The 243,793-nt window shown below is 39.3% G+C and overlaps 3 protein-coding genes and 1 long non-coding RNA gene across 8 annotated transcripts; 3 read left to right on the top strand and 1 right to left on the bottom strand.

The window, feature by feature from the left end:
* The first annotated feature begins 1,344 nt into the window (after positions 1 to 1,344).
* fbxo22 (F-box protein 22) lies at positions 1,345 to 18,121 on the top strand. The gene is made up of 7 exons (XM_057833454.1): positions 1,345 to 1,554; positions 1,778 to 1,910; positions 6,908 to 6,995; positions 7,071 to 7,163; positions 10,548 to 10,700; positions 10,783 to 10,945; positions 16,392 to 18,121. Exons 1-7 carry the CDS (start codon positions 1,424 to 1,426, stop codon positions 16,783 to 16,785), a joined length of 1,155 nt encoding a protein of 384 aa, XP_057689437.1. The 5' UTR covers positions 1,345 to 1,423; the 3' UTR covers positions 16,786 to 18,121.
* Positions 18,122 to 18,164: 43 nt separating this feature from the next.
* On the top strand, positions 18,165 to 121,470 carry LOC130914338 (transmembrane protein 266-like). 4 transcript variants are annotated; one of them, XM_057833442.1, is made up of 12 exons: positions 18,165 to 18,511; positions 18,576 to 18,790; positions 19,700 to 19,836; positions 38,247 to 38,438; positions 78,384 to 78,538; positions 82,709 to 82,782; positions 85,335 to 85,391; positions 86,260 to 86,398; positions 88,182 to 88,303; positions 92,918 to 93,113; positions 111,171 to 111,233; positions 113,224 to 121,470. In XM_057833442.1, the coding sequence occupies exons 3-12, from the start codon at positions 19,823 to 19,825 to the stop codon at positions 113,694 to 113,696; spliced, it is 1,485 nt and encodes a 494-aa protein (XP_057689425.1). In that variant the 5' UTR covers positions 18,165 to 18,511; positions 18,576 to 18,790; positions 19,700 to 19,822; the 3' UTR covers positions 113,697 to 121,470. The 4 variants fall into 4 exon arrangements, 3 of the variants coding, with proteins under 3 accessions (XP_057689425.1, XP_057689417.1, XP_057689402.1); XR_009062891.1 differs by lacking the exons at positions 18,165 to 18,511; positions 18,576 to 18,790; positions 19,700 to 19,836 and having other exon boundaries at positions 37,946 to 38,438; positions 113,224 to 113,776; positions 113,869 to 121,470; XM_057833434.1 differs by lacking the exons at positions 18,165 to 18,511; positions 18,576 to 18,790; positions 19,700 to 19,836 and having other exon boundaries at positions 37,946 to 38,438; positions 88,182 to 88,297.
* LOC130914355 (uncharacterized) lies at positions 37,952 to 65,861 on the bottom strand. Its single transcript, XR_009062895.1, has 3 exons — positions 65,677 to 65,861; positions 62,447 to 62,606; positions 37,952 to 38,413 (listed from the first exon to the last, which is right to left on the bottom strand). It is a non-coding gene; the product is annotated as an uncharacterized LOC130914355 (long non-coding RNA).
* A 44,734-nt stretch (positions 121,471 to 166,204) lies between the features above and the next one.
* Positions 166,205 to 174,007, top strand: LOC130920467 (insulin gene enhancer protein ISL-3). 2 transcript variants are annotated; one of them, XM_057843732.1, is made up of 6 exons: positions 166,205 to 166,390; positions 166,660 to 166,849; positions 166,929 to 167,194; positions 168,657 to 168,940; positions 171,421 to 171,588; positions 173,267 to 174,007. In XM_057843732.1, exons 1-6 carry the CDS (start codon positions 166,333 to 166,335, stop codon positions 173,381 to 173,383), a joined length of 1,083 nt encoding a protein of 360 aa, XP_057699715.1. In that variant the 5' UTR covers positions 166,205 to 166,332; the 3' UTR covers positions 173,384 to 174,007. The 2 variants fall into 2 exon arrangements, with proteins under 2 accessions (XP_057699715.1, XP_057699706.1); XM_057843723.1 differs by having other exon boundaries at positions 168,657 to 168,952.
* Positions 174,008 to 243,793: the final 69,786 nt, after the last annotated feature.

Raw genomic sequence — 243,793 nt, 5'->3', positions numbered from 1 at the left:
GGCATCGATAGTTTCTCCACTTGAGTGTGTCTAATTGCACCCAGTCATGCATGAATCCCATCAGACGTGTGATAGTCCTGCACACAGGTGGAAATGCTGTGAGGGGCCGGCCCAGGGCCATGGCCACCCCCCAGTCAATCGGGGGGGGGGGGGGGGTAGGGGGGGATTGAGCCAGCACAGCCCGTCCTTCCTCCCGCACTTCCAGCAAGGGGGCCGCCGTCATCCGCCTTGGACCTAGACCATCCGGGCCTCCATTAACCGGTCTTCAGGGAAGGGATGAGGGGACGCGCCACCGCCCCCCACGCTCGCCCCCACCATCACCCATCCACCTGAGGCACCAGCCACCGCCGCAACCCCCCCAACTGACACGGCACACCGCGGGACCCCAACGGCCCACTAGGCCCGGTGCAGGACAGGGTCCCCACTCGTAGTGGACGACACCTCACAGGCATCTGACCAGTGACCCGCACCGGGGCCCAGGGAGGATACCGGGCAGAAAAGAGTGAGGAAGGCAGAAGCAGGATAGTGACTTTAACAAATCATTTTATCTCTGCTCATGGATCTTCATGCACTTTGAATTGTCTTATGTTTAATTGTGCTACACAAATAAATTTGCCTTGCCTAATAGTCTTCCAAATCATTGAGTTTTTGTGCAAAGAGAACCTAAACCCGTCGACTCAATTATTCCTTTTTTTCTAAAACATAATCAATTAATACAGTATAAATCAATGAATAAATGTTGATTAAAAAAAATAATGAGTACGTAAAACAAGTACAACGAAATGAAACAACGAATGAATGAATGAAATATTTATTGTCATCATCATCGGTATCATTGACAGTTACAAAATGTGGGATAGAGACATACACACTGGTTATCGCACAAAGTAACACTCTAAAGTTGATTTCTCCCCCCATTGCATTTAACTAAGTGCATGCCGTTCCATTGATTGTGATAGACATTCAACTCATCTAATCTGGGAGGACTGGATGTGAATGCTCATCTTTCAGGGCCACTGGCGGCTCTAGACGTCCAATCCATTTTGACTGGGTGGGGCGAATGAACGAATGTTACGTAATGAACGAATGTTCATAAGCCTTTTCCAGTCAATCGCAGCCATTGAATTAAATGTGTGCCCTGTAAGCGTTAAAAATGACAATTCGTGCATGAAAGTAAAATTTGCATTTTGGTACTACTACTAGCTAACTCACTAGCTGCCATTGACGGCGACAGACGTCCAATCCATTTAGACTGGAGAGGGGCAATACACGTTAAAGCGTCATTCGCTGAGATATTACTCCTACCCGATAGGGGCAGTGTGGTTTATTAAAAAACATCCTTGTCTCTAGCATTTCCGGGTCAAATGTAACATCACAGCGGAGCAGCGTTGTGTACGTCTTCATCTACTTTGGGAGAGAGAAAATGGACAATAACACCGGTTTCGACACATCTACACCAGACAGCAAGGCGACCTACGTTCTCAGCAATGTTGTGGAGGTCGTCGAGCGAATTCTAACCTTCGTGCCGACCAAGTCTCTCCTAAAAATCGCAAGGTATGGAAACATTTTTTGCGTAAGTAGTAAAACTCGACGGGTGTTCAACATGGCTGAGTGAAAGTGGAAGTGAAAGTATTGTTGTATTATTATTTCACTTACTAACAGGACATATTGCTGCTGTCAGTTTAAACCAAAATGTACTTGTTTTTTTTTCTAATCAGTTGTCAGCAACGTGTATCTCTCTCGCAACTAATACTGTTCGTGTGGTTCTCTTCCAAAGTGTATGCAGGCTATGGAGCAACTGTGCCCGCAGAGTTTTGAGGACTCAACAGCAGTTGACATGGGTGTCTGCTTGTGGACCCTCCACTACGGAGGTGCATGCCCTCTGCAACACCCTGTATGAGGAGGTCGAGGTAAAGTTAAGCAACCACACGTTGGCCTTAATGTCATTTCACATAGTGGCGATTGTGTACAAGTTGGGACGTGCAGTGAACTCCTGTGAAAAAATGTCAATCACAATAAATGTGTTTCTAAAAAAAAGAAAAAAATGGCCATAAATAGAATTAATGATATTAAAGATGCAAGATAATATTGGTTACCGATAATTATCGGCCGATAATGGCATTTATGACGTCACACAGATAATCTAGATTTGAAAAAATACAACCGATAATGCAATCCGATAAATATATACTTGAATTAGCCTCCAAATGTGCGCAGTCGAAGCAGTTTTGTCCAATTCTACACCGCCGCCTCCCCAACCATCCTCCCTCTGAAGCCCCTGTCGCATGAGCGACACGTTACACGGCATGGTTGAGGCAGTTGGATATGGCGGCTCTGTCACCAGCGTGGGTTGATTTTTCCGTGTGTGAAACAAAGGACGCTCTTGCCATCTGCAAAACATGCGCTGCAGAAGTTCCGCGAGGCAGAAAGAAACTGTACTCATTCAACATCACTAAACTGATCAGCCATTCAAAGCTGCATCACAAAGATTTATGGAACGAATATTTATATTTTTATCATTTTGGAACGAGGCTGCTGCTAGCGCGTAGGCTAAAGCTAACGTAAACAAATATAAACTAAGCTAAGTTACGAGGCTTGTGACGATTGGAGACTCTTTTGACGGCAGCGCCGCCGCCACTCATCTCCGGTTCAACTCATTAAGCAACACGGCGAGACTGAGACCGGGCGGAGTTGTTCACTTTGTGGCCGGACGAAATGAAGAGCACAGGCGGGAGGAGATGCCAGGCTCGGTCAGACGAGAGGTGTTTTTTACCGAAGTGACTCGAGAGCCAAAGCCTTGGATGGAAAAGTAATGCAGTTTATAGACCACCATTCTTCTTGAAAAACATGCCGATCACATCAGTTTCATCACAGACATTTGGACGAGTGACGTCAAGTAAGCATGCTTATCATGACGGCACAGTGGTTAGATGATAATTTCAACGTACCAAACCACACTCAAAAGAAGTCAGTCAGTCAGTCAGTAATGCATTCAGTTTGCTGTAAATTTATAACGTCTTAATCAGATCATTTTTCTTAAATCTAGTCAAAAAATTTTGTCCATCTTGTTTTGAGTGTTAAAGACTAGTTAACAGATGAATGCACCAGATTATTCCATTTACTTGAAATAAATATTACCATTTGTTCTTAAGTCCTTACATCTAAAAAAAATAGTCATTTTCCACCTAAATCAAGAAAAAATTGCTTTCAAATGTTTTGAACCATACCTGTTCTTGAATAAAAAGCATTTCAGACAAACAAGTTTTTTTTTTTTTTTTTTTTTTTTAGGATTAAATGTAATAATTTATTGCTTAAAATAAGGCTGTTAATTTTATTTTCAGATGGCTATTTTTTTATTTCAAGAAATCTTACAGTGAAATATACTTAAAGCGCTGGCCGATAATTTAACTTATTTCCAATAGATTACAATAGAATAGAATAGAGTTTTAAGAAGGTGCGTTTTTGCAGTGCAGTAATGTTATATATGTGAGGAATGGCTTACTTTTAAAAGCATTTTTGTGCAACTTCGGTATTCACTGTATAAGTAATTGTTGCCAAAAGTTTACCATTATACTATGTCAGGCAATCTGTCATTATTTAGATGTTGGAATTTACTACTTGTTTGATGTTGGAAAAAAAGAGCAATAAATTCTATTTTTGCACAGTAATATTTGCGCTTCTGTATACTTTAAAATTTTACATATATCTTTCATTAGAATTATTGGCTTGACATTAACGGTTATCACTTATTGGCTGGAACGAGAGGAAGTTATCGGTATTGGTTGAAAAATGTATTATCGTGCATCACTAAATGATATACTAAATTTTAAATCTAGCAGTAACTGAGTGTGCCTTTTTGTTCCATTTACTTGATATATGGTGTTAAGAAAAATCTGAATTGTTACATGTAGGGCTGCAGCTATCGAATATTTTAGTAATCGAGTAATCGACTGAAAATTCTATCAATTAATCGAGTAATCGGATAAAACAAATATATTTTTAGGTGAGCAATTATAAATATACATGAGAAAACAAGACATTTCATCTAATTTTGAACCATTTTCAGTCAATCAATGTCTTTATTTTCGATGTATATTGTTGAAAACAGCCAACAATTGCATCTCAGATGTAACTAGAATTTAAAAAAAAAAAAAAAAGACTAATTCACTGCTTTCACTCAAAAAACTTTAGATCTTATTACAAAAAAAAATATATATATCTTACCTAAAAATGCCGTTACGCTTGATAACACACATCACTTAAAAGTTTGGATTTTTTCCCACGTCTTTCAATTGAATTTCTCTTTGTGTCAAGCCATTTTTAAGTTCTAGTTAAGTTTTAAGTTAGTCTAAACTGTAAGTCCTGATAGGATTTTGAGTTTTTGCAGTGTTCATAATAAATGTATGATACAGGCTGTATTGGAGCACATTAGCACCAGTGCTACTTGGTGTTTTATCCAGCAATGACTACTGAGCTAAAATTGATAGTTAGCATGATTAAGTTTTTATTTTACACCCTCATCACTCCACAATGCTATGTTATGTTAAAGCCTGTATGTAAGACACGTTAGCCAAGCATCGACAGTGGTCATAATTAATAGAAAGCTAGCCCTCCGCAGGGCTAACGTGACTTCAGAACAGGAACGTTAATCTTATTTATTAGCGCTTAGCGCTCTTTATTAGCGCTTAGCGCTCTACTGCTTTAAGATGGCGGCTGTTTACTAAAGCTGCCCAGACGCGGCCGAGTCTGTCATTTAGCATCTAGTTCAACATACATGTGATCTCTATGAGACGCATGAGACGCTACCTGTACCAACGTAGCATCGTACGGGCTAGTATTTAGCAACGTCGGCGTTGTTTGTGGCGGCTGTCGGCTGCAGTAAGTTTTTTTCCCCCCCTTCTTCCTCTCCGCACGTGACAGCGCGTTGTCCCGCATTAAAAGTAGTCCGAGCAAAACGTGATGCTTAGAGCTGTCAAAATAAACGATTACTCGAGGTGAATAAAATTACTCGGATCAGTTTTTAAACTCGAGTTACTCGAGTTGCTCGAGTACTCGTTTCAGCTCTAGTTACATGCTAATTTGAATGAAAGAAGGCTGAAGTTGAATATTGTTTTTTCAATGACACTAATAGAACATTAAAGGTTAAAAAAAAGACTGTTATTAATCTGTCAATTCTATAAACGGTGGGCAATCAACATCCTTAGTTTTTCATTGAAAAAAAAAGACATAGTTTTCATCCCAAAAAGGTCCTCTCATTTTCTTTATTCTTCAGATATTCCCATGAAACTTTCTGATTATGTTTGTTGCTGCGTAATATACTGAAAATATTCGAATGGTTATTTCAATCATAATTCATTAACTTAAAAGCTGTGATTGAATAGAATAATAATAATTGAGTGAACATTCGCTGATAGCCCTCCCAGTCAAAATTGATTGGGCGTCTAATTAGGGCTGTTCAATTTTGCCAAACGATCCCGATTATTTTCTCTTAAACCCAATATTCCAATATCGATCAAGGTTTCTTGGCAAAATAAAAATAATGATTAAGTATTTGTACTGTCTTCTATTTAAACCTACCTTTTCTTTATCAGAACTGAAAGTTCCAGTGAATTAACTCTGTTCATACACACAGAACAATCCCTCGGGATTAAAATAATTTTATTCATACAACAGACTCCAGCTCTGTTCTTAATTAAAGCAATAATGAAAGAAGAAAGTGCATATACCATTTGAATCCAAATTAAACATGAGAAAAGGTAGTCAATCAGTCCTTAAACCAAACAGTCTATCAGCATGGCAGTTTGCCAACCAACTAGCCAGCCAGTTAATCAAGTCAGTCAGGTGAGGTAGGTAGGCTGCCGCGCTTAGGGTGACGTCCTCTCACATTTTTCTCTTGTCCTACTTTCATAAATCAATGATCAGTGCAAACTGCCACTTATAAATAACAATACGCAAGGTGGAAATCACTTTGTCTAAACAAACACAAATATGCACACCTAATGCCCGTGAAGGTAACAAACAGAGTGATCCCTTAGGTTTCTGAGCACCTAATCTTTACAAAAGACGTCAGGTCAAACATATTAACGGGCCAATGAACAATGAACATCAAGCTTAAAATTTCAAACGTAAACCTATGCATTTATTTTAGCCAAAATATGTTATTGTATTAAAACAAAAAAACAACATGGCATGCTTTTAGTTACGGTAATCTACAAGCAGCAATCTTTCATACTATAAGTACATCATGAGATAATACACTTACTCATGGTGTTATGCAATTTGTGTCCAAAGTTGGCTGGGCAAACGTAGCAGAATCGCCAGTAGCCATGGTTGTTGTTTAAAACTGAGCGCTTTCCCTGGAGGAAGCGGAACTGCAGAGGAAACTACGGAGGTTTAGATAAACCAAAATGGTGCGGTTTTGAAAATCTACCGTACCGGAACGTTTTTAACATTATTTTAAACAGAAAAGTCGTAACAGTTCAAAATTGATTAATCAAACAGCCTTTCATCTAACGCTGACTATGGTACGGAAACCTGATCCACTTCAGCTTCAAATAGATTTTACGTCTGTCGCTGTCAATGGCACTGAATTAATTAATTTGGCATTATGAACATTTAAATTAACAATTTTTTAAATCTGATAACTTGCATCAATCTTGAAATAAATCTTCAATCGTGATGTTATTATAACCTTTCATTATGGAAGAATAGCCCCCAACAATGAAATAATAGAATAAGCCACTTTGCATATTTTCTTCAGTGAATGTCAATTATTCCTGTCTAAGGACTACAAATGAGTTGCAATTACCGATTTAAAATTACAATCCTGTTACAACAACTCTGCAAGTGTTCTAATTCTTATGTACGTTTCCACTGTCTTTAACATAAGCACTTTTTGTATTTGCAGAAAGTGTTTCTTCTCCCCAAAATTGTTCTAGCAATGATGGACTGTGAGGCCTTCAAACTTCCTTTTTATTGCCATAGACAAAAGAAACGTATGTATTTGATATTACAGCAGAATTTGGTTGATAACTGATCCGGCTGTAAGCTATTCGTTTTTTTCTCCCAAGCAAAAAGGAGCAGCCACAGTCCGGTTGATGAGCTCATTCAGGTCTTCCCGAGGAATTGTGATGTCATGGGCATTACTACACCGGGCATCGTCTGTGAGTTTGCTTTCTGTTGTTCCAAAGATGTCTACCTTGCACAGCCGTGGGCACTTTTTCCTGGCAGAGATTGTTGGGATGAACAAATGATGGGGCTCTTATTTATGTAGAACTTTAGAACAAGCAGGCGTAGTCACCTGTTGCTGGAAAGACTTTATTTGTTGGGTTTTTACAGCTTCTTCATACAAAATGTCACCACTGCATTCCAGTCTATTTGTTTATTGTACTTTTGTCTGAAAAGGCCAGCCTTAAAGAAAAAAAATTCAGCAAATTCGGCTTTAAAATACCAGGTCATCAACTTGCAGGTATGCAGGGTTTATGCAGGTCATTAAAAAGCATTAAAAGTCATTAGATTTATTTTGTCCAAACTCAGGCTTTAAAAAGCATTAAAATAAAAAATCGAGGCATTAAAAATTATGTAAATCTGACTGTTAAAACCAAACTATTTTTTACATAATTTATAAGAATTGTTAAGAGTTTGATAGAATCATATTAATGGACCAATGTGCATGTTGCCTTCAAAGTGAATGCAGAACTCTTCTGCCTTTGTTCAAGGGCTGGTCACAGCTTAGCACAGCAGTTATACTTATTGACTATTAGATGTCTCTAAACTAAAATGTTTGGGATTTGTTGTGTGAGCATACCATTTGCATTCATGTTGCAAATATTAAATGAACAATAAATGATTGGAAAAATAATGAATTATAAACTCATTACAGACCTCATTCATTGTATTTTGAGCCAGAAGCACTGTGTGACCCATATATGATATGGTAGTGCCTTATTGGCACTTTGCACTTGATCCCCCAACACTCATGTTTGTACTATTTTGATTTAAAAAATAAATATAATGGTGCAATATAGGCACTTTTTCCATAACTTCAGTTGAAGTTCTTCCCTTATTTTTCACAGAATTTTTCTTGGAAAACCTTGAAGTTATTATATTTATCAACATTAAAGTATCGGGTGTAGGCATGTGCCGGTATGATAACCGTGAGCAAAAATACCGCGGTTTCACGGTATTGCAGTTATAGCTCCAAAAAATTTTGAGATGTATGGGTTAAAAAAACAACAACTTTTTTCAATTTAACAGGATTTTTTTTCCCAGACCATAGTTGCAAATTGGAACATGAATATATTGTTCAAATAAATAAATTATCAATTAAAAAAATATTTTAAATAAAATTAAACTAAATATAACTTATAGACTATACTCCCAGCCACAGCTCAAGTTGCTCAAGATTAGAGCAAGAACAAAATAACTTCTATAAAAAAGCAAAAACACTTCTGAATAATTTTTTAAAGAAATTTATACTGCATGACTTTTTTTTTTGAAGGTGGAAAAGCTTAAGTGAAGTTTCGCCATTTTCAGCCACTGTGTCAACTCTAGTCTACATGATGTCATGGCTTTGTGTTAAAAATAACAAAGAATTCATAAGTTAGTTAAAAATGTATAAGTTAGTTAAAATGTCAATATTGTTGTGGAAAGGTTTCATCTAAAAAAAAAAAAAAAACAATAAAAAAAAAACATTGGGAGTGAGACCTCTCCTTGATCCAGCGAACGTGGATTTCTGCTTAGGTCAAGATCATCTTTCGCAATTAGCGATCTTTGACGCTATCACTTTTTCCCCTTCATTCAAGCGAATCAAGCTTGTTTTCTCACTCTGCGGCTGTCACATTCAACGAAGTTGCTCTCTCAGCTAAGCCTAGGCTAACATTCATCTTTGTAAGCTTTTAGTTAGTTTGTATATTGAATTTGAAATGAAAATGTGTGTTTTGGTTTTGGCGAACTTTTTCTATGGTGCTAATCTGTTGAAGCTACTCACATGGAAAAATCTAATTGTACAACATTTTAAATGCATTAATTTTGTACATTACACTTACAACGATTTGAGAGCTCAATAAATTGAAGAACAGTACGCCTTATGTTTGGAGTATTTGTTTTTGGGTAAGCTGGCTGGCTAGCCGATAGCGTTCACTTTCACACACAGCAACAAACGGGAGGGGGTTAGCGCTGCTGCGCCAGGCTGCATTTTTGACACAAGAAAAATAGCGAATACCGTACTACGGTCTGGCGGAAAACTTTAGTGGTTTTGAAACCGCGACGTTTTCACACCACGGTAAACCGTGAAACCGGTAACCGGTAATCGGGTGGGGTATCACAATACAATTGGCCATAATATGTTAAGTCCATGACCACATATATCGGTATCGGTTTAATATCGCCATTCTTGGAGTTGGACATTATTGGGATATCGGGTAAAAAGTCATTATTGAATTACTCTACTTACAATTTGTGTGTGTGAAACTATCTGCAGTTGGGCATGGGCATTTAATTAGCTTAAAATGTCAGTAAAAGTGGCATTAAAAAGCATTAACTTAGATTTACTGATAACCGTAGAAACTGTTATGCTCGTTTCCATATAATATACAGGAAATATACTGTACTTTTTTCCCCGGGTTTTGTAAAGTGACAAAATAAATGAATAAAAAGATAATCATTTGCTGCCGTAAAACTGGTTTGCATGCCAACTGTAGGTAGCCATTTCCCCTAACAGTGGAGAAAGAATCTACAACTTGTGCGCTGGAATAATTGACACCTTGCAGGCAACTTGCGAAGAGGGATCACTGTCTTTCCCCCCAGACACCTCAGTAGTAATTCACCCCGCCCTTGCCCAGTCATAAGGAGGGCTGGCACCTCCCTGCCTCTTCCGGAGTCCCCCCCCCCCCCCTTCCTGATAGATAGCCTTGTCTCCAGCGCCCCACGCGCACCATTTCTCTATATAATCACAACCGTGCGAAGAAGTGACTCTCCATCAGGCGGGCTCTCCATGCCGGGGATGATGGCTTGTCAGGACGCAGTCGTCTATCAGGTCTAATGGTGGCCGCGGCTGTTTGCCATAACACTCATTTATTGGTGATATTGCTGCTGGGGGGGTCAGCGCGGGGTTGCGTTGGCTCTAATTCAATTGGAGGAAATCTGTGATTGGATTATGTATGGCAATGCATGAAGGCTGAGATGACATGTAATAGGTTTCCTTATAGCCTGGAGTACAAGTTATTTATGCATGTTGGTTATAGACTGCAGGCCACTGAAAAATGATCCACAGAGTGCAGCTTGTAAGAGAAATGAGACTCCTGAGTGTAAGGTTTTCTGTAATGCACGCTTTCTTTAGCACAACAACAAAATACTGAACTGTTTATTTCAAAGACAAGATTGAGGAGCTGGTGTACACAAAGAATTATAATTTTTTATGTTTTACTTTTATTTTACTAAGCACAGAGATGTTTGAAAAAGAACGTATTCATGCTACATTTTGAGATCTGAACTCTTGAATCAATATTGAGGATACCGACATATCTGTGTGTTTTGTGTGTTCACAGTAACTCCGACTGGCTCTCACTCCAGGCCACCGGAGGAGCACCAGGAAGGAGAGGCCGGCTTTGCCATCATGTTCCCAAACATGGAGGGTGTTCAGATCAGGCCGTTTCACTTCTGCCAGAAATCCCTCTCTCCAAATGCTCTGAAAGAAGCGGGTGAGCAGGGACTTGCGAGCCACCGCAGAAGCATAAATTCTACTGAAGTCGATTCAATTTTCTAATGGTCTTCTGCCAATAGGACTAGTTGACAACCCAGAGTTGCGAGTGGTGCTGCTGTTTGTCTACGAGGTGTACAAATCCGGGGGTGCGCGCTTCCTCAACGAAATCCTGGAGCCGCTGGCCAAGAGCAAAGCTCTGATTGCAGGCGGTCTTGTTGAAAGTGTCTTTCCCACCAGGCTCTGGTAAGAACAAGCACCTCTTATGTGTGTGCTGTTTTTCCTCATGCAGCGGCAAGGGGTGTTTATTTACTATTTAACAGAAAGCACGTGGTATTTATTAGGGGCCATGTCTTTAAATGTACAATTCAATTTTGTAAGAAACTATATAAACTGATATGCTTGAATCTATTTTCTAGGGCTGTCAAACGATTAAAATTTTTAATCGAGTTAATTACAGCTTAAAAATTAATTAATCGTAATTAATCGCAATTAATCGAAATTCAAACCATCTCTAAAATATGCCATATTTTTCTGTAAATTATTGTTGGAATGGAAAGATAAGACACACGACGGATATATACATACAACATACTGTACATAAGTACTGTATTTGTTTATTGTAACAATAAATCCACTAATGGCATTAACATTCTTTCTGTTAAAGTGATCCACGGATAGAAAGACTTGTAGTTCTTAAACGATAAATGTTATAGTTACAAGTTATAGTAATTTTATATTAAAACCCCTCTTCATGTTTTCGTTTTAATAAAATTTGTAAAATTGTCAATCAAAAGTAGAGTTAATATAATAATAATAAGAATAAAAATAACAATAACAAAAATAGAGTGAAAAGTTTTACGTGTATTTTGCATAGCTATTTTGATATGGAATGCCAGTTCATTTTGCGTTGTTGTTAAACTATGTCAGAATAGGGCCTCATTACTATAGACTGAAGTGCTTTTCTTTTTGTGAACATTATTTTTTTTTGGAGAGATAGTAATATTATTTTTGTTGTGCTTTCACTAAACGATACTTACAGTGAGGAGAACAAGTATTTGATACACTGCCAATGGGTTTGCCCATTGGCAGTGTATCAAATACTTGTTCTCCCCACTGTATAGACATGTGCCGGTTACCGGTTTCACGGTTTACCGTGGTGTGAAAACGTTGCGGTTTCAAAATCACTAAAATTTTCCGTCATACCTTAGTACGGTATTTTCTATTTTTCATGTGCCAAAATGCAGCCGAAGTGGCTTGGTGCGGCAGCGCTCACCCTTCCCCTGTTTGTTGCCGTGAGTGTCAGTGACGCTATTCTGCTAAACAGCCAGCAAATCCAAAAACACACCCTCCAAACACAAGGCGTACTTTTCTTCAATTTATTGAGCTCTCAAATTGTGGTGAAATATACAAATGAATACATTTAAAACGTTGTACAATTAGATTTTTCCACGTGTGATTAGGTTCAACAGGATAGCAGTAGCACCATTAAAAAGTTCACTAAAAACAAAACACACATTTTCCTTTCAAATTCAGTATACAAACTAACTAAAACTTACAAAGACGAATGTTAGCCTAGGCTAACATCGTCGAGATTTTATGTCTCACAGCCGCTGAGTGAGAAACAAGCTTGAGTGGAAGAAGGGGGGAAGAAAAAGGATCGCGTCAAAGATCGCTAATTGAGAAAGGAGGTCTCACTCCTCACTTTTTTTTTTTTTGTAGATGAAACCTTTCCTCAACAATATTTACATTTTAACTAATTTATAAAACTAACTTATACATTTTTAACTAACTTAACTTTAATTAACTTATGAATTCTTTCTTTTTAACACAAAGGCATGGCATCATGTAGACCAGAGTTGACACAGTGGCTGAAAATGGCGAAACTTCACTTGAGCTCCCCCCCCTCAAAAAAAGTCATACAGTATATATTTTTATTTTGAAGTGTTTTTACTTTTTTATAGCAATTATCTTGTTCTTACTCTAATATTGAGCAACTTGAGCTGTGGCTGTGGGTATAGTCTAGGTTCTATTTATTTTAATATAAAATATTTGTTATTTTTTGTTAATTTATCTATTTTCACATTATATTCATGTTCCAATTTGCAAATATGTTTTGAAAAAAAAATCCTGTTCAATGGAAAAAAAGTTTTTTTTTTCTTTTTTTTCTTAAACCCATACATCTCAAAATTTTGGAGCTATAATTGCAATACCGTGATACCGTGAAACCGCGGTATTTTTGCTCACGGTTATCGTACCGTCAAAATCTCATACCGGCACATGCCTACCACTGTATGTTTGTTGTGAAGGAGTTGCCAATAAACTGCGCGGTCCAAAGAACGCCTGTGTCCACTCGCCTTTACTGTATAACATATATCTGTACATATCTTACCCAAAATACAACAAGAGACACATAATTGCCGCTAAAAGAAAGAAAACTTACCGAAATATGTGTGGAGCACAAATAGCAATTTGCATTGCATTGTGAATACAGCATAAATGTCTCACAACTACTAATTCTCCCACATTGAGAAGAAATAACATGAGTATGGAACGGCGCTGCCCCCAAGCGGCCGGTGGCATTCTCTTCACTCTTAATGTCCATAAACGGCCTCATTGTAATCTGTTTGAGGCAATATGGGAGATGGTCATTCACCCAAGCGCAAGCAGAGGGCGGCAAAACTCCATAACAACAAGGGAGCGTTTCACTGTACTGTCATTTAAATCTGTCTGAGCGGGACATCTGCGTTAATTGCGTCAAACATTTTAACGTGATTAATTTAAAAAATTAATTAACGCCCGTTAATGCGTTAATTTTGACAGCCCTACTATTTTCATCATATATGATGGTTCATGAACAATGCTTAAAGTGCGTATCACACCAAAAAGCATGTTTATATCATATTTCACGCGGCATTCTATGCTCCTGACAGAAATGGACCGCTTGGACGTGTGTGGAAGCGATCTTAATATTTCTTAAATTTTTTTAAATCCCGCGCCATAATAATGAATAACTTCCTGTTTTGCGGAAGAACGTGAAGGTGACGTCACCTGGGTCAGCATCTCACAATACAGCATTGCTTTATAGCATGCAGATGGACTGCGGATTCAGCTGATTTTGCGGATTAATTCGTTTATTTTTCGCATCACGCCAGCCAAATGTGCTGCAGAAAATTGTTGCTGCACCAGGGAGAGGCGTGTGAGCCTTTTTGGGTTTCAAAAGGTTCTCGTTCTCCATGGATATTGGCCAAAACAAGCCCTACGACTGTGGGACCATTGGACTCACGAGGAAGTGAGTAAACATCGTATTTTGTGTTATGTCAAATACTGGGATCATGGCACACGTCTTAAAACGGAGGTGGCTTGCATTTTGTGGGTGGTTGTCCACCGAGAATGCCACTCGGCCAACAACCGGCCCCACCTCTATACTCGGCCTATTGGCCTCTTTGTGTGCCCAGTGTTCGGTCAAATTTTCAACCTCGTCAGAAATTGCAACTTTGTTTTAAAAATGGCCGCGAATACAGCGGTTACAAAATAAACACTACAAACTGTCTTTAAATAAAGGACTATTTACTTACATTTGATCATGGACGGACATAGAGAAAAGTTCTCCTCAGACACATCCTGCCATGTTAGCTGCACAGCAACTGCACGGCGCTCTTGTAAAACTCAGTGTTTGCGTCTTCAGCGTGCAGTATTTCACGCCATATTCGTGTTGACCATGTGGCAGCTACACGCTCCTTCGACGTCGGCCGGTTTGTCCGGCGGTCATTGTCCAGCTGCTTCCCGGCAAACGAGCCCTCTGCCGGCAGCAGGGAAATGACGAGCTCTAACCTGCTCGCCGCCAGGCAGGTTACCGATCAGCTAAGACAAATGACAACCCCGCCGCCGTGTGACATCATGATCCGGGCTAGTTTTGTGTGATTTTTTTCGTTTCGAAAAGCGAAAATAAGACTGAGACGTCACTCGGTTCGGGTTACCATGTTGGCTAGCTGTCACGCCTCTTGGTTTGTTTACATTCTCCGAAGCCGGGGCAGGGAAATGACAAAAGCCGGACAAACTACGGTGGCAATATATTTCATATTCCATTTAGCACAGGACTGTTATTTGTCATGACCATACCATTTATTTAGCAATTGGGGAAAAATACTTCGATAAAAAGAATATCCTGGAAAAATATTGGAGTAGAGAGATTGAAACAATGACATTTTGCTGCTCTCTTTGTCGCATTTTCCGCAGTCTTTATAATTCCCCCTCAATGGGCTGAATTCTAAATCAGATGGAACCATGACCGTGCCAACGTCATCCTCCTGTTAGGGACGCTAGAGCCCTATAATGGTAGGCGTGGCTAGCGGCATATTAAAAGACTTAATTTCTCATCATCTGCGCGTTGCCAAATTTTTGTATATAGTCGAATCGTCTCAAAATATGATTGCAATTCCCATAATATTGCTATTTAAGATTTTTTTTATCCTGTCGTATGCACTTTAAGACCACTGTCCAGAGTAAGGTTCATGCCACAGCGGGATAAAGCTGATTTATCATTGTTAATGTAATTGAATCATGTTTATTTACATACCTTTCATTATAAACTAAAGCTTTACAGATATCATGAAAAATCTGAAAGCAGAGCATGTTGTGGTAAAAATGTAATCTTTTATAGTAAAAATACTTGGTAAAACCTAACCTATTATCACCATTTTTCCTGTTAGGAGAGAAAGTGGTAGGAATTTTCAGTGTGACTTGTATTTGTTCAAGTGGAAAACACAATTTTGCTTTATATCATACATGTAAAAACTGATTTATTAGTGAGCAGTTAAGAGATTACAGTCTAATTTATTTTTCACAGCCTTTCGCAACCCAAGACAAATTTATGTTGGAAAAATCTCACAGTGCACCAGTGTGCAATGGCATTCTGGTAGGGAATCACTCATCTAAACTACTCCAGTATGTGTAGCTCTAAAAGTTAACTGTCGTTGTTCGCGACGTGAACTTGTTCTATCTTGACCAAAAGATAATTTTTCAAGAACATTTACAACTTACAAATGTGATTTCCCAGTGAGTTTGTGTTAAGGTGAAAAGACTGTCAGTCAGAATAAATGTAATTACTACCACCTAGTGGCACCAACTGAAACTATATTCACCTAAGAGAGGGAAAGCGGAAGTTTGTATTATGGCACTTATTATTTTTTTTTAGTAGTGAAAGATTCAATTTCGCAATTTATCTCTAATTTACCCAGCAATTATGGCATAGAAACCACTGTGGCACTGATAAAATCCAGTAGTTGTTAAAGTATGTTTATAAATATGAAGTAAGTTCAACTTATGTTGTATGCCCCCCTCCAAAAATAATGAAATGAATTGCATACCTCTTATTGTTTCTTGATGAATGCATCAAATTTTATTTCATTTCAATTCCACCCTTTTACAGATGTGACCTGACAGTTGTGTTATGTTAGTGTTTGTTTTGGAAGATATGTGAGGCAATTAACGTATCTGGATTGATTGACAATGCTTCAACAAACCTTTGTATCACTGCTACTATTTTTATGATTGGAACACACCACCTATCAGAACGGGCCACTCTTGAGGAATTACAGTACGGAGATGTTTGCCACTGCCAATATTTTAAGTTGTTAAGATCACATGCCCCATTGAATTGGTCCATCTTTGACTTGATTACTTTTTGTAGTTGTAGCCGAGGTGCGTACGGAGTGGTGGGTCTGGCCCTAAGCGGCCCCAAAGTGCAGGGTGCCTCAGTGCTCTTGGACCAGGACGTCAGCAGCTCCAAGACAGCTGAAGCCACCATCCGCAGGCTAAAAGCTGCCAAAATCCCGGAAAAGAACACCCTGGGCTTCATGTTCGCTTGCGTGGGTCGAGGCCAGAATTACTACAACAACCAGCGCAACGTGGAGGCCGACGCATTCCGAAAAGTCTTTCCTGGAGTTCCACTCTTTGGCCTTTTCGGCAACGGCGAGATCGGTTGCGACCGCATCGTCAAAGACGACTACACGCTGTGTGACGACGACACGGACTGTCTGCAGCACGAGTATACCACGGTGATGACTCTGGTTCACCTGGGCTGATCGATAAAATGAAGCAAACATTTGACCTTACAAATTAGTTGGAATGCATCGGAGTTTATCCTTCAGTTGCCATTTTAATGGCAACCGCCGGAACTCCTTTGCATCTTAATTTACAGTACAATAGGATAATACTGAGCATCTCTTTTAGTGTCCTACTTGTAAAATATGTGAAAAAGATGTCGCTTAAACATTTTAGGCGAATTTTGGGTCACCTTACAGGGCTTTTGCTTAAAAACAAACAAAGCCTGATTTATTGTTAAAGAGTTTCTGGTCTAGCAAAAGCACTTTCTTCCTATGAGAGGGTTGATGGTTTCCTTTCACAAAGTCTATGGAGTTTTGACATATGAACAAAAGTATTGGAACTTCTGGCTATTACGCATACAGGAAGGTGTTTTTGAGATTTTATCCTAAATGTGAGTAGATGCCCCATTTTACGTTGCCTATATAAAAAATGCTGACATTTTTCTTTTTCAGTCACTCCTTTTTAGACTGAACCATGGCAAACTGCGACCACAACTTCAGACACATAATTTGTGGGAGAAATAGTAAAAAAATGTAAGAGTCCATATGAGGCAAGCCCTCCCTCCAGTGTTGGCTTTCATTGACTCCTCATCCTGGCACTACGCTTGAGGGTTGTTTAGCCCATCTTTTATGTAGACTTTGTAAACAAAAATAGGGGTATGCTGCTCTAAATGGCAACTGTATGGTCAGAGTGTTAAAAGCAAACAACTCTAAAGTTCCACACGCTTCCTTTCTAGAATGGTGACTTTCTGTGTTCCTAATTGATGAAGGTGCAATTTCCATTATTGTTTGTCACATAAATATTGATATTAGCTGCTGCTGTCTTTAGACCCTTAAGGGTTGAGATATTTTGTTTTAAGATTACTATAACAATCTTTGAATCAACCAGATACGTTCCTAAAATGTTGAGATTTGAGACATGAGCTGTTACAAATAGCTAGGGGTTTTTGCTTGCTTTTGTGTTATTCATTGGCTGCCATTGACGGTGCCAGACGTCCAGTTTAAATATATCGGACGCCTGTCGCTGTCAATGGCAGTCAGTTTGGCATTTCAATCAGTCATAAAACAATGGAGGAATTGGTATGAAAAGCCCGAATATGTTTAATTCTTAAATGTTCGTTATATACGATAAATAGTTTTTGTATTGAATCACAACAGACTGATTAGTACAACTTCCATGGTAGGAAATGTACTTTTACCTTTCTCATCCAAATGTTTATTTTTTAATAACGTTTTCATCTGGGTGCACTTTTCTACACAACGTGCCAAAATCATATCTGCTTAAATTGCCCTCAAATAAAGACCTAAAATAAAATGAGGCGTTTACGTTCTTGTGTGTTTTTCAGCTCCCGCGCTGGAGAACGAGTTTGTAACATGGTCAGCATCCATTGATTGATGTGCGCGCTAACCATCGGCTGGCTAATCCCGATGAGTGACAAACGTTTAAGCCAATTGCCGCGAAGGCAACCCCCCTACTCCCATAGTATCTTTATTTTTGGAAACCATAAAAACGCTCGCGACAACGGAGAGGGGCGACCTAGCGGGGGGTTAAGCTAATCAAAACAGTCGTGGCTCCCCAACATCGACAGTCGTCAGCTCGTTGCACACTTGGCGAGTCCTCGTCCATTTTTTCCCCCTACGTCGTGACCGGAGCGATGCAAATGTCACAAGAATCATCGTGGAATAGCTTTATTATGGCGCTGAGGTGAGAGTTCGCCCACATTGCTGTGGTCGAAACAAGCCGGATAACTGTCTCAGCACTCGGACAGCTCCTGGTTCCTGCTCCCTCCCCCCCTTCCGCGGGACCCCCGCTGAGCTCGCCGGGGAAGCCCTCCGCCGAGCCGCGGTGTCGTCTCATGGCCCCGGCGGTGGTGGTACCGAACCGAGCTTCAGTTCTTACTACGATGCCGTGCCACGATGATTGTCGCGTCCGAGATTTATCCGGGGGAGCCCATCACTGTTCGGCCATGTGAGTCCTTCTCAGGTAAGGTAGCACCTTTTCCTTCAGCAACTTCCACTTTTAATAGTTTAGAGGTAATAAACACATTTTCAACCACCACGCGCCCACAACCTCAACCAGGAAGTAAATAGTCAAAAGTTTTGACACAAAATGTCGACGTAATTTAAATCATACATTTAGTTTATTTCTTCTATCAACCGACCCAGTGAATTGACCTTCATCATGTACTAAAAGTCAACTTTAATTTACTTTGTCAGAGATGTACAGGTTTTCAGCATCTCTACTTTACCCACACAATAAATGATTTTGCTCCTTGTACTAAATGTAAGTATTTTTTATAGTTATTGGTCTTAACCCTTTATAGGGAAACTGGCTCTTTTTGGTAATTAAAAAAAAAAAAAAAAACCAATAAAGACCTGGCGTCCACATCATATTTTGTATGTCTCCATAAATGGATGCCAGGACGTAATTATAATAATATTATTAATTATTTAAACAATAAATCAATCAAATGAGTTAATCATTCGTTGCCAGCCTCTCCCAGTCAAAATGGGTTGGGCTTCTAGAGTCGTCAATGGCAGTCGCTGTGAGTACAATGAATGAGTGAAGGGGTTTATAATAACTGAGCATGATCTTTGCATGGTATTTATGTATTAATACAACTACTTAGTTGGAAGGATTGTGCAAGTGTAGCCAAATTGTGGCCGCTGAGTGAAAAACCACACTTGCCAGACAATACTGGTCTTGTGTCAGAATATGACAGACAACTCTACTATAACATATTGAGTATTGCCAATGTAAGGCTAACCTCATCCATCACAGTGCGTTTATTACCAACCAATGCCATGTCAAGCTGTACAAATACAATGTACTGTCCACTTTTTATTTTCTCTCATATCCCTGTATATCACACCATTGTTTTGTGCCCAACAGTTTCAACATGCAAGCTGCATATACACGGTAAAGAAGGTGAATTACAACTGGAGAACAGAAGGACAGAGGAGTGTAAAAGTGGCAATAACAAGCACGCACCTCTCCTCCCTCTCACCAGACGACATGGCTAATGCTGGGTAAGATAGTGTACTTACACAGTCCGTTTTCATCCTGTCGCTCTTCAAAGTGGCAAGCTTCATGCCCTTTCCACATCTATCTAATGTCGTCAAATAATCATCACTAAAATGACATGCTCATACTACAGTAATCTATACTGTACATGTAATTCTCAATTTAATATCTTAGTGATATATGAGTAATTTATCATTTAGGCATTTTGTTTTTGTCAACAAATATGGTTTCTTAACCTGTCAAGTGAATATACATAATTGTAGTAAAAAAGACCCAAACAAAACACAAATATAACATCACATCCATAAGTTGTTGAAAACACTACTTTCAACTATGAACTTAACATTAGTAAGCCATGAGTACCTATAAGCTAGCTGTCTGATCCTCGTAAAGGAGGTAAAATGGGATGATCATAACAATAAAGGAGCTACTATTTTGCGTCTCACAAGCTATGTGCTCTTATATTGATGATGTTGAGTTCTGCACAATATTGACACAAATGCTAAGACAGGCAAGGTGAGCCCCTTATGTTTTCTGCTGCTTTGGCGCTTTTCTTTCACTTTACACTGTAATTTGGTTGCCAATAAAGTCACAAGGGTTTAGGAGACACACCGTCTTTTGCCTCATCTTCACTTTTGGACGTTAAAATCTATATTACTATATGTATGAATCTGCAGAAACCTTCCATTCTTCCATTAAAACCTGATCACAAAGCCATGAAGTTAGAAATCAACTTAGGTTGCTTAAGAGTGGGGAGCAATATGCTTAGTGCTGCCTATTTTCTTGAGTGCTTGTCCTAGGGTCGTAGGTGAGCGAAGGACTATCCCATTTGACTTTGGGCAAGAGTTTAGGGGTACACTCTGGACTAGGCATGTGCCGTTATGAAATTCTGATGGTATGATAACCTTAAGCCAAAATATCGTGGTTTTACCGTATCACGGTATTGCAAATATATCTTTAAAATGTGTTCCTTTGAGATATCTGGGTTAAAAAAAATTCATTGAACAGGATTTTTATTTTTCAAAACATATTAGCAAAATTGGAACATGAATATAATGTTAAGTTCGAATTAAAAAATAAAAATAAAATTAAAATTACCATCAGAAAAAAAATAATTGAAAAAGCACGTGTATATGACTCGTATCATGTTTACGTTATGCACACGGTCTCTTTCTCAACATAGACTGTTGCCAGAGAGATAAAATCATCACGTTTTACCACCGCTAGGCACACTAAACACACTAGAGTTAACTCTCGTTGCTGGGGGGGGAAATGTTCATGACAGTGTTTACTAACCTTTAATTTTGTATAAATTCAAAATCATATTGGAGGTATTGCCTCCTCGGCAGCCACCCTCCGCAAACATTTTTTACATGTCGGTTAGCCCCCTCCTTTAAATCGCTGCCGTCTGTAACTTTTCTGTAGCCAAAGTATTCCCATACAGCGAATTTGTCTTCTTCGATAGGGGGTAAAAGTTCAGGAGTTTCACCACCTCCAGCCATCCTGTAGCGCAGCTGACTCGTTGACACTGAGCAACAACCGGTGGGGGAGGGTTGAGCCTTGCAGCTGCAAGCGAGGGATTTCTCCCTGCATTTTTGGGACATAAAAATACCAAATACCATAAGCACGGTATGACGGGAAATTTTCGCAGTTTTGAAACCTTGATGTTTTCATACCACAGTATCCCTGGAAACTGGTAACTGGCACATGTCTACTGTAACTGTACTGTATCAACAACCACAGTGTCTGTCCAAGACAGTGTTTAGATAAGACACTTTTCCTCATTTGGGCACTCTGGTTACCTTTTGATACATGCACTTGTCTATAGTAAAATATTTTGATGAATACGTTGTACAATATGGGAGGATGTGTTGTATGTTAGTCTTATTCTTACCTGCGATACTTTGAGGTCATTACATTTACAGTAGATACAGTATACGCACAGAGAAAATTCCCAGACGTGCATTGTGACAGGACTCGAGCCAATCAAATGATTTATTCTGAGCAGCTTTGCGAGTGGAAGGAGTGGGTGTAAGAAAGGCAGGCAAGCACTGAGAAGACCAGAACCTTAGAGAATTAATTAATGAATTTCTATCAAGCCTGTACATTGTCCAATGTTTACCTCTGTTTACAGTTCTGAGGATGTATGTTTGAATCATGTGTGGAGTTTGCATGTCCTCTCTGAGACTTCCAATCGCTTTCCAAAAATATGCTTTATGAGTGTATTGACAATTATCCATGTTTCCAGGTTTGAATCTAAGTGGTGAAAGGCTATTTTTGAACATTTGCCCTTGTCATTGATGGATTCAATGAAGGGTTTATTCATGGATAAATTTCTTTTTTTTTCTTCATTAAATCATTGTTATTTAAAGGCAAAAAAGGCGAAGTTTCAGTAATGAAGGTTAAGTAACAGCAACAAATCAAAAGTAATTTACTGGATGAAGAGTCAAGTTTTGTATTTAACTAACTGAAGTTGGTTGTTGTTAAATCACACTGAAATATTAATTATACAATTTTGGCCTGTTTAGCATGCAATCTAGATCAGGGGCTGCTCAAACAACCACTTGGACCTGCTACACACAAAAAATAAACCACTTGGAGCTACAACGTATTTTTGAAATTTAAGATGAAATAACACTGCATACTGTATTATTTTTTTTACCTCCGCCATTATGTGAAACAGATAGAAGCAGAGGATCCCTATTCGGTCCCATATGTCTGTCTGTTTGTATTCAAGATAACTCAAGAACGAATAAAGGGATCATTGTCAAATATATATATATATATATATACTGGACTGTCTCAGGAAATTAGAATACACAATATTCTAATTTTTTTGAGACAGTCCTGTGTATATATACAGGACTGTCTCAGGAAATTAGAATACACAATATTCTAATTTCCTGAGACAGTCAGGAAATTAGAATATTGTGTATTCTAATTTCCTGAGACAGTCCAGTATATATATTGTAATATAAAATTGAAAAGGTGATTACATTTTGTAGTAATGGGGTGAAAGGTAGAGTTCAGTTCTAAGTTCTCTTGTTTTTTGGGTTTATGCTAAAGTTTAGCCTAGTAGCCCTTTTTGCAAAATATAATACAATTCAGTGGCTGCTTGTATTGAATTAAATTGCAATTAATTGAGATTTCATTGTTATAGAACTGTTAGTTATAAAAGGGGAAAATCAGGATCCACAACTTATTGGAAAGGTTTTATTATTTTTTTAATTTGACAGTCAGTTGTTGATGATGTGTAGCTGGTGATAGAACCGCTTGCTATGGCAAAAAATACAGTACAGGTATTTGTGATTGAATTCTGCATACTCTAAATGAACTGATCCTCTGGTCTAGATGAAAAGTGTTTACACTCATAAATACTCATAAATATGTTTTCAGCACATCGCGTTTTTTAATACAAATCCTATCCAATTCAATTTTACTGACAAAAGTCCTTCTGTAAGGCATCTATCAAGTCATTTTGCCATTTACTACTATCTACCTGATGTGCCTCGTTCAGCAACTCCACTTTACAGCGTCTTTATTATAATGATTTTCATCGGATAGTAGATCTTAGTTTTATATTACTGAGAGTCCGGGTGGGGGGGTATTCATGATTCATGAACAGTGTCCAATAAAAGTTTAAACTTGTATTAGTGCACTGAGTTCACCTCAAGCCATTTTGAACTGTCGCCAAAGTAGGTAGATGTTTTTTTTTGGGTTGCGCTATTTTTCATTTTCGTCATATTAGATAAACAAAATATAGTGAGAAGCCTGTGCACACATATACTTTTTTATTAATCAGTGTAGTCTGAGTCTGTCAGTCTTAACAAGATAAAGGGTAGAGAAAATAGATGCATGGATAGTACTTCATTTGCAGAAAAAGATGACCGGCATCACGAGCGAGACATTCGCACTCGCCCGATGAAGAATATTCTTCAGTGGCTCTGCCTCGCAGTTACTTACGTGACCTTCTGTTTTGGCCGCTGAAATCCCCTGAGCAACTTTTGTCTCGTAATGACCTTTTCTACCTGGCGCTCAATATTACAGTCCCCTATTTAATTTTATCTGCCTCCCTCGGGGTGATTCCACTCCTCTGAATATCACTTCTTTTTTGCCGCCTGTGTATGTATGTGTGTGCATGTCTATGAGTGAGTGTGTGTGGACTTGTTAGTGTGTACATGTGGTAATGTGGTTCAGAGTATTTGCAATTACCAAGCTGCTTGTCTTTAGAGAACGTTGGGGTCTCAGAAAGGTCATGATGTGCATGTAAGAAGGCAAAAAAAAAAAAAAAAAAAAAAAGCAGTAAGAGATGTTTGTTGGAACCTTTACACAGTGAAGTGAACAATTTCACATTGTGTCTTTCATTACCTTTGTCTGCTCTGTCATTAATTTTACATTAACTCAATCAAAACTTTAATAACACACACAGTCGATTGGGCAAACATAAACATTAAAGATGATTTATTATTGCTGTCCAACACAAAAAGTCAATTAAATAAATCAATTTTTTGTTCTGAACTTTTTATTTATTTACTTATTTACTTTGCATTAAAGCAACACAAAAACAGTTATTAAAATGGTAGAAAAGTAAAACATATTTTTGTTTTAATGAAATAATTACTGTGAAATCCCCAATAAAATACACATTGGCTAGAACGCTAATTTTGTTTTATTTTTTATTTTTTCTGAGAATGCACTCGGTTTAAATTATACACACTTGATATAAAAAGTCTACACACCCCTGTTAATATGTCAGGTTGTTTTTCACAGAAAAAAATGAGACTAAAATGAATTATATCAAAACTTGTTTTGCCTTTGTGTGACCTTTCGCTTCTACAATTCAAATAATGTGTTTTTGAGAGAGGAGCTTATATAAAATAAAATAAAAAAAGATGTGATATAAGTTCACAAGAGTGCACAAACTATTTAACATGAGTTGGAATTGAGGAACCATTTTTGAAGAGGAATTTTGGGGATGTCACCTTGTGAGTTATTAAAATAAATATTTTGTCAAACCACTTAAACACATCAGAATGTACAATGACAAATAAAATTAATACTGGTAATATTTATTAAATCAGTTTTAAAATAATCGGATGCTTATACTTTGTGGAATAAAAAAATCAGTGAAACCCCCCACAGATCCATGAAAATAAAAATTTCAAGCCCAGATATTTTTCTTACTGTATGCCATGATCATGTATATGCCACACACAGCAAGATTCCCCTTTTCATTTATTCAGACAGCCATACAGAGAAGGTAGTTTCCCATCCTGCATCCCGTTATATAGTATTTTCTCATTTATTTTCACGCATGTGTTTGTTGTTGCGTATACACAAGTATAGGCGGCATAGTCTACACGGAAAACTTGCTGAACAGACAATAAAAAGTTGGTGTCTGCAGAACCTCTTGTTTTTCCTTCAATATCAATTTAGTTGAATTGCTCAATACATATTGCATTTGGTGTTTGAGTCAAAAGCATCCCGGCCTCGGGTAAATTTGTTTTTGTGTATCTTCAAAGAAATGTGAGGTCCTTTCGCTGCGGGAAATAATCCCATCAAATTGGGATGAGGGCGGCAGCTCTTGAGACAAGCCTGCAATAACGTCCAATGCGCTTTTCATTAACTAAGAGGGAAAAAAACCCTCTGAAAAATAATATAGAACTCACATCAGCCACTTTGTCTTATTTTTTTCTCCTCTCATCTGGTTTGGGATGATTTGCCAATTCTGGACAATCCCCACCCTTGAAGTTATTTGCCAAATTCCAAATGATTCAATCTCTGATCTTTTTGCGGTCAGTGCCTCCCTGCGGTCCTACAAATACTGTACAAGCATGGCAAGTCCAGCTACAGAGCAAAATTCTGTATCCTGCCTGACAAAGCTACATATATATGGCGGAAAACACAGACAAGACTGAAAAAGCAGTTTCTGCTCTCGCACCCCTCTATAAAATAAAAACTTCGGTATTTTAAGTAAAAAAACTGTTGTGTCTGATAAAACAATATGTCTATATGCTGTCATAGCAGATTCATTAAGTCCCCAAACTATTTTTAATTTGTCCGTTTTACCCTTGACGTTTACAGACGTCGCGCAACCGCTTTTGTTTCAACCCAGCCATAAAACGGCGGTAATTAATTATATTTATTATTCAAAATGTCTGTCATTTTTAGCTTTGAATCATTATTCATTGTCCAATATTTCGTTTAAAAAAAAAAAAAAAAAAAAAAACGACTTTAAAAAATTATTCACTCGCATATTTTAAACTTTTAAATAAATTACATCAAAATGAAAAAATTGGTGTCTGTAAAAAAGTCACGGATATCTGCCTCATAACTATCGCTTAATTGTATTTTTTTTTTTGTTACTTTCGCATTTTCCCCGATATGTTAGATATTAAATAATCGATCCAAACAAAGAAAAATAATAAAAAAACATTTAAAAGGGTAAATATATGAAACAGAACATCTCGACCACTCTTTGATGTCTGCGATTTCTGCATCGCGACCCTTGTTATATTACCATGTTTTACCCATAAAATTCCCCAAAAATCCAGCTGTGGCCATTCACAGCTGTGTCTTGAAACTCAGTGATACATGCTACATGGAGTTCTAAGATCAAAACAAGGTAAGTACGCGATAATAATTCGTTAAAGTCATGGCGTCTGTAATTCTGCTCTCGCGTGCTCTCACCTCCAGATAGGGTTTTGCTGTTTAAAAAACTTAAAAAAAAAAAAAAAAAAAACGTCCCCCTGTCCAAAATTTTTCTTCCGCCAGAAAATTGAGATTTTAAGCTTTCCAATGATGTATCACACATGCATATCGGACAATTTTGAAATTTGGCCAAATTGTGGGTCTCAGAGCAGAACTTCAAGTCACCTGAGTGTTTTCTGCCACATATATATATATATATATGTGTGTGTGTGTGTGTGTGTGTGTGTGTGAACATGCTGTATTTAAAATTTGGCCATGTAAGTGGGATAATCCATTTTGTATTGACATCCTACTTTGTAAAATGATATAACATCTTGAATATAAGATTCAAAATGCAAAATCTATTGAAGTTAATTGATATAATATGAAAAAAAATAGTAGAACGTACACTTTTTGCTGCAATATTGCAATTTTAGTCATTGAATGCCTGCTGATTCTAGCTAGCTGGCCAGCAAACCTACATGCCAGGACATGGCAAATATGCGCCACTAAAAAACTTCTGAAATGTTACATTTCAGCATGATTTGAAATTGTCTAGCATGTATAAAGTTAACACCTATTCTCCCCATTAATTTTTAAGCAAAATGATAAAAAGGACGTGTTTAACGGCTCTTTAACAACTGCACACTTCCCTTCAGAGACTGTGATGACCTTGAAGAGTTTACGGTCCCTCCGATTAAATCAAAAGGCTTTCAGCGTTGACATTATCGCTGTATGTTTTAATAAAGCCTGTGTGTATGCATGTGTGGGGGTGTGCATGCACACGCATCTATCCATCACCAGTGTACCTGTGTGTCCCTTCCTAAAGGAACGCCTGTCTATCCGTCTGTCATTCAGTTATGTAGCGTGCCTCTCGTCTGAATGTTTCAGGTCACTCGGTGCGCTCTGTCATCACAATTCAAATCCCTCTTGTCTAAAGAAGGAGGAATGAGGAGAGAAAGCTAAAAATAATGGATTTGAAACAATGTACTGTGAATATTTTGGGGGCATGCGGAAATGGAAGATGAGACAAAGTTCAGTTAAATTATTAGATAGACTTGACTGTAAGGCGGCACTGTGGCCGACTCGTCGCAATCGCCTCACAATTTGAACGTCATTAGTTTGGATTTGCGTTTCAGTCTTCCTGTGAGGTTGTTGCTTGTTCACTCTGCGTACTCACTCATGAGTTTTCTCCAGGTTGTTCACATTCCAAAAAGATAGATTATAGGTTGTTTTGCTACCTTTTTCTCTCTATATATAATTCCCTGCGAATGGTTGGTTGGTTGGTGGTTAAGTGGTAGTAGTTGTCTATGTTGTGTGCTGAGATTGACTAGTCAAATAGGATAGGTATTGTAACGCTCAAGACTATGCTCTCAGGACCCCATTTTGCACATCATAATCTTGTCTCGGTCTCAGATTTTCTGTTAAATTAAGCACTGCAACTTCATGAATGCGATTTTAAGGAAAAAATATATATATGGAAAAAAAAACACATTTAATTTTTGTATTATTAACATACCACAACCCCTATGAATGACTGCTACACAAATATATATGGTGGAAAACACTCAGGTGACTTGATGTTCCGGTCTGAGACCCCCAATTTGGCCAAATTTCAAAATTGTCCGATATGCTCGTGTGATACATCATTGGAAAGCTTAAAATCTCAATTTTCTGGGTGGAAAAAATTTTGAACAGGAGGGCATTTAAAAAAAAAAAGTTTTTTAATCAGCAAAACACTATCTGGAGGTGAAAGCACACGAGAGCAGAATTACAGACGCCATGACTTTAACGAGATATCATCGAGTACTTACCTTGTTTCGATCCAAAAACTCCATGTAGGATGTATCACCGAGTGTCAAGACACAGCTTTGGATGGCCACAGCTGGATTTTTGGGGGATTTTATGGGTGAAACATGGTCATATAACAAGGGTCGCGATGCAGAAATCGCAGACATCAAGGAGTGTTTGAGATTTTCTTTTTCATATATTTACCATTTTAAGTGTTTTTTTTTTTTTTTTTTCTTCCAATTTTTCCTTGTTTGTATCGATTATTTATCATCTAACATATCGGGGAAAATGCGACAGTAACAGAAAAATACAATTTAGCGATAGTTATGAGGTAGATATCCGTGACTCCTTTACAGACGCCAGTTTTTTCATTGTGACGTAATTTGTTTAAAAGTTTAAAATATGTGAGTGAATAATTTTTTAAAGTCATTTTTTTAAACAAAATATTAGACATCAATTAATGATTCTAAGCTAAAAATGACAGACATTTTGAATAATAAATATGATTACTTTGTTTTCATGGCTGGGTTGAAACAAAAACGGTTGCGCGACGTCTGTAAACGGGGGTTTCCAGGGTAAAACGGGCAAATTAAAAATAGTTCGGGGGCTTAATGCGCCATGAATCTGTTATGGCAGCATATAGACATATTGTTCAATCAAACACAGCAGTTGTTTTGGCTTAAAATACAGCAGTTTCTTTTAAAGAGGAGTGCAAGAGCAGAAACTGCTTTTTCAGTCTTGTCTGTGTTTTCAGCCATATATTTTTTCATTTTTAAATTTTATGGTCTTGGTTGGCTTGTCTGTCTCGATTCCCAAAAGTCTTGGTCTTGTCTATGTTTCCGTGGGTTCTGGTCACAGGCAAGTCTTGGTCTCGGAATGTGTGGCCTTGAACAAAACACTAAGGATAGCTCCAGCTCACACATGACCTTTATGGGGACCAGTGTTGTTGAAAATGAATTGATTATTTAAATAAAATGTAATAAATAAATGAATACCTAAATAAATAAACAACATTTTTTTAGAGATAAAGGCCTCCTTCCTGACATACGCATTCTGCTGCAGTTGAGCAAATAAATTCCCCCACAAACTATTTGCAGAAATGTGTTGCTTCTATCTGCTTTTTTGAATTATTTCATAGTGAATTGTAGCTGAAATAAATGTGAAAAAGGCTGACTTGAACAGAATGTGGCTGCCCCATCTTTATGGTTCCTCATCATCTCTTTTCATTGCCCTCATCCTTCCGTCTCTCCCGCCATCCATCTTCTCCTTTCCAATCTACACCTCCCTCCCATTCATTTATTACCTCCACTTTTCACATGCAACCCTCCCTGTCTTTCAGCACCATTTCCCCTCTTTTACTGCTCAGAGCTCTCCTCTTTTTGTTTGTTGCCCCCCTGAGCTTGTTGCATAACCCCTGACATGCTCGCCTCCCACCCCTTTGCCTGACTTCCTTTGATGTTTGAAGGCGAGTGGGGATCCACTCAGCTGACAAAGGGAGAGGCAATGACGTCATGACAGACTTGATACACCAGCATCTGCTTCGGTCTAAAAATACAACGCACACGCACACTTAATCGCACTCATACACACACAGAGTCAGTCTGGGGCCGCGTGCAGCATTTGTATCCACCTCCGTGCTCAGCTTTTGCACAACTGGGTCTTGTAGGCCCACTGGCCTCTATGTGGCTTCCCAACCACTGTGTTAAGCTAATTCATAACATGAGAGAGACAAAAATGGAACATGGTGCACAGTGTTTATATAGGTGATGTTCTATAGACTACCTGTAAACCATTTCAGGCCTCTCATTGGTTAATTACATTTGTCATTGTTACATATTAGGAAATATAATCATGGAAAACGACAACAATAACATAAATAACACTATCTTAACCTGTTGCTCTGTTATTGTATTTTCTTTTTCTGCTAGCTGCAATGTTCTAATTCAGTCTAAACTTTACTGCAGTGGTCACTGCAGTGGTCACTTATGATGGTGGTCTCAGGTTCCTCTCACTTTAGATGTCTCCTTAGAGAAGACAATACAGTAGATCTTTGTTATGTTGTCAACCTGTCTCGTTTCCAAAATATGTGTTCAACGCAGCGCAGTTTTTGCAGTTTAGCTGTGTCACGTTACTCATTCTAATTCTAATTGTCAGGGGAAGATAGAAAGCGGACTATGTGATTGTACTTCAACATTTGTAGCACATACACTCAGGTGAGGGACCAGACAAAGAATGGCTCAAAAGACCTCTTATAACGAACACCAAAATTGAATCTAGTTGTTCCTCACCCGGACGTGGGTCACCGCGGCTCCTCTTTGGAGCCAGGCCTGGAGGTGGGGAACGGTGGCAAGCGCTTCTTGTCCGGGCCTGCACACATGGGGTCCGGCCAGGTACAGCCCGAAGAGGTAACGTGGGTTCTGCTTCCCATGGGCTTACCACCTGTGGGAGGGACCAAGGAAGTCGGGTACTCAGGCAGTTAGGTGGCAGCCAAAGGAGGGGTCCTTTGCGGTCCGATTCCTGGCTGCAGAAGCTGGTTCTTGGAACGTGGAATGTCACCTCTCTGGTCGGGAAGGAGCCCGAGCTAGAGCATGAGGTTGAGAAGTTCTGACTTGAATTAGTTGGGCTCACTTCCACACATGGCTGCGGCTCTGGTACCAGCCTTCTTAAGGGGGGTTGGACACTCTTTTACTCTGGAGTTCCCCACGGCAAGAGGCGATGAGTAGGTGTGGGCATATTTATTATTGCCCTCCGACTCGCCGCCTGTACATTAGGGTTCAACCGGGTAGACGAGAGGGTAGCCTACTTCCACCTTCGGCTGGGGGGACAGGTCCCGAGTGTTGTTTGTGCTTATGCACCAAACGGCAGCTCAGAGTATTCACCCTTTTTGGAGTCCTAGAAGGGGTTCTGGAGAGTTCTCCTTCTGGGGACTCCCTCGTTCTGATCGGGACTTCAATGCTTACGTGGGCAATGACAGTGAGACCTGGAGGGTCGTGATTGGGAAGAATGGCCCCCTGTTAATAATGAACACCATGTTTAAGCATAAAGGTGTCCATATGTGCACTTGGCACCAGGACACCTTAGGTCGCAGTTCGAAGATTGACTTTGTAGTTGTGTCATCTGACTTGTGGCCGCATGTCTTGGACACTCGGGTGAAGAGAAGGGCGGAGCTGTCAACTGATCACCACCTGGTGGTGACTTGGCTTTGATGGTGGGGGAAGATGTTGGTTCGGCCCGACAGACCCAAATGTTTTGTGAGGGTTTTCTGGGAATGCCTGGCAGATTCCCCTGTCTGGAGGAGTTTCAACTTCCATTCATGGCAGAGCTTCACCCATGTCCAGGGAGAGGTGGGGGACATTGAGTCCAAGTTGACCATGTTCTGCGCCTCTGTTACTGAGGCTGCCAATCTGAACTGCGGCCGCAAGGTGGCTGGTGCCTGTCATAGCGGCAATCCCAGAACCTGCCGGTGGACACCAGCGCTGATGGATCCCGTCAAGCAGAACAAGGAGTCCTATCATGCCCTTTTAGTCTGTGGGACTCCAGAGGCAGCTGATGGGTACCGGCTATCCAAGCAAAACGTGGATCTCGTGGTCACTGAGGCAAAAAAATAAAAAAATACAACTTCTTAAAAAATAATAAAGCCTAGAACCAGGTATGACTGCAAGCATCCCCCGTTGTCTTGGTTGACACGCCTCTGCAACATCATGTGGACATCAGGCACAGTACTTCTGAATTGGCAGACCGGGGTGGTGGTCCCTCTTTTTAAAAAGGGGGACGAGAGCGTCTGTTCGAATTATAGGGGGATCACACTCCTCAGCCTTCCTGGGAAGGTTTACTCAGGAGTCCGTCGCGAAGTCGAATCTGAGATTCAGGGGGAACAGTGTGGTGTTCGTCTGGCCGCGGAACAGTGGATCAGCTCTGTACCCTCAGCAGGGCTCTTCGGGGGGGTCATTGGTATTCACCCAACCAGTCTACGTGTTTTGTGGACTTGGAGAGGGAGTTCGACCATCTGTCCCGGGGAGTCCTGTAGGGGGTGCTCCAGGAGTATGGGGTATCGGAATCCCTGATACAGGGGGTCTGGCTCCTGTATGGCCGGTGTCAGAGTTTGGTCCGTGTGGCCAGTTGTAAGTTGGATCAGTTTCTAGTGAGGATTGGATTCCGCCTCCCTATGTCACCGGTTCTGTTCATAACTTTAATGGACAGAATATCTAGGCGCAGCTGAGGCGTTGAGGGGGTCCTGTTTGCAGTGACGTGCGATGAGGTTCATGGTTGGTGAGGCACTGACTCCTTTAGTGTCAGATTTCCAAATATATAAACCAAAAAGGGTAGCTTATTCAATTGGCTACTGGTTATTTCATATATCATCAGCATTATTCACAAAACACGCACACACGGTACATATTATCGATACGTAAAAGTAAGAAAATAACATGCATTTGCTCTACACCCTCAATGTGTTGGCCGTCGCAATTCTATCATTCTTGCAACATAAATGAGAGTAAAGAGTGGTGTACAAAACCACAGAATTCAATTCTGACCTTTAGTGAAATATTCAGTTGTTTTTAAAACTTTTAATTCTGATACTTTAATCAATTTATTGCAGATTGCTAAACAAAAAGTGTGAAAAGAAAAACAAAGAATATTTTATTTAAGGCCAAAATTTAGTTTTTAAATATTATATTGTATTTTTCTTAGTCTAAGCTCTTTAAAAAAAAAAAAAAATTTTTATAAGATTGAAATGAAAACTGTTTGTGGTCTTGCGCCTGTCCTTCACCACAAAAACCGCCGTTACTTTGGAAGGGCATAGGTTTGGTCTCAACATTCGTAGGGATGATATAACAGCATAACCTGCATGTAGGTACACTTTTTGCTGGGGACGGGACATTAATAAGACCAAACAGATTGGATGAAGGGGGCAAAGGGCCACATTTCTCATGTATATGAACCAAATAGGCAAAATGATCAATGCAAAATAAATCCTTATCTACTGATAATAACTTTTAGGTGCATTGGTTCAGTTGATACACTGTTCGATTCAAACCTTTGTTTTCAAAAAATACTAAAGAAACATTTTGAAAACTTCCTGAATAAATGTCTGGTTTTTATTAGCAAACATAAACATAATGAAAATAATTCACTTAATAATGGTAGGGTCAATTCTATCCTTACAACATATGGAACTATTGAAAGATCTAAATTCTCTATATAACTGAACATTATATCATGCAAAAAAGGTAAGGTTGCTTAAAAGTTGGTGGGGACAATTTTAGCATCCTGAGAAGTTGGTAGTGTTATGTCCCTACCGTCCCTATGCAAACCTACGTCCTTTTTGTAAAAGTCCTCCTTATTTTCCTTTACTTTATAAAATCTCTCCGCCTCAATGGAGATGATTGCTTCAATTAGATCGTTCTGTGTTCTATTTGACAAGCCAGAAAACACAGTGGATGTGTCCACATGTCTAGCTAACCTTTCATCTTTCTCAGCAAAACCATGTAATCTTTCTACATATATGCCACGTTTAGCAGAGCTTACACGCTCATTGTTACCACGAAATGTTAACTCCTGTTTAGCTAGGATGCAGGTTGCATTAATGAGGTCTTTCAAACTCTTTTGAATTTCCTTTACCTTGGCATTGTGGATGCTACCGTTGAGCTTCCGCTGTTCGTCAAAGCCAAATTGATCCTTGAGCTTCCAAAAGTTTTTAAAGCAATCAGGCTTTGAATATGAGTGGTCGAGCTCTCATGTTTGCTGAGGCTTCGTGGTAGTTTTTTAATGTCACAATATCTCGTGTTAGTCCAGACATTGGCACAAGTTGAGAATAAAAGGCAGGGAAAGCAGCAAAGGCGATTTTTTGAAGGACAGCCACATAGCCAGTCTTTTCGGGTGTACCAGTCCGTTTGAAAAGCGCGAGTTATCTTCTGTCCCGTAGTTTGAAGCAAACCTTTTAGCTCCGGTGTTGTTAATCGCGTCCACTTTTGACGGAAAGTCCAGTTTCACGTACGCCCCCTTTCAGTGCGGCAGAGTACTACAGGGTGACCCAAAAAAAACGTTTACACTCAGTTGACTGCTTGTTTAAAAGCCATTGAAACATATCTAAATAGGTTGTCATGCTTAAGTGATTCATTAAGGTCACTCAATGCAGCTGGTAATCTCTCGTCTCTACAATTCCTGTGCTTCTGCTGAAAATGAAGAAAACTTTAGCTGTAGGTCTGACACCTACTGAGATTGCAGCAAATCTGAGAATATCCAGATGTGCAGTCTACAAAGTTAAAAAGAAGCTGAAAGATACTGGAACAGCCTCACGAAAACCTGGGTCTGGAAGTGCCCGATCTGTGGGGACCAAAAAGTTGATTGACAAGGTGATATGTGGCCACCCAGAGTCCAGATCTCAATCCCCTGGATTATAGCATATGGGCAACTGTGGAGGACAGTACCTGTAAGAAGCCACAAACTTCTGTGGCAGCCTTGGAGAGGTCCATTGTTAGATCTTGGGAAAAGATGACAGCATCCTACATAAAGAAGACCTGTCAAGCGTTCCCCAGGCACCTGGAGGCTGTTGTGACACTTAAGGGAGGACACATTGAAAAATAGAGTGTACTGTACATGTTCTTTACAATAATGTATAATTTGTGATTTAATTCTAATTCTAAAATGAATAAACATGGCACTTAAGTTGTATTATGGCAGTGTAAACTTTTTTTTGGGTCACCCTGTATCTGCCGCAACCTGTGCCTTTTCACTGCGGTTTTATTTCCCATCAGCAAAACTAAATATGTCGCTAACAAACATTAAACTTTAAGGGTTAAAGACATTAGCCAGACTGTGGAAAATCAGGTCAAATAAACGTATCTGGAAACATTATAATGGCGACATGCAGATGTACGGCAACCAGCACGCTCCAATTCCATGTGTCAACCCAGTTTGTTATGGACTGCGCATTCAGAGGTAAGGCTTTACTCGTTGCTGCTGCACCTCTCGTTTCATTTCTTTATTTGAACAGGAAATAGGCAAATTCAGCGATTTTGACTATAAAAAATGTTTGAAATGAGTCATACCTAAAGAGCAATGGACAAATATTAATATAAATTTGATGCTATAATTATTTTTTTGTCATGATGACCGGTGAGGCTCTGCCTCCCCTGACCGCACGTCACTGCCTGTTTGGTGGCCACACTATTGCAGTGTTGGCTTCATCAAGCTGTGACCTTCAACTCTCACTGCGACGGTTCGCAACCGAGAGTGAAGCGGTCGGGATTAGAATCAGCACCTCCAAATCCGAGACCATGGTCCTCAACCAGGAAAATGTAGAATGCCCTCTCCGGGTCAGGGATGAGGTCCTTCCCCAAGTGTAGGAGTTCAAGTATCTCGGGGTCTTGTTCACAAGTGACGGAAAAATGGAGTGTGAGATTGACAAGGGGATTGGTGCTGCGTCAGTAGAGATGAGGATGAGCCAAAAGGCGAAGCTCTCTGTTTACCGGTAGATCTATGCTCCTACCCTCACCTATGGTCATAAGCTGTGGGTCGTGACCGAAAGAACATGAGCCCTGATCCAAGTGGCCGAAATGAGGGTGTACGGGCTTGTGCTTAGAGATAAGGTGAGAACTTCGGTCATTCAGGAGTGGCTCAGAGTACAGCCACTGCTCCTCGGCATTGAGAGGAGCCACATGAGGTGGCTCGGGCATCTGATTAGGATGAGTTGAGGTATTCCGGGCACGTCCCACTGGGAGGAGGCCGCGGGGCCGACCCAGGACACGCTGGGAAGACTTTCTCCCAACTTGTATGGGAGCGCCTTAGGATCCCCCAAGAGCTGGATTAAGTGGCTGGGGAGAGGGAAGTATGGGCTTCCCTGCTGAAGCTGCTGCCCCCGACCTCGGATAAGTGGGAAGAAATGGATGGATGGATAGATTCTCAGGGGAAGACAGAAAGCGGATTATGTGATTGTACTTCAAGATTTGTTGCACATACTGGACATTCATCTTTTTAACATTTTGCTGGGATGTTTTCAGTGTAGCGCCACTGGTGTCTTGAGTTGTTTACCATTATTTTTGACAATTAAAGATGATCCTGAATCAGTAATAAAACAATACAAGTGTTAGCCTATAAAAGACACAAGCACTTGCTCCATTAAAATAATTTATCTTCTTTTTTTTTTTTTTTTTTTTTTTAATGTTTATAATTTTGTAGTTATAGGTATCATAACAAGACTCAAAAAGGTGTCAGAAACACCTGCCAGACGTTGAGCAAGAAGACGGCCATTTTGAGGTGAAGCAACTATTTTGGGAGAACTTCATCTTGTACTTTAACAAACTCTAACGTTGGAATTTGCTGAAATAAGCACAATTGAAAGCAGTCATTTCAAAGCTTTTTTTTTTTTTTTTTTTAAGGAATCAAAGTTGAATAAATTTGAGGAATTCCAATGAAAACAGTAGTGAGAAAACTTGTCACTTACTACTAGAAGCATTAAATTACAAACTGCTTTAATATTGGTAAGGTCTATATAGTATACATTTTTATGAAATTGCACTCATAATTTCCATTATACAGCATAGTTTAAAGCTTTTCTACAATAACTTCAGCTCACCCTGTCTGTCTTCTGATGCTTTGTGAATAGTGCCCAGTGTTTCAAAATGCATTAAACAGTGGTCACAAATGTATGCGAGCGCTGCACTTCAAGCAAGACACGCCCCAGTTATTACGGTCCCTCCGAGCAAACGTCGGACCGGCAACTTCACTGGTGGTGCTAAACTGTGTGAGCGCTCAGTCGTTTCACGGTGCCGAGTGGGTGTTTGTGCGTGACCCTCAGTGACCCAGCGTTAATGCCCCGAGGACACGGCAGTGAATAAGAATGTGTTCTTCATGTTGCCCGGCTGAATAATTAATATCTTTTTCATCCGTGCTGCCTTTGTGCACAACCACAGCTTGCTTTGTCTTTGGACCATCTTTCCCTTCTTTTACTTCTAAGTCACTGCCATTGTCTTTATTTCACCGGATTGTAAAAGAGTGGGTTTTGATTGGCATGGTCAAATTTGTATTGAACTCTTTTGTTATCATTGACAGCAATAGATGTCCAATCAGTTTTGACTTGGAGGGGCTGGCAGTGATTATTCGCTCCCAGTCAAAATGGACTGGACATCTGTTGCCGTCAATGGATGTTTTTAGTTTAAATCCTTTACTAACTACAACAACACATTCTCTTGGATACGATAGATACCTAGGCTGGAAGTCAATGAGTTAAAACCCTTATTTTGTTTTTAAAATGTCATTTTGGTGGCCTTGTAATAGGACTAAGGTATTCCTATACTAGACTGTATAATGCAGTGATGTTCGTTATCAATACAGTCATCCTTGAATATAACAATATTTCATAATGTAATATTTTAAATCAGTGTGGTCTTTTAATAATGGGCCTGTTGATTGATGGTTAACACGGGCAAAGAAGAAAAGGAAACTGTCCAAAGGGATCATTTTAGATGAAAGCATGAAAACAGAGTCTTTTGGGTACTTGGGGGGGGGGGGGGGGGGGGGGGGGGACTTAAAGCTGATAACAACTATTGTAAGAATATGAATGGTTACCATTTGCAGCATTAATATGTTTTTTTAAATTGCATTGTTATTTTTGCAAAGCACAAAAGACAAGTCAGTCTTTCAATTTGCGATGGTAATAAGGGCTTTTAGGCCACGTTCACACTGAGTGCCAATTCCGATTTCTTTGCCTATGTACAGTGTGAAGAGTTCAAACCGGGGCTCATTTGTACAGTGGTACAATATTGCCTCTTGTTAAGAAAGAAATTTCAGGATACAAAAAAACCCCCGAAAATTCAAATTGGGCATCGCGCTCTACAGTATGAATGTAGCCTTAGTCAGTTCAACTAGTTCAGGGTGACAGTGATCCACCGTATAAATATCCGATGTGGTTCTTCTCTTGTTGGTCTTGTAGGGACACTGAGACTGCAGCTCTCTCAGACTTGGAGGTCATCTCCCAGCAGGTAGATGATGAGAACCAGTGCTTGGCTCCTCCGGTTCAGCTGGTGAGTTTCGGCTACCGAGACCTTCCTCTCGCAGCACTGGACCTCTCGCTGGCAGGCTCGCAGCTCCTTTCCAACCCTGACGAAGATGAAACAAGGGAAGGGTGAGTAAATTGATGATGAGTTTACTCTGACACACTGAAAGTGTTTTTTTACCTTCAAGCAACTATTTTGATATTACTTGTGTTTTTTGTATTTGTGACATGTTCACTGAAAAACCAACAGATTAATGAGTCATGAGAGATGTTTGATCATCCTGTCTTGTTCTTCCTGTCTAACCTTTCAAGTCTTTTCCATTTAATCGTCACTCTTGTTCTGTATTATGTTGAGGCCGGTTGCGCATAATCTACTGTGCTCCTTATACTTCTTACGGATTGCTCTCGAAAAATAATGTCAGATTGTTTTTAGGATCACAAATATTTATTTTAGTACCATAAATCTGAAAGCTTGCACGTCACGTCTCACATCTCCTTTACCTTTAGTACAAGATTTTTAATTTTTTTTTTAGCATCAATTGAAATTAAGATTTGCATGTACACTGATAATCCTGATGATAATTAGTATTAATTGAGACTAACCAATATCTGCATGAAGAAGGCTCAAGTCAAATGACTGACCAATCATTAGCGGTGGATTAAATGAATGACAAGAAGACCGACATATGTCTGCAAGCAGAATGTGTGACCTACCACTGGTGTTGCATGTAATGAGTCACACATACAGTATGTAGACTGTGTGTAATGATTGACATGTCTGCCTGAAGAAAGGGTTAAATGAGCCAGCAATTACTGGTTCTGCATGCAGACTGTGTTGCAAGGATAAAAATTGAACTGGAAAACATTAAAAGTTAAATATTGTACTTGTAATAGTGTAACTTAGATATTGTATATTAATGTAATACTAATGTATATTAAAAAATAAGATAATCCCTTCTGTTGCAGCCATTTTAGACGATTGGATAACATTATACAGTGGGGCAAATAAGTATTTAGTGAACCACTAATTGTGCAAGTTCTCCCACTTGAAAATATTAGAGAGGCCGGTAATTGTCAACATGGGTAAACCTCAACCATGAGAGACAGAATGTGGAAGAAAAAAAAAAACAGAAAATCACATGTTTGATTTTTAAAGAATTTATTTGCAAATCATAGTGGAAAATAAGTATTTGGTCAATACCAAAAGTTCATCTCAATACTCTGTACCCTTTGTTGGCAATAACGGAGGCCAAACGTTTTCTGTAACTCCTCACAAGCTTTTTACACACGGTTGCTGGTATTTCTGCCCATACCTCCATGCAGATCTCCTCTCGAGCAGTGAGGCTTTGGGGCTGTCGTTGGGCAACACGGACTTTCAACTCCCTCCACAGATTTTCTATGGGGTTGAGATCTGGAGACTGGCTAGGCCACTCCAGGACCTTGAAATGATTCTTACGAAGCCACTCCTTTGTTCCCCTGGCTGTGTGTTTGGGATCATTGTCATGCTGAAAGAGCCAGCCAGGTCTCATCTTCAATGGCCTTGCTGATGGAAGGAGATTTTCACTCAAAATCTCTCGATACATGGCCACATTCATTCTTTCCTTTACACGGATCAATCGTCCTGGTCCCTTTGCAGAAAAACAGCCCCAAAGCATGATGTTTCCACCCCCATGCTTCACAGTGGGTATGGTGTTCTTTGAATGCAATTCAGTATTCTTTACCTCCGAACACGATAACCTGTGTTTCTACTTAAAAGTTCTATTTTGGTTTCATCTGACCATAACACATTCTCCCAGTCCTCTTCTGGATCATCCAAATGCTCTCTAGCGAACCGCAGACGGGCCTGGACGTGTACTGGTTTCAGCAGGGGGACACGTCTGGCAGTGCAGGATTTGAGTCCCTGGCGGCGCATTGTTTTACTGATAGTAGCCTTTGTTACTGTGGTCCCAGCTCTCTGTAGGTTATTCACTAGGTCCCCCCTTGTGGTTCTGGGATTTTTGCTCACCGTTCTTGTTGTCATTTTGACGCCATGGGATGATATCTTGCATGGAGCCCCAGATTGAGGGAGGTTATCAGTGGTCTTGTATGTCTTGCATTTTCTAATAATTGCTCCCACGGTTGATTTCTTTACACCAAGCGTTTTACCTATTGCAGATTCAGTCTTCCCAGCCTGGTGCAGGTCTACAATTTTGTCTCTGGTGTCCTTCGACAGCTCTTTGGTCTTGGCCATAGTGGAGTTTGGAGCGTGACGGACTGAGGTTGTGGACAGGTGCCTTTTATACCTATAATGAGTTAAAACAGGTGCCATTAATACAGGAAACCCCCCCCCCACCCCCCCACCCAATATGCAGTTGTAACATTTTGATTAGATAGAAACTTTAACCTACGGAAATACATGCAAGTGTCTATGTGTGACATATGCAAAGGAGGTCACTTGCCACACATTGTTTTTCAGCCTGCTTCAGTCTTTCCATTGTGTCGTGCACCTGAGACTCCATCCCAGCTAAACATATGCTCTCAGCATGTCACTCATCAACACCATAAGCTAATGTACAGGATTCAATAGAACCACACTGTACATTCCAACCTGGGTCCAACTATATCATTTAGGTCAGTAAACCAGCCATTCGCAGAAGTGCAGCTGGCAGCAATGACGCTCACCACTTGTATGTGACTCTGGGTCATCTTTGATAAGAACAGCTCTGTATTTGCACCGATAAAGATTTTGGCTCTTGTTATTGCGCTGTTCTCCTTGTCAATTTATTTTCTGGTCCGGGGGAATGCTAGTGGGAAACACGACTGTGTCTACAGTGTTGAATTATGCATGCTGCATTTCCTATTGTAGCTCCACCAGTAAAGCACCTGCAAGGCAATGTTTTGTAAACAAGCTCCACTTTAAAGCTTGGGTCAGATGTGGGTTATGTCACTAATAATTCAGTGTACAGCCCACTTCTTAATTCCTTTTCAGGCAAAGTAAAGCATGTATTTTATTGTAATGGATTAAATTTTATAATCTCACAAGCAACCAGAAGATCGTATGGTATGGTATTTCCTGTAAAATCAGACTGTTTTACTTTTTACTTTTCCTTTCTTTTCACTCTCTTTTTGTTTTTACCACTACTATAATCCATCACAAGAATATCTCCTAAATGTCAGAAAACATCCTCATATTAAAGCCACTTGATTATAATAACTGCCTGCGATGAGTGTGTCTTGGGCACGTCAGTGACCTTTTGAGAACAATTCTTGTTTAATGTGTAGATTTCAGTGCCGCCGGGCCTCCGTCTGCTAATTTCACAATCAATATGCCTTTACAACATCCCGCAGCAGCAGCAAGCTATTAACCTCTTTAAATGACTATAATAAGTGTGGTGGGTGTCCGGCACCGTCACGGTTTACGACAACATTTATTTTTCCATGTTAGTGCTGGTGATGGGGAAGTCTCTAAATCTTGTCTATAACGTGTTATGTATATGTAACGATTACATTGGTCAGGGGTCAGCAACCCACGGCTCTAGAGCCGCATGCGCTCTTTAGCACTGCCCTAGTGGCTCCCTGGAGCTTTTTCAAAAATATTTGAAAATTGAAAAAGATGGTGGAGGGAAATATATTTTTTTGTTTTAATATGGTTTCTGTAGGAGGATAAACATGACACAAACGTTGTTCTAATTCATTAATATTGTAATGGAGGAAAACTTGAGGTGCCATCATACAACAGAGTAGTCTCATGGTGCGTCATACTCTATAGGATGCACTGCAGGGAAAATAAACATTTGATCATGAAGGCTCATTATGTATTTGTAGCCAACTTAGTTTGTTTTGATAGTATGCTAATATATCTAATGTAGGTATATAAGGTATGTGTTGCCTTCATCATAAGGCGTATGTAAGGCTTTTAATTTTTTGCTGCTCCAGACCTACACAGGGTACCCACGGGTTATTAGAAGTATTAAAAAAACATTGAATTTAGTTTTCCATTATTAAAGGTATTAAAAGTATAAAATTAGCTGTTGTAAGTCTGGAATTTTTTCACCGTGGTCTTAATTTTCAACAACATCTCAGTGCAACCTAAATTATATCCGTGACAAAGTTTTTTTTTTTTTTTTAAATCCATAACGAAGATGACGCGTAGAATTTTTATGATGCACTGCACTAATCGAAATGCAACTTGTGCGTGCCAAACCACCACAACAGGCAAAACGGAGAATCCATCCACCTCTGCATCGGCAATGCGTCCGTTTGTCGGTGGAACGAAAACCCTGCAGGCAGAAGTAGTGTGGATTCTGAACACCAAAACAGACCACCGTCCATATACTTCAAATGAGTTCATTGGTGATCTGTTTCGGATATTACGTCATTTTTCGTCGGCATCGGCTGTCACAATGTTGGTCATATTGCGTTTTGTTCCAGAGGGAGCGTTCCCGATGTCTTAACTGTCTTTTGTAACGAATTTTCAGTTGGCAGGAAAAAACGCACATTTTCTTAATGTTTATCTAGTCTCAGGGGTTGCGCTAGACTTTTTCGTTGTCTGTCATTTTGACTGACAGGGTCATAAAAATCCGGTCATAATCTATTTTTACCAGTCACTTAAATTTTTAAAATGATGATAATGACATTGTGGTGACCCTTTGGCATAATTCACCTTCCGTACTTGTGTGTCCATTTGGCCGAGCGCGTTACTGGCTACGACACAGTCACGTGACAGAGACATTTAAGAACCGCGCGCGTTCCGGCGTGAATAGAGAGTTCACAGAGAGCAGCAGAGCTACAGCGGTTGGACACAGCAATTCAAGCTAACAAGACTCTTAACATTGCATACCGCTTCAAGTAGTGATGGCCAAATGAAGCCTCATGAAGCAATGAAGCCTTGCAGCCAATCGGTTTGCACATGTAGCAAAGCTTCATTGTGCTTCATTTACTCTATGGCGCCATCAAGTGGTCTACAACAGGGGTCCCCAACCTATTCCACTAAGGTCCACTGTGGGTGCAGGATTTCATTCTTACCAAACAAGATGACAACACTTTTTCCCCAATCTGGTGTTTTACAAGTGCAATCAGTTGATTGCAGTCAGGTGTGGCTTGTTTTAGCAGAAGCCTCATTGGTTCAACTGCCTCTGCTGGATCAGCTGGAACAAAAACCAGGACCCACAGTGGGCCTTGAGGACTGCATTGGAGACCCCTGGTCTACAAGCCCAAGTGGTCAACATTTTTAAGAATTCAATGGTTATTTGATTATGACAAAGATATGAATGTGCTTATGTTAGTAATTTAGTATGTGAACAAAATACAAGTGCTAAGGATAATTTGTTATTCATTTTTGTTGAGAAATAATAGCTTTCCCACAGTGGCTGGCTTTAAACGGTTTCTTTTTTTGGACAATATTTCACCAGCTTTAGAAAATATTCTTTCACAAGGCACAGATGAAGCTGGGGTGCAGATAAATGTGAGTGCCAGTTTATATAAATTTGGGTAGGTATTCTTTTGTGCCTCCCAGTACACTAATGGATTGTTCATTCTGTTGATGTTTGGTTCAGATAGGTACACACACTCACATTTATATTAATGTAGTTCTTCTCCCTTACCTTATTGAAACCAATCAAATGAAAATGTTCCCATACAGGGGAGGGTCGCTTTTTTTGCGCAGTTTCCATCGCAAGCAAAGGACAAGGCTCGAAAAAAGATTGCACTGGTTGCACTGTTGCGCACAGATCATGTAACAAGTACAGGAGCCCGAAATGCACAAAATGTGAGATAACAGGTGATCGCCATTGCGTTTTGCAACCAATTTATACCGTAGTCTGTAGCCTACTGTGTTTGCAATGCGCGCCGAACGTCGGATCACTTCCGAAGCGTTTGACAGATCCAGCCGGCCGGCGAGGCTTCTCACGACATCATTTCCGGGTTCTGCCGAAATGACGCGCGCCTCGCTACAAGCTTCGTGGAAACACCCCTCCTATTACTCGACACAAGCTTCGGAACCCCGGCCCATTTCGTCCCATCACCAGTATTTAGTTTTCATTCAAATTAATATTCTGTCCGAACAAGCTTAACAGAGAATCCACACCGTGCCATCACACATCAAGCAGATGAATATGTAACTTTTTCTCCGCAGTGACAAAAACAGCTGACTGTGGCCCAGGTAGGTATGGAACAATGAAATTAATAGTTCACCTGCTGTGGCCTGAACGCAGTCTTCCTCGTGGTGCGCATGGACTTGAATTGCGTGCCCGCTTGTGCAGTCCCTGTTTTTTCACCTCTTTTATCAACACCATAGTCGTTTTGGGGCTTTTTGAAGAAACTTCGGACACTCAGTTGCTCTGACATTTTTCAGAGTAAAGCCAACGACGCCATGCATCAAGAGAGACAATAGCTAATTAATATGCCCACTCGCCACCCTGTGGTCTGGGGTGTGAATTGCAACCTGTCAAAATGACTGATGGACTTCAGTTTTTTCCGTCACCGTTTTAAAAAATCGGTCAACGACGGAAAATATTCGGTTAACGCGACCCCTGACTAGTCTACATATTGTTATGATCATTATAAATGCATTTACACAATGAAATAATGCTGGAAAAGTTTGTTAAACATAATGTTGCTCAAATCGTGTTTTTTTTTTTTTCCGGAGGGAGCATTCCCGACTTCATATTTGCAGCCAATTTAAGCTCATCAAGACTTTAAGATAGAGGTAAAATGGGGCCTAAAAAGTCCAGCCCGACCCGAACTGGTCCGCGGGTATTAAAGCCCGACCCGCGTTTTGTGTGATAACATTTGTGACGATGTCTGTATAAAGGCCTGTCTTTTATAACGAATTCTCAGTTGGCAGAAAAAAAAAACGCACATTTTCTTAATGTTTAAATAGACTACATGTTTTTATGATCATTATAAATTTATTTAAACAACGAAATAACGCTGGAAAAGTTTGTTAAATATAAATAAACAGATGCGGTTTTGCGGACTCGAAGAGGGGAAGATTAAAAAGGGCGTATAGGCACGTTCTGGCTCTGCAATGACCAGTGTTTCCCACAGGATTTTAGGAGACTGTGGTGGGAGGGTCTCTGACCCTCGGGGTAGGGTGTGTGTGTACATTTTCAAGCCTGGTGTATCTTTTTAGGGCATTTTGAGACCACTGAATGTAATATAAATTGCTGTATGCGGTGTCGCCGGATCGCGCCAAATGCAGCAGAATGCAGCAGACAGTAGTCCCGTAGCCTGGTACACCAGACTCAGCGGCAATATGTTCCAATCTGCGGTAAATTCGGTTTTACATGACCAAAAACACATCGAGTCGCTAAAACCAACAGTCTGTCTCGCGCTAGCCATGTTGAATATGTTGAAATGTCTCTCGCTAGTTTCTTGTCGCTTTACCGACGTCGCGTCAGCCCGTCGCTGATTGGTCCGCTCCGCTGTCTATTTGCTGTGGCTGGCTCCGCCCTGGAAATTTTTTTCTGCTGAATGGCTGGCCAGACTCATACTCTCATAGCCAGGCATGAAAATGGGTCAGGGGTTAAAAAGGTGAGAAGGGTGTGGAGGAAATATGTTCCAGTACACTGTACACCCCAACAAAATATTGAGCTCTTTCGACCCACACTGTGTTTCAGCAGGGCCGTGCAGAGACCGGTGGAGGGGCGGGTGCTCGTAGATCAAAAGGGGCACATGAACAAGTATTTAATTATTAGTAGTATTTAATACACCTTAAAACAACATAACTTCAATTTTAGCCAGCTTTAGATAATAATTGGCTGCGACTGTGACATAGTTTAATTGGGAGGGGGCAACAGTGAACAGAAATCAAAACTGTCATCAACACTTTCTGGCTGTGACTCAGTCAGTCTGCCTCTTTTCTTCCTTCAACCTCTGCATCAAAACTTCCTTCCTCAAGTTGTTCATCTGAGAACAAACCACATCAGATGGTCACTGAGCCACCAACAGCACAGTTTTCTCAAAACTATTATTTCATTATTATCCATACTTAACAACTCTAGCACCTAATGATTAATAAAGCAATGACATAAAATCTTATAGAAAAATAACATTGTAATTGTGTTTATAATTGTATTTAATACCCGACTATCCTCGCAAACTTGTTCTTATCAGGTCTGCTATTCACCCAGCTGATGAGGTATCCACTGCCTTTAGCAGCCTCATCCAACTCCTTTTTTTATCCCTCAATCTCCTTTCCCTACGAGGCATGTCTATGTAATGAAATATAAATATTAAAAAAAAAAAAAAAAAAAAAACACTCCCCGGTGGCTTTTAGTTTTAAAGCTTTCGTAATTTCTTTCTCTCTCAATAACGATGGAGGTAGATTTGTGTTTTTAATATTCAATCAAAAAACAAAGTTACTTCTATCAAAATCAAAGTTGCTTCAATCAAAATACAGTATACTTTTAATCCCAAAAAAGTCACTTCAATAAAAAAAAAAATGTTTTTGATTGCAAAAATAAATTTGAGACAAAAAAAGCATTTGAAAACTATTTTACTTGATTGAAACAAATTTTTCCATTGAAGTAATGTTGTTTTGCGTTGGGGCCACATTTTGGCTAGGACATTTGTGTCTTTATTATTCAATCAAATAAGTTGCTTCAAACAAAAAAATATATATAAAAAGAAAAACTTTGCACATGTGTCAATCACCGTTTAACAAAGCCTGAGAGGGTTTGAGTAGACTCACTATGAAGCATTTAATAAAGCCAAGCATTTTCTTACTACTTTATTCTTGTTCAAAAATAATTCGGTGGGGCAGTAACATGTTTAAAACTTATCATAATTCTTACATTTTGAAGTGCTTGAAAACCATTTATAAATGATACTTTGGTGAAAAAAGTGAAAAAACATGTCTTATATATATGTATCTTTTTTCCAATGTAAAATCTGAATAAATACATTGAACACGCACAAAAAAAAGGGGGGGGGGGGGCTACTTCGCGGTTTTCACTTATTGCGGCGGGTTCTGGTCCCCATTAACCGCGAAAAACGAGGGATCCCTGTATTTCTGAAAAGCTTTAAGAAGCAAGAGTCATTCCCACCACTCGTCGGGCCGGTGTTGTGCCGACACCGGCCGTCAGCTCAAGTCCCAGCCGAAAATAACGCGTCTCAGGTGGACGACGGGAGCGATACGAGGCGCCCCCCTCCATCCGAGAGCATGCCGCTTAATTTGACTCAACAGTGTGTTTCTTCTTTTATATTACCGCTAAATACACAAGCTTGACGCCAATTTAACGGGAGCTATTTTTTTTCATGGGAGATTTGGCTTGTCTGGCAGTGTTCAACGCAAGCTGCAACGAATGGCAGTAACTTTTTTTATATCGCAAAAATGTGAAAACGATTGAAACCATTACTCACCAAATTCAATCTGCTGGCAAATACAGGCAAGTGTGTATGCTGCGCTCTGGTCTGCCCCGGTGTGGATAAGGCCTGCTTTTTGTTTTCGCAGCTTTGCAATGCAACCAAAGGCTCTCCGAGCACTCCCATGTACAGGTAAGGAGTGCGCGCGAACTTTGGAATAATGGAACCCAGCTTGGGCCGATGATTGGTTCTCGTCAGAGGCCGCCAAAAAGAATTTATCCTCGGATCTACGCAATTCACGTAGGTCGCCCTTTTTGACTTCAAAATGGCGAATTTCGCCGAAAGGTGAGAGATTTTCATGCCTGCATAGCACAGCTATGAGTCTGGTGTACCAGGCTAGTAGTGCCGTCTATGAGCGCGACCTGTTGGCGCGTGTGTCTGTGTGTGTGCACGCGCGCGCGCGCTCTCGCTCGCACGAGTAGTAGAGTGGAGTGGGCTACAGCTTTGTAATCGGCTGACTGACGCATCTGATTATTATCTTTTTTTTTTTTTTTTTTTCGGCGGGGGGGGGTCAAACGAGACTGTGGCGGGCCGCCACAGTCTCGTTCATTGGTGGGAAACACTGATGACCATACAGTGCCTTCTTTTTTTTATCCAAATTATTTATTTTATAACAAGTATTCCTTAGTTTATCATTCATACATCGTTAATATATAGTTATTTCAAAAAGTTAGCGAGAAAGAACCCTGGCCCGGCCTGACGAAATAATTGACATTTTAATTTTGGTCATGTTTTCAGTTTAATTTAGCTGTTTCCAGCTTGCTATGTTTATAATTGCGATGTTTGTTTACCGCTTTTCTTCTTACTGCTAAGAGGGAGGAAGTTACATCGGCCGCCGCTATGATATTTAAGTCATCAGCCATCTGCTGTGACCCGGGAATTTAACGCCTGCTTTCACGCACACTGCTTCACATTTCAGTCGACACGGGAAATTGTTTTCACACACAACTGCTGCACGGTTAAGTCCCGCGATATTCCCGTTGTTTTGGAGTATGTGATAAGGGCTCAAGTTACATCCAGATACTTTAGGTTGCAGTTTATGGGTCATGCGAAGGTAGTGGACCTGCTTAAACATTTAGGTTTGCCTTTCGAATGAATGTGAATTTCGCCGTTTTAACTTGAGAGTTAGCCATGTTCACTGGGGTCTTGGCAGGTGCACGAGTGGCTAGCCTGTTACAGAAGATGGCTGGTCTCAGTCCTGTCCTCATCCTCTTTTTTTCCATAATTATTGTGTGCGTGTGTGTTTAAAAAAATTCTGACAGACTTTATTATGTTACTTTAAATGTGTTTTAATTGTATCTTCAATATATGTGCATTGTTTTGTCAAACACACTTAGTAATTGAGGTTAAATTTGATGTTGAGTGCTTTATTTATTTAATATGATTCAATATGATCTAAATAATGGGTGCGAGAAAAGTATTAATTTTCAGTTGAAATGGCATTAAAAAAAGGTCTTAAAAGTCTTGAATTTAGATTTATCAATCCTGGGGGGACCCTGCTATAGTATTTGGTTTTATTTTTCATTTTTTGGTCCGATATGGCTCTTTGAACATTTTGGGTTGCCGACCCCTGACATAGGTCCTGATTTACCAAAGGTTAGCGCTTGCAGAAAAATTTGAGTGCTCACCCAAACTAGCTGTTCTGCAAAAGGGACTCACCCAGAGTAATAGCAAAATGTTAGCACATACTGTATATTTATTTATTTATTTTAACTAAAATATACAATATTATCGTGGTGAGATGAATGCGTAGGCAAAATATGATAATATTTTAATAGTAATATATGAATCCATGAATCCATTGCTTCAGGTTGGTGGTGGTATTTCCAAGTTGTCAAATCAGCATTCTGTGTTCCTACCACCATGTCATCATACATGTTCGATATTGATATTCTGTGATCACACAGTCCTTCATTGCTAGGAATGTAGCAAGAGTGCACCAATGAGAGAGACAGATTGCTTAGCTCAATTTAAGGGAAATGGGGCAAAGGAAATCTTTTTTTTCTCTTTATGGCAGAGCAGGATGATGAAGTGTGTTTGAGCCGAGTCGAGACACAGGCTGTGGCAAAGCAATCCAGAGCCGTAAAAATTAAAACGTATAGGAGATGGAATGTTAGCGGCTCCACTGACCCAGCCCGAGAAAGTGGATTGCCCATTTCCACTCGCTCTGGAGTGTGTGTAAATGTCAGTAAAACTTATTTAAGGAAGTCGAAACATAAGAAAACTATTAACTTTTTTCATTTAGCCATTTGTTCAAGGTCCATATATATCTGCAGCTGATGAGCTATTTGGAATTGGATAAATTTAAAGTTTTATTTTGAAGTGTGTGGTGCTGACACTGCCTTTGTTGTTAATGTTGTTCCACCTAAATCCTGTAGGGTTCAGTGGTATCCATTTCAAACTGTTGCATATTGTTGAATCAAGTCACGAAACAAGCAATGTTTTTGAATGTCGCAGAGTTGATATGCTAATGCTTAAAACTATGCTAACATCAAAGCAGCGTACTTGAAAAGATAAAAAAAAAACAATAAAGCTCCCAATCTGTGTTTAGGTCAAGTTAGCATTACCTTATTCTCTGATATTTGCTATCACATTGTTTCATACTCATGCAGTCAAAATAATGTTAGATTGTAAATAGCTGCTTCGGTCATGATACAAGTTTGGTCTGCAGTGTGGCATAAATTTGGATTCCTTTCCAATGAGGGTTGGACTCCACCAACAATTCTGTTCATAACTTTTATGGACAGAATAGATTCAGTTGAGGCATGAGAGAGTCCAGTTTACTGGCCTCAGTGTTGCATCTCTGATTTCTGCAGATGATGTGATTCTGTTGGCTTCAAGTCATGATCGTCCATTCTCACTGGAGTGGTTCACAGCCTATTGTGTTTGGATCGGAATCAGCTCCTACAAATCTATGACCATGTATCACAGTCTGAAAAAGATGGAATGCCCTCTCTACTCGTCAGGGATGATGTTCAAGTTTAAGTATCTAAAGTTGTTCACAACTGAGGGAAGAATAGAATAGAACATTAGGGGAGGGGTTAGGGATCATTCACTGACTGATGAAGTAGCCTCAGGAGCAACTTCTAGTTAAATATCTTGCTCAAGCACCCTGAAGGGCTGAGGATTTAACCCACAATCTGTGGGTTGCGTTATGACCACTTTACCATCTGAGCCATGCCACCTTTAATCATGAGTTTGATATGCTAAAAGGCTGATCATTTATTACACTTTCATTGATTAAAATACTGTGGAATATGGCGCGAGTCGCCAGCTGTCCTCATTACATTCTCTCACAATCGGCCTCTCACCTTATAAACAGGTTTTCAGTTTAAAAGAGCAAACACCTGTGAATCATTACGAACTTTGTCAAAGCAATGAGCTATACATGAATACAGCAACAATCTTTCTAAACCAGTGCACATTCATGAAGATGAATCTGCACGCACTTCATGGTTCACCTTCCTTGACAAACCAAGTGTTGGAGCAAGCCAGTTTAACCATACAAAGGCTACCCAAAAGTATATAAGGCTTTGTTCGTAGTATATACATACCTACGTATGTGGATAAGAATCGGATGTCTATGTGACACCTCTGCAGTATAATCGCATACCTGCATGAATGCGACACATACGTCATCACCCAGTGATTTACGTCACCACTGTTCAACATACTGTACATCAAGAGTGGTCAACAAAACAAACAACAGATGTGAGCAAGCAATGGGGACGAAGGCGCACAAAGTAGCGTTTCCTTCCTTCGCTATCAGGTATAAAAAAATGTTTGGCTCCAGTAGCACAAAATAATCAAAGGTTGCCACTAAAGTGTGACTATGGAGACTTTGCTGTACTTTCACACATGTAACGACATGTTATAATGCGCATGCAGTGATTCCCTTCACACTGAAAGTCGCATAAAGCATATCTTTGCAATATGAACAGCTACGCAAAAAAATAAAAATCTGAATACTCAAAAAAATCGGAATTGGGAATATAGCCTAGACCAGGGATCCCCTACCGCCGGGGACCAGTACCGGTCCATGGCGCATTTGTTACCGGCCCGCAGAGAAATAATAATTCATTTGTTAACGACCGCAATCTGGTCTGTGCCTCTTGACACATCAGTATTCCTGTCTACTCTATTGACTAATCCGAGTAGAGATTTTTGTACGTCGTTACTAGGGTGTTTGCACGCCTATAGCAGCCCAGCGTCAGTCAATGTAAACAGTAATGTTAGCTGCTGTGGGCGTGTGCGGCGGGCGGCAACGTCTTTTGACAGCCTTTTTTTAATGGGGAAAAGGCCACCTTGCCGAGCCAGAAGAGGAGCCTACAACCAAGTCCATTCTGCATAATATGTGGCTAAGAGCTAGCAAACGAGGCAATAAAAGCGAATGCACTGAGAGCATCAAACCTCGTGGCGAACCGTATTGCTAAAGCCAAGAAACCTTTCACGATTGGAGAGGAACTTATTATGCCTGCGACCAAAGATATTTGCCCTCAAGTTTTAGGAGAGGCCGCTGTTATAAAAGGTTGATTTGGCGTATAGTAAGTTACATTTTCCCTACACTTAATGTTCGTTTTCTGCCCCGTCGTGTTATTTTACATTTACTGTAATTTTCTGCCACATGCTGCCGGTTCGTGAAAAAAAAGGCCCACATCAAACTGGTCTGTGGTGCAAAAAAGGTTGGGGACCACTGGCCTAGACTACTGCTGAGTGCCTAGGGTTTTTTCCCCCCCTAAAGACTTAAATTTTAATCCCAGAAATAAGGATTTTAACTAAGGTTTTTAATTTTTAAAAATTATATATGTATTGTTTTTATTTTTAAGGGCTACAAAGTAACTAAATAATCCAGAAATAAAATGACATTACCAAAGGAAACAAAAATATATGCTTTTTATACACTGCAACACTCCTGGAAAAAGTGGAAGAGGAAGTACTGTAAACAGTATGGTACTGTAACATGTTTTGAACTTTTGTTAAAAAAAAAAAAAAAAAAAAAGACCCAGATCGGGACTCTGTATCAGTAGATTCTCATAATCAGGTGACTCGGACTCTGGTGCAAAAATATGCGATCGGGACATCCCTACCCAGAACTACAAGATCAGAGAAAATGTCCCACCATTAGAAAGGCCCTTATAGTTAGGTATCCCCTAATGGAGTGAGCTATAACATTAATTGCACATATAAAGCCGAGGTGGATTAAAAATGAGAAAATTGATAGGTACGGTCCATTAAAATTATTTTATTAGTCACAGAGAAAAGGAGCAGATAAAAAGTGATTTATCTGAATCTTGTGGAATAGAAAAACTTGTAGAACTGGCTTATACCATTTCAAATGTGCTGCATTATCTTGTGTACCAGTATTTCATTTTTAACTATTGGAGTGTTGAAAGGAGTTTTAAAAGATATAAATAATTCCCCATGAACTAGGAAATAGCCTGTAACAAAAAGGGATAATGAAAAAAAACCCACAATTTTGGCGAGGAAAGTTTTATCTTGATCAGGGTCTGTTCACTTTGGTCCCCAGTTTGTATGGTTAATTTGTCAACCAAACTGTTTTCTTCATGTTTCTGAATGAACTCAGTGTGGTTTGGTTGTAGTAAGAAAGCAATTCCACATCGATCTGAAACCTTGTGACAAATGGCCCCGTCAGGTATGACCTTAGAACTAGAGGTAGTAAAACCGATACAACTGATGATTTAGACAGTATTTACACACACTGCCATTATTAGACTTTCTGCTTTACCACTCTATTTTGTGCAACATAACCATATCTTAAACATCTATGTACTTGCTCCAGAAACAAACTGTTTACTTACAGTGCCTTGCAAAAGTATTCGGCCCCCTTGAATCTTGCAACCTTTCGCCACATTTCAGGCTTCAAACATAAAGATATGAAATTTAATTTTTTTTGTCAAGAATTAACAACAAGTGGGACACAATCGTGAAGTGGAACAACATTTATTAGATAATTTAAACTTTTTTAACAAATAAAAAACTGAAAAGTGGGGCGTGCAATATTATTCGGCCCCTTTACTTTCAGTGCAGCAAACTCACTCCAGAAGTTCAGTGAGGATCTCTGAATGATCCAATGTTGTCCTAAATGACCGATGATGATAAATAGAATCCACCTATGTGTAATCAAGTCTCCGTATAAATGCACCTGCTCTGTGATAGTCTCAGGGTTCTGTTTAAAGTGCAGAGAGCATTATGAAAACCAAGGAACACACCAGGCAAGTCCGAGATACTGTTGTGGAGAAGTTTAAAGCCGGATTTGGATACAAAAAGATTTCCCAAGCTTTAAACATCTCAAGGAGCACTGTGCAAGCCATCATATTGAAATGGAAGGAGCATCAGACCACTGCAAATCTACCAAGACCCGGCCGTCCTTCCAAACTTTCTTCTCAAACAAGGAGAAAACTGATTAGAGATGCAGCCAAGAGGCCCATGATCACTCTGGATGAACTGCAGAGATCTACAGCTGAGGTGGGAGAGTCTGTCCATAGGACAACAATCAGTCGTACACTGCACAAATCTGGCTTTTATGGAAGAGTGGCAAGAAGGAAGCCATTTCTCAAAGATATCCATAAAAAGTCTCGTTTAAAGTTTGCCACAAGCCACCTGGGAGACACACCAAACGTGTGGAAGAAGGTGCTCTGGTCAGATGAAACCAAAATTGAACTTTTTGGCCACAATGCAAAACGATATGTTTGGCGTAAAAGCAACACAGCTCATCACCCTGAACACACCATCCCCACTGTCAAACATGGTGGTGGCAGCATCATGGTTTGGGCTTGCTTTTCTTCAGCAGGGACAGGGAAGATGGTTAAAATTGACGGGAAGATGGATGCAGCCAAATACAGGAACATTCTGGAAGAAAACCTGTTGGAATCTGCACAAGACCTGAGACTGGGAAGGAGATTTATCTTCCAACAGGACAATGATCCAAAACATAAAGCCAAATCTACAATGGAATGGTTCAAAAATAAACGTATCCAGGTGTTAGAATGGCCAAGTCAAAGTCCAGACCTGAATCCAATCGAGAATCTGTGGAAAGAGCTGAAGACTGCTGTTCACAAACACTCTCCATCCAACCTCACTGAGCTCGAGCTGTTTTGCAAGGAAGAATGGGTAAGAATGTCAGTCTCTCGATGTGCAAAACTGATAGAAACATACCCCAAGCGACTTGCAGCTGTAATTGGAGCAAAAGGTGGCGCTACAAAGTATTAACGCAAGGGGGCCGAATAATATTGCACGCCCCACTTTTCAGTTTTTTATTTGTTAAAAAAGTTTAAATTATCCAATAAATTTTGTTCCACTTCACGATTGTGTCCCACTTGTTGTTGATTCTTGACAAAAAATTAAAATTTTATATCTTTATGTTTGAAGCCTGAAATGTGGCGAAAGGTTGCAAGGTTCAAGGGGGCCGAATACTTTTGCAAGGCACTGTACATTTACCTGTGACGTCCAAGAATGGGCAGCTATAACATACAGTTACACCAATTTTGAAAATGCTGTCGCCTGCAAAATTGCCCAGATTTTTCAAATACAGTGGTACTTTGACATACGATCGCTTCGACACGTGATGTTTTCGACATCCGACGTAAAATTTGACTCGCCATTTGTTTTTACATTCGATGACAAACTTGAAATACGACGATTTATGTCAGTACCGCAGTTTCTTTGTTTTCCAGCAAGACAGACGCACGGCTGATTTTTTTTTTTTTTTTTTTTTTGTGAGAGAACATAGGTTCCAAGAATTTTAGTCCAGGTGGTGAAAAAAGGGAAGAGGTGACGCCTACCATTAAAATGAATATGGAAATGATAGAAAAATATGAACGTAATGTGCGCATCCATGAACTAGCTCGGCAATAAGGCCGTACAATGTCCACGATCTCCGACCTCCGTTTGCCATTCTTTATAAGTTAACGCGACAATTATTATTATTGTAACATCGCCAAAGAAATTGCCAGCTTCGTCAGGTTTTTGATCATTTCAGAACTTGTGCAAGACAGCACGGCTACTGTCCAAGGCAGCAGACGCCCAACAACAGAATATGAAAAGTGAAAGTAAAAACTTTAATGCACTCTGTCTCACTTCGTTGTCAGCCACGCGGTACGTTTAGGTAAACCAGGCAAAACTCATCCGCCACATTAGAACCCAATTCGTTACATTATTACATGTATTATTATTACTATTATTAGTCTGATTTTTAGTCCATTAGTCCGATTTTTTATTTATAATTTATTTGTTTTGATCTGTGTATTTGCTACATGCAATAGTACCAGCAGTATTTGTTAAGAATTTACTGTAGGTTTTCGGGCTGTGGTACGAATTAATGGAATTATAATGTGTTCTTATGGGAAAATCCTGCTCGACATACGACCATTTCGACTTACAAACAAGGTCCTGGAACAAATTAACTTCTTATGTAAAGGTTCCACTGTACAAGTAGTCCCCGGGTTACGAACAAGTTCCGTTCCTACACTGGTGACGTAACCCGAATTTCTGCGTAAATCGGAATTAACTCCTTAAGTACCCCGAAATGCCCCCTAAATCTCAAAAGAACCATCAAAAAACATGTATTACACGTCATTGTACTGTCCTTGCCAAGACGGAGATCAATCCTAGACGGCGAGCTAAGATGTAATCTTTCCCCTCTCTCACTCGGCCTCGTGACTTCTTCGTGGAAGCAAATGTGCTCTTCCTCACGTTCTTCTTTGTGTAATTGCACTCTTACTCGCGTGTGTACTACATGCTCTACGCTTCCTGCGGAAAATAAAAGCATGCATCGAATACAAAAGTCAACATTATCATACCTGTCAAGTTGTACAGTTTTGGCGTAATTTGTACAAGTGAGCACTGATTTTTAAATGTGTACGCAGGACGTTCAAAATCTGTACTTTTTTTATGCATTGTTTTTTTTTTTTCTCCGTTCGGATTTTGTCACCGTTTTGGCAACGAGACAATGTGCATTACTATGAGTTACTATGTTGGTTGAATGACGTGAGAAAAGTCAGAGACATGGAGAGAGAAGATTGTTCTGACGCTGTAGCAAACGTGATGCTAGGATAGATGGCTCCAGTATTTCCTGACTGTAGCCGACAGCCTACAATCTAAGCCTAGATATCACATGCATATAGACCCTACTCACATGACGTCACAACCACGCCTCCGCGCCATATAGTCCGTCTACTCGTCGTGTTGACGCATTACCGCTACGTAAATTCCTCCTATTATGGCGTGTTTTTCTGCTCGTTAACATTAATAATCAAAATGGTGAAGGGGTGTGTGGCGTTTGTTTGCAATAACAGAGAAGATAGACGGAGAAACTTGAAGTTCTACCGTATTCCGAGAGACCGGAGAGGAGAGCGAGATGGACTGTTGCAATTCGACGAGAAAACCGGGCTCCAAACGATTACCACAGATTATGTAGTAGTCATTTTATATCTGGTAAAATGCATTTAATATATATTTAGAGGGTTTTGGGCTGACAACCACAATTAAGATCATTGCGAGGCTAATCGCCGACAACATACAGTTTCAAATTCAAGATGCTTATTTCTTCCACCATCATTACATTTTGAATAATATTTAGCTGGTACCAAGTGAAAGAAGCTGGCCTCGTCTACGGATCATCAGTTAAACAGGTGTGTCCAAACCTTTTGCAAAGGGGGCCAGATTTGGTGTGGTAAAAATGCGGGGGGCTACCTTTGCTGATTTACATAGAACAATATATTTTAACACATTTTAGCAAGCCCTTCTGTGTGTCACATTTGCTTTATTATTTTTTTTAATTCATAATTTCAACAGTCTCGTCTTTGTGGCGTTCTCTTTCGACACTCGGGCTCTTGCGAAATACTGCTGCTGTGAAATTAAACTAGCTTCAAGTTGCTATAATTTCTCGCTGCGTATCTTCGCTGTAATGTTGTCGTACATGTCAGCGTGTCTTGTTCGGTAATATCATTATCGCGTCACATCGAACTCTTTGAAAACAGCGACTGTCTCTTTGCAAATGAGGCAGACACAGTTGTTGCGTGTTTTATTGAAGAAATAGTCCAATATCCACCTATCCTTGAAGTGTCGGCCATCGCAGTCAACTTTTTTTTATTGATTGTCGCCATTTTAGAAAATTGGAAATAAAGGGTCACACGGGGTAATGTTGCTTAGAGTGCTGCTGTTAAAAGTTTTTCAAACTTTCGTTAGAATAGGCTGATTTTGTGTGGACAAGATAGTTGTAGATATCAGGGTAGCAGATGTCAGGCAGAGAGGGCGAAGACAGCGGGTCGAAAAATATCGATTTATGCATCAAATATGGATCTGGCGAATGGATAGACTGAATCTTTTCCACATAACGCCTTTTATGCAACGCGTCCAATGAGTTTACAGCGTCTGAAAGCACCGGGGCTTCCATGAATTGCACTATAAATTGCACGACAAATTGAAACCATTGAGAATACGGATAAACAAAGACGGACAATATGGCGGCCGGATACAGCGACACGTCATTCTGTGACGTTGGTGAGTAGGGTCTATAGACCTACATGCGAAATGACAGACTCGGCGGCGTTAGTAAACACCCGCCATCTTAAAGCAGTAGACTTCTCAGAAAGGCTCTGTTGTAGTGAACCTTCCTAGCGAATCTAAGTAACTTTTTATCTAAAATACTCCTAAATCGGCAAAATCTTGACTTGAATCTATCTTTAAATGATGAAACAGTTTTAAAACTTTCACATGTTGAAAGTAGACAGAAGGGAACTAATGCAAATACGGGAGCAATTTTAACAACTTTAACAGTTGATTCACAACATTAGATGACTTCCAAAAATAGCAGAAGTTACTATGTTTTTTTTTTGTTTTGTTTTTTTTAAATGAAGAAAAAAAACATGAAAGGTAACACCTGTTACTTTGCCAAGTAACTAATTACTCTTACATTCAGGTAACTGAGTTACTAACTCAATTACTTTTTGGGAAAAGTAATTTGTAACTGTAATTAATTTTTAAAAGTAATATTAACAACACTGGTCATAAAGATGAAGTCTGCAGAATGAACAGGGATGAAAGCGGAGATTTTATTCTGCCAATTTGTTGCCGAACACAATTTGCCTGCAACTATTGCTGATCACTTCTCATATTAGCAAAAGAAATGTTCCCTGACTCAATGATTGCATCGGAAAGTTTATTTTATCAATTGACCTTTTTAATTTATAATTGGACACACTAACAAACTAAATTGTGAGCTGAAGTGCCATGAAGTGCAGCCATCAAGACATGATAAAAATTGCCAAAAGTGCTACATACAATTATAACAAAAGTCACTGTTAAATTTTTAGTAATTATGATGTAGCTGAAGATATTGATTGTTCTTTGATTGCACTAGGTTATATGTGGCAATATTACCAATAAATTCATATTATTTTAAAAACTGAGTTTGATTTTTGTCTCATAGTGCACGCTATATACAACGTAAGATTAGTCACCAATTTGTAAGGGCATACGTCACTATTTGCAAGCTATCCATTGGCCTCGGGTGGACAGGCATGCATTATAATCAAATACACACATCGCCAAAGGGCAGATCAGCCATATAAATAAAATAAAGTAAAAAATAAGAAACTGTGAGGTACAATAAGGTACTGTTTACGCAACTTTAAAAAACGCAACTTAAAAAACAAACAAACAAACAAACAATCACTGGAGACAAAATGGCAGATGGGACACCGGTTTTGTAAAGTCGAAATCACGTAAGTCTGGTACGACATAACCCGGGGACTACCTGTATTAATGAAAGCTAATCTTACTTCATGGTTATATTTATTAGTATTGCTCGTTCATAAATGTTCTTTTAACCTATAATATTATATTAACCTATAGAAAAGCATATATAGTTTTTTACCATACCCAACAATGGAAGGAAATTCACAAACTGAATCGGACCAAAGAAATCCAACTGTGGTCATTCAAGTTCAACATTAGCTCCTAATAAAAAAATGGCTCCATCGCAGTTTGTATCTAATGCAAAGCCAGTGCGCGTTTTATAGCGGGAAGCAAGCGGTGGGGATTAATCACAACGAGAGAGCTGCCACGGCGTGATGAAGCACCTTCTGTCAGCCACGTTTGCATATCATAGCCGTTAGCATTGTGAAGGTGGTGCTGACCTTACCGCTATCTCTCACACTTTTCGCCGCAGAAGTGAGCACGGCGTCCGTGTGCACGCGGCAACGGAACGCCAGCAAATGTATTTATAAACCAAGCGCAAGCTAAAAGCCGGGCCTGTGTGCATGGCGGTTGTTATCTAATCCTCTGTAATCATGCTTCACTTCATATTCCAATTTATCCTGGGCTGTCACACCTCATTAGGAACAATGGCATTCCTTCATTGATGCTTCTGAATATTTAGATAGGCTCGCTTTTCCACATTTTTTTCCTTTAACCCTCATTTTGAATCATTGGTTGCCATTGACCATGCTAGATGTCAAATCCATTTTGATTGGGAGAGGGTGAATGAACATTTTTTCCAGCACTATCAGTGGCACTGATTTTTTAAAATTTTTTATTTGGTCGTAATGGTTAACGCATTCAACCAACATTCGCCAAAGCAGAAGCAGTGACATTGGCTAATTATCCCTCTGTACCAAATGTTATTATTGTGGCCTACATGACGCAAAATGTAATGTTGACGTACTGTATGTGTACGCAAGGTCTTTAGCGATTTAAGGTTTCTTACTGTAGGGGAAACTCAACTTTGAACACCAAGACAAGTGTTACCTCGATAGCTCGATTAGAGATATGAATCAGACCCCAACAATGGATTGCTTTTCTTCGAAGGCTTTATGAACAAGAGCTCTCGGGTACAAACGTGGAGCCACGCACGAAGCGTCTTCTCCGCATGTGGACAACAGATAATTGCAAGGCATGCCTCTATTTATCGGTTGACATCATAGAAACAAAACCAAAACTTACTATAGCATATCCTGGTAAACACATCTCAAGTTACAGAAAAACATCTCTCATAGGGGAAAACCACCTCAAGTAACAACCTTGAACAGCGGCTGTGGCTAGAATGAAGTCTAATAAGCCACAGTTGCCATATTGTATTCATTCAGGGCATATTGGACAACACAGGAACATAACAGTCCATATTTGGGCATATTGTGATACAGTCTACAGTAGTCAAGGCAATGAGAAGGCACACTCAACAGACTAATATAACAATGATGCTCTATGCTACAATGTTCTTATGCAAGCATGAAAAAAGCATACAAAATATAAAGTATAATGGTTGTGTTTTAAGCATGAATAAAATTTTCTCACACTTACACTTAAAAGGGTTAATATCTCTATTTTTTAAATTTTACATATTTCAGCTGTGCTTTGGATTCCTCTTGTACTTTTTCCCCCTTTCCTATTATCAAGTTGAATGCTCGGGATCACACGATAACCCGTTGTAAATCTTGTTCTGCTCACTTATCGCCACATCTCATCGATCAATGGCTCCCGTTGGTCAGGCCCAAGAGAGCCTCCAAGTTGCGCATGGGAGGTTCAGTTAACTGCATTGTCGCGCCAATCAAGAGAGGAGTGGGCGCCATGGTGGGAGGTGGTATTTGGAGCTGGTATCGAGGGCCAATTGCAGTGTTAGCAGTTTTGGTGGGTAAAGTGTACTTATTAATAGAGTTGGGTCCATCCATCTTCCTGTCTAGAAGAAAATTCTGGGAAAACCAAGGTGGTGTGGGTTTGTGTTCAGCAGTTTTATGTCTGCCCACTCTCCCACACAGTGGGCAAGCTTCTTTTATTTGTTCTCTCCGCTTATTTATTTAATTTCCAGGTTCCATTTCAGTGCTTTTTGTTTGTGCCGATGGCACTATCAAGGCTTATTTATTCAACTTTTTTAATGGTTGACTGACAGACGAGTGAGTGACAACTTAAGCAATCCTAAAGATGATGATGGTCATGCTTCCTGCATCCGATCTACAGTCTCTTGTCCTGTTCATCTTCATCTTATGAGCATGGAGACTCATTTTTCAAAGCTTGACCATGACCTCTCAAAGACTGCTTCTGAGGGAGGAGTAAAACTCCAAATATGTTGGGATGAGTACAGTTGAGATTGAATGTTCTGATGGCACAAAAATACCCACACTGTGCCTCTAAATGACTTGCTGGAGACTACGAGAGCATCAAACAAGATTAGCAAAATAAGAAAGAAGTTATGATTTTGTATTTTCATTACAACTTCTACTTGTTTCACAGGACAATATGCGTATAGTGTCAGTAAGTCTACATCATTATGATTTTGTATTTTCATTACAACTTCTACTTGTTTCACAGGACAATATGTGTATAGTGTCAGTAAGTCTACATCAATAATAGATGCATGGAATGTAAATTTAATGTCAGACAACCCACACAGTAATCCTCCTTCTACAAATTCAGCAGTACATCACATCATTCAAGGTGAGCCTTTTTTTTTTTTTTTAAATTAAAATTGTATTTAATCTTAATGCACTGTAGTTTGGTTAATACTTTGATGGCACTTTATTTTTGTTTTGATTAATTTATACAGTGATCCCGTTTGTTGCGGTTAATAGCGATCACCCAAAAAAATAATATTTTTTGGGGTGTGTTCAATGTATTTATTTAAACGAGTAGTAAAGTATAATAAAAAAAAAGAATAAATAAAACAGAAGACAAAAACACCTTATATGTACTAGTTGTATAGAGTTCATTTTGCCTACACTTATATATTCGTCAAACCCTTTCTTTTATCCCAGGCAATAGTAGGTGGTTTTATTTACCTGACATGTTTCAGCGGGCACTTCCACCTTCGTCAGAGGGTCACTGATGTTGGTGTGACGCGTCTTTATCAGCTGATGGATGAAGGCGTGCCCTCTACTGCCCATTCACTCTTCCAAGATGCTGTTCCAGGTCGTAGAGAGCATGTATGCCCCCTCGTCCCTGTACAGACAGAGCAGAGCAGGAGTGGGGAAGAGGCAAAAAAGTTGTGACACCGAGCATACGCGATGCTAGGTGGCTCCAATAATACCTGACTGTAGCTGATAGCCTACAAACTACGCCCACATGATATGGTAGATATGGTAGACATGGTAGATATCACATATATATATACAACTTAATGCGAAATGACAGACACAGGGGTGTTAGCAAGATGTACAGTATAGGAACTAGATGCGTTAGTAAACAGCCGCCATCTTAAAGCAGTAGACTTCTTAGGAAGGCTCTGTTGTAGAGAACCTTCCTTGCGAACCTAAGTAACTTTTTATCTAAAATACTCCTAAATCGGCTGAATCTTGACTTGAATCCATCTTTAAATGATGAAACAGTTTTAAAACTTCCATATGTCAAAAGTAGATATAAGGGAACTACTGCAATAATAGGAGCAATTTTAACAACTTTTAACAGTTGATTCAGGGTAAAGGGTAAATTAGAGTAAAGAATTGGGCTAGGGCCAATTGTCCCAAAAACCTTTTACACTTCATATAGTGTGAAGTTTTTTTTTTAAGGAAAAAAAACAAAATAAAACATGAAAATTATCACCAGTTACTTTGCCAAGTTCTTACATTCAGGTAACTGAGTTACTAACACATTTACTTTTTGGGAGAAGTAATTTGTAACTATAAATAAATACTTTTTTAAAGTAAGATTACCAACACTGATCGTGATAATCGTGATCGCCAATACCGTGATCATTGTTCAATAATCAAATCATAGCACCCTGAATCGTTATCGAATCGAATCGTTGGGTTCCTCCCACAGATCACTGAAACACAGAGTGGGTCGGCAGAGCTCAGTATTTTGTTGGGTTGTACAGTGTACCGGAACATATTTCCTCCACACCCTTCTCACTTTTTTTTAACCCCTGACCCAGTTTCATGCCTGATTAAAGTTAACAATGACTGACAGACGTTGATGTTGCCAGAGAACCGAGCTTCAAAGCGACACATGCGTCAATCATCTTTTAACAACTCATTATGTGTAAGACAGCAGCTTTGGATTTGAGTGGACCCACTCAATGAAGCATTTAATAAAGCCAAGCATTTTTCTGCTTTATTCCTGTTTAAAAATTATTTGGTGGGACAGGAACATGTTTAAAACTAATCATATTTATTACATTTCAAGTGCTTGAAAACGATTTATTAAAAATATACTGGGGCTAGGGCTGTCAAACGATTAAAATTTTTAATCGAGTTAATCACAGCTTAAAAATTAATTAATCGTAATCAATCGCAATTCAAACCATCTATAAAATATGCAATCTTTTTCTGTAAATTAGTTTTGGAATGGAAAGATAAGACACAAGATGGATATATGAATTCAACATACTGTACATAAGTAGTGTATTTGTTTATTGTAGCAATAAATCCACAAGATGGCATTAACGTTATTAACATTTTGTTAAAGCAATCCATGGATAGAAAGACTTGTAGTTCTTAAAAGATAAATGTTAGCACAAGTTATAGAAATTTTGTATTAAAACCTCTCTTATTGTTTTCGTTTGAATAAAATTTGTAAAATTTTCAATCAAAAAATAAACTAGTATCTCGCCATTTGTTGATGTCAATAATTACACAATGCTCATGGTGCTGAAACCCATAAAATCAGTCGCACCCAAGCGCCAGCAGAGGGTGACAAAACACCAAAAAACACAAGTAACAAATGGACATGACACTGTGCTGTCCTTTTAATCTGTTTGAGCGGGGCATGTGCGTTAAATGCGTCAAATATTTTAACGTGATTAATTAAAAAAATTAATTACCGCCCATTAACGTGATAATTTTGACAGCCCTAATTTATACATAAGATATATTTTTTTAAAATTATACTTCATAAAAAAAATATGAAAAACATGTCTTATAAATAATATTTATATATCTTTCCAATGCTGACTCTTGAATAAATACATTGAACACACAGACATTTTTTTTTTTTTTTTTTTTGGTTTTGTTTTGAGAGGGGGGCTACTTCGTGCTTTTTCCTCTTATCGCGGTGGGTTCTGGTCCCCATCAACTGCGAAAAACGAGGGATCAATTTAATTATGATATAAATTAGACATATATAAACCGCGAAAAACGAGGGATCATTGTAATTATATAAATTAGACATATATAAAAGAAAATGATTTTTACATATATATACATGTGTATATCAGCACATTTTTAAATAAAATACAGTATTTATTTATTTTTTGTAATTGAAAAAAATCTGCGATAGACATAGGGCACGAAGTTTGAAGCGCAAAGTGGCGAGAAAATTACATTAAATGAATGGCAATTAACAGTTGTTTTTGTTGTTTTTCATTGATCATGAAATACAGATTTTTATTTGCAAGCACAATTAGATGTATAAAAGATTCTTCAAAATACGTATCTAAATATCTGGTGTAAATCAGCAATTTCATGACAATGCGATTCTTTGAATGAAACATAATTTTTGACGATATTACAAAGTCTGCAATGATTCGTTTAAAGGACAAACGACCGATTTAATATGTACACGTTTGTGTACAAATTTAACCCAATCACTTCCATTTCACCTAACGCATTAGAAAAAAAATACAAAACTTTTTTGATGTTTTGGACAAATTTGTTACCGAAATATTTTATACATTTGAATGCTTTTTAACAAAAACCGTCATACCTAAAAGATCACGATATTAATTGGTTTTGCTTAACTTTGAAATATTGATACAGATCGATTAATTGCTACAACCTTCCTAATATCTAGTAGTTAAGCCTATGAATATTCTCAGTCAACCTGGTCATTTCATTCTGAGTCTTGAATTGAACTGATGGAAAATGGACTGCTCTGTCTAGGTAGGCATTCATTCGCTCATCTGAGATCAACCTAAATAATAGGTACATGAAAACAGCCAATCATCTCCACAGTCATGCCGCCAAGCTATACAACACATAAACACGTTGCAATTAAGCGGTAACATTTGGCTCTCTGTTGCCAGACTACCACCCACTCGCACCCCCAACAGCTTTCTGGTTTTAGTAGAGCACACCTGAGCTGTGGCATGATGTCACCTTCCGTCCCGTTGGAAAGGTTCTCGCCTGCCAGACCCTGAAACGGTAGCATATGCTGCTGATGCGGCTGTTCTAAATGTGCAAAGGGTCCAGATGGTTCTTCTAAATGTGACGTTAGCAAGGGTGTAAAAGAGGAAAGTTCATCATTGCCACCCACCACCAGATTTGGGGCGAAGGTCAAAAAATCCAATTTTGGTAACAACTCCTTTGGTCTTTGGAGGCGGGGGAGGAATGTTGCCTGCCTTTTAGTGTTTGCTTGTTTAGCATGTCCATTTAAAGCTTTTTTAAGGAGTGTCATGCGAAGGTCAAACTAACTCCTCATCATCATCATCATTCCTTCTTTAGAAATACTTCTGCCTTGTCAGAAGAGAGACAGAAATGGAAGTCTTGTTCACTGGAATAGCGTGTTCTCAGAGGGCTCTCACCCGGTCGAGTCAATTTAGCCCGCTTTAATTAGCCAGCACAGGAAGTTCTGAGGTGGCGACCAGGGAGTGATTGGCTATGTTATCTCCCGGGCTTCCTAATTTCTACTGGACAGAATGGCGAAGGAACTAAAAGTTTGTTGATCGAACGTCTTAATGTCTGATGCTCATTGGTCACAATATTAGGTACACCTCAAGATAAATCTAAATTTATCATTTTTGTATCTAATTATCAAAGGCAATAGAATATACCAGTCTAAAAAGATGTTATTATTTTTGTTAATAACAATTGTCGAAATTGTCTCCATATTGGATATAGTTAGATTTGGCAGTTTATCCTATGGTAAAACCAGAATAGGGCATAAGAAAGTAATGTATTACATGTTTCTTTATCTTATTTATTTGCATTTCATTGAAATAGGTAAAAAAATCGAATTCAACTATATTAATGGTAAAAACTGTAAGTAATATTTAATGTTTATTCTTGATATTTCTGTAAAGAGTACCGTAGGCATCTTGAAATGTAATTTCATTTTTTAGTCCTAAATTTTCCATACCCCTGTTAAAATGCTAGGTTTTTGTAATGTAAAGACACACAACTAAGATAAACATTTCTAAATCTTTTTTCTATAGTTAATGTGAGTGGGTGCATGCTTGTGCAACCACATAAACTCCGTTTGCGTATTTTTTGTTTTCCTCTTAACATATGATTTCTTATTTTATGTATTTTCAACTTTTCCAATTGAAAAGACTTATTTTTCATTCAGGTTTACATGTCGTGTCACATACGTTGAAAATGGTCAGGACTATCTAGCTCCCACTTTCTAATATCTAACCATCTGGCATTTAAACAGATTTGTGTAGGCTTTTTGAATACACTGCATCAATCAATCAAACAATCAATCGATCGATCAATCAGTCAAACAATCAATCAATCAATCAATCAATCAATAATGACTAGGGGTGTGACAAAATATCAAAATGGTGATATATCGTGATACTTTGTATCCCAAAAGGTTATCGATATGCTCTTGCCAAGAATCGAGATATCATTTTAAAAAGGTGTCAATGTTTGGAAAAAAAAAAAAAAAAAAGGAACCAACAAGTTGCGATCAAAATCCTCCATCATAATAGTGTCTCAGTTAAATCTATGGCTGCCATTGACGGTGCTCGACGCCCAATCCATTTAGACTGGGAGGGGCGAATGAACGAAACCAGAGCATTCACAGTAACTCTTTCTGATTTTTGGACATTTACAGGTCCCTTCCTGTTGAATTTGAGTCATTGCCTATTCATTTGGAGATTACCAGGTTATAGTGCTATGTAGCTCAAAATCAACAGGAAGTGACCCATAAACTGCCCCCCAATAAGCAGGAAGTGATTGAAAATCAAAAAGGTAATGACCTGAAATGCCCCAAAATTACCAAGTTGCCAGGCACTGGGTGCCACTGACGGCTATAGACGTCCAATCTGTTTGAAGTGGGAGGGATGGCAGCAAATGAACGAATGTTCATTCGCTGCTATCCTCCCAGTTCAAATGGATTGGACATCTACTAGTGATAAACTCATTCCAATTCACAGCAGAAGTTTCTTTTTCCTGTTCGTTATTTTGTAGAATATCCTAGAATGATTTCCTGACCAATGTATCGATAATCGTTGTATCGCCACATTGTGAGATCATCCTTATCGTGAGCTTTGTATCGCAAATCGTATCATATCGTGAGGTACGTATCAAGAGGTTCCCACCCCTAATACTGACCCCAACCAAAAAACTGAATGTTAATTAAAAATATTACAACAGTAACAATTCTAAAATAAATTACACACAATCAACCATATTTTAGACAAAAATATAGTATGTATTAAATTAGACAAATTCCCTATACAAGCATTTAACAGCCTATAGTAGACTTCCTTATCCAAGCAGATCATCAAGTGCTTGTAGTTCTGCCGGTCCTAACATTCACTGGCTCACTCGACAAGCTGGTATTGATTACTCTCGCTGATTTAATCTCCGTCCTCAGATTCCCTGTCGAGGGCCACTCCATCTCAGGCGCTGACAGCTGTATCAACACACGCTCTGGAAGCAAAAAAGAAGGAATTAAAATGAGAAGAAAAACATGCTAAAAAAATCACAGCAAACTTATAACTAAAAATAAAGTATGCCGAACATGCAGAAGTAACATAGCCTTAATATGCATGTCCATTAAGTCTGTGTGCACTTAATTTTTTTTTTTTTTGTGTGATTCAAATAAAACTTAATGCTGTAGTTTAAGTACAAATTTTAAGCAATTCTTCACAACATTTTAACCATTTTTAGTTAAGTTAAAAAAACATTTTTCTCAGTGTGATTTTCACCCATGGTTTGAACTAACGAAAAAGTAAAATGTGGCTTTGCTAATGATTTTAGGCATGAAGAACCTAAAAAAAAAAAAAAAAAAAAAAGTACAATAAAACAATTAAAAAAATGGATAAATGTAGATTGTCTTCTTCTTGCTATCACAAATACTTCCAAAGTTATAACTTTTTAAAAATTGCACATGCGCTTCATGGACAGCCCAGAAAAAGGACGGGAAAAAAATGCTGTCCAATTATTACAGTATAAGTGTATTAATTTTAAAAAATTCCCTTATGCTTAATTCTGTTTTCCATTTTAATCTTTAAATAGAAATGTACCAAAATTACTTAGGTTGCACAAGATGTGAAATGTGTGCCAAAGGAATAGCGATATGACTAAGAAGCATAAATATATATTACCTAATCACAAACATGGGTAATATTGAGGGGAAAATGCTCAATTAACAAAGCACAATTTAGGGTCCAATGAGCAGAAGAATGATTAAAAAAATCAAAACAAAACACAAAAACGTAAGATGATTTCACAAAACAAATCCAAGTTGGAGAGGTATGACCTTGTCTATTGTGACATTGGACACATTGGTTCTGTCAGACTGTCAGAACATTGTGGGTCACGAGTGCAATATTTGTTCTGTTTTAAAGGGTATGTCAACCCCTGGGGAAATGTTAATATTCCATCGTTTATCCATAAACGCATGCCTTTTGTATTCATATCATGCCACTTCGTGTAATTACACACAAGAAAATGAGAGAAATTTGGATCGATTGTCAAGCTAAAATGACCGGCGCCCGAGATCTGGCAGATTGTTTGCGTGACGTCATTACAAGTGACGAGAGTGCCACCGGCCACTAGGGGGGCAGCGCCTGTCTGCATCAGTATAATTCCTTATAGTGAGGGGAGAATTAGGGCTGTTTTGAGCTGTTTATGCTGTTGCATTGTGTTCGTCCTGCACATAGTCCAGGTTCCCTCATGAAGAATCACCCCTCGTTGTCAATAAAAGAGAATTCAGAATTGACAGTGAGGGGTGTTTCTTCAACAAGAAAAAGGCTCAGTGCTATAATACTGAATGGTGGCGATGATGGCAGACAATTTCGTTTCTAGTTTCTGCGACGAATCCGACGTAGAAGGACGTAACGAATGTTCATCTAATGGTGACGAGGAGAGTTACGAAGCTTTAATTGGTGTTTTAGGTTACCAATTTGAGCCCAAACGAACGCCAATGCAGCGTAATGAAACGGTCATTGAGGGGAGCAATGACACTGATGAAACATCGGCAGCAGATCGTGTGGGAAACACTGAATGATTTGTTTTGAATTTCTTTTTGTGAAGCTGATACACCGTGACCGCAAAATAATGTAATGTATAGAATAATTATCATTTATTGCGCTATAATAGCTTTTCGTTCTGCCAACAGACACAAATATGAATGGGATCAGAGGATTTGTTCTATATATTTTACGAGCGATAATTTATACATGTGTCCAGTCCTGTATCCAATGCGTGATATTTTTTTGTTATAAAAGAGTACTCACTCTGACCATTTCGAGCTTGGCTGCTCCCCTCCTTTGCTTAGCCTTAGCCTCCTTTGCCAGTCATCGTCCTCTTTCTTGATATCTCGGGACATTTAGGTGGCTGCGCGTGTATGGTGGGCACCGCATCTGCTTTGAGCAGCAGTCTTTTAGCAAAACCCGATTTCACTTGTCCATAGTTCGAGAAGCTTTCAGGTGGAAAATGCGCACCACAGAAAACCGTGCCGGAGGCTGGGTCTAGAAAATTAGCCCTCTTTGCACGGAGGAACTTTATCCATTGTCTGTGTAGTCCAGCTTTTTTTTTTTCGCGTTCGGGAACTCATGGATACTATATTCCGATAAATAGCTATTTGTACACCACATAGCACAGCAGTTTTGAACCATTTTAGTGATGTTTTGGTCAAACAAACCCGAACGCTACTCTCTCGTTGATAAAAAACAATGGCACCTGGCTCCGCCTCGACTTTCATTCACTTGTAGTGACGTCCCCGCCCAATTCGGCTGTTTCCGAAACACTTTCGGAAATGTTCGTCATTTTCGATCTATTTTCGATAATTGCTCATTAATGTGATTGATTTTTTTGTTAACTTTATCAATATTTGTTATCTTGGCACATAACGGTTCTATTGATATCTCACACCCCCTTTGCGTTTTCATACCCTTTAATAAGACTCATCAATACTTGATACTAGATCAGTGGTTCATAACCTGGGTTCGATCGAATCCCAGGGGTTCAGTGAGTAAGTCTAAGGGGTTTGGCGAGGGTAAAGCAACGCAGAACCCTATTTTTGTACGTTGATTAAATCTAGGCAAAGTGACTTTTTAGACCAGGTCTTGGACTGGTTTGCTCCCAATTTACAGGCTTAATCCATTTTATTTAACTGCTAGTCCTCGATCTGATGGGAGGAGGAACTGGTTTGCTCAGTGTAAGGTTGACTCACACTTGGTATGAGGGAATACAACAGAGCAATGGACAGCGTAGCCTCAAATTATGGCCTGTTTATGAAACATGCTGTCAAAATGAGAATATTGAATGGGTATTTGCCAAATCATTAGCTTGCTACCATAGATATAGTGGTTTTGAATTTGAATTAAAAAAAAAAAATCGCTTTATTATCTAATTCGGAAAGGTTCGGTGAATCCACATGTGAAACTTGTGGGGTTCGGTACCTTTAGCAAGGTTAAGAACTACTGTTCTAGATGTATCAAAAGCGAGCTTGTGACAGAGCCCCCCCCCCCCCTTTTATATCTGCGCACCTGTGTGTCATATGTCGCAGTTAGCCTGTAACAAGATGGCTGATGTTATCATCTCAAATCGTAACTCAAAGGTTTATTGCTATGTTGACTCATTTTAATATCCTCTGATAATAAATCTGATCCCTGCATCAATGCACAAAGGGGTGGGAGGGTGGTATTATCAAAGGAACATGGATAGCATGCCCCCCCCCCCCATGTGTTTTACCAAAATATAATGTGTAAGGGTAGACACAATTTGTCGTGGGAAAGAAACACGTCAGACAGCATCTGTTGTCCATATTTTCACAGTATCTGAGTTTTTGGGACATTTTCTGACCTTAATATTGTAAGATTGCTCAATGTTGTATCTGTCATCTGAGCTCCTTCCTTCCAAAAATAATAAACTTGTTTATTTTTGTCAAAGACTTAAACTTAAAGAAGGCACTCTCCTCGTAGCCGACTGAATTAATGGGTTGATGAGCTATGTAGATAAATTATAAAAATATGCTCATTTATTCTTTCTAATTTAGAAGTGTTTTGACTTGTGTTGCAGTGATAGCATTTTTTGGCTACCGATACCTGTTCCGACACCTGGCTGTAGCGATGGTCCCATACCACGATTTTCCAAATTAAAAAGAAAAAAAATTCTTTGAATACTAAATCATAGAGGTGTGTATTGCTTTATATCTGGCGATACGATTCTATTCAATTCCGATTAATCCCAATACTACTCTTGAAGACGATTATGGTGATATTTGTATATCTCTTTAGAAAAAAAAAAATCAAAGTTTCACAGAGTTTGACATTGTGTGTGTGTGTGTGTGGGGGGGGGGGGGGGGCGTGTCATAACATGAAACAAAAAAATTCCAAACATCCATCTGTCCTCCTCAGGTGAATTTTTGGCTTAGCAACTTAAAGAACTGTCTCTAAAGTGGTAGTCACCTGACCTGATCAAAAAAGAATTTTGACCCATTACGAAATACTTTGTAAGATTCTTGTTCATTTCATTCATTAAAAAAAATTTTTTTTCTATTGCTTTACAACCTTTATAGACAACACTTTACCGGCTAAGTCTTTATTTTAAATTCATATCCTGTATATAGGAAAGACAATTACATGCAATGACATCTTTCAGCCACTAGTGAGGGCACTGCCCCGCTTGCCTCCCTTCAATCTCTCGTATATTTACATCAATTAATTCCTGAAACTTGATCCAGCACGAAAGTAAAAATGTTTTTGTTTTATGTTTGAACAACATGGCTTTCACTCTAACATTTTTTTAATGCAAACCTGCTTAAATGTAAAAGCCAAAATGAGCCCAAAATTCAGATTTATAAAAGCACTAATCCGAGCAAAACGACAGGAAGTACCCCATCCGCCATTGCTGAGGTGTGCTGCCCGCAACACACAGACAACAGCAGCTAATGTTACTGTTTACATTCACTGACGCTGGGCTGCTATAGGTGTGTGAACACCTCAGTAACCCCAAGCACTAGAGGACGACGTACACAAATCTCTACTCTTATTAGTCTAATGTCGTTGTTACTTTTAACAGACAGCGATAGAGGTCCAACCCATTTGAATGGGGGGGGGGGGGGGGCAGTGAATGAATTAGCATTCATTCGCTGCCACCCTCCCACCTCAAATGGATTGTATATCCATTAGTGATAAACTCATTGAAATTTACAGCAGAAGGATGATTGGACGCCCCGCACGATTCGACATCTATCAAGGGTGACAAGCGCTCCCTTTTTTACGGCAAAATGCATATGATGCAGCCACATTGGGTAGAGCAATTAGAGGTTGCAAACTAGTTCTTGAAAAGTATTGTACAGCATCGATACATTACTTCTTAGTACTCCCTGATGATATAATTTTAGTGCCGTATCGTAGCGATACTGATAGTAGTAGATACTAGTTTTGACCAGTTTTTCTGGAGGCTATATCATACAAAAACATTCCGCAGAAAGGCAACCCGCCCCTTCACACAACAACAAAAACTGAATGTATCAGGAACACATCATCCTAAATTCAAAATTTGCTATGTTGTACCCACTTCGCAAAAAAATAACATTCACCGTGATGGAATTCGGCCCCCATGGCCAAGCCGCGGAAACAGCGCCAGCCGAACGAAATAGTGTTTTGCTGGCACCGTTCCTGCAAGCCGGCCGGAAGGGCCAAAATTCTGCGCGTTCACTCCCGTGTTAACCCTTTGTACTGACTCCATGTTCCAGTTTGAAGAAGGCTCCCCGAAAATAGGTTGACAATTTATTCGTCGACAATGGTCAAAAACAAGGCAAAAGCTGAAAGTTGTGGTGGAGTGCACTGGGTGTGGCTGGGTGTTGTCTCGGGATCATCCCTTTGTGGCAGATCAGGTACGTGCGTCATCCTTCGTGGCTGGGACGTGGTTGCCACGGCGACCGACGCAGGTCTTGACGTCCAAAGCACCCGCGATATCAACTTGTTATCCTGGTTGGGCGAGGGTGCTCTCCGATGCTACTTGTTTTAGGACAGAGCGCCCTGCTCTTTGTCCTGGAGTGCCCGGGAGAACTGATTGCAAGAGTTGGTGCCTCAATCATGCTCATCACGCGTTAGGCTTCTGTGATAAGATGGCGTTGCATATCTTTTATGCCCTCTATTCTGCTTCGTTTCATTAAACTATGGTGTAAGTGCTATTTGTTTTATATTAGGTGTGTTAGAGTAAGGCAAGGCAAGGCAAGGCAAATTTATTTATATAGCACAATTCAACACAAGGCAATTCAAAGTGCTTTACATCACATGAAGATCATAAAAATCACATTTAAATCAATACAACGTAAGAACCAAGACAATCAAAATCGGAAATAAAATTATACATAAAAATCGCATTTAATAACAAATAGAATAAAAATAAATAAATAAAATTAAAACAGAAACTACTACTACTAATAATAATTGAAATCAGCAATGGAGATAAGCACAAGAGGAATAGAAAGCAAGTAGATTGAAATATATAGACAGTTATGGATATGCAGTGCTAAACAAAAGCGTTTTTAGCCCTGATTTAAAAGAGCTAACAGTTTGAGCATACTTCAGACGTTCAGGCAACTTGTTCCAGAGGTGAGGAGCATAATAACTAAATGCTGCCTCCCCCTGCTTGGTTCTTGTTCTTGGAACATGCAGAAGACCGGTTCCAGACGACCTTAGGGGTCTAGATGTCTCATAGGAATCTAACAAATCAAGCATGTATTTTGGTCCAAGGCCATTAAGTGTTTTGTAGACGAGCAGTAGTATTTTATAGTCTATCCTTTGACTCACTGGAAGTAATCCAAACAGTCCTACAGTAAATATGAGAAATGATTCTATTCCCTGATTGATTATATTACTTGTGTTAGAGTAATGCAAACAGTTATATGGTGTGTGCGAGAAAGGTAACTATTCCCTTCAACCGAAATGTATATTAAGGTAAATGAAGTTCACATATAAACCAAATTGCAGACATGACCGCTCATCCTCTGCCCTGCTCTGTTACGGTATGATCAGTTCAGTAGAAATGAGCCATATGAGCCGTGTGCCAAACTGACGTCGACCACCTCTTGGAGGCAAAAAAATTGAGCCTGTGGCCAACTTTCCACTCCAGCAGGAGAACTGCTGAGGGGCTGTGTTCGTCTCAGCGCTCCTACCGCGAGCTTCTCAGTATGATATGAAACTATGGAGGAAAAAAATGAAACAAAGTCATCATGTGGGACAATTTAAGCCTGGCATATCATGTCATTTATTTTAGAAAAATATAGACATATTTTTTTCCCCCCTAGTTTAAAATTCTCACTTGACTGTTAAGACACTGATTTTGGTGCATGCCACTACCCCAAACAACCTCTGCTACAGTGGTCCTCTTCATAGCCACCTGAATAGAAAGTTCATCAATATTCCAGCCTCAGATGCAGCTGATGGTCAAATCAACAGTTTACAAAGCTTCACTGTCCCTTCCTCAGTCAATGCCTTCTCTCATCGCAAATGCCTTTGCTCAATTAGAGAGTACCTCTGCAAACTACTGGTCTCTAGTTGGTCACACTGGGAACTTCAGATCTCATGCGTAGGACTGTTTTTTTGTTTATACATTTTTGTTTTGTATTCATATCCCTGTAATAGTGTCATTAGTAGTAGGTAAATATAATATTTCTGCTACAGCCTAACCCTATATAGGGCATTCATTTAACTATATATTTTTTTTCAACTTTCATATTTAACTTAATAAAGTTATTCGGCGTAATATCTAAACTGTACTGTATTTCAGTTTTAATTTAAAATTTTAGTTTTATTAACATTTTGTGATTTAATTTTATTTATACATAAAAGATATAAAAGTCATGTTTACTAATAAAAAAACTATATATATATCCTAATTTTTTGACTAATAGGCGCACCCACGAAATTTGACAAGGAAATGTATTTGTTCACATATACAGCAGGCCGCACTGAACTATAAAACATATTATTATAACATTAACATATTAAGAGCTATTTACACTAAAAACACAGCTCATTAGCCTGTAAAAAAATCCATAAATTAGCTGTACTGGAAGATGAAACAGCAGGATTAAAACTTAGGGGGAAACTAGCGTCCTATTGTCCAAAAATTACAGTTGATTGAGATCTGTCATCCACATGTGGACAGCATATTTTCAGCCAGTAGGCCACACTTGTATACTAATTGTGACCTACATAACCCAGAATTTGATGTCCATCTACAACCCCTCGCAAAGAGTATGGAATCACCAGTCTCGGACGAGCACTCACTCAGACATTTTTTTATGTAGAACAAACTCAGATAAAAAGCTTGAAAAAAATAATGAATTAGTTGAAAAGTTCAACTCTTTAGCATTCAGAAACACTAAAAGAAATGAATACAAAACATTGTGGTGGTCAGTAAATGTTACTTTTATAGAGCAAGTGCAGGGAAATAAATATAGAATCACTCCATTCTGAGGAAAATATATGGAATCATGAGAAACAAACAAAGAAATAACAATCAAAACACATCTCTAGTATTTAGTTGCACCTTCTCTGGCTTTTATGACCGCTTGCAGTCTCTAAGGCATGGACTTGAGTAGTATTCTTCATCAATTTGATGCCAACTCTCTTTGAATGCAGTTGCCAGATCATCGTTGCAGGTCGGAGCGTTGCTGTGGACCATTTTCTTCGATTTCCACCACAGGTTTTCAGTAGGGTTGAGATCTGGGCTATTTGCAGGCCATGACATTGACTGGATGAGTCTTTCGCCAAGGAATGCTTTAATAGTTATAGCTCTGTGGCATGATGCATTGTCATCTTGGAAAATGATTTCATTATCTCCAAACATAATTTTCAATTGAAGGGATAAAATTTCAACGTAAACTTGTGCATTCTTTGAAGATTTTAACCACAGCCATCTCCCCAGTGCCTTTACCTGACATGCAGCCCCACATCATCAAGGACTGAGGGAATTTTGATGTTTTCTTCAGGCAGTGATCTTTGTAAATCCCACTGGAACGGCGCCAAACAAAAGTTCCAGCATCATCACCTTGTCCAATGCACATTCTTGACTCATCACTGAAAATAGCTTTCATCCAGTCATTCACAGTCCATGATTGCCTCTCCTTAGCCCATTGCAGTTTTGTTCTTTTCTGTATAAGTGTCAATGATGGTTTCCTTTTAGCTTTCCTGTATGAAAATCCCATTTCCTTTAGGTGATTTTGCACAGTTCTGTCACATACCTTGACTTCAGCTTCCTCTCATTTCTTCTTCATTTGTCTCTTGTTGTACATCTTCTGTTTTCAAGACATAAGGCCTTTAGTTGTTTGTCATGACGTTTGGATGTCTTCCTCGGTCTACCAGTATGCTTAACTTTAACCACCTTGCCATGCTGTTTGTACTTGGTCCAGATTTTTGATACAGCTGACTGTGAACAGCCCACATCTTTGGCAACCATACGTATAGCGTTACCTTCTTCATGAAGTTTGATAATCCTCTCCTTGGTCTCAAGAGACATCTCTTTTGTAAGAGTCATGATTCTTATGAATCCCCTTGGTCCAGCAGCCCTCCAAGGTGTGATAACTGCACTGTTTTTAACTGCTGACTAACGAGCAGATCTAATCTGAGGCAGGGGCCCAATTAAGGAAAGGAAATTGACTGGGTGTGTCTGTATTTACAACTCAAAATGGATTGATTCCATATTTTTTTTCATCAGAATGGAGTGATTCTATATTTCCCTGCACTTGCTTCTACTGTACATAATAAAATGTCTGAGTGATTGCTCCTCCGAGACTGGTGATTCCATACTTTTTGGTAGGGGTTGTAGTATGTGGATGCCAGGTTTTTATGTTTTTTTTTTTGGTATTTTCTAATTACCAAATATAGTCACTAAGAATGTCTCTCAGCGAATTCTTATTAACAACTTCACTACAGATTTTATTTTTTCATGTGGGTGCAAGTCTGGAAAAAAGGGCCTTCTTTTCGAAAATAATGAATTTTGTGGCCCTGGTTTTGTGTTGCACTGCAGTTAACTGACTTATAGTTCTAGCAGAGATGTCTGCTTTTTGTGTGTTGCCGTCTATTGCATTTTTATGGTCTGAGCACACACACTCATTTGCTGAAACTAAAGAATGCGGCCCGGCCAAACCGATTCAAACTGTATATATATATATGAGTTACACCTATATATTTTATTTCCATTCATCAATTTCCTACCACTTCCATTTGACTAAGAGTTAAAACATTGACTAAACGCTGATTATAAGCCACAAGTTAACAGACATCCTTTCATACTCAATAGACACTTTGCCCTCGAGCCATTACATTTTCCAGTCTTTCACATTCTCGTGACATCTTGCTATTTATTATTCTGATGAGGATGACTTCAAATGCCACTACAATATTGAAAAAAATAGATATTTATTGATTGCGTTAACTTGTTTAGTGCTGAGTTGCCTTTGGGAAAACTTTGTTTGACTCCAATGACAACTCATCAATAATAATTTACAGTGTTGAAGAGCAGCCATATTCTACAAGTACCAAGCACCTGGCCTTGCAGTTGACTTTGCCTCATTTTTACTTCATCTCATACCTGTAACAAATTTCAAATGTGTCATAATTTAGAGACCCACTTCTGTTTGTTGTAGGTCCAACTGGCTGAAGCCATGCTGTGGCCGTCGAGTGGCTCTGTGGCAAGTCTGTCTGCTCAGTGCTGGCTTTAACTGCGTCCTGGTGGCTTGCGTCATCCTGGTGGTGCTCTTCCTCTCCTTGGAGCTGCTCATAGACACCAAGCTCCTTCAGTGTGAGTCTGTCTGTCTTAATGCAATGACATAGTCCACAAATTTTCCAACATTTCACAATACTGTCATAATTACTGTAATTACATCCTACACCATTATTGAGGTAGCATCTATTAGGTGTGACAGGTCAGATGGAGCACATGCAATGTTCTGTGCAGAGATACATAATATGATTAAAAAGCATTATAATATAATGTAATGTTCATATTAGTTTAACAGCCGTCCATTGTAGATGGGGTGATTGGTAATTGCAGATTTTAATACTGGTGGAACCCCCTCCCCCCCCCCCCACACACACACACGCACAGACACAGTGTTGTGTTAGTACAACCATCAAAGGTAACCTTATCATTATTTTTTTTTTTTAAAGATTTTTTTGCAATGCTTTTACAAACTCAGATAATGTTTATTTCAACAATTTTAATTCAACATGAACAGTACATGAATCAGATTTCACATATGGCTATGTGTTTGTCACTTACAGTGCCTTGCAAAAGTATTCGGCCCCCTTGAATGTTGCAACCTTTCGCCACATTTCAGGCTTCAAACATAAAGATATGAAATTTAATTTTTTTGTCAAGAATCAACAACAAGTGGGACACAATCGTGAAGTGGAACAACATTTATTGGATAATTTAAACTTTTTTAACAAATAAAAAACTGAAAAGTGGGGCGTGCAATATTATTCGGCCCCTTTACTTTCAGTGCAGCAAACTCACTCCAGAAGTTCAGTGAGGATCTCTGAATGATCCAATGTTGTCCTAAATGACCGATGATGATAAATAGAATCCAACTGTGTGTAATCAAGTCTCCGTATAAATGCACCTGCTCTGTGATAGTCTCAGGGTTCTGTTTAAAGTGCAGAGAGCATTATGAAAACCAAGGAACACACCAGGCAGGTCCGAGATACTGTTGTGGAGAAGTTTAAAGCCGGATTTGGATACAAAAAGATTTCCCAAGCTTTAAACATCTCAAGGAGCACTGTGCAAGCCATCATATTGAAATGGAAGGAGCATCAGACCACTGCAAATCTACCAAGACCCGGCCGTCCTTCCAAACTTTCTTCTCAAACAAGGAGAAAACTGATCAGAGATGCAGCCAAGAGGCCCATGATCACTCTGGATGAACTGCAGAGATCTACAGCTGAGGTGGGAGAGTCTGTCCATAGGACAACAATCAGTCGTACACTGCACAAATCTGGCCTTTATGGAAGAGTGGCAAGAAGAAAGCCATTCCTCAAAGATATCCATAAAAAGTCTCGTTTAAAGTTTGCCACAAGCCACCTGGGAGACACACCAAACATGTGGAAGAAGGTGCTCTGGTCAGATGAAACCAAAATTGAACTTTTTGGCCACAATGCAAAACTATATGTTTGGAGTAAAAGCAACACAGCTCATCACCCTGAACACACCATCCCCACTGTCAAACATGGTGGTGGCAGCATCATGGTTTGGGCCTGCTTTTCTTCAGCAGGGACAGGGAAGATGGTTAAAAATGACGGGAAGATGGATGCAGCCAAATACAGGAACATTCTGGAAGAAAACCTTTTAGTATCTGCACAAGACCTGAGACTGGGACGGAGATTTATCTTCCAACAGGACAATGATCCAAAACATAAAGCCAAATCTACAATGGAATGGTTAAAAAATAAACGTATCCAGGTGTTAGAATGGCCAAGTCAAAGTCCAGACCTGAATCCAATCGAGAATCTGTGGAAAGAGCTGAAGACTGCTGTTCACAAACACTCTCCATCCAACCTCACTGAGCTCGAGCTGTTTTGGAAGGAAGAATGGGCAAGAATGTCAGTCTCTCAATGTGCAAAACTGATAGAAACATACCCCAAGCGACTTACAGCTTTAATTGGAGCAAAAGGTGGCGCTACAAAGTATTAACGCAAGGGGGCCGAATAATATTGCACGCCCCACTTTTCAGTTTTTTATTTGTTAAAAAAGTTTAAATTATCCAGTAAATTTTGTTCCACTTCACGATTGTGTCCCACTTGTTGTTGATTCTTGACAAAAAATTAAAATTTTATATCTTTATGTTTGAAGCCTGAAATGTGGCGAAAGGTTGCAAGGTTCAAGGGGGCCGAATACTTTTGCAAGGCACTGTAAAGCAACACTAAGTAACTTTTCAACCTTTACAAAATATTTTCATAACATTTGTGATGATATATCGACTGACAACTAGTTGAATGACACCTATTTTATATCTTGAGGGGGTCTGTATTGCTTTCACCGGCACTAATTATCTTTGAGGAGGGTGGCAGGAACCCTGCCACACCCAAAAAAAAAAAACTACAAATGTGCTGACTGCTTTACGGTAGGGGCGTGACAAAATTTCGAAACGGTGATATATCGTGATACTTTGCATCCCAAAAGGTTATCGATATGTTCATGCCAAGAATCGAGATATTGTTTTTAAAAGGTGTCAATGTTTAAAAAAAAAAAAATGGAACCAACAAGTTGCTACCAAAACGTTTGTTCATTCGAAGCCAGAGCATTCATAGTCCCTTTTTCCGATTTTCGGGGTGTTTACAGGTCACTTTCTATTCATTTTAGGGCATGTACAGGTCACTTACTGTTGAGTTTGAGTCACTGCCTATTCATTTAGGAGATTCCCAGGTCACTTCCTGTTCTGTAACACAAAATCAACAGGAAGCGACCCATAAAATGCTGCAAAATCAACAGAAAGTGACCCTGAAATTCCCCAAAATCAACAAGAACTGACTGAAAATCAACAGGTAATGACCAGAAATGGCCCAAATCACCTTGTTGCCTGGCACTGACTGCCACTGATGGCTATAGAAGTGAGAGGGGCTTGTTTTAAGTGGGAGGGGTTAATTCGCTGCCACACTCCCTGTTCAAATGGATTCGACATTTTCTAGTGATAAACTTAGAGCAGAAGGATGAAGATAGCTTGTTTTTCTTTTTATTAGTTTTGTCGAATATCCTAGAATGATTTCCTGACCAATGTATTGATAATCGTTGTATCGCCATATCGTGAGATCATCGTTTTCGTTAGCTTTGTATTGCAAATCGTATCGTATCATGAGGTACCAAGAGGTTCCCACCCCTACTTTACGGCATACGTCACTTCCCCTTTCCCCATTCATTATAAGAACGCAAGTTAATGCTGACGCTTTCGTGTGAGTTCTGCAAAGATGGCAGAGCAACAGAGACAAAAAGCTTTGCCTGAGGAGGAAAAAGAAAGGGCGACAAACCTGGATATACAGAATAAACATTGGCCCGGCTTTCACTCGCTGAAAGCCCCCCCAACCGAACTCGTCAGCGCTGACAAGTTTGGGTGGGGTGGAGGGGATGGCCACACTTAGCCACACGGTTGCTAACGTCATATCCTATTGTTTCGCCACAAATGGATTCATTACATTGTTACTTTTCATCCTCCACACAGCCGCTGGAAACATAAATGTTGTTTAATCCATCTACAGGCGAGCATCATGATTTTACGACACTATGCAGATGTGCACTGGTCCTCATTGGAAATACTACGCTGGTCCTCATGGGAAAGGCAGTTTTCCTTAAGGCAAAACACCACCGCTTTTGTCCACCGGCGTCGCTAAAATCGACTAAAACTGAAAAGTTACCAAGTGTTGCTTTAACAAATCCACTTTTACTCCAATTGATTTTGTATTCACCGCGTGCATTACTAAAGGCAACTACAGGAGGGGTTAAAACAACATTTGAACAGTTCCTTTCAGCTCCGAATCTCGTAGTTATATGGAATCTACAGCTATAATCATACATTTCCATTATAGAAGGGACAGATAAGTCTATTGAACCGATGGATTGTTACTTTTTGCATCTGTTTCTAATAGTGCCAATCACACGTGCGCTGGCTGTGCAGGATGCCAAATGGTTGATGAACAGCAATGTAGAGACACGATAATGAAGCAGGCATCTTGTCAATGACAGCAGGCACACATCTCCATTGATTAGTGGCCAACGTTCAGCTTTAATGATACAACAGTCTGCAGGGAATGTACTGAAAGATTAGCGCTGTAGGCACTTTGACACCAGAGTAAATGATGGCCCCATGATGGACACAGCGTGCCCGCATGAGTTGGTGCTTTAAAAGTGCAATTGTTATTTACCGAAAAGCTGCAAAGTTTTTGTCTGTTTTGCTCATGTGCTCGTTTGTTGTTTCTGCAGTTACCAATGCTTTCCAGTTTGCCAGCATCATACACTGGATCAGTCTCATCATCCTGTCGCTTTTCTTTTCAGAGGTAAGGAGACTGCAATTATTTTAGTTATAATCCGTTTTCAAACACATCTAGTGTTTAGAAAAATGTTTATACAATAGACTAGTTGATTCAGAATCCACAGTTCATCTGCTGGTTGTATATTAATAAACAATTCCACCCAATTGATGTTAAAGGCCTTAGAATGAAAAAAAAAAAAAAATTGATTGATTGTCACAGTTATTCTTAGTTGTGGCGTAAGTGACAATATTGGATGACAACAACGGCTGCTTGGTCTTCTGCTCACTCCAGACTAACGGTTCAGTTTGAATAATGTGGTTATTTTTCCCTGCTACTCCTAATCATAATAATGCAAAATACCTATTATACTGTATTTGATGGATGGTTTTTCAGTCTCCACATTAGCAGTGTGATTCCCCTGAAAACCTCTTGTACGCAATCAGATGCTTGCATTGCAAAGATAATCTAACAGGGAAAAAAATATTTTTTAATAAAACTTTTGGTAGCTTGTTTTATACCTGACAGTTTTAAAAAAAATATTATTATATAGTGTGAAATCAGTTTTTTATCTGTATGCTTTCGTTTTCATGCAATCAGCATTCCTGATATTCTTGTGTTAGTGATATTTTATACAGATTCTTCATAAAACCTTACCCAATACTAGTTTAGGTTTCTAGTCCTTTGCATAGTTAGTATCTAGGTACATTTTTCTGAATGGCTGTCAACATTAGCTTGTCATAGTTGACTGATTTACACATATTGGAGCACTTTGGCAGCAGTGCAGTAAAGCACATGTCACAGTGTCACTGTTGTTGGTGTCCCGTTTCTGCAGTTTTGTAAAAGTATTGTTACTTTTGGGCTATTTTTTAAGTGTCAGCTGTGTGCCCACATTGTTAAAAATATTTTTTGCAAACATTTTTGCTTTGCTCTCAAAATTAAAATCTTAATTTCCAAAAATTAAGAAAGATTGTAAAGAAAAATACTAAGGCCACATTTGGATTCAGTACGGCAAAATTCCGTAAGAAAAATTGTTTGAATCAATGCAACATTTTTTTTTTGTTGACCAACATAAACGTTGAGCACTGCCACCTATCAAATTTGACACATTCATTCATTCATTTGTCATCCGTTCAACTTATCCTTACAAGGGTCGTGAGGGTGCTGGAGTCTATCCCAGCTAACTATGGGCAAATTTATGGAAAATTATATTTCTTTTTTTGTTTTTGTTTGTTTGTTCTGAAGGACCATTGAATTGGAATTTTATGACCATTATATAATGGTTTGGGCGCTACAGTGGTAGGCAAAAAGGGGACAGGAATAAGTGTAAAACTGCGGGATTCTTTTTCAGTTGTCAATGAGCTAATTTAAATTTTAAAATGTGAAAATATATTGATAACTTCAAAAAGATGCCTAACTTTAACTACTATTACTTGTCACTGAGAAAGCGCTGATAAATGGCAAACTAACCCCTAACCTTTCTAGCTTAGGGCCAGGGTTAAAATGTTTTATTAATTCTTATTCTTTTGCTACTTATATGACTTATTGTAATAAATGTGTGCCATTTGTGTTGTTTTATAATGAATTATAAGAGCAATAAATAATGTATGTGTTCGTTTTTGTCCCAGCAAGAAGCACCATTTATAATTTGGAGCCTGAGCTGGAAATGTTTATAAAATCTTGCATTAGAATGTAATGTTCATGTTAGCATAGTAGCGCTATTCTTGAAAGACAAAGAAGGAAAAAATACACTAGAGTGCTCTTCAAACGACAACCTTTTATTTTCAAAAGGCAAAAAATTGACAAATTTGCACCCAATCCGGTGGACAAGTAACTAAAACGAGGATCGATACGGAATGTTTGTTAGTTTTGTTCGTTTTTAGTTCTAGCTATTAGCGTTGGTTTAGACACAAAGACTATACTTATGAACAACTAATACATTCATCTATTTTACTTGGATTTTTTTTTCACTATCCATTTACTTCATAAACGGGTACAGTATTGATCATTTGAACTATAATTGTAGTCTAGGACATTTAATCCACACAACTTTACATTTGTGTGGTACTACATGAAGACCGGAGAGTTTGACCCTCAGGGCCAACTCCAGTGCAAAACAATTACGCTGACAGTGCTGGCCTTAATGCCCTAAACTGAACGTTAATTACCATCTAGCCAGCAGGAGCAATAATTGAAGTGGAGTTTAATGAGCATTGGGGATGGGCTTCGAGCAATATGATCCGTTCAAGCACCTCACCAATGACGTCATATGTGAAGAGTCATTCGAGGGCGTTTAAACGGATGTTTAATGGCTTTGCTATTGTCTACCAGTCAGAACGCTTTGTTCAAGTTCTCAAGCGTTTCACTTCATTGACTGCAAACTGTTGTCCAAATGGCCCTAACACATGATGGATTTGCAGGACCACTTGTGCGTGACCTCTCATGCTAATTGGCGGCTGAATCAATGGTGCCACTAAGAAGCGCGTCCCCAAAGTGACCACGTTGGTGAAGTGCAAGGTAGACGTTAATGTGGTTGATCACATATTGTTAATGTCTTCATTTGTCTCTTTGTGCACCAGACTGTCTTCAGAATTGTGGTGCTCGGGATCTGGGACTACATAGAGAACAAAGTAGAGGTAAGTGTGGCCACCTTTTACAACATTTTTCAGAGTAACTAAAGGCAAGTGGATGAGTTAGTACTTGAAGAACTTAAGAATACGATTACTGTATTATCTGCAGTTGTGATTTTAAATATTTTTGTTATAACTCAAATGGAACACGGGGTGGTGTGGCTCAGTGGTAGAGTAGTTGTCCCCCCAACCCAGAGGTTGTGGATTCTCTGCCCAGAGGAATGCGTCTAAGTGTCCTTGAGCAAGATACTGAACCCCACGTTGCTCCTGGTGCTGTGTCACGAGTAGGTGGATGGCCAGACACTGTAAAGCGCTTTGAGGGCCTTAAAAGGTGGAAAGGTGCTATACAAGTATAATTGTAAAGTGAATTGATTAATCTGTCATAGCATATTTTATGTAATTCTTAGTATCATCCAACTATAAAGCGTAATTAACAGCTGTGTTTCAAAGAAAGATGCATCCATCTATTTTTATTGCACTTCTCCTAATTTGGGGTCTATTTATTTTTGAGTAATCAAAAACAAAGAAAAGCATACCTGGAGAAAACATAACCAAGCTCGGGTAGAACATACAAACTTTGCACAAAAATAGCAGACATGAGATTTCACCATCAGACACATTTACGAAGAAGATTCTCAACCGCATCATCCATTATAATAGTTAGGTAAAGTAAAACTAGTTGCTCGTAACACTATACATTTGGAAACAGTACTTTTATTTTACACAAGGGTATTGAAGTGGTGGCTGGCAGGCTGGCAGGGATGGCACTGATCACTCACTGCAAGACTTTACTGCTTTCAGTTGATTAAAAAAAAAAAAAAAAAACTTATTGTAGCTCTCAGAAGCCTAGCCTTTATCAGCATTATCCCATCAGGTGTTTGACGGAGCTGTCATCGTGTTGTCCCTCGCCCCCATGGTGGCCTCCACGGTGGCCAACGGACCCAGCAGCCCCTGGGATGCTATCAGCCTCATTATCACGTTGCGCATCTGGAGGGTGAAGAGGATCATCGACGGTGAGTTGGACACATTGTTCATGCTTTTTATTGAGTCAAATGGATCCAGTTAAGTTGTTTGATGGCAGCACCTAGTCCGTCCTGACTCTGGGGGGAGATGAGTAACTTCGTTCTCTCCATGATTATACAAATTATTTACCATTCAGAGCAATATAGCTATTGATCATCCCCAAGAGTAATTTGCTGTCACTCGTCTACTCTTGCCTGTATCGACTGTAGGGTCTGGATAAGCACATTCACAGAGACCGTAATGAATATAGTGGTTGTTCTCCTCTATGCTAATGCGCTCCAGTTCGATATTCGTGTTGAGGTCACCCTCAGCTCAGGCCTCCTGCTGCATGCGGGATCAGCCTGCAAACACAGCACACAGCAACTCTGTTTACACTCTAAAAAGAGAGACCCATTTAACTAATAATAATCGTCAAAACAAGACCTACATTCTCTACATGGATGTATTATTTTTACATTTAACTCATTGGCTGCAATTGACAACGATAGACGTTCAATTCATTTGAACCGGAAGAACGCGCTGTGTATGTTTATCCGTCATTTGCCTTCTCCCAGTCAAAATAGATTGGACATCTAGAGCCATCAGTGGCAGCCAATGAGTTAAAATACATTTGAGTATAAATCCATTTAATATAATACATTACTTTTACATAAAATTTTGAAAATCCTTTCGGTGTATTGAATTGTCTCCATTGTTTTCTTGAGATTATTTTATATATAGAAAAACAATATTTTCAATGGTAAATATATAAATAGTATGATATTTTATTAATTTTGCTCCACCATTTTATTTAAATATATATATATATATATAACCTTAAAACATACCAGTTTATGTTACAAATGGGCTTTTTTTTTTTTTTTTTTTTTTAAATTTGTGGGGAAAAAAATGATTATAATAAAATTAGAGCAGTTGGGGCGAAGTACTCTTGTACCTTTTTTATACCATTACGAAGATAATTTAAATAAATCAAATTAAAATAATAACAATGTTAAAAAAATTGCATCAAATTAAAAAACAAAAACAAAAAACAAACGTTTAGTTGACAAGGATGTTAGCCACAGAAGAAATTTGCTGCTCTCTAGTGGCGTAACGGGGGTACTGAATTGAATAAGAATCAAGTGGCGCCAAGTGCAGTGTGATACCGTAGCTTGATTTTTACACTGTACGGCTACGCTGTCTTTATATTTTCCTTCAATTAATTTTGTCAGCACATGTGCACTGATACGTATGTACACTAAATTAATTTTACAATTTGAAACCGCGTCATACAAAACAATGTAATTATATGAATAAAGCAGGGCCAGCCCAGGCCATTTGGGGGCCCTAAGCAAAATAATGCCAAGGGGCCCATATTTTTGGCCTATCATTTCGTCACAGTGTACTGTGAAACCCATACATGCAATCCAACCTATATGTCCATATTTTGTGTATTAATCAGATTTTGTGGCACTGCATTCCTCAAACTTCTCACCCCAAATGATTATCAGTACTTACAGTAGATATCACCAAATCTTTTTCTGAAAGAGGAAAGAAGTTAAGGAAAAACTTTTATTTTTCAAGCTTGTAATCAAGTATCAAAACTCACAAAAGTCAAATAAAGCAAATTGTAGTAAAAAAAAAAAAAAAAAACATAGAATATAAATTAAACAATTGCCAGATTGCCCCCTATCTGGGCCCCCTAGTGGTCAAGGGCCCTAAGCAGCTGCATAGTCTGCGTATAGGCTGGGCCGGCCCTGGAATAAAGCCACAATTTTTTTCACCCTTTTACAGCTTACGTCCTCCAAGTCAAAGTGGAGATGGAGCTGGAGATCCAACAGTGCGAGAAAACCAAGGCAGTGCGCGAGGAGCAGCTGGAGCGTCTCACTCAAATTTGCCAAGAACAAGCTGTGAGTGTGAGCGCATTCTTGCATTAACCCAGTGCTTCTCAATTATTTTGTCCACCCCCCAGGAAGACGTAAATGTTCCGCGCCCCCCCCCCAAATAAAGTAAATGGTATAATTTGTCTATGAAATTACTATAAGTACACCTCTGCCTAACATTGTGTTCTTTTTTTCTATTAAATATAAAAAGTAACATAGATCAACTTACAATTAAGTATAACTTAGTTTCCATTAACATAAAAAAAAAGTCAATGTGAAGTTTAAAGGGTTTTTGGGACAATTGGCCTTAGCCAGGGGTGAAAGTGGCTAGAATTTCTTGCCGGAACTCCTGACGTGAAGGTCACCACGTAGCCAGAAATTTTTATTCATTTATTTTTCATTCAAAATTGTATTTTTCAATGAGTTGCAAAATAAAAGTTAACAAAAACAGCAATAACCCCAACCTCCATCTCCTAATTTTTATTTTCCCTCATTTCCTCACATACCAATTGCCAAATCTCAATTTTAACTACCAGTACTTAAGAACTTAAGTACTTAAGAACGACTTTTTTTTTTTTTTTTTAATAATAAAGATATAAGTAACATACGTTCAGAAAAACAAGTACAAATGACTTAAATTATGCAGAGTGAAATGGAATATATTTTGAATATCGCGCAAATATTGCCTTTTTTTTTTTTTTTTAAATCATAAGGAAATGAATAAGTAGCCTAACATAAATGATCAAATATAAGTCCAAAGTGCACATTGACAGCTAAGATGTTCTGAACCTCCCCATCAGATCAAACAAAACTAAATATGATAAATAAGCCTCCTCAACTCTTTCGTTTCGCTTAAAGATTTGATCCATTTATGTTGCATTGCCGTTTTTTTGTCGCATCAATTCAACAAATTTTTTTTTTCTGCTCCAGAAAACATACACATTTGAACCAATCAGAGCTAACCATATCTGCTGATCACATGTCAGTATGTCAGCCAATTGAATGGATAAATGAACTTTGTGTAATGACAATAAAGGCATTCTATTCTATTCTATTCTATTCTATTCTATTCTATTCTATTCTATTCTATTCTATTCTATTCTATTCTATTCTAACAGCATTCCTGCCCTGAATCTTGTACCGGAACTGCGTTCTGGCCCTGAATCTTATACCGGAACTGCATTCCTGATCGTTCTGGCCCACTTTCACCCCTGGCCCTAGCCCAATTCTTTACACTAAACTTAACTAGACACAGGGGTATTGCGGATATTGGGATAACTAGATAGTAACCTTTGCTATGTATGGAAGTCATTTAATGTTGTGAATCAACCGTTAAAGTTGTTAAAATTGCTCCTGTTATTGCACTAGTTCCCTTCTGTCTACTATCGATATGTGTAAGTTTTAAACTTTTTCATCATTTAAAGATAGATTTAAGTCAAGATTTTGCCGATTTAGGAGCATTTTAGATAAAAAGTTACTTAGGTTTGCTAGGAAGATTCTCTACAACAGAGCCTTCCTAAGAAGTCTACTGCTTTAAGATGGCGGCTGTTTACTAACACATCTAGTTCTTTATATGTGTTGCGAATGCCGTCGTGTCTGTCATTTGCATCTAGCTCTATAATATGTGATATCTACCGTAGCATCATGTGTGCGAAGTTTGTAGGCTATCGGCTACAGTCAGGTATTATTGGAGCCACCTAGCATCGAGTTTCTAATGGCGTCACAACTCCCTTGCCTCCTGCTCTGCTCTCTCGTCCCCGTGAGTCCGTCTCTCTCAGACTTTTCTCGCGTCATTCAACCAACATAGTAACGCATAGTAATGCGCGCCTTTCCTGCTTCAGTAACAGTAACGGCGTTGTCAAAATGAGAAAAGTAATTAATTAGATTACTCACTACTGAAAAAAAAAATAACACCGTTATATTCTAACACCGTTATTAACAACACTGGTGGGGGCACAACATGTTGATGACCCCGAAACGCACTGTCAGCAATAAAATTTACTTACAGGTATATTTGTAATAATGAGTGGAAAATGAGCGTTTTTTTGTTTCCCGTCATTCTTGAGGGGAATTCTAAATCAGGCTGCTTAGGGCAGCTATACTTTTCGCCAAGATTGTCATCCATTGAATATGGTACGCCCGCCGGTGTGCGTGCCTTTCCTGCCTCAGTAACAGTAACGGCGTTGCCAAAATGCGAAAAGTAATTAATTAGATTACTCACTACTGAAAAAAAATAACGCCGTTATATTCTAACGCCGTTGTTAACAACACTGGTGGGGGGACAACATGTTGATGACCCCGAAACACACTGTCAGCAATAAAATTTACTTACAGGTATATTTGTAATAATAAGTGGAAAATGAGCGTTTTTTTTGTTTCCCGTCATTCTTGAGGGGAATTCTAAATCAGGCTGCTTAGGGCAGCTATACTTTTCGCCAAGATCGTCATCCATTGAATATGGTACGCCTGCCGGTGTCATGCCAATGTAGTTACCCCTGTCAAAAAATTGTATCCCCTCGACGGAGCCACTGCGCTGCCCTGATTTGCTTGATTTCTGTGTTTTGGTAATGTAGTTATCTACGAGGTTTGATTACATGGCCCACCCATCAAAAAAAAAAAAAAAAATAAATAAATTCTGTCGTATAACCTAACATACGTACTGAACATAAAAAAAGGCAATGTTTAACTGTTTTACTCGTGGGATGATCTACAGCTGTTATAACTGTAATTCAAGACCTGTATGGAGTTTCTCCAGTTTAATAAACATCCAAAATATATAGCTGTGGTTCTTTTCTGGCTTCAGTTAATTAAGTCGACATAACTCATCCCTAATGTGTGTGTGTGCGTGTGTGTGTGTGTGCTCCCGCGGCCAGGGAATACCATTTTTGACTTAGGTAACTACATTGGCAAGACACCGGTGGTGGATCTGTTGTACAATGAGCGTCTTTGGTGGGGCAAATTGAAATGCCGCTCACCATTTTGGCGGTGCTCTCTGGTGCTTCATGGTCCACATTTTCAATCCGTGGTTCTTGCTCAGTAGTTGTTGTCGCTTTTGAAAGCTTAGGTTTGAAAAACTTAAGTATACTATCTTGCCTCTTCGGTCCTCAGGTGATTTTCGCTATGCAAAGCAAATGACCGTCTAAGGTGCTAGTCACATGATCTGTTCGAAAAGTAATTTTGACCCATTATAAAAAAAATTTAAATCTTTTTTTGTTTATTTCATTCATTTTTGTTTAAGTGCTTTAAAACTTTTAGAGACAATATTTGACCGAAAAACTTATTAAATTATATATAGGAAAGTCAATTACATGCAATGACACTTTTCGGCCACCAGGTGGGGCCTGCCCCCCCCTCCTAAACTCCGTGTATGACTCAAAGTAAATTTTTGACCATTTGATACTGAAAACTAAAATGTAATAAAATCAACAAATAATAAATTCAAATTGATTAGCAACATTAACTCATGAGGACAATATGCCACATAATTTGACCGAAAAAACAACTAAATAGAAGAAAAACGACAGTGTTATTGGACAGACCGAGAGTTTTTATTTTTCAGCATCAGCTCTTTTGCAAAGGTGTGGGGTTATTTTGCACTGAGCATGCTAACAGTGCTCGCTGGTTTACTGATGTAACACTGACAAAGCGAAACGATTGTTGGCAATAATCGGCACGTTTTCGCTGAAAAACGATCAAGCAGGTTATCAGTGAGATTGGGGTCTAATGTCTTTAAGTGTTGTCAATTGATTTGGCTTCCCGTTGTCCGTGACAAACATTTTTAGACACAGTAAACTGGTCTTTCCTCATCTCCCACTGTAAAAAGTCAAAGCCAAACGGCCCGAAAACAGCGCATTCACGGTGGCCGGGGCAAAAACGTAGGTGAGGGTGGTCGTCGTGACGATTCCAAGCCGAAAATGGCACTTCTCGGGCCTTCACGTGAGAACCGGAGAAGACATTGGGTCGCTGCGTGAGCCTGGCCACAAATCAGCGCACAGCTCGTCATATCGCTTTTTGCTGTGTGCTCTTGCTTGGTTCAAAAATACTGCGCACACTCTGAAAATGAGAGCGCCACTGCTACCCACTGAGTGGATTTGCAAGTACACTTTTATTTTAGTACGGCAAAAAAATATGTTCCCTCAGGTCACATGCGCCACCCCCTGCATCGCTCTGCGCCCCCTGGGCTCCACTATTTGAGAAGTACTGCATTAACAGAACATATCAAAATTAAGAACCAAAGAAAGACGAGACTGCCACAAACTTCGTCTGCATTAAATGTGCATTTGCTTTGAGGTGTAATTACACTACGCACAACTCATTTATGAACTGTTAGTTAATCTGTTGTCAGAAGGGGGCAGCATCGCCTCATAGACAGACATTGTCTTCTATAAGGACACAACGCTGTCTTTATCCCTCATGCATGATTTTTTTTTTACAATTAAAAACATGTCACATTACCAGTGAGATTGGTATGATATGCCTACTATTTTTTTCTCACTAAATTACTGCAACTATCTTAATTAAACAAATGTTGTTTTTTTTTAATCTTCCAATTTATAAATCTAGTCCTTTCCTCCAACTCAACACTCTGCCGGCTTCATCTTTCTTCTCCCTCATTTGCATCCCCATCGGCCCATCCTTGCGGTGCAGTTTGAGATCAGGCAGCTGCGGGCCCACCTGGCCCAACAGGACCTGGACCTGGCGGCCGAGCGTGAAGCGGCAATGCAGATCCATCGCGTGTGGGCGAAGCAGGGCAGGAATTTCCAGGTTGTGGAGGGCTTGACTCCTGGGGAGTCTGATGACGAGGGCACTAATAGGAATCCTAGAGAGCTACACAACACTGCAGGTACGTTTACCTTGACGAATATTTGAATGACACTTGTTATGATACTGAACTCTACTGTATCTCTTTCTGGTAATTTTGAGGTTCACTCTGCATAAATCAAACTAAAGTCTACTAATGTACAGAGCTGTAGGAATTTCAGTTGTACTGTTACTACTCCTAAACACTCGATACAGTTTTCATTGAGATACTTTGAAATCTTATAAAGTCTAGTTTTACTCTAAACCCCTCTAAAGTTGCTGTATTAAAAAAAACATCCGTAAGAAAGAATAAGACAAAATATCTGCATTAAAATAAAAAGAGAAAAGGTTTAGGTGGGCAATTACTTTTTCACACAAGGTTAGGTTTCTTGAAATAAGTTTTCTCATCTTTCATAATTCTTATTGTGTTGGAGTAAGGTAAATATTTGACAAGGGGGTGAATAGTTTTTTATGACACTACGTTAAGCCTTACCTGCATACAGTATATGATAGCTGGTAATGTGAAATACTACCTGGCCAACAATGTATTTTTATAGCTTGAACTTAAAAAAAAAAAAAAAAAAAAAATCAGAACTGTGATCCTTTAACACTTTATAGGACACTTATTTAACTCATTGGCTGCCATTGACAGCACTAGCTGTCCATTTTGGATGGGGGGTCAAAGTTTTGCACCGATACCATTTTTTGGCCCCGATAACGATACCGTGCAATATTGGCCGATACCATACCAATATTACATCGTTTGAAATTTGTATTTGTTTTTATTAAATTTATTTGTGTATATATATATATATATGCACACAAAGTGAATCCAGTAGAACTTATTATTGCATACCTGGTATGGGTGACAAAAGTTAAATAAACCTTTGCCTCTCAAAGGCCAAAACAGTGCTATATTCGTGAAATTAAAATATGTATAATACTAGCCCAACAGTAAGAAAGTAAAAATACAATAAATAAACTGGATGAACTTTCTTGAACCCTGAGTTTTGACTCTCAAAGGTCAAACAGTGCAACTTTCATGAAATTATAAATAATAATAATAATTGACCATAGCATCCTGTCTCTCTATTAGCCCCCCCCCCCCCCCCCCCGTGCACCAGCACCAACACACAGCACTTAGCCATTTAGCTTAGCTTATTTCTACAGCACTTTTAAATAGGCATGCCACCCGTTCTTTGAAATAAGGAATCGTTCCAAATTGGGAATTAAAAGTTGTGTTCCGTATTGAACCAATATGTAATATTTATAAATAGATACATTTCTAAGCATTTTAGGAGTTTCGGGGATGTCCCTTTTTTTGCCTCAAACTCTTTGTGTTCGTTCACATGTTTCGTCTTCAAATGTTTTATCAGGTTCGAGGTATTGAAACTGACCGATTTAACTCCACCTATCGAAACTTTCAGGCTGCAAATCTTGCATGCAGCCATTGATTGTACTTGACGGTATTTCTATACCGAACTACTGTATTTCCAGACTGCCGCCATTTCTCCTGGTTTGTTTTTCCTTCATATGAAAAAGCTGCCCCGGCATTGGTTAAGAGCGGCTATCGGCCTGCTCTCATTGGTCTGGAGCAGGCCAATAGCGATACCTGCTTGGCATGCAAAGTGATTACGTGTCATCACGCAACACAGAGACTGTGTGTAGTGAGTATCAGGAGGAAAAAAGGCTGCAGTCAAGTGTTATAATACTTGACCGCTAAATGATAACGGTGCACTCTTTGTTGGTACTCGCCGATAGCGATACCACCATTTTAGTGCGGTGACAAGTGTATTATTTTATTATTATTATTATTATTATTATTATTTAAATTACAGTGACAAGGAGAGTGACTAGAATTATAGATAGAAAAATAAATACATTTAAAAAAGAATTTTTAGAATTATATAATAAATTCGAACTAAACAGAAAACAGACTAATTGAACTGAACAGAAAAACCAAACCGCTCTATAAATCTAAATTGTAGTATGTAGGCTGTAAAGAACATTTTAATTGAGCCCAACGTGCCAATCAGCCTTAAAGTACATTCTCGTTTAAATACAGTATAGATATAATCAGACCAGGTGGAGCGTTTGCATGAGGAGTCAGCATGACAAACCAGGAGAGAGATGCAGCATCACGTATGTGCATAATTATGTGGAACAAAAAGTCCCTAATGGTGCAACATCAGGCCAAGTGGATGCTAGTGCAGTGCAGGCTCGACATGGCCCTGGAGCAGCCTCTTAGCTCCCTCCATTCTCACACACCACTGCCATCTGACCGCAGGCACACGGGATCAATACAGGGGCAAAAAAAGCTTTTAGGATGTGCTGAACGCTGGAAAAAACAAGCATGTTTTTTGACGCTGTCATTCTCGGCTCCTGTCGTGCTTCAGCCACCATGCGGCAAAGACTCGGGCTATTTTAGCGACAGAGTGCTCTGTGCATTGGGCCTTGTTAGGAGGGCAGTGGGCTCCTGTCAACATCTGTTCTCGTTCACCTGCAAACCACAATCGGGCACCACAATATTACCCCAAGGGCATAGGGGAGTTGAAAATCTGGCCGCGGAATACAAAGTGGGCCTTTTTAAGCCGACACGGTCACTGAGAGGAGCACTCACAGGCCAGAGGCTTCGGTCCAAGTTTGGTCACCTCCAATCAACTTCTTTCTCACCTGAATGATGACACTGCATGCCTCAGAAACCACAATTGTCCCATGAGATGGAGTCTTATCCCACCTTAGAAGTACTTAGTCGTGTCACATGGTGACAACATCCACTGTCACTCAAGCACAACATCTGCTCCTAAAAGCAGGTCATGGGGCACTTACTGTACTGCTGCAATGACAGGAGCGCTTACACTTATACGACCTTATCCTTGCACTGTATCGTTGTGTAAAGAGATCAATATTTTACGGAAAACAAACAAGTATTTAAATGGTATTATGAACATTTTTGTTTGAAATCAGTCATGGGCACGATGAACTACCTTTACAAAGGGGTTATGTTGCATTTCGTTCTAATTCAAATAAGCCTCGGCAACAGTATACCCACCACTGAATACTATTCTTGTTTGATCAAAACTGATGGTTTGGTTAAACCAGATATGTGATGTCCACATATATATACTATAGCCTATACATCACGTTGGGTCATATAGACCATTTGATATACTGTACAAGGGTTGCCTTCATGACCCCAAATTTGATTTCCACATTTGTGGATGTTGGGATTAAATTATTTTTGAGTTTTTCCTTACCGTATTGGCCCGAATATAGGACGGCCCTGATTATAAGACTCTTTTTGAAGACTCAAGTTTGAAAAAAGACTTTTGAACACCAAATTAATTTTTATACAGAAAATAATTACAGTACATCCGAAACAAATAATTCTAACAATATATTTTTGAGAAAAAAAGCAGTTTATTTTGCCTCATTCAAATATTAATATCAAAACATATAAATATGTAAACTAAAGGACAGAGGCGTAGCAACGGTCCCTGGCAACAAGCAACATGGGGCCCTTCGAGCGTGTGCAAGTAAGGGGGACATGCACATGTGTATGTGTAAAGGCTTTAGACATACCGTATTCTACTGATTTGATGGTAAGTTATATTGCTTTTACTTAGTAAGGATAACATTCTGGCACAGAAGTGAATTATTATCAGTTTGGCTGATCAGTGTGTATGTTGACTCTAAACACTGATTTTATGTTCTCGGTAACATCTTTATGTATGAAGAAACGCTAGCATACTGCAATGCTGTTAGCAAACGCCAACAAGCTAGTTACAACAAGTCAAGGCAGTTAATTGGTTTAGGACATAAAAATACTACTACTACTACTACTAGTCTGCAGTGCTTCTACTACACTAGGACATAAAACTACAGTAACATAGTACACTCACCGCTGTCTTGCTTCCTTTTCTCCTCTTCTGCTTTTTTGTTCTTTTTTCGCTTCCAGAAGGATAACTTCTCCTCATTTTGCCAATTAAAAAAAGACCAGAACGCCACCCACTCTCACCCTGAGTCACATCACTCGCGCAGTATAATGAACACAAAGGTGGGGGGGGTGAGTGTGCGCTGCGTGCACGTGCGGTCTTCTTGGCCATAAAAGTGGTGAAAACTAAGCACTTTACACCGACTCATATGGATGTACTTACATTCGTTCATGGACACACACATCAGGTGGCCGTCCTCTGCTCGAAATGCGCACCTTACGCCTATTCTTGCTCCCAGAATACACACCGCTTGTGATGTAGGATAATAACAGGACTGGTTGCTATGGGAACGTACGCATACCCTTGCTAAAAGGAGTATTAAAATTGCTAATAAAATCGTTTAGGATTATTTTAGATGCATATATTTTATTATTTTCTTATAGAGTATTCAACGAGGAATACGATGGATAGACCCATTAATAGACTTTCTTGGAAAAATCAGTTTCTTTAAGTAGTCACATGAATAATGAGGTGGCCTGTGAAAATCAACGTAAAACAACTCAGCAAGGACTATCCAGAGTACTTGGTGAGTCACTCTTTAAACAATCATGTGGTGTTTATAGCTGACTGGACTTTCTTAAACATGTATAAGCTACATGACATGGTTAATGCTGATTGGGATCGATAACAGAATCGTTAGATAATCTGCCAAATGATTCCATGGTATTGAAACACTCCCAACACTTGTAGCTGCGACAGTGCAGTAAAGCTGTGTGTGCTAAATCTGTTGGCCCTCTGGGGGCCCCTGCTGGCTGGGGGCCCTAGGCAATTGCCTGCGTATGCCTAATGGGACGCTACGCCTCTGCTAAAGTGCAATCACATTCGTAAATGAATGGCTTCTGGTTTTTGAAATGTAAATAAACCAATCTATTGTGATAAAACAACAAAATTGCAATAACTGCATTAACCATCAAAGTGAAGTCTAACTGTAACTGTAGTCTTGAAACAAATCTGAATAAGGAAAAACATTGCAATAAAATAATGCAAACTGGTTAGACTTGAGAGTAGCTGAGATCTATCATGACAGAACATCACTTCAATGATATCTGGCGCCTTCTGGCGTCGTGAATGGGGAGAGTAGCTGAGATCTGTCATGACTAGGCTGTCAAACGATTAAAATTTTTAATCGAGTTAATTACAGCTTAAAAATTAATTAATCGCAATTCAAACCATCTCTAAAATATGCCATATTTTTATGTAAATTATTGTTGGAATGGAAAGATAAGACACACGACGGATATATACATACAACATACTTTACATCAGTACTGTATTTGTTTATTGTAACAATAAATCCACATATGGCATAATTAACATTCTTTCTGTTAAAGTGATCCACGGATAGAAAGACTTGTAGTTCTTAAACGATAAATGTTATAGTTACAAGTTATAGTAATTTTATATTAAACCCCCTCTTCATGTTTTCGTTTTAATAAAATTTGTAAAATTTTCAATCAAAAGTAGAGTTAATATAATAATAAGAAGAATAAAAATAACAATAATAAAAATAGAGTGAAAAGTTTTACGTGTAATTTGCATAGCTATTTTGCTATGGAATGCCAGTTCATTTTGCATTGTTGTTTAACTGTGTGTCAGAATAGGGCCTCATTACTATATACTGAAGTGCTTTTCTTTTTGTGAACATTATTTTTTTTTTGAGAGATAAAATATTATTTTTGTTGTGCTTTCACTAAACGATACTTATGTTTGTTGTGAAGGAGTTGCCGAAGCTTATGCCAATAAACGGCGCGGTCCAAAGAACGCCTGTGTCCACTCGCCTTCACTGTATAACATATAATGGGAAAACCCATTGGCAGTGTATCAAATACTTGTTCTCCCCACTGTATCTGTACATATCTTACCCAAAATACAACAAGAGACACATAATTGCCACTAAAAGAAAGAAAACTTACCGAAATATGTGTGGAGCACAAATAGCAATTTGCATTGCATTGTGAATACAGCATAAACGTCTCACAACTACTAATTCTCCCACGTTTAGAAGAAATAACATGAGTATGGAACGGCGCTGCCCCCAAGCGGCCGGTTGCATTCTCTTCACTCTTAATGTCCATAAACGGCCTCATTGTAATCTGTTTGAGGCAATAGGCCAGCGGGTCATTCATTGCATGCGTTAATTGAGTCAAATATTTTAACGTGATTCATTAAAAAAATTAATTGACGCCCGTTAACGCGATAATATTGACAGCCCTAGTCATGACAGAACATCGCTTCAATGATATCTGGCGCCATCTAGCGTCGTGAGTGGGTATAATGTCTAGACCGCGAATATAAGACGACCCCCTCTTTTTAAGTCTTATTTCAATGCAAAAAACACAGTCTTATATTCGGGCCAATACGGCATTATTAAACATTATTGAATTTTTTAATATTGGTTGCAATAGATATTTTTCAAATAAAAAATAAATAGAAATAGAAATGAATCTAATGGCAATATAAAATAACTTATCATGTTCTCCTCTTTCACTTCTTTTTTTTTAATGCAAGTATCACAAAGCTCAACTAACATTCTCTGTGTCAAACAGCTGAACAGGACAGGTTAATAAAAAAAAAAAAAAAAAAAAAAAAACTTAACTAACAGCAAAAATAATTTGCACTGCAACTTTTATCCTGACAACATTCACTCCAAATATCATTTTATATAAAATATATATGGCGGAAAACACTCAGTTGACTTAAAAGTTCCACTATGAGACCCCCAATTTAGCCAAATTTCAAAATTGTGCAAATTGCATGTGTGATACATCATTGGAAAGCTTAAAATCTTAATTCTGTGGGGCAAGAAAAATTTTGAACAGGATGGCATATTAAAAAATGTTTTTAAAACCCCTAAACCAAGTGTCAAGACACAGCTGTGAATGGCCTAAGTGGAACTTTTAGGGGATTTTATGGGTGAAGCACAGTGATATAATGAGGGTCGCAATGCGGAAATCGCAGACATCAAGGAGTGGTCGAGATTTTCGTTTTCAAATATTTGCCCTTATCAAGGTTTAAATTTTTTTTTTTTTTTTTTTTAATTTGTCTGGATCGATTATTTATCATCTAAAATATCTACAAAAATGTGACAGTAACAAAAAAAAAAAAATACAATTCAGCGATAGTTATGAGTTCGTGTCTGTAAATCGGTTATCTTTTTCATTGTGACATAATTTGTTTCAAAGTTTAATACATGCGAGTGTATTTTATAAAGTTTTGATTTTTTTTTTTTTTATAAACTAAATATTAGACAACAATTAATGATTCTAAGCTAAAAAGTATAGACATTTTGAATAATTAATATAATTAATTACCTTCTTTTTATGGCTGGGTTGAAACAAAAGCGGCAGCGCGGTGTCTGTAAACACGGGTCTCCAGGGTAAAACAGGCAAATTAAAAATGGTTCAAGGGCTTCTTGCGCCATGAAACTGCTATGGCAGCATATAACCATATTTTCTATCAAACACAACAGTTCTTTTAGCTTAAATACAGCAGTTTATTTTAGAGAGGGGTGCAAGAACAGAAACTGCCTTTTCAGCCTTGTCTGTTTTATCCGCTATATCTCGTAGTCGTCAATATTTTTGGTTGTACTTCAGTAGGTGTTGCTGTTTTGGTTAGCAACGGAGATCAATTGGCTCAGCAGTTAACGCTGTATACAAATTCTACACAACTGAGTTCAATTGCGAGGTCTGTTATTTTATTTTCGAGCCTTAATGTGACGTCAAAATGTAAAAAAAAAAAAAAAAAAAAAAATCACAAAGGTATATTTGGGAAGTTTGATGATGGCAATTTTTCACAGGTTTGATTCAAAATATTATTCACTTATTTGCTGTCCTCTTTTTTTCTAAAATCGTTCAAATCCAAAGCTTTTGCACTTCTAAGAATTGTGTGCTCCACTACAATTAATGCTAGCCGATCCAGATTAAAGTCCTAGGAAATTAAAATTAAGTTTTCTCTTATTTCTGTCATATTCACCTTTCGATATCTACATGAAAAAATAAAGAATTGGCCTTATTGTTCCAATACCTTTCAAAGTAAGTATGAAGATAATCTGGAAATGATGTTCCTAATTAAATTGTTCTGTTACCTGATGACGTTTTTCCCCCGTCTGTAACTATTACAAAATGCTTGCCTTAAATTTATTGGACAACAATACAATTTTATTAAATCTAAATTCTTAGTCATCGTTGAAGTCCACCCAGTACATCAGCTCTCCGAACTACAGTCTGGTGTATGACTGCACTAAAAGGACCCAGCATGTCACCTCTCCTCTTGCGCACACAAGTGACAGCTTGATAACCGGGCCGTCTCACAAAAAAAGAGCAGAGAGCCTTTTTATGTATGCTGGACAGCCAATTATTCTCCCCCTCCGCCCCCACCTCACCTCCATCACTCATGTGTTATTAATTGTGCAGCGATTGTCTCCGTCTTGTTTTAGTGAGTGCAATGCCTCCTCTCCGGGGTGGCCCAGGGATTAATATTTTAGAATGAAAAATAAATGAGATTACCCATCAGAGTCTGCAGCAGCACGTCCCGGGGGACAGGGGCTTGCACTCAAGCAACTCGCGCTTCGCACTCAGCCAGCAGACAGTGAGCTCAAGACCAATCAAGCGAACGCAAGGCAAGGCCATTCAACCACGCACATCGGCCCCCAACAAAGAGCTCTCATGCGGCCCCGCTTTTGTCGAGGCCAGCCCAGTCTAAACAGGCCAGCTCTGTTACCTGCTGCACTACACGGCTAATGCAGCGCCAAGCAGAGCGTGAGCCTTTCAAGCACCTGTGGCCTGGGGCACAAGCCATCTCTGTCAATATTCCCTTGTAAACACTACAGATAGGTTCCATTTGGGCTAGTTTGTAGTGTTTACACTGAAATGGATCAGTACCCGCAAGGGTGTACAATCCAATTAAGTCAATTTCGAGCCCCTTTAATTAGAGTGCATGACAGTCAATGGCAACGTTTACATGGGCACATTTATTCGGTTTGAAAGCCTGATTGGATTAAAAATGCGTCATGTACTAACCCGATAAAGCAAATTCGGATCAAGATTTTATTCTGAAAAAGAGGGGTGGTTTATTTTGATCCATAATCTGTTTGGCGCGCATGAAAATTCCAAAATTTCAGAACAAACCGTCTTTACTGTGCATTTCTGTGACGTCAGTATTCGCGTTTCTGTTATTCCTGGAAGATGATCGGATTAAAAATGCGTCATGTACTAACCCGATAAAGCAAATTCGGATCAAGATTTAGTTCTGAAAAAGAGGGGTGGTTTATTTTGATTCATAATCTGTTTGGCGCGCATGAAAATTCCAAAATTTCAGAACAAACCGTCTTTACTGTGCATTTCTGTGACGTCAGTATTCATGTTTCTGTTATTCCTGGAAGATGATCGGATTAAAAATGCGTCATGTACTAACCCGATAAAGCAAATTCGGATCAAGATTTTATTCTGAAAAAGAGGGGTGGTTTATTTTGATCCATAATCTGTTTGGCGCGCATGAAAATTCCAAAATTTCAGAACAAACCGTCTTTACTGTGCATTTCTGTGACGTCAGTATTCGTGTTTCTGTTATTCCTGGAAGCTGCTAGAAGCAGAGCGAGCTGAAGACAAGGCTGGCAGAAGACTGAACTGGTCTATATATGAGACGAACATGTTGTTGGAGAAAATAAACTATTTTACAATTGTTGAAAGACCTGAAGGTAGAAAAACAGGCAAAAAAATTAAATAACATTAACAATAAAGTACAATTGGTTAGAACAATGTTTTGTTGACATGGGTGTCGCTACGGCTTTTATTTTACTACTATTTCCTATATGTTTGGGTAATATCGGATCAACATTTTTAATGTCAATGAAATCAGTGCATCCTATCATAATTTTAATCCGAACTATCCGGATTAAAGGAATTTTGTACTCATTAGACCCGTCCCAACTAGTCGATGTCATCGATGACGTAAATGCGTCGATGAACACAACATCCCGTCGACGGTTAATGAAGGGATAAAAAAATATATGCGTGGAAAGTTGAGAACCACAGTCGCTTGGTATGCAAGCAGGGAAAGCGGCACAAAGCCAAAAAAGTGCACCAGAGTGGCCAAAACATGGACTCTTTTCAACAAAACAAAACTGTTGTGTCCTATATCTTCAATGCCAAGCTTGGCTGCACATCAGCTGTGAATGAACACCGAAAGCGCCGTCACCCAGTTGTAATTTTGGAAGACGAGAGGAGACAACTAGCTGGCAGATCATAAGTCCATCTAACTGACAACATTTTTTTTTGAAGTTGCTAAGCCTGTCGCGATATGCAATAAGTCCATTTATCGCACGGTAAATAAAAATGAGGGTGGTAATTTTCATGGCTTTGTTTTATCGCCAAGTGCGTGCATGCGTGTACACGTGCGTGTTGATGGCATATGAGACTCCAGTTCTTTTCACAGATGTTTATTGGTCATCAACACGCTGTAGAATTAAACTTCAGACATACAAAATAAAGAAACGCATCTACTGTATATTAAACACTGTAAAAGTTAGCGTTGCTACATTGAGGCTAATGGGGAAAAAAGACAACCTATTTTAGCCTGCTATAAAACATTGGCAGTCTTCTCCGAAACGCAAACTTGTGGTTAAAAGTTGACACTTCAAACATGAAAATCGCTGATGAAACATTGCTGGTTAACAGCATTTGCAAACGAAAAAAATGGGGAAAAAAATTCCTGACACCACATGCCATGACGAAAAGTGCTTTTTTTGCGGAGTGTAAAGCTTACGGCCCCCCTCTGGAGCCAGGCCTGGAGGTGGGGCTCGAAGGCAAGCGTCTGGTGGCCGGGCCTGTCCCCATGGGGCCCGGCCGGGCTCAGCCCGAAAAGGCAACGTGGGTTCCCCTTCCCATGGGCTCACCACCTGTGGGAGGGGCCAAAGGGGTCGGGTGCGTAGGGAGTTGGGCGGCAGCCAAAGGCGGGGGCCTTGGCGGTCCGACCCCCAGCTGCTGAAGCTAACTCTTGGGACATGGAATGTCACCTCTCTGGCAGGGAAGGAGCCTGAGCTGGTGTGTGAGGCAGAGAAGTTCCGACTAGATATAGTCGGACTCTCCTCCACACACAGCTTGGGTTCTGGTACCAATCCTCTCGAGAGGGGTTGGACTCTCTTCCACTCTGGAGTTGCCCATGGTGAGAGGCGCCGGGCAGGTGTGGGCATACTTATTGCCCCCCGGCTTGGTGCCTGTACGTTGGGGTTTACCCCGGTAGACGAGAGGGTAGCCTCCCTCCGCCTTCGGGTGGGGGGACGGGTTCTAACTGTTGTTTGTGCTTATGCACCGAACAGCAGTTCAGAATACCCACCCTTTTTGGAGTCCTTGGAGGGTGTGCTAGAGAGCACCCCCTCTGGGGACTCCCTCGTTCTACTGGGGGACTTCAACGCTCACGTGGGCAATGACAGTGAGACCTGGAGGGGCGTGATTGGGAGGAACGGCCCCCCCGATCAGAACCCGAGTGGTGTTCTGTTATTGGACTTCTGTGCTCGTCACGGTTTGTCTATAACGAACACCATGTTCAAACATAGGGGTGTCCATATGTGCACTTGGCACCAGGACACCCTAGGCCGCAGTTCGATGATCGACTTCGTAATCGTGTCATCGGACTTGCGGCCGCATGTTTTGGACACTCGGGTGAAGAGAGGGGCGGAGCTGTCAACCGATCACCACCTGGTGGTGTGTTGGCTCCGATGGCGGGGGAAGATGCTGGCCAGACCTGGCAGGCCCAAACGTATTGTGAGGGTCTGCTGGGAACGTCTGGCAGAATCCCCTGTCAGAAAGAGTTTCAACACCCACCTCCGGCAGAACTTCTCCCTTGTCCCGGGGGAGGTGGGGGACATTGAGTCCGAGTGGGCCATGTTCCGCACCTCCATTGTTGAGGCGGCCGATCAGAGCTGTGGCCGTAAGGTGGTTGGTGCCTGTCGTGGCGGCAATCCCCGAACCCGCTGGTGGACACCAGCGGTAAGGGATGCCGTCAAGCTGAAGAAGGAGGCCTATCGGGCCTTTTTGGCCTGTGGGACTCCGGAGGCAGCTGACAGGTACCGGCTGGCCAAGCGGACTGCGGCCTCGGCGGTCGCCGAGGCAAAAACTCGGACATGGGAGGAGTTCGGTGAGGCCATGGAAAATGACTTCCGGATGGCTTCGAGGAAATTCTGGTCCACCATCCGGCGTCTGAGGAGAGGAAAGCAGTGCACTATTAACACTGTGTATAGTGAAGATGGTGTACTGCTGACCTCGACTCGGGACGTCGTGAGTCGGTGGAGAGAATACTTCGAAGCCCTCCTCAATTCCACCGACACGCCTTCCTTTGAGGAAGCAGAGTCTGGGGACTCTGAGGTGGGCTCTTCGATCTCTGGGGTTGAAGTCACTGAGGCGGTTGGTAAGCTCCTCGGTGGCAAGGCCCCGGGGGTGGATGAGATCCGCCCGGAGTTCCTAAAGGCTCTGGATGTTGTAGGGCTGTCATGGCTGACACGCCTCTACAACATCGCGTGGACATCGGGGACAGTGCCTCTGGATTGGCAGACCGGGGTGGTGGTCCCCCTTTTTAAAAAGGGGGACCGGAGGGTGTGTTCCAATTATAGAGGAATCACACTCCTCAGCCTCCCCGGTAAAGTCTATTCAGGGGTGCTGGAGAGGAGGGTCCGTCGGGAAGTCGAATCTCGGATTCAGGAGGAGCAGTGTGGTTTTCGTCCCGGCCGTGGAACAGTGGACCAGCTCTACACCCTCAGCAGGGTCCTCGAGGGTGCATGGGAGTTCGCCCAACCAGTCTACATGTGTTTTGTGGATTTGGAGAAGGCGTTCGACCGTGTGCCTAGGGGAATCCTGTGGAGGGTGCTCCGGGAGTACGGGGTACCGAGCCCCTTGGTAAGGGCTGTTCGGTCCCTGTACGACCGGTGTCAGAGTCTGGTCCGCATTGCCGGCAGTAAGTCGAATTCGTTCCCAGTGAGGGTTGGACTCCGCCAAGGCTGCCCTTTGTCACCGATTTTGTTCATAACTTTTATGGACAGAATTTCTAGGCGCAGCCGAAGCGTTGAGGGGGTCCGGTTTGGTGACCTCAGCATTGAATCTCTGCTTTTTGCAGATGATTTAGTGCTGTTGGCTTCATCAAGCCGTGACCTCCAACTCTCACTGGAGCGGTTCGCAGCTGAGTGTGAAGCGGTTGGGATGAAGATCAGCACCTCCAAATCCGAGACCATGGTCCTCAGTCGGAAAAGGGTGGAGTGCCCTCTCCGGGTCGGGGATGAGATCCTGCCCCAAGTGGAGGAGTTCAAGTATCTTGGGGTCTTGTTCACGAGTGACGGTAGGAGGGAGCGGGAGATCGACAGGCGAATCGGTGCGGCGTCTGCAGTAATGCGGACGCTGCACCGGTCCGTAGTGGTGAAAAAGGAGCTGAGCCGAAAGGCAAAGCTCTCGATTTACCAGTCGATCTACGTTCCTGCCCTCACCTATGGTCACGAGCTTTGGGTCGTGACCGAAAGAACAAGATCCCGGATACAAGCGGCCGAAATGAGTTTCCTCCGCAGGGTGTCCGGGCTCTCCCTTAGAGATAGGGTGAGAAGCTCGGTCATCCGGGAGGGACTCGGCGTCGAGCCGCTACTCCTCCGCGTAGAGAGGAGCCAGCTGAGGTGGCTCGGGCATCTGGTTCGGATGCCTCCCGGACGCCTCCCTGGAGAGGTGTTCCGGGCATGTCCCACCGGCGGGAGGCCCCGGGGACGACCCAGGACACGCTGGAGAGACTATGTCTCTCGGCTGGCCTGGGAACGCCTTGGGATCCTGCCGGAGGAGCTGGTTGAAGTGGCTGGGGAGAGGGAAGTCTGGGCTTCCCTGTTAAAGCTGCTGCCCCCGCGACCCGACCCCGGAACAAGCGGAAGATAATGGATGGATGGATGGATGTAAAGCTTACGATTAGCGGTTTAGCAAACGTACTTCCAGTGAACATTTCAAAAATAAAACAGGCATGAAAATGGGTCAGGGTTTAAAAAGGTGAGAAGGGTGTGGAGGAAATATGTTACAGTACACTGTACACCCCAACAAAATATTGACCTCTGTCGACCCACACTGTGTTTCAGCAGGGCCGTGCAGAGACCGGTGGAGGGGCGGGTGCTCGTAGATCAAAAGGGGCACATGAACAAGTATTTAATACACCTTAAAACAACATAACTTCAATTTTAATCAGCTTTAGATAATAAATGGCTGCGACTGTGACATACTTTAATTGGGAGGGGGCAACAGTGAATAGAAATCAAAACAGTCATCAACACTTTCTGGCTGTGACTCAGTCAGCCTGCCTCTTTCCTTCCTTCAACATCTGCATCAAAACTTCCTTCCTTAACTTGTTCATCTGAGAACAAACCACATCAGATGGTCACTGAGCCACCAACAGCACAGTTTTCTCAAAACTATTATTTCATTATTATCCATACTTAACAACTCTAGCACCTAATGATTAATAAAGCAATGACATAAGATCTTATAGAAAAATAACATTGTAATTGTGTTTATAATTGTATTTAATACCCGACTATCCTTGCAAACTTGTTCTTACCAGGTCTGCTATTCACCCAGCTGATGAGGTATCCACTGCCTTTAGCAGCCTCATCCAACTCCTTTTTTTATCCCTCAATCTGCTTTACCTACGAGGCATGTCTATGTAATGAAATATAAATATTAAAAAAAAAACAACACAAAAAACAGACTCCTCGGTGGCTTTTAGTTTTAAAGCTTTCTTAATTTCTTTCTCTCTCAATAACGATGGAGGTAGATTTGTGTTTTTATTATTCAATCAAAAAACAAAGTTACTTCTATCAAAAACAAAGTTGCTTCAATCAAAATACAGTATATACTTTTAATCCCGAAAAAGTCCCTTCAATAAAAAAAAAAAAAAAAAGTTTTTACCACCTAAAAAATATAACCAGAATTAAGGGGCTTCTGACTCAACAAGACATGGAAAAACTTATGCATGCATTCATTTTCAGCAGATTGGACTACTGCAATAGTATATTTACAGGTCTTGATAAAAAATCAGTCAGGAAGCTGCAGCTAGTACAGAATGCTGCAGCCAGAGTCCTCACAAATACAAGGAAGCTGGACAACATTACACCGGTTTTGAAATCGCTACACTGGCTTCCAGTGAGTCAAAGGATAGACTATAAAATACTACTGCTCGTCTACAAAACACTTAATGGCCTTGGACCAAAATACATGCTTGACTTGTTAGATTCCTATGAGACATCTAGACCCCTAAGGTCGTCTGGAACGGGTCTTCTGCATGTTCCAAGAACAAGAACCAAGCAGGGTGAGGCAGCATTTAGTTATTATGCTCCTCACCTCTGGAACAAGTTACCCGAACGTCTGAAGTATGCTCAAACTGTTAGCTCCTTTAAATCAGGGCTAAAAACGCTTTTGTTTAGCACTGCATATCCATAACTGTCTATATATTTCAATCTACCTGCCTTCTATTCCTCTTGTGCTTATCTCCATTGCTGATTTCAATGATTACTATTAGTAGTAGTTTTTGCTTTATTTTTATTTTTGTTTTATTTTTATTTATTTATTTTTATTCTGTGATTAAATGCGATCTTTTGTCTTGGTTTTTACGTTGTGTTGATTTAAATGTGATTTTTATGGTCTTCATGTGATGTAAAGCACTTTGAATTGCCTTGTGTTGAATTGTGCTATATAAATAAATTTGCCTTGCCTTGCCTTGCCTTTTTGATTGCAAAAATAAATTTGAGACAAAAAAAGCATTTGAAAACTTTTTCTTGATTGAAACAAATTTTTCCATTGAAGTAATGTTGTTTTGCATTTGGGCCACATTTTGGCTAGGACATTTGTGTCTTTATTATTCAATCAAATAAGCTGCTTCAAACAAAAAAATATACATTAAAAAATGTTTAAAACATCATAATTCTTACATTTTGAAAAGCTTGAAAACCATTTATAAATGATACTTTGGTGAAAAAAGTGAAAAAACATGTCTTATATATATATGTATCTTTTTTCCAATGTAAAATCTGAATAAATACATTGAACACGCACAAAAAAATGGGGGGGGGGGGGGGGTACTTCGCGGTTTTCGCTTATTGCGGCGGGTTCTGGTCCCCATTAACCGTGAAAAACGAGGGATCCCTGTATTTCTGCAAAAGCTTTAAGAAGCGAGAGTCATTCCCACCACTCGTCGGGCCGGTGTTGTGCCGACACCGGCCGTCAGCTCAAATCCAAGCCGAAAATAACGCGTCTCCGGCGGACGACGGGAGCGATGTGAGGCGCTCCCTCCATCCGAGAGCATGACGCTTAATTTGACTCAACAGTGTGTTTCTTCATTTATATTACCGCTAAATACACAAGCTTGACGCCAATTTAACGGGAGCCATTTTTCACGGGAGATTTGGCAAGCTCTGGCCGTGTTCAACGCAAGCAGCAACGAATGGGAGTAACTTTATTATAACGCAAAATATGAAAACGATTGAAACCCTTACTCACCAAATTCAATCTGCTGGCAAATACAGGCAAGTGTGTATGCTGCGCTCTGGTCTGCCCCGGTGTGGATAAGGCCTGCTTTTTGTTTTCGCAGCTTTGCAATGCAACCAAAGGCTCTCCAACTCCAAGCACTCCATGTAGCCTACACGTAAGGAGTGCGCGCGATTGGAATAATGGAATGCCGTTTGGGCCAATGATTGGTTCTCGTGAGCGAAGCATCTAGAAAGATTTGCTGAATGTCCAAGTGTCGCTTTTTTAAAGGACCGATTTCTGAAGTGCTCAGTTTACGTACTAACTTAACCACATGATGATAATAATAATAATAATTAAATAAAACCTCCCGCCCCCCCAAAAAAAAGAATTTCTCCTCGGATCTACGCAATTCACGTAGGTCGCCCTTTTTGACTTCAAAACGGCGAATTTCGCCGAAAGGTGAGAGATTTTCATGCCTGATAAAAGCACGTCATGTTCGTCATATAAAATACGATTTCTAGGTTTAATCCCACATACTTCAGACTTCAGATTCTGCACTAAGAAAAGCTTTAAAATGACACCCTTTATGAAAAATCTGATTGGCAATAAATAATTATTATAATACTATTATATATAATAATATACTTTAATATTGATGCAATATACTTTTTTTTTAAGAATTGTTTTGAATCATGTTGGAAAGGCAAAGTCAGTGTTCTGAATCTAGATAATGCTATCCGCATTTGACCTCATTGTTTATTTATGATTGATTACTTTCATTTATGTGTTTATTTGTAATTTAATAAAGAATTTAAGTGTTCCAAAATGTTTTTTGTGAATTAATAAGCGTCAACAAAAATTTCATTGCCAAATTAGTATAAAAAAAAAATTTTTTTAATTAAAAATTATTAGATTAGTCGACTACTCGTAGAAATAGTCGGATGACTAATACGGACAAAAATAGTCGTTTAGGACAGCCTTAGTCCTTGTAAACACAGTCTATTTCAACAACTACCAATGGCAATTATCTAGCACTGAAAAATATGTTATACTGTTCTTCTTCAGATGTGCAATTTTTGGGTGGTTTCATGAATGAAGTATAAAAAGTAGCGTTGCTCCGATACCGATAAGGCACTAAAATGACTTCAATGGTAACGCGTAGTACTAAGATATAACACGCCGATGCTGTGCGATATTTATTTTCAAGATTTTCAACCACTGGTCGGCCTACCCAAGATGGCAGCAAGATATGCTCGCCACCATAAAAAAGGAGCTTTTGTCGCCCTTCCCAAGACGATGATTGATGTCTTATTGTGTGGCATCGTTCTGCCGTGAATTTAATTTAGTTTATCACTAGTTGACGTCCAAGCCATTTGCAGTGGGAGGGTCCCTACCATATCTATATAAGAAAATATTGTATAATTTTTCAAAAACATGGTATCGGTACAGTATCAGACTTGGCCAATTTCACACTGCTGGGTGTCAGAATCAGTAATGGGAGCCAAAAATTTGCTTTGTGCAACGTTTATAAAAAAAAAATGCAAACTATGATGCTGTGTAAAGATTCAGAATACATTGTTTAACTGTTGGTTTCTTTTTGTCTCATTACATCACACTCATTTTTCCCAGATTCAGTTGTACGTGATGATATGAACAACTACATCAGCCAGTACTACAGTGAAGCAACCAACGGTGAGTCACTTAACACTGAAGCATGCTTTCAGTTAAATGTACAGTGGGGCAAATAAGTATTACGTCAATCACCAATTGTGCAAGTTCTCCTACATGAAAAGATTAGAGAGGCCTGTAATTGTCAACATGGGTAAGCCTCAACCATGAGAGACAGAATGTGGAGAAAAAAAAACTGAAAATCACATTGTTTGATTTTTAAAGAATTTATTTCCAAATTAGAGCGGAAGATAAGTATTTGGTCACCTACAAACAAGCAAGATTTCTGGCTGTCAAAGAGGTCAAACTTCTTCTAACGAGGTCTACCGAGGCTCCACTCGTTACCTGTATTAATGGCACCTGTTTTAACTCATCATCGGTATAAAAGACACCTGTCCACAATTTCAGTCAGTCACACTCCAAACTCCACTATGGCCAAGACCAAAGAGCTGTCGAAGGACACCAGAGACAAAATTGTAGACCTGTACCAGGCTGGGAAGACTGAATCTGCAATAGGTAAAACGCTTGGTGTGAAGAAATCAACTGTGAGAGCAATAATTAGAAAATGGAAGACATACAAGACCACTGATAATCTCCCTCGATCTGGGGCTCCATGCAAGATCTCACCCCGTGGCGTCAAAATGATAACAAGAATGGTGAGCAAAAATCCCAGAACCACACGGGGGGGCCTCGTGAATGACCTACAGACAGCTGGGACCACAGTAACAAAGGCTACTATCAGTAACACAATGCGCTGCCAGGGACTCAAATCCTGCACTGCCAGTCGTGTCCCCCTGCTGAAGCCAGTACACGTCCAGGCCCGTCTGCGGTTTGCTAGAGAGCATTTGGATGATCCAGAAAAGGACTGGGAGAATGTGTTATGTTCAGATGAAACCAAAATAGAGCTTTTTGGTAGAAACACAGGTACTCATGTTTGGAGGAGAAAGAATACTGAATTGCATCCGAAGAACACCATACCTACTGTGAAGCATGGGGGTGGAAACATCATGCTTTGGGGCTGTTATTCTGCAAAGGGACCAGGACGATTGATCTGTGTATAGGAAAAAGTGAATGGGCCATGTATCGAGAGATTTGAGTGAAAATCTCCTTCCATCAGCAAAGGCATTGAAGATGAGACGTGGCTGGGTCTTTCAGCATGACAATGATCCCAAGCACACAGCCAGGGCAACAAAGGAGTGGCTTCGTAAGAAGCATTTCAAGGTCCTGGAGTGGCCTAGCCAGTCTCCAGATCTCAACCTCATAGAAAATCTGTGGAGGGAGTTGAAAGTCCGTGTTGCCCAAAGACAGCCCCAAAACATCACTGCTCTAGAGGAGATCTGCATGGAGGAATATGCCAAAATACCAGTAACAGTGTATGAAAAGCTTGTGAAGAGTTACAGAAAACCTTTGGCCTCCATTATTGCCAACAAAGGGTACATAACAAAGTATTTAGAGGAACGTTTTTGTATTGACAAAATACTTATTTTCCACCATGATTTGCAAATAAATTCTTTAAAAATTAAACAATGTGATTTTCTGTTTTTTTTTTTTTCCACATTCTGTCTCTCATGGTTGAGGTTTACCCATGTTGACAATTACAGGCCTGTCTAATATTTCCAAGTGGGAGAACTTGCACAATAAGTGGTTGACTAAATACTTATTTGCCCCACAGTATTTTATACCAGTTAGACCGGAGCTACTCTGGATAAGAATCAGAGAAAAATAGCTAAGAATAATCAGAAATTGGCGTTTTATTAGAACAAATGTAGTTCAAATCTTTCAAAAATTTAAATTTGGTAAACTTGCTCCTCACAATGATTAAATCTAGGTAACATTCATGACTGTCTTTGCGCCCTCCTCCAAAAAATGGAGATGTCACAGTTGTGTTCTCTTCGCTGTTTCCTTGGCAACTATGGACAGATTCCTGTGCCCTACACAGCAGAGAAAGGGCAGCTAACTATGACAGGAACAAATAACAAAAAGTGATTGTTGTTCTGCCTTTTTTTGTTTTAAGATGGCAGATCTTGTGGCTTAGGGACTCGTGTCGTTACCACAGCTGCCATAGACATCCACCTCCCAACCAATCACATCCAATCCAACCCCCCTCACGACCTGAAGCTGAACTACAGCTCCCACCGGTGCTGCACGCCTTCCTTCTCTGGCCAGGAGCAGAGCACGGTGGTCCAGGAGCTCCTCTCGTCTCTCTCCGAGGACTCCTGCCTTGCTCAGAAGGGCCTGACGGTGGACCCGGTCAACCTTAAGCTCCCCAGTCCCACTGGCTCCGAGAAGGCAAGCCCGGAACAGGACAACAGAATAAGGGTGTTCAATCGCAGGAACCACCAGGAGAGGCAGGGACGAGGTTGCGTCCTGCTGCAAACCAAGCCGCTCATTCACCTGCAGGGCGGCGCCACAGAGCCCTCACTGGAGGAGAAGTACCTACTATTGGGTCCGGCAGACACACCTCTCGGCCACATGTCGGACACATAACACATTTACATTGGCACTATATGGGAAATAAACACGACTGAACTGCTTTGCAGTGTGCGTGCTTGGCCTAAAGTGCGGTGGTGAGTTTGCATTTTCTCCTCACAATAGTCCATTTTTGATGCATTTGGTTGCTGCGTACAGTGATTCTAGAGTTGACATGTCTTTACAGAAGACTTTACATTCCATGGTCCTCCATGATGGCTTTGATGAGAAATAGCCACATATACAGAACGTAGCACAATAAATCCAAATAAGCCCCACCCAGGTAGAATTCAGGGATGGGCGGAAAAGTATGTCTTGATGCAATTGAGGAAAATGGAGTGCAACCACTTGTCTTAGTTGGTGTCAGAAGAAGCACAATAACTCATGGCCAACTCCCACTAGCCCGTTGGAAAGGTTTCTGGTTTCAGAACAGGTATCCCCTATTTTAAGGTCTACCCTATCAAATTGCTTTATAGCACCAACAGAACCCATGTGCCTGTTTGTTTAAAATATTTTGAAAATGTATTTCTATGGCCTCAAAATTGCTTAAAAAAAAAAAAAAACTATGACATGACTCAGACAAAAATTAAATTTCTGCCACTAAACATCACCATTGTAGCAGGAACCAACCGGTCCCCATTGATTAAAAGAACGACTTTATATATTCTTTTGTATAAATGACTGGTACACAAAGTAATGGTTTCTATGTTTTAGAGCAGGAGTGTCCAAACTAGAGCATAGATCTTGAGCCCGAGCCCGAACCGAGTTTTGGGCCGGGTCGACTTCTCTCTGGCTAACTTTTTAAAATAAATTAGGGCTGTCAAACGATTAAAATTTTTAATCGAGTTAATCACAGCTTAAAAATTAATTAATCGTAATTAATCGCAATTCAAACCATCTCTAAAATATGCCCTATTTTTCTGTAAATTTTTGTTGGAATGGAAAGATAAGACAAGACGGATATATGCATTCAACATACTGTACATACAGTAAGTACTAGGGATGGGAATTGATAGGATATTTAAGATTCCGATTCCATTATCGATATTGCTTAACGATTCGATTCTTTATCGATTCTCTTATCGATTCTAATTTTGGGAAAAAGAAGAACAAACGTTTTGATTGGCATCGAGTTTGTTTAATCAGAACTCACAACCTTACAAACTCACAACGAAATCAAAAGAGGCCCAAAGCCTCAATGTTAACTGTGGCAATAAGTGGCAAATACACAAGAATGTGTAACATTTTACTGAAACATTTATCTAATAGAAATAAAAAATATTGGTATATATTGGCAGATAGGTTGTTGTTCTGCCTTTGGCAATATGTGTTAAAGCAGGGGTCCCCAAACTTTTTCCTGTGAGGGCCACATAACTTTTCCCTTCTCTGATGAGGGGCCGGGGTCAGTTTGTAACAGAAAAAGTGTGACGATTGCAGAAGTGCATAAATGTAAAAAATTATTGTTTTTCAGAAAGCCACAATCAAATAACCCTTTCTGGATTCTTCACGGAATGAAAGTAAATAAAATAAAAATAATAATATAATAATAATAATTAATAATAAAAACACTATTAATTAAATAGATAATAACCAAATAACCCTCTCTGAATTCTTCAAGGAAAAAGGCCAGGAAATAAATAACACGATTGAGAAAAAAAAAAAAATTCAAAATGGCCGGACCAAATGTGGAGGTGGGCCGTATTTGGGCCGCGGGCCGCAGTTTGGGCACCCGAAGAAATGCCGCATCCAAGCGAGTGAGCGAGCGAAGTGAGAGAGGGAAACACTTCTACGAGCCTACGTTCTTTGTTAATGTTAATATCTACAGAGGCAACGCCTGTATGTATCATCTTTTGTGTTGTTGTTGTGTTTCCACTCGCGATCGGACATTTAAATCCAGTTGTGTAGTGGTTTGAACGATGTGCTAATGCTAGCGAACGAATGCTAACCATACTGTTATTAGCAGCTAATCATCGCTGATTTACGTTGATGCAAACCTGTTTGTTATTGAGGGACGAAATTGATTTGTTTCATTTCTATTCTTAGTTTCACTCTTCAAGTGATGGTTGAATAAAGTCAGCAAATTATACCAACGTCTTCTGCATCGTCATTTGGGAGTTTAGCTAGCTGTATAGCCAGAACTGAGCCTTAGCCCCTCACTGCGAGGACAGCGCAGTCGTATTCCCTCCCGATGCAGTTATCTCCAGCTTGCAATGACTACAAGTGTGCTTTGTTGTAATTTTTCCTCGTGAAGTGAAGACACACTTTCGAGCGTTTGAACCTACGTGCTGTCATTGTTATGTTTATGGCTGCAATGCTCGTGCTTACCCGTCGTAACCTTTCATTTTCACACTCTTTCCTGGTGAAGTGTAGTCAAACTTTGGAGCGAGTGGTTCTTGGCGCCATGCTAGTTTGATGCGTCTGGACAACAAGACACGTCACGACGCAATACGCGTCTTTAGGAATCGTTAAAGGGATCGTTAAGGCTTTTTCATTGTGATGTCGAGGCCTCGAAACACTCGGAACCGGTTCCGAATTGGAATCGGATTTCGATTCCCATCCCTAGTAAGTACTGTATTTGTTTATTATAACAATAAATCCACAACACGGCATTAACATTAACAATCTTTCTGTGAAAGGGATCGACGCATAGAAAGACTTGTAATTCTTAAAAGATAAATGTGAGTACAAGTTACAGTCATTTTATATTAAAAGTAAAACCCCTCTGTATGTTTTCGTTTTAATAAAATTTGTAAAATTTTGGGCAACATGAATGTCAGTGGTGGCTGCAAATGGCATATCTTCTCTGCATTATGTTCAATACAGGGTGTTAAGAAAAAGTTTATCTCCTGTCATTCTTCCCCACGTCGCTCACCACAATAGTTATAATTGTTGTAGAAGAGATGCCAAAGCATATGCCAACAAGTAGCGCGGCCCCAATGAGTGCCTCGTCTTGAAGGCATACAAACCTCGTTCGTGTGTCCTTTCCTCCTCCTCTGTCTGTCTGTGGCTGCGCAGACGCTACGGAGCATGTGCTCCGCGTGCAGTACCTCGTACCAAGCCCCTCGCCCCTCCCCTTTCTCTTCGTGTCCCCTCTCTGAGTGAGCACAGCAGCTGAGCCACTGCCAAACCTCGCTTCAGACACGTGAAAAAGAGAGAGCGACATAGAGAATGGGAGAGAGCGCGAGAGAGAGGGAAAATGACAGAGCCGGCTCTCCAGAAATGGTGCCGGCACTCATCGTTCACTTCAAAGAGCCGGCTCTTTGTACCGGTGTTCACTCCACTCACTTGTCTCTGCCTCTTAGCTCTCAATATACATAAAACGGCGCCATTTTAGTCTGTTTGCGGCAATGTATGAGTTGATCGTCCCGTGCATGCGTGAATTGCGTTAAATATTTTAACGTGATTAATTAAAAAATTTAATTACTGCCCGTTAACGCGATAATTTTGACAGCCCTAAAATAAATATATATTCATATATTTATACTAAAAGGATGTATGGATGTTAAACTAAGGAATATAAAATAAAATAAAACAGATAAAGATAAGACAGAGAAGGCGCTGTGCATTCCTGCGCACTTGAACGCCGTGGCTCCACCCTCTTTTTAATCTTCCACTCCTGAGCTGGCGTCCTCTGCAAGTCCGCATCCTGGTATTTCCGTTTCGTTGTGAAGCAGCAAGAAGTGAAAAACAACCTAACGACGGGGGAATTGAAAAGGCACAGGTATGAGTGGGATATGGAAAGACTTCAAATTTATTGTTGACGATGCTATACGAAAACCTGTGTCGGCTTCGCTGAATGAAAACGAATCCGGTGCTTTGCTCTCATACGATAAATATATTTAACAAAATTTTCCAGCGTTATTTCGTTGTGTAAATGCATTCATAATGATCATAAAAATATGTAGACTATTTAAACATTGAGGAAACTTTTTTTCTGCCAACTCGAAGAGATTAAAATCAATGTCAAATCCACTATCCGCCTGATGGAACAGACACACAAATATAAAAGATATATATGTTTATTGATCATCTTACAGTCTTGTTTAACTGGGAGAATTTGTTACAAAATAGAGGCTTTAATTTGTTATCATTATGCACAGGCATCGTCACAAATGTGATCACACAAAACGCAACCACGCATCGCATCCCTGCATTTCCTCCTTCTCCTTTGTCCTCACAAATAAAACATAAAATTTGGGGGTTTCTTTCGGGCTCTGGCCTACAAATAAAACATAAAATTGTGTTTTTTTGTTTTTCGGGCTCGCGCCTACAAATAACACATAAAATTTCTGTTTTTTTTTTTCGGGCTCGGGCCTGCAAATCAAGTTAATTGATCAGGCTCGGGCCGTGTTGGACTTAAATACCCGCAGGCCGGGTCGGGCTGGATTTTTTAGGGCTGATCTAACCTCTAGCCCAAACTTTGACCCGCGAGACAACAGCTACTCGCTGCCCAGTTTTATTGGCCCGCAGCAAATTAAAAAAAACATTTTTGAATATGGCCCACACTTCAAGCCCAAATTCAGCCTACATTTTGTTGCACATCTCAGCTTTAAAGGGTGCTACGGATAGAAAGACATGTTGTTCTGAAAAGATAAATGTTAGTACGAGTTATAATAATTTGAATCTTTTTTCGTTTTAATAAAATTTGTAAAATTTTTATTAACTTGTAGGTCGCCATTGTTGTTGACGTCGCAGGGCGGTGACGTCACATGGCCACGCTGCCGGACTTCCACCGTGTCACTCTTCAACTACATTAACATGTCGTCGGTTCTGCCCTTCCAATTTGAACCCTAGTGGAACATTAATGTGAAAGACAGCAAAAGCAAAATGACCAGGAAAGACAGGATGAGTCGAGTAGCGTTCATTTATCAAGTTTGCTAGTGACAGCACTCCCCTGCTCTAGTAACGAGGCCAGGAGAGTGTATGATGTCAAAAACTGTTTGGGGATAGTTAGCATCCAGAGCTGCCGTGTGCTTTAGATATGATTCGGGTATACAGTCAAAAACATCAGTTTGATTATTTTTGCTGATAGCCCAGGGCCGTGCATCACAAAAACGTTCTCTACCGAGACCTGTAATGGCGTCTTACCTTATTTTGTCAAGTAAAAGCAGATGTCCAGATTGTTCATCATCCTGCCGGTTGCTTCCCATTGAATAAGCGACACGGAAAACGAATAAATGAATTAATGCCCATCAGATTATAATGACGCCTTATTTTGCACATTGAGATCTAAGAGGCAGAGAAAGGCGAGTGGAGGCATTCAGATTCTTCGCTCGGACTGCACCGTTTATTGGCATAAGCTTCGGCAACTCCTTCACAACAAACATAAGTATCATATAGTGAAAATACAACAAAATAATATTCATATCTCACAAAAAATAATGTTCACAAAAAGAAAAGCACTTCAATCTGTATTAATGAGGCCCTATTCCCACACAGTTAAACAACAATGGAAAGAGAACTGGCATTTACAGATTCACAATCAAAATAGATATGCAAAATACAAATAAAACTTACTCAGACTTTGGTCAAACTTTAAACATTTTAGCAACTCGTTTAGCTCAACAAATACACTGGATGGCAATATTTAGTAACAATATACGAACTATTATGCTGGGAGCCATTATCAGTGGTCTCGTACGTTGTGAAGACAACATTTAAATATGTCTCCAAACTAGTCCACATAGGGCCGCAGTGGGTGCAGGATTTCACTTCAACAAACAACACCACACCTTTTCACCAATCTGGTGTTTTGTAAGTGTAATCAGCTGATTTCAGTCAGGTGCTTCTTGTTTTAGTACAAACCACATTGGTTAAAAGTTCTGTGCTTGATCGGTATGAACAAAAACCAGGACCCACAGTGGCCCTCGAGGACTGGTTTGGAGACCTCTGATTTAAATGAACGTAAGAGACAATGGAGCCGCAGTAAACGGGAAACTACGGCTACTCAGTCGAGGGACAAAATGCTCTCATTCGCTTGATCGCTAATTAATTTAAAACTCGCCATTGACACCTTGTGGTGTATTTAAATCACTACCTTACATTGTTAAAGAGTGACACTGTGAAGTACGGCAGCGTGGCCATGTGACGTCACCGTCAACAATGGCGAGTGTTGGAGGCAGTCTTTCAGGTCCTCCGCGCGTTCGTTTTCAATTCAGGTGAGACGGCTAGACTGGATTGCATATTAAAAGACTGGAAGCAAGAGGTCAATACTGCGCAGTTTTAATTTCAGAAATTTCTGGGTGCATTCAATGACAGAACAAAGCTGTGTAGAGAAATGCACACCGAACAGAGAGTTCGGCGTTGCTTATATTGTACTTAGAAGGAGGTGTGTCTGTTTGGTGACAAACTCATCTTACAAAATAGGTCATGACCCTTGCTCGTTGGCAGTTAAAAGTCCATGATTATTGTTGGCAGTTAAATCAATGAAGGGAAACTAGAATATCAGTATTTGGTTTTACATTAATTTTGAAAGAAATAATGCTGTGCAATTAAATTGCGATATCCTGGATGTCATTTTGCGGTTTTATTTTTGTTCTGCAAAGTTTCGGTAAGGCTGGCATTGAGTGATCATGTTTCACTGCCGTTGACGGTGATAGACATCTAATCCATTTTAACTGGCACGGCTGCCATTGCCAGAGTTAAATTGGACTGGACCTCTATCACTGTCAATCGTAGTCAATGAATAAATAAAAAAATAAAAAGCCAAAGGTTTCTACCCGATTCAGATCTTCTGTTCAACAAATGAACGTGTTGGCCATTGCATCCTTTGATTTATCTGAAAGTGGCCCTCGGAGAAAAAAAGTTTGGACACCCCTGTTTTAGAGGATTTGTGAACAGGTATTCCGTCACCCAGTAGTTACAAACAACCCATGACAGAGGTGATAAATCATCATGACACATATGACGTTAAAATGCTAAGCGTGATTTATTTGTATTGCCAAACAATATGAATGAATGCAAAGAATAGTCATTGTGGTAATTATATGTAAAGGCCCGGGTGATTCATAATGCTGGACTTGAGGTGTTAAGTGGGCCAGAAGACGTTTCAAATAATCCAGAGTAATTAAATCCTAAAGATGACATCCACACCGCCCTCTTCTCTGACAGCATTAATTTGGTACTCCTAGAATATTGAGAATAATTTTCCAGTCCAATAAACTGGTCTATCGAACTGATCATTGATTTTACCCTATTGTCCAACATGCATCCCTAGTGGACTTGAATGTGTTATCGAACACGTTCTTGATCAGGAATCATCACTTTGAACTGCTTTTGATGGCACTGAACTTTCTACTCATGAAACCAGCAAAGGGCCGATTTGGCCTTCAATGAATTACAGTAATCCAAACAAACATGCATTTCCTCAAAGTTGGATTTCCCAACAAGTGAAATGAGGGGATTGTTATTACTCAAAAGCATTTTTTTGTTTTGTATGTTTTCTATGATCTTTTTTTTTTTCACCATTATTCCCAAAAAGTCACAGTTTTTGTTTTGTTTTTTTGTTGTAATTATTATTATTATTAATTTTTTTTTAATCAATTATGTTTACAACTTGTTTAGTTGGACATGACAAAAGTCATGCCTTAAGTACACTGTTTGTTGTTATAACAATAATTGGGATGTGTTGATTGGAATCAAATGTCACATTTTTAAACATGGCTGATTCTTAATAAAAATGGAAGTGTTTTGAGTGTGGTCCTTTTAAATAGCAGGCAAATTCTTTTGCACTTTAATGTTTACAGGCTCTTTTGTAAACTTGATATACTTGGGGAAGACTGTGGGGTGCGTGTCGGGGGTCATTTCCAATGCAGCTGTTGTCATTTGTTGGAAAATAGAAAAAATAAAATGTTAGTATTTCCTTAACTGCTCTCTGTTTAGTTCCTATCAAAGATGTATGCATCGTTAATCATATATTAAAGAAGCAGGAGTATATGATTTCACCCTGAATAGTTTAAGAATGATTAGAACTATCACGTTTCACAAAGTCTGAGTTTCTCTGGCAACCTCTGAACAATTTTTATTGGTCTTTGCCTACCGCTGACAAGTATAGGTCAGAATTTCCATGCCATGGACAGCGCTCGAGGTCCAATCCATTGCAACTAGTAGCCAGTTACGATGGATTGGATGTTGAGCGGTGTTAAAAACAGCTGATGACTTAATACTATTGAGATTCAAGCCAGGTTTAGGGATTCAAGTACAGTAGGTTGGGTTCAAGTATCACTGTAAAATACAATTACAGATTACAATTATAGAATTTACTCAATAAAATTGAGGTAACAATTTGCACTCAGTTTGATAGTGTAAAGTTTAGCCAATTTTACTTATTAAATATTACCTGTGCGTCAACAATGAAAAAATCAAATAATTTGGGTAAGGTTTACTTAACCTTTTGAAAGAGATTATATCACTCAATAATGAAGGGAATAGTATATTTTCTCGTATTTACCGTTCGAGTGTTTGTATTACTCTAACACAGTTAATATAATCAATCAGGGAATCTCATATTTACTGTTGGACTGTTTGTATTACTCTAAAACACCCAATATAAAATAGATAACATGTATATCATAGCTTAAGGAAAACAAGAAGAATATATTTGACAAAGGGCATAAGAGATACATGACGCCTTCTGACCACGGAAGCCCAACATGTGCGTCATGCATCTGACTGAGCAAGATGGACGCTGACAACCAGGTAATAGGCAAGACATCTACAAGCCCACGTCTGCGAGGCAAAATCCCACAATTTGCTCTTCAGCACAGTCCAGAACAAATGGCGGGCCAACACAGGGAACACAAGAGAACGCCAGATATGCAACTGATAACATGACTGATAAGACTCCAAGCAAACCTTTGACGCTGAGGCAGGCAAAATCTCCCACTGCGGTTGCCCCAGTAACAGTGACTCAGCAACTGTGACGCACGAATTAAACAGCCCAAACTGCGACAGAAGATTATCCTAAACAACGGCCAAACACACCCTTCTTCTGGACCATTGCCCGCCTCACCAGAGCCTTTAAAAGACTGAATGCTTAACTAGTCATTTTTTTCTCGGGAATAATTTGTTGACTTGTGATATATCGACCCTGGAACCAGTCTGCCTCCTCGCCTGGGTCTGTTGCTGTTTTGCCTTGCCGTTTGATCACTGTCGACCTGAATAAGTTGTCAACTTGTGTTTCGAAGCCTTTTTCCATCTTTCAAAATGGAGTCAGTACAAGGGGTTAAGACTAAGGTGAACGCGCGGCATTTGGCCTTTTGGCCGGGTTGTTGGATTTTCCGCCGACCCTGGTCGTTGGAGCTGCACCAGCGCGGGTCCAGAGGTTCGACTGGCGTGATTCTGGCAATCTGGCTAAAAGGTCAGATTTCTTCAATACATATTATAATGGAGTATTATTTACTCATGAATGTAGTGTATTTACAGTGCCTTGCAAAAGTATTCGGCCCCCTTGAACCTTGCAAACTTTCGCCACATTTCAGGCTTCAAACATAAAGATATAAAATTTTAATTTTTTGTCAAGAATCAACAACAAGTGGGACACAATCGTGAAGTGGAACAAAATTTATTGGATAATTTAAACTTTTTTAACAAATAAAAAACTGAAAAGTGGGGCGTGCAATATTATTCGGCCCCCTTGCGTTAATACTTTGTAGCGCCACCTTTTGCTCCAATTACAGCTGCAAGTCGCTTGGGGTATGTTTCTATCAGTTTTGCACATCGAGAGACTGACATTCTTGCCCATTCTTCCTTGCAAAACAGCTCGAGCTCAGTGAGGTTGGATGGAGAGTGTTTGTGAACAGCAGTCTTCAGCTCTTTCCACAGATTCTCGATTGGATTCAGGTCTGGACTTTGACTTGGCCATTTTAACACCTGGATACGTTTATTTTTTAACCATTCCATTGTAGATTTGGCTTTATGTTTTGGATCATTGTCCTGTTGGAAGATAAATCTCCGTCCCAGTCTCAGGTCTTGTGCAGATACCAACAGGTTTTCTTCCAGAATGTTCCTGTATTTGGCTGCATCCATCTTCCCGTCAATTTTAACCATCTTCCCTGTCCCTGCTGAAGAAAAGCAGGCCCAAACCATGATGCTGCCACCACCATGTTTGACATTGGGGATGGTGTGTTCAGGGTGATGAGCTGTGTTGCTTTTACGCCAAACATATCGTTTTGCATTGTGGCCAAAAAGTTCAATTTTGGTTTCATCTGACCAGAGCACCTTCTTCCACATGTTTGATGTGTCTCCCAGGTGGCTTGTGGCAAACTTTAAACGAGACTTTTTATTGATATCTTTGAGAAATGGCTTTCTTCTTGCCACTCTTCCATAAAGGCCAGATTTGTGCAGTGTACTTGTGATTGTTGTCCTATGGACAGACTCTCTCACCTCAGCTGTAGATCTCTGCAGTTCATCCAGAGTGATCATGGGCCTCTTGGCTGCATCTCTGATCAGTTTTCTCCTTGTTTGAGAAGAAAGTTTGGAAGGACGGCCGGGTCTTGGTAGATTTGCAGTGGTCTGATACTCCTTCCATTTCAATATGATGGCTTGCACAGTGCTCCTTGAGATGTTTAAAGCTTGGGAAATCTTTTTGTATCCAAATCCGGCTTTAAACTTCTCCACAACAGTATCTCGGACCTGCCTGGTGTGTTCCTTGGTTTTCATAATGCTCTCTGCACTTTAAACAGAACCCTGAGACTATCACAGAGCAGGTGCATTTATACGGAGACTTGATTACTCACAGGGGGATTCTATTTATCATCATCGGTCATTTAGGACAACATTGGATCATTCAGAGATCCTCACTGAACTTCTGGAGTGAGTTTGCTGCACTGAAAGTAAAGGGGCCGAATAATATTGCACGCCCCACTTTTCAGTTTTTTATTAATTGAAATAGCAACTTAATTATTACTATTGTAGATACGTTTTTTTTTAACCCTAAAGCCTAAATTCATTGCACAATAGAAAAAAATTGATTGTCAACTGTTTTTTTAAATTGACAATTTGCTCATTAAATTTACCATTTAACAAATTGTGACGAATATAAATTGCATGCAAACATTTTTTCCTCATACTATGAGTTCAGTTACAGTACAGTAATAACTGATGAGTGAAGAACACGAGGGCATCAATAAAACAAAAAAAAAGTCGTATGCAAACAACATGTGTTTAAGAACTGTTTTAACCGAACAGTGGACAACACCAGTGCATCAAGCATCTTTCAGTTTGAGATACAAATAAGGCAAAAATGCGGTACCATAGATGTTTGAACCCCACAGGAGTGCTATGTTGTAGCGTGTTACAGTACAGTTCAAAATAGTTTTGAGAAATTAGTGTGCAAATTTAAGAATCTAATATATAGGAATGAACATTAATAGCAGCAGAAATGACTTCCTAGAGCAGGGGTCACCAACTCCAGTCCTCAAGGGCCCCTATCTAGTCTCCCTCCTCCAACACACCTGAATCAAATAATCAGGATCATTATCAGGCTATAGACCCTACTCACCTACGTCATAAAATGACGTGTCGCTGTATCCGGCCGCCATATTGTCCGTCATTTTTTAGACCTATTCTCAATGGTTTCAATTAGTCGTGCAAGTTATAGAGCAATTCATGGAAGCCCCGGTGTTATCTGACGCTGTAAACTCATTGGATGCGTTGCATAAACGGCGTTATGTGGAAAAGCTTCAGTTTATCCAGTCGCCAGATCCATATTTGATGCCTAAATCTTGTTTTTCGACTCGCTGTCTTCGCCGTTTCTGCCTGACATCTGCTACCCTGATATTTACAACTATCTTATCCACACGAAATCAGCCTATTCTCACGACAGTTTGAAAAACTTTAAGAGCAGCACTCTAAGCAACATTACCCCGTGTGACCCTTTACTTCCAACTTTCTAAAATGGCGACAATCAATAAAAAAAAAAAAAAGTTGACTGCGACGCGTCAGGGATAGGTGCATATTGGACTATTTCTTCAATAAAATACACAACTGTGTCTGCCTCATTTGCAAAGAGACAGTCGCGGAAGATACGCAATGAGAAATTAAAGCAACTTGAAGCTAATTTAATTTCACAGCAGCAGTATTTCGCAAGAGCCCGAGGGTCGAAAGAGAACGCCACAAAGGCGAGATTGTTGAAATTATGAATTAAAAAAAAAAAATAATAATAATAATATATAATAATAATAATAATAATGTGACACACAGAAGGGCTTGTTAGAATTTCTTTAAATGTATTGTTCTACGTAAATCAGCCCAGGTAGCCCCCCACATTTTTACCACACCAAATCTGGCCCCCTTTGCAAAAAGTTTGGACACCCCTGTATAACTGATGATCCGTAGACGAGGCCAGCTTCTTTCACTTGTTACCAGCTAAATATTTTTCAAAAAATAAAGATGGTGGAAGAAATAAGCATCTTGAATTTGAAACGGTATGTTGTCGGCGATTAGCCTACCAATGCTCTTAATTGTGGTTGTTAGCCCAAAACCCTCTAAATATATATTAAATGCATCTTACCAGATATAAAATGACTACTACATAATCTGTGGTAATCGTTTGGAGCCCAGTTTTCTCGTCGAATTGCAGCAGTCCATCTCGCTCTCCTCTCCGGGTCTCTCGGAATACGGTAGAACTTCAAGTCTCTCCGTCTATCTTCTCTGTTATTGCAACCGACCGCCACACAGGCCTTCACCATTTTGATTATTAATGTTAAAGAGCAGAAAAACACACCATAATAGGAGGAATTTACGTAGTGGTAATGCGTCAACACGACGAGTTGACTGACAATATGGCGCGGAGGCGTGGTTGTGACGTCATGTGAGTAGGGTCAGGCTATTGGACAGCTTGCTGATGAGATGTTCCTTAATACATATTGACTAATCTGGGTTGTGGTGGCCTCTACTGGTTGCCGCCAATATTAGGTGTTTACATGCCTCAGTAGCAGCACAGCGGCATTCATTTATACTGAAGGGCGAAACATTTGACAATACTGTACGGCGTAACAGAAAAGTTAATTAGAAAATAAGGTTAAGGGTTCAAATCAAGCCACATTATTACCATCAACTCATGTTGCTATGCTCTGAAAAACAGCTAGTTTTTAGCTAACTATCAGGAATGGCTGTCAAAAACCAGGAATAAAATATAAAAATATTTCTACTATAAGGGCTTCTAAATTTAACACGCAGTACGCCAGGTTAATGTTTTTGCATTGTCAATTTTAAAAGAAACAGTAAGTTAAAACAGGGGATGGTAGAGTAGTTGTCCCCCAACCCAGAGGTTGTGGGTTCGATTCTCTGCCCTGATTAACTCGCCTAAGTATCCTTGAGCAAGATACTGAACCCCACATTGCTCCTGGTGCTGCGTCACCAGTAGGTAGATGGCGATGTAGTGTAAAGTACTTTCAGCGCCTTGAAAGGTGGAAAAGTGCTATATAAGTATAACACCATTTACCAAACTTACCTGCTACTGTGCGATGTCCTCCTTTCAGTTTCAAAGTAGACGTGTTGGCGCATGCGCAGCCTTAAGCACACACCTTGTACGTTGGGTAGATATTATCTTATTTGTTCAAATTGAAGTTTTTATTGATTAAAATTAGGTACAGAGAGTTCATTTTAACCAATTTAATAGAGTTCACTTGCTCACCAAAATTTTAGTATAATTTATACTATTTATATGGCTCACTTTTACTACCCACAAAAATCGTTTTTTATAGTGTAGTTTTTTTCATACAGGCCATCTACAGGGGTTGGACAAAATCAACAAAAACTAATTTGATATGGTGTAGGTCCGCCTTTTGTGGCAATTGCAGCCTCAATTCTCTGAGGTATTGATCTATACAACTTGTGAATTGTTTCCGAATTAATTTTAAGCCATTCTTTAATTAGAATACCCTCTAACTCTTTTAGAGAAGATGGCGGTGGAAATCAGTGTCTTAACTGAATCTCTAAAACTAACCAATAATGTTGAGGTCTGGGGATTGTGCCAGCCATACGAGATGCTCAACTTCTTTAGAATGTTCCTCATGCCATTCTTTAACAATTATGTTCAATGATTATGATGCCAAAATGTTAGATGTTTCCCTTATTTTTTTCCAACCCCCGTGTTAATGTGTTATTTGCAATTTCAAATCGATTTCACCAGAGGGAGCCCTGGATCAAAATGTATCGCTAATTGTTCCAGCGGCTTGATCGCCCACACTCATTATCACCATGACGTTCACTTAGCCGATTAACATCAGCTCCTCTATTTGTATGCACTTTTAAAAAACATTAATTATTCATTTAAAAATGAGAAGAGCTGTCACAACAAGCGCTAATTGGCTGACTCATTGCGCTCGTGTAGTGAGAATACTCCTAATTATTGCCTCATATCATTAATTTACAAGATAAACTGCTGTAGCAATTTGCTGCTTGTCAGATGTTTACAAGTTTCTACAGAATCGTTTCATCCTTAACATTTATATAACGATGAAACAAACGAATCAATGTGGATGGGACGCTTCATATACTAGTATAATCCCGAGTTATTGGAAGGGTTTTAAATTCACAGTTTAAGTTCAGTTTTAAAATCGGGTTATTATTTTAAACCAACCTTTGGGTATCAAATTAGGGTTTATTAAAAAAAAACAAAAAAAGGTTAGGGTTCTGAAGTTAATACAGCTAGATCTTAAAATTGTCAAAAGTCTTGATGGTAGAAAAACGGGAACAATTTGTGAAGTAACGCTTAAATAACTTGTAAAGTAAAAATGGACAGTGTTTTCTTGACATGAAGGTTGCAACAGCTTCTTCCTCTGCTACTATGTCCAGTATAATTGCTCTGAGTGGATTTAAAGAAATGTTGTCCATGTAAATTTAGCCTTTGTTCTTGTTGAAGCTACTCTTTATTCATTAACGTATCAGAATTAAATGTGGTAGATACAGTGTATCAAAAAAGTGAGTACACCCCTCGCATTTCTGCAGATATTTAAGTATATCTTTTTTATGGGACAACACTGACAAAATGACACTTTGAAACAATGAAAAGTAGTCTGTGTGCAGCTTATATAAGAGAGTTAATTTATTTTCCCCTCAAAATAACTCAAAATATAGCCATTAATATCTAAACCCCTGGCAACAAAAGTGACTACACCCCTTGGAAACGACGTACATCCCTAAATGTCCAAATTGAATACTGCTTGGCTCTTTTCCTCCAAAATGTCATGTGACTCGTTACAGGAGTGCTTTCAGCATTGCTGCAGAGATTGAAGAGGTGGGGGGTCAGCCTTTTAGTGCTGAGACCATATGCCGCACTCTACGTCAAATTAGTGTGCATGGCTGTCACCCCAGGAGGAAACCTCTTCTGAAAACGGTACACAAGAAAGCCCGCAAACAGTATGACATGTCAACAAAGCATATGAATTACTGGAACCATGTCCTGTGGTCTGATGAGACGGGCGGGCTTTCTTGAGTAGCGTCTTCAGAAAGGTTTCCTCTTGGGGTGACAGCCATGCACACCGATTTGATGTAGAGTGTGGCGTATGGTCTCAGCACTAAAAGGCTGACCCCCCACCTCTTCGATCTCTGCAGCAATGCTGACAGCACTCCTGTAACGAGTCACATGACATTTTGGAGGTAAAATGACAAGCAGTACTCAATTTGGACATTTAGGGATTTACATAGTTTCTAAGGGGTGTACTCACTTTTGTTGCCAGGGGTTTAGATATTAATGGCTATATTTAGAGTTATTTTGAGGGGAAAATAAATTAACTCTATTATATAAGATGCACACAGACTACTTTTCATTGTGGCAAAGTTTCATTTTGTCAGTGTTGTTCCATGAAAAGATATACTTATATATCTGCAAAAATGTGAGGGGTGTACTCACTTTTGTGATACACTGTATATTCTGGGGACATATACGCATCAATTCTCTAATACTGATTTATTTGTTACTGTCTCATGGCTGATTAATTGCTGACTTGACATAGGGAGCTGGGCGAGCTAAGTTCATTTGAACTTGATAAGTAAGACTTTTATTTTCCATCAGGTGCGTCCTGTGAATTTTTGAATGTTTTTCCATATATGGAAAAACACAAATTCTAATTAAATAATTGCAAATGTGCAACCATCAATATCATCCAGTGAGTTAAGGAGGGACATCAAAGACACTGAATGACTGCTCATACATCTTTTAATATTCCACCGAGCATATAGCTAAGTGTTGTGACGCTCTTGCTCTTTGTCGCCTTATTCAAGCCCTTTGAACTGTGACCTACGATGTCTCACGCAGGCCAAGGTTCTTGTGAGTAATTCCATAGAGACAATTTGTCAATACGTATGAGAGGCTGATGCGTGAGTCGCGCGTACGCGCTCACGACAGGACGACGACAAAGCCAGCTAAAATTGCTTTAGGGACGCAAAGGGCGCCCCTTGCTGTCACGCCAAAGCTAAGATAAGAGAATGAACAGTGACCATTAGGCACTTCGTTATTGACATGTTTTAATAATGGCACATGGGGAATTACTTTAGCTGCATTAACATTACATGATCATTCCTTGCATTCTCATTAATGGAAAGGAAAGATCTGGTTTTGCCCTTCATTAATATTATCACAATAGTAATAATAATCAGTTTAAAAGTCTTGTTTTGTAAATTGTACAATAAATCTCATCATTAATTGCATTACCTGCTTTTTTTATTACAGATTTTACTTCGAATATTTACTCCTAAACCCTTGCTTTAAACCCTTAGTTTGCAACCATAATTTGGAACCCTATAGCTAGTTTGAAATACTACAATGGATGCCTAATGCAAATTTAAATCCCTAGTTTAAACCCCTAATTTGGAAGCATGACCATGCTTTGAAACCTTACATTAGAACCCCATTTGTAGTTTGAAACCATGATTTGGAAACATATTCCTTGTTTAAAACACTTTTGAGACCATATCCTCAGTATGAAACCCTAATTTGAAACCATAACACTAATTTAAAACCCTAATCGCAAACACAAACCCCTGTTATAAACACTGGCCCTAGTTTGAAACCCTAATTCAAGATCCTGAACCGAGTATGAAACCCAAATTTAATATCCTAATCCTAGCTTGAAACCCTACATTTGAAATTTAGCCTTGTTTGAAATCCTAATTTGAATGCCCAACGCTAGTTTGAAACCTTACCTTGGTTTTCATTGTATCAAAGTGTCATTTTGTCAGTGTTGTCCCATGAAAAGATGTACTGAAATATCTGCAGAAACGCGAGGGGTGTACTCACTTTTGTGATACACTGTAGCTCTTGTTTGAAACCCTTTTTTTTTTTTTTTCTGTAACCCGAGTATGAAATTTAATTTAAAGTGCCTGTGACACAAAAAAAGCATGCTTATTTCATATTACGCATGGTATTTTATGCTCCTGAAAAAATTGGACCGCTTGGATGTGTGTGGAAGGGATCGCTATATTTATTCTGTTTTTTTAATCCTGCGCTATGACTTCCGGCCACGGTTTCGGATTAAGGAAGAAGACGAATGTAACGTCAGAGGACTAACCATCTCACAATTCAACCATTACTATCGAAGGACTGCTGATTCAGCTGATTTTGCTGATTAATTTGTTTATTTTTTTGCGTCACGCCAGCCCAGTGTGCTGCAGGCTTTTGTTGCTACACCAGGGAGAGTGGTGTAAGGCTCTTTGGATTTCCAAAAGATCCTGAAGAATTGGCAAAACAAGTCCGACAATCAAGAGACCACTGGACGGATGACTAAGTGAGTACGTTATTTGTTATGTCAAATACTGGGATCATGGCAAACGTTTTGATAAGAAGGTGGCTTGCATTTTGTGGGTGACAATGCTCCCTGTCCACCGAGAAGGCTACTCGGCCGATGAGGGGCATACCATGGTCACCGGCCGATGAGTGTTCATGCTCGGGCAGCCACGCGCTCTCGTCTGCAGTTCTTAATTGTGTAGACTCTCTACCCTTTTCGTGTACCGCTGAGAGAGCACTATCCTGGGCTTCGGCTCCGGAAGCCCCCCAATTGCTCTCGTCTCCGGTTCTCAATTGTGTCCAGACTTCCACCCCCCTCGGTCCTCTTCGCGTGCCCGCCTATAGAGGCTTTTGTCGGCTTGGGCTCAGGCAGCCACGCCCTCTGATGTCAGCTAGTCTGTCCACCGAAAATGCACTATTTTCGGCGTTCATTCCCCTCTGCGTCCCTGGCGACGAGCACTGCTGGGGGCCGCAGCAGATCCACGAGCCGAAACGGGGGCTGCCGCCGTGTGTGACATGAGTCGGGGTAGTTTTGTGTGATTTTTCATTTTTGAAAGGCAAGAAAAAGCCGGAAGAGCCGCTCGGTTTAGGTTAGCATGTCGCCTGGCTGTCACGCCTTCTGTTTTGCTTACGGTCTTTCCTCCGTCTCCGAAGCTGGGACAGGGAAATGACAAAAGCCGGACTAACTCCGATGGCATAAAATACCGTTCGGGAGGTTTAAGAAGTCGGTGGTTATGACCATTATGCAGTAATTTAGCCCTGTCGTACTGAATAAATGCATTTTTAATATTTCATATTCCATTTAGCAAAAGACTATTATTATTAGTCATGACCATACCATTTATTTAGCAATTGGGGGAAAATACTTGGATGAAAAGAATATCCTGTAAAAATTTTGGAGCTGAGAGATTAAAACAATGATGACATTTATCTGCTCTCTGTCGCATTTTCCTCATTCCGAATCTTCCCCCTCAATGTGGCTGAATTCTAAACATTCTGACATCGTTACTCTGCCGACATCATCACCCAGCTGGAGGCGCTAGAGCGCTATAATGACAGGCGAGCCTGAACGGCAGATTAAAAGACTCATTTGTCGTCATCTGCGCTTTGCCAAATTGTCGTATATAGTTGAATCGTCTCAAAATATGATTTTAATTCACATAATAATACTATTTAAGATTTTTTTTATGGTGTCACAGGCACTTTAAAGGCTAATTGTAGTTTGAAACCCTACTTTAGAACATCAACTCTAGTTTGCAATCCTAACATGAAACCCAAATTTAAAACCCTAACTATACTAGGGTTGTTCCGATTGTTTTTTTTGCTCCCGATCCGATCGTTTTAGTTTGAATATCTGCCGATCCCAATATTTCCCGATCCGATTGCTTTTTTTTTTTGTTTGCTCCCGATTCAATTCCAATCATTCCCCATAATTTTTCCTGATCATATACATTTTGGCAATGCATTAAGAAAAAAATGAATAAAACTCGGACGAATATATACATTCAACATACAGTACATAAGTACTGTATTTGTTTATTATGACAATAAATCCTCAAGATGGCATTTACATTATTAACATTCTTTCTGTGAGAGAGATCCACGGATAGAAAGACTTGTAATTCTTAAAGGATAAATGTGACTTCATATATTGTGACTAAATATTGCCATCTAGTGTATTTGTTGAGCTTTCAGTAAATGATACTGCAGCCATTTAACTTCTGCCCAAATGCATGATGGGAAGTGCAACCATGACTGTGCGTAGGGGCACCAATTGATATATCTTCTCTGCGTTGGGAAAGAACATAGGGTATTAAGAAGATGATCAACTACTACCTTTCTTCCCCACATTGCCTCCCATATTATTTTTAATTGCTGAGAGAGGTATTGTAAGGCTTTAGCCATATAAAACATGGCTCCAAAGGCTGTCAAAATTCTCTACTCATTATACGCTGCCTTTTAGTGCTATCTATAGGTAAAACAGCATCTTTATAGATTGAACGCGACAATGCGTGAGTGGGTCGTGCAGCGCATGCGTTAATTATTAACATGATTGATTAAAAAAAATTAATTGCCGTCGTTAACGCAATAAATTTGATAGCCCTACTTTAAGCCAAAACTAGTCTGGATGAGTGTAAGACATTGTGTCTGTAACGTTAAATACAATTAGAAAACGATTTAAATAAAAAATATATACAGTGTATGTATATATATATATATATGTATATATATATATATATATATATATATATATATATATATATATATATATATATATAAAAAAGGCATGTCCGATATTTTTTTGCCGATTCAGATACTTTGAAAATGACGTGATCGGACCCGATGATCGGGACATCTTTAGTTTAAACCCTAATGTCAAACCCTTACCAAGTTTAAAACCGTAATGTGGAAGACCAACCGAAGTTTGAAATCCCACTTTGGAGCATTTGATGTTGATGAGCATTTTAACAAAATGTTTTGATTTTTTGATTTTGAAGTATTTTAAAACCCCAAAGGCAGTACACCCACAAACACTGACTGTGTAACAACAATAAGACACACACCACACAAGGGTTAAATGCTTTTATAACTAAAAAAAACAACAAAACAAGGAAATACACTTTTCCATTCATCCCCACATAAGACATCCCAAATTACAGTATGTGACCACTGCATCACACATTCATTGTATTGCAATGGCTTTGACTGCAAAGTGTCCAGCAGAGTATATTGTGTAAAAATTCACATGATATGATTGGATTGCAAGTGCGCAGTGGAGATTTTCTGAGGGTGTGTGGTGCTAAACAGCTGGTTGTGTGCATTTGAGAGGGGGAACAAAAAAAGAAAAGTCTCATTGAGAACAAACAGAGTGACAGATTGAGCACACGTCTCGCACATACACACGGCCATGCTAGAGAAAAAAAAAAAATACAACTGAATTATACATGGCGCTTTAAAAAGCTTCTCAGGTTCTCCTTTTGCAGACATACTTCTTAAGTGCACGTCGCTCCCAACAAGTGTGCGAGGATTCCACTCTGGAGACTGTTGCTATGGCGACAGGACTGTTGTTTTATGATGGCTCTTGGGTTAAAAAGTGGGTCAGTGATAGGAGAAAAATGATAAAAATTGTGCCAGCCTTTGGGGAATTAGCTTCTGGAAATTGAGAGCGGTAAGGTAAAACCTTTCATGCATACATTCACTTTTGTTTTCCTGAAATGTTTTTATTATAGTCATACACAGTCGGACAGCGGCCTCAAACTTGTTTTAAGGTAACCACGGATAGAAAGACATGCAGGTCTTAAAAGATAAATGTTGATACGAGTTATATTAATTTGATATTAAAACCCCTCTTGATGTTTTTGTTTTAATAAAATTTGTAAAATTTGTGTATAATTAAGTTTAACTTGTATGTTGCCATTATTGTTGGCGTCGCAGGGCGGTGACGTCACATGGCCACGCTGCCGCACTTCCACAGTTTCAACTATAACTCCATAAACATGTCTTTGGTTCTGCCCATCCAATTTGTACCCGAGCGGAACATTAATGAGTAAGACAGCCCTGTCGATATGTCACAAAAAGAGCAGCAAAAGCAAATTGAAAAGGAAATACGGGATGAGACGTGAGTAGCGTTCAAGTTCACTAGTGACAGTACTCTAGAGCAGGAGAGTGCTGTCACTAGCGTGATAAACTTGATGTCCAAAAATGTTTGAGAATCTTCACGGTAAACTATTGTGTGATCCAACTTATTCCAATATTATTATGCAGATAGTTAGCATCCAGAACTATCGTGTGCTTTACATATGATTAGGGTATACAGTAAGGGTGTAACGGTACATGTATTTGTATTGAACCGTTTCAGTACGTGGTGCTCGGTTCGGAACGGAGGCGTACCGAACGAGTTTCCGACGTAATGTAACCCTTACTTTTCAAGGCTGTGAGTCGATCGGGTTACAGTTTCTTTGTGTAGATTATATTTACTCCGTCTTCTCTACTATAATGACGACCAATAAGGTAGGACAGGATAACCCAGAAACGTCAACAGCGCGACAACGTGGCCCCAGCAAGAACGCAGTGAAACGCGGGCGTTAAAGTCTGTCAGCCAATGCACACCAGTCGCAGTGCGGCCGCGTGTTATTGACGCGTCCCAGAAGCGGCTCAACACGACGCACGCGAAAAGAACGGCAGAGTTTATTATTTGACGCGAGACGCGACCCTCTGCGTCAATACTACTACCGGTAGCTAAGATCGAGCAGACCGGAAGTCAGATCTCTTGAGTGGTAGATCGGGGCACAGTTGACTTGTTTTTGTTGATTTACTGCCGTCTTCTCTGCTATAATAATAACCAACACGGCTCCGTGTTCAATACAAAACCCTCCTACCACAACAAAACAAGTAGGAACTAATATTCACATAGGAACTAAAGTTATACAACCTAAAATATACAATATAAATGAATAATACATCACATTTGTAAAATATAAACACATAATAAAATAAGTAATACCCCATTTAAATAAAATACATTGAAATGAGCTAAAACACCTGTAATTAAATTATAAGAATAAGACGCAGATCCTGCTTACACAATTAAATTTATTAATTTCTGTGTGGCGCTTTAACTTGAGAAAATCCACCAATACAGCTTTTGAAAACCGTTTATAAGAAAAAAAATGATTCATTGAGGCATTTCATTTGTAAAATACATGTTAAAATCTTTGTCATTGGTATTGCTTTTCTCTTTAGCACAAGACTTCTTTTTTCTTCTTTCTTTCAGAAAGAAAGCTGACCAATATGCGGGGTCTGGAAGGCAAATTGTTGTTGGATTATCTTTAAATATCCGCTACTTTTTGAGCAGAATTCTAGCTTTGTACAGGCGAAAGTTTCCTATTGTTGAAAGCACAAAGGTGTGAAATAAACAAGGGTGCACATAAGTGGTCCGCATGCGCGTATGCGTACTGGACGTAGACAAACGCGCTGGCCCTCAACGGATGCCACACGCTTTTGCGTACCGATGGCTGACCACTGTATTTGCGGCGGACACGAGAAAATCACTTCTCAAAATGTCAAAGACGCAGGCCCCACTGAGTAATTATTTCCGTGTTCCCCCACCCCCGTCAAAAGACAGACAGACGACAGAGACGTCACTGGAGCTACCGAAAAAAAGGACTTTTGCTGAAAAGTGGCTGCAGGAGGTACCATTGCTAGAAGCAAATGATGCTCGCACGGAAATGTGGTGCAACATTTGCCGTGAGAATCCCAATGTCGCTAATAAGAGCAGCGCATTTTATGTAGGGTCAAAGAATTTTAGTCATCCAAACTTTGAAAAGCACGAAAAAAACAGAGCATGTGGCAATCAAGCAAACTATCGATGTCAGACAGGACCCCACTCGCCTTATGGACAAGTGGCGGAATAAAGTTATTGAAGAACAGCGCCATGCACTGACAAACGTGTTTTTGCTCGCATTTCACAAAGCTAAACATGCACGTTCAATGAGCTCTTATGAGGAGGACATCCCACTTTTACAAAGGCTTGGAGTTAATGTGGGAGCCGTATATGAATGCCCTTTATTTTGAATTAGTGCTTTTATGTTTATTTCTTTACATTTCACTTCAAAGTAATGGCAATTTTGTTGTGCCAGTTGATGTTAATCAAGTGTTTATTGTTTATATAATTCATTAAAGGTACTGTAATTGGCGCTAAGTAAAGCTTGTCATAATTTTATCGCATCAGGCGGGTCGGCTCTCAAGCTCAATGAGGACCAAGTCACATCTCCAGGTCCTCCTCTGAGAACCTGGGCAAAAAAAATATGTGCACTCCTGGTAATAAACAACGAGCACATTTATATTTTGCATTTTGTTTTCTTACTGTACCGAAAATGAACCGAACCGTGACCTCAAAACCAAGGTACGTACCGAACCGAGATTTTTGTGTACTGTTACACCCCTAGTATACAGTGAAACACAGCAGTTTGATTATTTTTGCAGATAGTCCATGCATCACAGCACACAAAAAGGTTGATGCAGTTTGCCTCTACTGAGATGTCTAATGGCATCTAATGTCGTCTTACCTTATTTTTGTCACGTAAAAGCGCTGTCCATATTGTTGATCATCCTGCCGGTGTTGTCAGATTTATCAGACTTATCAGATGTTACTCACGAAGCTTGCTTCCCGGTGAATAAGCGACACGGAAAACGAATTGATAAATGTATTAAATAGGGCTGTCAAAATTAGCGCGTTAACGGGCGGTAATTAATTTTTTAAAAATTATTCACGTTAAAATATTTGATGCATTTAACGCACATGCCCCGCTCAAACCAGATTAAAATGACAGCAGTGTCATGTCCATTTGTTACCTGTGTTTATTGGTGTTTTGTCGCCCTCTGCTGACACTTGGGTGCGACTGATTTTATGGGTTTCAGCACAATGAGCATTGTGTAATTATTGACATCAACAATGGCGAGCTACTAGTTTTTTTGTTTGAAAATTTTACAAATTTTTTGAAAATGAAAACATTAAGAGGGTTTTTAATATAAAATTTCCATAACTTGTACTAACATTAATCTTTTAAGAACTACAAGTCTTTTAATCCATGGACCGCTTTAACAGAATGTTGATAATGTTAATGCCATCTTGTTGATTTATTGTTATAATAAACAAATACAGTACCTATGTACAGTATATTGAATGTATATATCCGTCTTGTGTCTTATCTTTCCATTCCAACAATAATTTACAGAAAAATATGGCATATTTTATAGATGGTTTGAATTGCGATTAATTAAGATTAATTAATTTTTAAGCTGTGTTTAACTCGATTAAAAATGTTAATCGTTTGACAGCCCTAGTATTAAACGGTTTGATTGCTGGCTACTCGTATCATTTTCTGCCTAACAGATTATAATGACGCCTTATTTTGCACATTGAGATCTAAGAGGACTGTCGTGTACTTTACACACGTAACCGCCCTGCGACGTCAACAACAATGGTGACCTACTACTAATTTTACAAATTTTATTAAAACAAAAACATTAAGAGGGTTTTTAATATCAAATTATTACAACTCGTACTAACATTCACCTTTTAAGAACTACATGTCTTTCTATCTGTGTTCCCTTTAAGTAAAATGAATGCATTAAATTAAGGATCCATTTTGAAAGAAAAAAATACAACAATAATTTAAATAGTAATTAAACCAAAAGCAAATTTTAAAAAATGAAAATAAAAATATAAATAATTCAGAATAAAATAAAATAAATTGAAAAAAAAAAAAAAACTTAAAAAAATAAATTAATTCAAATTATAGTAAATTGAAAAAAAGAAAAAAGAAATTCTGATAAGTATGGCCCTACCTCACATAGCTTAACTATTTAGCTGCCATTGAACGATCGCTTCCAGGCCTTCACAGTTGAAATGGATCTGACGTCTATTGCCATCAACCGGTTTTATCAATATGAATTTCCCTCTTTCACTATCCACCACAATTTATACTCTGTAACATGGGTAAGGCAATGAATGAGCTAATGATAACTTTTGAACGGAAGTCCGCTGTAGTCTCCACTGTCGCTGAAGGAGTACATCTGATAATTCTGAGACATATCTTCATATCTTTATTATTAAATATGTCTAATTTAATCACGTTTGATTCCATATTAAGAACAAATTGAAAAAAAAAAAAGTTGTAGCACGTGCCAGGTCATGTGATAAACATGAGCACACACCCTCCTGAGGGATTCCTGAGAGCTCAATTAAACGATCTCCTCAACATTAATTCAGCGATCCAACGAGTAAGCGTGTACTTTTACGCTTGGCTAGCGACGCGGCGGCTAAATTAGTGAACATTTTTGAGTGAAAAGCACAGAAACTCTGTGGGGAAATTGTCATCCATCAGATCAGGTGTTGTTTTTATCCTTTCTATCGGCGGTGATCTACATATTCATATTCAATAAACATGCCTACTTACATGAATATACAATGGCCATGTTGGGAAGACATGTTCTGGAAACTGAATGAAAGAGCACCTACATGTTCATTTATTTAAAGCAGCAGGGAGGAATAAATGGAAGTGCTCCATGACGACCCCTACAGGTGTCAAGTGTTATTTTATTTGAAGCTAATGTTTGTGAATAGAGAGAAAGAAACTATCGCTGAGGATTGCGAGCATTGAAAACTCGTAACATTAGTAGTTAGTTCAGCTAAGGTTGGAGTTTTAGGGTAAGGTTTTGAGCCAGGACCAGGGTTTTGAACAAGTTCAAAGTAGGGTTCAAGTCAGGGTTTTTTCATCATACTATAAATGAAGCTATGAAACTTGCTGGGGAAGTGCATCTTGGGCAGAGGAACAATGAGTTCATATATTTTAATTGATTGGTAGAGAAATGGCCTCAAAATTGATGAAAATTCAATATAAATCGGACTCAAAAATTGTTCCTGTCTTGACCACTAGGCTTCGCAAGGTGTGGGAATAAAAACCCTGTATGAATGTGTTAATGGTTGCGAAGCAACCAGTGTTAACTCGACCGATTAAAAATGTACTTTTTGGTGTATGTTTTTTTTAATTTTTTAATTTTATTTTTTTTGTACCGGTATTCACGAGCTACAATGTCAGGCAACACAAAAAAAAGATTATATTCTTTAAATTTTATGATGCTCTTATTCATTATTAGTATAATGTTATTTTTGTATTTATGATTTTGAAAGATTTACTCTAAGCTGTTGTCAGTTTGGCACTGTAAATGAAAGGATAGTGTGTTTTGGCTGAGTTTGTGTGCGGATTGTTTTTGTTTTTGTTAGTATTGTTCAAGAACTGTTTATGGCGTGGGGTTGGTGGTGCGTCCCCTCTTGCCATCCCTGAAGGCCGGTTGATGGGTGTGCGGGTGGCCTGGGGGACCACCCTGGATCCCGGGGGGGGGGGGGGGGGAACGATAGCTCCTTTGCTGGGCTGCGGGAGGAGGGATGGGCTGAGCTTGACCCCCAGCCCCCCCGCCCTCCATCCCCCCCAGGGCTGGCTGGTTGGGGGCCGTGGCCGTGGCCCTGGGTTGGCGCCCGCGTGGCGTCTCTGCTCCTCTGCGTGGCTGTCACGCGCCTGGTGGGGCTCGAGTGTGGCTGGATGTGATGGAGCGCGCTCGGGTGGGGGGGGTCCCGGTGCCGGGATTGGCGATGGGGCGGCGTAGGGTTGGTCGCCAATGGGCTTACACTCACAAGGGATTCACATGATTACTGGGTTCTAGTTCACAGAGCTGATTTGTGTACACTCTACCCCTTTCAATCATTTAGCTTATAGACTCCTTCACCCACGTCCCCCTCTTTCCCTGGTCAACAGGCCCCCCACATGGTGTCAACCAGAAATACATCTAGCTGACAATAGCACCAACATATTAGTAATTGGTCTAGATGTTCAATGTATTTGTTGTTGTAGTTTGTGTTTTTCTTTCTTCTCTTGTGTTTCTTTTCTTCTGTTCCCCCATAACCCCTTCCTGTTTGCTGCTTTTTCATAATAAACGAGGTATGTTGAGTGATCACAATGGGAGTATGTCAGACTCTCAATGTGAATTAATTAAAACATTAAAACTGTTCAGACTATCCGGGCACTTAGACTTCCATTCTACGTGTCAAACAGCTGAACAGGACAGGTTTAAAAAAAAAATTGTGGCATGCTTTGTAATGTTGACATATTGTATACCATATTGTTTAAAGAATCAATATTGTATAGTATCATCATGAAATTGGTGATTTTCACCCTTACTGAGTTTATTTTCTGGGAAGATATATACTGTATAAATATATATGGCGGAAAACACAGACAAGTCTGAAAAAGCAGTTTTGCTCTTGGACCCCCCTTTTAAATAAACTGCTTTGTTTTAGGCCAAAATAACTGTTGTGTTTGATAGAACAATATGTCTATATGCTGCCATAGCAGATTCATGGCGCATTAAGCCCCCAAACTATTTTTAATTTTGCCGTTTTACCCTGAAAACCCCCATTTACAGACGTCACGCAACCGCTTTTGTTTCAACATAGCTATAAAAATTAGGTAAAAATTGTATTTATTATTCAAAATGTCTGTCATTTTTAGCTTAGAATCATTATTGGATGTCTAATAATTCGTTTTTTTTAAAAAAACGACTTTAAAAATTATTCTCTCGCATGTTTTAAACTTTTAAACAAATTCCGTCACAATGAAAAAATCTGCGTCTGTAAATAAGTCACGGATGTCTTCCTCATAACTATCGCTTAGGTGTATTTTTTTCGTTACTGTCGCATTTTCCCCAACATTTTAGATGATAATCGATCCAAGCATAGAAAAATTGAAAAAAAAAAAGGTTTAAAAGGGCAAATATGTGAAAATGAAAATCTCGACCCCTCCTTGATGTCTGCGATTTCTGCATCGCGACACTTGTTATATCACCATGTTTCACCCATAAAATCCCCCCAAAATCCGGCTGTGGCCATTCACAGCTGTGTCTTGACACTCAGTGATACATGCTACATGGAGTTTTTGGATCGAAAAGAGGTAAGTACATAATAATATTGTTAAATTCATGGCGTCTTTAATTCTGCTCTTGTGTGCTCTCACCTCCAGTTAGAGTTTTGCTGTTTAAAAAGGTATTTATTTATTTTTTTAATGCCCTCCTGTTCAAAATTTTCTTCTCCCAGAAAACTGAGATTTTAAGCTTTCTAATGATGTATCACACATGCATATAGGACCATTTTGAAATTTGGCCAAATTGGGGGTCTCAGAGCGGAATTTCAAGTCACCTGTGTGTTTTCCGCCATATATTCTATAAATCATAGAGAAAAGCATATACAGAGGACACCCTCTATTCACGCTTAAGTGACGCCCCCTCTTAAAGGATTTGCATCCCTTACGCCTAAATGAAACTCCTCAACTAAACTTGACATGCTTGACACCAAAAAAGTGCAAAGGTCTGATGCCCAGGTCCCTCTTTCAGCCCACCATCTTTACAACGCTTCTTCACGCAACAGCCATAGACTTCACTATCTGTTGACGAGACAGCTTCCACAGACATTGGGCTGGGCCAGACAGAGCGTCGTGGCAGCTTTCACTGCGATAAACTCAAACATGCTGCATTCTAACGCCGGATACAGGTGGAAACAGGGCGAAAGTTTGCATGCAAGCAGGCAGGAGTGTCTCAAGAGTGATTTGGTCGAGGATTCAAGGTAATTATTATATAAAATAGCACCATGCATGCGTAAGCTTAGCTTGAAATATTTACGTAAAATGAATGATAACTGCGGTTTTTAGCTTTTAACCAATAATCTAGATTTTTACGTTCATATCTGTAGAAATTCTGGCATTTACACATTTATTTACAAGAATTTTCAACTTAGTGGTTAGCACGTCCGCCTCACAGTTCTGAGATCCAGGGTTCAATCCCGGGCGTCGGCCTTCCTGTGGGGAGTTTGCATGTTCTCCCTGTGCCTGCGTGGGTTTCCTCCGGGAACTCCGCTTTCCTCCCACATCCCAAAAACATGCATGGTAGGCTGATTGAACTCTCTAAATTGTCCATAGATATGAGTGTGTGCGTGAATGGTTGTATGTGCCCTGCGATTGGCTGGCAACCAGTTCAGGGTGTCCCCTGCCTGCTGCCCGTAGTTAGCTGGGATAGGCTCCAGCACCTCCTCGACCCTCGTGAGGAAAAGCGGCATGGTAAATGAATGAATGAATGAATGAATTTTCAACTTAAAAAGCTCTTTGTTTTGTGATGGCCGCCATGCTGGATTTCGTATGCATACACAATAGCGTAACTTTACATTCAAATAATCATTTTCGGCCAACTGCCCGTTTTTTGCCCAAAAAAAGAAACAACTAGTAATATAGAAATTTCTGTGTCCATACAAAAAAGATATTTTACAAAGCATTTCAATCTAAAAAATGACGAGGGCCAGATAGCTGGCAAGACGTTGGGACGCAATCGTGACATTAGAATTCATCCTAAATAAGTTGTGATTGTATATAGAAAATTTGCTTTTGTTGAGTACAATTACCGTATTGGCCTGAATATGAGACGTTTTTTTTTTTTGGGGGGGTGGGGGGTGGGGTGGAAATAAGACTGAAAAGTGGGGGTCGTCTTGTATTCGCGGTCTAGACGTTATACCCATTCACGACGCTAGAGGGTGCCAGATATCATTGAAGCGATGTTCTGTCATGACAGCTCTCAGCTACTCTCAAGTTTAACCAGTTTGCATTATTTTATTGCAATGTTTATCCTTATTCAGATTTGTTTCAAGACTGCAGTTACAGTTAGACTTCACTTTGATGGTTAATGCAGTTATTGCAATTTTATTGTTTAATCACAATAGATTGGTTTATTTACATTTCAAAAACCAGAAGCCATTCATTTACGAATGTGATTGCACTTTAGTTTACATATTTAAATGTTCAGATATGAAGAGTTGAACGAGGCAAAATAACATGCCTTTTCTCTCAAATATATTGTTATAGTTATTTGTTTCAGATGTACTGTAATTATTTTCGGTATAAAAATTAAATTTGGTGTTCTAAAATTTTTTTTTTTAAACTTGAGTCTTGAAAAAGAGGGGGGTCGTCTTATAATCAGGGCCGTCATATATTCGGGCCAATACGGTAAGATGATTCTGCATGCTTTCTTTAAGTATTACGTTTCTGATGTGAAAATTGAGTGATTTATTATTTGTTGAACACTTTGCACTAAATAAAAAAACATTAAGTCGCTATTTCGGGCAAAAAATTATAGGGTATGTTAAATATTGCTATTGATCCCGAAAATATAGATGATCTCTGCATTTGGTGCATCTAGCGTAAAATCTTTTTACGTTTTGTTATACTTATATATATTTTTAAAAAATGATCGGGATTTTATTACGGAATGACTTTGAGTTTTTTGATGCCGCTGCTGATGGAGACTCATATATGCCTAAAGGAGGTGCCTGTTTTGGTTTTAGGTCGCTAGCGGCTTTGGTTTTGAAATTATTTGAGTTTTAAGTTTTTGAAAATAGGCCCCCTACGGAGCGGCCCCGCACCCCGTTTCTCAACAACTGACAGTGAAGTCTATGCATCATCATAAGGTGATCTGATTTATTTTGGTTTCTCCTGCAGTTAACTTCTTTATACACTCATATAACAGCTAAGCCTGTTGAAGATGTCTGTCAACAACTAGCTTTTCCATGTCTTTTTTTGCTTCTTGATTGTATAAATGAATAGTTTTTGTTGTGTAGTTAAATAAACATGCTTGCATGCATAATATTTATATGATTTGATTATTATTTAAAATAAGAAAAAAAAAAAAAACTAACAGAAAAGTATTTTTGTGTTGGTGACTGCAACTGCTACTGCTACAGATCATTCAATTTCCATTATCAGTGATGAGGATTCATCGTTTACTATTTGCACAATAGAAAAGATTTTACTGCAGTTAAATCTAATCATTTAACCATTCACAGTAAAGTTGTTAATTTGCCAGAAGTAGTATAGTCAATGCAAAAGGATTCTCTTTAGCAACACTGACGCGTTAGTTTAATAGCTTGTGTGTACTCAGTGTAACCTAAAAACTCAATAGGCTTCAATTTCTCCATTACTTTGTGACACAAACTTCGATTTGTGACGCCTTCATCTTGGTTTGTCTCAACCTCAGGCTCAATCAGTGTCTCGGGTCGGTCTCTGGGTGCTGTGAGGGTGTGTATATGTGTGTGACGGGGTGGGTGGTAGGTTGGGGGGCCTGCAACATTTCCATGCGACCTCTGGGGAGTCGCACAGCAATTGCTTTCAGCTAAATGCACTCACATATGAATATTTCAGTACAATTTAATGTTGCAGCTACAGCCCCACTGGAGCAGAGCATCAATTTGTGAACACAGTTCTGCTGGAGTTAAAAGCCGGGCCAGATAATACACTATGAAAGCCACTGTCAATCCAAAGGGACACACATACACAAACACACGAAAAAAAAAACAGCACTCACTTGGCCTGTAGAATACAAACTGCTTTAGAGTTATTTTTTGGAAAAGTGGCAGTGGGTGGCCAATATTTGTAGAGGGGGAAAAAATGGCCGGTCAATTTGCCAAGCTTGGACAGTTTTCCCAGAGCTCTGGCTGCTTGCCATTTGCTCTGCACACACACACTCTTGCACACATGTTTGGGCACACAGCTGGCGGAGGCAGAAAGTCCGTCGCGCACCTGCTGTCTTGTTAATAAAATACCCCAAAGTGATGCTCAAACGTCTTCTTTGACACAGCCATACTCCCTTCAGGTGTGAAAACATGAGTGCTAAAGAAAAGACGCACTGTGTGACACATGGCGTTACGCTTCATAAGCGCACACCACCAAAAAGACTAAAAAACATGGACGATTTTGTATTTGGCAGTGACAATCTTACGATCCAGAATAGGGTAAACAGATCGGGTTTTTAAAAGAAATTTATAGTGGTCCCTCGTTTTTTTTTTTTTTTTTTTGGTCAATGGGGACCATAACCTGCTGCGATAAGTGAAAAACCACAAAGTAGCGCCCCTGGCGCCCCCCCGGAAAAAAAAAATTGTTTGTGTGTGTCTGTGTGTTTAATGCATTTATTCAGATTTATCATTGAAATAGATACATATAAGACATGTTTTTTCACTCTTTCCCAAAGTATAATTAAAAAAAAAAACTTTTATGTATATATATATATGTACAGTATATATAATGTTTTTTTAAACACTTCAAATGTAATAATTATGAAGTTTTAAACATGCTACTGTCCCACCGAATTATTTTTTTTTTTAACAAGAATAAGGTAAAGAAATGCTTGCCTTTATTAAATGCTTCATTGAGTGAGTCCACTCAAATCCGTTGAACCTGCTCACTTACGTACAATGAGTTGCCACAGCAACTGTTTAACAAGTTAAACAGTGATTGACACATGTAGCGCTTTGAAGGTTTGGTTTACAAGCGTTTCTGGCAAGATCAAACCTTAGCATCTGTCAATCATCGTTAACTTTAACTCATTTGCTCCCAAAAACTTATAAATACGTTCTATTTTTAATTGTTTCAGTGTCCCAAAGACGTGTTTATACGTCTTTTACGTTTTTTTTCACATGAGACGTCTCTCGATTCTGATGCAATTTAGCTCCAAAGCACAATGCTGAAAATCCATTTTAAAGCAATAAAACTGGCCACTGGAGGGCAGTAGCGCATTTGGTAAGACCCGCAACCCGATGCAACGGAACGATCGGCCGAGCCGCACGGCAGGGGCGCCAGTGGAAGACGACCGAATGGACGAGCAGGACGCCAGGCGCGGGAAGTCCGAGCAGGACGACCGGGACACCCAGTGCAGTAGAGGATGCCATTGAGTCTGTGCTGCTAGCCGAGCAGAGCCCGCGCCACCGTGCTCAGCCGCTTGCGTCCCCCGCTACCCTCCGGTGTCCTGCGACTCAGCCGGAAACGCGCACGGCCAAACCAGTCCCCCCCCCAGAAACACAACATGCCCCACACAAGTTCACCAGGCGAACTCCGCCACGAGGCAGTGGTCACCACAAAAGAAAGACTCAAAAATATCCATCTTAATGAGACAAAGGTGGCGATGACGGAAAAGTTTACCCCGGCTCTCAGTTCAATAGTCTAGTTGTGTGTAAATAAATTGTTACTTTGCTATCAAAAGCTCTATTTGTCTTGTTGTTTCTGTTATTTTGTAGAATGAAAACATTATTCAGATGTTTTGGATGTCAAAAAAGCAAAAAAAAAAGCTGCGTTAAAATCAAAGTTATGTTTGAAATGTATGCTTTTACCAAAAGCTCAATTTCTCAGTTTTTTCATTAGAAATTGGAAAATTGCTCAAACTAAGCTATTTTCTAATGCTGATTTCTGAAGAATGGAAAAACATATGAACTTTTTTTCCTGCCGAAAGAAGAGAGTCTAATCTTTTTTTAGGTGGGTTCCATGTTTATATAGCAATAGAACAGAATTTTCTGTGGGCCTTGCAAAATCAGTCAAAACCCCAGTATAACTGCCGGGAGCGAAGGGGGTTGCACCAGTGAAAATGGCTGGGAGTGAATGAGTTAATAAGGAACTCCAGTGCATTGCCTGACCAAGAAAAGCGGCAGGAGCGAGAGACTACGTGATCGGATTGGGACAGCTCAACAAAATACTGCATTCATCTATTTTATTATTTTGTTTCTTTTAATTGAAAAAAAATATCCGCGATGGACTGAGGTCGCAAAGTTTGAAGTGCGGAGCGAGATTACTGTATTTTTAATTATTACCTTTTAAGTGCTAAGCAAAAACATTTCTGACTTTAACAAGCCAACACCTGCAAATATGGTGCATCATATAGATACTACTTCACACCAAAAGATGGCAGATGTCTGTATCCGCAAGTTTCTCCGTGTTATGGATGGGGAGTAATTTTTTCCTTTTGTTCAGGTATGTAAGTTTTTCCTTTCACTTTATACTGCTTTATGTTGGTTTTCACCTGTATTTTTCCTTTGCAGTAGTTTCCACCTGTGTGATCACAGAAGCCCTCCACAGCTGGAACCACTTCCTCATTAGTTCATCATCCAATCATCTGTTCGTCCTGCCACTATATAAGTTGAATTGTTTGCTTGGTTCAGAAGAGGCGGTGGCAGCTCTCACTTTGGTTGTAGTGGTTTGTTGGAGCCTGTTATGTTTTGCCTTTGATTCTGGTTGTGAAGTTTGCTTTCTGCCACTTGTGTATTAATGATCTCTTTTGTCTTTTTCTTTAGGTTGGCGCAGAGCACAGAGGTAGGGACTTTAGTTAGACACCTGCAGGTATACATCGTGTCTCCCACCTCACGTAGGTACCAACTCTCTGTATTAGTCCATTAGATAGAGCGGCAACACCACCCATGTATTTTGGGGTACACTAGGTGCCTGTCACAGTAGTGCTTTAGTTTGGGAGTTATTTTGGGTTCTAGGTTCAGTTGGGGTTTTTGGAACTGTTTATTTGGTGTTTGCTGCATAGTGCAGGGGGTTGGGTAAATGTTTGAGTGCTCTGTGTCCATTCTTTCTTTTCTGTTAAATAAACTTTTTATTTGCAATTTTGATTTGTCACTGCCTCCTCCTTGCACACCTGCCGTCTTATGTTATGCTCGCGGCCCCTAACCACCAGGGGTACTCGTAACACTCCGCCTTTGAATGGCGCAAAGACTTGTGAGTACACTTTCTGAGTGGCAACCATGACTTTCCATAGTTGATGAATTCATGACCTGCATGAGTGAACTCTGTAAAGTCATGGTTGCTACTTGAAAAGTGTACCCAAAAGTCTGTGTGCATGTGAATGGTTCAAAGCCTTGTGGGCACATCTTCAGAGTGTCAACCGTGACTACTGTACATAGTTGGTGAATTCATGACCTGCGTAAGTATTCTGCTAACAAACACACAAAACCGAACCCTAACCCAAATCAGTGAGTCTGACTTAATCTGCCTAGTAAAAGGAGAGTTAAACTTGTTTGTAAAAATCTTGCAATAGAATAAATCTTACTCAAATAATTATTTACTTAATAAAACAGAGCCGCATCAGAGATTTCAAAGAGCGGCATGCAAAAGTTTTAGTCCAGGAATAAATAAAGGTTTCCAACAGTTTCGAATGAACGTCGACAGACGAGCACATAATTGTAGAGTCGACAAGGACATCATCTTTGTGAGAATAATACACACTCAGCAGCAGAACTACATTATTTTCTATTAATTAAACTTACCTGGACCCAACGAACTGTACGTAAAATGTTTTCCAAGAGTTTAAGACGACACTCACTACACTAAATGCTCATGCTAAAGCAAACGCTTTGCTAATGCTACAAGTTACATTAAGTGTGTGCTGATCACTCAGCACAAAGCTTTAAAGGCTAAAGCGACATAGCATGTCTAACCAAGATAAGAAAAAAAAACTTACCAAGCAGCACCTGACATGTGTTTCACAAAAGGCAAGTGTGGAACCGAGAGAGGACACCGATGAATAAGCGTGTGTGTGGGACTGTGGGCGCAGCATGTCACATGAATGACACGACCAAACACTGAAACGATGCGTGCTAACTACACATACTGTATGATAAGAAAATGCCACACATTGTGAAGTTATGACGGAAACTGTGGCGAATTTTCATCTTGTTCTCGTCTCATTGGACAAAATCTGGCATACGTCTCGAAATATTTTAGTCTTCCAAGACACGTTTTTAGCTCGCCATTGTCACGTCATCGTCATAAAAAAATTGTTCTCCATCGAAATATTTTTGTTGTCGTCATTGTTGACCAAAACAATACTGGTACAATGACTTTAACATGTTGTCAGGTGTTGACCCCTGAGTTAACCCTTTAAGGTCTGGGCCTATTTTGTCTGATTTTGCATGCCTTTGAAGTTGCCTTTATATTTCAAAGAAAGAATTGTTTACGATGGCCTGGTTTGGTCCCTTTTTTTGTGACACCTTGAACTTCATGTCCAAACTGTTGTTTCCTTCACTGACCAATTATAAATCATCATTTTGGGCCCAAAAAGACCAAAAATTCCAAAATCGTTTTGTCAAAATTTTTAATATTGATGTCCAATTGACAACCAAACATGCGTAACGAACAGTTTTGAAACTTTGTAATATTTATTCAACATGTTAGGATGAACATTCAACCAAAAAAATTTAGAATAAATAGTCTTATATTTGACAATTCAACATAAACAACAGGTATAGCCATAGGAGTTTTTTGCCTTTATATATGCTCTAGTCAAAACAGGTTATATACAGCAGACCAAACAGTGAAGAACCTTGAAAAAATATATACCATCGAACACAAAAAGTGTTTAGAGGCCATCTCTTTATGAGTATAGGTATTGCGGCCCATCACCTGATGAAAACTATGTACACACAATCAAGCTTCTTGAACACACATTTATATAAACAAATTGAGAAGACTGATTGTGGGAAAACATATACAGTGCTGCTCGAAAGTTTGTGAACCCAACAGCGATGGTCAGATTTTTTGTAAAAAAAACTAAAATAACCTTATTAAATGTTAAGTTATACCCAAATCCACAATACTGACATTCCAAATAATGGACTGAAACAAAAGAAATAGTTATATTGTCATTCTTTATTTAACAAAAGTGGTTGATTTAAGAAAAACTCAGATATCATGTGTGCAAAAGTATGTGAACCCCTTCAGTTAATAGGATATTGCGCCTCCTTTTGCAGAGATTACCTCAACCAAACGGTTTCTGTAGTGACTAATCAGCCTCTCACATCTACTTTGGGGGATTTTTGCCCATTCTTCCTTGCAGAACGCAGTCAGTTGAGAGAGGTTTGATGGGCGTCTGGCATGAACTGCTCGCTTCAGGTCCCGCCACAGCATTTCACTGGGATTTAGGTCAGGACTTTGACTGGGCCAGTCCAGAACACGAATCTTCTTCTTTTTCAGCCATTCCTTGGTTGTATTGCTGGAATGCTTTGGATCATTATCATGTTGCATGATCCACCTTCTGCCAAGCTTTAACTTCAAAACAGATGGCGTCAGGTTATGTTCTAGGATTTGACAATATTCCTCAGAATTCATGATTCCCTGGACTATGTGGAGTTGTCCAGGTCCTGAGGATGAAAAGCAAGCCCAGATCTTGACATTCCCACCTCCATGCTTCACTGTTGGGAGAAGGTTCTTTTGGTGGTATGCAGTGTTGACTTTTCGCCAGACATGGCGGTTTTGGTTGTGACCAAACAGTTCAATTTTGCACCTACATCAGTTGATGAAAACTCTTTTTAATTTAGTCTTGACAACACAACTGTTAAAAAAACAAAAAAAAACTACTGAATTGATTGATTAGGAAATCAGGTTGAAATAATAGAAAATTCCAAAATGTTGAGGGGGTTCACAAACTTTTGAGCAGCACTGTATATATAGAACATTGGAAAAAAAGGTATTTTCAAAAATATTTACAATAAACAAGTTAAAATTTTTTCAGGCATGCCACTCTGAAAAGCAGTTTCGTCCTGGAATTAGACACAGGGCTACATCACACAGTCCACACTTCCATGGGGTGTCGGTCCTCTTTCCACCCTTCCATTTTCATTTCACTTTACTTTCATTGTCACTATAAATGTACATTAAAAAAAGTCAGTATTTATGAAAATAATAAAGTATAAAATAAAAATATATACAGCAATAAATAATAATGGAAATCTATACTATGACAATAGAAAGAATACCATAGCTGAATATGTGCTACACCCCTAATCTTCATATAGAAAGAAGAACACCACAAATTATAAATTCCTGCCTGGGATACACACAGTGCACGTACGACTTTGATCTTATATGCACATTTTATTATTATATACACAAACACACACTTATATTGCATCAAAATTAACTTTGTCTTGCAATATGAAAAGAAACTTTCAAAAACTTTTTCAGCATAATAAAAAAAAAAAAGTGAGTTGGCCTACCTCTGCTCGTCGATGGCATCACCCACGTGTTCAAATCCATCACTATCTTCACTCGAGGACTCTTCCGAAGAAGACGATGACGAATTTGGACCATCCTCTTCCTCAAGTTGATCAAAAAGCACAATTGCTTGCGCTAAATTTAGTTTTCCGTTCATTCTCAAAGTCACACAAAGTCGCTGCTCGATCCAAACGGCCGTCGCTCGCCACCTCGCTGCTTCAGAACACTCCTCCCTCTCGTTCGGTGGAACCTCGCACGGCAGTTATATTTATTTTAAAAAATGCATTTTGTGCTTCCATTGTGACTTCGAAAGGGTTCGTTTGATTTGTTTTTTTTTCATGGAGCTTCCGTTTTGAAAAAGGACAAGAAATGATGGAAATATAGACATAAGCAAATGATCCATGCAGCGTTTTAATGTTTTTTTGAGAGGACAATAAAACTATAAAACTTAAATGACAATATCTCACGTTTTAGTTGGTCGATTGACTTCAAATAATAACGAGAGTAAACCGCAACTTCCGCACTTTAAAACGAGACCATCCAACAGCATGTGGGTGACGTAATTAAAACGTGAGGGCGCTTCAAAGACGACGTGCGCTGAGGACGCGCCGGCGCGTCCTTCGACTCTCAAGGGTTAATGTAGAGGCACTGTTTAAGTGACTAGCTTCATCTAGTGTTAAAGCTGAGGAGTGCAAAAGACCAGCAAAGGGCCGCGGTTGGCCCGCAGCCCATAGTTTGAACACACCTGAATTAATGTGATGCATTATATAAGTACAGTGGGGCAAATAAGTATTTAGTCAACCACTAATTGTGCAAGTTCTCCCACTTGAAAATATTAAAGAGGCTTGTAATTGTCAACATGGGTAAACCTCAACAATGAGAGAGAGAATGTGGAAAAAGAAAAACAGAAAATCACATTGTTTGATTTTTAAAGAATTTATTTGCAAATCATGGTGGAAAATAAGTATTTGGTCAATACCAAAAGTTCATCTCAATACTTTGTTATGTACCCATTGTTGGCAATGACGGAGGCCAAACATTTTCAGTAACTCTTCACAAGCTTTTCACACACTGTTGCTGGTATTTTTGCCCATTCCTCCATGCAGATCTCCTCTAGAGCAGTGATGTTTTGGGGCTGTCGTTGGGCAACACGGACTTTTAACTCCCTCCAAAGATTTTCTATGGGGTTGAGATCTGGAGACTGGCTTGGCCACTCCAGGACCTTTAAATGCTTCTTACAAAGTCACTCCTTTTTTGCCCTGGCTGTGTGTTTGGGATCATTGTCATGCTGAAAGACGCAGCCACGTCTCATCTTCAATGCCCTTGCTGATGGAAGGAGATTTTCACTCAAAATCTCTCGATACATGGCCCCATTCATTCTTTCCTTTACACAGACCAGTCGTCCTGGTCCCTTTGCAGAAAAACAGCCCCAAGGCATGGTGTTTCCACCGCCATTCTTCGCAGTGGGTATGGTGTTCTTTGGATGCAATTCAGTATTCTTTCTCCTCCAAACACGAGAACCTGTGTTTCTACCAAAAAGTTCTATTTTGGTTTCATCTGACCATAACGCATTCTCCCAGTCCTCTTCTGGATCATCCAAATGCTCTCTAGTGAACGGCAGACGGGCCTGGACGTGTACTGGCTTCAGCAGGGGGACACGTCTGGCAGTGCAGGATTTGAGTCCCTGGCGGCGTATTGTGTTACTGATAGTAGCCTTTGTTACTGTGGTCCCAGCTCTCTGAAAGCAATTCACTAGGTCCCCCCGTGTGGTTCTGGGATTTTTGCTCACCGTTCTTGTTATCATTTTGACGCCACGGGGTGAGATCTTACATGGAGCACCAGATCGAAGGAGATTATCAGTGGTCTTGTATGTCTTCCATTTTCTAATAATTGCTCCCACAGTTGATTTCTTTGCACCAAGCGTTTTACCTATTGCAGATTCAGTCTTCCCATCCTGGTGCAGGTCTAAAATTTTGTCTCTGGTGTCCTTCAACAGCTCTTTGGTCTGAGGTTGTGGACAGGTGTCTTTTATTCCGATAATGAGTTAAACAGGTGCCATTAACACAGGTAACGAGTCGAGCCTCGTTAGACCTCGTTAGAAGAAGTTAGACCTCTTTGACAGCCAGAAATCTTGCTTGTTTGTAGGTGACCAAATACTTATTTTGCACTCTAATTTGGAAATAAATTCTTTAAAAATCAAAGAATGTGATTTTCTGTTTTTTTCTTCCACATTCTGTCTCTCATGGTTAAGGTTTACCTGTGTTGACAATTACAGGCCTCTCTAATCTTTTCAAGTAGGAGAACTTGCACAATTGGTGGTTGACTAAATACTTATTTGCCCCACTTTATTAGTAATTAATACAGTGGGATCTCTTACGAGTGACCACTTTGGATTTTTTTTTTTTTTTTACAGGCAAATATTTGAGTTAGAAGCACTTGATGGTGGCAGCATGTAAAGTGAAATAAAACACTACTCACATATATTATATATTATTCATCCTCTTAGGAAAGTAATATAGCTGCAGCATACTTCGTCACTTATTTGTGAGACACTTCTTTTTGGAATTTTTATCTCTGTATTATATCTACTGCCACTTGGTGGTAAATGTGCACACCAGAAGTAGCACAAGGTCATCTGATTAATATTTAAAATCTGTTTCATTATGTTATGAGTGCATCTATTTATAAAGTATAATACTCTGCCGGGCTAAAACACATCACAGATTTTTTTTGTGCGTGTGATGATTACTGGAATTCCCATTCAATTTAATTGACAAGATAATTTGAGTGTTTTGAGTAGGATCACTGAAAGTGGTCATAATACATTTGCCTGAGTGTAGTCCGCTTTTCGCCGGATAGGCGACCCCCAACAGGGTGAATGGTTTTGAAGATGGTGGGATGGACAGTGTTATGAGTGTGTTCACACAATGACTCATAAATAAAAGTACCACTGTACCTATAGATTTTGTTTCCTTCACTTGCAAGTACTGTTTTTGCCTTGTATAATTTTACTACACAATTGGAGGTGGCGCAATGGTGCAAACATCCAATGACAATAAAAACAACCAAATGCAATTACTGGAGAAAATGCTTGGGAATGCTTTCATTCTGCTCAATAAAACTCTTTGCAATTTGGAGGTTATTCCAAATCCCTTACTGATGATTTGGGGGCAATTCCAAGTCACTTCCTGTTGATTTATAAAGGGCTTTATAAATAAATTTGATTAGATTTACAAGTTCCTTCCCGTTGATTTTGAGGCACTTCCATGTTACCGCCTAATGATTTGGGGACATTTGTAGGACACTTCCTTTTGATTTTTTGGACATTTGTGGATCACTTCCTGTTAATTTTGGACATTTGTGGGTCACTTCCTGTTGATTTTGGGGCATTATCAGGCCACTTCAACTTAAAGGGAACCTCGGACTTAAAAGACTTGTAGGCTCTAATAGGCCACAATTGTTCTCTTTTACTAAAATATGTTATTAGAAACATATAAAATGTTGTTATTTAAAAATCTATAATATTTTGTATATTCTTTGACCTACGGACGGCGCCATGATTTAGAGGTAAAAAAGAACCCTAGCGTGTCTGCTAAAGACTTACTGAAATCATTGGCACAGTCCAATATCTCATTGCTCGTTTAATGTTCGCAAAAAGGCACTTGGACACTCCACAGAAGTTTTGGCAAAATATTTTGTGGACTGATGGAACCAAAGTTGAATTGTTTGGGAGTAACACACAACATCATGTGTGGAGGGAAAAATTGAACAGCTCACCAACATGAACGCCTCATCCCCACTATGAAGCATTGTGGAGGAAGCATCATGATTTGGGGCTGTTTTGCTACCTCAGGGCCTGGACAACTTGCAGTCATTAATGGAAGAATGAATTTAAAAGTTTTACAGTTTTTAAGTTTTTAACTGTCAGACAGTTGAAGCTAAAAAGAGGATGGATGATGCAACAAGACAATGATCCAAAACACAGAAGTAAATCAACTTCAGAATGGTTTCAGAAGAATAAAATACACGTTCTGGAGTGGCCAAGTCAAAGTCCAGACTTAAACCCCATTGAGATGATGTGGCATGACCTAAAGACAGCGATTCATGCTAACATCCCAGGAGTCTGACTGAACTACAGCGGTTTTATAGAGAAGAATGGGCCAAGATTGATCCTGATCGATGTGCCAGACTGACCTGCAGCTACAGGAAGCGTCCGGTTGAAATTATTGCTGCCAAAGCACACTTAACTCACTAATTTTCCACCTTCTGTCTTTGCTTGCATCCTATCCTCATCAAAATATGAAAACCTATAAATGTTTGGGTGGTTTTAGTTAAAACAGACACTATTTATTTATCTGTGTGATTTTGACAAAGATCAGATCACATTTGATGGCGAGTTTATGCAGAAATGTGAGAAATTCCAAAAGGTTCAGATACTGTTCATACCACTATAATTTTACAAGTTGTATAAAAATGGTAACATAAAGAGGGGTTTCAAAATCAAATTACTTTAACTAGGGCTGTCAAATTTAACGCGTTAACGGGCGGTAATTATTTTTTTAAATAAATCACGTTAAAATATTTAACGCATTTAACGCATGCGCGGAATGACCAGCTCATGCATTGCCTCAAAAAGATTAAAATGACACTTGAGAGCTAAGAGGCAGAGAAAGATGTCGTTTTGTGCTTTTTCTTAACAAACCACGAACGACGTGCTGGCACTTTGTTTCTTTATTAGCACATTCAGCTTCAACATTAACATAGCTTACGGCTCTCGGCCGCCCGTAACTGTAACTCACTCCTGCATCATGTGAGTAAACAACATTGGCACCGCGTGCATTTAAAGGTGTCTCGGATAATTCCATATCAGAATATTACAAAAGGCGAGAGGACACAGGCGTTCATTGGACCGCGCCGTTTATTGGCATAAGCTTTGGCAACTCCTTCACAACAAACATAAGTATCATTTAGTGAAAGTAAATAAAATTATATAAAATGTAAATAAAATGTTCACAAAAAGAAAAGCGCTTCAATCTGTATTAATGAGGCCCTATTCTCACACAGTTAAACAACAGTGCAAAGAGAACTGGCATTCCCAATCAAAATAGCTATGCAACATACTCATAAAACTTACTGAGACTTTGGTCTAACTCTATTTAAACATTTCGTTTAGTTCAACAAATACACTGGATGGCAATATTTATTCACATTATACAAACTATCAGAGGTCAAGTACGTTGTGAAGCCAGCACTCAAATGACGTGAATTACGATGGATGGACCAGTAAACAGAAAACTACGGCGTCAGTCGAGGGACAAAACACACTATTTGGCTTGATTTCTAAGTCAATTTAAAACTCGCCATTGACACCTTGTGGTGTATTTAGTGTATCTAGTTTATGTTTTGATTGAAATTTTTACAAATTTTATTAAAACGAAAACATTAAGACGGGTTTTAATATTAAATTAGTATAACTTGTACTAACATTTATCTTTTAAGAACTACAAGTCTTTCTTGTGGATCCCTTTAACAGAAAGAATGTTAATGTTAACGTCATCTTGTGGATTTATTGTTAAAATAAACAAATACAGTATTCATGTAAAGTATGATGAATGTAGTATATATCTGTCTTATTCCTTATCTTTTCATTCCAACAATAATTCACTGAAAAATATTTTAGAGATGGTTTGAATTGCGATTAATTACGATTAATTAATTTTTAAGCTGTGATTAATTCGATTAATAATTTTAATCGTTTGACACCCCTAATTTTAACTCATAATAACGTTAATCTTTTAAGAACTACAGGTCTTTCTATCCGTGGATCCTTTTAATTTTGTGTAATACATAGCTCACTCCCTGATTATTGTGGGTACAGCAAGCCCCAATCATTGACGGTTGCTGCAAATTCACAGCTGTTAAATTTTTTTTCTGCCTTGCTAAACACGATATGACACGACCGACCAATAAACATTCGTGTAATCCCTCCCTGTTATAAAACAAACAACAACTCTGTGATGATGTATTGGACAGGAAGTGTTGAATGACACTCTTGTTGTGACGGCTGCGAACACAGCGGCCTATCTGCACTGATTGAAGTGACACAGCTTCTTGTTCTAGATGCTAAGAAACTACAAGCCAGTACCGCGACCCAACAAGACATTTGTAAACTAAAGCAGGCGTCTGACAGTTACACTAATAAGGTAATAATGGCCGCCTCCACAATGCAGCCTTGCCCTGAGGTGCCAATCAAAAATTAATCCTAATTATCATGTGAATGCTGCATTAACTCCGCACGTGTAATAAATTATAAATCTGCAACATGCTTCTCCTTTTACAAAGGAATCACATAAGAAAGTCTTTTCGCACACAATAAATAATAACAATTATTTCATGTCAAATATTTGCACATATGACTGCTGATCACTGTTTAAATGAGACACAAATGACAAGATCTTTTGTTCTTGTCAACGGTTTTCATGACTTAGGTCTCCACTTTCGATTAAATTATGTATATTTTAGCCAATCCTGTCGAGTGCTACTGTATTTATGAAAAACACGTTACAATTTACTTTTATGTATGCCCACCATAATGATCTGTATTTGCAAAAATGCAGATGTGTGCCTCTTAATCCTAGATGATATTCTTCAATTAAAATAGAATTTTAGAAAGATAACAATATACAACATTAAAATTTACGATATTAATCCTTTTATGCATGAATAATGACCTTCTGTTTTTTTCACTGTAAAATCTGTAAAAGTTTAACTCATTGGTTACCAACATTTCAGACTGATGAATTGGGAGGGAGGAGATGTTGGGGGTCATTGGAACAAGCACAATGAATCCCTGATGTGTCTGACAATACAATGAAGGCAGACTGCCATCCCAATGTAAAACATTCAAGAGACAATGTGGCACTGCAGGAAAGTTCAGTCAAGTGGCCAGGGACTCACACACAGAGTGGAGTCCAGTGCCAAAGTTTAAGTGGATGATGTGAGCGTTCCATGCATATTTGATGAGGTTAATGGCCCATCAAAGCTTGATTAGACGTTCTTTTGGGAGCATTGTCATGTGACTTGTACAGTGATCCTATTGGACGACATGATTGGGTCGCAATTCATAACAACCCTGTGTGACTGTCATTTATAAATCATACACAGTATACCTGTGATGTGACTTGACCTATTGAGTTTATTTTTGATGATATGATCAAAAATTTGCAAGCACTACATGGTGACAGCAAACTTCATATTCAACTTTAAGTGCATATGACACCAAAAAGCATGTTTTTTTCCAATTTCACGCAACGTTTTATGCTCCTGAATGAAATGGACCGCATATATTCAATTTCTGAATCCCGCGCCATGAGAATGAATGATTTCCGGCTTCAGTCTCGAGTTTAGGACAAATGCGAATGTGACGTCACCCGGGTCAGCATCTCACAATACAGCATTGCTTGCGGATTAAGCTGATTTTGCGGATTAATTCGTTTATTTTTCGCATCACGCCAGCCAAACGGCTGCAGAAAATTATTGCTGCACCAGCATGAGCCTTTTTGGGTTTCAAAAGGTTCCCATTCACCGGCGGCTAAAACAAGCTCTACTACTGTTGGACTTACGAGGAAGTGAGTAAACATCGTATTTTGTATTATGTCAAATACTGGGATCATGGCACACGTTTTTGCATTTTGTGGCTGATTGTCTACCGATTCTCTAACCCCCCCCCCCCGTGTACCCGGTGTTCTGTCAAATTTTCAACCCCATCAGAAAGAGCAACTTTGTGTTAAAAATGGCTGCGAATACAGCGATTACAAAGTAAACACTACAAACTTTCTTGAAATAAAGGACTATTTACTTACATTTGATCATGGACGTACATGTAGAAAAGTTCTCCTCAAACACATCCTGCCATGTTAGCTGCACAACAACCGCTCTCTCACTGTTTACGTCTTTGCCGTTTAGTAAAGCATTATTTTACGCCATATTCATGTTGACCATGTGGCAGCTACGCGCTCCTCCAACGTCGGCCGCTTTGTCCGGCAGTACTCTCCAACTGCTTCCCCGGCGAGCTCTCCTGTCCGAAGCAGAGGAACGAGCTGTAACTTGCTCGCCGCCGGGCGGGTTGCCGATCGGCAGACAATCGACAACCCAGCCGCCGTGTGACATGATCCGGGATAGTTTTGTGTGGTTTTTCACTTCGAAAAGCGAAAATAAGACTTGTAAACGTCACTCGGTTCGGGTTAGCATGTCGGCTAGCTGTCACGCCTCTTGGTTTGTTTACATTCTCTGAAGCCGGGGCAGGGAAATGACAAAAGCCGGACGAACTATGGTGGCATAAAATAGCGTTCGAGAGGTGCGACAGTAAATGTGAAGTCGACAGTTTTGGCCATTATGGAGAAGTTTGCCATGTCGTACTGAATAAATGCATTTATATTATTTCATATTCCATTTAGCACAAGACTGTTATTTGTCATGACCATACCATTTATTTATTAATTTGGGAAAAATACTTCGATAAAAAGAATATCCTGTAAAAATGTTGGAGTAGAGAGACTGAAACAATGACATTTTGCGGTTCTCTTCGTCGCGTTTTCCTCGTTCTGAATAATTCCCCCTCAATGGGCTGAATTCTAGATGAAAATATGACCCTGTCGACGTCATCCTCCTGTTGGGTACGCTAGAGTCCGATATTGTAGGCGTGGCTAACGGCAGATTAAAAGACTAATTTCTCATCATCTATGCTTTGCCAAAATGTTGTATATAGTCGAATTGTCTCAAAATATGATTCTAATTCACATAATAATGCTATTTAAGACCTTTTTATCCTGTTGTACGCACTTTGATCTTGTAGTGTTTTAACCAGTGTTGCGCTGATATTGGTACCAATACGGCACTAAAAATCAAATCATAGATATGGGAGTACTAAGAAATCACGCGCCAATTCCACACAACATGTACTCTTCGAGATTTAGTTTCCAACCGCTGGTGGACCTACCCAAGATGGCTGCAGTCCATTCACTGCCATCCCTCCAACTTCAAATTGGTTGGATGTCTTTTAACGTCAATGACATGCAATGTGTTGCAAAATAAAATGGGATCTTCCTCTGGCCAAGATGGAAAGTAATTTATCACTAGTAAACGTCCAATTCATTTGAAGCGGGACTTCAAATGGATTGAAGGTCTATTTTCGCCAATTGCAGCCAATGAGAAAAGCAGTGTCTGACAGAGCTATACAATTACTTTACATTCAAGTGAGTATGCAGTAAATAAAGCAACACTAGGCAAATTTTCAACATTTATAATGTATTTTCATATCATTTGTGATGATATGTCGACTGACAACTAGTTGAATGACAACTCTTTTATATTTTGAGGGTGTCTGTATCACTTTCTGAAGCACTAATTAACTTTGAGGAGCGTGGCAGGAATCCTGCCACATAAAAAAACTACAAATGTGCTCCCTCCTTTAAGGCATACGTCACTTCCCCCTTTCCCCATTCATTATAAAAACGGAAGTCGATGCGAACGCTCTCATGCAAATTCTGCAAAGATTGCAGAGCAACAAAACAGACCAAAGGTTCATCCGAGGAGGGGGTAAAAAGTGAGGCTACAAGGACACTCAAGTATGAACATTGGCCCGGCTTTCACTCACTGGCTTGATCCCCCCCCCACACACACACACACTAAGCCACTCGGCTGCTAACCGTCAAATGCTATTGTTTAGCCACAACTGGATTTATTACCATATTACTATTCATCCTTCACACAGCCGCTGGAAACAGAAATTTTGTTCAATCCATCTGCAAGCAACAGGGAGATGATGATTTTACAACACAATGCGGGTGTGCACTGGTCCTCATGGAAAATGCAGTCTTCCATAAGGCAAAACACTACCTCTTTTGTACACTGACGTCGCTAAAATCAACCAAAACTGAAAAGTTACCAAGTGTTGCATTAAGTATAATAAGAATTGTATTTTTTTTTTTCAAAAAATGTGGAATTGGGACATTATCAACATCAGAAGATACCACACAGCTAGATATTCGAATCGGTATCGGGAGTCAAGAAATGGTATCAGTGCAACACTAGTTATAACTGTTTATCAAAATTCACAGGCATATATTCTTTATCCTCCACGTAAAATGACCAATGATGAAAAATATGAATATATAGAATGTATATGGCGGAAAACACTCAGGTGACTTGAAGTTTTTCTCTGAGACCCAATTTGGCCAGATTTCAAAATTGTCCGATATTCATGTGTGATACATCATTGGAAAGCTTAAAATCTCAATTTTCTGGGGGAAGAAAAATTTGAACAGGGGGGCATTAAAAAAAAAAAAAAAAAAAAAAAAAAAAATTAAACAATGAAACCCTAACTGGAGGTAAGAGCATGAGAGAGCATGATTAAATACACCATGACTATTAATTTTTTGGGTGATTTTATGGGTGAAACATGGTAATATAGCAGGGGTTGCAATTCAGAAATCACAGACATCAAGGAGTGGTCGAGATTTTATTTTTTATACTGTATATCTATATTTACCCTGTGAAACTTTTTATTTTTTCAATTTTTCTTTCTTTGGATCGATTATTAACATATCGGGAAAAATGCGACAGTAACAAAAAAACAAAACAAAACAAAAAAAACAAAAAAGCGTTTAAGCGGTAGTTATGAGGTACATATCCGTGACTTGTTTTCATTGTGACGTAATTCATTTAAAAGTTTAAAATATGTGAGTGAATAATTTTTGGCGTGTTTTTCTTTTTAAAATAAATATTAGACATCAATTAATGATTCTAAGCTAAAAATGACATATTTTGTATGATAAATATAATTACCTTCTTTTTATGGCTGGGTTGAAATAAAAGCGGTTGCGCGACAACAGGGGTCTCCAGGGTAAAAGGGACAAATTAAAAATAGTTTGGGGGCTTAATGCGCCATGAATCTGCTATGGCAGCATATATACATATTGTTCTATCAAACTCAACAGTTCTTTTGGCTTAAAATACAGCAGTTTATTTTAAAGAGGGGTGCAAGTGCAGAAACTGCTTTTTCAGTCTTGCCTGTGTTTTCCGCCAAATGTATAATATGAAAAATATTTGTATCTTACCGAGCACATGTGCCTTCTTTGTGTCGACGTGCATGAATCATTCTGCGCCCTGGTAGCCAAGCTTCACATGGAAAGGAAGAGATGCAAAAACGATGCACGACATGAGTGTATTGAGTTATGAGTGTGATAACTGAATAAAATAATCTTGTAAATCAAGGCACCACTTTATTTAGATCTTTGTTTGCTTGAGCTTGGTGTATATCACATACCAAAATTAAGAGGGGTGTGCAGACTTTTTATATCCCCTGCATATGGGCATTAGCAAAGACTTGGTGTCTCTGCATCGGTTTGTTGAAGTTCATTCTCTCACTTGTGAATTATAAATCCCTTACTTCGGTATGATTTTAGCGGTTGTCATCATCTTGAGTTTGGCCTGAATTTTGCTAACTAAATCGTTCACGCATTCATTTGCTTCTTGTGTTCTGTGATCATGCAAGTGGGTTGGATGCTGACTTTTGCATGGGTTTTGCCCTTTTTTCTGCAAACAACCGAAGTACGTAATATTTTTTTGAAATAACAATTTCTCATCTGCTAGGGATTTACTTCGAGAAACTTGATAACATATTATGTTGTGATCTTCTTTTCAGGCCAAGCAAGAAGTCCTGATCTGCTGACTTTTTACTGTTTCCGTGTCTTTTGTTGCTATCATTCTTTTTTCAAATAGTACAATGAAGCCCTCACAATAAAATACAATCTGATCCAGGACACTGGTAAATATTTGAAAATATTCCCACAGACAATAATAATTACAGTATTTTGTTAAACCTGTATTAAAAACTCTTTTTTTTTTTTTTTTTTTTTAAACGGATTTTATTTTTAACTCACCTAACTCATTTATATATTAACTTTGTTAAGCGTACAGGCAATTATCAAGCAACGTTCTAACAATCTAAACTCACGCAAGTGGGGGAAAAAAAGAATAACTGGTGTAATAACAAAGAAGAATTATGATTAAAAAAAAAAATAATAATAATAATAATCCCGACACACATTACCCACCCAAAGTGTTTTTTGCAAAAAAAATTGTTTTAGATCAAAAACTATGAATGAGAGGTAAACCTGTCAGAAATGGTTAGTGAATAATTAAAATAAAGCTAAATTCACAAGACACGTGCACACACACTGCATGCACGCACGCACACACCCCTACAAATTAAAGAGTGAATCAGTGTGACTTTTAATTCATATTAGGCACAATTGCAGTGACATGCTACAGCAGTAAACAGTCAGCTTCAGTTATTCCAGTGAGTTCCATTCAAATAGGCTGGAGTCACTTCCATGCATGCAAATTAAATTGAAAGGCCATTAGAAATGTGAGCTGACTCAATGGGACCTGACTTAAACACATTACAAGTCTCAAGAAGTAAAATTCATTCCACCTAAACTCATCTGATTAATCTTGAAAGTTTAACTTCCTTGGAATGCATTGAAAAGACGCACAACTCTGATTTTTTTTTTAATGTTTAGTACTTCTTTAACGATTTGTTATGGGTACTGACTGACTAGAACATGAAGCACACTTTTATTGCTACATACTTTCTAACATTAACATGATTCATCATGTTAGCATCATTTTTACAAACTCAGTGATTCATTTTTGGGCAAGATTTCTCTGAAGCTCACTAAACATTTAATATAAGTAAGAAAAGCCTGCATCTTAACCGAAATCATTTTTCTTTTGTTGGTAATTGCAGTCTCAAAAACAAAATTTGACATGTGCAACTAAAGCATGTAATTCTTTCACATTCCTTTTGCGTTGAAATAAATGATTCAGTCGTTCATTGCACCGTCGTTTTGCAAAAATGCAAAACTTCGATATTTTTCGGTACTACCAAACTAAGTTGTCTCTCAGCGCCTGTACTGAGATCCAACTTTTGATACCTGAGCCTGAGCAACTGAGAAAAAATGTCACTGAAGAGCATACCGTTGTTTGCCAGCCAGATATCAGCATACAGTATTGTAGTTCTCATTGAGTCCACTAGATGTCCTTCTTGTGCAAATGAGTAGGACTCGAGTAGTGGGATAGTCATCGACTGTTGGGACATTCACCTGCCAAACAGCATCATTTTAACGTCACACTTGCATTTTCTTAATATGGAAGGCACTGTATCTGTAACAAGATGAACAACCATAATAGGCAAACACCCTGTTTGATGTTAGACCGTCATTTGGGGGTATAGACACTGACAGAAAAATATTTAAAAATTGTATTATCATGCTTTATCACACTGAGAAAAATATCTATTGCTCACTAAGTACGATGTATTTTTCCACAACAAGTTTAATAATATATTATGTGAATATATGCATATATAATGTGCCAAAGTTAACGCACCATTATCGCATACCATCCAAAAATTGACACATTATTATTACATATTTTTACATTGTCAAAGATTATTACTTATACTTACTTTTTACTAATTACTTATACTTATTTTGAAGCCACATGCTCTAACTTAAATGTGGATACCTGAAAGGCAGCATACTGAATCTGCTCAGTGACAAATTTCACCCCCTGCCCCCTGAAAAACAAGGTAATTTGCATTGCAGGAAAACTAATAAAACCATAACAATTTCAATATCCCAAAAGACGTTTTAAGGGCCTAAATGAGTGATCATAATTACACTGGAATATTGCTCTAATTTGCACTTGGACGCGTTATGCGTTTATATACAGGATATATTAAGTATTCAGCCGTGATAGAAATATTATCGAATTTCCTCTTACTAATTCGAGTTTTGGACAAATTACATGCATTCAAGTAAAACTTTGAAAAACTTTTATTTATTTATTTCTTTTTAATTATTATTATTTTTTCGTTTATTTGTTTGTGTGTTGGATGTCAGTACCATTTTTCATCTCATGTTGTTTTTTTAAACTGCACTACTATTACGAAAAAGAAATAGATTTTGATTGAAATATAAAAAAAAAATCATGTGTTATTCCGACAAAAAAATTGTTCAAATACGTATTACTTTTTAAATGTATTTTAAATGTAATGATTGTAATTAATCAAAATTGTGAATAATATATTATAAAATTCTAATTGCATCGACTGTCTCTATTCAATGTATTTATTTTATTTTATTTTTTTTCCCCAATAAAAGAATTACTCCAAATTGAATATCTTAGGTGTCTTCGACAAGACTCGGAGGGTCCTTCTCGGACGTGCTGACGTCATAGCTGCAGCGTGTGGGACCCTGCAGCCTCTTCACTGCCCCCCGCATCCTCCTCCCTCTTCTTCCTCACTCCTCCTCCGCCTCGACGTCCTGCCTGCAGTCAGTCGGGGTTTATTCCAAGTTGTGAGGGAGGCAGCCGCGTGAAGGGCCACTCACTCACTCCTCACACACCTCATCTTTTTTTGCGCACCTTCAGCTCGCCCTTTCAGCCTTCCTGTATGGTGGATATTATTTTCAGCTCTTCTTTCTTGGGTGATATGGGGGATCATTCCAAAAGTAAGTAAACAAGGGGACGCCTCTTATATTTTATTTTATTTTAAGGCGCTTTAGGGAGCATGGAGCGACATCATTGTAAATTATGCAACAATGTGTTGCTTTTTAATGTAATGTGTCCCATTTTAACTAACCCACTCTATATGTTGCAGCTTCAAAAAACGTGCAGAATGAAAAATTAAAAAATAATGATAATAACAAACGCTTAATTTATGGTGGAAATCGAAGCAAATGAGTTTCTAAATGATTTTTTGGTGATGTGCTGTATGCAGAGAAGCCAGGATTCGCCATGTGTGTGGGATGCGGAAGCCAGATCCATGACCAGTACATACTGAGAGTCTCCCCGGACTTGGAGTGGCACGCAGCCTGCCTCAAGTGTGCAGAGTGCAGTCAATACCTAGACGAGAGCTGCACTTGCTTCGTGCGGGACGGCAAAACCTACTGCAAAAGAGACTATGTCAGGTAATGCAAGGAAGGCCCCCCATATAAAATAAATAAAGGCAATTAAAATTCGGGTATTTTTTTTTTTTAATCCCTGCAGGCTCTTCGGTATTAAATGCGCAAAGTGCAATTTGGGCTTCAGCAGCAGCGACTTGGTGATGAGGGCCCGGGAAAACGTTTACCACATCGAGTGCTTCCGCTGCTCGGTGTGCAGCCGGCAGCTGCTACCCGGCGACGAGTTCTCTCTGCGGGAAGACGAGCTTCTATGCCGGGCCGATCACAGCCTGCTGCTGGACAGAGGTTCCGCCGGAAGTCCCGTCAGCCCCGGACACAACATACACTCCAACAGAGCCATGCACCTGGCAGGTCCGAAACATCACCAACTTATTATTATTTTGGGAATAAATTTAGTATAATGGCAGGCAGAATTGTAGATTCAAAATGTATGATTATTGTGCCATTCGGAGTTGTTTAAATTCAGAATGCTTCCTCATGAATTACACAAATTTCAGGAACTTTATAAAATAGACCAGAAAATACATTTCCGAACATCCTATAATTATATTATTAACGTGTAGAATTATTGTTATTAAAGTGACACGTGTAAAAAATAGTAAAACTAAACATAAAAGTACACACAAAAACGTAAAGTGATATGCATCAAAACAGGGGGATGTCATATGTGACCTTAATTATTGAAATAAAAAAGATTCAGTGGTATGAATTTAATGTAATATTACATGTTTACGGTTTAAAAAAAAAAAGATACAAACATGAGATTCTGCGCAAGTGCTGGTATGATTGGGAAATGATTTCTATAAATGATTTAAAATTATTATTCGTATACGATTATGGCTGTCTGATAGGCTCCGAATTTAAGGCATACAATAAAAAAACGATTAACGTAAGGGGGGAAAAATGCAATATAAACGTTTTAAATTAAAACGTGTCATTTAAATAGGACAATTTTCGCTATACGGTTATTCGTATATGACGAATATTGTGCTTTAGTATTTTTCAGGCCAAAATTATTTTTATGTATAAAATTGTGCAAGAATAAATTGCAAAAATAAGTAATGTCACAATTAAAGCAATTGAGATGAATAATGGATTAAGAGGTGTATTTGTCAGACTTTGTTGGAGTGCAGGCCAAATTGTTACAATTGATCCCATTAAGGTGAACCTGCTGTACGGCTGTCATTATCTGAATAAGCTGCAATTACGTGTGAGTGTGTATGTGTGTGCATGCGCATGTATAAGAGAGCGACAGATAGTGAGTCTATATGTGTGTATATTGGTTGGTGTGTGTGTGCTGTCAACTTAAGCGTTTTTTTTTTTTTTGTTACAAACAGTGAACCGATGCGGTTTTTTGCAACTTTAAAACCAATGTTAAATTTAGACCGATTAAACAATGCGAAAATATTTTTCCTGATTTAAATAGTGTTCAATTCATAAGTAAATCGTGTTAATATATGCACAAAAATTCATTTGGAAATTTTTGTAAAATACTTTTTAAAAATAAACTGAACACGCGTGCGTGTAGTATTATTTAAGAGCAGTAAACTGCGCGTTTCCACTTGCATGAAGTGTTGAACATTAGTTGAAGGTTGAAATGCTGGTTTATATTTTGCATGCTCTTGTCGTTTTTGAAAATACAAAGAAAATGCACGTTTTGTTCCCTTAGGACTCTCAATTGTCTTTAGGTATAAATTGGAGTGTGAATGGTCCATTGACTGGCGACCAGTTCAAGTCTAGGATGTAATGCATGCAATGATAAGAAGAGTGCAATAAGCGCCGGTTCTAACTGCGCATCCCTGTCTCCTCGCAGAGCCGGTAACTGTGCGGCAGGCCCCGCATCGCAACCACGTGCACAAGCAGTCGGAGAAGACGACGCGGGTGCGCACGGTGCTGAACGAGAAGCAGCTGCACACGCTGCGGACGTGCTACAACGCCAACCCGCGGCCCGACGCACTCATGAAGGAGCAGCTGGTGGAGATGACCGGCCTGAGCCCCAGAGTCATCCGCGTGTGGTTCCAGAACAAGCGGTGCAAGGACAAGAAGAAGTCATTGCTCATCAAGCAGCTCCAACAACAGCAGCACAGTGATAAGACTGTAAGCATCTTCGTAAGTCCAACAACTCTCCATACTTCTACCGAGGATTTGCATGCTTCTGTCTTGCATTTGCTTGTTTCAGGTGGATGGGTTCACGATATAATAGTTACAAATGACTAAGATAGCCAGGTAACATAAAAAACATAAAAGAAAAAACAGCAGACCGGGAAAATAATGAAAAATAAATAGATTAATAAATCTGACTACTCCATCTATGGAAAAACAAGCTTGTATGGAAAGTCGTAATATTACAGAATGTATACAGAATTAAATGCTCGTGTTTGGCCTTAAAGAACAAATATGATATCCACTCATGGTTTTCATATACTTGGGTACACCTGCACACTCTGTCTCTACGCATTGATTCTCTTTCAAGGGTGGGGAATTTTTAAACTTAAGGGTGAAATTTGAGTTTTAACCCTTTAATGCCTGCAATATGAAGCAATTGTCAGAGAATCACAAAATTTGAAAAATAAGGTCTTAATGAAACATTTTTTCAAATTTGTAAAAAAGAACAAAAATTAAAATGTGTAATAAGCGCTCTCATATCTATAACCCTCGTTAAATCCTCTGTTTTTTTTCTCATGGAACCTGCAGATGCATTAGTTGACTTGCATCCATTTTTTTTTTTTTTTTGAAAGAAAGATTTTTCAAAATTCTGAATTAGTCTCAAAATCATGAAATTCTAAGTGTATCAAATGTGATACATTTGGCAAGAAGGGGTTAAATTTGACAGAGGGGGGAGGGGGTATCTCAACCTGTTAAGTAAAGTTGTTTTTTCAATAAAATAATAATATGATTGTATTTTTTTAATGAATTCATATATTGTTTAACACAATGTGTTATTTCACTAATATATTTTATCTTCACTCAAAATTGATGGATATTTAACAACTATCAATGAATCAAAAAATACATTTTGATTAAATATTTTTTAGGAGTAAAAAACTAAATTTTTGCATTAAAGATTACAGGACTCATGTACATTTTCAGTGCCAGATTAAAGAAAGGACTGGGCTGAATGTTAACAACCCCTGGCTGTACTTTTTTTCTATGTGTAGGTATCTAATACAAAAGGAGAACTGCCGTTTCAGCATACTGTATTAATGTTACATTATTGTGAAGTGACTGTTATTAAGAAGAGAGGCGATCAACACATTACATACACTTAGTGCAAATAAATGTCAAAATAATACCTGAATACGGCAGAAAAATATAGACTAATTTCTACAGGTATGAATGTGAGTGTGAATACTGCTTTGTGTACTCTGAAATAATCTGGCATCCAGTCCAAAGTATACCCCACCTGTACTCCGGAGTCCCAGCTCACCTATAATGACCATAATTAGGATAATAAGCACTATAGGCAACGGCTATCTGCAAGCACTCTTATATTGGACCTGTACAAATGAAGCTAATGTTGTGAGTCAAAAAGCCACTTTTCCATCAGTGGAATTTTCCCACCCGCATTTCCCCATGTTGATCTGCGTGGGTGTCCTGACTTTAGGGACTCCCTGTATAAGCAGCTCTAGTAAGTGGACAAATGATGGACTTGTGTAATGCAAGGACCAAGCAGAGGTGTGAAGCTTAACACTCACTTCTGTTGCTGAAAGCAATTGTCACTAACAAACAGTTATTTTATACATCACACAAATGCTGGAGCTGATTTCAACTAATTATCCAATTGGATGCTATGTAGAAAGTGTGGAAAGTGTGTGTTATCTGTCAATATTCTACTTTGCTTTGATCTGGGTCAATATCATTATGAAGTGCTTTTTGGTGTCAACCGCAGACTCATTCAGTCATTATGCAAATGTAGCAAAAACACTCAAGTCTTATTAGAAGTGGCTACTTATTTGCACATATTCCAGTACAATATCTATCTTTAAGTTTCCTTTGTTTTCTACATTTCTTTTAGCTGTTTATATCATTGGGCCCCCCTTCCTAAAGTATGCCCCAAAACTATATGGTCTGCCCCATCATTATGGGCTAACTGCTTCCTTTGAGATACCCTGTGATGTTTTCAGTGATTTTAAAAGTAGTAGTCTCTCTTCAATTGAAGCTGAAACAGCGACCTGTTGTGGAACCAATATTTATATTTTATACTTTGCATTTTGAGAGTAGTTGGATGCTGTCAAGCTCAACATGTTCTCCCTGTCATAGTGAACGATCACTTGGTATAAAATCTTAAGGAAATTTGAACTACATTTGTTGAACAGTACACAGTCTTTTTAATTGAATCCTATTGCTGCCCAAAAAACACTTACATATGGCAAAAATGTTCACCCTTTCAGCAAGCGCATTGCCATAAGGTTTCCTAATACAATCAATATGAAGTTCAATGGAAAATCTCAACTTCTTGTGTAATGGGAACAGCTCAAAGGCACTTAATGCTGACTCTCTTAAAGTTGCATCCTGTTCCAGCTTTGACAAACCTGCAAAAATATATTGAATGTTACTCATTTCTAAACACTTGTCAGAACCTGCAGGGCCTAACGGGAACACCTCTGGTGGCCGGGAGTCCCATTCGGCATGAGAGCACAGTTCAGGGCAACCCGGTGGAGGTGCAGACCTATCAGCCGCCATGGAAAGCGCTTAGTGAGTTTGCTCTGCAGAGTGACCTGGACCAACCCGCCTTTCAACAACTGGTGAGTCCATCTGTCTGGATGTTTTTCTAGCTATCTATGTAATCTATCTATCTATCCTTCTACATCTATAATGTCATGACAGAAAACTGTAATTTTGGTATATATTAAAAAAAAAAACAACAACAACAACAAAAAAACATTTTAACCATGCCTTAGCAATAAATAGATTCCATTGTTTAAAGTTTTATGTTCTGGTTGATTATTAGTGATTCAAGTTTTTTTTTTTTTCCCCTTCTTTTTAAGACACATGTTATAAATCTCAGAGTGATATTCGATAGCAGGCTGAACTTTGAAAAACAGATTAGTTCTATTGTAAGAGCAAGTTTTTTCCAGCTCTTGGCCAAAGTGAAGCCTTTTCTTAGTCGCCACGACCTTGAAAAAGCAGTTCACACTTTTATAAGCTCAAGGCTGGACTACTGCAATGCACTTTATGTTGGTCTTCCCAAGTCCTAAATTTCTCGTCTTCAACTTGTTCAAAATGCTGCTGCTCGATTTTTAACAGACACACCTAGACGTGAACATATTACCCCGTGCTATTATTGCTCCACTTGTTTCCAGTCCATTTTAGAATTGATTTCAAACTTTTACTGTTTGTTTTTAATTCTATTAATGGCCAGGCTCCTTCTTACTTATCGGAAATTTTAACCATCCGTAATTCTGGCAGGACTCTTCATTCTACTGGCCAACTTCATTTGCACGTTTCGAGGTCCAAACTTAAACAGTGGCGAGACTGATCTTTTGTGGTTGCTGCCCCCAGGTTGTGGAATAGTTTCCCCCCTGAAATCCGCACCACTACGAATTTAGGCCTTTTTAAATCTCAGTGAAAGACACACCTTTTTAGACTCGCCTTTCCCCCAGATTAGTGTAGTCTGGTTTTATTAAAGGTTTTTAATGTTTTCGGATTTGATCTGTTTTATTGTTTTGTTTGCGGTCTGATTTTTATCGTGATGGGTTGTTTTGTTTCTTTTCTTTTTTTTCTTAATGTCATTGTATAATACTTTCCTGCCTTTTATGTACTATGAGTCATGTTTGTCTTTGTTGTAAAGCACTTTGGGGACCTTTCGGGTTTTGTAAAGGGCTATATAAATAAATTTGATTTGACTCATGTGGTACCTTTCGCCTGCATGCACCAGTTTTTTCTTCTTTTCTCCCAGATAGTACACATAAGTGATTGTTCAGTCCTGCAGTATCGGGATCGGAGAGCTCTTAAATAATGTCAAGAAAATCAGTGACAAGAGAAAAAAGAAAATTGTTTTGTTGTGTGTAGTTATTAGTATTGGGGTCTGATTGCATACATTTTCTGCTCAATGAGGAGAGATAAAGGTTTAATTCTAGACAGAGGTTTTGCACTTTAATCCCAGGATAGTGGTGACTTCACTTCAGCATTTAAAAAATAAAAAAATGTCCTGTAGGGAAAAAATGTAAATCAAAATTTTGGGAAAAATCAATCGTAGATTGTATTTCAAGGCTGTGTTGCAAGACCTATTTATTTATTTTTAACCATTCGCTGCCATAGATTTCCAATCCATTTTCCCCCCACAAAAATGTAATCAACATCTCTCACCATCAATGGCAGTGAATGTACAGTATCTTTCCATGTTTTCCATACGTAACCAAGACATTTTTTGCTTATTTGTAACTGTCTTCTAACGTATACTTCTGTATATTGCCTGCGCAGGTGTCTTTCTCAGAGTCAGGCTCTCTGGGTAACTCATCAGGAAGTGACGTCACATCATTATCATCTCAGTTACCGGACACCCCCAACAGTATGGTACCTAGCCCGGTGGAGACGTGAGACCTATGACCTCCAAGGCACCCCCCTGCAAATATTGCAGCATGATCACCCTCCTCCTAACCCCCTTTGCATGTGAGCAGCTCATCACATCGACCATTAAAAAAAAAAGGATTTTTCTTCTTTTCTGATTCCCCATCGTGGAGGAGAAGATGGACGACAAACTACGATGTTGCATGAAGAAAGATGTACAGAGCCTTTCTATGTGGATATACAAGCAAATTCCATGATGAGACTAAAAACAGGGAACACTATGGAAACACTTCATGGACTTCCTTCACATTTCATTGTGATCTTTTTGTGTCTTTTGTTTCCTTGACGTCATCTTTTTGTTTTTTTATACGTTGGACTCTGTCTTAAAAGCTGAGCATGAATAACAAGGAAAAAGAAAACAAGGGTTGAAAGAAATGTTGTAAAATACAAGCTTGTTTGAGCTCCTCGAACAAAACAAAAGAACTAAATTATTGTTATATTATTTATTGTTAGGAAGGCGAGTCGTAAAGGGAATATTATCTGATCTAAATGATAATAATAAAAAGATGAATACACAAGCATGTGTCGATGCAGCATTTGTTTGATTTGCATTATTATTTAAATTGACATTTTAAAATACAGTACATGATAATTATTAAGGATATATATCTTATTTAGCATTTCAAGCAGCAATAAGGACCCAGTAATCAGACTGCTGTTCACTCAATTAAGCTTGCAGGCTGCATGCGGGCTGGAGCTGCTGTTGTATATCACTGCCTCCAATCTACCTTCTCCCGACAGCGGACGCTGGCCGTGCCTTTACTTTTTGAAAAACTGCTGCTGCTCCGTCCAGTTTCTCTGGTCTGTACAGACAGCAGCCGACGCGGCTTATCAGCTTCTGGCATCAGCTGATGCACACTGGACCCACAACAAACCCGACCCCCCAATCTCACAGGGAGCCGCCTCCTCCGTGTTTTACTGCGATATATTTCCCTCCCATTGTTTAAAAAAGGTTGTTTTAATCCACATTTAAAATGCTGTAAACGAAATGAAGCGTTTTAAAATGCTATTAAAAGCAGCAATTTAGTTATTGCATAAATTGCGCCCACTGTTTACAGTGAATGTATACAGAAAAAAAAAAACCCTGAATGTTTAATGTTGAGATTGAAAGACAGAGGGCAGATAAGAGACGTGTGTAATTGGGCTTTCCGCCCCCCCTCAAATAAACTAAACAATACAGCTGGATTAAGATAAAGTAGATAAGTGTAGAATAACAATGGCCCTTAAAAAGCAAAGAATGCAAACCAAGTTAAACCGGCCCGTGGCTGGTTGACGACGCAATTTTGACATCAAAACGGACCACGAATTGGTTTTGGTGAGCAAATTTGTTGCGAAAAAAAAACCCTCTTAATTTGACGTTTGTTGTTATTGTAATATGTATTTATGTCTCGGTTTTGACTTTGAATTAACTAAAACGAATGCTTTTTGTTTCGTCTGATGAACCCTTTATAGGGACAGTGGATAGGTATTCAGAAGTTTACACCTAAGCCCTCTAACCCTTTATAAGGCAAGTGACTATTTTGGGTCATTAAAAAAAAACTTAAATATAGCACCAATTAAAAACAAAACAAAACAAAACAATCATTATCATATTTGTTATATTATTTTTTTTTTTATAATATATAGAAATTAATACATTCATAAATCATCAATAAAAACTAAAGATTAAAATAATGAAAACAACAACAACAAAACCATAAATGCACACTGGTTACGGCCCATAACACTCTAAAGATGACCCCCCACCTCACAGTATTTAACTCATTGCATGCCATTGATATATGTTTTAATCCAAGCAATTTGTTTATGGTTTGAAAGGACGAAAAAAGGAAATTTTCAAACATGGTGCGGATGTTTATTTGCGCCTACTTACCTCAAAATGAAATAAAAATAAATTTATTAATGTAGTTTGATATTGAGAAATTCTGTTTAACAAAACATGCACTGGGCAAGATGATGTGGCCTCACTGGTTGTCCGCATCACCTTCCATATTTACCCTATAGAAAATGACGGATTTTATTAATTCCTTAAAAAATATCCAATGAATTATTGTTGAAGAATGGGAAGAGTGTATTCAACACAATAAAATTATGTTTTAGTTCAGATTATGCTTGGTAAAACATTTTATGTATATTCGTTTTTTGGGTTGACTCTAGTTGTTTTCTCCACAACAACCACAACTAGTCACACACCATCTTGCGTATTTTTTAATTAGCGCGTCTAAAGTTGCGCAATGTAACCGCAAATGAAGTCATGACAAATGCGTGCGCGCTTCTGTCGCAAGTTAAAAAAAAAAAAAAAGTAAAGGACGTGTCAGTAACACCTGGTGACGTCACTATGTCATGAATGATTGAGGGCAAGAGGCTCTGATTAAATGTGTGACGTCATTCTGTCATTGACATACTGACACGCAGGAAATCTTAATATGACATTATTCATTTTTGGCTCTTAACTTTCTTGACGCAATTCTTTGAGACATAATTAATAATAATACATTGTCCCAATTTTTTGTGGAGTTAATAATATAATTAAAAAAAAAGAGTTGGAATGACGTAAAAATACGGGTAATGAGTCTATAGTGAAATGTTGCTGAGCAATGTTTTATTGAGGGCATTATTGAAGCATCATGCAGTTTTGGTTTTTAACTCATTGGTCGTCATTGACGACAATAGACATCTAATTGATTTAAACTGGGATGGACTGTCTGTGAATGCTCATCTTCAGTGCCATTGACGGTGGTAGATGTCCGTTCATTAACCTTCCCAGTCCAAATTGGACATCTACAGCACCGTCAATGGCAGCCAGATTTCAAGTAGAAGAAACATTTTGCTTTTCCAACTTTTATTAACAAACGGAATTCTATTCATTTTTCCCCCCTCCAATGTTATTAACACATAAAAACTGAAGCAACATACACGTCCCTGCAGTTTTTAATCAGAACTTCAAACAGCATGCTCATATTTTATATATAACAATAGCTGAGCCTTGAGGATTACACTGAAGCAACTATTTCACAGACTACTACAATAACATAAAAAGCATCCTGTGACATTTCTGTGTGTTGGATTTGGAATTATATGCTTTTTATTGAAGAGCTATTTGGAAAAAAAAAAAATAGTGAAAAATAAAAACGACAAAAATACCCACCCGAACATTGACAGGCAAATGCAAAAGTGACATATAAAAATATTTGAACGTTTTCTAGAGGAAAAAAAAAAAAAATCATATTTTTGCAAGGGTTTTGCTCTTACTACAGTATTGTAAGCTATCTCCATATCAACACACTGTAAATACTAAAATTCCCTTTCTGTATTTTTTTTCCCATTTTCAGCAAACAAGAGGAAAACAAATTAAAACCTCGTCATCTTATTTTCAAAATATCATTAGAAAAAATCCAGTGGCATCTTTCAGCTTCAGCAAAGTCAGAATCAGGAGAACAATGTAGGCAAAAGAGTACATTTTTTTATTGAGTGAAAACATTTTTATTGGGAAAAACATGCAAATATGATTAAAATATGTTGTGCTATATTTTTCTTCCATCAGCATCCATTTCAGCTTTTATAAAGTCCTCGGAGAGCCACGCAAAATGTTCAACAAAATATGATATTGTACATTCCAGGGCTCACCGACATGCTGCTTGTTCTAAAAATGGCTCAGTAATTCGGTGTCAGGGGCTATAGGTGAAAACTGGGACATGTGATTTCCGCGGAATGCTGTCGAAGTGACCATTTACACTTGTACATATACTATACTTTGTAGGAATATGAAGTGTTTCCTCCTTCTGACCTTGCTCGATTACTGATGCAAATTAAGTTGGAAGAATCACTGACATGATTAGTGTATTCATATCAATGAACATCATTTAATAACTTCAGCAAATGTGTTCTTTGAAAAGTGTATAAAATTACTATTCTTTCCATTCATCTGGACCCAAGAAGTACAGTTTTCAGTTTCAAACACTGGTCATCGCTGGTATATTCTCGAGTTCAGTGTTGAATTTTTTTTTTCTTGGGGGGTTCCACTAAGGTTCTGCTTAGACTTTAGAATCGCATAGATCAAATGGTCTCGGGGGGCTGCCCACCCCCCCATTTGAGATGGTTTGTAACAACAGAGTTTTGAAAAAGTGAGGTTTGTGCCACACACTGACCTTGGTGGTCCTGAGGGGGGCCACCAGCAGAGAGACAAACTCTCCTGGGATCCTCCTGTCAAGCTGACTTAATGCAGCCACTCAAGTGGGAATTTTTTTGTTTTTATGTTGAAAAAAGGAGAGAATGCAGGCAACGCAAAGTGTCATACCTTAGTGAAGAAACATGAACTAAAGGTCCAATTTATGTATGTAACAAAGTGATAACATGAATACGAAGCCTACTGTGTTCTTTTATGATGCTACCGAAAGTTTACATTGAACACTAAATTCAAAATGTGATTTTAAGATACATTCATTCTTCTTTCTTTTTCAAACCACCACACCACCTGCTTTGTGATGACCAAACATACAGTTCACTTGGGCTGGCAATGAATGACTAGTGATGAGGAAACAAAACTGAAGGATCTAATGAACCTCCATGTTTCAAATGAAAGTGTCGGAGCTTGTATGAAACGACAGTTGTCGCGTGACCGATGACGTCCGAAGCTTCATTGTTTCGAAAATGCTTCAGATGTCTTCAATCACGAGATGGTGTTTTTAAAATGTGGTACCGATAGCCACGCAATTCTGGAATGACACGCGGTGGTTCACTTGAATTTAAAATGACACAAGCTGTTATTGTTTGCTAATCTCTACCAACATGGCATAAAAAACATGATATATGGCGGAAAACACTCAGGTGACTTGAAGTTCCTCTCTAAATTCCCAATTTAGCCAACTTTCAAAATTGTCCTAAATGCATGTCTAATACATCATCGGAAAGCTTAAAATTAGGCCTGTCAAACGATTAAATTTTTTAATTGAGTTAATCACAGCTTAAAAATGAATTAATCGTAATTAGTTGCAATTCAAACCATCTCTAAAATATGCCATATTTTCCCCAAAATTATTGTTGGAATGGAAAGATAAGACAAGACGGATATATACATTCAACATACTGTACATAAGTACTGTATTTGTTTATTATAACAATAATTCCACAAGATGGCATTAACATTATTAACATTCTTTCTGTGAAAGGGATCCACCGATAGAAAGACTTGTAATTCTTAAAGGATAAATGTGAGTATTGTGACTAAATATTGCCATCTAGTGTATTTGTTGAGCTTTCAATAAATGATACTGTAGCGACTTAACTGTTCTGCCCAAATGCATGATGGGAAGTGGGCCAACCATGACTGTGTGTGGTGGCTGCAAATGGTATATCTTCTCTGCGTTGGGCACAGTACAGGGTGATAAGAAAAAGATCAACTCCTGTAATTCTTCCCTACGTCGCTTTCTACAATAGATATAACTGTTGTGGAAGAGATGTCAAAGCTTTTGCCAGATTTAAACATGGCCCCAATGAATGCTTGTATCTACTCCATTCAATTGATGCTGGCACTTAGCTCTGCATATACGTAAAATAGCGCCATTATAGTCTGTTTGCGGCAATGCGTGACGTGAGTGGGTCGTTCCGCGCATGCGTTAAATATTTTATCGTGATCAATTAAAAAAAAAAAAATTACCGCGCATTAACGCGATTAATTTAACAGCCCTACTTAAAATCTCAATTTTCTGGGGGAAGAAAAAATTTGAACAGGAGGGCATTTAAAAAAAAAAAAAAATGTATATATTTTAAACAGCAAAACCCTAACTGGAGGTGAGAGCACGCAAGAGCAGAATTAAAGACGCCATGACTTTAACGAGATATTGTCGCGCACTCACCTTGTTTCGATCCAAAAACTCCATGTAGCATGTTTCACATCTGTGAATGGCCACAGCTGGATTTTTGGGGGATTTTATGGATGACACTTGGTAATATAACAAGGGCCGCGATGCAGAAATCGCAGACATCAAGGAGTCGTCGAGATTTTCTTTTTCATATATTTACCCTTTTAAACGTTGTTTTTTTTTTTTTTTTTTTCAATTTTTCTTTGTTTGGCTTAATTATTTATCATCTAACGTATCGGAGAAAATGCGACAGTAACAGAAAAAATACAACTATGCAATAGTTATGAGGTAGATATCCGTGACTTTTTTACAGACGCCATTTTTTTCATTGTCACGTCATTTGTTTAAAAGTTTAAAATATGTGAGTGAATAATTTTTAAAGTCGTTTTTTTTTTACAACGAAATATTAGACATCAATTAAGGATTCTAAGCTAAAAATGACAGACATTTTGAATAATAAATGGAATTACTTACCTTCGTTTCATGGCTGGGTTAAAACAAAAGCGGTTGTGCGATGTCTGTAAACAGGGGTTTCAAGGGTAAAACGGACAAATTAAAAATAGTTTTGGGGCTTAATGCGCCATGAATCTGCTATGGCAGCATATTGACATATTGCTCCATCAAACACAACAGTTGTTTTGGCTTGAAATACAGCAGTTTCTTTTAAAGAGGAGCGCAAGAGCAGAAACTGCTTTTTCAGTCTTGTCTGTGTTTTCTGCCATATGTATGTGAGAATAAAGCCTAAATAAACAGTGTATGCCGTGCACCCAATATGATAATAGCCGAACAGGTTATCTCGTTGCAGCGGCAACTTCATTTTGCCACTCTCTTGGTTGATGGATGGAACCCAGTCATGGACAAATGGCTTTTGTTTCATATTTAGTTTTCAAGGTTTACAAAAAGAGACTAAAGCTTCCTCACAATAGGTTGAGTACAAGCATGTCTATTTACAAACATGCATTTTGTTAGGACTTTTTATTGCATATATTCTGGTTTTGTGCGAGTGATTTAGTCAAATTATGAAGCAGCTGCTGCAATTTTATTCTACCTCAGATGTCGATGTTCCTTCTCGCAGTGAAGCCCCAAAGCTTCGAATCATTTTTCATGCAAAAAGAAAGAAAGCCTCAGTGCTTCAGAAGGCTTCATTCGCTCATCACTATGAATGACTTAACTATGTGTATGGTGAGGCTGGACCAGAGGTTGCGCTAGATATTTTCGTTGTCTGTCATTTTGACTGACAGGGTCATAAAAATCCAGTCATAATCTATTTTTACCAGTCACTTAAATTTTTAAAATGATAATGATGACATATTCAATAGTATTTAGTTTTCATTCATTTTTAATTAATATTGTAACGCTTGTTTGGCGGCGAAAAATTAGACACGGAAGTTGTATTTTTCTCCCTCTTTTTACTCTGCTTACCGCCAACACCAACAAAACAACTCCACTCCCAAAGTAAAAGAGGCAACTATATAGACCCCAATCACCAACGTCACACAATGATCTTAATTGTGGTTGTCAGCCCAAAATCTTCTAAATATATATTAAATGCATCTTACCAGATATAAAATGACTACTACATAGTCTGTGGATCGTTTGGTGCCCAGATTTCTTGTCGAATTACAGCAGTCCATCTCGCTCTCCTCTTCGGGTCTCTCAGAATACGGTAGAACTTCAAGTCTCTCCGTCTATCTTCTCTGTTACTGCAACCAACCGCCACACACGCCTTCGCCATTTTGATTATTAATGTTAACGAGCAGAAAAAACACGCCGTAATAGGAGGCATGTACGTAGCGGTAATATGTAAACACGACGAGCTGACGGACAATATGGCTGCTCCAGTCAGGGGGCGGAGTTGTGACGTCATGTGATTGGGGTCTATAGACAAGTTTCCTGAGCGAAATATGGGCGCCACCATCTTGGAAAATGTCTGCTTCGCACTTCCGGTCCGGTCGAGTAGCAGTGTATTAGCAGTGTATTGACGACGATAAAACTACGAAATCAAGCCAGAGCAACCCATGGAATCTTCAAAAATTGATTCAGCACGACCTGGATGACACGTAGATGAGATTGGATGGCAGTTCGTGTCACTTCGTTGATCATTCGTGGACAAAATTATTAACAACGGTCAGCCTGTGTTAACGTGAGGAATGGATTGATACTACGGCCATTAGTGACCAAAATGTGGTGAAATTACAAGTTATATTACATTTACCGACTTCAGAAGGGCTGACATGTATTGTTTTGTTACAAGGAAATGCTAAAAGGTTATGTACATATAATGTAAACACAAATAGTATGTCATTCTTTTTTTTATTGCAGGCATTGATCGCAATAAAACATTTAGACATGATTCAATTTCTTGTTTTATTTAAAACGGTTGGTGCACTCCAAAACAGGTCAATATATCACATTTATAAAAGTATTGCAAAAATAGCATACGAGAATGTGATATCAGACCGCAGAGCTCCGGAGCCTCGTGAACAAATAGCGACATCACGGAGGCCCTCGGCGGCATTTAGATGTGCTTTTTCCCCGTCCTCGGTAATTCCAGCTCCAATAGCATATATTTAAAGATGCTACCGTTCACAAGTTCGTAGTTGGATCACGGCGATCTCGGCGAACCACCGTCTGTCACAATTCCTGCCTCTCTCTCGGCCTCTCCCGGGAGTCGAGCTGTCATCATCATTGTGGAACGCAAACGATATAAGTTCGATATATGTCCATCAACGTACGAGTCAAGTTGTCTTCCCTTTTATAACAGCATTTCCCAGCTGTAAACAAACGAATAAAAACTTGTAACACTTGGATTTATGCGGTGCATTCAAACACGATTAGCAACAGGCGGCTAGCAGCAGTAGCAGAAGCTAGTTGTTGTAAAAATGATTAAACTTCGTAATTACAATCATCATCGTAATATCAATAGCAAAGGCAACAAGTCCTTTCATGCGCCAGATTTTAGGTTTCGTATTTTTAGAGCACATTACCTTCCATAACAGCGGGGGCATGACTGCAGGAGCTGTCAGTTTTGTACATCTCCTTCCCTCCCACCTGTATGACGAGTACGAGCACCCATGGTTTGGAAATCGACATGGTACGAAGCATGGAGACCTTGGCTTGGTTCTCCACCCATCTACATCAAAATAACATTCCCGGGATCTTGTATAAAGACCTTCCAACTTCGATTCCACCGCCATTGACTTCAACGGTAAACAGGAGGAAACGGAAGGGGAAGGAAGACATAAGGAAGTAAACCGGAAGTACCTCGGAAACTTGTCTATACACAGGCGGCAATCTAGTCCACCAATTGGATGACGCGCTGGCACACCGGGTGCACCAATAAGAACCTCGCGTTGATGTGTCAATCACGGTGCTGCCGCCAACCCACGGTGACGCTACAATATTCTGACAGAATAGCCAACGACGTCATGCATTAAGAGAGACAATAGCTAATTAATATGCCACCCTGTAGTCTGGGGTGTGAATTGCAACCTGTCAAAATGACGGACGGACTGCAGTTTTTTCCGTCACCGTTTTAAAAAACCGGTCAACGACGGAAAATATTCGGTTAACGCGACCCCTGGGCTGGACTATAGTGACTCGCTGAACTGAGATTCGGTGAGCTATGCTAACATCTTGGATGATGTCACAAATTACACGTTTTTTGTCTTTTAAAGGAGTAAATAACATATATGATCACAGTTAATGTTTTAAAGCTTGCGCAATGGATGACTATTGAATGGGTGACAATGGAAAGTTTATTTTATTAAAAGTTTTACATTTAGTGCGTCAAAGGTGCACTCGGTTGTAGTTGGACTTGCAAGTGACTTGACTTACACAAGCGTTTTAAGTGAAAATTGTGATCATGGAACTCCTAAGTGAAGGCCCCACTGTATCATAGACATTATCATTATTGACGGGTCAGCTCGGCAATGCACTGCGCAACTCCTTCAAGCAGGGGGCTGCCCACATCAAGAGGAGCTATTCACAAACACACACACGCAGCGAACTAACGGTGGATTTCGGTTAAAAAACGTACTAAAGCTGTACCACATACAAACAGGAAGGATTGTCTCAGGAGTAATTTGTTCGAGAATTCAAGGTAATTATTATATTTTTCATACCATGCATGCATTTTGAAAGGTTGTGAAAAAAATGGAGAAATTAGCCACTGAGGCTTTACCATCATAATTCGCAATATTTACGTAAAATAAATGCTACCTGCACGTTTTTATTGCTTTTAACCGAGAATCGAGACTGTTTTACGTCCATATCTATAAAGAATTCAGGGATTTCAGCATTTATTCAAAAGAACTTCAACGTAAAAAGCTCTTTGTTGTGGTAAGGCGGCGCCACGGTGAACTTAAAGACGAGCCACACATTCGACATATTTACGTAAAATAAATGCTACCTGCAAATTTCTTTTGCTTTTAACATAGAATCGAGAATGTTTTACGTCCCTATCTATAAAGAATTCAGGGATTTAAGCATTTATTCAAGAAAATTTCAACGTAAAAAGCTCTTTGTTGTGGTAAAGTGGCGCCACAGTGAACTTAAAGACGAGCCGCACATTTGAGATATTTACGTAAATTAAATGCTGTCTGCACGTTTGTTTTTGCTTTTGATCAAGAATGGAGACTGTTTACGTGCATATCTATAAAGAATTTGAGGATTTAAGCATTTATTCACAAGAATTTTCAACGAAAAAAAGCTCTTTGTGATTCCACTCGGTCAGCTTTGACGGCCTCGCCAACAACACAGGCCCCTATTACATTATGAAGTCTATGACTGTATTTTTTAAAGAATAAAGCGTGAATGAAAACCTTGACATAAATTGCAAAACAGATTGTTTTTCTCCAAATGAGCTTGGTGTAAAGTGCATTAAACAACGCAGTATTTTCTGTTTGTCAGGTGTTTTACTATTGAATTTAAGCATCTATTCATCGTGGACGTGTAATGGCCAATGTAACGTGCTGTGACAAGGATTTAATCATGGCTGCTCCCAGGTTACACCACAATGAGAGCTTGCGTGCAATCGATCTTGAACGCTGCTTTTATGGTAAACTGACACAATGAGTAAATATCCACATTTTATCCTCTCAGCTTAAAAGCATCCCGGACAACAACAAGGGAAAGATTTAAACAAGATGCATTAAAAAGACATTCATAAAAAAATAAAACATGCAGTCACCGGACACTTCATTAGATACTGTAGAAGAATCAATTAAACTAGTACCATTTAGCAGTGGTTAACAAACACACACAAATTTAATTGTGTTGCACAATTCAACACAAGGCGTTGAACAATGAGCTTTACATCTCACTACAATTGGAAAAAATTCAAACAAAAACAATCAGTTATGAAATAAATATAAAAACAAAAACAAAATGTTTAAAATCAGCACCGTAGCTAAGCTAACCAGCTAATACTATATTTACTCTAAGTGAATTCCTGTTCATATTTCTTCTCATTTTGACAATTATGTTTAATGTTCTTATCTTTACATACATATACACAATAAAAAAACTATTTTTATGGGTAGAAATTATTGATCCATATAAATTGTATAAATTACACTAAAAGTATTAAAAACATTAACAAGCCTGGTATGCTGCATGTTAAATTAAGAAGCCCCTAGAGTAAAAATATTTTTATATTTTATTCCTGGCTTTCGTCAGTCATTCCTGACAGTTAGCTAAAAACTAGCTGTTTTTCAGAGCATAGCAACATGAGTTGATGGTACTAATGTGGCTGAATTTGAACCATTAACCTTATTTTCTAATTAAGTTTCCAGTTACGGCGCACAGTATTTTCAAATGTTTCGCCTTTCTGTATAATTGAGTGACGCTGGGCTGCTACTGAGGCGTGTAAATGGCAGTAATGGCGGCAACCCTTAGAGGCCACCACAACTTGGATTACCGTATTTTTCAGACTATAAGTCGCTGTGTTTTTCATAGTTTGGCTGGGGGTGCGACTTATACGCTAGAGCGACTTATGTGTGAAGTTTATTAACACATTATTATATCATTTCACATGTTATATTGGTGTTTTGGAGTGACACTGATGGTTTGGTGACTTGTTGGTACGTTCTTTATTCTATAGTTATCTGAATAACTTTTAATAGCTATGTTACGTTAACATACTGGCCACGTTCACATTTCGTTGTTCATGCATCATGTGACATTATCGTACTGTACACTTATTCAGCATGTTGTTCTCTATTGTATTTTTATTTGAAATTGCCTTTCAAGATGACGTATCTGTTCTATGTGTTGGATTTTATCAAATAAATTTTCCAGTTCTCCAGTGCGACTTATATATGTTTTTTTTCCTCTTTATTGCCATTTTATGGCTGGTGCGACTTATACTCAGGTGCGACTTATAGTCCGAAAAATACGGTAGTCAATATGTATTAAGGAACAACTCATCAGCAAGCTATCCAATAGCCTGATAATGATCCTGATCATTTTTTTAAAGTGTGTTGGAGGAGGGAGACGTGGAAAGCAGACTGCACTCGAGGACTGGATTTGGTGACGCCTACTCTAGGACGTATTTTCTGCTAATACTGTATTTCATGTACATTTATTTCTTAGATTTATTTCCACACTATGCTACAACATAGCACTCCTGTGGGATTCAAACATCCTTGGTAAAGCATTTTTGCCTTATTTATATCGCAAACTGAAAGATGTTGATGCACTGGTGTTGTTAACTGTTCAGTTAAAACTGTTCTTGAACTCATGCTCTTTGCATATTACTTATTTTGGATTGATGCCCTCGTGTTTTTTCACTCAGCAGTTAATACTCTACTTGAACTCGCACTATGAGGGAAAAAACATGTTTGCATGCAGTTTATGCTGGACAGACAATTTGTGAAATGTCAAATCTAATGAGCAAATGGTCAATAAAAAAACAGTTGGCAATCAAATGTTTCTGTTTTGTACAATGAATTCAGGGTAAAACAAACCTAAGCTACAATAGTAAGAATTAAGTTGATGTTTAGATTAATATTTATTAAAATAAACATTCAGTAAAATATACAGTACAATACACTACAACCATGAGTAAGTAATACTCAATTTTAATAGCTATTATGTGATATAATCTGTTTCCAAAGGTTAAGTAAACCTTACCCAAATTATTTTAGTATATTATTGTTGACGCATTAAGGTAATGTTTACTAGGGGTGTGACAAAATATCGAAATAGTGATATATCGTAATACTTTGTATCCCAAAAGGTTATCGATATGCTCCTGTCAAGAATCGAGATATCGTTTTATGAAGGTGTCAATGTTAACAAAAATTAAAAAAAAGAACCATCACGTTGCTACCAAAATCTTCCAACATAATAGTGTCTCAGTTAACTTTAAGGCTGCCAGTGATGGTTCTCGACGCCCAATCCATTTAGACTGGGAACGTTGGTTCATTCAAAACCAGAGCATTCACAGTCATTCGGTCCGATTTTCGGGGCATTTACAGGTCACTTGCTGTTTATTTAGGGCACTTACAGGTCATTTCCTGTTGAGTTTTTGTCACTGCCTATTTATTTGGTTGATTCCTGTTTATTTTGAGTTACAGAACAGGAAGTGACCCATAAAGTACCCCAAAATCAACAGGAAGTAACTAAAAATCAACAGGTAAATGACCTTAAATGGCTCAAAATTTCCTCATATCCTGGCATGGGCTGCCACTGACGGCCATAGACGTTCAATCCGTTTGAACTGGGAGGGTGGCAGCGAATGAACATTTTTGGACGTCTATTAGTGATAAACACACAGCCGAAGGATGAAAATGGTGTTTTTCTGTTTATTAGTTGCTTGTATCCTAGGATGATTTCCTTTCCAATGTATCGATTATTGTTGTATCGCCATATCGTCAGATCATCGTTATCGTGAGCCTTGTATCGCAAATCGTATCGTATTGTGAGGTACCAAGAGGTTCCCACTCCTAATATTTACCCAGTAAAATTGGCTAAACTTACTATCAAACTGAGTGTAAATTGTTAATTTTATTGAGTAAATTCTATAGGTTGTTTTTACAGTGTAGAGATGATTAAATCATTCACCCGACCCCTGGGGTCGATCGAATCCAGGCTAAGAACCACTCTGCTATAGTAAACAAGAGTGTTTTTAGCCCTAATTCAGAGGAACTAACCACTTCAGGTCACCTCAGAAGGTAATTTGTTTCACAATTGAGGAGCATAAAAACGTTACTCTGATTGGTTCTTGTTCTTGGAACACACAACAAACCAGTTTCAGATGACCTGGGGTGTCTGGATGCTTCATAGGGATCATGCAAATTCAGCCTGTATTTTGGTCCATGGCCGTTAAGTGATTTTTAGACCAGCATTACAATTTTATAGTCTATTCTTTGAATCACCGGAAGCAAGTGCAGTGATTTCATAATTTGATCAATTTTCCTCATATTTGTGAGGACTCTGGCATCAGCATTCTGTATTAGATGCCGCATCCTGATTGATTTTTTTGTTAAGACTTGTGAATACGTTTCTGCAATAATCCAGTCTGCTAAAAATGAATGCATAGACAGGTTTTTCTATGTCTTGTTTGGATAGCCCTTTAATTCTAGTTATGTTTTTAAGTGATAATAGTCAGATTTAGCGATAAACTTTAGATGGCTGTTGAAGTTCAGATATGGGTCAATAACTATGTCAAGATTTCTGGCTTTATTTAGTGCTTTGAATGACATTGAGCCTGGGTGAACGGTGACCTTTAACCTTTCCTTTTTTTAGGCCAAAAATGATCACCTCTGTCTTTCCTGCATTTAGCTGGTGATAAAACAGCCAGTGAGTTAATGCCAGCCATCCCAGTTCAAATTTACTTAATGTCTATCGCTGTAGCCAATATGTTTTGGTACATCTTTTGTTTGTAGGGTTCTTGTATTGAATCTAACATAGCTCCTCAACATAACCTCATCACCACGTGTGTACTTTAAGTGAACCTGCAAGAGGAAATGACAACGGGAGCAGGCAGCAGCCCGGGGCATCACACCAAAGAGCTTGTACACGCACACACACATACACACGCACACAGTGAGCGAAAGCCACCGCCAGCCTGTTTGAGACAGTGTGCAAGTAAATCACGGCGCCACACCCACACATAAATCTGGAGCAAAAACAACACAGCAACAGCCATTAGGAGGACAGAGCATGGCACAATGAGTCACTGTAAAACACAGGCCGGCTCCACCTGTACCCGCCTCCCGTAGCAGTCATTAGGTGAGATGGGAAGACAAACATGTGTCAATAGAAGCTAGGATAAAGACTCGAGACCTTAGACTGTGCGGCGTTCACTTTAGGTCAGGAGTTCAAGAATGTCTCGAGGAAGTCTTTGTTTTTTAGATTTAGTGCCAAAGTTCAATTAAGCCTCTGACTCACAAGTTCACCAACTTTAATGATACGCTTGCAGCGGATGCGAACGGCGGCAGAGATTTACAGTGGCCGTCAAAAGACGACGCTGTAACTCACACGTGTCATCTCTGCTGCTCCCAGCGCAATGAATTACTCCGTCTTTCTGGATGACGCCTTCTTTTTCAGGCTCGTGTCATATGCGGTGCGCGCTTGCTAGGAGGGAGGACTGGGGCCACACTCAGACAAAAATATAATGAATACTAAATTAAGAAGAGAAAATGTCATAGAAAGAAAAACAAGTTACAAGAGGAAAAGTATTGTAAGAAATAAGTCAGACTTGGAAGTAGAAATAAATAGTGTTTTTATGAGTACAAAGTTGAATTACAGTTTTTTTGTTGTTGAGTTTGGTTTGATAGCTGTTTATAACTCATTTTTGGTTGGGGGATCCAAAACCGATCTCAGTTTTTCTATGTCTCATCATGATTTCGAACTATAAGAGTATGGCTTTCTTATAAAATATGAAAAATACTGTACTTAACATATATGTACTTATTTTATAAATATTTTCAAATATTGCCATACTATGAAACATGAAAGAAACAAGCATGACTGCAATGTTATTTCACACTATTATGTTTTTACATAAACTTCACTATCAGTTGACGGGACACTGCGCTCGGGGCTGATCTGTAGGGGGCCTATTTTCAAAAACTTAAAATTAAAATATTTTCAAAACCAAAGCCGCTAGTGACCTAAAACCAAAACAGGCACCTCCCTTAGGCATATATGAGTCTCCATGAGCAGCGACATAAAAAAATTCAAAGTCGTTCCCTAATAAAATCCCGATTATTTATTTTTCTATACAAGTATAACAAAACTTAAAATGGCTATAAAATTCTCAAATTGTATGCTAGATGCACATAAATCAACAAAATGCAGAGATAATAACCTATATTTTCAGGATCAATAGAAATATTAAAATATCATATATGTTTTTGCCCCAAATAGCATCTTTTTTTTAATTTAAAGTTTTCAACAGCTAATAAATCCCTGTTTTCACATCAGAAACTTAATACTTGAGGAAAGCATGCAGAATCATCTTAATTTTACTCAACAGAAGCAAAATCAGCATTTTTCTATCACACTTTACTTAGATTAAATCCCTATTGTGTGGTATTGTGTGGACCTAAAAAATCCAACATGGCGGCAGTCACAAAACAAAGAGCTTTTTAAGCTGAAAATTCTTATAAATAAATGCTTAAATCGTGAAGTTTCTATAGATATGAAGGTAAAACAGTCTAGAATGTTGTTAAAAGTAAAAAGCGGGCCTTTATCGTTAATTTTACGTATATATTTGAGGCAAAAGTGATAGTATTGGGTAATCCAACATGTGGCCGTCACAAAACAAAGAGCTTTTTAAGTGGAAAATTCCTGTAAATAATTGCTTAAATCGTGGAATTTTTACAGATATGAACGTAAAACAGTCTAGATTCTTGGTTTGGTCATTTTATGTAAATATTTCAAGCAAAAGTTACGGTATTGCATAATCCAATGTGGCGGCCGTCACGAGACAAAGACCTTTTTAAGTTAAAAATTCTTGTAAATAAATGCATAAATCGTGGAATTTCTGTAGATATGAACATAAAACACTCTAGACTCTTGGTTAAAAGCAAAAAAATGGGCAGTTATCATTCATTTTACGTGAATATTTCAAGCTAAAGTTAGGCTAATTTTTTTCCATTCATTTCATTGTATTCACAAAGTTTCAAAGTGGATTTATGGTGCAAAAAATGTAATAATTAGCTTGAAACCTCAACCAAATGATTCTTGAGACACTCCTGCCTGCTTGTATGCAGTATAACATTCGTCCTATTACCAATTAACTCCGGCGTTAGAACGCAGCGTGTGTTTTGAGTTTATCCCAGTGAATGCCAACTCAACTTCTGCCTGGGTCCAGCCCCCTATGGTAAGGCGTGGCGCAATGGAGCTGTCTTGTCAACCGATGCTTTTTACAAAAGACATAGCCACTGTATTGTGCAAGTAGTAAGAATATAGAAAAGTAAGGTAAACTGTGGAGAAAAACTCATGCTAGGACTGAATTTTTTGAAGTTTTTTAATTACATCCCAATTTTAGATTTTTTTCCCCAGTTTCCATTTTAATAACTAGAACATTTTGTTTTGAACAAGAACAAAGTGTTAGTCAGAAAAGTTGTCTTACGGGAAAATAGTTGTAACATGACAAAAAAAATGTTATATTGTAATACTAAAGCTAATGCTACTGTGAACTTTTCGAAACAATTGGAGGTTGTCAGAGTTGGTTTTCTTGTCTCACGCAATTGCAGTTGCAATGCTTTTTTCACCTAAATGTGGGCATCAAGCACAAAACAAACCGTGCGTACCCAGATTCACTCATTCCTTGTACTGAGAGTATTAAGAGCAGAACAAGATTGGTTTAAGGTGAGCCAACTGCAAGGAGGGAGCAGGCCTAGGCGGCATGCTGCCTTCCTCTTGGGACTCGCTGGCAGAGGCAACAATGGGTCAGCGGGGCTCTTTGTGCGCTTCCCTCCTTAATCAAACTAGCCAGAGGAGTGATTGGATTTTAATACTGCTGGGCCCACCGTAATGGCGTGATGGACGGGGTCCGCTGAATTGGAGCAGGATGTCAGCCCTGTGATACCTCCATTAATGATATTGCTTCATTTCTTAAAGTGGCAGCGACCACTTGCGACCAGGAGATCACCAGGCGGGGCCCTAACCCCTCCCCCTTGGACCCGGTTTACACTTTTCCCCGTTTTTATATATTTTCATCTCGCCACGACTCCAGCCTAAATATATGTTTGTGTGGACTTTTTTTTGTGTTGACTGCAGATAGATGTCTGCTGCATTTTCATTTTAACCCATTCATGTAAAAATTATGTTTTATGTATATATATATATATATATATATATATATATATATATATATATATATATATATATATATATATATATATATATATATATATATATAATATATATATTATTTAAACCCTTACAGTGCACTCTTTAACTATTGGCTGCCATGGTCGATGCTAAAAGTCCAATCCATTTGGACTGTGAAGGGTGAATGAACTTCTGCCCAACCTCTCTCCACTCCTCGTGCCCTAACCATATGAATAATTACATAATAGAAATAATAACAATAAATAATAATATAATAATACTAATTGCTAGCATTTAAGTATGTTTAGATGACGAAAAAAATAGTCACTTGCCCCATAAAGGGTTAAAGGTTTTAAGTGTCAACTTTTGAATAGCTGTCCACTGTAGTAACCACTGTCCCTTTATTTATATACATAAAAAAAAAGAATTAATAAAATGTTATCACTCTTGCTTTTTCCCCAATAACACTCTAAAGTGGATACATAAATGAAAAATATATCTTTAATAACAAATAAAACTTAAAAGAAATAGTTTTCAACATTTTAGATAAAGTGAATATTTACAGTTTTATGTCTTCAACTGAAGAAGAAAACTTTTCATTTGATTTTTAACGTTTTGAAATAATAAAAAAAACGTCTATCTCTTGGATTGTGTCAGGAGTCAACATTTTAATATAGGCCTGTTGTAATTTCCTTCACCAAAAATCTGATATTTTCATGGGAAATAATGCCTGTTTGTGACAGGACTTTAGGGGTGCGTGCGTGATTGCACCATGTTTGATGTAGACAACGCTCCCAAAGGCACGATGATGCTCATGTTGCCGGGAAGCAATCCAGTTGGAACATAATACAGTGACAATCAGTTTAACTAACACAAACCGTTCCAGGAAGCTAGAAAATCTCTGATTTGAACTGATTAAAATAATAATTAGGGCTGTCAAACGATTAAAAATTTTAATTGAGTTAATCACAGCTTAAAAATTAATTAATCGTAATTAATCGCAATTCAAACCATCTATAAAATATGCCACATTTTTCTGTAAATTATTGTTGGAATGGAAAGGTAGGACACAAGACGGATATATACATTCAACATACTGTACATAAGTATTGTATTTGTTTATTATAACAATAAATCAACAAGATGGCATTAACATTATTAACATTCTGTTAAAGCGATTCATGGATAGAAAGACTTGTAGTTCTTAAAAGATAAATGTTAGTACAAGTTATAGAAATTTTATATTAAAACCCCTCTTAATGTTTTCGTTTTAATAAAGTTTGTAAAATTTTCAATCATAAAATAAACTTGTAGCTCGCCATTGTTGATGTTAATTATAATTATGGTGCTGAAACCCATAAAATCAGTCGCACCCAAGCGCCAGAAAACACTAAAAAACACAAGTAACAAGTGGAAATGACACTTTGCTGTCATTTTAATCTGTTTGAGCGGGGAATGTGCGTTAAATGCGTCAAATATTTTGACAGGATCAATTAAAAAAGTTAATTAACGCCCATTAACGCGATAATTTTGACAGCCCTTATAATAATACTAATACAGATAATATATTGCAAGAAGTTGAAATATTACAACAAATATAAAACATCCTTCATTCATATTTTGTTCTGCTTATCCTCATGAGAGGCGCGGGGGTGCTGGAGCCAACCAGGGTAACTATAGGCAGGAGGCGAGGTACACCGTGAAATTGTTACCATCCAATTGCAGGGCACGTACAGACAAACAACCTTTCACACTCACAATCAGACCTATGGGAGAATTTAGAGTCTTCAATCAGCTTAAGCATGCATGTTTTTGGGATGTGGGAGGAAGCAAAAAAAAAAACAAAAACTCACACAGGCACGCAGAGAACATGCAAACTCCACACAGGAATACCGGGGCCTGGGATTCAACCGTTAATCTAACAACTGTGAGGCAGACGTACGAACCACTCTGTCACCGTGCCATACAACATCAAAAATGTCAAATTTCACCCGTATTACAGTGATATGAAAAAGTATCTGACCCTTGTAGAATCCTTCACATTTCTGCATAAAATCACCATAAAATGTGATCTGATCTTTGTCAAAATCACACAGATGAAAATACAGTGTCTGCTTTAACTAAAACCACCCAAACATTTATAGGTTTTCTTATTTTAATGAGGACAGCGTGCAAACAGTGATGGAAAGGGGAAAATAAGTAAGTGAACCCTCTGCCTAAAGAGACTTAAACAGCAATTGAAACCACATTTTAAGTCAGGTGTGTGCCCAATCACTGATGAGTGGTTTAAAGCTGCCCTGGCCACTATAAAACACACACCTGGCAAGAAATGTCTTGATGAGAAGCATTGTCTGATGTGCATCATGGCTCGGTCAAAAGAGTTGTCTGAAGACCTGCGACCTAGGATTGTTGATTTGTATAAAGCTGGGAAGGATACAAAACCATCTCTAAAAGTCTGGATGTTCATCATTTAACAGTCAGAGAAGTTGTTTCCAAATGGAGAGAGTTTGGCACTGTTGCTTCTCTCCCAAGGAGTGGCCGTCCACCAAAGATGATGCAAAATTTCAGTGCATAATACGCAGAAAGGTAAAAAAGAACCCTAGCGTGCCTGCTGAAGACTTACAGGAATCACTGGCACAGTCCAATATCTCTGTACACACATCAACTATATGTAGAACTATGGCCAAGAATTGTGTTCATGGGAGAACTCCACAGAGGAAGCCACTGCTGTCTACAAAACATTGTTGCTCGTTTAATGTTCGCAAAAAGGCACTTGGACACTCCACAGAAGTTTTGGCAAAATATTTTGTGGACTGATGAAACCAAAGTTGAATAGTTTGGGAGTAACACACAACATCATGTGTGGAGGAAAAATGGAACAGCTCACCAACATCAACACCTCATCCGGATGTTTTGCAGCAAAACCTGAGAACGTCTGTCAGACAGTTGAAGCTAAAAAGAGGATGGATGCTGCAACAAGACAATGATCCAAAACACAGACGTAAATCAACTTCAGAATGGTTTCAGAACAACAATATACACGTTCTGGAGTGGGCAAGTCAAAGTCCAGACTTGAACCCCATTGAGATGCTGTAGTATGACCTAAAGACAGCGATTCATGCCAGACATCCCAGGAATCTGACTGAAGTACAGAGGTTTTGTACGGAAGCATTGGCCAAGATTAGTCCTGATCGATGTACCAGACTGATCTGCAGCTACAGGAAGCACCTGGTTGAAGTTATTGCTGCCAAAGGGGGAGCCACAAAATATTAAATGTGATAGTTAACTTACTAATTTCCCCCCCTTATGTCATTGTTTGCATACTTTTTCATTAAAATATGAAAACCTATAAATGTTTGGGTGTTTTTAGTTAAAGCAGACACTGTTTCTTCATCTGTGTGATTTTGACAAAGATCAGATCACATTTGCTGGTGATTTTATGCAGAAATGTGACAAATTCCAAAAGGTTCAGATAGTTTTTCATAGCACTGTAGATGTAAAACACCTGAATCATTATGACAAACAGAAAATCTGAAAATATATAAAAATATGATTATTGTAATAAAGCTACTAAATTTTAAATTAATCATTTTGTTGTGCTGCTGTTCGATACAAGTCACTCAATTTTTTAGACTTTATTATTATTATTATTATTTTTTTTTAGACCTATCAGAACAGTATAACACCTCAATTCACAAGAAGCCCCAGTTTGACTCCCTTCTCCAAAAAAACCCATGTTCCCCATTTCTTTTCCTCATTACTTGTGAGGACAACAACAAGGTAAATCATTATAATGATATTTTACATTAAAATCAGCATAACTCATCCGCTAATGGCTAATGTAGGCACATTTTGACCCCCGTGCATCACAAGAAAGATGAATTAGCATATTTAGTCGTCTTGGCTGTCTTGTGTCAGTGTCAGGCAGTCACTGCCTCACAGGAGGAGGTCACGTCGGTCAGCCTGCTGAAGCGCAGGTACGAACCTCTGCTCCAAATTAAAAGCAGAAGGTCCGGGGTGAGCCTCCGTGACCGCGCTGACATAAATTATGGAGATTTACAAGATTTTTAAAACACTTTTAACAATACTCCTGGTTTAATGTGCTCTCTGTTTAATAATGCACTTTAGGCTTTAAGAGCACGATAAACAAACCAATAATTCACTGTTTTTTATCATCTGAGGGTGAAGCCCGTTCAAAGAGGAGAGTGAAGGGCTGTCGCTTGATGTTGTTGCCAGCGTTTTGAGACGTAAACGCCGGTCTCTTTACTCTCGGAAAGATGAAAGTACGCTGAAGCTGATCTACCCAAAAAGATGGAGTGAAATGGGATGCTGAGGGAGGAGTAAACAAAAGACTTTGGGAAAAGAAGAGTTTTGTTCATGCATCAGGCACTGTGATATCTTAAACATCACAATCAAATGTGAGGCTTTCTGGGAATGTCTAAGGTCGATCTTTTCCAGAATCCTTTTTCTGTGGATTTTCCCATACGAAATAAAAGTGTAAGAAATATTCTGGTCTGGTGTCAAACTGATGAACATTTTCATACTTTAAAAAGAAGTTAAAAGGTGCTCAAATTAAAACCTAACAACAAAACTTGTATAATTAACTCTATTAGTGACATCGATAACAAAAGATGCCCAATTTAGGGGCCTGCAAGCTGTGGCTGCAGAGCCACATGTGGCCCTTTTTAATGTTAAGTTTAATTAGTTTAATTAGTTTGTCACTAGATAAACGTCCAATCCACTTGGCTGGCGATTGAATGCCAAATCAATTAATGTCTATCACATTCAATTGGTTGACATTCAAGATGCACCTCAAATATCTTACTTAAGTTTAATTTATATTTGTAGAGAGAATAAATGCAAAATATACAGTATATTTCACCTCAAGTAGAACTTATTTCAAACAGTGACCATTCAATAAAAAAGAACCAGCGTTCAACTGATTTTGGTTTTTACACAGAAATCAGCCAGTGACTTGCTGTCCCATAATCAGAAAATATTGATCAATATTGATTGGACAGCAGCAATTGCAACAGGGTGAGAGAAGTGCCATCATTTTTCAGTGTGTGTATGTGTGTGTGTGTGTGTGTGGGGGGGGGGGGGGGGTCCTAAGCTGATGAGTTTTAATGTGCAACATGGGATTTTATAGTAATTTAATAGCACCTGACTATAAACTGCACCCACCAAATATGACAATGAATTCAAAAGGATTGGACGTATAATGCCGTTAAGTGCTGCCGTCAATGAGTTGAGCAGAAACGAGCTAGTTATCAAAGATAGGTAAATTTACCATGTTTCCCACCAAATAGCGAATCTTACAACAGGTTAAACAACTAAGTGATATGTAATGCTAAAATGCCAAGAGTTGTTGTACTGTACAACACTCAAGCAATGACTTTTGTCCGGGGACATAGACTTCACTATCAGTTGATGAGACAGCTCCTACAGACATTGCCACAGCTTCGCATAGGGGGCCGCGCTAGGCAGAGCATCTAGGAAGCTTTTAATGCGATAAACTCAAAACACTGCGTTGTAACGCTGGATTTAGGTGGAAAAAGGATGAAAGTTTTAATGTATATAAGCAGGTCTGGAGTCAGGAGTGTTTTAAGGGTGATTTAGTCAAGGATTCAAAGTAATTAATATATAAAATAGCACCATGCATGCACTTTGAAATGTTGTGAAAAAAATGTAATGAGTGGAAAAAAACATGCGTAACTTCAACTTCAAATATTTATGTAAAATGAATAATAACTGCCCGTTTTTTGGTTTTAACCAAGAATCTTGACTGTTTTACATTCATATCCATAGCAATTCTGGGATTTACGCATTTATTTTCATGAATTTTCAACTTAAAAAGCTATTTGTTTTGTGATGGCTGCCATGTTGGATTTTGTATCCCTACACAATAGCATAACTTTACATTCAAATAATCAGGTCCTTTTTGGAAAAAACAAAAAAACAAAAAAAACTAGTAATTTAGAAATTTCTGCATCCATACCAAAAAAAAAAACATTAGACTTTTAAGTTTTTATTGTATGTAACATTTCAACCTAAAAATGACGAGGGCCAGATTGCCAGCAAGACGTGCTGAGGCAGTAGTGACATCGGAATTTAACCTAAATAAGTTGTAAGTGCATAAGTGATTGTATATAGAAAAATGCAAAATTTGCTGACATGAAAATTGAGTGATTTATTAGCTGTTGAAAACCTATGTCAAAATTGCACCAAAAAAAAAAAAAAAAGTCACTATTTTGGGGAAAAACTTATATGATCTGTTAAACATTGCTATTGATCCCGAAAATATAGGTGATTATCTCTGCATCTGGTGATTTTTGTCCATCCAGCGTAAAATCTAAGAAATTTATAGCCATTTTAACTTTTGTTATAGTTCATCAATCAAGTATATCAATAAATCAAGGATTTTATTGGTGAACGACTTTGATTTTTTTGATGCTGCTGCTCATGGAGACTCATATATGCCTAACGGAGGCGCCTGTTTTGGTTTTAGGTCTCTAGCGGAATGAATGAATGAATGAATTTTAAGTTTTTGAAAATAGGCCCCCTATGGTGCGGCCCCGCGCCCCGTTTCCTACTTGACAGCAAATTTAATTAGTTAGTGAAGCACTTGTCCTGGCATATTTATTTATTGATTTATTTATGTTTATGCTTTTTGTTGTTCTTATTAAATCATCTACATAACGAGCTTACCTATCTCAGGCTCATGATAATTTACGGGGTTTTTATTAAGTTAAAAAAGTAAATTAGCGTAATTTTCAGACTATAAGCCACTACTTTTTTCCCGTCGCGTGAAACTCAGTGGTTTATAGTCCAGTGGGGCTAATTTATGGATTTTTACAGGCTAATGAGTTGCATGTGTAGATATCCAGTGTAAATTACCCATAACACAATGTGGAAACCTGTGTCTTATTGTCCAGTGTGTCCTATACAGTATGAACGATTACAGTTTTCTAGTAGAATTCGGTAGGTGGGGTTTATAGTCAGATGCACCTTATTGTCCTAAAATTACATTCTTTACTTCGTTGAAATGTAATTCCAAAGTGATAAGTTAAAAAAATGAAGGAGGGCACCCACTAACTATAAATCTTGTTCCGGTTCAGAAGAACTGTTCTGGTTCTGAAAGGACTGAAAAGCTTGGATTAGTTTTACTTTTGTCAAATACTTGAAACCATATTTGTTGATAACTGTTTCCGGTAGCCCCCCCAGAAAAAGGCGTAGTAAGGGTCCCCTGGGGCCCCAGGCAACAAGCAACATGGGGCCCTTCTGAGTCACATGACACACATACATACTCGCGCAGTATAATGAACACAAAAGTGGGGGGTTGCGAGTGCGCGCTGCGTGTACGTGCGGTCATCTTGGCCATAAAAGTGGCGAAAACTAAGCACTTTACACTCATATGGATGTATTTACATTCGTTCATGGACGCACACATTTTAACAGGTGGCCGTCCTCTGCTCGGAATGCGCACTTTACGCCTATTGTCGCTCCCGAATACGCAGCGTTTGTGACGTAGGACAATAACAGGACTGGTTGCTATGGGAACGTACGCATACCCAAGGAACCTTCCTAAAAGGAGTATTGAAATTGCTAATAAAATCGTTTAGGATTATTTTAGATGCATATATGTTATATTTTTCTTACAGAGTATTCGACGAGGAATACGATAGACCCATTAATAGACTTTTTAGGAAAAATCACCATTTCTTTAAGTAGTCACATGAATAATGAGGTGGCCTGTGAAAATCATTGTAAACCAACTCGGCAAGGACTTGCCAGAGAGTACTTGGTGAGTCACTCTTACAATAAACATGTGATATTAATAGCTGAGTGGCCTTACTTAAACATGTATAATCAACGTTACATGATTAGTGCTGATTGGGGTTGATAGCAGAATAGTTGGATATTATGCCAAGTGATTCCATGGTATTGAAACACTACTTACACATGTCGCTGCGACATTGCAGTAAAGTTGCGTGTGTTAAATCTGTTGGCCCTCTGGGGGCCCCTTCTGGCTGGGGGCCCAAGGCAATTGCCTGGTTTGCCTAATAGGACGCTACGCCTATACCCCCAGATAGTTCAAGTTTAGAAATACTGCTCTTGTTCAAACTGCTTAGTCAGAAACAATTGTTATATAATAATTAGTAAATATTTGTATGAAAAACATTATCTCATATGAAATTGCCATCCAACACGGTGAACACATGTTTGAGGTGTGTCACATTGTCTTTGCGTGTCTGGGGAAACTCACAGTAGCAACTAGCCAGCTTTTCAGCTAGTGAAGCTTTGCAGAAAAAGTCAATGATTCCTCAGCGTGCCAAGAAAAAGAAACACTGCAGTGCTGGATAACAATAAAATTATTAATCTTTCGGCAGCCAGCGGATGTTACGCCTGGGCATAACACGTAAGAGATGGTTTTTCCTCAGGAGAGAACACGCACTTGTAAGAGGACAACTGATGTCTGTGTTAGTGCGAAGACCTGGAACTGATCTCAGACACACAGACACACTCGCACACTAGGGCTGACCCACTACCAGCCGCCACAAATCACTGGGCCATCTCGTATAATCCTCCTCCAGCAGCGCCGCAGCATTAAACATCCAAACAAATTGCTTCTCGTCAAGCGCTCACAGTGGGAGGACGCCAGAAGGAAACGCAAAGGTTGTAAGTGCAGTAACTCCTCTGCAGGACTCGGAAAATAAATGAAATAATGCATTATTTCATTTAATAATAGTAATAAATTCTACTTGTAGCATTGGGACAGAGACAGTAGGGAAGTCACCTACCGTGTAGGTTTCAGCAGTTATGTTTTTGTGTGATTCAAGGAAAATGTCATAAATAAAACATTTTTGTAAATACTGAAAGGGCAAAATTATGATTTTGTCAAACTTGTGTTTTATTATTCTAACCAACTACAAAGAACGAGTAATGTTTAGTGGTGATAAAATTTCGATTTTGCAGTGGTGTTTTCACCTGGGGTTTACAAAAACAAAGATTTTAACATTTATCATTTTGGCAATTCCAATTAAAATACAGTGATACGGCTACATAAAAAGTTAATTTCGTTCCAGGACCTTGTTTGTAAGTTGAAACGGTTGCATGTTGAACAGGATTTTCCCATAACAATACATTATAACTCCATTAATTTGTTTCACAGCCCGAAAACCTACACTAAATCCTTAGGAAATACTGCTGGTACAATTGCAAATAGCAATTACACAGAGCAAAACAAATAAATTATAAATAAAAATCGGAAAAATAATAGGGTAATAGTAATAATAATAATAATACCTGTAATAATGTAATGAATAGGGTTCTAATGTGACGGATGTGTTTTGCGTGGTGTTCCTGAATGCACCGCGTGGCTGACGTGACCGAAAAGAGAGAAAGAGAGAGGTGAATTAGTTTTTACTTTCAGTTTTAATGTTCTGTAGTGTCAGTTGTGGCGGACAATTAGCCTAGTGTGCTGCACAAGTTCTGAAATAACAGATTAAAAACCTGACGAAGCTCGCGATTTCTTTGGCGATGTTACCACAAAATTAATTGTCACTTCAACTTATAAAGATTGGCGAACGGAGGTCGGCGGAGGACCGTCGAGATTGCTGACATTTTACGGCCGTATTGTCGAGCCAGTTCACCGGCGCACACCACACTCATATTTTTCCATCATTTCCATCTTCATTTCAATTGTGAGCATCACTGTTTTTCACCACCTACACTAACATTCGTGGAACCCATGTTGATTTCTCTCACAAGAAAATCCGCCGTGTGTCCGTCTTGCGGGAAAACAAAGAACCTGCGGCGTAGTCATAAATCGTAGTATTTCGAGCATGTCGTCGGATGTAGAAACAAATGGCGACTCAAATTTTACGTCGGATGTCGAAAAAGTCGTGTGTCGAGGCGATCGTATGTCGAGGTACCACTGCAGTCTTTTCACAGCATACACAAACATATCAAAATTTTATATTTAACTTTCAAATTTTTCACTTTTCTGTTGTACAATGTGTAAAAAAATTACCGTATCAACAAGCCAATTTAGACCTATTACGAAAAACTAAAGGAAGGCTGCTTGTTTAGAAGGAATTTCACTACCGACTTGATGTATGTCGTATTGAGCATTTGTGAAATCACTAAAAGAATTTAAGAAATCTTTTTGAGGTTTAACATGTAAACGGCTCAATTTCATTACGCTAGCTCCAATAGTATCCGAGATATTTGCTTTCAAAAGGAATTTTTTGGAACACCCTGTATATTCATGTTAAGGCAATGCATGATATCTTTTAGTAAAGATTTTGGATTTCTGGCCTTGAACTTTTGTAAATCCAACATTTTTCCTAATTAGGCATTTTGTGAGTATGTGGTTATAGGAAGTGATATATCATTGAGCTAAAGGGCAGCCACTGACTCGGTCATCTAGACTGACCTGACATGGTTTACGCTGAGGGCCGAGGTGTGTAAGGAAAACGGACACTTCAGCAGATGTGCAGATGTCCGTCCAGGCTTCCTGTGGAAGTGGGCACGCTCAGGCCTCAGATAAGAACAGAGGGCACGGCTCTATCTGCTTAGAGATCTGACACATGCCGAAAGCTCTCGGGTGGACTGACTTAAGACGCGGCGGGGACTTATCTTTACAGTTTCCTATACCACCCACTGACAGATCCCTAGGACTGTGTAAATTCCTTCCCCACCCCCACCTTAAAACAACTCCGTGCAGACAATGAGACGAGACTTTGTGTACTATAAGAGAGAACAGAGGAGCTTTTACAAGGCGTATGAGGGAGAGGGACAAACACAAGTTTCAGGTGTTGCAATGTGTGTTTGAAAATGGACAATCCTTGAAGTGTGCTCATGAAGCATGAAGCTTGCTCTTTTCTGACTCTCTTATATTTGAAAATTGAGTGCTCAATCCTTTGTTCGCAAGATCATCTATTTACATGTTGGCCCAGTAACTTTTTTGACGAGTCAAACGAAAGATTTGGGGAAGAAGGAGGGAGAACTATTTCATGAAGGGAGACAACAGTGTCTTCATTAACATATTGTAACTACTGTATACCAGGCTCTCGGATAGAGGCGCGCACCTCGCATCGAGCCCGTCGTCCACCTAAGGCGCGCTATTTTCGGCTGGGGCTCGACCTGACAGCTCGGGCTGGCCCAGCGAGTGGTGGGCATGATTGTTGCTTGTTCGAGCTTTCAGAAATACGCCATTGGTGTAGCCACTTGTCACTCAAACATGTCTGACCAATAGCGAAGTGCAACATTTGTCTCAAAATAATTCAATCAAAGAAAAAAAAAAGTGCGTTCAAAACTTTTTCTACTTCAACAAAAAAAGCTAGTTCAAAACTTTTTGCACTTCAAAAAAAAAGGTAGTTCAAAACTTTCGCACTTAAAAAACGGTAGTTCAGAACTTTTTGGACTTAAAAAAAGTGAGTTCAAGACCTTTTGCACTTCAATCAAAAAAAATATATATATATATATTTCCAAATATATATATATATATATATATATATATATATATATATATATATATATATATATATATATATATATATATATATATATATTTAGGAGAGGGCAATTTTTATTTTTGCAAATGATTTTTTCTTGAATTGAAAATATTTTTTTTGATTGAAGCAACTTTTTTGGGGATTGAATGATTTAGTCACTAATGTCCTACCCATAATATGGCCCAAACACAGAAACGATTGCTTCAATCAAATAAAACATTTTCAATGAAAAATTAAGTGTTCAAATGCAAATTTTTGAGTCTCAGATTTTTTTTTACATTCAAAAACGTTTTTCTTCCATGATTAAAAAGTTTTTTTTAATTGAAGTGATTTTTCTTTCTAAAATATTTTTTGTTTGTTTGTGTGAAGCAACTTATTTTTGGATTTAATAATAAAGACACAAATGTCCCAGCCAAAATGTGGGCCAAATGCAAAAAAAAAAAAAAAAAAAACATTAATCAAAACAGTTGTTTCAATAAAAAAAAACATATTTCAATCACAGAAAAATAGATTGCAAATGCTTTTTTCATGTCTCAAATTTATTTTTGCATTCACACACATTTTTTTTTTAATTGAAGTGACTTTTTTTGATTGAAAATATATCTTTTGATTGAAGCAACTTTTTTTTGGGATCAAATAATAAAATCATAAATCTACCTCCATAGAATTCATCCTGCTTTGTCATACCCTAGTCTTTCCTGTCCTCCCTCTATCACTGTCAATAGCAACCAAAGAGTTAATTAAACTTGTTGCTTGTTGTATTCAAATTCCCAGTAAAGTATTTTTATGTCAATACGACAATACTTGTTTCCCAAAAAGTTTGGGTTTGTGGTCACGACTTTGAAATTCTATTTCCTACTTTTCTTTACTGTTGTACTTTCTAATGCGTATATCTACTGTATATGTACATTTCTCTCCATATTTTATAGACTTAGTTTGACCTGGAACACGAAGAAATGACATTGAACATAAATATTTTCTACATACAGTGGGGCAAATAAGAATTTAGTCAACCACTAATTGTGCAAATTCTCCCACTTGAAAATATTACAGAGGCCTGTAATTGCCAGAAAATCACATTGTTTGATTTTTAAAGAATTTATTTGCAAATCATGGTGGACAATAAGTATTTGGTCAATACCAAAGTTCATCTCAATACTTTGTTATGTACCCTTTGCTGGCAATAATGGAGGCCAAACGTTTTCTGTAAGTCTTCAAAAGCTTTTCACTTACTGTTGCTGGTAATTTGGCCCATTCCTCCATGCAGATCTCCTCTAGAGCAATGATGTTTTGGGGCTGTCATTGGGCAACACGGACTTTCAACTCCCTCCACAGATTTTCTATGGGGTTGGGATCTGGAGACTCCCTAGGCCACTCCAGGACCTTGAAATACTTCTTACGAAGCCACTCCTTTGTTGCCCTGGCTGTGTGTTTGGGATCATTGTCATGCTGAAAGACCCAGCCACGTCTCATCTTCAATGCCCTTGCTGATGGAAGGAGATTTTCACTCAAAATATCTCGATACTTGGCCCCATTCGTTCTTTCCTTTACACAGATCAGTCGTCCTGGTCCTTTTGCAGGAAAACAGCCCCAAAGCTTTATGTTTCCACCTCAATGCTTCACAGTGGGTATGGTGTGCTTCGGATGCAATTCAGTATTCTTTCTCCTCCAAACGTGAGAACTTGTGTTTCTACCAAAAAGTTCTATTTTGGGTTTCATCTGACCATAAAACATTCTCCCAGTCCTCTTCTGGATAATCCAAATGCTCTCTAGCGAACTGCAGACGGGCCTGGAGTTGTGCTTTCTTCAGCAGGGGGACACGTCTGGCAGTGCAGGATTTGAGTCCCTGGCGGCGCATTGTGTTACTGATAGTAGCCTTTTTTACTGTGGTCCCAGCTCTCTGTTGGTCATTCACTTTTGGAGTTTGGAGTGTGACTGACTGAAATTGTGGACAGGTATCTTTTATACCGATAATGAGTTAAAACAGGTGCCATTAATACAGGTAATGAGTGGAGCCATGCTAGACCTTGTTAGAAGAAGTTAGACCTCTTTGACAGCCAGAAATCTTGCTTGTTTGTAGGTGACAAAATACTTATTTTGCACTCTAATTTGGAAATAAATTCTTTAAAAATCAAACAATGTGATTTTCTGTTTTTTTTTTTTTTCACATTCTGTCTCTCAAGGTTGAGTTTTACCCATGTTGACAAGTACAGGCCTCTCAAATCTTTTCAAAGTAGGAGAACCTGCACAATTGGTGGTTGACTAAATACTTATTTGTCCCACTGTAACTAGGACGTAAAATCTGAAAATTTGAATATAACCTCTAATTTTAGCAAACCAAACTTTTACCTTTCTAGTGGCACTTTTTCATCTAGTCTGGACCTGAGCAACAAAATAAAATGATTACAAGCCATGAATAAAATTTGATTTTTTTTTCCTGTACCATGGTGCTATCAAACAAACAAACCAAATTAACATTAAACGTTTTTACATAGTAACCAATACTCTTAGCCTTCATTCTCATTACTGTACAAACCCAATTCCGAAGAAGGAATGTTGTGTCAAACATAAATTAAAAGCAGAATAAAATAATTTCACAAATCATGTTCAACCCATATTTAATTTGAATACACTACAATAACATGATATTTATTGGTCAGGCAGATAAACTTCATTGTTTTTAGCAATAATCATTAACTTAAAATTTTATGGCTGCAACACTTTTCCCCTGAAAAAACTGCCACAGTTGGAAAAAAAAGATAATGATAAGGAATGCTCATTATTTTATTCAAATTTGCACAGCAAATTCACAACGGATTGGAAAAATATGTCATTTTTAGTGATTCCAGCAATGTCTTTTTTACTATAGGGAAGAGTTATTTATATGCTGGCGATTCTGCGGGGTCATTTATCATGTGTGCTAGTGGTTCCCCCTTCAAAGTTCTCATTTTATGACGTGCATTATTTCTTGTGCACACACATAAACAAAGCCAGGGCTGCCGGCACTGAATCAGCAGCCCGTGTCACCGGGTGGCCCTGGGTCAGGCCCGCTTTCTTGTGCCGCCAGTGCTTACATTAGCATGTGAAAGGCTGAAGCTGCTCCAAATATTCCCTCCAAACATTTATCCTGCCCAAGCCCCACATGGAAAAACTCCATGTATGATGGGTGAGACGAATTACTTGGGGTAAGGCATTAGATATGTGTGTTCTTAAAGGTTGCATCCTACTTCATCTTTCTTTCAAATGTGCACTCCTGGACAACCTTCATCAGCTCGCTTGAGCTTGTCCATAATGCGTCAGGAAGGCACCAGCAGTCTGTGTTTACATTGTAAGTGCCTGAAAACCAATTTAGCCACACCAGCCTCATTTGTCTTATCAATGCGTAAACGTGTTGCCGTGTCGATGGGGCATTTAAAAGATTAAAAACAATCATTGATTTCATGTTCGTGCCGCTTCCTGCGCGGACTGAGAACGAAAGGCAGCGAGCAGCAGCGTCCCGCAACAAGTTCAGGCGCTGCGCCACTGTTCATTTTTTAAATTAGCAGAGTGCCAAAGGGCGAGAGGGGCGTTGAAGCGCGGGCGAATGTATAAATATTCAGAAGGAACATGTCGTATTCCCAGGCTGCTCCTGTTAACTTTTCTCAACTGCGAGCTGAATCATGTGTCATTCACCCTAATTTAATCATCAGCCACTCTCATTCAATTATCCAATATAATATGCAAATCAGATGAACAATGGCCAGCTCATGCTAATTATTTGCATCAGAATAATTAAATTGGACACATGTGGTTGAGGAAAACTGAACTACCATAAAATAGGGAGCAGATTCTTTAATTAGGGTAGCAAAAATTTTATTAGAATCTGTAATCTGCCCGTAAATTGTGCGAGGGTGGCCGTGCACAAGGGGGACATTACTCTTATTGGAAAGCGCTCCCTGAAGACTGCCTCAGGGGAGTGGCCGGCAACATGGCCGTTATCAAGGGCAAATCCATCCTAAAACAGGTTTCTCATTTATTATATTATAGTAATAATCTTGGGAATGTGAACATTAGCAAGATTCTGCAAATCACAACGCTGTTAATATACTAAGCCAATGATAATGCGTTTGTCCGAAGCAATCTGCACCAAACAAAGTTTGCAGAGGAAATTTGCATTGCAAGTCAATTGCTACAGCTTTATGCCAGTCACTTTGTACTCATTCACGGAAATCCATGCAAACATCTACAAACGAACATAGAAAAAAATCAATCAGATCAGCTTTATTATTATTATTGTTGTCATTACAACAAGTGCAACTACCATATTTTTCGGACTATAAGTCTCACCTGAGTATAAGTTGCACAAGCCCAAAAATGTGCAATGAAGAGAAAAAAAAAACATAAGTTACACCGGAGTATACGTTGCATTTTTGGGGGAAATTTACTTGACAAAATCCAACACATAGAACAGATATATCATCTTGAAAGGCAATTTAAAATAAAAATACAATAGAGAACAACATGCTGAATAAGTGTACCGTATGATAATGTTGCATGATGCATGAACAACGAAATGTGAATGTGGCCGGTATGTTAACGTAACATAGCTATTAAGAGTTATTCAGATAACTATAGCATAAAAAACATGCTAACAAGTTTACCAAACCATCAGTGTCACCTCAAAACACCAAAATAACATGTGAAATTATATAATAATGTGTTAATAATTTCACACATAAGTCGCTCCAGAGTATAAATCGCACCCCCAGCCAAACTATGTAAAAAACTGCGATTTATAGTCCGAAAAACAATGTTGAGCTCCACAAAGCTGAAAAAGGCTATTGGACAATTGGAGAGTAGCTTGGTGAGAATAAATCAACAGTTGCAGCAATTGTGACTGACAATCTACCTCGGACTGGGGCTCCATGTAAAATCTCTCCTCATGGGGCATCACTCATTATGAGAAAAGTGAAGGCACAGCCTAGAACTACACGGCAGGAGCAAGCCAATGACCTGAAGAGAGCTGGATGCACATTTTCAATGGCAGTAGAACACTACGGTGCGATGTTTTAAGAGCATGCATTGCTCAAAAGGTTCCCCTGTTGATATAATATATGTGAAGGCCCGTCTGAAGTTTGCCAGGGACCATTTGAATGGCGCAGAGGGGTCATGGGAAAAAGTCATGTGGTAAGATGAGACCAAAGTAGAACTTTTTGGTGCAAACTTTACTCGTCGTGTGTGGAGGAAAAAGAAGGATGAGTGCAATCCCAAGAACACCATCCCCACTGTGAGGTATAGGGGTGGAAACCTGATGCTTTGGGGCTGCTTTTCGGCAAAGGGGACAGGAGGACTGTAATGTTTAAAAGAGGATGAATGGTAAAATGAATCGTCAGATTATGAGCCACAACCTCCTTCCCTCAGTCAGAGACTTGAAGATAAGTCATGGCTGGACCTTCCAACATGACTATGATCCGATGCACACAGCCAAACTGACCAAGGAGTAGCCTAGCCAGTCTCCAGATCTCAATCCAATAGAAAATCTTTGGATGGAGCTGAAAATTCGTGTTTCTCAATGACAGCCCCGAAACCTGACAGATCTAGAAAAGATTTGTGTGGAGGAATAGGCCAAAATCCCTGTTTCCGTATGCGAAATCATGGTGAAGAACTACAGAAAGCGTCTGACCTCTGTAATTGCAAACAAAGGCATATTAGAACTGATTTTCTCAGGGGTACAAATACTTATGAACCCAGTAAATGACAAATAAATTCTTTAAAAATCATACAATGTGAGTTTCAGATTCATTTTTTTTTTTTTTTTTTTTTTTTTTTAAGATCATGTGGAAGTGCATCTATGATTCAAATTTCAGACATCTACGTACCTATTTTCCAAGTGGGTGAACTTGCAAAATCACAAGGGGTGCAAATACTTCTGCTCCTCACTGTATATCAAGCCGTATGTACGTGTACTCCTTGTCTACATAGTAATGTTTTAAGCACGCAACGGCCCTTCACATGCTGTCAGTAATTAGTCAGAGACCCTATACATTATGTACATAAACGGTCAATGTCCCCATATAATTCCACAGTTATTTTACAATACATATTATTAAAAAAGTATGTAAATATGGAGGCAATAGATGTGCCAATTCTACAGTTATGTAAGACATACAGTACATAACGTATACAACGAAGTATGCCATGAAAAAAACGAGACATACAGAATTTCAGCATTAGTTTGAGTGTGTTTACTTCCAAATCAGTGGCCTATACTACGAAGCTGGTTTTCTGGCTTAGCAGGGTAACTTCGAGAGTAACTTTATCACGTGCGACGTAAGTTCGCGGCTATGTGAGACTACGAAAGGTGGATATGTTAGAACTGAGAAGTGTTGCCATGGCAACACACGCCACACGCCAAACCTGGTCGTGTCAGAGTTAGATCTTGCTTAACATCAGTGGCCTATACTACGAAGCCGGTTTTCTGGCTTAGCAGGGTAACTTCGAGAGTAACTTTATCACGTGCGACGTAAGTTCGCGGCTATGCGAGACTACGAAAGGTGGATATGTTGGAACCGAGAAGTGTTGCCATGGCAACACACGCCACACGCCAAACCTGGTCGTGTCAGAGTTAGATCTTGCTTAACATCAGTGGCCTATACTACGAAGCCGGTTTTCTGGCTTAGCAGGGTAACTTCGAAAGTAACTTTATCACGTGCGACGTAAGTTCGCGGCTATGCGAGACTACGAAAGGTGGATATGTTGGAACCGAGAAGTGTTGCCATGGCAACACACGCCACACGCCAAACCTGGTCGTGTCAGAGTTAGATCTTGCTTAACATCAGGATTCCAATTAACCACGCTCTATTTAAACAGCACTCCTCCGCGGACGTGTCCTCCTGACAATGACAGCGTACTTGGACGACCCATACGACATTGGCGCGCGGATTGTGAGGGGCTCTCTCCGGAGGGCACGGGTATTTCGGGACCGCCAGAATCCGCTGGCGTACCCGGAAGATGTTCTCCATGAAAGACATATTTTCAACTGAGGGAATTCTTTACCTGTGCCAACTGATCGAGGCAGACGTCACTAATGTAACCCGCCGAGTCAGGCCCTCACAACCGCGCAGCTTGTGTGCCTGTCCGTGTGCTCTTTTGCCAGGGACAATATATGTATTCCATGATTCCATCGGTGATGCTGAATATCTGCGTAAGAACACTGTATGCCGTGCGATTAGGAGTGGGGTATGGAAACGCTTCAAATTGATGCATTTATAATAATCATAGAAATATGTTGACTATTTAAACATTGAGAAAACTTGCGTTTTTTTCTGCCAACTCGAGGAGATTAAATTAAATGTCAAATCCACTGATAGGACAGACGCACAAATATAAAAGATATAAATGTTTATTGAATATGGATCTTACAGTCTTGTTTAACTGTGAAAAATCGTTACAAAAGACGGGCTTTTATTTACGCAACAACGCATGGCATCCCCGCATTTCCTTCTTCTCCTGAGTCCTCACAAATATAACATTTTTTTTTTTTGTCGGGCTCGGGCCTGCAAATCAAGTTTATTGATCGGACTCGGGTCGGGCTGGATTTTTTAGGCCCAAACTAAAAAAAAGAACATACGTATTCGTACAGTCAAGGGGACTAAACATACAATCATCCTGTTTCGTGTGGTGATGCGTGACAATTATTTCTTACTGTTAATTTACCAAATCTTATTTTATTGTCCTGACAGCAGGCTTTACTTCTTTTCATGGACATAAGTAAACTGGCATATTGACGCATTCACAAATCACACGATCTGTAAATTCGCTGTCAACAGACCCGTTGCGCTCTACTCGCCGAAGCGGTGTTGGATTTCGCGGTGAGGGTGGATTTTAATTCCTCATAATTCCGCATGATCATCGCGCATTCCTCCTCCGTGAAGTAAGGTGCCGTGCCATCGTCACAAGTAGTGTTTGACTCTGGTCACCGCCCCCTTTTATGTGAACGCGCAGTAACTCTGACTGGGTTGACACAGGTTCGACTAATCAACCTCATAATCAGCGTCGTAGCACCGATTGACCACAAACTAGACAACCAGGTTTTGTCAACTCCGGTTACCCGATGGTAAACTGGATTACTTCTGGGGAGGTTGAACTCGGTTCGTAGTATAGGCCACTGGTCACTGATGTTGGAATTACATTGTTTATATACAGAGGTATGAAAAAGTATCTGACCTTTTTTGGAATTTCTCACATGTCAGCATAAAATCACCATCAAATGTGATCTGATATTTGTCAAAATCACACAGATGTAAAAACAGTGTCTGCTTTAACTAAAACCCCCCAAACATTTATAGGTTTTCATATTTTAATGAGGCTAATATGCCTAACATGACAGAAGGCGGAAACATAAGTAAGTGAACCCTCTGCCTAAGGAGACTTTAAGAGCAATTGAAACCAATTTTTACCAAACAGTTTAAGTCAGGTGTGTCCCTAATCACTGATGAATGGTTTAAAGCTGCACTGCCCACTATAAAACACACACCCGGTAAGAATTGTCTTGATGAGAAGTATTGTCTAATGTGCATCATGGCTCGGTCAAAAGAGATGCCTGCGATTAAGGATTGTTCATTTGTATAAAGCTGGGAAAGGATATAAACCCTCTAAAAGTCTGGATGTTCATCAATCGACAGTCAGAGAAGTTGTCTACCAATGTAGAGAGTTTGGCACTGTTGCTTCTCTCCCAAGGAGTGGCCGTCCAACAAAGATGACGGCAGAGTTCAGCGCAGAATACTCAGAGAGGTAAATAAGAACCCGAGAGTGTCTGCTAAAGACTCACTCAGAAAATCACTGGCACAGTGCAATATCTCTGTGGAAACATCAACTTTATGTAAAACTATGGCCAAGAATGGTGTTCAAAGGAGGACTCCTCGGACAAAGTCACTGCTGTCTAAAAAAAACATTGTAGGTCTCAAAGCATATTTTATGTCTCCAGAAAGTAAAATGCATGCTTAACTGGCTTCGAGTCTGATGATTGACCGGACATAACATACCACTTGTTTGTTATGTTTAGTTTCTTTCACATCATGCTTTTGGGTCGTTTTATAGCTGCAAGGTGAAGATTCATCCAATATGTTTTGAAGCATTTAGCTAAATATAAACAGAAAATATTGCCTGAAACATTAAGAATCCATCCTGCTGTGTTTGTCTGATTTACTGACATATTGTCATTTGTAAACAGAGGTTCCACTCCATGTACAGTGGGGCAAATAAGTATTTAGTCAACCACTAATTGTGCAAGTTCTCCCACTTGAAAAAAATAGAGAGGCCTGTAATTGTCAACATGGGTAAACCTCAACCATGAGGGACAGAATGTGGGGAAAAAAATAACAGAAAATAGCATTGCTCGATTTTTCAAGAATTTAATTGCAAATCATGGTGGAAAATAAGTATTTGGTCAAGACCAAAAGTTCATCTCAATACTTTGTTATGTACCCTTTGTTGGCAATAACAGAGGCCAAGCGTTTTCTGTAACTCTTCACAAGCTTTTCACACACTGTTGCTGGTATTTTGGCCCATTCCTCCATTCAGATCTCCTCTACAGCAGTGATGTTTTGGGGCTGTCGTTGGGCAACACGGACTTTCAACTCCCTCCACAGATTTTCTATGGGGTTGGGATCTGGAGACTGGCTAGGCCACTCCAGGACCTTGAAATACTTCTTACGAAGCCACTCCTTTGTTGCCCTGGCTGTGTGTTTGGGATCATTGTCATGCTGAAAGACCCGGCCACGTCTCATCTTCAATGCCCTTGCTGATGGAAGGAGATTTTCACTCAAAATCTCTCGATACATGGCCCCATTCATTTTTTGCTTTACACAGATCAGTCGTCCTGGTCCCTTTGCAGAAAAACAGCCCCAAAACATGATGTTTCCACCCCCACGCTTCACAGTGGGTATAGTGTTCTTCGGATGCAATTCAGTATTCTTTCTCCTCCAAACACGAGAACCTGTGTTTCTACCAAAAAGTTCTATTTTGGTTTCATCTGACCATAACACATTCTCCCAGTCCTCTTCTGGGTCATCCAAATGTTCTCTAGCGTACCGCAGACGGGCCTGGACGTGTACTGGCTTCAGCAGGGGGACACATCTGGCAGTGCAGGATTTGAGTCCCTGGCGGCGCATTGTGTTACTGATAGTAGCCTTTGTTACTATGGTCCCAGCTCTCTGTAGGTCATTCACTAGATCCTCCCGTGTGGTTCTGGGATTTTTGCTCACCGTTCTTGTTATCATTTTGACGCCACGGGGTGAGATCTTGCATGGAGCCCCAGACCAAGGGAAATTATCAGTGGTCTTGTATGTCTTCCATTTCCTAATAATTGCTCCCACAGTTGGTTTCTTTACACCAAGCGTTTTACCTATTGCAGATTCAGTCGGTGCAGGTCTACAATTTTGTCTCTGGTGTCCTTCGACAGCTCTTTGGTCTTGGCTATAGTGGAGTTTGGAGTGTGACTGACTGAGCTTGTGGAAAGGCATATTTTACACCGATAATGAGTTAAAACAGGTGCCATTAATACAGGTAACGATTGGAGCCTCGTTAGACCTCGTTTGAAAAAGTTACACCTCTTGGACAGCCAGAAATCTTGCTTGTTTGCAGGCGACCAAATACTTATTTTCCACTGTAAATTGGAAATACATTCTTTGAAAACTAAAAATGTGATTTTCAGTTTTTTTTTTTTCCCCACATTTTTTCTCTCATGGTTGAGGTTTACCCATGTTGACAATTACAGGTCTCTCTAATCTTTTCAAGTAGGAGAACTTGCACAATTGGTGGTTGACTAAATACTTATTTGCCACACTGTATAAGTATACAAGTAGAGAAAGTAGGAAAAGAATAGCGTGACCTGGACAACCTTGGACTTTGCTGCTGGTTCAGCACAATGATGGCCATAAATAGGCACTTTGCCACCAAGCAGAACTAAGTGTTGTGAATAATTTCTGCTGTTCCAAAGCGGCGGTGCATGCCTGGTAGTTAGTTCGACACAGAGAAACATAGACTGTAATCCTCGACTCTGCTCCGGCATGCATGCAGGCACTGCTGCCTCCGCACAACAGAGCAGCCATGTCCGGCGGCACAACACGGCCCAGTGTGCCGTTGGACACACAATGAGTCACAGCAGCAGGACCTTGCACAAGGTGCCGGAGCCACTGAAATATTTACAGAGGCGTGTTTTGTTGCTTTTGTGCGGCATGATCGAAGGGAAAGACCTCAGAGGAGGAGACGGCGGAAACGTAATATTTCAAATTGTGTAACGAGTTGTGAGGTCTCTGCGGACGTAATGTGTGAGAGTGTGAGTTTAAAAGATAATGATAAGAAAAGCTTCAGCGCCATATCGTCCATCACTTTGTGAGCGGAGGGACAACAACATCTCTGTAACACCCTGATGTATCCTGCTCGGGCCCGACAGTATTTGTTAAACATGTCAGCGTGACAGAACAGCAGTGGGTCAGGAGCAACGAGGGATCAAAGCGGCAGTACGTTTGAGTGAAGATGTTGAGACGACTCACAGAACACAATACGCAGCGCCCACAGCCGCTCTGCTGTCTTTCTTACATTTTCACATACATCTACTGTAGAAGCACATACAAGGGAAAGGCCAGTGTTTACTTGGTGGATCCCCTTTTCTTGGTAAGATAAGCATGCGTGAAGCCTGAATGTAAAACTTTAATATAATCAATCAAAGCAGGTATACACATTGAAAAACATGCTTTACAACCATGGGTATGATCCTACGCAATAAATTACAATCATCACATCATCATCAATTCGTTTGGGAAGGTTGACATGTATTTAAATAATAAAAAGGAGATTTGTTTAGAAGTAGACCCACATTTTGTTGTGAATCATAACCAGATAATTTAAACAGCAATTTCACCCACAGATGACTTGTTACATGGGAACTTAACTTTATACGTAAGGATTTATATTATTTATGCAATGGTCTAAATTTGTAGACATGCACTACGGTTGCCTGACGTCAAAAAGAGTTGACTCAGCGTGAGACATTTTCATGTGTCCAGTGATTCAGCCCTTATCAAACTATGACCTTTTAGTCATCAAGGTGGTTTGGTTATGTACAGTAGAACATTGTTTTTCAACCACTGTGCTGCGGCACACTGCTGTACTGTGGAAAATCATCCACTTTTACCTAATTGATGTAAAAATGTTTCTGGAAGATGAATCCGCATGTGCGCAAAATCTGGTGTCCGTGCTTTCCGATAGTCGGTAATCATGGAAAACTCTTCCATATCAGTAGGTGTCAATAGGTTGCTAATTACCGTATTGGCCAGAATATAAGACGAATATAAGAAGTTTTTGCATTGAAATAAGACTGAAAAAGTGGGAGTCGTCTTATATTCGGGGTCTAGACATTATACCCATTCACGACGCTGGATGGCGCCAGATATCAATTAAGCGAATGCTGAACTTAAGGAGTTATGTTCTGTCATCACAGATCTCAGCTACTCTCAAGTTTAACCAGTTTGCATTATTTTATTGCAGTGTTTTTCCTTATTCAGATTTGTTTCAAGACTAAAGTTACAGTTAGACCTCACTTTGATGGTTAATGCAGTTATTGCAATTTTGTTGTTTTATCACAATAGACTGGTTTATTTACATTTCAAAAACCAGAAGCCATTCATTTATGAATGTGATTGCACTTTAGTTTACATATTTAAATGTTCAGATATTAAGATTTGAATGAGGCAAAATAACATGCTTTTTCTCTCAAATATATTGTTATAATCATTTGTTTCAGATGTACTGTAATTATTTTCTGTATAAAAATTATTTTGGTGTTCAAAAAGTATTTTTTCAAACTTGAGTCTTGAAAAAGAGGGCGTCGTCTTATAATCAGGACCACCTTATATTCGGGCCAATACGGTACTTTGTTTAGTGATGCGTCAGAGGGAAAAGTGCCATTGGGGATAGCGGTAGTGGTTAGCTAGCATACCAGTCAAGTTGTATGGTTTCGGCGTAATTTGTACAAGTGAGCACTGATTTTTAAATTTGTACGCCGTACGTTCAAAATCTGTACGTTTTTCGTGTATTACATTTTTTTTTCTGACAAGTGTTTCAATTCATTTTTGAGGAAAAAAAATATTCCAGCATACCATTGTCCGTGAATATTCAATTGTCATTCATAAAAAATCTGAATAACATCAAATCAGCAAGCAGTCTAAATTTGGGCCAGTTACCAGCTACCGACACAAACCACTAGCCCTGTCTTGTCTGTCCCTGTGATGGATTAACAAGGGTCAAATGTCACGCAAGTTTATTCTCGCAGAGGAAACAGTCCATTCTAATGAGTTCAGGGTTACAAGGGGAATATTGCCTGCCCAGATTGTTCTGCACTCCAGGATTTTGAAAATGCCCCAGAATCTAACGTCATCATAATTTATGGGAGGGATGACGGCAAATGGCGCTTGCATTATGTAGCATGAATGGATGCATTCTTACTTAGATTGGTATATTGTATATCAAATGACTGGCAGCTTGTCAGCTAATACACTGAATAAGCAAAAAAATCACACATTGAAACCACCTCCTTGTTCCTAGATGAAAGGCAACATGCACGTAAAAGCCTGATTAAACAAGAAAATCAGAACAAGTCATTACATGATTAGCTTCAAATTGCCAGTTCAACCCGCTAAATATCAAATTTGTTCACAGCAACAAACACCAGCCTCACAACGCTGCGGCGTTAAATCCCTGCGAGGATCACTAATGAGTCGGCAAACATTTTCCTTGGGAATTTTTGCGCCGCTTTCCGCTCCAAATGAGAGAAGTACTTGTACACTTCATCTTGTAAATGCCAACTTCCAAGTATTTAACTCTTACTCTCTTAGTAGGATGCCAATACCGCCACAGAGCTTCTTCATAGCTAGCCTGTCCTGGGAGAAGCTTTACATAGAGGATGAAGGAAGGTGCTTTTTACCCTCCTCTCAATAAAATCAATGCATCTGGGACACTAAAGGGGTCAGTAAAGTGGCACTAAAGAGACTCCATTAGGTCTTTTGGAGGGCAGGGGTTACTTCACGATCTACTCCTTCAACAAAGCACTGAAGAGGACGCGAATAGAAGAGCTACTATATAACCTGTGGCAAAAACTATGAAATCACCAGGAATATACACTCACCGGCCACTTTATTAGGTACACCATGCTAGTAACGGGTTGGACCCCCTTTTGCCTTCAGAACTGCCTCAATTCTTCGTGGCATAGATTCAACAAGGTCCTGGAAGCATTCCTCAGAGAGTTTGGTCCATATTGACATGATGGCATCACACAGTTGGTACAGATTTGTCGGCTGCACATCCATGATGCGAGTCTGACGTTCCACCACATCCCAAAGATGCTCTATTGGATTGAGATCTGGTAACTGTGGAGGCCATTTGAGTATAGTGAACTCATTGTCATGTTCAAGAAACCAGTCTGAGATGATTCCAGCTTTATGACATGGCGCATTATCCTGCTGAAAGTAGCCATCAGAAGTTGGGTACATGGTGGTCATAAAGGGATGGACATGGTCAGCAACAATATTCAGGTAGGCTGTGGCATTCCAACGATGCTCAATTGGTACCAAGGGGCCCAAAGAGTGCCAAGAAAATATTCCCCACACCATTACACCACCACCACCAGCCTGAACCGTTGATACAAGGCAGGATGGATCCATGCTCTCATGTTGTTGACGCCAAATTCTGACCCTACCATCCGAATGTCGCAGCAGAAATCGAGACTCATCAGACCAAGCAACGTTTTTCCAATCTTCTATTGTCCAATTTCGATGAGCTTGTTCAAATTGTAGCCTCAGTTTGCTGTTCTTAGCTGAAAGGAGTGGCACCCGGCGTGGTCTTCTGCTGCTGTAGCCCATCTGCCTCAAAGTTCGACGTACTGTGCGTTCAGAGATGCTCTTCTGCCTACCTTGGTTGTAACGGGTGGTTATTTGAGTCACTGTTGCCTTTCTATCAGCTCGAACCAGTCTGGCCATTCTCCTCTGACCTCTGGCATCAACAAGGCATTTCCGCCCACAGAACTGCCACTCACTGGATATTTTTTCTTTTACGGTTGTGCGTGAAAATCCAAGTAAATGAGCAGTTTCTGAAATACTCAAACCAGCCCTTCTGGCACCAACAACCATGCCACGTTCAAAGTCACTTAAATCATCTTTCTTCCCCATACTGATGCTCGGTTTGAACTGCAGGAGATTGTCTTAAACCATGTCTACATGCCTAAATGCACTGAGTTGCCGCCATGTGATTGGCTGATTAGAAATTAAGTGTTGACGAGCAGTACGACAGGTGTACCTAATAAAGTGGCCGGTGAGTGTAATTGGAAAATCTGTGTTGGAATTAAAGAAAATGATCCATAACAAGGCTCCAACAAGCAACGCTGTTCGGATTCAATTTTTTTTACCCTCAGAACTGATTGAGATCATATTTTTTAATCTGATTTTTTTTCGGAAAAAGTTTATGTTACTGACCACCATAATTGTTTCTCTTGGTTTCTTTTAATGTTGCTTAAATACAAAAAGTTGCCATTTGAATGGCTGTGTGTAAAGTCTATGATTTCCTTTTATGCTACACAATAAAACAACTGAGTGAAGATCCACCGAGACTGATGATTTCATTATTTTTGCCAAAGGTTGTAGTTTGGATAAAAGTTTTACTGGCCAGCCAGACTTTATTCGCCGACTTCATTGCTGCTGGGAGTGTGGAAAGAATGAGGCAACAAGCGGCAGGTTTCTCACACATATTCAGTGACAAGCTTTCGGGCGATCAAACGGCAGGCTGTCGTTAAAATAGAGCAGCTGGGTCTGACACGGCGGAGGCGCGCGGCCAAACGAAGGACGTTTGCGATACGAGATGTGGATCGCTACCTTCACTGCTTCTGTAGAAAACATCAAGTTGGAGAAACCGGCATACATGCATGAAAATTAATCTTGAGTGTATGTTCAAACATGGGCCAGAGGCAATTCTAGGTCACATATACCGTATATCCAGACTATAAGTCACAATTTTTTTTATAGTTTGGTTGGGTCTGCGACTTATACTCAGGAGCAGTGTTGTTAATCTTACTTTACAAAAGTAATTAATTACAGTTACAAATTACTTCTCCCAAAAAGTAATTGAGTTTGTAACCCAGTTACCTCAACGTAAGAGTAATTAGTTACTCGGCAAAGTAACTGATGTTACTTTTCATGTTCTACAGGTTATTACATGATCCATTCTATAACGTCTTTCACATCAAATATGTTCATAGTAACTGATTGAATTAAACTCCTTTTTTCATTCCAAAAAGACATAGGTCACCCTTTTTATATTTTTTAAAATTTAACCTATATAAGACTGTAATGGTGTACAAACTGTGAGAAAAAAACCTTTTTCCTGTTGTACTGAACCGTGACTTGTGTGTAAAATCACACCCCAAATATACTGTATATATATTTTTCAATATGCAAGTGAGGCTTGAATCTCTTCCCTCTTCTATCCTTGCTCTACCGTAATTTTCGGACTACAAGCCACTACTTTTTTCATTAATTTTGAATCCTGCGGCTTATAGTCCAGTACAGTTTATTTGTTGATTTATTTGGGTCAATAGCTAACACTTTATTTGACAGCGGCGTCATCAGACCGTCATAATTATGACATGACACCATCATGGCCAACTGATTGCTTATGACAGATGTCATGAAGTGTCATCTGGCAAATTATGTCATTTACTTCATTTATGTCCAGCTCAGATCTTTTACATCCATTCAAAAGTGAGATAATTTGCCGGATAACACTAAATGACATCTGTTATAAGCATTCATTAAAGCATACGACAGGAGAAAAAAAGTCTTAAATAGTATTATTATGTGAATTAGAATTATATTTTGAGATGATTCGACTATATACAACAATTTAGCAAAGCGCAGATGACGAGAAATTAGTCTTTTAATCTGCCGGTTAGCCACGCCTACCATTATAGGGCTCAAGCGTCCCCAACAGGTGGATGACGTCAGCGGGAGACTGGGCTCATCGGTTTTACTATTCAGCCCATTGAGGGGGAATTATTCAGAACGAGGAAAACGCGACAAAGAGAGCCGCAAAATGTCATTGTTTCAGTCTCTCTACTCCAATATTTTTACAGGATATTCTTTTTATCCAAGTATTTTTCCACAGTAGCTAAATAAATGGCTTGAGAAGGACCAGTCAGTCCGTCGAGGGGGAACTATTCACAACGAGGAAAACGTGACGAAGAGATCTGCAAAATGTCATTGTTTCTGTCTCTTTACTTCAATATTATTACAGGATATTCTTTTTATCCAAGTATTTTCCCCAACTGCTAAATAAATGGAATGGTTATGACAAATCACAGTCTTGTGCTAAATAGAAGATGAAATAATAAAAATGCACTTATTCAGGACGACATGGCAAAATTCCTCCATAATGGTCAAAACTGTCGACTTCACCTTTACTGTCGCACCTCCCGAACGATATTTTATGACACCTAAATCGGACATATGTCATTTCCCTTCCCCGGCTTCGGAGAATGTGAACAAACCAAGAGGCGTGACAGTTGGCCGACATGCTAACCCGAAACGAGTTATGTTTCAAAGTCTTTGAAGCAGAAAATCACACATAACTAGCCCGGAGTATTTGATTGTCGATTGTCTTCGCGGATCGGCAAACCGCCTGGCGGAGAGCAATTTACAGCTCGTTCCCTGGAGGAGGGCGGCTGCAGTTGTTGTGCAGCTAACGTGCAGCTAATGTGCATGAGGAGAGCTTTTTACATGCCTATCACTTATCAAACGTAAGTAGTCCTTTATTTAAAGAAGGTTTGTAGTGTTTACTTTGTAATCACTGTATTCGAATTTGACATAATACAAAACAAGATGTTTACTCAATTCCTCGTAAGTCCAATGGTCCCACAGTAGTAGGGCTTGTTTTGGCCAATATCCACGGTGAATGGGAACCTCTCCCTGATACAGCAAGATTTTTCTGCAGCCGTTTGGCTGGCGTGATGCGAAAAATAAACATATAATCCGAATAATTCAGGAGCATAAAATACCGCGTGTACAGTACTATGAAATAAACATGCCTTTTCGTGTCACATGCACTTTAATGTTCATGACAGTGTCATGTCATAATTACGATTGTCTAATGACAGTCTTTTGGTGCCAGTGTCAAGTAAAGTATTACCAACTACCATAATTAGCAATTAATGAAACAACTAGAACAATAACTGAAGAAATAATTAGCGCAGAACATTAATTTTGATTGTAATTTACATCTGTAGCTCTGCAATGCATGTTCGGAGGCATGTTGGACAACAACAGTGTTGACAGCAGGTGGCAGCAGAGCTTGACTGTCTCCCCCAAGGAAGCAGTGATGGCCAAATGAAGCTTCTTGAAGCAATGAAGCTTTGAACCAATTGGTTGCAAAGCTTCATTCATGGTGGTGCATTTGGCCTTATGACAGTCGTATGATGCCGCTGTCAAATAAAGTGTTACTAGCCAATATATTTTCGTGTAAATAATCTCATAATACAGTGAGAACAGCTGCGGCTTTTAGTCCAGTGTGACTTATCTATGAACAAACAGGTTAAAAATGTATAGGGTGGGACATTAGTAATTCTACAATAATGGAATATACAGTGGTACCTCGACATACGATCGCTTCTACACACGATCTTTTCGACATCCAATGTAAAATTTGACTCGCCATTTGTTTCTACATCAGACGGCATGCTCGAAATACGACGACATGACAGCACTGCAGACGGACGCACGGCTGACTTTCTTGTGAGAGAAATCAACACAGGTTTCAAAAAGGTTGGTACAGGTGGTGACACAAGGAAAAAGGTGACGCTTACCTTCTAAATGAAGATGCAAATTATAGAGAAACATGAGCGTGGGGTGCGCATCCACGAACTGACTCAACAATACATCTACACTGTCCTCCTCCGACCACCGTTCGCCAGTCTTTTTAACTTAAGTTGACAATTATTATTGTGGTTACATCGCCAAAGAAATCGCCAGCTTCGTCAGGTTTTTATCATTTATTTCAGAAGTTATCCAACACAAAACGCCTTCTGTCCACCGCAATTGACTGTGTACTCAAGAAAACATTGAAAGCAAAAGTAAACTCAACTGCACCGCTCCAGTCACGTCAGTCACGCGGTGCGTTCATGTACAGAAAAAAACGTCGGCCACATTAGAACCCGATTCGTTACATTATTACAGGAATTATAATAATTATTATTATTATATTATCAGTCTGATTTTTATTAGGGCCCGAGCACTGAGCGTGCGAAGGCCCTATTGTTTTGCAAAGGATTATTAGGGCCCGAGCACTAAGCGTGCGAAGGCCCTATTGTTTTGCAAAGGATTATTTTTTTTTTTATTATTATTATTATTATTTTTTTTTTTCAGGGCAAATGAAAACGGCCAATTTGGAGGCCTCAGCATGCACGAAAAGTCACCAAAATTTGCACATACGTCCGGAAAATTGTAAATTTCGATAATTTTGCAACGTTGCAAAAAAATATAACAAAATGGCTCAGTGGCGCCCCCTTGAAATTTTAAAATTGGCCTATAACATTAGGGTCTGTCAGCGTAGAGCAATGAAATTTGGGGGGTCTATACCTTGTCCAAAACCGCTCCAAAAAAGCATTTACATGCATATTCCAAACCCAACAGGAAATCGGTTATTTTGGATCAAATATGAAATTTTTATCGATTTACAGGGTGCACATTTGAGACCTTTTCGCCGAGGGAGTTAGTTGGATCATCTTCAAAATTGGTGAGACTGTTCAGGAGACATATGAAATCTTAAGTTTTGAAAATGGTGTGTTTTCATTCACGGGTCTGACCTGGGCGTGGTGCCAAAGTCGACCATTTTTTCGGCAAAATGACAAATTCAGTAAATGACTTATAGTTCCTTGACACAACGTTCAATCTTTTTCATATTTGGCATGTATGTGTGGTATCCCACCCTTAACACGAGTGCATTGAAATATTACCCATTAGGTCTAGCGCCCCCTAGTGAGAACAGGAAATGCCTTTTTTTACGAGACAGGTTCCTCCTCCAAGGGAAAAAAATCTGTTGACCTCAAACCTGCATCAGGGGAGCCTTAAGACCTGTGTTCAGGTGCCTGATGAAAAATATTGAGGTTTCGTTGAGGCGGAGGGGTCCAAACAGGAAAGTGAAAATGAACGTCAACAATTTGTCACGCAAAAAACTTTGAACAGTCATAACTCGGCAGATATACAACATATCTGCGCCAAACTTCCCGTGTTTGTTGAGAGTCATACCCTGAAGGTTCTTGTAGGGGTCATTTGCATCAACTCTACAGTGCCAACTAGTGGCGACAGAAAGAAGTTTTAAAAAAGGCCTTTCCTATTGGGTTTTTTCAACATAGAGCAAGGAAATTTGAGGAGTAGATACCTTATGCAAAACTGCTCCAAAAAGTCTCTTGCACCCATATTCCAAATCCAACAGGAAATCGGGTATTTTGGATCGAATGTGAAATTTTCATGGGTTCACAGTTGGAGTTTACATTTGGAGGCTTGAATATGCACAAAAACTCGTAAAAATTTGCACATACATGCGGCTTTAGATAACGTTCGATAATCTTGCAATGTTACGAAAAAATGTAGCAAAATGCCTCAGTGGCGCCCCCTTGAATTTTTCAAAAAGGCGTTTCCTATTAGGTTTTTTTAACAGAGAGTGATGAAATTTGGGGAGTCGATACCTTGTGCAAAACTGCTCCAAAAAGTCTCTTGCACCTGTATTCCAAATCCAACAGGAAATCGGGTATTTTGGATCGAATGTGAAATTTTTATCGGTTCACAGTAGGGGTTTACATTTGGAGGCTTGAACATGCACGAAAACTCACAAAAATTTGGACATACATGTGGCTTTGCATAACGTTCAATAATCTTGCAACGTTACGAAAACATGTAACAAAATGGCTCAGTGGCGCCCCCTTGAAATTTTCAAAAAGGCCTCTCCATTTAGGTTTTTTCAACGTAGAGGGATGAAATTCGGAGAGTCGATACCTTGTACAAAACTGCTCCAAAAAGTCTCTTGCATGCGTATTCCAAACCCAACAGGAAATCGGGTATTTTGGATTGAATGTGAAATTTTTATCGATTTACAGTGTGCACATTTTACACCTTGGCACCTAGGGAATTAGTTTGATCATTCTCAAAATTGGCGAGACTGTTCATGAGGCATATGAAATCTTAAGTTATCAAAATGGTGTGTTTTCATTCATGGGCCTGACCTGGGCGGGGTGCCAAAGTCGGCCATTTTTTTGCCAAAACACCGAATTCGGAAAATGACTGATAACTCCCTCATACAACGTTCAATCTATTTTAAATCTGGCATGTGTGTGAGGTATACCAGCCTGAGCAGGACTGGATTGAAAATTTACCATTTGTGCTTGGCGCCTCCTAGTGGGAACAGGAAATGTCCTTTTTTTACGGGACACACTCCTCCTCTAAAGGGAAAAAATCAATCTACCTCAAAGCTGCATAAGGGAAGCCTTAAGACCTGTCTTCAGGTGCCTGATGAAAAATATTGAAGTTTCGTTGAAGCGGAGGGGTCCAAACAGGAAAGTGAAAATGACTGTCAACAATTTTTCTCTCCAAAAACTTTGAACAGTCATAACTCGGCAGATATACAACATATCTGCGCCAAACTTCCCGTGCTTGTTGAGAGTCATACCCTGAAGGGCCTTGTAGGGGTCATTTGCATCAACCCTACAGCGCCAACTAGTGGCAATAGAAAGTCACTCGTTTTTCCAATACATGTTCAGTTCTTTTCAGGTTGGTCATTGTAGTTTCAAGACCTATTAAAATACTTATTTACGGCCCATGTCCACGTGTCTCTGTCTGTTGCCGTGACGACCCTTTGTTCGCCATTTAAAGGAAATATTTTTTTTCAGAGACTCAGGCAGCTTATAGAGCCACAATATTTGGCACACTTGGTCGAATTGGCCCACTTAGAAGATTAGTTTTGGGTTTTGAATAAGGGCTTGGCTGCACAGCTCAGTAGTGGCTCCTTTTTTGTAGTACTCTCTCCAATAGGGGTTTTTATCTCTTGGGTGTGGGAATGTATATAGGCTACTTTCGAGCATCTTAGGTTCTAATGAGATGATTAGAGAGGAGGATCTGCCACCACCCTGACCTGCACACAGTCCGAGTTGCGTGACGTCCGAGTTGCGCTAGATTGCGAGGGCCCGTTCAGTCCTGCTTGCAGGCCTAGTTATTAGGGCCCGAGCACTAGACGTGCGAAGGCCCTATTGTTTTGCAAAGGATTATTATTATTAGGGCCCGAGCACTAGGCGTGCGAAGGCCCTATTGTAATGCAAAGGATTATTATTATTAGGGCCCGAGCACTCTCAGCGTGCGAGGCCCTATTGTTCTTCGAAGGATTATTATTATTATTATTATTATTATTATTATTATTATTTTTTCATGGCAAATGAAAATGGCCAATTTGAAGGCCTGAACATGCTCAAAAACTCACCAAAATTTGCACATACATCCGGCTTCGCGAAAATTTCGAAAATTTAGCAACGTTTTTAAAAAAAATCAAAAAATGGCTCAGTGGCGCCCCCTTGAAATTTTAAAAATGCCCTTTGCTTTGATGTTTTTCAACGTAGAGCGATGAAATTTGGGGAGTGGATACGTTGTCCAGAGACGCTTCAAAAAGTCTGCAGCACCCATATTCCAAACCCAACAGGAAATCTGATATTTTGGATTGAATGTTGAAAAACATAGCATTTTGGGCGAAAACCAGCATGCACGTTTCAGACCATTGCGCCGAGCCAGTACGTTGGATCTTCCTCAAAATTGGTGTACGTCTTCATGAGACATATGAGATATTAAGTTGTGAAAATGGTGAGTTTTCGTCCATGGGCCTAACCTGGGCGGGGTACCAAAGTCGGGTGTTTTTTTGGCAATGCGCCAATTTCAGTAAATGATTAATAACTTCCTGATACAAGGTCCAATCTTTTTCATATTTGGCATGCGTGTAAGGTGTCTTAACCTGAACACGACTGCATTGAAATATTTTCCATTAGGCCTGGCGCCCCCTTGTGGGAAGAGGAAACACCCTTTTTTACGAGAAAGGCTCCTCCTCCTGGTGAAAAACATCAATTGACCTCAAACCTGCATCAGGGGAGCCTTAAGACATGTCTTTAGGTATCTGATGAAAAATATTGAGTTTTCGTTGATGTAGCAGTACCCAAAAAGGAAAGTGAAAAGACCCTCGGCATTTTGTGACAAAATGGCCAATTTCGAGGTCTGAACATGCTCGAAAACTCACCTAAATTTGCACATACATGCGGCTTCATGTAAATTTCATGAATTTAGCAACATTGCCAAAAGATGTAATAAAATGGCTCAGTGGCGCCCCCTTCAATTTTTAAAAAAGGCCTGTCCTATTAGTTTTTTTCGACGTAGAGTGATGAAATTTGGGGAGTGGATACGTTGTGCAAAACTGCTCCAAAAAGTCTCTTGCACCCATATTCCAAACCCAACAGGAAATCGGGTATTAGGGATTGAATCTTGCACAACATGGCATTTTTGTCTAAAACCAGCATGCACGTTTGACACCATTACGCCGAGGCAGTAAGTTGAATGCTCCTCAAAATTGGTCAGACGATTCATGACACATATGAGATGTTAGGTTATCAAAATGGTGACATTTCATTCACGGCCCTTTCCTGGCCAGGGGAGCAAATGTGTCTTATTTTTGACAATACAATTCAGTAAATGACTATAAGTCGCGGTTTTTTTCATATTTTGCTTTGGGGTGCGACTTATACTCAGCAGCGACTTATGTGTGAAATTATTAACACATTATGATAAAATTTCCCATGTTATTTTGGTGTTTTGGACTAATGGTTTTGTAAACTTGTTAGCATGCTATAGTTATCTGAATAACTCTTAATAGCTATGGCCACGTTCGCATTCTGCCTTTGGCAATGTATGTTCAATTGTATAATTGACTTTTTTATATTGAAATGGATGCATTTAGTTTGTGGCGCTTTCATGCCCACCTGGGAGCGCACTCGCACACCAGAAGAAGACAGACAGCTACGTAGCTCTGAGTGAGTGAGTGAGTGAGTGAGTGAGTGAGTGAGTGAGTGAGTGAGTGAGTGAGTGAGTGAGTGAGTGAGTGAGTGAGTGAGTGAGTGAGTGAGTGAGTGAGTGAGTGAGTGAGTTAGCGAGAGGGAAAGACGAATGCGAACCTACGTTCATTGTTTATGCTTTTAAAATATCTCTACAGAGGCAACGCCTGCGTGTATCATCTTTTCTGTTGTTGTTGTGTGTTTTCCACCCGCGAGCGGACACTTACAGCCAGTTGTGTGGTTGTTTGAATGGTGTGCTAATGCTAGCGAACGCATGCTAATCTGTTACTTTATTGCTGCAAAAGTACCTAATTATCATTTATTTACGTTGATGTGAACCTGTTTGCTATCGAGGACCAAATCGATTCAACAAATTATGCGGACGTCCAGCATTGTCTTTTTGGAGTTCGCTGTATATAGCCAGGACCGAGCGGTAGCGTCCTGGTGAGGACAGTATATTCGCATTTCGTTGTTTATGCACTGTACACTGTACATTTATTCAGCAACTGCCTTTCAAGATGACATATCTGTTCTATGTGTTGGATTTTATCAAGTAAATTTCCCCCAAAATTGTGACTTATACTCCGGTAAGACTTATATATGGTTTTATTCTCTTTGTTGGTCATTTTCTGGCTTGTGCGACTTATACTCAGGTGCGACTTGTTGTCTGAAAAATACGGTAATAACTTCCTGATTGAAGGTGCAATCTTTTTCATATTTGGCATGAATGTGAAGTATTTCAGCCTGCACATGACTTTATTGAAATATTACTCATTACGCCTGGCGCCCCCTAGTGGGAACAGTAAACACACTTTTAGTTAAACAGAAAGGCTCCTGCTTCTCAGGGACAAAAATCAATTGACCTCAAACCTGAATCAGGGGAGCCTTAAGACATGTGTTCAGGTGCCTGATCAACAATTTTGTTTCGTTAAAGCAGAGGGGTCCAAAAGGAAAGTCATAATGACCGTGTTCAGGTGCCTAATAAACAATTTTGTTTTGTTAAAGCAGAGGGGTCCCATAGGAAAGTCATAATGACCGTCGCCATTTTCTCTCCCCACTAATTCTGAACATTCAGACATGCAATATATCTGCCTGAATATCTGTCTGTTGTCGACTGCCACTGCCCGGATATCTGTCTGTTGTCGACTGCCACTGCCCCGACCTGCCTGCCCTTCGACTTTGTTTGACGTCCGAGTTGCGCCATACGCGAGGGCCCGTTCAGTCCTGCTTGCAGGGCTAGTTATTATTAGGGCCCGAGCACTAGACGTGCGAAGGCCCTATTGTAATGCAAAGGATTATTATTATTATTATTATTATTATTATTAGGGCCCGAGCACTAGGCGTGCGAAGGCCCTATTGTAATGCAAAGGATTATTATTAGGGCCCGAGCACTAAGCGTGCGAAGGCCCTATTGTTTTGCAAAGGATTATTATTATTTTTTTTTTTTTTTTTTTTTTTCAGGGCAAATGAAAACGGCCAATTTGGAGGCCTGAACATGCACGAAAAGTCACCAAAATTTGCACATACGTCCGGAAAATTGTAAATTTCGATAATTTTGCAACGTTGCAAAAAAATATAACAAAATGGCTCAGTGGCGCCCCCTTGAAATTTTAAAATTGGCCTATAACATTAGGGTCTGTCAGCGTAGAGCAATGAAATTTGGGGGGTCTATACCTTGTCCAAAACCGCTCCAAAAAAGCATTTACACGCATATTCCAAACCCAACAGGAAATCGGTTATTTTGGATCAAATATGAAATTTTTATCGATTTACAGGGTGCACATTTGAGACCTTTTCGCCGAGGGAGTTAGTTGGATCATCTTCAAAATTGGTGAGACTGTTCAGGAGACATATGAAATCTTAAGTTTTGAAAATGGTGCGTTTTCATTCACGGGTCTGACCTGGGCGTGGTGCCAAAGTCGACCATTTTTTCGGCAAAATGACAAATTCAGTAAATGACTTATAGTTCCTTGACACAACGTTCAATCTTTTTCATATTTGGCATGTATGTGTGGTATCCCACCCTTAACACGAGTGCATTGAAATATTACCCATTAGGTCTAGCGCCCCCTAGTGAGAACAGGAAATGCCTTTTTTTACGAGAGAGGTTCCTCCTCCAAGGGAAAAAAATCTGTTGACCTCAAACCTGCATCAGGGGAGCCTTAAGACCTGTGTTCAGGTGCCTGATGAAAAATATTGAGGTTTCGTTGAGGCGGAGGGGTCCAAACAGGAAAGTGAAAATGAACGTCAACAATTTGTCACGCAAAAAACTTTGAACAGTCATAACTCGGCAGATATACAACATATCTGCGCCAAACTTCCCGTGTTTGTTGAGAGTCATACCCTGAAGGTTCTTGTAGGGGTCATTTGCATCAACTCTACAGTGCCAACTAGTGGCGACAGAAAGAAGTTTTAAAAAAGGCCTTTCCTATTGGGTTTTTTCAACATAGAGCAAGGAAATTTGGGGAGTAGATACCTTATGCAAAACTGCTCCAAAAAGTCTCTTGCACCCATATTCCAAATCCAACAGGAAATCGGGTATTTTGGATCGAATGTGAAATTTTCATGGGTTCACAGTAGGAGTTTACATTTGGAGGCTTGAATATGCACAAAAACTCGTAAAAATTTGCACATACATACGGCCTTGGATAACGTTCGATAATCTTGCAATGTTACGAAAAAATGTAACAAAATGCCTCAGTGGCGCCCCCTTGAATTTTTCAAAAAGGTGTTTCCTATTAGGTTTTTTTAACATAGAGTGATGAAATTTGGGGAGTCGATACCTTGTGCAAAACTGCTCCAAAAAGTCTCTTACACCCGTATTCCAAATCCAACAGGAAATCGGGTATTTTGGATCGAATGTGAAATTTTTATCGGTTCACAGTAGGAGTTTACATTTGGAGGCTTGAACATGCACGAAAACTCACAAAAATTTGGACATACATGTGGCTTTGGATAACGTTCAATAATCTTGCAACGTTACAAAAACATGTAACAAAATGGCTCAGTGGCGCCCCCTTGAAATTTTCAAAAAGGCCTCTCCATTTAGGTTTTTTCAACGTAGAGGTATGAAATTCGGAGAGTCGATACCTTGTACAAAACTGCTCCAAAAAGTCTCTTGCATGCGTATTCCAAACCCAACAGGAAATCGGGTATTTTGGATTGAATGTGAAATTTTTATCGATTTACAGTGTGCACATTTTACACCTTGGCACCTAGGGAATTAGTTTGATCATTCTCAAAATTGGCGAGACTGTTCATGAGGCATATGAAATCTTAAGTTATCAAAATGGTGTGTTTTCATTCACGGGCCTGACCTGGGCGGGGTGCCAAAGTCGGCCATTTTTTCGCCAAAACACCGAATTCGGAAAATGACTGATAACTCCCTCATACAACGTTCAATCTATTTTAAATCTGGCATGTGTGTGAGGTATACCAGCCTGAGCAGGACTGGATTGAAAATTTACCATTTGTGCTTGGCGCCTCCTAGTGGGAACAGGAAATGCCCTTTTTTTACGGGACACACTCCTCCTCTAAAGGGAAAAAATCAATCTACCTCAAAGCTGCATAAGGGAAGCCTTAAGACCTGTCTTCAGGTGCCTGATAAAAAATATTGAAGTTTCGTTGAAGCGGAGGGGTCCAAACAGGAAAGTGAAAATGACTGTCAACAATTTTTCTCTCCAAAAACTTTGAACAGTCATAACTCGGCAGATATACAACATATCTGCGCCAAACTTCCCGTGCTTGTTGAGAGTCATACCCTGAAGGGCCTTGTAGGGGTCATTTGCATCAACCCTACAGCGCCAACTAGTGGCAATAGAAAGTCACTCGTTTTTCCAATAGATGTCCAGTTCTTTTCAGGTTGGTCATTGTAGTTTCAAGACCTATTAAAATACTTATTTACGGCCCATGTCCACGTGTCTCTGTCTGTTGCCGTGACGACCCTTTATTCGCCATTTAAAGGAAATACTTTTTTTCAGAGACTCAGGCAGCTTATAGAGCCACAATATTTGGCACACTTGGTCGAATTGGCCCAGTTAGAATATTAATTTTGGTTTTGAATAAGGGCTTGGCTGCACAGCTCAGTAGTACCTCCTTTTTTGTAGTACTCTCTCCACTAGGTTTTTTTTTAATCTGTTAGGTGTGTGAATGTAAAGAGGCGACTTTCGAGCTTGTTAGGTTCTAATGAGATGATTAGAGAGGAGGATCTGCCACCACCCTGACCTGCACATAGTCCGAGTTGCGCTAGATTGCGAGGGCCCGTTCAGTCCTGCTTGCAGGCCTAGTTATTATTATTCTTCTTTTTTCAGGGCAAATGAAAATGGCCAATTTGAAGGCCTGAACATGCACGAAAAGTCACCAAAATTTGCACATACGTGCAGATTCGCGTAAAATTTGATAATCTTGCGTCGTTTTGAAAAAATTTCAAAAAATGGCTCAGTGGCGCCCCCTTGACCCTTAAAATTTTCAAAAAGGCCTCTCCTCTCAGGTTTTCAACGTAGAGCGATGAAATTTGGGGAGTAGATACCTTATGCCTAACTGTTCAAAAAAGCCTCTTGCACCCATATTCCAAATCCGACAGGAAATCGGATATTTTGGATCAAATGTGAAATTTTTTCGGTTCACAGTTGGAGTTTACGTTTGGAGGCCTGAACATGCACGAAAACTCACCAAAATTTGCACATACATGCAACTTTGCGTAAATTTTGATAATCTACAAAAAAATGTAACAAAATCGCTCAGTGGCGCCCCCTTGAAATTTTCAAAAAGGCCTTTCCTATTAGGTTTTTTCAACGTAGAACGATGAAATTTGGTGAGTCGATACATTGCGTAAAACTGCTCCAAAAAGTCTCTTGCACCTATATTCCAAATCCAACAGGAAGTCGGAAATTTTGGATCAAATGTGAAATTTTATCGATTTACATTTGAGACCTTGTCGCTGAAGAAAATAGTTGGATCGTCTTCAAAATTGGTCAGACTATACAGGAGACATATGAGATCTTAAGTTTTCAAAATGGTGAGTTTTCATCCAAGGGTCTGGCCTGGGCGTAGTCCCAAAGTTGGCCATTTTTGGGCAAAACACCAAATTCAGAAAATGATTAAAAACTCCGTGATCCAACGTTCAATCTTTTTCATTTTTACCATGTTTATGAGATATCCCAGCCTGAACATGACTGCATTGAAATATTACCCATTAGGCCTGGCGCCCCTAGTGGAAACAGGAAATGGCCTTCTTTACGAGACAGGCTCCTCCTCCAAGGGAAAAAAATCTATTGACCTCAAACCTGTTTCAGGGGAGCCTCAAGACATGTGTTCAGGTGCCTGATGAAAAATATTGAGGTTTCGTTGAAGCGGAGAGGTCCAAACTGGAAGTGAAAATGACCGTCAACAATTTGTCTCGCCAAAAACTTTGAACAGTCATAACTCGGCAGATATGCAACATATCTGCGCCAAACTTTCCGTGTTTGTTGAGAGTCATACCCTAAAGGTTCTTGTAGGGGTCATTTGCATCAACTCTACAGTGCCAACTAGTGGCGACAGAAAGAAGTTTTAAAAAAGGCCTTTCCTACTGGGTTTTTTCAACATAGAGCGAGGAAATTTGGGGAGTAGATACCTTATGCAAAACTGCTCCAAAAAGTCTCTTGCACCCATATTCCAAATCCAACAGGAAATCGGGTATTTTGGATCGAATGTGAAATTTTCATGGGTTCACAGTAAGAGTTTACATTTTGAGGCTTGAATATGCATAAAAACTCACCAAAATTTGCACATACATGCGGCTTTGCATAACGTTCAATAATCTTGCAACGTTACGAACACATGTAACAAAATGGCTCAGTGGCGCCCCCTTGAAATTTTCAAAAAGGCCTCTCCTTTTAGGTTTTTTCAACGTAGAGGGATGAAATTCGGAGAGTCGATACCTTGTACAAAACTGCTCCAAAAAGTCTCTTGCATGCATATTCCAAACCCAACAGGAAATCGGGTATTTTGGATTGAATGTGAAATTTTTATCGATTTACAGTGTGCACATTTTACACCTTGGCACCTAGGGAATTAGTTTGATCATTCTCAAAATTGGCGAGACTGTTCATGAGGCATATGAAATCTTAAGTTATCAAAATGGTGTGTTTTCATTCACGGGCCTGACCTGGGCGGGGTGCCAAAGTCGGCCATTTTTTCGCCAAAACACCAAATTCGGAAAATGACTGATAACTCCCTCATACAACGTTCAATCTATTTTAAATCTGGCATGTGTGTGAGGTATACCAGCCTGAGCAGGACTGGATTGAACATTTACCATTTGTGCCTGGCGCCTCCTAGTGGGAACAGGAAATGCCCTTTTTTACGGGACACACTCCTCCTCTAAAAGAAAAAATCAATCTACCTCAAACCTGCATAAGGGAAGCCTTAAGACCTGTCTTCAGCTGCCTGATGAAAAATATTGAAGTTTCGTTGAAGCGGAAGGGTCCAAACAGGAAAGTGAAAATGACTGTTAACAATTTTTCTCTCCAAAAACTTTGAACAGTCATAACTCGGCAGATATACAAGATATCTGCGCCAAACTTCCCGTGCTTGTTGAGAGTCATACCCTGAAGGGCCTTGTAGGGGTCATTTGCATCAACCCTACAGCGCCAACTAGTGGCGATAGAAAGTCACTCGTTTTTCCAAAACATGTCCAGTTCTTTTCAGGTTGGTCATTGTAGTTTCAAGACCTATTAAAATACTTATTTACGGCCAATGTCCACGTGTCTTTGTCTGTTGCCGTGACGACCCTTTGTTCGCCATTTAAAGGAAATCTTTTTTTTCAGAGACTCAGGCAGCTTATAGAGCCACAATATTTGGCACACTTGGTCGAATTGGCCCAGTTAGAAGATTAATTTTGGTTTTGAATAAGGGCTTGGCTGCACAGCTCAGTAGTGGCTCCTTTTTTGTAGTACTCTCTCCAATAGGAGTTTTTATCTCTTGGGTGTGGGAATGTAAATAGGCGATTTTCGAGCATGTTAGGTTCTAATGAGATGATTAGAGAGGAGGATCTGCCACCACCCTGACCTGCACACAGTCCGAGTTGCGTGACGTCCGAGTTGCGCTAGATTGCGAGGGCCCGTTCAGTCCTGCTTGCAGGCCTAGTTATTATTATTATTAGGGCCCGAGCACTAAGCGTGCGAAGGCCCTATTGTTTTGCAAAGGATTATTATTATTATTATTATTATTATTATTATTATTATTATTAGGGCCCGAGCACTAGACGTGCGAAGGCCCTATTGTTTTGCAAAGGATTATTATTAGGGCCCGAGCACTAGACGTGCGAAGGCCCTATTGTAATGCAAAGGATTATTAGGGCCCGAGCACTAGGCGTGCGAAGGCCCTATTGTAATGCAAAGGATTATTATTATTATTATTATTATTATTATTCTTCTTTCTTCATGGCAAATGAAAATGGCCAATTTGGAGGCCTGAACATGCACGAAAAGTCACCAAAATTTGCACATACGTGCAGATTCGCGTAAAATTTGATAATCTAGCGTCGTTTTGAAAAAATTTCAAAAAATGGCTCAGTGGCGCCCCCTTGACCCTTAAAATTTTCAAAAAGGCCTTTCCTCTCAGGTTTTCAACGTAGAGCGATGAAATTTGGGGAGTAGATACCTTATGCCTAACTGTTCAAAAAAGCCTCTTGCACCCATATTCCAAATCTGACAGGAAATCGGATATTTTGGATCAAATGTGAAATTTTTTCGGTTCACAGTTGGAGTTTACGTTTGGAGGCCTGAACATGCACGAAAACTCACCAAAATTTGCACATACATGCAACTTTGCGTAAATTTTGATAATCTACAAAAAAATTTAACAAAATCGCTCAGTGGCGCCCCCTTGAAATTTTCAAAAAGGCCTGTCCTATTAGGTTTTTTCAACGTAGAATGATGAAATTTGGCGAGTCGATACATTGTGTAAAACTGCTCCAAAAAGTCTCTTGCACCAATATTCCAAACCCAACAGGAAGCCGGAAATTTTGGATCAAATGTGAAATTTTATCGATTTACATTTGAGACCTTGTCGCTGAAGAAAATAGTTGGATCGTCTTCAAAATTGGTCAGACTATTCAGGAGACATATGAGATCTTAAGTTTTCAAAATGGTGAGTTTTCACTCAAGGGTCTGACCTGGGCGTGGTCCCAAAGTCGGCCATTTTTGGGCAAAATACCAAATTCAGAATATGATTAAAAACTCGGTGATACAACGTTCAATCTTTTTCATTTCTAGCATGTATATGAGATATCCCAGCCTGAACACGACTGCATTGAAATATTACCCATTAGGCCTGGCGCCCCCTAGTGGAAACAGGAAATGGCCTTCTTTACGAGACAGGCTCCTCCTCCAAGGGAAAAAAATCTATTGACCTCAAACCTGTTTCAGGGGAGCCTCAAGACATGTGTTCAGGTCCCTGATGAAAAATATTGAGGTTTCGTTGAAGCGGAGAGGTCCAAACTGGAAGTGAAAATGACCGTCAACAATTTGTCTCGCCAAAAACTTTGAACAATCATAACTCGGCAGATATGCAACATATCTGCGCCAAACTTTCCGTGTTTGTTGAGAGTCATACCCTGAAGGTTCTTGTAGGGGTCATTTGCATCAACTCTACAGTGCCAACTAGTGGCGACAGAAAGAAGTTTTAAAAAAGGCCTTTCCTATTAGGTTTTTTCAACATAGAGCAAGGAAATTTGGGGAGTAGATACCTTATGCAAAACTGCTCCAAAAAGTCTCTTGCACCCATATTCCAAATCCAACAGGAAATCGGGTATTTTGGATCGAATGTGAAATTTTCATGGGTTCACAGTAAGAGTTTACATTTGGAGGCTTGAATATGCATAAAAACTCACCAAAATTTGCACATACATGCGGCTTTGGATAACGTTCGATAATCTTGCAATGTTACAAAAAAATGTAACAAAATGGCTCAGTGGCGCCCCCTTGAAATTTTCAAAAAGGCCTCTCCATTTAGGTTTTTTCAACGTAGAGGGATGAAATTCGGAGAGTCGATACCTTGTACAAAACTGCTCCAAAAAGTCTCTTGCATGCGTATTCCAAACCCAACAGGAAATCGGGTATTTTGGATTGAATGCAAATTTTTTATCGATTTACAGTGTGCACATTTTACACCTTGGCACCTAGGGAATTAGTTTGATCATTCTCAAAATTGGCGAGACTGTTCATGAGGCATAAGAAATCTTAAGTTATCAAAATGGTGTGTTTTCATTCACGGGCCTGACATGGGCGGGGCGCCAAAGTCGGCCATTTTTTCGTCAAAACACCGAATTCGGAAAATGACTCATAACTCCCTCATACAACGTTCAATCTATTTTAAATCTGGCATGTGTGTGAGGTATACCAGCCTGAGCAGGACTGGATTGAAAATTTACCATTTGTGCCTGGCGCCTCCTAATGGGAACAGGAAATGCCCTTTTTTACGGGACACACTCCTCCTCTAAAGGGAAAAAATCAATCTACCTCAAACCTGCATAAGGGAAGCCTTAAGACCTGTCTTCAGGTGCCTGATGAAAAATATTGAAGTTTCGTTGAAGCGGAGGGGTCCAAACAGGAAAGTGAAAATGACTGTCAACAATTTTTCTCTCCAAAAACTTTGAACAGTCATAACTCGGCAGATATACAACATATCTGCGCCAAACTTCCCGTGCTTGTTGAGAGTCATACCCTGAAGGGCCTTGTAGGGGTCATTTGCATCAACCCTACAGCGCCAACTAGTGGCAATAGAAAGTCACTCGTTTTTCCAATACATGTCCAGTTCTTTTCAGGTTGGTCATTGTAGTTTCAAGACCTATTAAAATACTTATTTACGGCCCATGTCCACGTGTCTCTGTCTGTTGCCGTGACGACCCTTTGTTCGCCATTTAAAGGAAATATTTTTTTTCAGAGACTCAGGCAGCTTATAGAGGAGCCACAATATTTGGCACACTTGGTCGAATTGGACCAGTTAGAAGATTAATTTTAGTTTTGAATAATGGCTTGGCTGCACAGCTCAGTAGTGGCTCCTTTTTTGTAGTACTCTCTCCAATAGGGGTTTTTATCTCTTGGGTGTGGGAATGTATATAGGCGACTTTCGAGCATGTTAGGTTCTAATGAGATGATTAGAGAGGAGGATCTGCCACCACCCTGACCTGCACACAGTCCGAGTTGCGTGACGTCCGAGTTGCGCTAGATTGCGAGGGCCCGTTCAGTCCTGCTTGCAGGCCTAGTTATTATTATTCTTCTTTTTTCATGGCAAATGAAAATGGCCAATTTGGAGGCCTGAACATGCACGAAAAGTCACCAAAATTTGCACATACGTGCAGATTCGCGTAAATTTCGATAATCTTGCGTCGTTTTGAAAAAATGTCAAAAAATGGCTCAGTGGCGCCCCCTTGACCCTTAAAATTTTCAAAAACGCCTCTCCTCTCAGGTTTTCAACGTAGAGCAATGAAATTTGGGGAGTAGATACCTTATGCCTAACTGCTCAAAAAAGCCTCTTGCACCCATATTCCAAATCCAACAGGAAATCGGGTATTTTGGATTGAATGTGAAATTTTTTCGGTTCACAGTTGGAGTTTACGTTTGGAGGCTTGAACATGCATGAAAACTCACCAAAATTTGCACATACATTCAACTTTGCGTAGATTTTGATAATCTATAAAAAAAATTAACAAAATGGCTCAGTGGCGCCCCCTTGAAATTTTCAAAAAGGCCTTTCCTATTAGGTTTTTTCAACGTAGAACAATGAAATTTAGTGAGTCGATACATTGTACAAAACTGCTCCAAAAAGTCTCTTGCACCCATATTCCAAACCCAACAGGAAGCCGGAAATTTTGGGTCAAATGCGAAATTTTATCGATTTACATTTGAGACCTTGTCGCTGAAGGATAAAGTTGGATCGTCTTCAAAATTGGTCAGACTATTCAGGAGACCTATGAGATCTTAAGTTTTCAAAATGGTGTGTTTTCATTCAAGGGTCTGGCCTGGGCGTGGTCCCAAAGTCGGCCATTTTTAGGCAAAATACCAAATTCAGAAAATGATTAAAAACTCCGTGATCCAACGTTCAATCTTTTTCATTTCTAGCATGTTTATGAGATATCCCAGCCTGAACACGACTGCATTGAAATATTACCCATTAGGCCTGGCGCCCCTAGTGGAAACAGGAAATGGCCTTCTTTACGAGACAGGCTCCTCCTCCAAGGGAAAAAAATCTATTGACCTCAAACCTGTTTCAGGGGAGCCTCAAGACATGTGTTCAGGTGCCTGATGAAAAATATTGAGTTTTCGTTGAAGCGGAGAGGTCCAAACTGGAAGTGAAAATGACCGTCAACAATTTGTCTCGCCAAAAACTTTGAACAGTCATAACTCGGCAGATATGCAACATATCTGCGCCAAACTTTCCGTGTTTGTTGAGAATCATACCCTGAAGGTTCTTGTAGGGGTCATTTGCATCAACTCTACAGTGCCAACTAGTGGCGACAGAAAGAAGTTTTAAAAAAGGCCTTTCCTATTGGGTTTTTTCAACATAGAGCAAGGAAATTTGGGGAGTAGATACCTTATGCAAAACTGCTCCAAAAAGTCTCTTGCACCCATATTCCAAATCCAACAGGAAATCGGGTATTTTGGATCAAATGTGAAATTTTTATCGGTTCACAGTAGGAGTTTACATTTGGAGGCTTGAACATGCACGAAAACTCACAAAAATTTCGACATACATGCGGCTTTGCATAACGTTCAATAATCTTGCAACGTTACGAAAATATGTAACAAAATGGCTCACTGGCGCCCCCTTGAAATTTTCAAAAAGGCCTCTCCATTTAGGTTTTTTCAACGTAGAGGGATGAAATTCGGAGAGTCAATACCTTGTACAAAACTGCTCCAAAAAGTCTCTTGCATGCGTATTCCAAACCCAATAGGAAATCGGGTATTTTGGATTGAATGTGAATTTTTTATCGATTTACAGTGTGCACATTTTACACCTTGGCACCTAGGGAATTAGTTTGATCATTCTCAAAATTGGCGAGACTGTTCATGAGGCATATGAAATCTTAAGTTATCAAAATGGTGTGTTTTCATTCACGGGCCTGACCTGGGCGGGGTGCCAAAGTCGGCCATTTTTTCGCCAAAACATCGAATTCGGAAAATGACTGATAACTCCCTCATACAACGTTCAATCTATTTTAAATCTGCCATGTGTGTGAGGTATACCAGCCTGAGCAGGACTGGATTGAAAATTTACCATTTGTGCCTGGCGCCTCCTAGTGGGAACAGGAAATGTCCTTTTTTACGGGAGACACTCCTCCTCTAAGGGAAAAAAAAAATCAATCAACCTCAAACCTGCATAAGGGAAGCCTTAAGACCTGTCTTCAGGTGCCTGATGAAAAATATTGAAGTTTCGTTGAAGCGGAGGGGTCCAAACAGGAAAGTGAAAATGACTGTCAACAATTTTTCTCTCCAAAAACTTTGAACAGTCATAACACGGCAGATATACAACATATCTGCGCCAAACTTCCCGTGCTTGTTGAGAGTCATACCCTGAAGGGCCTTGTAGGGGTCATTTGCATCAACCCTACAGCGCCAACTAGTGGCAATAGAAAGTCACTCGTTTTTCCAATACATGTCCAGTTCTTTTTAGTTTGATCATTGTAGTTTCAAGACCTATTAAAATACTTATTTACAGCCCATGTCCACGTGTCTCTGTCTGTTGCCATGACGACCCTTTGTTCGCCATTTAAAGGAAATATTTTTTTTCAGAGACTCAGGCAGTTTATAGAGCCACAATATTTGGCACACTTGGTCGAATTGGCCCAGTTAGAAGATTAATTTTGGTTTTGAATAAGGGCTTGACTGCACAGCTCAGTAGTGGCTCCTTTTTTGTAGTACTCTCTCCAATAGGAGTTTTTATCTCTTAGGTGTGGGAATGTAAATAGGCGACTTTCGAGCATGTTAGGTTCTAATGAGATGATTAGAGAGGAGGATCTGCCACCACCCTGACCTGCACACAGTCTGAGTTGCGTGACGTCCGAGTTGCGCTAGATTGCGAGGGCCCGTTCAGTCCTGCTTGCAGGCCTAGTTATTATTATTATTATTATTCTTTTTTCAGGGCAAATGAAAATGGCCAATTTGGAGGCCTGAACATGCACGAAAAGTCACCAAAATTTGCACCTACGTGCCGCTTCGCGTAAATTTCGATAATCTTGTGTCGTTTTGAAAAAATGTCAAAAAATGGCTCAGTGGCGCCCCCTTTACCCTTAAAATTTTCAAAAAGGCCTCTCCTCTCAGGTTTTCAACGTAGAGCAATGAAATTTGGGGAGTAGATACCTTATGCCTAACTGTTCAAAAAAGCCTCTTGCACCCATATTCCAAATCCAACAGGAAATCGGATATTTTGGATCAAATGTGAAATTTTTATCGGTTCACAGTTGGGGTTTACATTTGGAGGCCTGAACATGCACGAAAACTCACCAAAATTTGCACATACATGCAACTTTGCGTAAATTTTGATAATCTACAAAAACATTTAACAAAATCGCTCAGTGGCGCCCCCTTGAAATTTTCAAAAAGGCCTTTCCTATTAGGTTTTTTCAACGTAGAACGATGAAATTTGGCGAGTCGATACATTGTGCAAAACTGCTCCAAAAAGTCTCTTGCACCCATATTCCAAATCCAACAGGAAGTCGGAAATTTTGGATCAAATGTGAAATTTTATCGATTTACATTTGAGACCTTGTCGCTGAAGAAAATAGTTGGATCGTCTTCAAAATTGGTCAGAGTATTCAGGAGACATATGAGATCTTAAGTTTTCAAAATGGTGTGTTTTCACTCAAGGGTCGGGCCTGGGCGTGGTCCCAAAGTCGGCCATTTTTGGGCAAAATACCAAATTCAGAAAATGATTAAAAACTCCGTGATACAACGTTCAATCTTTTTCATTTCTAGCATGTATATGAGATATCCCAGCCTGAACACGACTGCATTGAAATATTACCCATTAGGCCTGGCGCCCCCTAGTGGGAACAGGAAATGGCCTTCTTTACGAGACAGGCTCCTCCTCCAAGGGAAAAAAATCTATTGACCTCAAACCTGTTTCAGGGGAGCCTCAAGACATGTGTTCAGGTCCCTGATAAAAAATATTGAGGTTTCGTTGAAGCGGAGAGGTCCAAACTCGAAGTGAAAATGACCGTCAACAATTTGTCTCGCCAAAAATTTTGAACAGTCATAACTCGGCAGATATGCAACATATCTGCGCCAAACTTTCCGTGTTTGTTGAGAGTCATACCCTGAAGGTTCTTGTAGGGGTCATTTGCATCAACTCTACAGTGCCAACTAGTGGCGAAAGAAAGAAGTTTTAAAAAAGGCCTTTCCTATTGGGTTTTTTCAACATAGAGCAAGGAAATTTGGGGAGTAGATACCTTATGCAAAACTGCTCCAAAAAGTCTCTTGCACCCATATTCCAAATCCAACAGGAAATTGGGTATTTTGGATCGAATGTGAAATTTTCATGGGTTCACAGTAAGAGTTTACATTTGGAGGCTTGAATATGCATAAAAACTCACCAAAATTTGCACATACATGCGGCTTTGGATAACGTTCGATAATCTTGCAACGTTACGAAAAAATTTAACAAAATGGCTCAGTGGCGCCCCCTTGAAATTTTCAAAAAGGCCTCTCCATTTAGGTTTTTCTAACATAGAGTGATGAAATTTGGAGAGTCAAAACTTTGTGCAAAACTGCTCCAAAAAGTCTCTTGCACACACATTCCAAATCCTACAGGAAATCGGGTATTTTGGATTGAATGTGAAATTTTTATCGATTTACAGTGTGCACATTTTACACCTTGGCACCTAGGGAATTAGTTTGATCATTCTCAAAATTGGCGAGCCTGTTCATGAGGCATATGAAATCTTAAGTTATAAAAATGGTGTGTTTTCATTCACGGGCCTGACCTGGGCGGGGTGCCAAAGTCGGCCATTTTTTCGCCAAAACACCGAATTCGGAAAATGACTGATAACTCCCTCATACAACGTTCAATCTATTTTAAATCTGGCATGTGTGTGAGGTATACTAGCCTGAGCAGGACTGGATTGAAAATTTACCATTTGTGCCTGGCGCCTCCTAGTGGGAACAGGAAATGCCCTTTTTTACGGGACACACTCCTCCTCTAAAGGGAAAAAATCAATCTACCTCAAACCTGCAAAAGGGAAGCCTTAAGACCTGTGTTCAGGTGCCTGATGAAAAATATTGAAGTTTCGTTGAAGCGGAGGGGTCCAAACAGGAAAGTGAAAATGACTGTCAACAATTTTTCTCTCCAAAAACTTTGAACAGTCATAACTCGGCAGATATACAACATATCTGCGCCAAACTTCCCGTGCTTGTTGAGAGTCATACCCTGAAGGGCCTTGTAGGGGTCATTTGCATCAACCCTACAGCGCCAACTAGTGGCAATAGAAAGTCACTCGTTTTTCCAATACATGTCCAGTTCTTTTCAGGTTGGTCATTGTAGTTTCAAGACCTATTAAAATACTTATTTACGGCCCATGTCCACGTGTCTCTGTCTGTTGCCGTGATGACCCTTTGTTCGCCATTTAAAGGAAATATTTTTTTTCAGAGACTCAGGCAGCTTATAGAGCCACAATAGTTGGCACACTTGGTCGAATTGGCCCAGTTAGAAGATTAATTTTAGTTTTGAATAAGGGCTTGGCTGCACAGCTCAGTAGTGGCTCCTTTTTTGTAGTACTTTCTCCAATAGGGGTTTTTATCTCTTGGGTGTGGGAATGTAAATAGGCGACTTTCGAGCATGTTAGGTTCTAATGAGATGATTAGAGAGGAGGATCTGCCACCGCCCTGACCTGCACACAGTCCGAGTTGCGTGACGTCCGAGTTGCGCTAGATCGCGAGGGCCCGTTCAGTCCTGCTTGCAGGCCTAGTTAGGGCCCGAGCACTAGGCGTGCGAAGGCCCTATTGTAATGCAAAGGATTATTATTATTATTATTATTATTATTATTAGGGCCCGAGCACTAGACGTGCGAAGGCCCTATTGTAATGCAAAGGATTATTATTATTATTATTATTATTATTATTCTTCTTTCTTCATGGCAAATGAAAATGGCCAATTTGGAGGCCTGAACATGCACGAAAAGTCACCAAAATTTGCACATACGTGCAGATTCGCGTAAATTTCGATAATCTTGCGTCGTTTTGAAAAAATGTCAAAAAATGGCTCAGTGGCGCCCCCTTGACCCTTAAAATTTTCAAAAAGGCCTCTCCTCTCAGGTTTTCAACGTAGAGCAATGAAATTTGGGGAGTAGATACCTTATGCCTAACTGTTCAAAAAAGCCTCTTGCACCCATATTCCAAATCCAACAGGAAATCGGGTATTTTGGATCGAATGTGAAATTTTTTCGGTTCACAGTTGGAGTTTACGTTTGGAGGCTTGAACATGCACGAAAACTCACCAAAATTTGCACATACATTCAACTTTGCGTAAATTTTGATAATCTACAAAAAAATTTAACAAAATGGCTCAGTGGCGCCCC

This window comes from Corythoichthys intestinalis, chromosome 1 (assembly GCF_030265065.1).
Source record: "Corythoichthys intestinalis isolate RoL2023-P3 chromosome 1, ASM3026506v1, whole genome shotgun sequence".
NCBI classification, from domain to species: Eukaryota; Metazoa; Chordata; class Actinopteri; order Syngnathiformes; family Syngnathidae; genus Corythoichthys; species Corythoichthys intestinalis.
This window is presented reverse-complemented; position numbering and strand designations above follow the sequence as displayed.

Excerpts from the sequence above, each read along its gene's own strand:
- LOC130914338 (XM_057833419.1), top strand. The coding sequence starts at position 38,218 with ATGTGGTTCTTCTCTTGTTGGTCTTGTAGGGACACTGAGACTGCAGCT. Across the intron at positions 86,399-88,181 it reads GGTGAAGAGGATCATCGACG|CTTACGTCCTCCAAGTCAAA; the intron begins GTGAGTTGGACA and ends ACCCTTTTACAG. Across the intron at positions 111,234-113,223 it reads CTACAGTGAAGCAACCAACG|ATGGCAGATCTTGTGGCTTA; the intron begins GTGAGTCACTTA and ends TTTTGTTTTAAG.
- LOC130920467 (XM_057843723.1), top strand. The coding sequence starts at position 166,333 with ATGGTGGATATTATTTTCAGCTCTTCTTTCTTGGGTGATATGGGGGAT. Across the intron at positions 166,850-166,928 it reads TGCAAAAGAGACTATGTCAG|GCTCTTCGGTATTAAATGCG; the intron begins GTAATGCAAGGA and ends TAATCCCTGCAG. Across the intron at positions 167,195-168,656 it reads CAGAGCCATGCACCTGGCAG|AGCCGGTAACTGTGCGGCAG; the intron begins GTCCGAAACATC and ends GTCTCCTCGCAG.
- fbxo22 (XM_057833454.1), top strand. The coding sequence starts at position 1,424 with ATGGACAATAACACCGGTTTCGACACATCTACACCAGACAGCAAGGCG. Across the intron at positions 7,164-10,547 it reads TACTACACCGGGCATCGTCT|TAACTCCGACTGGCTCTCAC; the intron begins GTGAGTTTGCTT and ends GTGTGTTCACAG. Across the intron at positions 10,701-10,782 it reads AAATGCTCTGAAAGAAGCGG|GACTAGTTGACAACCCAGAG; the intron begins GTGAGCAGGGAC and ends TTCTGCCAATAG.